Raw genomic sequence first — 261873 nt, forward strand, 5'->3', positions numbered from 1 at the left:
CACTTAACTCTGGTTTTACAATTTCACTCGTTATTAGCCAAAGTCGTCAGTTATTTTTCTCTATCATTTAGATTTCCACATTTTAACACATAATTTTGGTAAATATCATGTTCAATGTTGGTATCCTCCACTTTCTTTGTAATTTTGGCCAAGTGCGATTATACTTTAACCGAATTTCGCAATTTTTTCCACACATGGACAATATATGTATGTATTCGAATGAAGTGCACATTAATAAATTTGGTATACAATCAATTACATTTAATATCGTGTCAATATTTAAAAATTAAATCTACATCATTTAAAAAAGATGTTTAGGGCTCACATCTAACAGTAAAAGCCAAGTTCATTGGTAGTTGCAAATGCAACACTGTGACCTCGCCGGTGGCTCCATTTACGGTGTAATCAAACCAAGGGTTTCCATTAACGTACATTAGTCTGAACGGGGTATGACCCATGAGTCTCAAGGTATCCAACCTTTTAGTGGCCATTTCCGCGTATCCTGTTTTTAAAGATCAACCGAGTTACACAAAGTTGCCTATTAAACTTTGAACCATGAACAATGAAAATATTAATTTTGAAATTTTACCATTTTGAGCAACCGTGCCGGTCAAAGTTCCATTGGAGAATTCATACTCGGCCAAATAGTAGTTACCAACCGTATGCGAATCTATGAAAAACATGAGAGTTGTTTAATAACATGTATGCAAATACAAATTGTAAGGTATGTAAGTGACAAGATCTAGGTATTCAATTAAGTACCAATAGTATCTCCTCCATCATCGTAGAACAAAGTTCCTTGTGCAGACTGATTCTCGTCCAAGGCAATGATTAGCCCGAATGGATTGTTTCTGGCCAAAAGGGTAGTTCTCTCAGGATCCTGTGTGGGTAGGATGTTACCTCCATGAACATGCAGAGGAATGTAATCCAATGGAGCTTGCAATTGAACAGTCTGTCCTGGGGTTTGAACCTCCATTCCATCGTAATAGTTGAACCATCTTGAATCTGGGAAATATGCTTGAACAGAGGTTTGACCTTCGTCCAAAACTGCAGAAATAAGTAATCCAGTGCCCCACAAGAACTGTTTATCAATTCCGCTGGCCACTTGATCCGTGGGAAACAAGTGCCACAATGCCCTAACGACGGTATCCCCCCGAGTATGGTGAAGATGAAACAAAGTGTATAAATATGGAAGTAGGTTGTATCGAATCCTCAATGCGGTCCTCGTTGAATTAGCTACAGCTGGACCAAAATAGCCTGGATCTTGGTCTTGGTTGAAGATGGCGTTGTGGTTTCTCGAAAACGGGTAGAAGGCACCGAGTTGCCCCCATCTTTGACACATTTCCGGAGTAGTATTGTCATTAAATCCACAAATGTCTGAACCAGACAAAGGGACGCCAAAGTGATTGTATTGAAGCATTCCAATGATTGAAAAATGAAGGTTCGACCATCGCGAAAAGTTGTCTCCAAGCCAATGCGCAGCCCAGCGGCCGGATCCAAGGAAGGTTGACCTACATAATACATGTTTAGTTATTACTCGTCAAATATCTAGTTAACTCTAGAACATTTAAAAATCATTTATATAGACCTTGACAATACTAATGCACGCTTCCCTGTCCCTTCCTGAGTACCTCTGCAATAATTTTCATGTTAAAAATCTACTCGCATATGGATTAAGTAGTTCAAGTGTGTTATTTACATTAGCGTCGGTTCGGATTGGAACCACCCATACAGAGAATGAACATCATAGTGAACTCCAGCAGCTTGGACACTGTCCGCACAAAGGGTGAAGGACCACAGAGTACCTCCAAAAATTGCTGAAAAAATAAATCATAATGTTAGAAGACTGTTTTTCTGTTATAAATTTGATAACATTTCTGAGTATTCTTACGTGGAACATAGGGTGGACTGTTGAGAGAATTTCCAGGACATCCGTTGACATCTCCGTCAATGAAATTTGCAGGTTCGTTCATGTCAATCCAGAGACCATCGTATTCCAGAAGGTTATGAAATTCCTTGATGAGATAGATCCACCATTCCCTTGGGAGTTTGTTGAAAACCATAATATGTACATATAGCCATATTTTTATTTATTTTGCATATGGTTTAAGCAAAAATTACTTTGTGGATTCTGATGAATAATCAGGAAAATAGACGGGCGGATCTGGCCAAACCTTGACGTGAAAAATCAAGACGTGTGATAATTAAAATCTACAGTTTTTGCATGTTTTGTTACGTACCTTTCCTTGGGTTGGCGTTCCATCAGCCCTCTTTACCCAGACGTCCATCGTCTGGCCTAAGTCAAAGGTTTCGTAAGATCCTGGGGGCTCACCAATACTAATAGCAGGATCCTGCACAGAAAATGTATTTGTATTTATGTGCGAAGTCATATTTTGATGAGTATCTTAAAGGATTGATCATCGAATGAATCCATTTTCATTATTAGTTTATTACCAAAATCGTAACGAATTTAATTCCTTTTGCTTTGAGCTCTCGGATGTATTCCGGTAGACCGTTAAATCTAACTGGGTCATACGTGAAGTCGAGACGCCGAAGCATAATGTCAATATCACCATACTGGACGTCGTGGGGGATATCGTATTGCTCTGTGCGGTCAACAGCGGCTCTCATGTTGGCAATCGAATCATACCCATAGCGGCAAAGCTGGAAGCCAAGGCCCCAATATGGAGGCATAGGAGCACGACCCACAGCCTATGAATAATTATTTAGATAAATGTATTGTGCTGATGTTGCGACCTACTTAAGTGCATATGTACATATACATGGGGCAGTTTTTGACGGATAATCGTACCTCTGTATACTGTTGAACTGTATTCTCGGGAGATGGTCCCAAGAAGAAGTAAAAATCTAGAACACCGCCAATTGTAATATAATTTATAGAACCTCCCGGGCGCATAGTAAACTCTTGAGCGTTAGCATTCACGAGTGCCACAGAATGTGCATTTCCATCGGTTTCAAGAACCGTGTAGTAAGGCTGGACTCCATAAATGTTGACTGTGCCCTGAAATGATTGAAAGGTGATAAGACATTTGCCTTTTCTTATTGATCAATAGCTTCTATCGCAGTACCTCCGGTGTGTGATCTCTAGCCCACAACGGATATCTCTTATTTGCACTAAAGTCATGTTTGAAACTGGTTTGCTCATTTTCGCCAATTCCGTACACATTTTCACTGGGCAGACTCCAGGTCAGGCTGAGATACTGGTCTGCATATACGAAATTCTTTTGTCCGACGGTCGTGTCAAATAGCACGGTACCCGTTGCTTTTCGAATCACTTTGAAAGAAAACAAGGGGGAATTTTCAAATTGAAGTTCATAAAGTGGGTCTTGGTTCCCTTCGGCAGGTGGAAGGATTTCAATTGGCACTTCAAACCGAGGTGGCCCTGTGGCTGGAGTTATCTATGTAAATAGGATGACTAATGGTAAAATATTTGAAATCATTTATTTATGTGTATCAATTTTCGGACTACCTTCACTCGCAATCGCCCATTTGACTGAAATTCAGCTTCCAGAACCAAATTCTCTGCTTCATTGTCCCATCGAGTTCGACCTGCAGACCGTTGGAGTTCAACTCGAACTCCACCAGGTGAATTAATGGGTTCTCCCACCATTACGTAACCCACTCCCACTTTGGAAACATAACACCACGGGATTGGCGTGTCGGGGACCTTGTAATAAAACAACAGTTGCAATTATAGTTGTAATTAATAGTAATCAGGAGTGTACGTAAAATTATGTTTTTAATATTTACGGTTGGACACCAGGTACAGTTTAAGAGATGACAACTTTCTTCCACAGTGTCATGACTAGATCCTGGACATCCTGTTCTGTCCCCATCTTCTTGATAGTCGTCATCGCATCCATGCCCTTGTCCCAAAGCTGGAAGTTACATGTTAAAAAATAATATTCTACAGAGTGGACATTATAAATATCTCTATTAATTTGTCTCGAGTAATTCGAGTTCCTACCGGCAGGAACAATTAATGCTACGGCGACCAAAAGGTACGCCAGCGCCGTCATTCTTAGACGATGTGCCATGGTCCGCAAACAAGTAAAACGTATGCCAGTCTAATTATTTTAGTTGTCTGAAGCTTTATATATGCTCCAATTTCACGTTGTCCAGTCATGCCTACATCCATCAAGTATTTATAGTTCAAAATATTTATTGTGATTAGAGTTTTAGATAAAGGCAAATGCTTGTACCCCATACTTTCTTATCATGAAGCGATAACGTCAACGAGTCTTGTATTCAATGGGATATCAATCACAAATTACAACTGCACACGCCTCTGCACTAATTTCCAAAAACGGAACGTGCTTTGCATATGCAAGAATTCCGCAAATTGTGTTGACATGTATCACGCGGATTTCAAGCAAAGTTGAATGATTCAATTGAGTTGATAAGAATAAAGTGGGACATTCATTTATATTTTCATGAAATTATTATCTTGTGTGCATCATTACTTCATTTACTCATGTTTCGCATTTCAGTATAGTCTGATTATAACTAGACGGCAATAAAATTATGGATTTGTAAATAATTTATCCTTCACGTGCAAATGTAGAGGCATTGTGTCCGTCAGTGTCAATCTGCGATAACTTTTTTTAGACTTATCCGATTGATCCTGAGTTAAAGTTTGATTTTAAAGTCTTTTGCATGATGCACGTACTATAAGTATATTTGGCTGATTATGAATATGATGTAAATACTATTATTTACGCATTTTTTCGGGTGACGACCACCACCGATTGTTTTTAATTATTGAATTAGTTGGTGTAATGTATCGTTAATTCATTACTACATAATTGGGTAGGTAGAAATATATTAAGATTTCAATAGTTTTTAATCCAAGTCAACGTTTATGGAATTGTCATGTCCGTCCATCTGTCCGGCTCTTTGCGATAACTCTCGAGAACTATCATGCTTGTAATTTATATTTAGTGTCTCGAACTAATGAAGGCTGCTTGGCAGATTCTGTAACAATAACCATTGGAATTATATGGCTGCTCTCATTCTGCATATGATGAATAAATGATCTTCAATCATAGGCTTATATTAATAAACCTGTTTGTTGTGTTCTAATGGTTTAATAAATACTGGAATGAATACATTTCACCGTTGGAGTTTAACGTTTACTGCAACATCGTCTCACACGTTTAGTTACGACGATATTGTTCTTCAACTTCAAAAGCGAGTGCCGGGCCCAAAAAAATACGCTAACAATTCCTAAGGGTCGATTTTACTTTTTCTCTCAAGTTAAGAGGATCGAGATGACAGTAAACAAGGATTATTGGTTCGGCTGCACTTGAATAAGCATTAATTTTCTAATTTTAGTTATAATCGGAAAGCCCACAAAGACACCGAAAAATATTGTGAATGCCAAATTGTAATAAAAAGTATCATAGGTAAGTCAAATGAGGTTCGTATTTTTAAAAAAATTAGTAAAAAATTACTTGACCAACAATGGGTTGACCAATCTATGAATATTTAGGTGCATATCAGCACAATCTATTTACGAGTAGTTAGTTGGCATCATATTGGTTTCCCACGATCAAGAATTATATTTTTAAAATCGATGAAACCGCTGCATACAATTCCAAGTAGCGAAGAGAAATCTGCAAAAAATAGATGGTAAATTTCTTCAATAAATCGAACGAGACATCATGAAATCCCAATTTAAATTTGCTGTGAATAAAAGCTGAATCCAACCCAAAACTAATAATCCAATGGCAATTCCTTACACATTTATTTAGGATGACACGCAGCATAATGAAATTACGAGAAGAATGGACGAATGAATTGGGATGGAGTGAAATCAAATATTGGGCTCTGAGTATGAGCTTGAATTATGCATTCCCCTGCCTGAGAAAAGCAATTCTATCGTATGTACTCACTGTCCGTCCGTCTACTCTCTTGCAGGGCAGACCGTGATAAGAAGGGACAGTGGTCAAACTTAATTTAATTCATAAATTCTGATGAGAATTTTCCAAGAGCAGGAGAAGGAGAAAAGGATCGAATTTGGATATAGGAGTTTTTTCATGGTCAGATTTGATCCTGGATTTGACCACTCACTTTACCCAACCGACGTTGGGTCTCTTGCGAAAAGATTTCAGTTTCAAGGGAAGTTCGGGTGGGATGACTCTTTTATGTAGATATGCATCCCTCCTCTTTCGTCGTCGCCTCATGCACAACTTTCCCCCGTCTCCAACACGTCACATATAGAACCAACGGACTGACTGAAGTCATCCATCCTCAAAATTGCATTCGCTTGTACAAACTCACTGGGCGATGGACATAAGGAACTTGTTATTCATACAAAGTGATGGTATTCAGCGATAAGTTTGGCTCATTTCAAATTCATATCTTTAACATGGACCAGCGAAAACTTTCTACGGCGCATATATATCTTTCCAAGATAATGCAATTCACTTCATCTTCGATACGTCGTAAACGTTGGAAATATATTCTGTCCTTCGTTCTTTTATGCGATATCGATTAAAAGTTGCATTATTGGGAGCAAAATATCTGGTTGACCAGTCCATACATTTGAATGGACAAAAGGGCATATGTATGTATATTATTCATGAATGGTAAGTACGTTGGTAAGGTCAAATCCTACCCTTTTGTCAAAATAAGGTCCATGCAAATCAAAATCAGAACCCTGAACAGGGGATTAAACTGGACTGTTCAATATGTTATAGGACATATTGAGCATAAATTCTATGTTGAGGTGTGCGTATGTATGTACATATTCATGAGTTTAATAAAATTACAAAATGTGGGAAAGACAAAATTTCAATTATTATGTAAAATATCCTAAAAGTGACCATTTCTTTCTCACGGTAAGAAACGTATTTATGTCGCGCAAAAAATGACCTGTCCAATACCAATGATTCTTATTAGATATTGGATATTAGGACCAAGTCTTTCTTTGAATTTACACGGAACTGAGTAAGCAAGGGAATTTCTCCTGATGTACTTACATGAACCAAAAGTAGACCCTGTTTGTCGTATCAAATCCAAAAGACTTTATCCAGCAGTTAGCTGACACGCAGACACGCTTATTAAGTTGCGATGAGGTAGAACGGATTTGATTTCTTTGGTGGACACGGTAGACTGGAAGCAATTCTCTGTGTAATCCCAAGACGACGACGCTAGGTATATAGATATGTGCATGTGCATACATAGATACATGCATATGTATTTGCAGTATGAGTAGTAAAAGAGGTCATATTTACGGTACAGGACACATAAATTTTCTTTCTGAGGAAAAAGAATGTCGTAATAAGAAAAAAATATAATTTTGCAGACGAAGATGACGAAGGGATCTTTCGATATATTATGTCGGTGTTGAAAAACTGTGGATTCCTGACCGCCCAAGTTGGCTCCGACGACGGGCCTCCTTCTTGTATTTACTCCATTGTGGGAAACTGTGGTGAGCTTTTCTCAAAAATTATCAACTTGAGACTACATATTGATTTTTATTATTCATTGAAATTGGATCAGGAATCATTCTAATCGCTAAAACATTAGCAGTACTTGAATTTCTGGTGTTGGTTTGCCGCATATTCAAATCTTAGATGGGACGGGTCATGATTGATGAATAATAATTTTCTAAAACTCCGATTGTGAGACCATACCAAGTTCTTGCCAATGATTATTTCTGAGAGACCGCTGCTGACAGAAAAAAACAGGTTTAGGACGAGGAATGATTTGGACTTGAATGCGAACTATACTGGTGGTTCACGATCACGTTATGTGGTTTATTGTTCTTTACATGCAATCTTCCTCATGTGTGACAACATCATCAATATATTACATATTCAAAGTCGTATGTAATCACAGAACTGCATCCAGAGCAATAAAGTTATTCGAAACACGGATTTACACTTTACAATTGAATGTAAGTTTACAGTTGGCAAGTGGGGATTTTTTTCGACAAAATTGAAGGCTGACAGAAGAACCCCTTTTTCGTGCTGGATTGGTTTGTCCCATTTTTGCATTTTGAGAGCGAGAGGTTTCCAGTCCCAGAATATTTTTTGAATGAGGAAATGCTCTTATTGTGAAAGTGCATGAGCAAATGTGATTGTCTGCACTTTTCCATTTCCTCGTGGGTGTGAAAAACGGATGTTGCTTTCCAACAACTTTTCCATTTCCATTTCATTCACTTTATCGCCATTTTCATTTCTTTCGCTTCTTCCGCCACTCACAAACTCTTCCGATATGGAAAATTGTACCTTTGGAATAAATGCCGACTTTACTCTCGAAAGTTATCATCAATGCATGCGTGTGAAAAGGCTTGATAGACGTGTAAGTGGTAAACCCTCTACAATTTCATGTATGAAATATAATATTCTTATTAACCAGATAATAATATAGAGCAGGTATTTTTTGATGTATTATTGGTCCTGAGAATAAAATTGAGTGTACATACATGTGTATAGTGAGTCATAAGTGTATGTACTGACGATGAGTCGATCACTTTGCTGTGTAGATTAATAACTAAGACCCTGATTTCTAATATTGTCTGGTTTACCCCAATTTCCAATTTTTATAATCGGGGTAACTTTCTAGAGCAATTTTACAATTAAAAGCGACGTCAGTCCGTCGTTGGTTCGTCCGTTTGGCGGATACCTTTGGCTGCATGGGAACACCGATCGTCGTCAGCCTTAACTTTGAGTGATTACAGGAACCATAAGAAAGTGATGGTTGGAAGGAGTGCTTAATGGTTATGTGCCGCCTATTGCTCAAATTATATTATGCAACTCTCTCGTAGCTCCTGTTAGTTAATGTGAGATTGGTTTGTAAATATAGTGATTGAGAGTTTCAAAGAACAAAAAGAGTATTGTACGAATAAAATTAATAGCCTTAACCACACAACGAAAAAGTACAGGATCGATGTTGTGTTAAATACATGTGTCTATTGAGGGGTCTTCCTCGTCGTACGATATTTACGTACTACGTACGTAAGTATTTACCAGTCCTCGGCCGAGTGGAAAGAAAGTGTTAGTTGCCTTTTTGGTCTATGTTATGTAACAAAATACGAAGGGCGATTTATGTATACAAAACAGCTTTGCTGGACTGTGAGACTCACTTTCTTCAGCAGTGAATACCAAGTCATTACATCAAATAATACTTTTTAACTATGACCCTGAATTACTTTTGACTGCGTCTTTTGCCCTCAATTACCTAAATATATGGGTTTCACAACTGCGAATGGAATCCTATGGTTATCAAAGTGCCCTAGCCAGCGTAATAGCATATTTCGTAAAAGCATTAAAGCAAAAGGGCCGTCTTTCAGGTGAAATTCACCATTTAAATATTTAAAGGGTAGCAATAAAAGTGCACAGCAACAAACCACAACTGATTTCCTTGAATATAGGAATAGGAGCTTAATGACATGTTTGTGGTGAACAACATACCCTAAAATTGCTGGATATTGAAAATTACACTCTTCTACTGCTCAACCAATATTTATGTGGTGGTACAACTGCAACTGTTTTTTGCCTCTTTTACTGATATTATCTATTCTCGTCATCAAGTCCTCAAGCTAATTAGATTCTAATTAACATGGTAAAAGTGTATAATCATTCTAAATTACATTTCAACAGATATATTTTTGGATTATTTAGTATTAGTGAGCAAAGTAGATTGCACACAGTGAGAACTTCAGAATTGGAGACTAGGAGACTTCTACATACCAAAATCATCAATAAGCGTTGTTGTCGAATTCCAACCTCGTTGCACTTTGACAATTTATATTGGTTCTCGCTTAGTTATCGCCATTGGTATGGCCCATTGTGATGTTTCCAATGCGGTCAAGTTATAGAGGATTGCCATGCATTAGAAAAGTAATGAATTTTGGGATACATTTGTATGTGCATAACATAAATCAGAGCGAGCGAAGCAAATTCGACCCAATTGATTGTCTTCATGTAAAACTTATTTAGAAGTCACTCCTCCTTTATTAGTTCATTTCCTTTTCCACATTAGCCTTAAGCTCTTGACAGCACATCGAGCGGAGGCGAATTTGTTGTATCTGTGAAAGTGCTGAATTCGGGAGGTTAGCGAAGATGAGGAGAAAAAGGGACAATTCCCGAGCAGAGAAGAAGCAGCGGAGAATCCTCTCGTCGTCCTCATTTGTTCTAAGTACCTTTGATAATACGGAAGCTTTTTTCATCCAGCGAGGGAGGGATTGCATATTCCCTTCCGACTTCCTATTCATTCATCGACGACGACGACGACTCCATTCCATTGTCATCGAGTGCAATCAGCATATCACCATTGTCTGCTCATCTCCCTTCATTTCCTTCTCATTCGGGAAAAACACTCAAGTCACACTAATAAATGTTTCCTATCTATTTTCTCCTGCTTTCATCCATCTCATTTCACTACTACAGCGCTATGTGCACCGTTCGAGTTCTCACCCACCACTAAGTTACTCATCCTTTACCACAATCAATACATTTAAACTCCATGAACGAGAGGCTGTTCAATGGAATGACACAGAGTCTCATTTTATTAGTCGGATTTCTTTATCTGGCGATTTTGTACATACCTTGGGATTCGTGAGACAGTAACAAATTTAAAAGTCGTCTTCCTTAAAAAGTCATGCAAAAGAAACAACCATCCAACATTAAGAATGGTGAACAGCAGTTTTCGCTAAGTTGTTGTTTTATTGCCGTCATAACCATATTTTGAATGAAAACAGTAGAGAGAGAGAGAGAGAGAAAGGCATGATGATGAACCTTTATGCAGAGGACGATGATGCAGGATGATGGTGGGGGAACAAGTCAGAATATGTAGAAGCGAATGGTCACACTGTGTGTGGCACAGGCACGACAACCGCACCGAATCTAATAATGATTGCGATAGAAAGAGAAAAAGAGCTCGCAAAAAGTCACTTTTCTTTGAAGTTGGGGCTAAAAGAGATCATAAGATGAGCAAGTTGACGCCGTATGCTTGATATTTTCTGAAAGCCGGAATAATCTCTTGAGCACGAACGATCAGAGAACCCAGGTTTCAAAAATCTGTCAGTGTTTGTCTTTGCCACACTGCATAGACAAATTGTTTTATGTGTCTTTCGGCATAAAGGTGGCAGATAAACCGAGGGTATATCCATGCTATTTACATATATATAAAACTCAAGCAGTGGAAATATCAAGTGCTTTTTTACTCACTCAAGCTTTTGCTCAAGTGAGTTTGAATTGGTCACTAATGGCGTACTTTCTAACTCGTCTTGTCATGAAATTTGCTCATCATATCCGCAACAAATCTTGATTTCAATGTGTTTAATTCAAGACGATGGTATTTTGGTACTTACCAAATAGTAGGATCCACATGAGAGGAAGGGATATGTGTGCATCTCATCTCATACATGGATTTTGATTGCAAAATCATGATCTTAAAAGTGCTAAATTGTAAACTAAACTTTTTTTGTTGAGAATAAAAACCCAGAATTTCTGTTTGAGCATGAGAAAAAAATTATATACCGGTTACAAGTTCACATTATTCTGAAACTCGCTGCTCATCTTCTCATTTGTTCAAATTAAGTTGAATTGATCAAGTTTAGAGATGTTAATAATGTTGACGACTTGGTGTTGTATCCTTAAAGATTGTTCATTCTGATACATATCTTCACGATGTCCTCGGTTTCGTGAAATCTTTTGATATCAAATCGTGCCCCTTTGTTTTGTGGAATTACGGAATTTTTTACAGCCTTAAAACACTATATGGTATGCAATATACTGTGGGACAAAATCTTTGGGTTATGTTTAATATATATTCATATTTAGGTTTCTTAAATCATTTCAGCTTTTTGTCACGTAAAAATGAAGGAAAATAATGTTAAATGATGAAGGGTCAAACCAAGGCTGATTTTATATCTTCTATGTAGTAGAAATCCATGCATAGCAAAAATGCTGTTTTTCTGATACCCCGTGAGAACCAGATAAAGGATTTAATTTTGAGGGCGAAATCTTCCGAAGGATTCGTAATACTTGAAAGAAATCCTCCCATGATATGGGAGGGTTTTTCTGTTTTGGGATAATTATAGTGGTAGACAGGAATGAAAATGAACTTTATGCTACTGATTGATAGTACGGAGTACCAAACCCAAGATATCCATATTATGGACCTTTCAGATTCCTCACTGACTTTTAAGGATCCTCTGGTTCAATCTATTTCCCTTCAATTTTTAATAAATGAAAGTATTCAAGATTGTCAATTTCTCAGAGGAGAGTGGTATTGATTGTTGTTTCTTGTGGGAGGAGTTGTTTGGGGAGCAGGTCGTACTCGTACCTAATGAAATAATATAAATAATAAGTAGTTGCAGTTGTATAACCAAAGATAAATTACTTAAGGACCAAGTCCTTACAAATTTAAAACACCTATGCGCAGCTGTTTCTTAGCATTATTTGCTAATCCTGCAACTGTTGATTGACTTTGTGACTATGTAGTCAGTTTTGTTTAATATAAAAAGGTGACGATACAGCCGTGTAATTGATGATTCAGATCACAAAGTATGTATCAAATTATTTGTAACGTCTAGCCAAATAAGCAATGTAAGACAAGGTAGCATAGCATTTTGTGTGCGGAATATGTATGGAACCACTTTTGCAGCAGAAGGGGCTATGCCAGGGCGTCTTAATTACCAAAAGTCGTATTTCACAATTTACTCGAACAAACTGGGAGTGGACTTTAGTGATTAGGACGAAGCGATCGAGACAACAACCAGCAACAGATCACTGGCTTCGGCAGATTTTGTTTGCACTCGTAGCATTGTTTTAAGGGAACGAGTCGGAAGGGGGACGACACGGATAGGTAATCATGCTCGAAACTGTCAGTACTCAAGCAGCACCAATAAACGGTTAGTCAGTTAAATAGTCCAGCTTCCATATCCATACATACGTACATGCTAATGCTTAGCTTCTTAAGCCTTCATGCCTTGTCTCCCTACTAGCTGACATTCAAAAACACGCTTTAAGACCCACTCACCAAAGAATAAATCAGTTTGCTATTTTTATTCCATTGTGAATTTCGTAAACGTGACTTTTTATGAAGCTGTGACATTCCCGAGTGTAACTTTTACCTACCACCGTCACCCTGCTGTTGTGTTTTCTATGTGGTCTCTTCTTCTTCGTCGCAGGGGAGACGGGAAGGTATTGTCTCTTCGTACGGATCTGTCTGGTCGGCCTGATTATGAGATTTGAATCTCGCCTTTATTTTAACACTGGAACTAAGTGATAAGTTCAGTTTTGATGTCGCTTTTATATTTACCTGTCCCGTACTCGGTGCATAAAAAAGGTACACAAATGTGCATCACACAATTATCATTCAACGTGATTTCCTCCATCAATTGTTCTGGGCTTGGGTATTAAAACTAAAAAGCTGTCTCTTGTAAAGGCATCACATCGGCATTGTAAAAAACGAAGGCTTGTGATGTATACTTATGACAACTGAAATGACTCGCAACAGTTCTTGACAGGGGAGAGCATATGCATATTCATGCGCAGAGTTGTTTCACACTTTTATTATCTTCTGAGAAAAATTTCATACATTTGACAAACTCGTAATAAGTACTCACTCGCTGGGAGTGTGGATTTGAACCTTAAAAACATGTTGGGCAATTCAAATACAGAAACTAAATGAATGAAGAAGACTAAAGATGACAATATGAAATTAGCATCGTGCCCAAGCAGTTTTAAAGCTGGTAATAATAACGGTGTGGTGGTGACTTTTTGTGCAGCATGAAAAACAACTACATGCACGCATACATAAGCCGTTGGTATTTTTTATATGTGAGTGACACTGGCATTTCTTTAATTCACGGAACAAATGAAAAGGTTTCTTTATCTTGTTTTACAAATTAGTCAAAGAGATAAAATGCATGTATATTTACGGGAGTGGTGTGCGAGGAGCAGTAAAATACAAAAAACGCAGAGGGACTGAACAACGGTAGAAGCGGCGGCTGTCACCTTTCTCGTTCACTCCTCGCTCAGAGAGACATTATCACGATATGATATCCGTCGGTGTCTTTTGTCTTGTCAACTTTTTAAACGCATTCATTTAACTTCATTCCAACCAAATTGTTGTACTCCTTGTCACCAGCCTATTCCCATGCGTGAATCCCCATGTACATATATACGTAAATCCGTGCATATTACATCAGCTAAATAACAAACATTAGTGGAATACTTAATAGCTTTCTTTATTAAACAATCAGACTTGAATAACACTGCAGATGCTGCATTATTGGTACATATTGTTGATTGTTAAATTTTCATGGAACATGGATTATGCAATTTTTGGCTGAAAATGTAATTCAAATTGTTCCCAAGCATAAATGGCCGAACGAAAGAAGAATAAATATTAGCTAGAAATTGTTTGAACTTAAAATATTATTACTGCATGTGAATTATCTTAAGCAGCCGAAATGGACGTCCTCACGCCGTTATTTAATGTTTGAGAGTCGAGTTATGCCTTTGTGCAAGAGATGTACTACTACTACACATTACTACCAATGTATTATGTTTATATGCAGTGGTACGAAATGCTGCATGGTGCTCGCTGCTGGGTTTTTTTGGTGGTGGAAGGAGTAATAAAAGCCAAAGTGGACGAAGGAATGTTTTATGTCCAAAGATTGAATAAAGGCTGACTGAGGACCCCCACCCAAAGAAACACTGAAAGCAGAGTGGGACACCCTGCAGATTTCAACAATTGCCAAGGTCCATAGGACGCCCTGGAGGTGCGTCTTCCAACACTGCTGCACAATCGATCATTAATCTTGTGTGATGAACCCAAGGACTCTTCCGTAGCCACAGTCAACAATTGACCCATGGACAAGAAACGAACCAACGAAAATCTCAAACTCATCTTCATTTATACAATCCCAAGATCCAAACCAACCAAAAAATCCAGTCTTTTTAGTTTTATACATACGTATATCCATGCATTGCGTACACCATTTCTCGATCAGTCCATGCTCGCTGCCTGCAATTTCACCATGAGCATTATACGATTTTTGAAATATTTGACCATCATTTACAATTTTCATCATCGTCCACATCGGCGCTTCACTCTGGTTTTTTTCATAAGGCATGATTTTTTTTCTTGTTTTGTTAAACCTCTATCTTTTAACCATCTTATCAGTTCCCTTTGAAGTCATCATCACAGGTGAAGAAGACAATCATGCGTATGTACATGCCTTGTTTGTTGGTGTAATACATCATACATCCACGATTATTGTATTGTAACAGATTAAATCTCGGGTTAATAGCTTGCATTATGTAGGAAGGGAATTGTGCAGATATGTATTTGCTTCTTTATTCACATGGCATATAAAAAATATGCAGATGCCAATAAATTTCCATGAAATAATTGTGATTTGAAGAGTAAAGTTGTTGTAAATTACATCACTACGAGTTGTGTGTCTATTGGAATCGAGCGTAGACTTGGTAATACGAAGGAGCCTTTTCCCTCTCATAACCTACGACCCAGGGAATCTCTCACCCAATTAATTGAACTGCTTCTTTATCCGTGTTCCTGTCCAGCGAAGACGCTGCCTTGCTGCTTCTCCAGCATGAAAAATATTTACGTACAAGAAGAACACAACAATAACAGATTTCGTTGAACAGATTGACAGAGTGGCAACCACAATTAGATTTGTAGCTCCTTTTTGCCTCAGTCGCTCTGTGCACTGAACTTCCAATGCTACAAATACAAGTGAACATGTTGCGATTGATTTATGGACTTTTACTTTATGAATGTGATTTCTCACATTTGAATTCCTTACCTCTTTCGCCCTGCTGTTAGCAACAATTAGGTCTCAGTTTTGTAGTATGTCGTAAATTTCCCTACATGGAGTTCAAATGTGTTTCTGATTGACACTGAACAAGAGAATATTTCAAGTTCCTGACTACAAGTAAGACATCATCGCTGTTGAGTTTGCATATTAAAAAAGACATGATCATGATTCGATGTACTATAATTTAATTTATCATTGAGAGCTAAAGTTTGTATTTGCATGTAAAGGTCGTACTGTAAATTAAGTAATAATAAGGATATGGACTATCAAAAAACAGAAAACCCTTGGATTTTGAATTTACGAATAAATCTTAAAATTTAAAAAAACACAGGAACAGTTTGATTCTGCGTGATATTGCTGAAACTTAATTATTATTCAAATGTTGTAATTAAGGATAATATTAGAACAACTTGGAATCTTATAGATGAAAATAATGGGATGGAATGAGGATGAAATGGGCTTTTAAAAATACTTTGCTTATAATCTTTTATAATTTTTGCTAGCATTTCTTCTTCGTCATCCACTTGCACAACTTTTCCTCCCTTCTCTGATGATAACACTTGTCTCTGCACTTTGCATAACTAAAAGCCAACTCTTGGCAGCAACTTTCCTGCCTGTCCCCATCGTCGGAGGAGAATGAGGAGGAGAAAAGGAAGCACCATATGGTTTCAATGCTGTAATTAACCAAACTTCATCACGCTAAAATTTTGTTGCACATTAGAAACCACCAAATTCATCTCATCTCCATCGCCAACCAATCTTGGTTCATTACTTAAATACACTTTGTGCTTTTCCCCATGCAAATATATCACTTCGCTCACGAACAAGATTTCAACCCATCATCTAAACTTGCATGAACTAGATTGCATGTAAATGATGCTGTATCCTTTTCCCCATAGATCACATCAGTCAAAATGATAGTCTTATCCAATTTACAATGCAGAACCTGCTTTGTTGTGCAAAGACACCTAATAAATACTGTCTCCCTCAATAACTTTTAATGCAGCACCATCTTCTTAGAAATTTTAAGTTCGTGTCTTTTTCATCAACACAATGTGCAATCAACACCGTTAGTAATGATCCCGCATTATTGTGTGCACATTGAAACCATATTTACAAGCATGCAGACGAGGTCCGAAAGAAAAGTTGGCATCATTCTTTGGTTTTTGATTACAAAACTTCCTGGAATTTGAAATACATGATAGATAAATATGTACATCATAATCAAGTCCTTCCCTCTATATATTTTGGTCACAATACGTACTAATAATATACCAAGGACGCATTCTCTCAAGTTCGTGGAAAGTAAGTGGAGCTAAAAAAATACTAAAAATGGATTGAATGGAAACAACTGCGTTTATCACACAATCAGGAATCCGACCAACCAAAATATGAAAAAGTCATTGATCAAACTATCCGGCTTTCTCACCATGCACTTTTGTGGGCAAGTGCTTTTTTGGCGTGTGTGCTATAAGTACGTAAACATGCGATGAAAGCGATGAAATGAGTCCTCTTCACTCAGGCTTTTTATGGCGAGACGCCTCTTAAAACTCGTACTGGAACTGATTTGGCTCCAAATTATACCTCACCGAGCCAAGTCCCATTGTTATTTTGTGTTGAGACACCGAGGATTGGTAGTTGGTAGCAGAGGTAAGTGTCTGCTTTTGCCGTAAAATTAATGCTGACCATCCATTATCTGACAATAAATTGGTGCATCCTGTATCCCCTTCGTCCCATCAACTATTAATTTCTTTCACTGCGCCTTCCATACCCACGGCAGCAGGTATATGATCCGTGAATCAGGAATTTCTGTGCTTTATTGCCAATAAAAACTCTAATCGATGAGATTTCCTCGAAAAGAAAAACTAAATATACATGTATTTAGATATAGTCCTACATATAATTGGAATTTTTTACTTTTGCAGTAATGGGGTAGGTTTATATAGTATAAAAATAAACAAATTTACAGGCGATTCTTCTTGTAGGCCCTGGCTGACTTTACTCCTAAACGCTTACATGCATCCTGCAGACTTTGTTTGGGAATTTTGAAAGGTGAACGAGCCTCGTCATATGTCTTCCCTTCTCGCACTAACTCCACGGCTGCAGTCATTTGTGTCGATGTGTAGCGAGTGGATGGTTGACGCCCTGGTCGAAATTTGGACTTGACTCCATCCTTCTTCATCTCCAATTCTACAGTCCTCCTGGGAATTCCCATCTGTGCTGCAGCATCAAGTTCTGAGTGGCCTACTTTGACCAACTCGACGGCTTTGGCGACCTTTCCCTTCTTCATCATCTTCTCCTTTGAGAACCAGAAAGGGTTGACAGCTGGACGAGCTTGAAGTTGAGCTGCAATAATTTAAATTATGAGAAACAATTTTAAATATAGCATCCTCATCGCATAATCATACCTTTCGCTAACAAAGCTTTAGCCGACTCCGCACACAAATCCAACTCATCCACCAATTGATTGGCGTTCTCATCGTAAATGAGAATTTCCATCAGGTTTTGGAAGGTCGACATCGGGACCGAGATATAGTGTGCAGGGTTTGGGTGGGGGAGCTGCAGCTCGAGAGCCAACAAGTTCCAATCACCGATCATTGGGCCATCTCCCCAAGATTCCATGTATTTCACAGTTGAAGGAGGGAAAAATTTCTTTTGCTGCATCAGATGGTCTCGCAAAACTTCTTCAAAATTTGCCAGCTTCTCCAGGCATTCCGATGGTTTGTAAGACGAAATTGCATTAAGGAAGATCCTAGTGAATCGTTTCAACAGGTCAGCAATGTCATCTTCATTTGTAGCGACGTTTGTGCTGCGGGCGTCGTTGGGCGAGTATTGTACTCCATATTTCAGGACTCGCCTACAAATACACAAAATTGTTATATTGAATAAAGTCTGCAGACTTACAAGTTAGTTGATATGAATGATTTTCTACCTTGCTGAGCATACGTTTCCCTCATCCATGGCAGATTTCTCCACCTTTCCTGCTCTGTTAATTCCGGTACGCAACGGATCCTCTGATGATCTCCCAATGACGCTGGCCTCTTCTTCTCCATCCGTGTTGACAAGGGGAATGTGGACGATCTCATGAACTGTTTTAGTGTCTGCAGATAACAAATAATTATACAAATTAAGTAATTGTTCAAGTTCCACTAAAAATATGTACCTGTTCCGTTTTCCAAAAGCTCAGCCTGCAGGCATCCATCATCGTTCCTGTAGAAAAAGAGAGTCGGCTGATGTGATCTCTCTTGAATCCGTCGTGGCAATTCAATGTCATCCTCGAGAAGTTGGAGTTTTGCTACAAATGAATTAAAATATGTTGAAATAATCCAACCAATAGTGCCCATTATTATTAAGTTACTCACCTTTTGATGACATGGCTGCAGCCGATTCTACGCAAATCCACAATTCATCAGCAATGTCATTAATTCTGGCATCTTCCAAAAATTTGATCACCATACTCATGGTGTCTGCTGGCACAGAGATGAAATTTGCAGGATTGGGATGGAACAGCTGCAGCTCGAGGGAGTACAAGTTCCAATGACTTATCATCGGGCCATCTCCCCAGGACTCCATGAACGTCACGGTCGCAGGAGGCAAGTATTCTTTCTGCTGCAGCAGGTGGTACTTGAGAAGTTTTTCAAATTTCTGGAGCTGCAGAATGCACTCTGATGGTCTGTTTGAGCAGATCCCGTTCAGGTAGATCCGGTGCCAAGGTTTCAGAACGTTGACGATGTCATCGTCATCCGTGACGACATACAAGCTGCGGCTGAATCTCGGGGCGTAGTAGTACCCGTACTTGAATAATCTCCTATAAAATTATATTACAATAAATTATATGTAGTCTGCAGACTGATTAATTTATAAATAATTGGAAATGATATGTTTTACCTTGCTGAACATCCATCCAACCCTTCTTGTCTTTCGCACTCTTGGCTCCTTTCCCTTGCAACTTGTGCTAGATCCGCCTCACTTGACCTTCCCACGACGATCGCTCCCATATCTCTATTATTGTCGGCGAGGGGAATCTCAAAGATTTGATGTTTATAGTCTAGACAAATAATTAAAATTAAAGATATGAATAAAATAGTATTTACTATAAATAAACGTTTTTCTTACCTTCGTCTTTTCCCAAAAGTCTCACCGAAACAGAGCCGTCCTTTTGCCAGAAAAAGAAGAGAGTTGGTGGATACCTTTTTTGAGGTGCTGCCATCGTTTTTTTTAAAGAAATGACAAGAAAGATTTTCAAAAACAATTCGAAATTCACGAAAATGAAAGATTTTTGTCGGAATGTGTTTTATTGAAATTTAATTCACACCAAAAAGTTGAGTGAGAAACGCTAAGACTGCAGTCTGCTGGCAAACGTGTTTCAACGTGTCTCAACTTGTTCCTCCGTTTGCTCGTTTCAGCAAGTATGAGACGTTTGTGATTATGGTAAATGCATTATGCTTTCATATGCTAAATAAGATGCTGATTCTGGATTTTTTAATAATTAATTTGATGCATCAAAAATTATATTTATTCACAATAATAATTATAAAATAAAATAAATAAACATATAATAAAAAATTGCATCCATGTTCTTTGCTGTGTAAGCTCATTCCAAAATGTATTTAGATACAAATGTAATCTGCAATCTGACTCCAGTGTATTATTTGTTTTTACAATAAATCTGACAAAATAATTAAGCAAACTGCGATAGTCTTCGTGGCCAGAGTCTGAGACGGTTTTCTATATAAAACTGTTTTGTGTTTTTTGTTTGTTTTTTGTTTCGAAAATTTTGCAATTACGTTTTTGTCCCCTTCGTATTGTAATTTTGATTTAGATTTTCTGTGACGAGATGAGGTGTACATACGTACATCGTACATATGTAATACTGACTGATACATAAGTGTGTGCATTGAGAAGCAACTTTAAGGTGAATGTATTATTGACTGGCGAGTTTGGATAATATGTTTCACTTAATTATCAATTATTGTGTGATCGTGAGTTTGATGATTACACAAAAGTATTTCACTTAATTTGCATATGGAGTTAAAAAAACAAAATTTATAGTACAGCGTGTTTGCAGCTATAGATGATTAAACTTGAAAGAACAGTTGTTTGCCGTCGCAATAAGGAACGTTGGTACGCGTCTCTCAATGTATTTGTCAGACCAAAAACTGTTCTGCTTCCAAATGTATTCTGCCTCAAATTATTTGTGGATTTATGTCGGGAGTGTCGTAATGGTGGCGCAGAAAACTCAGCAGAAGCACCCACCATTACATATACTGCTCCCAGAATTGAATAATAAACTCTCATTCGTATCCTTTCCTTCAGCCCCTCTCAGAAAAGGTTATCAGTTTTAACTCAAAGGTTATCGCAACTGAAGCAAGAATTGACTGATCATCAATAATTATTATGCCTCTTTCCAAATCTGTGTGTTGTTGCAACGGGTAATTGTATAATCTTCTCAGTTTCATAAAACTAACCAAAAAATCACTTCCCACATTTAAATTCAGTCTCTCCTTTTGCTAGAAGGGCCATTTATTATGTATGTGATGTGCTATCATGCCATACAATTGACAGACATATATCTTTCAACATTGCGTATATCTGTATAATACGTTTTAAATAAAGAATCTTAACGGCAGATATCTAGTAAAGCATCCTTATCACTGGACGTTCTTTATTAACTTCATTATACGACTCTGGATAAAATATAGCTATATGTGTACACAGTTTAACATTTAATTGAGTTTTTCATGGTAGATGCAGAATGCAATGAAATTTAATACTTTCATAAACATTTTTATTATGATGTCTTTATTTTCAATGCAAACATTTTAGTCGATATCGTACTTATAAAGTAACTGGAACGACATTAACTGTTGTGTAAGTACCTATTTATGTAACACTGTTAGCGAAATGAATCCACATTATTAGAAACACAAATATTAAAAAAAAAACTTAAGGAAGGTTTATTACAATGAAGCACCCTAATAATGGAACTTTGCACCTCAGAGCAAATTCGCGTCATACATTATTGCTTATTATAAATAGATATTGAAAAATTAGGAACAAGGAATAACTAGGGAATTTAAACCCGGAAGTAATTGATGGACCTGCTTTGTGATCGAGAGATCAATTATACTCTTATTGACTCGAATTTTCAACTGTGATGATACAAGTAATTGAATTGGCAGATACGCTGATATTGATCATCTGTGGGCAGAGGATGTATACCTATTCGTGATAATCTATAAACACCGAATTTCTTTACTTCATAGCGGAATATTTCTCCTGATGTAAAAGTTTATTGGGATGAATTGTGGTAAATAAGAAGCGTATTATTTATTCATGCATTCTTTTAATCCTTTCCGAGAAGAGAGTGAAAAAAAGACGGGAGGCGTGTCATCTTTTGCATTTGGGTTTATATCGTGTTATTATGGCTGCATATACGAGCAAGATTATTACCACATGCTGCTTTCCGGATTTGACGTGCCCATTGTGCTTTCTTTTATGATCATGTAAATATCCATATGGTTACGAGCTTTTGTGTTCGTCTTATTCAGTATAAATAGGACATTTGCAAATACTTTTGTATTTTATGCTCCTCTTCTTCGTCTCACAATCTCGGTCGGCATACGTCCGTTCGAACCCTTTGTCTGTCTCACTGCTTCGAGTGAGTCGGTTCAACTGGCTGAAAGAGTCGCTCGCAATAAATCTCATCTCTCGGAGCTCTGTCTCTGGAAAAAATGCTGACTTTTAATCTGATTCGCTGAAGAAAAACATTTTTACAATTTAATTACATACTACTCAAGATGAGTGGTGGTAGTAACAAACTCGGCAAATTAATTTATTGTCACTTACAGACAGCACACTTTTCATACACTTAATCTGTAGATACGTGTGCATTTCTGCCTCGATTGCACTGCACTTAATTATAAATAAGTTACTATTATTTCAAATTTGCATCCTACAATGTTGGACTTTTTGAGAATCTATGTGTACACAGTTATGGCAAAAAAAAAGAGTTTGCATATCTAAATTGTGTTTAAATCATAAACACATATCTTATTTTTTACCATGTTCGCTCGCAAAACTCATGGCCGTTGAATCAACCAAGAAATTTCGTGATGTTTGCAATAATTATTCCAACAAATTTCGACCGCAAACTCGTGCTTTGGTTGACGGTGAAGTTCATTAGGATATTTCACGCATCCGGCACTTTATTCGGGCTGCAGTAAATTACCAAGAACACGTACTCTGAAGGGAATCGGTTGACCAAAAAGCGTGACCACAGTAGAGAATAGCTGACAGTATGCATGTGGTAAAAAGTTATGACAATGAACTATGGAAGATATTGTGCAGATCCTTGTACTCACTATATGCATATGTACATACGGATATGGACATATGCGTTTGAAGACGTTGTGTTGAAATTTCCCTTGAGGAGCACATATTCCAACAACGAGACCTCCGCATTTTTGGTGGTGGACTTTGAGCAGAATATGAACCCGAATGTGATAATAATACCCCATGAGTGACACCTGATTGCATGCAGTCACTGTTTGCCATTCCAAATACTTCTCATTTCTTGTTGAACACCAACTCATAAAATCATTTTTTAACAAAACTCTTCAAACTTTGGAGTTAAAATCAACGAGAAAGATTTACGACAGCATAAATGAAATAAAATTTCTGCTTCAGAAGGGTCTTTATAAGCTCGTTTCTCGCATCCTGAGCGTGTTATGCAATGTTATGTTTCTACTTTGCCGGCCTTTGCATCATCATTGATCTTTATAGTTACTGCCTCTTTAACTCTGAAGAAAAACTTTAAAACTGGTGCGTACACTTTTCGGTATATATTTTGTAAACCAATTGGTTTGCTGAGCTTAAGTTCCTTTACTGGAATTTACACACTTTTACATTTATTTGTGCTACTAAAATAGATGAGTGGGCGAGACTGCGGTTGAGACCCTGCTGCGAAGTTTTGTTGTGCTAACCAACTCTCTGGGTTTTGGGCCCTACGCAACTATGGGTGTTCCTTGAATAGAGAGACTACAATAATAATGATGGTTTTGTGGCTTGACTTTTATTATTTTGCAGCAATACTTTACAAGTGAACTGGTCAAAAAGACAACTGCAGCAGTGCAAATATGCATGACACATGTCACAGAAATTAGAATTCAGGATTGAGGTTTTGCTTAAGGAGCAGTTCATAATACTTGCATTAAATAGGATCCGTGTTCAAAAATCATGACATAATGGTGACAATATGTAATAATGATGATCAATACGCGTTGTATGTAGATACCTCTTGAATGACCACGAAATACATAATGTTAATAATCAGACAAAAGACGGAACATCATTGTCAACGAGGAAACAAACGGAAGCTCCGCATTGACGAGAAAGGAGAATCAATTTGGGACCAAGTTCTTGTCGTAAATCTTCTTAATATTTACTCCCCCTCCTTCGTATAAAATGCTCCTGGGTTTTTGATGTAAAGAGGGCTAATAATAATAAATGGTTGTAAATTCCACAAGGGTGGTCATCATCAATGGTTTTATAATTTTCTTCCTTCGTAACTTTGCAACATTGAGACTTATGTAATATTTAGCTCGCATACGAAATGCTCTGAGGTGGACGGATAGACATCTGCTTATTGAAAAGGGAGGTTAATCGATAAATAAAATCGAATAAAATGTGACCACCACAATGGAGGACGACGGCTGGACCAAAGTGCAGCTCAGCAGCCAATTTGTAATATTATTATGTGAGATTATGGCCCTATGCGCTTTCCTTGCAACTCTAAAACTCGGGTGGTGGCCACATTAATCTGAACGAGGTATGTCGAATCGAATTCCCTTGTTTGATCTGACTTTGGTAAGTAAGATGATTATTATCTCTTTACAAAGACCCAGTTGGATCCGTCCATTGGATAAATCTGAAACATAATCAGCCACCATGAATAGAAACCACTACGTATATGTCGGGTCGTGAGGATACCTGCATTTCCAATTAGTGCTCCAACGATGATGCAAAGCTCCCGGGTTGTTTTTTTTATTTTATTTTACAATCTCTGCATCTTTCCTTGTGAACATTGTGAAGGTTATTTGTCTGTGATTCATGGGTCATTGAATCACTTTTCCGCAGTGGTTCTTAACTGGTCAAAATGCTTAAAGTCACATCATCTCTTGACACAGTCACCAGTTGAACTAACATTTCGTTTCACAACCGAGTATTTTCCTGCTTCCAACAGAAAGTGATTGAATTGGATAAAGTTTAATTCATTCGCTGTATGGTTAAAAATTTAGGGAAATTCAGGAGTCATTTAACTAAGCATAATGTTAAGCGTATGTATCTTCTGCCTAGTAAGTTAGATAATTGAGATTAGCTGACAATGTAGCGTATAGTAAAGGAAATTTATATTGAGAAGCACAGGATGCCCCCTCCAGACTCTCCAGGAGAGTCTGATCGACCTTTTCCCTTCCACAGCGACATTATGAATGATTGAGTGATTAGAAAGACTTTCCAACTGCACTGCGATTGTACGTAATAAAATTACCCACTTATTTATTGAATCTCACAATTGTAATTTTTCAATGTGTTACAGTTTTCAAGTTAAATCCGTTTTACATTACAAAATGTCACGCTAATTAATTGACAATAAATTCCAGTAATTTTATCTTCATCACTCTGACAAAAGCTTTCACCATCCCTGACAAACATCCGGTTTGAATTAAGAGTCAGAACTCTAATTCATTCGGCCGGTAGGGAATGTTCGTCATGATACTTCACTGGAGCTGAAAGAGGTGGACAGATTTTAATTTGAGAATAAAGTTGTAATTATCGTACTCCAGTGTAGGCGCATATAGCGCTCGCCTTTGTTACAATAAGGGCGTGTGTATTTATAGAGTTTATACGTATTAATTTAGAATGTACAAGACACGAGAGGAGAACAGAATTAAACTCGGGTTTTTAAGGTAGATCCAGGGTGCATAAACTTTTTTGTTGTCCGTGGTTTCTCCTAAGGGGGTGGTGCCAGGATGAAAATTTGTATTCAAAAATTAAAAGTTGGGGAATTGCATGCACTTTTGCCATGACAACCACCCAAATCCACTGCAAAATCGAATGCAATTCCCCAACTTTTAATTTTTGAATAAAAATTTTCATCCTGGCACCACCCCCTTAGGAGAAACCACGGACAACAAAAAAGTTTATGCACCCTGAGGTAGATCGGATGATGAAGGAACGGTTTGTAAGTGAAGACGACGTTGATCAACACACAGCTTGGCTTTCGACAAAGAAGAGGAGCTGACGATGAGAGAAGAGAGCAGTGAGAAGAAAGGGTTGATGATATGTGTACATTATCTGCTGGGATGCGATCTGGTCGGCAGTGCGGTGGTTGGTTGGTTGGTGTGGCTGAATCTCATAATTACACAGACTTGCTGGATGGTATATTTGCTGAAGAGGAAAAGAGACTCATCTGCCCAGCCTGAGCTCAAATATCCCATTAAGTCGCACTAATTACTCTTGGTTAATTAGCATAGCACACTGCACCACCGTACTCACCACCGCCGCCACCACGATTCCATGAGCATATAGCTGGCTTGCCAACTATAAAACTCTTCTCAGCTCTCATCCTTTTATTGATGAGATGATGCTGAGAGATGAAAAAGCGGAGAGCACATTCAATTCACCATCACCACTTCCCAAACCTGCAACCGCATAACGTGGGGTTGCTGGTCGTCTGGTTGCCACAAAGAAAAGTCATGTCATCAACATCATGATACTTTTTGGTGCGGATGATGTGGATACTTGTGCAATCAGTAATCGTCAAAGAAAGAGGAGATGCTCGCACAATAAATCACATGGCCTTGCGCCACGTATACCAGGAAGAGGCAGATGGAGAGCTCCAAATGAGGAAGGAACAAGTTCTTTCATCTGATCAGATCAAATCTCAGAGGAGAAACTTTCTCCTCTTCTTCTACATTTGTCAGTTTATTATTTCATGTCCTCCTCAACTTTCTTTTGGGAAATGAAACACTGGGGAAAGAAGCTGGATCCTTTTACTCATTATCAAGCTTCGGTTCACTTATTGGTTTGTTTGTCCGGACGACGAAAGGATTACCTACTTGTTTAGAGTCGGAAATAAAACTTGTCAAAGTTTATTTTCTTCGACTAGCATCAACAAAGGATCAGAAATATATATGTATAAAAAATACGGTTGCACAGAAGCACGTCAAATATGAGGTATTGATTAGTAATGCTGTTTTGTTGATTTTGAAAATATGAACCGCACAGAATTGCGAGTTAGGAATATCGTCACTGCAGAATGAAATAATCCATGAAAATACTCCCCATATTATCATCTATAGAATATAAGCCAGCATATATACTAAATAAATATGCAAATTCTAAAAGTTGAGAGATAATAAAATTTACTTCGTCTGTATGTATTTAGTTTATCTGCAGGCTGATGATATGCGGCATTTCTAATTAACAAGAATAACAAAGGCGGATTAACTCCAACTTGGGTATGCATTTTATTTAGTCTTGGTTGGCGAAGAGTGTACAAGCAATCTCAACTTTTAAAAAACTATTTGATGACTTCTTCTCCGATCATTCACTAGTTCTCAAAGTAGTCGGACGAGTTGCTCATCCAGTTCCAAAGAATAAAATTCTACGGCCAATTTTGTGGAATTAACGTAATCCTTTCCCTACTCTGCCATTGGAATTTGAAAGAATGAAATTAGTAAATAAATTCTGAAGTATATTTCGAATGTAAATCTTTCCTGCACTTTAACAGCCACTTACTGAACTTGCATATTTGTACAAACGCAACGCCCTGCAACGGAATTCAGTAATTCTATCGAGTTTTTCAAGTCTCATTTCTAGCATTGGTTAAATTCCAAAAAAGTGGGGCTGTGAGCAGATTACGGGTGACTGGTGGGGACAATAAAGTATCTAATTTTCCAAAAGCTCCACTAATGATAAAGACGCTTTCCTGGAAAGAAAGCAGAATGCCGCAGCAGTAGCGTGATGACGATCACCATTCTTTTGAGGGAACAAAACGGTGTTTTACAAAGTCAGTTGTTGGATGGCTCTAATATTCTGACTGTGTGAGATTAAAATCCAAATCATGATCAAGAAGGAATAACCCGTCCATCGGTTGAAGAAGAGACGCGATGATTAATTACCTCACGGTGGTATCATATCATCCCAGAATGGTTCAGTTCCGCACAACTAACTAATTAACTCACAGGTTACACTCATTGTTCATTAAGTTCAAAAGGTAGAATATAATCTCCCTCTTGTTGCAAGGAGGCATCTCCTCTTGCTGCTTGAATTGAACTCTTGGTTGGAACTGGACCCCCAGTGAATGCCACCGGGATAACAAAGGTGCATGGTCGCTAATGTAATGCACTGTCTCAGTTTCCAATCTCCGTCGTCATTAATTCGGGTAGAGCATAAAAGATCTTAGTCATTAATCGCCTCGATTTACAATTCATGTATCTAACATCAGATTACTCTAATGAATTATTTCCAATTAATAATAAATTCTAACCAATCCATTTCAGAATTTAAATCCGGACTGTGTTACATAAGTACGTAGTAAAGAAGTCTCGTATGTGCTATGAATTTATCTTATGTATGGTTGGAGAAAGACGTTTCTCTTCACCGTCCATGTGAAATTTCAATTCCGCAGCATCTGATACGCGACCGGTGTGATATTAAGCTTGCCACTGTGTTCGTAGGTAAATGACCTGAAGGGTGGTTGTAATTGCAGACAAAAATGTCGATTTGACACAATAGCACAAAGAGCTTTAAAACAGACACATGTAATTATTCTCATGATGGCTTTTGCATTGGAATGACAAAGCCACTTTGGACAGGAGAAAAAGCACACAGAGGCCAATTAAAACGGGGGACGAACTCTGTCCCAATCTTGCTCTTCAAGGCACATCAAAAAGCTTAAGTATGTGCAAGTATACATATCTTGCATATATGTACATATACCAGTACATGCACACATACATACATGCGTACTCCTCAAAAGTTTAACTCGGATGATTAATGTCCTATTGTTTGCATTTCTCCATAACTCATACTTTTGAATAAGAAAGAATAACATAATGAACGCTGTTTCAATGAAAGAAGATGCAGGATAATAATTATCATCTTCCGACAAACGTACACAGAGAATCAGGTACTTGATGCACATATGCAGGTTTCAAACCTTAAATACGTACGCATCGGATACTGAAATGTTGAATTCAACTCTCATTTCACACTGGATATCGTAATAATGCTAATAATTAGGTACTACGAATTCTAACCGATATACCAATTAATTTCCGAATTGCTCTGGTTTAGTTTAGTTTACTTTTTCATGACTTCTTAACAAATATGGACGTGCACACATGTTGTATGACTTGGTTTTTCATCAAAAATGCAATAATAAGTAAATTACACTAAACTGGTGGTGTTCATAAGTTCATAACAAGCAAGCCCACATCTGAATGCTTTGTTGCCCATACATGGCTTAAAACATATGTTGCACATTTGGTCCACATCATTTGAAATGGTTTTGGTAAACCAGATTCACGGAAACGGATTCACAATCATTCCGGAAATCTGTAACTAGAACCCGGTGACGATTATTGAAGGTGGATTTACATAAAGAGAGAGAGAGAGCGAATCAAGGCGAGAAGGGTGGGAAGCCAATAATTTATACTTTTGTACGAGAATGGGGATGCAAGTCAATTGAGTAATAAAATTGAGGCGGCCTGGTGGTGGTATAATTACTTTGGTCGCAACTTGATGCAGTTATGTATGTGCCTTGGCTTTGATTAAGTGCCTCCATTTGTTTCATTGAACCATAATCCTCATGTGCTGTATCATTGCATATGTACATTGGTCACAAATGTCATATTGGTGCCAAAGTTGTAGATACATGGCGGCAGCCTTATACATTTTCTGCAGAAAATTAGATGGCATATTTCCCTAGTAGAAAGTAAAATATTCCAACAACCAAGCAATTTATCAACTTGATCCATACGAATAATGTCCACAATAGACCAAGAGATTGATCTAGTCTAACTGCATACATTAAAAAGAATGCTACATAACACGGTTCTATTTATTTCAGACAAGTTTGCCTCATATAAAAAATTGCACACGTTTATCACGATGTTTGTAAATGTAATCCCGTCGTCAGTAGTTTGCATGCATGTGGTGCGAGTCTGTTTTTATCAACCTGAACTTTGACCCTGTTGCTCAATCTAAATAATAAAACGACAGAGAGTTATATGTATATTTAGTTATTTTGATGCACTCTCATCGCCCATTCCTAAATGTGTATGTACAGGCGATGACTGTATGTGCGTTAACATTCACTGGTCGTAACAAGACGAAAAACATAAAATTCTCAACTCAGCTCTGTGATGAAACATCGAGTTGTTTATATAAATAAAATTGCTGGATATTTTTGAAGACGGTTGGCCGATGAGTTGTCGAGTTGTTGTGATGAGTCTGGGTGCCGGGTTTCCTCCGAATGGTGAGGAGCGGATTGGGATCGAGAGATAGTCCGAATAACAGTGGAGAAAGGAACTTTTTGGAGTTAGTTGGTGAAAGGGACGCAGCCGCGGCATGCCCGTTTCTCCGATTTCTCGGGAGTGCTCCACCCTCGCACTCTGCCATTGGCTTCTTGACACCCAATGAACCCGGTGACCACCTCTGGCACATCAATCTGTGGAGCGTGTCAAGAGATCGTGGACTCAACCTCCTCGACGACTCATCCCGTCCACCACTTTGTCCGTCGTAACTTTCTCCAGTGCCAAACTTGTGCCCAGTCTCGCCCGCTGGTCACTCGCTGCTTTCCCCACACAAGCCATCATCCTGTTTTATAATGTGACATGTGGGACCACCATGAAGAAGAAGTTATGAGGACGCCTGGCTGTCCTCGTTGGATGCACTGTGCCCAAGACTGCGGAGACGAAGAAGCCAGTAAAACGGTGTTGAGAAAAGGGTTGAGTCAGTTGAAGATGAGCATTTGGCAAGATTTGGAAAGACATAGCTTGGATTGGAAGAAGAAGGAGCCAACCAGAAGTAGCTGGTGGTGGCAGTAGGGGCATAGGGCTTTGGTTAAAGGCTACCTTTTTCTACCCTCGCATTGCGTTGAGGAGACACACTTTGGCTTTGGCTTTTGAGCCCCCTTGCCTTCTCACTATTATTTTATGTGTATGTGTACATGGCGTATATATACGTAATAATGCGGCAACTACCACACTTCTCACCAAAATCTCTCTTCTCCTCTATATGTCGTCGTCGTCCTAGTATCTGCCGTACTGATGGATGCATGATCACTGCTCAACTTAACTCTGGTAGCTCTGCTTTGGCCTGGAGGAGAGAAGTCGTAACCGTGTAACTCTGAGGTCGGACAGTCGTGTGCTTGAGATGCCCCTGGTTGCACCATTTCACCTCTCGCTCGCTCTCTCCAGTGATACCGCTGCTCCTCACCACTTCACTCGACCTGTGCTGGTGACCTCTTCTTGGTCGACGTGCACTCTGACCTCTCGTCATAGGCAACATCACTGCTAACCCACCACCTATTCCGCTCCCAATCTGCAGCAGGAGTGGCGGCAGGATTCCAGTGTCAGAGTTCAGTTCGTGAACTTGGTCTTGACTTTCATATTCACGAGTTTCAGACTGCCCTGTTGACCTGAAATAGACAAACACACAGAGAGAGAGAAAGGTCGAAGGCTCACCGTTTGTTGGCATCATGACCACACTCAATAATAATAATAACAAGCTCTCTTCAATTATATCGATAATTATTGACGGTAGGCGGTTGTTGTCTTGAACTTGAACTGTTACAGAAGTTGTAATTGAGTGCAGTGCGTGTATATGTAAAACACTTCTTCGTGCTAATATGCGACTTTCACTGACGAGTCTGCTATCAAATACCTCTTTTGAGGGGTAATTTGATACGGAAAGTATTTTGCTACGTCTTTGTTCATTCATGAGACGGATAATGAATTAAGTTGGAAATGCGTCAATAGAACTGTTTATACGAATCCGGAAATTTGACTCGAGAAAAAAAGCAACGTATCTCATATTTTCATCTTTCGGAGACGAGTGTAAAAGTTCAATGGACATTTTATGTCGTAATTAAGTGTCAAGCTGTTAAATGTGAGACGCAATTGTAGACACATCACGGAACCATAAAGAATTGTTGACATTTGCACAAACGTGCATAAATATCAATAAAAGTCTCAAGTTACTCATCATACCGTACAAATATGTCTCTACTTCGCATGAATAACAATAATAATTATTACGTTCCAGTAACAAATTTGACTCCAACAACCATTCCACGCACATAAATGATATTAATGAACATAATAATAATAATTCTCAACAACCCGATCTAAGGAAAACAGAGAGTCATAAAGATAACACATTTGATCCTTGTGACTGAAATCTGACTCGAATTATATAAAAAAAAACTACCTGACGAAGAGTATCAAGACGTCCGGAGGAGAGTGACGATAGGATTTTCACACCGTCATTTGCAACGATTAGCAAAATAGTTAATTTAGATCCATCCCCAGTGGGCCTATTCTGGGGGAGGAGGAGTAGGCCCGAAGACGTGCAAAACAACAACAACAGCCCCCTGTTCTCCAGAGTACCATCTTCCAGCACGTCACCACCTGCAGCAATTGATAACTACTCGGGAACCTATTATCACCACCCCTCCTCGCAACCTGGTCACCACCACCACCATCACCACCACTTTCCCACATCAACCTCTGCAAAAATCAGGACGCCGATCCCAATTAAATTCGACCTGCCTTCGTGGTCGTCGGAAGGACCCCCACATCATCAAGGGTTTGGGCCTCCGGCCTCCGGCAACAAGGTGTTGGTCCCAAGTTCTGGGGTTCTCCCCAACCCTGGAGTCCTCCTCAGTCCGGATGTGATGCTGGCCTCTGGATGGAGGTCCGAACATCATCCCTCGAACGGACTCTCATCCATGACTCCCACAAGTCCCAACGATGATATGAACGGCTCCAATGGGCTCCCAGGCTTGGGACAAACGACACATCCACCCCAACCCACCTCTTCTGCCTCCTCTGCAGCCTCGCCCAACTCGGCGGACAAGGGGCAGAATATCGAGTGCGTCGTATGTGGAGACAAATCAAGCGGAAAACAGTAATTTTTTTTACATTTATTCTCATACATGTGCATACATACATAAGTAGTAAATTAATGGTCCAAACAAGGTCGTCATGAATTAGTGTTGAAATTATGTATTCTGTTATTATATTCATACACATTTACCATTGAGTCGAATTACAAATATCTGAAATATCTTTAGAACCTTTATTGACATTGCATTACATTGCAAATTTGCATTATAATACAATTTAATCTAATTGCAATTTTATTTTTACTTTCCATCAACAGTTATGGAGTTTCGACTTGTGAAGGTACGTTTCTTTAATTCTTTATATATATATGAAGATTCAAAAGTACATGGTTTTACAAGAACTCTAAAAAGCAGTAGAGACATTTGAAATGCATTCCACTTAAACAGCGATTGCCTTCATTTCATTTGGTTTAGAAAAAAATAATTTGGACTATAATTATTTTATGACTATCCTATGCATAATACTTAAATATCCAGGGTTAAAATTGACCCGTCGTTTGGTGTAATTTGCTGACTGCCTGAAAAAGTTTTTAAAAATTATATAATATGATCCGATCTTGAAATCACATTTGAGTGTCCCCTGAATATTTTTCGTATTGTCTCTTTTGAAATTTTGACACAGCTCAAGAGAGGCAAAGTTACGAAAATTTTTAAATGTAGGTTTGCTAACTGCGAAATGTTACAATTACTAAATCATTTTCAACCCCTTTGTCACATTTATTTTTGCTTTTCTTAGAAACTGGACTGAAACAGAATAATTTAATATTTTCTTAAAAATTCACATTGCTATTAAAATATTGTTTCTAAACAAGAGGCATGTATTTTCCGGATCAGAATATTTTCTGGATATTAGAATCCAACAAATCCTAAACGAGACGTAAACGTAATTGCATATTATCGTCATTAATGGGAATACTCTTATTTTAAAACTATAAACAACAAATATTCCAATGATTTTAATTAAATGTACAAAAATTCCAAAAATAAACCTAGTAAACGCTTTTTCACGGAGGTGTCACTCCTCAAAATTTATATACAAAGATATGTAAAACGCCTGTAGGAAAATAGTCAGAAGACGAACTTGCATTGACTTATGTGCAGGAAAATATCGGTTCATCAAGTAGCTTCAATAATCACTGGAGATGGGTTGGTTGGTTGGTTATTAAAGTTGGTCGACATGCTTCTGACTTTGGAAAAGTGGAAGTGAGAACTTCTGGTTAATCCAGGTCAGTAATTTAAAACCAGTTCCAGAGGCGGTAGCTAACTATTTGGGTAGGTCTTGTTTCAATAAATATACATGACTCAAAAATCGATCCCGTGAACTGTGCAGGTAATTATGAGGTACAAACAACCTCATTAAATTTGCGCATCCTGGTTTGGTCTGGATTTCTTACAACGATGATGAAATGGAGTTATGTACGTACTTCGGGGTACTTTTAGATGCTTTCACTTACATATATTACGGATACGTACTTGTTGTTACATAAAATATTACCTCGACATTCATCACTGCATGTAAAAACAAAATTCTGGACAACGGTACGTCGTGGAGATCTGAGTTTTACTGGGTACACAGAAATACCACTAAATGCCCACTTAATGTTGAGATTTCTTGATTATTTGTTGCTGTAAAAGGTGGTGCGTTGTACTTACATATCTTGAGTGAGCAGTTTTAGTCCTCCGGGTAGTTCCCATGCTGAGGATGAAGTTGGGTTGGTTTGTGTTATTGTGGTTAGTGAGATATATGCGCAATCAAGATCGGACTCCCCTAAGGGCCTAAAGACACGCATCGTGACATGCCCTCGGCCCTGCATGCACAACACCATCATTATTGCTTGAGAACGACAAGGGAGCACAAGAAAATTACCGTGTGGGACTGCGCCTCGGGATTCAGGACCAGGACTTGGTTCCATTAAATATTTCAACAATATAATCACTAGCTTTACCTCCTGCTTTCTACATGTGTACTTACACCTATGTGTCTCCTTAGCAAGAAGGCATACAATTCACACACGAGATTATCTGAGATAACACTTCCAGCTTGACTATTTGTCGTGTATCATGTTGTCGTTAGTCACATGTGTGCGTAGCGATTATTTATTTATTGGTACATATGTCGGTGATCGCTCAGATGGACAATTATTATATCACATCACTACGTACGTGTTTGTCATTCCATTCGCAAAATTTCTATTCGTGCAGGAATGCGTAGCAAGATTAATATCGCCTCTCGAAAACTGACTACAAAATATAAAGGGAGTCAGTAAGTGGCAGTAAAAATGTTTTTACAGCAGTATTGAATATCTTGTCTTGTGCCATTGTTACTTAAGTTGGCATGTAACAAGTAGCATATTATTATATCCATGCAAAGGTTGAATGCACCTCTTCAAAGCGCGGACTCGTCGTGTCATTATTTTTATTCGTGTTTAATTTCAACTGTGAGTGAGAGATGCGCTTGTGTGTGTGTGGTGGCGATACAACATTACTTTTTTGAGATGGCATAACTAATGCTGAAATACATCCGAGTCAATAGTTCCTCAGCACCGATGGCAAGACATCTGCTTAATTTTTGATGCTCATATTCACCAACTGCATAGGAACTATTCTCGAGAGAAGACGAGTGCATCCATCATATAGTTCATTACGATTGACAATTGGGCAAAGTGGCAATTTGGACATGGCTCACAACTCGCCCACCGCGTCATCATGCATGCTCACGAGTTAAACGGTTAACGGAACAGGAATTTCGGACTTGTACATGAAATCAAACAGTTTTTCTTTCGTAAATGGCTAAAACGCACTAAACCAGCAACTACTAAAAGTACGTTACATCAACTACGTATAATGAATTGCGTCAATTTAGTACGGTGGCACATATTCACTGAGCTGGCCTGTTCGCATCGAATAGCAGACTTTAAAACAATAAAGCGAGTCTGATAAATCAACACAAAAGCATTCAAGATATTTTATTATGCAGACATGATGAGATTCATTTGTAAATCAACAATGGACGCATTAAATATTTATTCATAGATGCAAAAGGTATACATCTCCTTATGCATGCATGTTGACCAATGAAGAGTTGTTACAGTTGATTCGATATGTTGGGTGACAGTGGGGAACGAGAGGTGGGGGCAAATCAATTACATACGTTATGCAATTTTAAGAATTTATTGTAAAAAGCTCTACATATTTGTCTAGAATTGCTGCACGTTGTCCGCTCTCTGAGGATGGGCACGGCGATGGCATGTTCGGATTTGGTTTAACAGATTGAATTATAATGGACCCAAGATAAGAGTCAGACTGGTATTTCATGGGGAGACACTTCTGCTGTGACGCTTGACTGTTGATATAAAAGATAATTCTCTTGGTGTTGGTGATCGCAGGAGATGAAGATGAAATTCAGCGTGAGGCTGACGTCAACTTCTCTGGATGGCAGTTCACAACTAACCCTTTTCTGAACAATTTGCTTCATTCTGCAGAGTTCAATTTGATTATTTTGTTTGCTAATCCTACAGTTTACCAAATCCTCTCTAATCACATTATTATTTCCTGGCTGAAGGGCGATTAGATTTGCAAAGTGAATTTCTGTCATTTTCACAAGGAAAGAATAACAACACGAGCAAGCTTCTTATGAATACGGAAGGTTGTCGTTGGTTGAGCTGGAATCTGCTTAATTTCTATATATGAATGTATATATAGCTGGCATTTCTATTGTCCAAGTTTCGTCATGCAAGGCCTTGTTGAAGCCTAAACACACATTGAGCTAAATAAGCAAGAAAAGGAAAAAGTAAGCAAATCATAGTTCAAATTTCGTTCAAAGTGACAAAAAAAGTTTTGCGAGAATAAGATAAAAAATTATGTGTGTGGGTACACTCCCATGTCGAGGGTGTAAAATTGACTTGCGGTGGTGACACTGCTAGGAAAGCTTGGTCTTGTGCGCTGAAATATTAAATTAGTTTCCCTTCAATGCAACGGAAAAGTTGAGCCGAGTTCAATTTTTCTTCTTTTTCAACAACTGCAAATTTGACATACAACTCACTCAACCGTGCTGATGGTGGAGGTGAGTTGAACAAATGAGATAACCAACAGTCAACATTATGACACCACGTATTTCTAGCAGCAGATTATGTACTTACGTATGAATATAATATATATTATGTATACTATACATATATTCGTCGTTTTTTACTTTGCTATGAATTTCTATGAGCTGGGCAACTTGTTCACTTATTATTTGCATTATTTCATTACTCTGCATTATCATTATTTCAAAGTCAAGAAGGCTCAAAACAGTTTTTACCACCTGCAGGTGAGAGTTTAACTGTTGACACTTTTGTGTACATAACTCAACTCTTTCCGAGAGCAAGCAATAAGGGAATAATAATAAAAGCTTGAATTCTTAAATTCTAATTGTTCATGGAACGGAACACCAACCAAGTGGCATATTCAAATAGTAATTTCCTGAGAACCTTTTTGCAGCTTGCATTGTGGCTATAAATTAAAAAAAACTTTGTCCATTGGCTTCACAACCTATAGCTACTGAGTACAGTTGTGTAACTAATTCTTTGAAAAATGTTGATGCTTGCTTGGCAAGTCTGAAATGACAAAAAAAATCACGGTGAAAGGTTGATTAATAAAGTGTGTTGAGTAATAAGTCAACAAGTATTGTGTAGGAAGTGTTGGCTCGTGTTGCCTCCTCCTCCCCACGCAGTTGCTGCTTCCGTTTCCTATTTATTAGAACACCTTCAAGGTACACATTACGTGAATGCCTTGATTGCTGACACCTCTTGATAATCTACACAAGGGGCAAATTATTGGAAACATACATCCTAAAATATTATATTTAAACACCGGCTGTCCAGCTAATTAGTGGCTTCTGCGCTGATCGACCAACAAATCAAGGGCCTCTTTTTACACACCTGTCGTAGATTTAAATCAGAGTGCATGTATGTACACAAGTATAATATGCAACATGTGCGTTTCCTTTACATACAACTCGTATGAACGTGTTATATATGTTTCTATCTGCCTCAGGACAGGATTAGTTGCTTGCTTAGTCTTAGTTAACACCTGTTAAAGGTTAGTTAAACATTCCGAATGCGATATGTGTGCTTAGTACTTTTGTTTGCATTTAATTTGACTCCTTTACTATGACTTCTGCTGAATGGTGCTGAATATCGATGATTCAATGATTAACGACTTCTTGTGACTATTTTGTACTCTCCCACAACTAGATAGTCGCTACCCAAATGTGTATACTCCTTATTATTGCCCAACAATGGTCATTCTGTGAATACCGACATATATTATAAGGAATTAGTGGTTGATGGTGAGCATTGTGGAAAAATCGAGCTGCAACTGTTATCAAAACATAACATATGTCATTTTTATTCCATTTCTGCTGACTACGTATGTATGATGAGTTATAGCTCTTCAAAGGAAGCAGGTCGTAGAGATAATAAAAATCTATACACAGATTTCATCTCAAAAATCTATACGCAATTGTTTGTAATGATTTTTACAATTTTACAAATTCTTTGGCGTTTTAAAAATAATTTTTCCTTAAATCTCAAAGATTCTTCCCATCCGTAGCAATCCTTTTCTTTGAAGATAGGATAAATATTTGAATTTCTCTTGTTACTTGAATTTGTGATTTACTAAATAAGCCAGACCGACCTATTCGAACTGTGTAATAAGGCAAGAGCAGAGCTCATCCAACCAGCCCATTAGTCATGTTTTCTATTACTATCACTATCATCCGACCATTATGCATTTATGTTCTTTGGAAGGACCGTGATTATAGCTTTTGTTGTTTGAGCAAAGAAGTGTAGTCCACCAAGTCAATGTCAGTCAGTGAGATACGCAGAATGGAGTAATGACCCTTCTCGTACCTTTATTTCTTTCAGAGGATCAACTCCACCAACACTCGTCCTCTGTTTGCATTTCTCTCATGAAATGAAATAAAATGGTACAATTTCACATAATGATTACTTGACTCGACTTGACTTGACGAGCTTGTTGATACTTTTTTGCCTAGACATCTCTCCTATTACCTTTACTGCACAGCACAGGTGGTTTATGTATACCTGCACGAATTCTTGATTTTTAAATGAGTCCTCCCGTCCCTGTCTTCACTAAAGATTGAGACAATCTCTCAAAAAAGACTTGGATTTAACTGGCGCAGAAATGAAATATGTACGAAATATCTAAACATCTAAGCTCGCTGAGACAAGATAATCAATATATCGGAATTTGCGATTTTTACATACGCAGTAAGTGGTTGGGAGTTATATGAATATGAACGATGCCTTGTGCCTTGCATGGTCTGTGGAATCTTCTTCTTTTTTACTTTTACCTTCGAACGAAGCACGCACGATAGATGGATGGATACACTTTTTTGCTAGGAATAGTTCTTGACTTGTAAAAAGGTGGATGAATTCCCATGCCTATTAGGATCGAGATTAGATGAGTTGTGGATCATAATCCATACAACTCGGTTAATATTGTGGAGTGAATGGGATCGCATGGAAGGGCAAAGCGAAACGAAAGGGGTGAAGTAATGATACGATATTATCATTTCACTCCATGCTAACCTTACTGCTACCACTCGACTACCTGTTCATTTGATCTCAATTGTCGCACAGCCCCACAATGAACTCCAAGATACTTATTACAATCATCTTGTGGCAATCACTGCGACTCTCTTCGCTTTGACATTCCCTTCACATATTTGGTTCCATAACTCCAGGCAGTAAAAACTGTCCTCGTTTTTTACAACCCTCTGCAAGTAACAATTTACCATCCTATCCATAAAATGTCAACTCGTGGTGACTTGTTTCGCTCAAGTCACTCAACTAAAATATGTGCACTTTTAAAATGTTATTCATAAAATTAAGAGTTTGTCATAAGTCTAAAAAATATACATGATTGGAAATTTTAATTTCAGGTTGCAAAAGCTTTTTCAAAAGAAGTGTGCGGAGAAACTTGACCTACTCATGTCGAGGAAATCGAAACTGTCCAATTGATCAACACCACCGTAATCAATGTCAATATTGTCGACTGAAGAAGTGCCTCAAAATGGGAATGCAACGGACGGGTAAGTTAGGTGGCTTTTTTTCCTCAAGCACTTGCAAAACGTCATTAAAACAGAGGCGCTGATTTGAAAATTTAGTCTAATTTGCCTCTATCCACTTTTAAATAACCTGTTGATGAAGTTATTTGCATTTCTTCACTATTATCTATGCAGCTTCTTTAATGATTCGAGGATTATTTTCCTAAGAATTCAAATTACAATATGTACGTACAACCCAATCAGGATTTACAGTACATAACATTATATTATGTAATATACAATACATGTGCACATAATATGTTTATTTTCCATGTTGTATACATTACGTTCAATTTTTGCACTCTTCCAATTTCACATACTTATTAGAAGCTGATGGTCATATTTCGTATATTTATCGCATTTTAATACTATCAGAATGGCTGAATCATGGCATAAGCATACGGCGAGATGAGTCTCATTCCTCCTGTCTGGCTGGATGCGGCTGGTCACATTCTTATGATGAGGCTGAATTACGTCTAATTCAGATGCTAATGGAATTTTTGAAGGTTACCCCAGAAGAAAGGAGCAAAGCCAAAGGTAGAGCGAGACTGAGACTTACTTTTGTCAGTCACTAGGAGAAGAGTTTTTAGAAAAGCCGACAGGTATTATTAAGGTGGACATTTTTTACGTTTCTATTCTGTGGTAGATTCATTTATGAATTCCTACTTGGTTGTTAGCGTGGATTGTGTTGTGCAAGGTGGATGCATAAGCGCTGCGTATTTGAGGAACGGGGATGATGGGATGATGATGAGGATGATGATGAAGATGGAGAAGGATGAGTTGAGAGATTTTCCAAAGAGATGAGAAGGTGAGAGAGGATGATAATGCGAAGGTGAGGAAAAGGGCTTCTTGAATCGTGTATCTCCAAACACCTCGTCTCATCGTCTCCTCTCCCATTATTTCCTTCCTGGCCCTTTCAAACGTAAACTCATGCATGACAAGGGACTCGCGAAGAATAAGGAACTGGGAGAATCAACGACGAGACGAATAATCCAATATACGTGGAGAGCGCAGCTCAAGTTAGTCAGACTGATTGTCAGCGTTTTTCTGTAACCCTCGACCAATGCCACACCACACCATCGTGTAATCTTCCTTTGTGATGATAGTTTATTATTACTTTTCCAATCGACCCCGATGAGATGAAACTTTTTAAACTCCAACATGTTACTTTATGTCTACGATGATGGCTGAGGGGCAAAAACACGAGGAAAAATCAAGTACCGCGATGAGTATATGTCTTGTCAGTTGCACATCTTGGGCATAAGCTCCATAGGGTAAATCTCCAGGTTGAAACCATACCATTCACTCCTTTGAACCCACGGATTCTTGTGACCAGGACAAACCGTGTAAAAGTATGCAAGATATTTTTCGACAATCATCCTCAATTGAGAATTTCAATTTGTGTTTCAGATAGCAGTTTTGAAGACCGTATTTGTATTTTTGAACTTTTCAAGCACACAAGAAATCGTGTCCGAGTCTAAAAGACGGATTTATATGCATGTACATACGTACATATATTTATATCATTTATTACTCTGACACGTATGAATACACTTTGACCAAGTCACGAATTCATCATCATCGTTATTCCACTGCCACACATCCAGCCACACAATGTATAAATGTATGTCCAGCATCAAGTATTTTGGTATATCAAAATCATCAAATGTCGCTCTACACAATTGAAGGAATAATAGCAAGATTCTAAGCTTTTTTCAATTTGACCTTGTATCTAATTAAGGAAGACGACTTCATCATAATTGTAATTGTAGTTTATAATTTACTAGCTACATATTTACATGGCACATTTTTAGATGCACAGAGAATGATAAATCTGTGAAAAAATAATATACAGAGTCAAATACAACTACAGGTCTCTGGAAATTATTAGTGAGTCAGAAGCCAACCCCAAGTTAGTAGAATGACTCTTAGTTTTTCACAAAAGCTCTGATGAAGTCGTAATTATAATGTTCAAATACGAACATCAAATGCACATTGAGAACAGGTGTCAATGTCAAAAATTATATAAAGTCATCCCGTTTGTGACAAAAAAGACAATCATTAGTTTTAACATATTTTTATCAATCTACAATTAGAGTCTATTCATGCCGGTCTTACATCTGATGTTGTTGTTGATGGCTTCGCACCTTTGAAACCAGTCGGCTAATTTTGCAAGCGAAATCACAAGTATTTCTCCTTCTTATTACTGACGAAGGTGGAATGAGTGAAATGCTTATGTCATGTCATCTAATAATTGCAAATTGAGATACAAAGTGCCCAGCTTCTATTTATTTTATCCAATTATATCATCATCATCATCATCGTCGTCGTCATCATAGATTTTACCAGTACTGTCAAACTGAAAAGAACAATGGGTACGTAAAATTAACCAGAGACACAAGGTCCGTCACGAGCACCTTATGGCTTCTGAAATTCTAAAATCATGCACAATCCATTTAAAAAAAGTTTTGTTCTCTTTGCATCAAGTTTAAGTAAATCACGAGTTGGAATTTGTGGGCCATCAATTAGTTTTATAGGAAACTAATTTTCACTACAACTAATACGTAAGAAGTGCATACAAATTACTCAGCTACATACATATAGTTAGCGTCGCGTAATATTCAATTTAGTACAAATTTAAAGGTTCCAACAAGGTCGTGATATTCACAAACAGCAAAGTTTTACTTTTACAGACCGCACAAACTTATGTCACAGACACGGCAACGTATCAATCAAGCATTTAAACCAGCTCAGAAATTAGATTGCTTTAGGCGTCGGGCGTAGCTCGTCCAACAATATCTTTCATAAATAAGCAATTGAAGTGATATTGAAGAACTGATATAGAAAATGAAGTGTCTGACAACGAGTGGTGTCGGTGTTTCCCTGCCTTTCCTTCCGTCCAAAGTGAAGAGATATGTAGATGCCGACCTTGCCAAACGTTGAAGTGTAAATTACACATTTTTCAAATGAGATTTATTATTGTTCGCTTCATATTGACGACTCCTTAACATTATTAACGGAGGTGATTTATTTTCTGCCCAGTAAGGACTTATGGTTCCAACAAACATCACAACAATGTCTCTTGTTATTTATCATCCTAATTAGTCATAATTATTAGTATTTCAATCGTCTGTCATTCTGTAAAAAGTTTTGGTGTGGGGTACTGAAAAAAATGCAGTACATATTATCCATTATTCCACATTTTGCATATGCTGTCTGGTTAGGGCCCACTATTATTTTCATCTTGGTTTCATTCTCTGGTCAGATTAAATGATTTTTCGTTCGTGGCATTATTTGACATGGTCAAGTTCACTCACCAAGTTCAGGTGTTATGCAGGACCACAATGAATAGTTTGCTAAATGTTCACGTTGTATTAGTGCTTATAGAAAATGTGAATTAGCAGCCAAGTCTCATTTTGTTGATTACATAAATCTTCGTATTACAGTTTCTTTCTATTGGAAACATATTGCCTTCCAACCAAGTCGCATTGTCTTTAAAATTCTCGTTTTTTATTCCTGGTTGAGGCAAGAACTAATCGACAAATTGACTCATGAGCAAAATAGATAGGTGGAACACGAGTACAAAATAGGAGATTATGAACGAATGAAGCACCAAACACAATAAATGTATCTTCGCCTTCACTCACACAAATGGGTTTTTCTGATTGAATGAATTGCACATGTATTCCTTTCAGCGAGTTCCTCTCCTTACGAATTATCTCCTGTGTTCTCCACACATTTCTTCGTACTTCTTACTTATATAGTAAAAATGCACTGGCAAATGATGAGCAACACACATCAGTTCATTTTTTGCCATTTAGCAGTCAGCACAGAAAAAAGTAACTAATAGCGAAACCAACGAAATAAGAGTCAGCCAGAAGACTTGGATGGGCATCTCTCATCCATCAATGAAAGCATTCAACTTTGACATTCAACCATCCAAAACCAATCTGCAGAGTTTTGCAGTCAACTCGGCAATTAATTATGACGCTTACGTACGTACGTATCTGCCTGCGATACTGAAACAAGGGATTCACTGCTATTGATAATTGCCAAATATTCCACAATTATTTATTCCAAATACGTAGAATGCTGAGTGGTGGTGGGTTGACCAATGAGTTTGAATGATTTGATACGGTGTAAAGTTTCAAAGCTTAGGGTGAAATGTTTTCGAAGAAAGGAGCAACTGAATCTACTACATGGTCGAAAATATTCGGTTGTCAAAATTGTCAATCTCTTATTATTTTACGCGTAATGACGTTAAAAATTTATGTGCATTCAGCTTTGTCTTTAAACCCACTACTCTCGTATAATATTTTCAGTCCAGCACTGAAAAGTCACAGTTGGCAACCAAGGAATACAAACAAATTGCAGTTCATGTAGTAATATCGCTGGGAATGCCACCCTTTTGTATGTCAAAACAGATTGTGAGGTGGATGTCAGTTGAATAATTTTTACAATTTAACTCTTGCACTGGTGTGTCTACGACGAGGAAAGATTCAGCATCCTTTTGTCACCGTGTCTCCTGAGTCGGTGTTATTGTTTATTTGTCAGAGCAAAGTTGAGCAGAGCATAATGGAACAAAGGTGATGATGTCAGACTGCTCTATTATCTCGTTCCATTGGATTTTGCATGCGACAAATTCTTTACCATTCCATTCTTTCTTTGCTCTCTGTCCTTGTAAATACGTTCTTTTCTCTTGGCACGCTTTATTGTGTCACCTCAAATCCAAAGAATCTAATTTGAAACTCGGTGCATTAAAGTCCAGAAAACAAGGTTACGCGCTTATCTGACTTATGGTACCCCACTCGTTGGTATGAATAACACGAGCCCACTCTAATTCGACAGAGTGGTGGGCATAAATATACATTCGTATTGTTCAACATTGATTTAGAGTGCAATGTGCGTGATAAGCCAATCGAATTTCAATGCATAAGTGAAAAGCTTCTCCTTTTTTGCAAACCTTGAAAAGTCACATCAATTGGTGGGTTGCTCCCCTTATTGTGTTTCGAATTTGATTACTGGCAGTTTGTGTTCCAATCGATTTTGATTTAATGGGATTTAATGGGAGAGTGATACTGCATGGGCAGAGGAACCATACCTACATCATACATGCATTGGCTCATTATTACGCTTTTCGAGATGGTATCGAGATACTCGAGTAGAGTGTTGCATGTTGAGGCTTCAGACATTCATACGCAGGTGAAAACCATATTATTCAGCAACACAACATTCACTTGGACTTGTTAGTGGTAAATACTCGGCCCAAGTCAATATGTCAAATTACTTATTAAGCAGGCTTTCCACTTGGAGACAGTGGGTGGCTCCCATTTACGATGGCTTATCCGAGAAAAATTTGCTTGCTAAATGAATGACACCCATTAACGCTAACGACAGTTTTGTGCTCCGTCTTTCTTGATAGATATGCTTGATTTCTACTGGCTATTATTTTTGGCCAATTTATTGCCAGGGGATCACCACTGGTGGATAGTTGTTGAGCGAGGTCAAATAGTCAAAAGTCAGGCAACTTCAGGCCAATTGGTGGATTCAGCGTGGCGTATTTATTATGCAATACTTTTCTGAAAGGTATATGGAATTACATATAATCGATACTGCTGGAATATTGCTCGTAGATATTCCCACCGTTTGGTTTTGTCTGGTGTACTCATTGACTCATTAGTAGTTTGTAGTATTGGAAATAGTTGGAGTGGTGCAGGAACCGATAGTTCTTCTTTGGTCAGTTGGGTTGTTGGAGGAGATTAAATTGAAACTGTGTGTTTCAATTACGGATGCATGTGTGTGTCAGTGCGCTCGTATGATGTGAGCGTACTGCTCGAATTCCTGTACCCACATTAATAATTTGGGAAGGGTGTTGTTAACCAGGATTTTATGCACTGGCTGGCTCAACTTTACAATTCGAGTTTGACTTTTGGTTCACAAGAAAACGAGAGAAGAAGAAGAAGAGGGTCAAGAAAGAAAGAAGGAAGGAGAGCTTAATTCCATTCTCTTTTTCCCACACTGCTCTTGAAAATTCTTCTCGTACTTTTTACTCCTTTTTTTGTAGCCAGAAGGTTCCTTCTTCTTCTTCGTAAGCATGCATGTAATAACACGTACGGTATGGCATGGCAGTGCACCGTTTGAAGCCAACAACTATTCATCACACGGACGGACGACGAGTTGAGATGTGGATGAATATGAGCAAATGGGATTTCTATATCCAATACGTAAATGCATAGCTTTTCCCGGACCCTGTTTTTTCTTGCGCTCAAATTACGTTACACAATTTGGAGATTTGTATTTGAGAGCAGTGTGGCAAGGAGGAGTAGACATGGGAAGGACTAACTAATACGCTGTTCAAAGGACCTTGTGAGTTTTACTTGACACACATCAAGTCTGTGGCATAATCCTTGTATGTAACAATCCAGCACGGTCGAGATTGAGACACTTTTTGCAGTTGGGAACATGAGCCAACGCAAATGACTTGTATTTTAAGCACACAACAAACAGGTAGAATAACAGGTGCAGATGCAACTGATGGTCAATGCATGCATACACATGACGATTTTCTTGGTAAAGAGTGCAAATTTTGAAAAAACATAATGTACACAACACATTTGTTACCGTTTGTCCTTAATTTTTGTGGAAAAACAGCGGACGCGGGGAACAATTCTTAGATTGCATATCTTACAAAACTTTTAGCGTCTTTGTGTCGTTTAGCCGTTCAGAGGGGTCGTGTTCCTCCAACCCCAGGCCCGGGCGGATACCCAGGTCAACTCGCCCTTACAAATGGAGATGGTCTCAACGGTCCGACATACTTGTCATCCTACATTTCCCTTCTTCTCAGAGCTGAGCCATACCCAGTAAGCACCACCATTTTTTATAAGCGTATTATTTGTACCTATAATAGAATCCAAGCAAATCAAGCAAAGAAATGTATGATTAGATACGAAAAAGTTCTCTATTAAAAAAATAAGCACATCTAATTTTACATGCTTAAGGTTAATAAGCATGGTGCATTATTAGCGATAAATTTTGAAGATTTAGTTAACTTGAAATGGGTTCATGCATTTCTTTGCTATTCGACCTACGCAATCAAATCAATCAAGCTAATGTAACTTTCTTTCCCAAGACATCACGGTACGGTCAGTGTATGCAAGCCAACAACATTATGGGAATCGACAACATTTGTGAGTATTGATTTTAATTTCCAATTTGTAAGGATATCGAGATGCGTAAGGAAATCTAACTTTTTGAAAATGTGTATCCTTAGGTGAACTAGCAGCTAGACTTCTTTTCTCCGCCGTTGAATGGGCACGAAATATTCCATTCTTTCCTGGTAAACTCTCACACCCAAATATTTACTAATTTCACTAATTGGAAGTGACCAACTAATTGTGGGTGACAATTTTAGACTTGCAGGTAACGGACCAAGTAGCTCTCTTGAGACTTGTTTGGTCCGAACTGTTTGTCCTCAACGCATCCCAGTGTTCTATGCCCCTTCACGTAGCTCCGTTGTTAGCTGCAGCCGGGCTGCATGCAGCGTAAGTAAATCCATAGCTAATTATGTATAAAATATTTTTGTGTAGCTGGACAGTTGAATAAGTTTTAATATTGTGTCAATATTCTGGAAATACTCATCTCAATTGTCTGTCTTTATTTGCTATTTAGGCCTATGGCTGCGGACAGGTAATAAAATAAAATTACAATAAAAAATATATAAATACAGGTGGTACAAATATTTATAAATATGTTTATACCAGGGTCGTTGCATTTATGGACCACATCAGAATCTTTCAAGAGCAAGTCGAAAAACTCAAAGCTCTTCACGTTGACTCTGGTAAGTTCCCAATTTAAGTAGGCACATAATACCATGCATTTTCTGAAACATACAATTGCTTCACTCTTGTAAGTATTTGGGTAGAATATTTCCATCGTTCTTATTCCTCCAATGCTTATCCAGAAATGTAATATTTTTTGTGCTTACAGCCGAATACTCTTGTCTCAAAGCGATCGTCTTGTTCACGACAGGTGAGTTCACATTGTTTTGCTTTTTCTTCAAAATGTTCATAGACTCGCCGATCGTCATATCCACATTTATTTATGTATGCGCATTAAGAGCTTTTATGAGATGCGTCAATTTGAGATTATTTTATGGCAGTGATTGAGTTCATTTGAAATTGGCAATTGTGGTGAGAATTACGGATTTTAAATGAGATGCAATAACCACTAACAGCCAACGATGAATTAGTTATCATCACAACAAACAAGACGATAAAACCGCATACACACACACATACCTCCGTCATCCGCATACGCATCTAATAATGTGGTGCGATGAGTCAAAGTCAAAATGAAGTATGTAATTACACGAGCTGAATGCACAGACTTTGAATGAATGATGAGCGCACATAGTTTATACCTCATTTGAATATTGGTTAAATAGGAGAATTTGATGTTGATGAATAGCTCAAAAGAAGAGTTGAGGAGTTCAGTTATACGGCTTTTAAAGTTCAAATACCTAGTCCACTCTTACTCCTAAAGGAAGATGAATGATAAGCTTTTCGATGTTTAGTGATCCATGTTGTTGTGGTCTGCTGTGCCACATACGACACTGCCAGCCATAAAATTAGAATAGCTCTGTACCCGATCCTTCCTGGTGCTTGCTTGTTGGTACGTATTATTACTAACACTAACAACATACATGTAAATACATGCAGACATTGTTAGTGGGGCCATTTGGTCCTAAAAACTTGGCATTATTCGTCAGTCTGCTTTCAACAATAGCCTGAACAAAGGCGAGCGGGGGAATATGGGAAGCGACACAATGGATACGTAGAAACATTATAATACGAGTCAGCCAGCTACGTACATGCAGTCGAAGGGATCGTTTTAATTAAACAAGTAAAAACGGATTTGAAGACTGAAGGCTTTCATGGATGATTAATATTCATGCAAATGCTGATATGCTTCAAAGATATGGACATGCAGGGATGGGGTGAAAGTAGTTACACACGCTTGCATGCATGCATGCATCCGATATTATCTTGTATCTCGAATCTCAGTCGCGTTATTGTACAAGTGCACAAACTAATATTAAAGCGCGATGGTCCATGCTCGGATGTGATACAATTGGAATGAGCTCTATGCCATCCTCCGTATAAAAGATCATCATCATCATGCATTGATTTATAAATTTTTGGTTGATACAAAAGTTGATCTTCGCCCTAAAACCTCAACCTTCACCCTGTTCCAGTTTGTAACATAATATAATTCCCAAAGTCAGGCTCATTTTTAGTCCCTCGGTTAGCTGTATATAATTTTGGGTTATATCATTCTTCGTACATCCGAACCATTCGGATGTGCGCAGTGTGACAAAATTAATATGACATTACGGTTTTACACAAGAGGAACCGCAATTACAAGGTACAACTGCGTAATGTTTTGTTTCTACTCCGCACAGTTGGTGCGGTAGTAGCATAAATCGAGACACATGACCCCAACTTAATTATTTTGTAAAAAACATAAAGTGTCACACATGCAGCATATCCCCTTCCCTTCGTGGCCAGATATATTTACGGACTTGATTTTTCTGAATCAAAACCTTCAACAACAACTTGCACGACCACCCTCACATGTTTTATAAATAAATATGTACTTCGATTGGAGGCCCCTTCCGCAAGTGTGTAATAAGCTTATTTGAATTTAAAAAACATTTTTTTTTTAAATAATAGACACGGCTCATTTATTCAAATCCGCCTAAAAATTGTACTTGATCCAAATCCAGTGTGAAAAGTGTGCCTGTTCAAAACACATTAATCCAGAATGCAAATTAACCAACCTTATAATAATATAAAGGGTCCTTCACTTGAACATGTTTTGAGGGTTAGTTAGCACTGTGCTGAATACATACTAATGCCTGAAACCGTAACAGATGAACCATACTTGAACTTGGATTGTGTTTGTTGAATCAAAACCCTTGAATAGTTCATTAGTTCATACACAAATGTATGTATGTAGGTTAGTTATTTAGTTGACCGCAGCTCGGCATTATCATTTACTAAAACTTTTACCACCAATTCTGACAAATAAGTGCGTACATTTTTAGCTTAAATAGTGTAATTTAATTCTAGGACTTGTTCCAATTTATAATTTTGAAATACGAGAGAGAGAGAGACAGGAAACGTGTCAAATAGATTCCGAACAGTTCAATACGTAATAATGTGTGGGGCTGAATGGCGAGTTTTTCTAACTAATAAAAAAGATTTAGAGAAATCCTTTGGTGTTTCAACAACACTCGGATGATTTCATAGTCAGGGTTCACTCGACCAAACTAATCTCTGCAAAGTTTGTCAAGTAGGATTAAATCGGAGTCTAATCCTTTAGCCGCTGCATGTATCAAGTGCGCACACCACAACACGGTCAGGGAGGTTTTGTTGTTCTTATAAACTTTATCGGGGTTGGAGGGATGCGTTGTCAGCCCATGGTTGGTTTTGTGATCTGACTGAATAGGTTGATGTCATCTGCTGCGTCGCCTTGTGTGTGTGTGCATTATACGATTTCGCCGTATTGCTCTCGCCCTTCAGCTCGTGTCGAGAAAATAAAGGACGGGAGCAGGGTCGTTTGCAACGTCTGATGATGGTGACACAATTCAGGGTAAAAAGTGTAATGGGGATAATAATATGCAGTGTGGCAGTGTAAAAAAAGGGAATGTGGCTCAATCCAATAAAGGGATGTCAGAGGGTGCAAGGAAATCTGCAAGTGTAACCAGAGTTTGTTCCACACGGGATTTTGGAGACCACAAAACCGAACTTGCACCCCTCCCTCCCTCGTGCCCCAGATCCGACTAGGAAACGAATTTCACTCCCCCTATCCAGCAAACCTTGTTACGGAATAAAGAGCTCCGTACACATATTATTATTATTCTTCATCCTTACAATAATGTCCGTCCGCAGTAGTTTCACAGCGGATTCTCACAGATTTGTACCAAAAATCTGTTCAGCTTTAACCACTGTAGCTTATTGAGCTCGGCATTATTAAAAGGGTACGTAAGGGATTGGATGCGTTTAACTTTCTTTTCAATAATTAAAGTTCCCACTATCTCTCAATTCAAAGTTTATTTCCAATGCAAATGAAAAATTGGTTGAATGGTGTATTTATGTATGGTGAGAGAAGTCTGTAGATTTCAATCATAAAATGATGAGATGGGCGGCATTGCGGTGGTCGTGGTGAACGGCATGAAAAAACCCTACCACGCTCATGAAAATCAAAATCCGACCCGAAATAATTACAAATTTTATCCGAAAGTTTCCTTAATCATTACCAAAGTAATCATCCTTCGTATTACATATTAGCCAAACAAAGCCGTATATGCAGTTCATTTGTACCCTTCGTCCTAAATACGTTCATATGCACATACCCAAATATGTACGTATCGAAAATGAGTCATACATGTATTTGACTCGGATAGATTTTTTTCGTAAATACATGCACATATTTACTTGCGGACGAAAGCTGCTACTGTTCCAAGCTTTTTGTGGCTTGTCCTCGTTATGATGCGGAACATTTAATAATGAGAGAAAGTCCTCGCCGCCTTAGTTGAAGGAAGTGGAAAGACCATTCATTGATATGGTTGGCTGGTTGGTTTTTTGGTTAGTACGGTTAAATATTATATGGGGGCAGGCTTTTTTAAGCTCTTAATCTCCCATGTGGATGAAGAGTTTGACTGAATGAACTACAGGAGGAAATTAAAGGGAGAAAAATCTAATATCGCAACTTTTTCAGAGCTTCGTTTACAACAATAGACTTTTGTGCTTTGGTGAGTTACATAAAACTAATTAAAATGATGGCCAGGCAATAACACTGGTTCATCCAGCAAGTTTCTGAGTTTGAAAACTGTAAAATATATTGAAAACAATAATAATTGAAGCAAAAGTTCGTGTAGAGTTAAACACATAGAAACTCCGTGGCTTTCAACACATAGCACAAAGGGATGCAAAGTTGAAGGGCAATGACATGAATTGATAGTGACAGGCCAGATACAAGTTGCGATACAAGACACTATAAGCACCTATTATGATCATTGCGGGTTAAGATAAGATCACAAGAAACGAGCGAGCAACAATGCAGCAGTTCAGCCCAGCGAACGAAGAACACTGCTGGCTGCGTGGTGTGGACTTGAACTTGGTTACATTTTCCTCATGCACTAAACGAACTTTTAAAGTGTATATTATGGTCGTGTTCGTTGTTCCCATCTCAACTTTTGTAGTGTGGGGTATAGATCTTGAGGTAGACGAGTCGTCGGTACATTTCAAATTCAAAACTTCACTAAAACGCTGGCTGTGACAGCTGGGCGTTTTATATTGGCTTTTAACTTGTGCTTTTCAGCTTAACTTTGTGAATACGTACTCACGAATTGTGAAGGGAATGGAATTCAAAGTTTCAACATCAATGTTTCAATGTGTAATCTATCATTTTTTATTCGATTCGCCAGTAATCAACAGGAATCATTCCGCTGCTGCAAATTAGATACTTTAACACTTTAACCCTCCGGCATTTCGTCTCTTTCTCTCCATTTCCCAAAGTATTTTTAGAGAGATTCATTGTCTCAACAAATAAATAAGCATTGTAGTGGTTCCAATAATGGATTTCGTAAAAATAATTAAATTCTAAATTGGTTTAGGTCAAACTGTGTATTAACTTTGCTGCATTCCAGTAGTAGATCGTCGCGTCAATCGAATTTCTTGTGCACTGGTCAGTTACCTTTTGTTGGATCGGTATCTTCAGACAGGGCATGCATTGCGGTTAAAGCTTTTTGCATGGAAAATTCAAAAAATGTTATTGCTTACTGATCATAAAAAATTTACTGCTTGGACGTCTGCGTTGTGGTTACAAACTCATTACAGATTGGAGACTCGATCATCTCATTCTCGACGTGAATAAATATCAAATTAGAAAAAATTGCATTTTGTAAGGACTTGTTATGCAAATTTTGAGGCTAAGAAAATCCATGCATCTATTTACATAGATAAATATATGTACATATGTACATACGGATACGTGGATGTAAAAGTTTCACATGAATTCCAAAGATCTTGTAAGAAATAAGTCTCATTCGGTTCCGTCTTTGAGGGTAATCAAAATTGTTTCCCCTAATCATGTATTGCTCAATAATATTGGCAATTCGAGTTTGCACATTATAAGTTTTACTTGCACCACTTTGATTGTGACTGAAAAGCGAGTTTATTGGTTGAAATTGTTGAAAAGACGAGGTTTGATGAAATAATGCAAGTTAAAAGGTGAAGAGGAAGAATAATTCGGAAGAGCGAAACTGTCAGTCTGTCCTCAGTAGCTTTTTTTCTGTCTTTTGTTACTTAACTCGTTGAATCATAGTCGTAGTTTTATTTTATCCTCCTGGTTCAGCAATTTGAATTCATCCCAATCTCATCTGGTGCGTTTTGGCGTTTCAGCACAATGGGATGAAGTACGCAGAGAGTGAGTGAGGGGCAGATTTCTCAAAGATCGTTTCACCATCACGACAAGCTTATTTAACTCACTCCACGGGGTTCAAGGTTACCTTTAGAATGTGATCAACGCGTGGCAAATTGGTAAAAGGGTGAGTGGTAGAGTTCCAGGTCAAAACTTTAGCTTGGTCAGGGGACAAGTAACATTCATAATAATAACTTATTATTCCATCCGTCGTTCCACTTGTACATGCATTTTTCACTCTTCAATTGTGGTGAAATAACTTCTTCTCCGTCGCATTGTTTTGAACACCGTGGAATTTGAGGAGTTGAAAAGAACTATTTTCACCAAATGCAAACAGGTGGGAAAAATGTGAATGCTTCACCTATTCAAATAATTTATAATGTTAATATTCCTGGTATTGTACGCAGCCTGAGTAGTAGGGCAACTCCAAGTCTGTTTCCTGTCGGTTTGACCGAATTCTCATAAATTGAATGGATACGCGACCGAACCGTCATGGGAAAAGAATTAAGTCAAAAATACTGGGTGGCATATCAACTTTTATAAATAATTTGTGTCAGTGGCAGCATGGGCAAAATTATTGAGAGGCTCGCTTGGAAGACGGTGATGGAATTATTATGCAAAAATGTGAATTAGTGTCAAAACGGGAGCAAGATTGAAGGGGCTTCTTGTTCAAACACCATCAGCATAGCTTTCTTAGTTATTATAATATTCTCTTTATTAGCAACTTATTGACTTTCTTCACTGAAGAAACTCAAGGAAGGATGAGGTGGTTGGGAGACGATAACCGATGACTCTTCAAATACATAGTTCATCATCAGGGAGTCAATGATGGGGCTGAATTCATTATTAAAGTCAGCTGAACTTGGGGCTGAGGTTTGCGTGGTGTGCAGATAAGGTTTCAATTTAAGAGGTACAATAGGTTACAAGATGATGAACGGTTGGTTCATAATAAGTTGATTCAACTTAACGAATAAGGAACCCTCCTCGTGAGACATCTCTTCTTTCTGCCCTTCTTCCTATTCGTCTTCCTCCTCTCAGTTCAGATCACGCTTTATCTCTCCCCTCATCTAAATGAGCTACAAACCACCGCTTCTTCACGCCGTCATAATAATACTTACCACAGTTTTCAATAATCGATACCTCGGAATGCATAAATCAGCCAAAGTTGTTGTCATCTCTCATACTGATCGTATTTGTACTCGTTGAACTATGCATGGAACGGGATATGCAAGTAAACACTAAATATACGAACGCCATTGCGACAAAACATCACTTCAGTAAACATGCACGCTGCACTTGGTTTGCAGAAAAACTGTTATTTTGTGATGTGATTATTAGAGGTGAACTAGTAATAAATAGATAAGTGTGTAGAAATCTCATACGGAAAAATCAGCAAATGTAAGAATTTTCACCAAAATATGCCAAATTTAAAACTGCAAAATGTGTACATACATTCAATCGATTATTTACCTTTTTCATCGTGGATTCTCACGTCATTTATAATCAGGATATACGCACATCAATTCAATTGTTGTTTGCAATTACTTGACTTGACGATCAACTCATTCCGAGAGTATAAATGGCTTGTTTGTTTTCCCCATATCTCATAGTTAGAGTGACTGAATACCCTCCTTGTTCCTCTCGACCAATGTTAATAATATGAGTCTGAATTGGAAAATCGTGCACATTCTCAACACTGCAAAGGCACTTACCAAGTCTGAAGGCGAAAACAAGTCAACTTTTGTAAAATTACAAGCAAATAGTTCACGCTTTGGAGATTCACAAAGGTTATAAATCATGATTTCATGATCAACCACGTGCATGCATATATAAGTACAATATCCCTTCTTCAACTTGTGGAAACAAGATATACGTAGGTACGCCGTTACATAAACCAGGCTGCTTTCTTTTCCTCAAATAACAATTTATAGCCTGAACTCGAGCTTCATCCATCTCAAAATTCTGATTATCCTTCTTATAAACTATGCACATTGGCGAGGTGACTGGTTGGCTCGGCTTGTTAAGTTAATTCTACCCTCAACTGCTAATTCACACGATTGAGTTGCCCCATCTCATTCATTTCAAGACTTGGAGAAAGAATCGTGGTCCATTATGCAGCAATTCTTGATTTTTCTTGTTTATGGGGCATCATCATCTACATACATACGTTTTGAACATTGTGGGCAGAGTGTATGTACGCTAATATGCATCGTCTCGTAGCTGAGGGCGAAGAAAATGGGAAAACTAACCTCTTCGAACGAAATACCTTGTTTGTTGATTAACAAGGATGTGTTGTGCTTTATGAACAAAAAAATGTACAATGTGGTCATCGTTATCAGTATGCCCTCTGTCTCAAATCAACCGACAACCTTATATTCGAAACCTTTGAAACATGGCCATTGTATTGATTTGTTTTTGAGTCTGGGGAAAGCGAGTATTTATGTATACGCTGATGGGAAATTGTCTCGCGAGTCGGTCGTATTTGACATTTGGATGACATTTGGATACGCGAATGTCAGGCGCTCGCATTGTCATCATCGCACACGGAGGAAAAGCAATCTCATTTGACTCCTCATCATCATCTCTCTCGTCCTCCGTCCCTCTCGTTTGCAACCATGTGGAGCCAAGTGTATCACGTTCCTTGTCCTCCTGCCTGCCTGTGACCCACGGGGAATTTCACCAGCAGAGACAGTCGTGATGCCTCGGTTCCTTTCACTTCTTTTCCTGCCTTCTTGTCCTGACTAGCAGTCAGAGGACAGAACATTGTCGAGATGTGTGATGATGTGTGTTGTCGTCGTGTTACGTCATGTCACGTCAGTTCTTTGGGATTATTAAAAATTTCGGGATTTACGTTGGCGTCATATGTCACGGCTTTTCTCCCTGTGTGTGGCAAGCTATTTAGTCTCAGGAGCAATATCAGGTTGAACTTTGTGTGTCTGATTTATGCGAGTATTTGTGTATATATGGAACTAAGTGACATGGGAATTCATTTACTACCACAGGGATACATACATATAAATGTGTAGGAAGGTCTCAATCAGTCCATAATATTCGGGCAATAATAAAACAATTATTATTTTATCCCCTGTGTTCTTTTGTGCATAAAATTGAATCAGAGTGGGGTTTCGAAACATATAATTGCATATAAAATGTGTATGTGAACATTCCTAAGAGTTGTAATGCGTGGAATGGAGGAATTTTTCTAAATAAGTATTCTCCTTGAGATATGAAGAATTTTAATTCAGCCATTGCAGGTGGATGGGTCTCTACATACTGTTATGAGTGAGGGCCCCTTATGATTATTTCTCATACAGTCGTACATATGAGTACTTGCATACGTTTACCACGTATGTTACTATTTCTCACTGGGAAAAGAAGGAACAATTTTGAGACATGATTTTATGTCTTTTTAAAATTGGGTTTCTGTTTCTTAATAATGGTTGTTCCAACGAGTTCTATGGTGCAGAGATCAAAATATACTCTGAAATATGTTAAAAGGTTGTGCTGTGCTTGGTCCACGAGAGCATTTACGTAAGCTGCTGACGCTTTGGTGGGTGCAGAGTTAAATTGGAATCGTAATGTTGGAATTGTGATGTTGTGGTAGTTTTGTGTGATGGAGTTAAAAAAGTCAAAAGTAATCCTATATTTCTGTGTTATCCACGCCACACGGCGGGGGGCTCGCTATTTTATGAAAGAAAATTTCTTTTCAACTACCTTGCAGTCAAGTCAAGTTGTACAATGGATGTCTTGAACTGAGGTTCTTGGTCTTCCCATCTTTTTGCTCCCTATAACCTACATTTATACACACCCCACAATGCGAGTATGTAGTGCATACCAGGACGGGTCCAGATTTATCATCCTTAATTTCTGAAAAGGGAATCACAGGATTTCTCTCATTCCTTCTTGTTTTAAACTAATTTATGGGAATTCGATGGATGTTAAAAAGGCAAACTTTCAGACAACCAAAATTTAAAGGCGAACCTGTCAAAATTCTAGCTACGGAAAGCATTTACGAATTGAAATATATCGTAAAAGAAGCTTATTCCACATGTCATCACTGATATATTTTTGTGTAGTGAACAAAGCTAAGAAGGAGCAATAATCACGGCAATATAATAACGCAGCTTCTCCACAGGAGAGATGAGGTTGACTTTGACAATTTACAATGAGAAATGTACGTGTTATTCACTTAATGTTGGTAATACAGTGCTGTGAAATGGCTAGGTTAGTGAGCAAGTGGGGTGTTTGGTGATATGATGAGATGAAGAAAGAAGGAGTTGAATTGCGTCGAGTTTAACTTAATTCTCTGGCCTTTCTCACCCTCTAAATTACGTTGAGGTAATAGCATCCATTTCTCCAGAAGGCCACTGAAATGTATCAACATTCGTTTACCTACTCCTGGCTACTACCTGTCTGAATTTCCAGGCTTTGACATTGAAAAACTATTGTTCATCATTTTAAAGTGAAGGATAAATTCTTTGTATTTTTGATTAAATTTGAACCACTTAAGCAGCATTTTTTATTGAGTCAAATGTAAATAAATACATCCAAAAATGTACCGATTCCGTGATCTATCTTTTTTCATGCGGAGGGTTGGTTCAAAGTGTAGGTAATGCATGTACAAAGTAACTTTCTAAAAAAATATCATCCATCTTCGCATCAAGCAACATTAATAATAATTTCCCACTCTAACAGCGTCCTCCTTCCAGAGAGTCTCTCGTGACTGTCACAATGACTTTTCAGTTTCAAAGAAGAAACAGTTGGAGTTTTGGTTACGACGACGATTCTTTGAAAAAAAGTTCAGTCAGTTCCAGTGCATTGTCTCCTTTAGCTTTTGACTTTTCTCCCTGGACACCTCTCTTCAATTAATCTTTCCATTATATCAAAAATAGATATTTATCTCCTTGTCTGCTACCAGAGTCGTGCCTTCCTTTTGTCATTTCGGCCGGCAGTGTTCCGACAAAATCGCAGAGAGACTTTGGGTTACTCAACCACTTTGCTTTTGACTTTATTGCGGTATCCTCCTGTACTCTGAAGTATGTAGTTTACCATTTGTAAGCTAAAACGGTTTAATGGATTCAAAATAATGCGCACATACCTATACGCCAAACCAAATACTGTGATTGTGCTTTCTGGATCTTTATTAAGTACATCAAACAAATTACTTCATTCATGAATTAATTTGCTTGTGTGCTTGTTTTACTGATATGTACATATATGCACGTATGTACATATATGCACGTATGTACATATCTATGTATGTGCATAAGTCTGTGTGTGTGTATCTCTAGACGTTTCAAGTTGAAATAATAATGATAACAAAAAAGACAAAAGTTCTTTGACATCTTTTGGGAGGAAAGATTACAAAAGTCTTCCATGGCTCACTGATCCGGCTTGATGCTCATTCTCTTTGTTTGCATCATTATTTGTAGCTTCGAGTTTGTTGCAGGGAACTACACAACTGCCATTAAAAATAAAGCCAAAACCTCAAAGTAATTTTCACCTTTGTTGGAATGTTTATTTCCCCTGAACGTGTGTTGAACATTGTTTTGTTCCAAATAAATCAGTGACATTCGAATAGCTGTGCAGCAACCAGAAATTTTTGAATTGCAACAATTAGAGAGGAGAAGCATCAAATAATGTTATATTCAACTTGTCGAACCTCATCACCACCACAAGTTCAAGACTTTTAACAGTATCTCGTCTTTATGATGTTGAAGTAGATGTAGTTTTCCTCAGAATTTCTAAACCAAAAGGAAACGGGTAGTTATAAAAGTTTCGATTCTGTAATAAACTTGCATTTTTTGGACGTTTCTGTGTCCTAAGGGTCTAACAGGACATCAAACAAACCACCAATTTCCTCTTTGAGGTTACGAAACTGCGGTGTCTTGGGGCATGTCACAGACAGCACATGACGGATGCAATAAAGAAGTTTTTGTACATTTGCAATTTGTAACTGTTTGACGTCATCGGGCATTTTGTGGCTGATATTTTATTTGGCAGAGTTTATGAACATTGAATTTATGGATTTATTGGTGTGTTGTTCTCTTATTTTGACAATATTTTGACCCTAATTCTAATTTGCAGACGCATGTGGACTTTCGGACGTAAACCATATAGAAGGTCTCCAGGAAAAGTCACAGTGTGCGTTGGAGGAGGTAATTTAATACTAGTAAAAATAATTACTAAGTCCGAACAGGTCCAAAATCTACGAATTGACTTTGTATGGATGGATATGATTTGACTTAAACTAATCCTGAGCTACATTTACATGCAAGTTTTCCTAACAATCCAATGTTTTCTATAGTACTGCCGAACTCAATATCCTAATCAGCCCACAAGATTCGGAAAGCTACTCCTTAGACTGCCATCGCTAAGGACAGTGTCATCACAGGTTGTTAGTACAAACTTTTGTATGCATGCTCTTACGAAAATTTATTTATACCAAAAATAGATCATTCAATTAACAGTAATATTCTGTGTTTCAGGTGATTGAGAAACTCTTCTTTGTGAGGTAAGTACTTCATTATTGATTGATAACTGCACGAATCAATCTCTGTAATTAATTTGAATGCATAATTATTTCTATTAGATTGGTAGGCGCCACTCAAATTGAGACTCTCATACGGTATTTAATATTTTCCATATTTTTTTATTACATGAGGTTTTTGTGTAAACCTAAACTTATCTAATTTGATTAGGGATATGCTCCTATCCGGAAGTAGCTTCAACTGGCCATACGTAAGTGATTCAAGTTTGTTGGAAATTTGTTTTTGTGGGTCTATCCTCTTAATACTTTCTCCCTTACTGACAAATTTGTACAACATGTAGTTACCAAATATGTTGTTAACAGTCGTTGGTTGATTACTCTGCTTTATTGAGTCGCATGTGTTATGTTTTTTGCCAAACATTTTTTGCATTGACTTTATTGCCACTAATGTCGTTGATTTTGATAAGAAATGGTTTTGTGATTTTGCAGATATCCAGCATATGACAGACCTTTGCCTCCCCTACGACTGTCCTCGCCCACGCCCTCGCTGCCCAACAACTGACCACCACGATCAGCAGTATGTAGTAATGAAGGGTCGAGCTCTCCGATAATCACTCGCTAATCAATTTAGACCATCCAATCAATCATGTGGAGCTGCTACTATGAAACAGAATTCGGAGGGGAAATTCCTACTTCCTTCAGCACAAGACGAATAAAAATCCTTCCCTTCGTACAATCACAATCATTTCCCCCTATTAAGCTAATCCTGCTTGAATGAAGCTGCATCTTCATCTAATTTATTGTCGTACACAAGTAACTCCCCCCAATCAATATATTTGCCCCTTTTCGACGTCCGAGTCATTGTTCACATTTGTTTTTTTATTCAAATTCTTACATTGCCCCTTCCCAACCAATTCGCATGTAATCTCTCTGACTGCTCCTGAGTTAGATTGTTTGTTTCTGGTGTGGCATTGTTGGTTTAATAAAACAAGTCTTAGGTAGTAGCAGTTTTAGCAATGAACATCGATTTTCCTAAATCCAGTCGTGTACAGTTTTAATGTCTAATATACTAGTTTACATTAAGTACGTTTAAAATAGCAAAAGAACTTCCTTTTTGGTGTGAAAGTCACAAAAGTTTGGTAATTCGAGGAAGAGTTGACACATGCATAATGTAGTAACGCATATATAATAAAATACAATGCATAGTTCAATTTCTGTAATAAGAATATGATATTTAAATATTTCTCGTGTACCTGTAGTGTAGATGATAAGTAGTTATGATAATGTACTTACTATGTATGAAGAATAAGTTATAAATATAATATATATATATAAATAGTCCAATGTCCGGTGATTTAGAAAATAGCCCGTGACTGAAGAAAAGTAGTAATTACAAATTTTTGAACATTTCTGAGTTTAGTGTTTGTTTGTTTTTTAAATTGATTGTTCGTTATTTTATTGTTTTCTTGATTTGATCTGTTTGTTTCTACTTTCTGCTGAGGTTCAAATAACTGGCAATTATCTAATAATACCGATTATCCAAAAAAAAATCCCGAGTTTTGGTATATAATTATAGCAACTCTGCTTTATTGAATCCCTATGTGTGGTGCTTTATATAACTTTTAGCGAAACCAATGCCATTGATTTTGAGCCTTTAAAATGAAATATTGATGAATTACCGGTGTACATTTGCTGGAATATGTTGGCCATGTTGTTTCGCATCACGATTAATTGGCATCGTTGATATTACTATAAGGCAACACTACATACACAGACCCCCGTCAATTAATCGTGGTTTCACAGATAGATTGGCTATATCCAAAAAATGTCATCATTTTTCAACTTTTATCACTCACTCAAGTATAAAGTCAACACAAATACTACTAAAAATAAAAAAATATAAAGCTGTCACACGATAAAAAGAACAAGCCACAGACACTCAAGTTTCGCAATATTTTATGTATGTTCAATTAAAATTGTGTATCATGAATATTTGACTATATAGAGAATGTATCTGAGAAAAGTCATGATGTTTGCCAGTTTCCTCAAGCTAATAAAAAATACATGATCTCGTGCTCATTTAGTCACTCGCTCAATGATATTTCTTGCTCACAAAGGCAAATGCTACATAAATTAAAATGCAATTCGCCAATTCATAAACGCATCATATTCACGCGTCATATAAATTAAGTATGAATAAACTGCAAAAAAGCTGGAATTTTCCAGAAATAAAAACGTAGAAATACTGGGATCGCATACACTGAAAAATTTACACTACCTCGTGAATAACATAATTCTGAGAAACCAGAGTTTTTGATTTTTCTGAATTATACATTTTTTATCCAATCTCATTTCGAGTCAACTTTCATTTCACACGAAGAGAGCGTCGTCTTTCCGAGAGAGTGGCAGCGACTCCACCTGGAGCATGGTTTTCCTACTAGCTCTCCTTCATTCAGCGGTCCAATTTTCCACGGCTGATTTTAGACTTTTCCTTGAGCACGTGTTGTTGAGTCTGTTGCTGTTTATCTTTTCATCAGTCACTTTTACAGTTAAAAATTAGTTTTGCACTTTTCTATTTTAAAAAATCGTGAAATGGGGAAGCTGGATGTTTCTATTCTTCGCTATTTGACCAGGGAGGACTTCCGAGTCCTCACTGCGGTAAGCTCAATTATAATTTAAAAGTTTAATAAATACATCTGTGTCCTGTTTGCTCTTATTGGAGATAAAAAACTTTGAAGACTGATGGCTTGTGTCAATTTAATATTAAGTTATTAACGGATGTGATTTTTTGGTTGGAATTTAGGTTGAAATGGGTATGAAAAATCACGAGCTCGTCCCTTCGTCCCTGGTCGCATCCATTGCTGGTCTCCGCCATGGTGGAGCTCATAAATTGATGAGAGAACTCTGTAAACATCGATTACTACAGTATGAACGTGGAAAAAAATGTGAGTCAATGGAAAGTGTACATTTTGAAGTAAACATAATATGACGGATGACACGACAATTAGTTTAAAATGACACGTTTTTTTTAGATGACGGATACAGATTGACAAATTCAGGATACGATTATCTTGCTCTACAGACCTTCGTAGCTCGAGATTCCATTAGTGGATTTGGAAATCAAATTGGGACAGGGAAAGAATCCAACGTCTACACGGTCACGAATGAAGAAGGCGAGACGTTATGTTTGAAACTTCACCGTCTCGGAAGGATTTGCTTCCGAAATATCAGAGAAAAAAGAGATTATCATAAAAATCGTCATCGTGCCTCTTGGTTGTATCTCTCGAGGATTTCAGCAACAAAGGAGTTTGCATATATGAAAGCATTAGAGTCGAGAGGATTTCCTGTACCTAAGCCAATAGATTTTAACCGTCATTGCGTTATTATGCAACTTGTCGAGGTATAACAATACGAACTAATTATTGAGCAAATGCGAAAAAATATTGTATTCAACGAAGAAATGTATGTACTACAATATTTGAATTGACCTTTAGGGTACACCTCTCTGCCAAGTTTACAAACTTGACGATCCTGAAGCGCTTTACGAAGAAATGATGAGCATGCTGGTCAATTTAGGGAATCATGGCGTTATACACGGAGACTTTAATGAGTTTAACATTATTTTGAGCGGTGATGCTAAGCCAAATCTGATTGATTTCCCTCAAATGGTCTCAATTTCACATCCCAATGCAAAAATGTATTTTGACCGAGATGTTCAGTGTGTCCGAGATTTCTTCAAGAGGCGTTTCACATATGAATCTGAATTATTCCCTACCTTTGACGATATTGAGTGAGTTAAAGTCATCATTTCTATATTCTATTATTTGTACACGCCTAACATTCTAACATTTAACATTCAGGTATAACAATTTTATATGTATTTCTAGTCGACATGATTCCTTGGATGTTGAGGTTGCTGCAAGCGGTTTTACTAAAGAAATGGAAGACAGATTAGACCAAGTTTTGGATGAAAAGGAGAGCGATGGGGAAAGCGAAGATGAAAACAACGACGTTAAACCCATAGACGACCATGATGACAAAGAGCTCTTAGAACCATCCAGTAATATTGACGAAATCGGGATTGATTGTGCTGTTGCCGCTGATATAGAAGAAATGCGAAGTCAGTTTGACACCGCTATGGAAGATCTCAAACTTGATCATGTCCCTTCAAAATCGTATCAAGACTGTAATGCAAGCGTCAGTGGCTTCAGTTGTATCAGCAGGTCAACCGCAGCCACCATTGCTCCTGAAGTTATTAAAGAGCGATTAAAAAAGTCGTTTAAAAAAACCGACAAAATCAACGCCAATAAGAGAATCCGTGCTAAGGGAGAAGCAAGCGCAACTACAAGACAGAGACGAGACAATTCTGATAATATTAGACAGTCAACAGGAATATGGGGTTGGCAATGAGTAAAATTGAGCTGCATTTGTGAATGTGGAAATAATTATTAAATAAATAGAGTATGAATCACATTTACATACATTTTCCTCGTATTTAATTTTTGCTGTGGAATAACATGTGACTAATACATAGTAATAACTTATACTTTCATAATTAACAAAAAACAATGTTCAACCGGCCATTATTCCTAGAAAACCAGTAAACCGGTTTTGTTTCTGCATGTCATTTGATCTAATTAATAACACATAATATAGGATGCACATTAAATAAATATCCAATTAAAATATAATATTCCCATGTATGTACCCATGATTTTACATACACTTCAAGTATATTTAATTAGCTGTGTTGAGAGGAAAAAAATCATGCTGCTATTATAGCTATCGTCGATAATTAGGATTACTATAGGACTATAGGATGGTTGGTCAAAATACTGTATTGCAATGAGTCGATGGTGATGATAAGTTTGTAACTCACAATTTTTGATAAGCTAAGTACATAAAAGAAATCTCAGGGTAAATACATGTAACTTCGAACTGTCACTTGTTTTCTTATATCATGCGTCATAACAGACGGCGAACATGAATTGACATAAGAAAGAACTGGTTCACCTTACAGTAGTAACAAGTACATGTACATAATTCATATATATGTAGCATAGATTTGCACAGTATTTTATCAGTTGTAGTTTTGTTGTTGGCGTTGCTGAATATACCGAAAAATCATACTGATTATATAGGCTTTTGTCTTTAAGAGCATGGTCAAAATGCTAAACAAGAGTTTATTCTTGTGCTTAGCGATAATTCTCGCAAGCATTTTGTCTGTTTCCGCAGAGGACAAGAATATAACGTTTACACTTTCAGCCAAGTGAGTTCCTAAAGTTCAAAACTATTTAAATATTTAAATTCATGAAAAAAACACGAATTTATATGATTTTCAGGAATTTGCCGTCGAGCCAACATGATGACCTTTCAAAGCTCGACCCTTTCGTCAAGGTTTACCAAACTGTTCAGGATAAAGCTGAATTAGAAAGCATTGGAAAGACTGAACCAATCCTTGACGAGGTAAATCCCGAATGGATAGAAGTATTTTGGATTGTTCACAAGCCTGGAACATCTCAGGTAAATCTCAGTAAACTATGATTCAAAAACGTGTTTTGAGCAGAAAACAACTTCATTTAATAATGAGGCATGTGTATAAAATATAGAAACTGAGATTCGAAATAAAAGATCGTGATCTGCTGAAACAAGACGATGCGATTGGAGGAGCAGAAGTTGATTTGGATGATTATGTCTCTAAAGGTGAAAAAATAACGATTGACATCAGTGGCGTTAGTGGGGCAACATTATCAATGGAAAAGACTACTCCAATCCGGTTCAGACTATCAGCCAAGTAATAGAAATATGTTTTGCAGAGCAAATAATAGAAAGTATATTTATATTTATGTGCAAGCTTCCTAAAACATATAAATATGTAGCATGCACATATTTAATCGTATAAGCATATAAATGTCTTCATTTTATTTCTTGTTGAAGAAACCTTCCCAAAAAAGACAAGCCCCCAACAATATTTCAAGCATTTACATCTGATCAGGGTGAGAGCGATCCATATGTTAAGTGCTACTTTCGACGCGGAATCGGTGGGGCTGATAGAAAGTATGCGACAACGTCTACCATAGATAATGTCATTGACGCAGATTGGAGTGATGACATAGAATTTGGAAACTATCAACCAGGAACAGATCAGGTTATGCATCAATATTTGTATCAGGTCAGCAGTTCATATGTAAATAATAATCTTTCAATATGTTGCTTCCTACACGTAGTACTGGCGATTCAAAGTAAAAGATGCTGATTCGACAAGCAAGGATGATGATATCGGCGAGGTGGTTTTACAAATAGATCAATTTGTAAAAGAGAAAACCGCCAAAGTATTAAAACTCCAATCCATTGAAGACGCATCTGACACCGGAGCAACGCTCACTGTAACCCCACTCTAGGTTTTGTCTTCTGATAAAGCAGACACAAAATCTGTGTCATTAAAATACATTTAATGTATTTACATGCATACGTAATAAATAAATACATACGTATTGAACATGTTGTTTTTAACACAAAGACATTTGCTCATTTTATGATTGCGTTTTACTTATTGTAAATAAATTATACAAGTTTTCACTACTTTTACATACTTACGTAATCTCATAAAGTTCATCCTAATACAAGTGTAAGTACACTATTATGATGCCATGTATTTATAATGCACTTGATTACTTTTCTACGTATGCTACAGCCTTGATGTCTGGTTGACTTGGACAGTAGAGGTTGGATTTGAATGAAAGTCTAAAGTCATTGTTGTCAATTGTCTCAGTTCTACGACTTGTTTCTGAACGTGCATGACATCCTTGGCAGCTGGAGGATCTTTCGACTCGTGCGAGCTTCTTGAACGGAAATAACGCTGCAAGAGTCGTCGAATAAGTGCTCTGTACCTTTGATCTCTTGCCTTGCTCTCTTCTTCAGTTTCATTGTCCTCCTTGATCAGACAACATGCAAACATGAGATATTACACAAATATAACAATTTATCATAAAAACTTTGAGTGCAGTTTAAAAAAATGCCAACCACTTACCGCATAGCAGCACCATTTAGTCTTGGAAAAAAAGATAAAACTGCCCATGAGTAGAATGTTCGGAATGATATTGAATGGAGCTACGATTTTACTGTCTTGAATGTAATATATCCACAGCTACATACATTGCACACATTAATGCACACATATCAAATGCAGCCATGTCTCAAGTTTTTATTCATGCACCGAACGGTAAAATTAAAATTTGTACCTTTGATCTTTCGAATTTCCATTCGATGTCGACGTTATCCATAATTTTAGTGTATGTGCTTGACATAACACCCACAAGCATGGTCATTAGGAAAGTGACACATATTATGTGAAAACCTAGAATAAACCAAATTGAAACATTGTTTGAGTATGCAATTATAACGATCTGGTCTGTGTATGCATACATACATATGAATGGAGGCGGAGGAACTTTGGGACAAAGAGGTATAACATAACATTATTACACATAGAAGGGGGCTCAGTAACAATACAAAAGATAGAAAATTCCAATATTTATGGGGGACAACTCTATATGCGTATCTGCCACTAAATGAAAGTAATCAAAGTACTTGCTCAGTTCAAAACTTACCCATAAAAATAAATTTTCCAACTCCTTCAGTGAAGGTGTGATGATTTTTGTACCACACAGTTCCATTAGTCAAGTTCATGACTGGCATTACCGGACTCGAAACATCAGTCATTGTAAATAATGCCCAGGACAAGGCTTCCGTAGCAGATTCAAAGTCGCACAACACGCAACACTTCTTAATATCAACATAAGGTTTATACAAGTGATGGAATCCTGCAATCGGGTAAAAAATATGGAGTGGAAATTATTAAAGTAAATACTTGGTATTCATAATATTGGCAATATGAAATGCGTACCCAGAGAGAATGACAGAATCATGACAATGAAGAAGACCAAGAACGTTGCAAGATCTTTGCTTATTTTTCCCAAAGCTACTTGCAATGGTCCCAAAGTATCCCCAAGTATAATCGGTTTCAGGAATCGTAAGCCTGCCATTGTGCTGGCTATGCCCGTACTTATTTCGGACATGAACAGAATATCATCGGCCTCTAACCACTCTCGCTTCAGAGTGTGACATTTCTAAATAAGATGGAAATAAATAGATATATCTTGAAACCTCCATTAAATGTTATATGTACATATTTGTGCATATTGGCAATAAACTACAAACCCCATAAAAATGAATCTCCTCGTGTGGACATGCCTCGTCTCGAAACGTTAATTTAATCCAACAGCCAATACTTGTGGCAAAGAAAATGTAATTGATTAGTTCAAAGATGTTCCATCCAGAAGAGATGAAATGTTTTGAGGAAAACAGCCAATGTTTCAAAAAGTTAACAAAATGGCCCAATACAAACGTCCCCACTATCCATGGAAGATCTGATAATTCATTTAATATATGATATATGCCATGTGACAGAACTATAACACGAGTTCATTGCCCTTACAATGCGATGGGGGTCCTAAATAAGACCTTGCCTTTTCTTGGGAATTCATGACCACAATTACCACGAGAAATACGATATATGAGACTGTGTTTACAAAAAATCTGATGATGGGAGATTTAAGAAATTTTCCAAGTCTTGAATCCTTATAAAAGTACGTAAAGACGAGTAGAATTGAGACGACTGGACTAAAGATGATGCACAGCCACATTACAAAGTTTCTCATACGCACTCCCCCTGTCCACCGTTTTCCTAGTTCCCCTGCCCATTGTTGGTACAAAACCTATTATGGAAAATTATCAAGGAAAATTATGGGGTCATAACTGTCATCACATCTCAACAAGATAGAATATCTCACTTCTTGGGCATTATAATGAGCCACAAATTGTTTCTGTCGAGTGTCCATTGCCAACATTAGTCGTGGGTACGGGGATAATATTCCAGTATACCCAGCTTTTTGTTGTAGTAATATTTCCGCTTCCTCTTCATTTCGACAAAGCCCTAAATTTTTGTACAATCGTGATAAATCGGAAACATATAAACATGAATTAATATAAATCATTGTTAACTAAGTTTGATAAATGTACATATATTTATGCATATGATCTTTGATTGTTCTTACCTAAGAGATCTGTTGGGAACTTGTTGACATTCTCCAAAATTTCTTCATATTCGTTCTTGAACTCTGGTTCCTGCTTAATGCACTGAAATATAGTTTTAGTTGGTTAGTAATCATCATCCGTCATGACATCTCGTATATGCATAATACGCATATGATAAATATTATTTGTCTTACCGTTATTACATCATTCGCGAGATCGAACGCTTTGAGAATCGGATCGAAAGATTTGTCCACTCCTGCCATAAATGCCAAATACGTTGGACTGGTTAATCCCTTTAAAATGTGAATGCGCTTGTTTGACTTTTGCAAATCTGAGGAAGCTCTACAAGAAAAATTATAATTTTCATCAATTGAATCATTTGTAAATGCAGAACGACGACGTACGGGCCGCATTCTTCACAACTGCATGCCGGAAAATGCAACTGGCCCATCTCTTCTCCAGCATTGTGAAGCAGTTCTAGTAATTCATAATGACCACATATCGCTGCCATAAGATAAGGACTTATGGCGTCCCCTAGAATAAGTCAGTTATTTTTATTCTACATATATGATGCTATTTATAAAATATATGTACATATTTATTAACTGAGCAATAACTTATTAGGCTCTACCATAATAATCAGAAGAGGAGTCCAAGTCCAGTTTAATGTTGGGAAATAGTGAGGTAATTATGGCTTTCCTTCAGGGAGGTTAAAATTATTACCCAGTTGAGCAAGTTTATCAATAGATTTAGGGTAAATATTAATAATGTAACCAACTTTGGCTCTCGCATAAGTTTCTTCCACTTTAGAAATTTGATTACAATTGGAACATAATTTTTTTCAATAGCTAGAAGCAAGGAGTCAGAAATCTCGATGACAAAGTTATCTTTCAACAGAATATCAACCATTTCTTCATCGTTATTTTGAACTGCATGTTGTAAAATGCTAAATCCCTAAAGTTCATACATATTGAGCATACAAATAATGCACCTCTATGAATAATTTGTTCACTCTTTCGTTACTTTACTCATACCTCAATATCGCGTTTATTAATATCCACAGTTTTGTTGAGTCGAAGAAAATTGTACACGTCTTGGGGGTGCCCATTGTTAACTATTTCAAACAGCTCCTTCTCTAGGTCGGTGAGCGGGTCGATATTTTCAGAGTCGGACGAGGACTGATTAATTCAAACGCCAGGTAAAAATATGAACTCAATTTGTACACACAGATTTACATGTGCATACCTGGCCTCCATTTGCTGCCGATGTGGGTCCGTAAGCATTAGACGTAGTTGGGCTTGTACTTCTCGAAGTGGAGGGGGATCCTCTAGTCGACACCTTTGAGTACGAGCTTCTCTTTTGGTTTTGCGATAGTCTTTTTCCAGAGCTCATTTCTATTTCTGCTATTTAATGGACAAGTGTGAATTCAATCCGTATTGGTTAGAACGTGTCTGTGAATATATACGGTGTGAGAAACAGGTACAATTTGTGCATAGAAACTATGAAATGAATCATCATACCAACGAGATGCATAAAATGAAACCACGTAGAACCCATTTTGCAATGGCTAAAGTTAATTTACTTATTTATGCAACTTGATATAAACACAATAGAAATTAATGACTTTTGAATGCATTTAACAATCAAATTCGTTATCTAAAATGGTTAGGACCATTCACATTAGGAGGCTGTTTCGCAGCAGAGAGAGTACTATTTCCTTTGAATGCAAAATTTCCAAAATTTGAGTCTTCACTGCAATTGAATTTACAAAATATTGACTATTTCTCTCACATACGTAATTTCCATTAAAGGTTTACAAGTACTCACTAATATTGATTACTCCTAGGCTGATCTCCCCCAGTTTTGTTAGCATTTAGTTTGGCTTTGTGATTTTTTCCATTTATATGTTGCTCTGCAGTGACAGCGGAAGTGTGATGGACATCACAGAGCGAACAATAACCAAAATTTGAACTCCCACCTCCTGGAAGGGTCAATATTCAATATTATTATCACACGGGATGGGATATACTGAAAAAAATAGAAAAAAGTGCACCTTCTTTCTTTGGTTTTTTTCTGCTAGGACCGGAAGGAGCTAAAGCTGCTCTATACGCTGGAATAAATTCTGGGGGGGATTGTGATTGTTGTGAGACACTGCCGCCTCCTGCATTTCGCTTGAAATTAGAATTTTGTTGCTGTTTGTAAGGGGGTGGCACAAAAGATGTCCTATCATGCCCTTGGGGATTTTGGTGAAAACTAGTGTCTTTTCGAAATGACGATGGTCGCTGGGACTGTGAGTATGGAACTGACCCCCCACCCCGAGAGGCTTCTCCGACTGGCTTGATAGTACCAGAAATCGGTTGATTACCAGGATTTCGGTTATTACTCTGAGGTTGTCGCTGAACTTTACAGGAAGGGTTATTCTGCATCCAAACTTCGGCAGCTATTAAATAGGTAAATAAATACAACATTAACACACAAAAATCTAAATTATGTAGATGTGGGTTTACCGTATAACCATTTAGTTAGACCAATAATATTATGTAGATATACAGACTTATTTCAATGATCCCCCGTCCGCTCAGGATTTACTTTGTGATATGATGTTAAAAAACATACCACGAATATGGCGTTTTCCTTTATAGTGGTCCCTTGCAACAACTGGTGAACTGAGCTGTATAATGTAGTATTAAACAGAAAATGTTACAACTGTATCACTTTTAAATATGCTGAATGATGAACAGTACTTACAGTTAACTTGCATAGTTTGCAGTATAAGGGCTGAAACATATCCCTTAAAGATAGCCAAATAAGTATACATGTATGTAGATTACGTTGCCTCTTATACTCGTATGTTTTTTAATAAGTGTTATCAATGTTTTTATACCTTACCTTAACTCTTTCGGCCAATTAGGATTAATGATATCTTCATACAGCAACAAATTCTGCTGTCTAGATTCTTCAAACTGTGTTTTCACAGATTCAGTCATTTTTTTGAGGTCATTATCATCTATGATTACAGGTATGAAGGACAGGTCTGCGGACTCTTCAACGAAAGATATTCCACATTGTGCGGCGCCGTCATTCAATGAGTCATGCAACGACTGGCTCAAATAAGGGAACAATGGTGGGAGGGGTGGAGGGATTAGTGGACCAAAACCCTCGCCAGAATTATTCACAGGAGGTGCTAATTGTCGGGGAGGCGACGACGTCCCAGGAGGTGGAGGCAAGGCTCGATGGTCAGAATAATTGGAATTTGGGCTGAGGAAGCTGACGGGCTGAGGAGGTTTTGGAGGGGGAGGAGGAGCAGGAGCGCCTCCGTAGTACATGTGGTTGACAGCAGGGTTAGGATGATTCCCATACAGCATCCCTGTTAAATTAAATGCATCTCAATATTATACTTCGTAATACTCGAAATGAAATGGAACTTAAGATGCATGGCTGGACCATTATTGGACTGACCATTAAAGTGGGGTCGTGGATAAGTTGGATGTCCTGAGTTGAACGGAACATTTGGAAAGTTAAGTTGTGGTCGAGGCTGATTTTGTGTAGGAAAAGGGGGCCTTGTCGCCGCCATGATTTATTATATTTCAACAATGTTCATATGTAATTTAAAAGTCTGTAAAATGTTTATTTTCTTAAGTTTGCTATTTTACGCATACCGCTGCTGATAGACGTCTCACTCTCACCTTCAGAAAATTCCAGTCTGATTGATTTTTATGCAAACAATGCAATATCAATGAGCATTCTGTGGCTACAAAAAAATTGCATACAACGAGTGTACAAAATTAACTAAACCTGATAAGCAATAAATATGGTGTCAGTTTAGGAACGTAAGTAATACATCTCATTCTTCCCTTTTATATACATACAATTGTGCTTTTTCGCCAACGAGCTGTATATAGGTATAAACTTATGTTTTTCACTCGTGCTTTCGTAGCTCATGGCTTAGCAAATTGATAAAAACATGTACCCAGTTCATCCTAGATGTTTGGAGTAACGGCTGGATTGCAAATTGGAATCATCAATAAGAAGTTCATTCATTCAAAAGTACAATAATATTTACAAACTGTGAAACAACAAGCTGATCTGTTGACAATGCTCGTCTCATCTTCCCCTCCACTCTGAACTCTCTAACCAAATTGCCAGTCGGCATAATCATCATATTTAGGTTATCAAAGTGATTGTTTCCTCACAATTCGACATAGGATTGACATTGCGAACTCCATGCAGTTGTACAGCCTAACTTTGATCATTTGTTTGTCAATCTTGAACAATCTTTCTCAATTCAAAAATGTCGTATTTCCTTAAATTAAAATCATGATATTTTACGTAACATAATATAAAAATTAAAATTAGTAAAAGCAAACTTAATCATTGGTCTCACTGAGGCGTTTTGTCAATCTTTTAGCTGTATTTTATGTAGCAATAGCACGGCAATACATGGATATATGTAGATTTCTTATTATGTAACTTGGGACTTTCAGAAGTCAACGTTTGTAAATTATTCGTATAGTCACATTGTCATTCATTCTACAAGCTAAAGAAACATTAAAATAAGACGGATGTTTGTGCTGATATTATTGGTTCGTCATATTCCAATAAGCTATACGAATCTATACGCTTCATATTTTTACGAGACACTTAAGACAATCAAAACACATCACTCCTATTTATTGTACTTACATATGTAGAAACTTATGTATTTTCATTTGGCTTGAAATCTGATCATTTTCATCTATACTTACATATGTACATTTCCAGTCTTCGCAACATTTGAGAAGAGGAACTGCTCTGCAATAATAAAATTGTAAGCTGTTATTTGAGTATATTGTTAAGAATGTTTATGCACGTACATATACATATGCATACATAGCTACGTTTGTAATCGCGTTCGGAGAAATGATTTCATTATTTGTAAACTTTTGGTGAAGTAGTTTAGCAATTAGGAATTGCCGTTATGCAGTCATTCTGCAATATTGCCAATGTCTGACAATTCGTTTAATTTTGATCGACCCTTTCCACAAGGGTCGAACAGTGAATTTCGACTACAGGTCCCAGCACAACATCAGCCAAATAATACTAATGCCGAATTGGCCGGATCTGCTCACCTCAGCCATTATTTAATCCACGAAAATACTCGTAAGTTATTAAGCACCACGAAGGACAGTGTTCTCGAAGTACACTATTTTATTTTATTTCGCAACGCGAATATTTTAGCAAATTATGGGTATGGAAGCCTAAATCACATCAACCCTACGGGAACAGGAACCATTTTTGGCGCAAGTCATTACGGGGAAGGAACATTAGATACGACTAATTTTGGTAGCACATTTGGCGTCAGTACCTTCCGTAGAACATCTTCTCTTCTGATGCACCCACAACCACAGCTTTCCTCAATGATGATGATGGATACCAGATTTGAGGGGCCAACACCGCGACACCAACAACAATGTTCGTCATCAGCATCCCGATCATCACTTGACGCTCCTTCTTATTACAACCGTCGAAATTTGAGTCTCCTACACTCTAGAGACAATACCAGTAATTCCAAATTCCAAACTCAGCAAAATTCATGGCACCATGCATCTAATTCGCATACTGATCAAACAATGACGGGAACAACACAACGTGAGAATTATAAAATATAATTAATCTATGAGACGTAGCATTTGATGTGCTATATGTACTTTCCTATACATCCATGGTATTTACTATTTACTATGCTTTTTGGTTACTGTAATTTTTGGGTGGACAGCTTTGGAAAGCGATCGCGATGAAGATTTCTCTGAAAAACTAATTGCCTTCGCTCGGTATAATCGGAACATTACTCTGATTAAGGAAATCTTGTCTGATGTCGTGATGCCGGTATTTATTTTGATCTTTTTAGCTTTTGAGAGTACATTCATGTAATTTCATGCTGAAATTTCATGCTTCTTTAGTTAGTCAGGCAGTTTAATTATACAACACATGTGTGTTTATAAATCAAAGTTGCATGGGTTTATCGATTCGTTTGAAAACCAGAGATTGACCCATTTGATCTGTGTGATAATTTAACAAGTGACGTGCTTCATGCAAATTTTATTTTTGGGCATTTTGGGCAAAATTTTAGGATCCGAGACATTTTGTGACCTCCTCCAGATTAGAGGCGTTGCGAGAACAAGTCCGTGTTTTAGAAGAGCATTATGTAAATATAAATTTTGTAGTACCAGAGGTTGGATTATAAAATATATACCAATTAGAATATTATTTCCAGAAAAAGGTAGACCTTGAATTAAAGGATGTACAGACAGCGTGTTCCGAACGGAAACGACTGTTCATGGAATCAACGGCAGCATTCAAAACCAAATATGAACCCCTATGTCGACCAGCAGTTGGGATTAAGACATACTCGGAATTGTTTTTGAAACATTACAACCAATGCAAATTGGATGCAGAACGCCAGCAGTGGGAACAAACGTTAGCCTGGGCTCAACAAACTGCCGGAACAACAACGACGCCTCAACACACGATCCCTGATACAAGACTCGCTGACATTTTTGGTAATATTCATTGATAGCATTCATTGTATTATAAAAATTAATTAATTAAGAAATTTTGCTTCATTCTCAGACAATAAAACAGAATATATTACTGACGCTGGCGCCGAGTCTGAAGAAACCAATGTTTAATTATATATATATGTCGACATATTTATGATGCATTAAGTAGCGTCATCTCAACAGAATGTCTGAGTCATATATTGATCCAGGTGGAGGACGAGCTCACTTATGATGAAAATATAGAAATAATTCTTACTGAATTTGTCCATTTTTTAAAAATTATTACTGCACTGCACAGACTGGTACATAGACTGACTGCAGGTGACCCCGAATGTGCCTGGTGCGGGGAGGGAAGTTGGGTTGGGTTGTCAATTTTCGGGAGCGAGACCTCCCGAAGTGAGGTAGAAAATGTCAAAATTCCTTCAATAAAAACTCTCTCAAAGCATTGAAAGCATCATTCCACCTTTTTTAATAAGAAATATGGCAATGCACATTTGAGCTTTATTTCTTCCCTTCATTAATTAACAGTGTGGTGCATTGACAGGTTAAAATACATATTTATTATTACAGTTTATTTACATTATATTAACTTCTTTGTATTGTAACTTTTTATTTATTCAGGTGCTCAGAAATCGCTGCAACTTTGAAACTTTGGCTTCTTCATACGTAACACTGTATGTAACCATTCAGAAGAACGTAATTTTATTTAGTGTTGTGGAGTACACTAAGAAAATGCGTGTACGAAAGAAAAGACTATTGGTAGGTTGGTACCATGATTAGTTGTTAATTAAACCCTTAGGCAGTACACTGCATACTATACAATGAACTTAAATGAGACAAAGAGTTAAAGTGGGTGTGCTCCTTCTTTGTGGACATTTCTGCTATCTCTTTGCACGAGGAGGATGTCGAAGGTGGAGAACGTGAGCGTCGTGGCCTTCCTCTGCTTCGGCATGATCGTGGGCGCCCTAGTCTTTTCTCGAGGATTTCTTCTCAACCGTCAAACCATCCACGAGACGGCTGGACCCTGCCTTCACTCCTCCCAACGCTCACTTCACATCCGACCCACGGAGTCCGAACCCCATCTGCCAAAAACTGTGGGTGACCATGGTCTGGATGGGATGGCGAATTGGTGCAACCCTACTCCCCCTTTTCCTAAGCTCATTTTGGTGTTGGTAGACGCTCTGAGATTTGACTTTGTTCAACGAATGCAGTTTCTCTCAGAGATTACGGGGAAAGGAAATTCCTCTGCTGGTCATCATAAAGGGGGATCGTTGACATCGTGCGTTTTCAAGTTCCTCGCAGACCCCCCGACCACAACAATGCAGCGATTGAAGGCTCTTATGACTGGGACGATGCCTACGTTCATAGATGCCAGTGCCAATTTTAATAGGTAGTAATATTAAGTTTTATGTAATTTTATTAATTATTTAATGCATTATCTGTCTCAATGCAATTTTTTATTTTCTCCATGCACAAAGTTATGAAGTTGAGGAGGACAGCCTTATTTACCAGTTGTACTCTGCTGGGAAACGAATTGCCTTTTTGGGGGACGATACCTGGGTAAGTCTATCACTGTGACTAGTTGTAAAAAAAATATTTGTTCAATTTAATTCAACAAAAATACTTTTAACAAATCTATGTAGTCGCTTTTCACAACGAAAGATGTATTTGCATCAATTCAATACCAAAATATAAATATTTATTCAATTTAGTTTTCATTGTGCTCATAAATTTACTTGTTCCCTTTGTGTTGCAGATTAGTTTGTTTCCACAAAAATACTTCAAATCTCGTTTTGTCGAGGCGCACCCATCATTCAACGCTTGGGATTTAGATACCGTTGACAAAGCAGTGAATAAGACGATGCAAGAGATCTTTTTAACTCCGCACAAGGATGACTGGGATATTCTGATCAGCCATTTACTTGGAGTGGATCACTGCGGCCACAGGTATATTTATTTGCATACCTATTTGAGTTTGTTTAGTTTTGATTGGTTGTATCTAACTTATGGCTGAATACCTATCCTCCTTTTGTCTTTGTCTAATGTATGTACAAATTATAGGTATGGACCAAGTCATCCGGAGATGGCGAGAAAACTGCATGAAGCGGATTCCATAATCAAACATGTGTTCAATTCGATGAGCAACGATACACTGCTCGTGATTTTTGGTGACCATGGAATGACAGCCACTGGTGACCATGGAGGCGATTCAAAAGATGAGACGGAATCGGCTGTGATATTTATTTCTAAACAATTCTACAAGTACAATTCACCATTTCAGTGCGCTGCAGAACTTGCCATATCTCAGATAGACTTGGTCCCAACAATAGCACTGTTGCTTGGAATACCAATTCCTTACTCAAGCATTGGACAAGTAATTCCAGCATTTTTACAAAACAAAATTAATTCAGACGCCATTGCTGCTAACGTTGCTCAAGTAAACAAGTACATTCAAAATTTCCCCAGCATGTTGACAACTTCAGAAAAGACGACTAGTAACGTGGATAATTCAAACCTAATTCAGCAATACAAGTTAATACAAGAGGCATATGAGGCTTACAAATCATTTCCGAATTTAACTAGCCGGGAGAAACTGCGCAAAAGCTCTGAAATGTACCTTAAACAAGTGAAATCCGTCGCAGTTTCGACATGGACACAATTTAACCTTCCCATGATTTACACGGGTGTTTGTATCACATTTCTCTCAGTTACCTCTCTCATAATTTATCTATCTAGTGTGCCTTTCATTTTAAGAAGACGTTCCAGTATTACAAGTAATTATCCAGCGAAAGTATTATCATGGTTGTTACCATCATTGTCTCATTGGTCAGTGTTGTGCACGTTTGTTTACCATTCCATTTCTTCTAGTGCCCTGTTGGGGATAATTGTATCAACAATTTCGGGTCTTGTCGTTTTTCTTTTGTTCTATGGATTGATACTGTTTCGAATGTACAAGAGAATATTTGTGGGTTATTATTACTCCCGAAGTAGAGAATATTATTTTTCTAGTTTCATATCCGTTGGATTATACGTGTTTACGTGCCTTGCCATGTTTTCTAACAGTTTTACTGTGTACGAGGGTTACATGTTGGGCTTTGCCCTAAGCCTGGTTTCCTTTATTGAAGTAGCAAGTTCAAGCAGAACAACAACAACGACGATTAGAACACAACAAGGATTCAATTTTGCGTCATCATCATCACTATTAGCTCCAGACAATCTACTGCAAACATTGGCCACTCGAAAAATCTTAAAATGTTCTTGGAGTTGTTTTATAATATTATTAATTTTAGTGCGAATTTCTTTTATATTTTTTCGTTGTCGTGAAGAGCAGACCACATGTTCGGAGGTTAGTGCTACTAGTATTTTATTACATGCATAATTTTCTTGCCTTTTTTTGAACAATTTGTATTCTAAATATTGATAAATGATTCATTGTTTATTTTCTAGGAGTTTCTGTTACACAAACAGCTTGCATCCCTTCCCGAAGATTGGCTGGTTCACAAGTATCTTCGGTATGGAGTTTCCCTGCTAGCGTTGGCTATATTCGTTGTTAGTTTCCGTCACTGGATGATTTACCGATGTTGCAAGTTTAGCAAAAAACCACGAGCAATTATCGCGAGGTTTATTCCTTCTCTTTTAGTAGTTTTACTTGGAGTCTTTTGGGCTCTCCAGGTAAATCGATATAAAATCTAATCAATCATATCTATATATTATGCAGTTCTTAGTAACAAACAAGCATTGTCGTTTTACAGGGATTGCCATACATTAGCTGCAATGCTTCAAAAATTCCACTTTTGATGAATTACCTTCCTTTAGTGTATCAAGTAGTTACGGTGTCTGCAATACTGTGCGTTTCGTGGAAACCAATTTGCTGCATTGGACATCTTAAACATTTGCCTTACACCAATTTTAGTAAACTCGGCCGTAATCAACGAGTTGTCAATAATTCTTCCAAAACTCGGGTCGAATCTTCTCGCTCAACAAAACCAGAAAATTATACAAATGGGGTCGGACATCACCCACCTGATCACCCCCCTCAGCATAAGCCACTACAGCCGAGATCCAAGCTTAACACAACCATTGTATTTCCATTTGACATTGGTGGTATACAGTTTTGCGATTGTTCAAACGAGGACACGTATTCTTCCTGTTTTCTTACGTTAGCATCTCTTATCACTCTTCTTTTGGTACAAGTTACCAGTACAGGAATAGTTCCAGCAATTATCTTGCAAGCATATGTACTTGTTTGTCTTGTTGGAATTTTTCAAAAACCATCAGTAAAAAATTCAGGTACATTCATCTTCCCAAATAAATACGTAACATTTAACGAATATATGAGATGAGACATTATTATTATTATTATTATTATTTTCTTCTGTACTCAGATTCTTGGTCATCAGCGGTAGCTTGGACATTAACATCCCAATATTTTTTTTACGCTACTGGACACCAACCAATATTTTCAGCTATTCCATGGGATTCTGCATTTGTTGGGGGTGGTGGAGGAGACTTGGCTGCTACTTCTCCTGGAGCATGGCTATCTTGGCTCAGGGCAGGATTGGCTGTTATTGGGAATTTGCATGTTTCTCAAGTCCTAACTTCGATAACCCTTCCTCTATTAATTCACTGGAGTGTAGATAAAAGAAGAGTTGAAAGTTTAATGGGGAAATCAGAACGACAAATGGCATATATCCTATACGGTAAATATTTGGCGTTGCATGGACTGAAGGTGCGTACCACTTAACCAATTTGTTTTATATTGACTTTGTGTTTTAAAACTTGCAAATGAGTAATTCTCACTTAACGTTCTCAATTTTATTCTAAATTGCAGCTTCTTGTGTGCATGGGTTGCGCCGGATGGCATCGTCGGCACCTCATGGTGTGGAAGATTTTTGCTCCAAAATTCATTTTCGAAGCAGTGTCGTTCATTATTACATCATCTGTTTCACTGCTGGGAATGGTGTTTCTTACTCGTGTTAGCTATTGTCATCAAAAATACTTGGACTTTTCACAGACAGCATAATAATTTACTTATTTACGTACTTTTATTTATTTTCCGTGCTCGAGGGATGCCAAAAGATGTTCAATGTCAAACAAACGTGCAGTTAACATACTCACCTCCAAAGGTCAAACCGGACCATATCACCAAAAAGTCAAATTATTTAAAGAGTTTTAATTAAAAGACAAATCTTTAAAATTTATAAAAATTAAGTTTTGTCATGCATTAATTAATGAGATGAGATTTAATGTTCAATCTAGTCACTGAGCGTGTCTTAACCACTTATTTATTTATAGTTGTTGTATAGCATTTATTTTTCATAAAATAAAGAACAGGAGTGTCAAATGTTACAAGAACGATCTGTGTTCTTATTCTAAACTAACCAAATATTTTACCCCGGTTTATTAATAATATTGCATAAACTATTCTGTACTGTTTTTTGACGAGTTTTAGCTTAGATTTATTTACAACTTTTTTTGACTAGATAATTAACTCATCCGTATTCGACTGCTAAAGAAGCATTGCAATATCGATTAGTTTTATTTTCATCAAAAAACATGAAACTACTTTAACGATCAGTGTAACGATTACTATCAGCATTCAACATACATATCAGTAAACTCACAGGGTTCCACGACGTACACAGATTTTCTGCAGGAAATTTTTGTTGTAGAGCTAAATTGTTTTATTTGCTTGGCTGTACGAGGAGTGCTTTTGCAAGTTCTGGATTACAGGAAGGTTACAAAAATTACAGTTTAAAATACAAGAAATATAAAGGGTTAATATATAAATTAAATGGGTCCCTACCTTCAAAATCAATAGGACTGACGGTAGTTTTTGGGCCATGCAACTTCTTTTTTGATTTGTTCTTTGACTTCTTATACGATGCGCGAGTATTTTGATATAGCTTTTTTAACTTATTTAGAATGACCTTTTGTTGTTCCAGGGTTGATGCAGTAGTAGTGGTTGGAACTGGAGTTGATGGATTAGATATGAGTGGTGGTACTGGGGTTGAGCTGATATCCTGTAATTTATGAAAATATTTACTTCAACTTTTACAAATAAGTTCCACAGACGTCTACCTTATTCTATATTTTCTACGCTAAGTTACTGATAAAATCGTTTTTTGCACTCCAAACTTGAAAAGCTTATGCAAAGGGTTGTCGGGTTCCTTGGGTAAGTTTTCAGGTTCTCCAGAATCGACCAAATCCTCGTCCCTCTAAAATCCGGAAAAATAAAATTTAATTCCAATTAGAGAAATGCACACATAAATAAAGGGAGTGAAATGTTTGGGCTGTTTACGGTAGACATTTCTTCTGATTCGTCATCGTTTCCTTTGACCGAGCGAGCAGCGTCGGACAACAGAACCGTGTCAATTTTTTTCATGAGTTGCTGCTTTGGACTTTCTGTGGTTGTTTCTGTATTCGTGTAATTCATGGTCACTCGAGCTAAAGCGTCGAATAGTTTAGAGATAAACATCGCCTTTTTGGCAGCCCAGTATCCAGGGTCAATTATGGACACATTAGGTGCAACAGTTGGAACAAGATCCCACATTACGGAAGGAATGAAGCCAAAAGGACTTTTCGTGGTGCTTTCACCGCTGATGGGTGATGGTATCGACAGTGGATACAGGGCTCGTTTATTTTCAGACTGTGGTTTTGCAAGTCCAGATTTTTTTCCAACATATTTGCTTTTTTTACGAGATGTGGTTCGCCTCACAGCTTTAGATTTTTTTCGACATTCTTCAAGAACGACTTGGATTAATTCTTGTAGCTGTGGGATTGTCAATTCAACTTTCTCTGGAGGAGAGAATGCTTCTGTAGCAAATGTCGGTGGTGTGGGTGATTTTATAACTTCTGTGGCTTCTTCAGGAGTCAATCCCAATTTAACAAGTTCTTGGATAATATCGGTAATTGCTGCAGGTGGAAGTAAATTTACAAGTGGTTCGGGAGTTGGAGCAGTGACTGGAGCGTTCAAGAGCTCTGGGACTGCATCTGTCAATTGTTCTACAAGTTGGACTATTTTAACTGGAGAAACTCCAATTTCAACTAATTTTTGGACAATAACTTCTAAGGGGGCTGTTAAAATTGCTGCAGGTGGAAGTAAATTTACAAGTGGTTCGGGAATTGGAGCAGTGACTGGAGCGTCCAAGAGCTCTGGGACTGCATCTGTCAATTGTTCTACAAGTTGGACTATTTTAACGGGAGAAACTCCAATTTCAACTAATTTTTGGACCACAACTTCTAAAGGGGCTGTTAAAATTCCGGCTATTTTGGGTGGGGGCAAATTTAACGTTTCTTGCAAACTTGACCATAACTCTTGTGGAGTTGGTGTCAAGATTTTGGATATTTCTTCAAGAGGTATTCCAATTTTGTAGAGTTCTAGCGGAATTTCTTTAACCGGAAGGGATTCTATTTCTACTATTTTAGGGATGGGCACCCCAATTGTTTGCAATTTCAGCAAAATTGTTTCTGGGGGTGGTGTCAGCAGTTGTGTGATGTTTTCTTGTGGAAGGCCCAATTTTTCTAAAGTAACTCCCACGAGATATGGTGGTGTTGTCACTATGTCCACTGCTTTGGTCAAAGGTATGCCCAACTGTACTAATTCGCTGACAATTTTGTCTAGAATTTGAGGAACGGCTTCTTCCGGTGCTGCCAATTTTGGTACAACTACTTTAGAAAGAATGGACATTATCGTTGGTCCGGGAACATTTATGGCCTGTAATTCTGCTATCACTTGTTCGGACGCTGGAGTAAATAAATCAGAAATTTTGGGGGCAGGAATTCCAATTTCTGTCAACTTGTGTATAATTACATCAGGCATTGGTGTAATAATTTTTGAAATTTCGTCAGGCGGAACACCAACTCGAACTAGCTCTGTAGCAATTGATTCAATGGATGGGATGGTCACTATTTCCGAAATAACTTCCGGTGGCAATCCAATTGATTTTAAAGCTATCGGAATGTCCGCTGCCGGGAGTTGAAGAATTTTGTAAATCTCTGATGGTGGCATTTTGAATGATTCTAGAACTTGGATAATTGCTGTTATGTTAGGAATGATTTCTAGTAGTTTTGAATATTCAGCTGGAATATTCAGCTTTGCCAGATCAGATTCAAGAAGCGTAACAGAAGGCATCAGAATTTTGGATACTTCGTCAACAGGAAGCCCCAATTCCTGTAATCTTGTGGAGAGAATTTCTTTATTTGGTACAACAATCGTCTCTATTTCTTTGGAAGGCAATCCCAATTTTTGTAGCTCCGTAATTAAAAGCTCAGGTGAAATTAGGATGGGTTTGCTAAGCGGGGGAGGAAGAGTGATTGTAGCGTCGCTGGTGGGTACAATATCCTGGGTCACAGGTGTGGAATCGGGTATTGTAACGTCGGTAGGTGTGGATGTCAGAATTTGAAAGACTGTTGTTGGAGGTACCCCAAATTTCAATAGTTCAACTGCAACAGTTTCCGGAGGGCCAGTTAGGATTTCTAAGATTTTTAGAGGTGGGATCCCCAGTTTTAAGAGTTCGATTGCAATAGCTTCTTGTGGTACTGTTAGGATTTCCGGGGTTTTTGGAGTTAGAGGCTCGGTTGTAATGATTTTGTCAAGAACTCCAGCTTCTTCCAGTTTTTTCATTATTTCTACAGGAGTTGGAGTTAAAATTGCATCAATATCTGGAGATGGTAGTTCAAGCTCCTCCAACTTTGCCCTAATATCTGCCAATGGAGGTGTGACAAGTTCTTGAATTTTTTCTGGAGGAATTCCAAGCTTTGCCAACTCCAATGGGATATTTTTCGGTTCTCCACTCATAATTTGTAACACTCGTGGTGGTAGAATTCCAATTTTAAGCAGTTCATTAGTAATGTCATCAGGAGGAAGTGTAAGAACATTATTAATAACGACTGGTGGTACTCCATACTCTTTTAGTTTTTCCGATATTTCTGCATTGGACGGTGTAAGAATATCTGAAATTTGAACGGGCGGAATTCCAAGTGTTTGCAAAACATAGACAAGTTTGCTGGGATCCGTTGCAGATGTTTCAATAGGCAAATCTGAAGCTAAGGCTTGTGCAGTGGGATCAATTATTATGGGGTCTGATTTGTTATGTAATTTTTGCCAGTCTTCCCATGCTGACTCAAGTAGAGAACTTTTATTGCTTGTTTGTTCAAGTTTGTTATTTTGAGATGCAAAAATTTTCTTTGCCCATTTCAGTAATAATTTTTCCTCAGCATCAGGCGTCGCCGTCTCAATCTGCCTCGCTGGGACATCAGTGACGAGTGATTCTGGTTTGCTTTCTGCACTGGACCCAATTTTAATTTTTGCCGCTATTGGGTTCAAGCTTCCTAATTTGAGATTAGTCCAAGCTGCCCATGGTGGTTCAATGTTTGGGGTTGAGGCAGGTTGTGGCGCAAGTTGTGGGGGACTGCCGTAAGAATAAGATGTCACAAGTGGAGGGGCCTTGATCTTCATCCACGATGTCCATGGTGCCTCCTGCAGTCCTCCGCCTTCGGTTGGAGCCGACACCGGGGTTGAAATCGCCCCAAATGGTGGAAAAACTTTCTTACTTGGTTTCAGAAATGCTACAGGTGGAGCTTTGATATTCATCCATGCTGACCATGGTGAAGAGAGGGGAGGAGTGGACGGTGTAATAACGTCTTCAGGTTGATGGGCGAAATCTGATGATGAACTACCCACACCATCGCCTGGAAACCCACCCAAGTCTGTTTTAAATAATATGAAATTCATGTATGACACAAAATGTAAAGATCTCTTTGTGGGGATAATCCTCGAAACTTTGGGTATTACAATTATTATTAAATATGCTATTTCCAAAGAAAGAAATTTACTTACTTCGTGACTGTGCAGAAATAATTAGGACGCTGAATCCATAAATTAGAAAAATATTCATGTTGAGTCAATGAAGGAGTGGTGGCCCCACACGGATTTCCTGTGTTGGACTGCTGCGATGCGACGTTGTGCCAGGCAGGCAAGGAGGATGAAGTTAAGATTTTTAATGTCGTGTACAAAGTTGTCACAAGACGGCTCAAATTACGAAATTTAATTTATTCGGATTATGCAGCTTACAGACATGCATGCATCGACTGACAGAATGAAAATTGACATTTGTTTTTCAGATTATGACGAGAGCTTCCAGATTAATTTTACTACCTTATGTTATGCTTAAAATTTGATGCAAGATGCCAAACTACGAATACAATTTTGCATTATCCAACATATTATAAGTTAGCCTTAATAAATTACAATTATATATAACAATTAATTATACATTAGTTTATCATAAGCGTGATTCAAATTTTTTTAAGTTTTTCCAGAAACTTTACATACGTGCTGTACCATTTTTTTGCTGTTAAGATTTGTGTATGCCCATTTTTGCTGTAGTAGATAAAACCGAAAGGAACATTTTTTAATTGTTTTAATAACCTCCTCCTCATACCGTCTTCTTCTTCAGCGCTTAAGTACATCATTAGTTAAATGGATTAATTTTTCAATCGACACGTCACATCCGACCGCATCTGCTTCACAGATGTGTTTATCATTAAATGCTTCGAATTTCCACTGCTAAGTTTTATTCCAGCAGCTTTTAATCAAATTGAAAAATTCTGCAAAAGCCATAAAATTGTTATCCATACATTTCCACCCGTCAATAAAATATTCCCTTCTTAAGAAATTTCAATGACGTTCGTCAAAACCGAAATCGCATAAAGAAAGGGGAAATTATAATTTTGAATGTATTCCGTATATACAAAATGTTTTTTTTTCCTTTGTTCCTCATCCTTATTACACTTTCCTAAGGAGGCAAGGTGAGAACATTTCGTCCTCAAGCTTGGACCACGCATCGCCAAAACCATCACCACTCTCGCGCTGCTGAGGCTGAATTCCTCCAATTAAATATTTCTCCTCGCTTACTACAACTAACTAAATACACTAAATAACTGCCCTGTATGTTTGATTTGTTTACCTCACTTCCAATTGACACTCGAGTTCGATAGAGATGGAACTGATACCACCCACGCCCCAAAATATTAGTTTCGTTCTTTTAAAATTCGATTAACGAGGAATCAATGAGGATTTCCAGTTTTTATTCATTTTCGTTTCCCTTATTTCACCTTAATTTTTTTAACAAAACATCGTCAATTTTGACCTCAAGTAATTGTCATTTCGATAAAAGTAGAAAAAGTTGGTACTGATAAATGTAGTTTTGGAGGGGAACGACTAATTCCAAATACTGTGATAATATTATATTTCCGGATACAATCAACAAGAGTCATTCATTCATATTATATTTGTAACAGATCTCATTTGACAAGTAAGACCACGTTTATTTATTTTCCCTTGTAAACTGTGTATTGTAAAATTGTAAAAATGATGACAAAGGCCGAATTTGACCAATGTGGCTAGCTGGAAGAGGGTGGTGGAGGTTGTGCTTGTTGGTCATCTGGCTGGGTGGGTGTGGTTGGTCTGGCGGCTCGGTGGCTTGAGCTCTTCTCTGGTGTTCGTCCCGAGATGCTATTCTGTATCCTCCGCTCACTGGAAATCCATGCTCGACCTTCGGCATCCTCCTCCAAAAAGCTGGGATGATTAATACGAGAAAGCTTTGATCTTATCTGATTACGTTTAAAGACATATGACAAAATATGTTTATGGTCATAACAGAAATGTAATAATAGTAAAAATATGAACATTTTTCTCAGTTTTCAGGTTCTTACATGGTGGTGAACATAAGGAAGTTAAGGTATTTGAAAATTTGTTTGATTAGGAAAAATGGATTAAAAGATAATAAGATGCTCATTTATTGTAAACTTTATATGTAGCGAGTTAACATTCATGTAGAAGTGGAGATAACCAAAGCATTACCATAAATTGTAAATAATGCTCAGAAAAATGGGATCGTTTCGTAGCTATGTTGGTTTAGAAGAGTATGAAATGAAGGTAAAAGATGCAAATTTATATTAATTATGAGTACGTAACATACATATTATTCATTTACTTAATTAGTTTTTGGGGTCTTGCAGAGTCCAAAAACGAATTCAGAAGGAATACAGCCAGATTTTCTGAGTGGGGAACTGGTCATTTCTGAAGCATTGAACGTGCTAAAGTTCACATCATTATCGAAAAAGAAAGGGATTTCAGGTTCCCTGTTTGTTACAAACGCAAGAGTGATATTTGTGTCGAACGAGAAACGTCGTGAAATTGAAGATGCAGTGCCTTTATTGTCCATCAACATGCTGTGGTATTTTGAGACTTCAAAGACTACACCAGGAGCAAAAAAACACCGTCGTGTGGTAAAGTTGGGACCCAGCTCTGTAAATAATCCCAGCATAATTCCTTCAGGGTCAACACGGGTTCACGAGATTTTAATCGCATGTTCAAATTTTAAATCGTTTAGATATAGTTTTAAATTTTCTCCTTTGGATAACGGACTTCGCATTTGTAATTCTATTATACACCATTCCTTCCCCCTTCAAATTGATCGCCTGTTTTATTTCGACTACTCGAAAGCCGCGTCTGAAAACTGGCGACATCCAATCAATAGCTTTATTAGTGTGCCTTCCTTCCTGGAAAAAGGAGACTGGTTAAAGGAGCTCAATATAATACGATCGAATTCAGGCTACAGAATCAGCAGCGCTAATGAAGGATTCCAATTGTGCGGATCCTTGCCAGAGTGGATAATTGTCCCCGCAGATTTAATCGATGTTAAGCTAATCAGTTTGGCTGAAAAACTCAAAGGGACTCGACCACCTCACTGGTCATGGGCAGGTTAGGCCAAATTTTTCACTGTAATCTCCTCATTGTAAACTTGTCGAAATGATTGAAAAATGACTTCAGAGATCTGCTGTGATTCGCAGATTCGAAAGGTGGTGGTATACTCAGAATGTCTAAGCTGAATAGTGAAAATGACTGGTAAGAGATCTGTCAATGTCATATTTTCAATTTTCATACATACATGCAACTATTTTGTAACTTTATAAATTAGAAAGTTGTTTAACAAATATAATTCAATTTTATTAGCTCTGCTGAATCCGTGTTCTTTGAAGTCTGTAGAAAAGCACACCCTAAGAAACAACAGCCCATAATAATTGATCGTAATTACTTGTTTCTGTATTTTGCATTTTAAGAAGTACATATGTACAAAAACTTTAACATTTGCATCAATTTATTACAGTCGATGTCGAGTTGCCGACAAAGGAAATCAGACAATCATTTACTAAGCTTTTTGAGCTTTGTTGTCCCGAATCATCTCTTCAGTATGAAGAAATGGACAGTCGGTTTTATTCTCTCTTGGAACATACAAAATGGATGCTTCTGATTTCCAAATCTCTACACATTGCCAATTATGCTGGGCGTTTAATAACTGAGAACCAAGATTTTATTATTCTTCAAGGTACATATACTCTTTGGGTAATTTTTCGCAGTTTCATTCGTCATTCTCATAATATTCATTTATTATAATTCCTTGCAGAACATGAATCTAGAGATACTGCTTGCCTCTCAAGCTCTCTTATTCAGGTGCTTGTTGATGCAAGATTTCGTACTGTCTCTGGATTTTTTCAATTAATTCAGAAAGAATGGATTGCTTTTGGGTAAGGAGTAATCATTTTAAAAAATTATTGTATGCTTAATGTCTTGTAAACTAACTAACGAGCGTTATTGACTTATGTACGTTTCTTTTCAGGCATCCGTTTCATTCCACTTATATGCACACTAGTCCAGTTTTACTACTTTTTCTCGATTGTATTCAACAATTAATGAAACAAAACTTGGTTGACTTTGAGTTTAACGACAAACTTTTGGCAACGTTGTGGGAATCAAGCTTTGATGCAAGTATGCACATATAAGCAATTCATTTAATTAGATTTATAATTTAAACGCAACCGATCAAATTATTGCATGTATTAACATTAATTTAGGCCGAGGAACGTTTATCTTCGACACACCGCAGCAAAGGAAATTAATGGTAATTTAACTGATTTTTTAAAAATGTATTTTATTTATTTATCTTATTTAAATTAATCCTTTCATGGAAAAATGTACATCAATGCTTAATTTTGGTTATTTACTTTGCTTACATAGGATCACTGGAAGGATCACACTTCTTGGGGTGTAATACTCTCGGACCGCGACGCCAACAACGACAACGATGAATCAATAATGCCCGTTCATTCTCCAAAAACGTCAAGTGCTCCATTATTACCAGGATCTCTTGCAAATCCTTTGTACAAACTCAAGTCCCTGCTGTACCCGCCAACACTTTCATCGAGTGGTACTTATCCACTATCTACAGTCCTTCGTTGCTCTTCTACCCTTTGTGATCTCAATTTCTGGGCCAATCTCTACCTCAGCAGAACCTTCAATATCCCTTCCTCAATCATGGGACTTGATCCTGGTGACATTATTAGCAGCCCCGTGTCAACAGAGCAGACAAATACACCAAGTTCTACTTCCCCTGAAGGGTCAACAGAAACACAGTTTTTATACCCTCAAAATTCAAGTAAATCAGAGTATTATGCTATCGGCCGCGACCCAACCCGTGAACTGAAAGTCGTAGAACTTTTGTTGGCTGCCTTGTCAAGCTCCACCAGATACCGTCGGCATTCGCCTGGAGTGTCTTTATCGCAAACGAATAGAACTGGGCTGAGGGACAAGGACAGCAAGGTTAGCACTGGTGGCTTTAGCTATCCAAGTGGTCCTGGTGCTTCTCCTACGGGGCCGAATCAACCATACGTACAGCAACAACTTGACGGCAAGCGAAAGCCCTTTATCTACCAGCAGTAGCAATAATCAATCAGTCAAAAGTCTGTTTACTAGCTTATACGGTTTAAACGCCAAAGCACAAACTAGTTGTTGGCATTAAATGTGCTTCATGGCCAACATTTCCGAGTTATGGAACTTTGCATTTATTTTGTGCGTTTGTTATTATAACATAAAATGATTACGAAAGATTGAATGACAATAAATAATTTTTAATTTGTGTAAACGACTTTAATTTAAATATTTTATTGTTACTTACAAATCTTTCATTTGAAACAACCATGTACATATACAATGAATGACTAAATATTAATACATACTTGCATACTAAATAACGAAAAACTGAAATCAATAGGAGGCATTATTTAAAGTTGTCAGACTTAAATACGGTGTTTTAACCTCACACACGTACAAAAATGTTATTTATTATGCGCGTCACTCCAAAAACTTGACCAAAGTAAGGTTTTATACTTTGCTTATGCTGAAAATACAACACCAGGAAGATACCAATCAAAAACCGCCTGGCATAACAAAAAAATCAACTTAATAAGTACACATTAATTTTTTAGTAGCCAGTGTAAAATAGAAAGTACTATAATTTAGTAGTTTATAGTAATAATGTGAACTGCATTAATTGTTGGGCAATACTAATACCATAAACTGATCACATAACCCTAGAATAATAACAATAATATACACAAGCGATAAACAATCCTCCCACCAAGATCAATTAACTAAATATAATGCATATTTAGAAGAATTGAAGGATTAGAATAGGTAGTAGATTTGCAGTTAATTATCCCTAGCGGGCGAATTAGTCTGAATTCACTTCTGTTAGGTTGTTGGTGTAAGAAAACAGATTAAACTTATTCATGGTAATTGCCAACAATCAAGGTGATAAAAAAATCGGTTATTGAGTTTAATTATTTAGTCTTATTCAGTAATGGTCAAGTTAATACCGGAAATTGTCGTTGTGATTAGCTCATTTGGACTTGAAGAAATATTTCGTGTGGTAACGTTGTCCTGGTCATGGTTGTGTCCGTCACCGGAATGATTATGATTATGGCCACCTACAACGTTTAATTAAATTCTTGTTAATTATGTACCGGTTACTAAAAACATGACCTTTTGAGCGTACCAATATAGATTTCCACTAGACACATTGTAGTAAATCCCATAACCACGAAAGCCAGTTGTGCAAGACCCTTGCCGGAAAAACGAGCTCGTTCACGTAAAACAACCTAAAAACGGAAAAACAAATAGTAATACTAATTAGTAGTTTACAACGCCTACATAATGCCAAAATAAGGCGTAATGTTAAATAATTACCTCAAAAAAGGCAACGTATAATAAAGTGCCAGCAGCCAATGTTTGTAATACAGCGACGAGAGTAGATTCAGTTTCACTCCCATTTTGAGGTTCTTGCACGATTTCAGTAATGATGGTTCCAATAGCTAAGGATATGAAAATGGTAGTCCATTGAGTTTTACAGATTCAGGTATATTTATATAAGATATACGTTATAAAATATAATTTATTTGTGATACCTATTCCCAATGGTGTCATGAGGGCGAAAAATAACACATATCGAAATTTGAAGGCAGCACTACATGATAGTTATTACAAAATTTAGACTACTGACCTAATAAATTAAGGAGAATAGTAAAAAAGACAAGTATGTTAGTTAATGGTCACCTTGAAGAAGTTGTAACTAGTGTACAAGGAGAAGAGGACGCATTGCGAACTTCCATCCCAAGGCAAAAGGCAATGACGAGCTGCAATAGTTCGTTTAGCATATATAAAATTTACTGGATGACACACAATAATTATTAAAAAAGAAAAACACGCGTATACCTTGTGAGCTGCAATTGCACCACACAAATACCATACGTCAGATGCCTCACGACCTGGATAGAACATGTAATAAGAATAATAGATGTAATAAGTAATAAGTAGGCAACATCTAGAAAAAAACTGAATATTAAAAATTCTCACCTAGACCAACTGATAAACCTTCTAAACCCGCATGAACTGAAAGTGCAATCAACCCAACCAGTGATCGGAGTCGATTTACCTTATCACCTGCAATGCAAACGTCGTTCAAATGTTTATCGTTAATATTTAAATAAAATATTGTCGTTCTCCACTGTGAAATAACTATTACATACTTGACCGCGATTTGGCAACGACCGTCTTTTGATCTTCTTTCTAATATATCCAATAAGATTATAAATTAAATAATTTAAGGTAATGTAATATAGTGGGTGAATATTCGAAATTAATTTATTACTAACATCATCAACAGTGGAAGAAACTGTGGTTTTATTTTGTTCAGTACTCGGAAAGAGTTTCACATGTTGTTCACCCCCTCCCCCTCCAGAAGAGCAGTGTCGGTGGTGATGATTATGGTTAGTGGTAGCAGCAAATTCGCCAGATCTGCCGGCTTCGTCAGCAAATAGGTAAACAGCAGCAGGTTCGTCACATCCTATTTTTAGGGTGAACTTTTAAAATATTCCAAACTAGAGATTAGTATATAATAAATCAATTACTGTTTGGAGGTATATCATGATGAACATGAACCCCATGATTATGTCCATCACCTTCTCCTACGAAAAAGGTACATGAAAAGTAGCACTAATAAAATGGTCTTATTGTTGGTAACAATCGAATTGATTACAACATTTTATATGTATGTAGATTCATATCATACCTCCATGAGTCAACGTTGGCGAATGGACATCATGACACACCAAGAAGTGTGCCACCTCCTCTGTACGAAATAGACAATGAGATTAAAAAAATAAATACAAGCATAAACCATGCCCACAAGCTACTTTAAAGAAATATGCACTCAAAAAGTAGGTGTAAAATTATAACTAAACACTTGCCAATGAAATAGACAACAAATATTCCGGTACACAGCGACATTTCTGGAATCATGGACAAAATTGAGTAACAAGTGAGCATAGAAAGTGGATTGTTTTAACGTATGGCAAGTACTCGCATTTTCTCAAATGAATTAAATAAATGTTGGCCTACATTACTTATCATTAAACGTATTGCGTACCTGGAGTGAATCTTATGTCTGGCCATGATTCTCGTGCCTGAAAGCAAAAATAATAGTTTGAAACCTACTTGCAGCAGTTGCAGCCTTCATGTACATAGCCCGAGTCAGTCATTTACTTGGTGCCTTTATTCCGAAAGCCACTAAATTCGAGACATCTGACCAATATTTTACAAATGCAGCATCGTTATTGTAGTCTCATAATTTATAATTTTACCAAAGCATGCAACATTTAAGCTTTTCCTGTGGCTACCAATTTTAGAAACCATTATGGGTCACTCTGCTGTGTACCTCCAAGCAGTAACTCGGTTATCATAACAATGTATTCTTATAGCAGCCGTCTGCTATAATGAACACACTAACAACTCCACTCGATCGTGCCCATTTTCGAACTATAACGACGGGTACATAAACTGATAAACTCTGACTCGGGCTAAAACTATAATCTGTTTAGATAATTATTATTAACAATTAATTAATTAATGTAATTTATATATTAGATCAAAAATCTCACCTCAGGTAAAATGTGAACTAGTGATGTTGCAATAAGTATACCACCACCATACGATAAAATCAAAGACAAAGCAAATCTAGGAAATGTAGAAAATACTCTGAAGGCCGGAAGAAGTCCACATATTGCGGAGCCGGCAAATATTATAAACACGGAGACACATTTTGCGAATAATACGCTCGACATTAAGAACAAATGTATATAGTAAACTGCAGACCACACGAACAAGTTTACTTTATGGGGTAAAAGCGTTGTGCTATTATAAATATGATACTTTATGTGCTGACTATTTCTTCACCCTATTAGCCCACTAATGATAACTCTTGTATCACTCGAGATCATAAATTTGAGAATAGTACTTCGCCGGCACCTCCACTCCTAAATAATTTGGTTAGACTGTGTTCATAATTATCGGGTTTGATAGTTGATTAGATAGTGTCCGCTTTTATTTGTAGTTAATCTAAAGCGTGTTTCAATGTCCTGCATAAAAATAAAATGAGCAACATTAGTACAAGAATTTAGCAACAAATCTTCTAAGCACTGAGCAGTTGTGACCACGTAAATCACAGGTTCTACGACGATAAAAAAACTGTCTCACCTTTATGTCTATCGTCCGCTTCCCCACCGCAGTTAGTTGTGCGTCCACTCTCTCATCTTCCTGCTGCACCCCCTCGCCACTTGGTTGAATGTTACAATATGGCTAGTTGTTTTATTCCTCATCCAGTAAAGCTACAACATAAAGTCAACATTACAGCGGCATGACATATGACGCCAAACGACACAATCATTTCACTACACCCCACCAATATAGAATTTTCGAGAACAATCGGCAATAACTCTCTCCACACGATAATACATATTTGAAAATGTAAACCTAGTTTCATTGTACAGCTATCAACCTATGCACACAGGTATCTAGTCTAACCAACGGAAAATTAACTATCATTCATTTTATGTTTTATCAACTAAATATTTTATTCAAATTCACGTGTCATTACTACAGTGTATAAATTAAACTATTTGCAACTTACCTTATTTCCCGACCGAAAGTGAGACCGACGTTAATTTTTGTCCCGTTCTGTTTAGAATTATTTAATAATGTGCTGTTGCTTATTGTGATTATGAGGAATTGATGTTGATAAAGCAGGATTAGTTAGTGGTGGAACAGATAATGAGGAATTGGGTTGATGAGTGAGGATGATAAACAGAGCCGCATGTCGGAAGAGAAAAAGTGTAGTAATAGGACGACTGCCTGGCTCTCAGCGGTGCCTCTGCTCGCGTCTTATAGCGTCTTTTCTCTCCCATCAATGTCACCGGTCGTGACACCCACTGACTGGTACCCGCCGCCTCCTCCTCCGAGACCAAAATATTCTCAGGGTCATTCTCACAATCATCAGTCACGACATTGTCAAATAAATGCTCAAACCTTCACCTTTGATATTCCAAGTGGATTTCTTTGGTTTCATACTATTCATACCGTATCGCACGCATTCGTCAATGGCTTGCTTAATGATGACCATCATAATCTGACCACGCAGGGAATACAGCTAGTGACAGCTAGAAAGAAATGTGGATAGTTTGACAGCTAATTTATTGAAGAGTAGAAAGTAGTTACGTTTTACGTTTATTACAGAGAATTAAAGACAAGACAACAAATTAATTAATTAAAACGCATTTTATAATATGTAAGTTCTATTGGAGTTTGATATTAAGATTTGAAGTCAGAATCATGACAATATTACGAGATTACGACTAGATTTAACAGTGACTTATTGTGATTTAGTTGCACAAAGGTTCAACAAGCTGTGACAATTTTTAGCACGACCTAACCTAACCCCATGTAATTTTTAACATTGGGTTAATTTGAGGTATTGCACTGGCAATGGTGCTCACAATTCCTAAGGTTCCAATCGTGCCGGGGCTCAGTCTAATGTAACCCAAGATCGTAAGAGGTATGAACAGGTCGCATATATTTTTTACAACGTCTATTGTAATATCTGCATGCTTCGAAACACACTTGGTTATAATTCGTGCGGAAATTATGGATTGTTGAAGAGTGAGGTTTAGGTTGGCTGGAAGGCCCTTTATTATTACACGAGTGGAATGTTCATCCTCATCAGAGTGTGAATTTCTGTGGCGCTGATAGTTATGGTGGTGGCCTTTGATTTTTCTTCGTCGCATTTGGCACGCCTCTTTGTAAACTTTCATAATCTCATAAACGTCTCGAACAAGTCCCATCACAATGGAGTATAGCCAAAAGCGCGTCCCTGTTTTGTCCCAGCCTGGAGCGTCGATGCAATTTTTGTGGATTAGTCCTAGTTTATGTAGGCAAACAATGTGGTCAATTGCCATGAAACAGGCACTCGATATCCGAGACAAAGCAGATGTTAGTCGGATAACTTGGTCGTCTATTGTTGACATTACTGGAAGAGCGCTGTGTAGCGTGTCAAATACTCTCCCAAATCTCAACACTATAAAACACAGCATTCAATTAGTATTTGATTATAACAATAATATATACATATGTAAATAGCAAAATCAATTACATCGGCGCATTAAACCCAGTGTTTCATCCAGTTTTTTCGCTTTTTGAACACCATTCACACTCATTCCTCGTTTGTCCAAATTATACCACACTGTAAACATATTCAAATGGAAATATTAATCGAATACACCGCACATTGAATAAAGACAACAAAACTCTACCAATTCTGCTGCAGTACTGAATCAATCTGTAAATTGAGGTGAAAACAACAAATAAATTGTTGAGATTGCGTAATTGCGTTCCTTTAACGAGCATTATAAAAACAAATAAATAAAATACGTTTTCAAAATTACCTGAAAATCTTGTCTCTGCCGGCCGTTTGGTTGTTAAATTTAATGTAGTCATCCATGATTGATTAATTGATTTTGACAAACAATAGATTTCTTATATCTCTAATTCGTAATTTTACAATGTTCAATTACGAGTAATCGTGAATTATTGGCAATATCAACATGGCTGTTTCTTGATGATCCATATTATCCTAAAGTATTGCGTGATAATTTAATTTGAGACTGGATCATCTTCATACCCCGGACAAAGATTTTTTTATCCTACCCTACTCGTGTTGAGCTCAACATGAGTAGGGTAGGGTAAAAAAATATTTTCCCGGGGTATGAATCTTTGGTTGCAAAGAAAACGGAAGACTTTAGTACAAGGTTCGTTTCATTCACTGGAATGAGATTCTGAGACTCTTGAGTTCGATTTTTGCTTCTTCGTTTGTTTGAGGGAAATATGCAACAAAATATGAAATCTTTTTCATGGTTTTTTGTTGTATTATCTGTACCAGAATCTTACATAGCTTTTTTATTTATTAAATATTTTTCGTGAGCATGTAGAAAATGATAAAAATATGAGATGAGTTTAATAGGTGGGTTGTTTCAACTAATTGGCTATGATGTGATGGCTTCTCAATTTCTCTAATTTATGATGATCTCATTGGGGACCCCAATTTGGGGTATTATCAAATGTGTGATACACTAAATAACATGCACATATATCTAAATATATGTATAGTCAAATTAATTTTAAGAGACATTTGATTCTTTACTTTACTTAGATTCTACACATACAAAAATTTACGACAAACACTGATTAATTATTGTTAATTTCACAAAATGTTGGCTGGCGTAGAATATATATAGTATAGTCTCCATATCGCGGTATTCATGATGAGTGATGGGAGTTAGTTGTTTGATCAGTCAGTCCATTAGAATTTTCATACTGCAGTAACTAATGGGGTTCGCCTGATTTTTATTGTTTGAAGAACTAAAAATTTCAATTTATGATTGAAGAATATGGATTTAGGGGAATTTTTCATTTTGTATGACGCACTACTGTAATAATTCAGTTGCTAAAATAACTTTTAGCCTTTGTTGGTCTTCATTGCAATATTAATAGTAACAGTAACTACTATATTTTTTAGACATATGTATCCATCATACATGTCTAAATGAGATATGATATATCAAACAAGGTACAACATAAAACATGAGGTATAACTGACTGTATTTAATTTAATAGGATTCTAGATCTCTTATTATCAATCTATAAAATGTAAAAAAGGTACTTATATCTATACTTTTTAACTGCATTAAAAAAGACTTAGAATTAGCTTCATTTGTTCAAACATTGAATAAAACGCAAAACAGTTACAAACATATGTTGAGAGCATGGAATAAATTAGGTAACTAAAAAATAGTTGACAAGGAACTAAAAAGTTTCGATATGTACGAACGTAGTATATATGTATAGTGGCGTATATCTTGTCTAATAACTAATTGTGATTGCCATTATTCGTGATTGGATAACTATTTTGCGTAACCAATCACACATAATCTCAAAAGCAGCAAACATGAGAAATATCAGATACGAAGATCCTCATATAAAAGACAAAAAAGTGCTGTTGCTGCAACCAACAAACCATAATGTATATATATATAAATATAGTATATTAAAATGTAAGGGTCTTTACGGGAGAAATATATCTGACGTATATCTTAGACAGGAGCCGGGAGGTTTATACTTGCCGTGGGGAAAATGTCGATTTTTTACAATAATTTTCTTGTATTTAATTACAATGAATACTGAGATTTGTCAAATCGAAACTAAAGAATATAAATTTACTTCGGCTATTCAAATGAGAGCTGCTACCACTACCTTACAAACAGATTGTTGAATTTGACATTGACAAGCGCCGTAGGGATATTTTTATATTATTGTAGTTCACTGAATCACTTGCAAGGAGAGCCTTTTTCTGTTTTGTTTTGTTCGTTGGTTCAACACCCCGACCGTTTTTGTTTCAAAATTTATACTGTTGTAAATAAATATGAACGAGTTGCACGAATGCACTTGAGTGTCGTGCATCCTGATGGGGGTTGGAATAATTTAGGAGAGAAGAGTTTGGTTGGTTTATAGTTGTTGTAAGTTAATGCACTTGCTTCAATTTGATGCTAAAATTATTTCACTTTGATTAGTTCACGAGCTCAACCGTCACAAATTGCTTGAGTCGATCCAAGTACTGATTAAATAATTCAACATCATTATGTCCCGCACCCTACAATAAAAAATGTGACTTATTATTGAATTTTCAAGAGAAAAATATAAAACCTAAAATAGTTTAGTTAAAAACAAAAAGTATTTACCTCGACCCAAAGAGGTTCAACTGCACGAGGACACTACACACAACGTGACAGTAGCATTTATTTTAGTGTAACTCAAAACATTTTTTAAATTGTCGTACAACAAAACTTACTTTGTCGTAGATAGCTAATCCATGAGAAAAATCAATCACTTCATCTTCAGTTCTGTAAAACAGTATTTGGATAAACGAACTAAGTCCGCATGTCATTCATTTTCATTTTGTAGGTTATTTACCCGTGAATCACTAGGACAGGACTTTGCACACTTGGAACTTTATCGATGCTATAAACGTAATTCAAATTTTATAGAGAATGTACAGGATGAGAATATAGCATTTAATAAAAATAAACATTATGAGTATGTTGTACACCTTGGAAAAGCATCAAAAAACCATGTTCGTCGGGTGTTGGGGAAGGCAACTCGCCTGCAATTAGAAAATCATGTCAAATAAAGCAAATGAACGTAATCATCATACTGACTTACATCCCAGACATCAATGGGGAATGCAAAATCACAGCACCAACTTCATACTTTGAAGCCAAGTCTACAGTAGGGACACTATGTGACATGAAAAAATCAGCGTTAACTAATTCAAGCTTTATAAATTTAAATACTATTTAAGGAAGATTAAAAGAAGCGGAAGACTTACGTCCCGATACTCTGACCATACAAAATTATATTTTCAGGCGAAATTCCGTATCTGGTACGCAAACACTGAAAAATCAAGTATAACACTTATTATATATAGCACTATCTTAAATCAATAATAACTACGATAATATTTATCAACCTTTCTGGTACGATTTTGGGCAAGCATTGTCAAGAAACTTTTTGTATGCACTAACCTGCCATGCTGCTTCGATGTCTGCATACAAATTTTTTTCGGATGGCTTCCCATTACTTGGACCATACCCTGCAAAACATAAACACATTTTTGGGCGATAATATATTTCTCGCCTATAGAAAATATTCTTTATTGCTCAAATAGGTACAAGCTATTCGAATAGTGGCTTGTAAAACATGTGTTACCTGAATAGTCATAGCTGAAAATGTTGCAGTTGATTCTTGAACCCAGCCCCACGTAGAAACTGCTCATTTGACCCAAGTCCACTGCATTACCATGACTGAAGAGGATTGTAAAACGGCTACTGGCAGAACATCTAACGTACATGCAAGCAATTCTATTTCCCCTTGATGTTCTTGTATAGAACACTTCAATATTATCTTTTTCTCTATCTGAATACTGCCATTCAGCCTTGTCATTAAATTCAATGGAAAACTTGGACCCAGATTCGTCTGCATTCAGTTTGTACGAAGGTTCCGGTGGAAGAAAAGCTAATTTAAAAAACATACAATTATCATACAACATGTAAAATGTTGGTTTTGAATTTTTGACAAGATACTGTGATAGCCCAAAATTGGTATATTTTATCTCTGAATTATACTATATTTAACGTATCATGGATTGTAAATAATTAAACTGGTAGTCTTACCCAATTTGGCAGCAATTCTGGATGGAAACGGCGGACAACAGAACAATCCGCACAGCTCGCTGAAACTTAGTCCGTTCATCTTTACTAACTATATTGGCTGTCTAGTAAATAAGGTTTTGCTGTCAAGTGTTCATCACTGGTACTTTGAGGAAAATGTTGATAGTAGGTAGTACAATCCACTTGTTAGCCAATTATCTCTAGGTACCACACTGCTCGATAACTAATAAAGCTCCGACCTGTAAAAATTAAAACCGTTAGTAACGTAATAAAGTATTTTAAAAGTGTGCTAAAGTAAAACAATACATAAACAGCAATTAAGTTAAATAGAGTAGATTATTGCAGATAGACAAACATGTATACGTATCTAAACGTCTAGATTTCAGGCATCTAGCTTTAATTAACATTTGCAATTTGTTACTTTTCTTGACGAATGTTGCACACATTCATTCCAAAAGTAATCAGCTCTTAATGTATTATTTTATTTGTTCCAATAAATATTTTCAATCCGATTATTGTGTGACTAATTTTCTTGCCAGTCTTATATCCTACTTGTATAGCAGTGCGATATTTATTAATATTGACAAGAGTTTGGCGAAAACTTGCTTTCTTTTTTCTTAATTTTGTAAGTGCAAGCAAAATGTTAACTTACTTGCTTTGATGGCAGTAGTAAATGGTGAACAATTTCGGCACATGTACATAAACAATTGGTTGATGAATCAACCAAAGTATGAAGATTTTGAATTAGGAAGCCCAGTCGAAAGTTCAAGCTGGAGAATCACAACAGAACATTTTGAAATCCCTTTAGCAATTTATCGCAATATGCACAATTCTAACAATGATGTAAAAGAGGGATTTTTACCTGACAAATGCAACAATAAATTTCCAGTTTTTTTTTTACTAATTATTGTGTATTGTATGTGTGAATAACATTAACACAATCAATCCACAATCGGAAGCAAATATCTATGTGAATGGTAGTTGTGGTGAAAGACCATCCAAAACAGAGTCATCTCCGTACGAGTTATATGTGGACGACGAACTATGGGCCCGATCTAGCATGAGAGGCGCACAGAGGGCCCACATTTCTCATAAGAAATACATTGAAAATTTATCTCAGCTGAGTTATATTCGCTGTATTATCAGTTTTATTTATATCAAAAGTAACTCATCAAATAAAGCTATGCATTCCGAAAAAAATTTCATGAGGGCATATTGCGGAGATAAACTTCTAGCGCTCACCCATCCAGGGGACGTGGTCATTAAATAGAAATATGGTCGACTGCTCCCTCCTAACTAGTCCTAACATGCACACACATTGAATTAAGAATCAATACTGGTAAGGACGGTAAGGTCAAAATTGACCTTATTTTTTACTCGCAAGCATTTTTCCCGAACATGATTCATTCATGTTATTATATTTGTTATACAAGTTTATATCCCCCCACGTTCATACCGGCGAATATTATGAATGTAATTTTCGAATGCAATTTTTATTTTTAAAAATGAGGGTGCTCAGCTCTCCTGCTCAAATCGGGCCACACTGCTACGGGAACGGGCACTTGTAACATCGTCACATCATGCTCCCAATCACACTGCCACTTTCATAGGGCACACATCCAATTTGGTTGCTTCACGCGCGGAAAACTTCATCTCTAGCTTACATTTCTACAAAAATTGACGGCAGATAAAATGAATTTAATTTTAAGGGGAAAATTATTGAACTTGTACAAAAATAGTGGATTCGACAGATTTTCTATGATCCTCTACATGAAACATCTTAGTAGCAAGCGTGGAATTGCTCTTTCGATGCAGTATCGAGACTGCTCATCTATAACAGCGACAAATAAGTCCGAGAATGATAAGCCACTAGTGAACAAGGCTGGTGAAGAGAAACCGACGACCAGAAAATCCAAAACGCTGAGGGCAAAAACTCCTATTGGTATTTAAGACGCATAATGTACTACTCGCAAATACAAATTCGCACAGAACACAGATCTTGCAAAAGTAATGTTGATCTCAGGAAAATTGGACGAATTAGAAGAAGGACGACATCCATACCAAGAGAAAGAGCCATTGCCACCATGGCCAGATAACACGAATCCACATACTGGGGAAATTGGAGGACCACGAGGTCCGGAACCAACTAGATACGGAGACTGGGAACGGAAAGGACGAGTCAGCGATTTCTAATCAAGCAGAGTGATTTAAAGGACAACAATGGAACTTGTTATTTCCTAAATCTTTCTTCTCTTGGTTATTATTATTATACACTTACTTGCAAATAAAATATACATAGAATTATTATTGTCGCATAATTTTTTACTTATAATTACATCAATTTCCAGCAGCAGACATGAGTTCTTCCAATTCCATTTGTTCTTCAAGGGTAGGAAAACCATCATTTGGGGGCGAGGCGAATGAGGCGATTTGTCGGGCAAGTTCTTCTTCTTCTTCTTGATTAGGAAATTCTGACTCTGCTGGGCCGCGTTCTGAGTTATTCCCCTCATTCTCAAATGGCAAAAACAAGTCATCATCGTTAAACATGGGGTCCATGTCATCAATAGTTTCGGATGACATTGTTGGCAAAAGTCCCATGCGCATCTTCTTTACATACGTTTTAACCACTTTCTTTTTTATTCCCAGAAACTCGATTCGCTCCAAACATTGGTCAAAAGGGTGCTTTGGATGGAGAGTATGAACCCATTGTTCCATTTTATTTAACAACCGGTCCAAGTCGTCCCTCTCTCCGCCTTTCTCTCCGAATTCAAAATCTTTTAACGACTCGTTAAGATTAGATAACCCTTTCGGCCCAATCAACCTAAAACAAGCCAATAAAATAGCACTATGCAAATACTAAATTACTAATTTGCACTTACATGTCCTCGTTGATCATTTGTCGCCTCACGGGCCCCTTTGGTTTCTTGGCCTTTTTTTTCTCCTCTTCCTTCTTTTTCCGATCTAAGGTGCATGAAGATAGAAGAAAATATTTTAGCGTCTTACTTGTTTATATCACACTGTCGGATTCCGACTCAATTTTATCTCCTAAAAATTATCTTAATACCCTCCTCATCTCCTGAGTCCGGTGTCCGTCGTCCTCTGGTGGCTTCCTCGGGGTCGTCGTCATTCCTACCGTCAGAAGAATGAGTGGAACGTCGGTCAACATCATCATCATCGGACAAGTCACGACGAGGGCTGGTTGAGTATACACTCATATTTTATTATTTGTAATGACTTTTGGCTAATTAAAAATAAGTTATTTTCAATAACGAAGAAAATATAAATATTTATAACTGCTAAGCAGTTTCTGCTTGGTTGGCCGGTGCCGTGATGTGGATTTATTTGCAGTTTGTCCTATCGTTTTAATCATTTACTCTAGCACTCGTTGTTGACTGGTGACAATGACGGATAAAAAATTGTCAACATTTCACATTTAGCCAAAGATGAAGATGAAACGAAAGCAAAATGCAAAAGACACAAGACACAATTTCAGCGCATTTGTTCATCCAGTCCAACCTCAACCCGCCTCAATTCATATCGGACGGACGGTCTCAAGTCTCAATCGCAAAATGTGGTAAAATCATTTTGGAAAGCAGTCCGGTTTCTCTGATTGATCTTTGAGTTTCTTTTCTCGTAGGGAAATAAATAACCTATTGCTTTATCTTTATCCTTATTCAAATTATTGACATTTTATTAGAGTGTCAACATTTGTCATTAACTTGAGAATGGTCTGCAATGCTGATTCGTGGACGTCGTGGTCTTTCTAGATTACAAATTTTGTTAGCCGGCGTAATTGGAACTGTGAGTGGGGTTTATATTTGGAAACCAATTTTTGAGCGACAGGTGCAACGAGAACAAAACCAACAGCCAGACCAGTCATTTGAATTAGAAAGTAGTGCTTCTGCTAATGCTGAAACTAACTCGATCGAGGTAATCCAAGTTTATTCATGTCATCAATTTACAATGGATTTTCTTATTTGTTTATCTATAAAATTAATTATAGGTAAAGGGGTAGTATATAATTGTGTTCATTATTTCAGAAACGTGTGGAATAGGATGAAATGAAACTAGGAGCAAATTTCACTTGGCTATCAGCACAATCAGCATCATCATCAAACCAAAATTCTTCGAAACCAAGGCCTTTGGCACCAGCCAGGATTGCTAGAATCTTCAGAACCTGGGCGGTTATTGGATTTGGTGCATTTTTCTACTTTAAAATTTGGCCCGAATACAGGTATATTTATTATTTAATATTATATAACAATTTTCAAATATTATCAAATCAATGTTAAAAATGTAGAAATAGATAGGACATGCAGTATAATACATGACTTAATCTATTCTTAACATTTGGGATTTTAGACGAATCCAGCGAGCAGGTGTTGAGGACGAGGTCTTAGTTTTAACTCGACGTGAAAACTATTCGCTAGATCAACAAGGAGATGGCGACGCAAGCAGGGTTGGCACAATTGGTCTCCAAACTAAGGATTAAAATTCAACCAGTTTATCGCAAAATGCAAAATGCCGAGGGTCCAGTTGGACGTATTAAGATGATGCGAAAATCTGTCACAGCATTGGTTAAATACGAGCGACTAGAAATGACGTACTTTCGAGCAGACGAGTCCAGAGGCTACGCAGAAAGGTTGATTTCTGAAGCAGTTCGACATGGAGATTGTCATCGTCCTACTATGAATTTGGCAAAATTTTGGCTGGAAGATGAAGCACTAGTGCCAAAACTTTTTAAGGTTCTTGTTCCTCGATACCAAGAATGGCCTAGCGGATTACCCTATACCAGACTACTTAGGGCTCCATCAAACATAACTGACTGTATGTCTTCTTAATATAAAATAATTTTTTTAACTTGAGGAAATACATCATTGCACCATTACTTGTAAGTATGTATAAAAAATTATTGAAATTTTTTGCTTAGATTCTGAAAATGAAAACATGAGACGTAACCGTGTGGTATTAGAACTAAGAGGAAATCCTTACCCCCCACTTGTTGGACCCATGACCAAACCACACCCAGGACTTATTCATAATGTTTTACTGGAAGAAGCTAGAAAAGACTATTTTCGAACTCAAAATAAGCTTGCGCAAGAAGCAGAGACGGAAATACAAACGTACGAAAACTATTTATTCTATACTTCTATCTATGCAAAATTACAAGTTAGTTCTGTTATTTGTATAAAATTTACAACAATGTACAAATTTATTTCAGTTTACCAGATGAAGATAGTTGCAATTTGGAGGGTATATCCAGAGAAGACATTCAAGAAATCTCTGAAAATCTACAAGATGCTGTCATCACGAATAACTCAAAGTCAAATCCACAGTCATCAAGTTAGTAGTAGAGTAGTTAGATTGATTGATTGGAAATTAAGAACCACGACATTATGTATGTCTAGTATATAGAAGTAGTAAGTTTATAAGTCCTAAAATAAATTATATACAAGAAATTTGAGTTTCCAAATGATTTAACGATCAAATTTTTAACTATGATAATGAAACATTGTATGGTACGCCTAGGTTTTTATTGCTTTTAATTTAAATCGAGCCCTCCAAGTGCTTCAACAATGTTTAGAATTTCACGTTCAACAGCATGAAAGTCTATTTCATTTTGCCTAACGAGGAGATTCATTCTTGCTTTTTCGTTTTGAAAGAAAGGGTCACGCTCTTCTGTGACGGTCGTCTTCAAAATCTGGTCCCAGAAAATGTTTCTTGAAATGTCTTCAGAACGAATAAAGGGAACTCTTTGTGTGCATATCAAGTACATGATCAGTACGACGTAGTATATTCTCCTGAGTCCAACCAGTTCCAACTTTTCTAGGAGATCACTAAATTGGCAAGCGGAGAGGCCGAGAAAAAAACTTCCGATGACGATCAAAATGAATCCTTGTATGGAGCTCCGAAGTCCGAATCCTAAGTCTCCCACACCTTGAAGCATAGACCGATTTGGGCATGATTTGTTTACGCAACTACAATTTGCCAGAGTGTCGCGACGGTCTTTTCTAGTTTTGTGGACCATTCGAAAAGCTTCTAACCGTTTGTTCATGTTGAATAATTTAAGCTGAGACAGTGGCACATTATTGACATTGTACCGAGATGTGTTTCCTACAGCAGCGTTCCCATTCAACGAGAATGATGATTCAACAATAGTGGGGGGCAGTGAAACGAGGTTGAAAATCTCTAAAAAGTGACGATAGAAGGATTCTGCGAGGGAGTCCAGTTGATAGCATCGATTACAGACTGGGTGAACCTCCAATTTTAAGCAAGTCGGGCAAAACATCTTTGTTTGAAACCAGGCTGTGAGACAGAATTTGCAGAAAGCATGGCCTGAGAGAGTTGAAGCGGGCATATATTTTTTATTTTATACTTTAACAGCGTCGCTACCTCATCTTTTATTAATTATATATTTACCGCAGTTGAGAACGGTGACGTCAATGAAAATGTGGTCACATAGCTTGCACTTCATGCTCCTGGTGGCACAAAGAAGAAGAGTGAAGAGATGGAGAAAGGTGGAGAAAGGTGCCCTCAGTGCGTTTGGACTGTTCTTCTCTTCCTCCATCATCAACAGGTTGTTCTGGCTGTGAAGAGGGGTGTCCAACATTTTCCTCCCCTGCAAAGTGACCCAGCTTTCCCTGCGAATAATGGGGAAATGGGTGGCTTCCTCCCCCGACTCTCGACTGAATGGAATTTCTTGCATTTTAGCTATTACACATAAAGATACAAATGTTTGCTAAAAATTAAACGAACAAGACAAGATTTATGAAATAAACGTAATATGCACAATACCCATGTATTTATGTCACATGTATGGTCTACTCATCCAGAACATTAAGCCGATTCAATTGTTGTGATTTGGTTTTGATTCTCCTTCAATTTCTTTATACATATACGCAAAACATGAATTTTTATTTTCGTATTCCCATCATAGCAACCCTGCATTTGAAATCCATATTTATAACGTACCTGCTTATGTTTTCTTGTCTTACCTACAGCTCCAAATCTCAAATGTCATATACAAATGGTAAAAATTGCGCAAGTAATTTTCATAATTCGGTATGCATTTTATTCCTAAGCTTATATAGCACAAGTAACATGTTTGCCTTATAATTATATTACACAGTTTGCATCTAACAATGCGATGGTGTGAAGTGTAACCCTCCGATTTGGCTGAAATTTTAAAATTAGGTGGTCCAAGCCAATACAACTAACGTTTCTTCAGGCAGTTTGTGCGATGGTGAGAGTTACTCAAAATATTTGAGGTCAAAGTTCAAAAAACGGCCGACTTTTTTCAGGCGGAGTGAGAAAACTCCACTTCCATTCTCTTCCCCTCGCTTTGATTTTATTCAGGCGTCTCGCTCATGCATACGCCTTCATGCTCAAGCACAAGCTTTGATGCAAAATAATAAAAAATAAACATTATTAATTATAGCTTAAAGAGCAATTAATACGCATTATACATACTTAATTTAATTTATAATTAAATAAGTGAGATTTTTACTTATTTCTAGTACAAATTTACATAAAAGTTAATTTATAAATTCGCCAACGGCAAATAAACATGGAAAAACTTAACTTGCTTTCCATTTCGAAAGCGTTGGTTATTCTAATATCCAATTATATATTAATATTTTAAATGCTCCTGTGATTCGATATTGTTGGTACTCAAGCGGATCATGGGTGATGACGAAAAGCCCGAGTTTAAAAATGTAAGCGAAGTTTGTTTTAGAGAAAAAAATATTAGTTGCGACCTGAATTGTGGCAATCCCACATTCATCAAATTCAGCTGGTGCAGTTTATCGTATTGTTTTGTGGACTTTTATGAAAATAATCATATAGTCACATGTGGAATGAATAATTAATATTTTTCTATAAAATATTAAATTTAAAATTGTTGAAATGAATTATTTTTCGGAGTGAAAATCAAAGCGAGGGGAAGAGAATGGAAGTGGAGTTTTCTCACTCCGCCTGAAAAAAGTCGGCCGTTTTTTGAACTTTGACCTCAAATATTTTGAGTAACTCTCACCATCGTACAAACTGCCTGAAGAAACGTTAGTTGTATTGGCTTGGACCACCTAATTTTAAAATTTCAGCCAAATCGGAGGGTTACACTTCACACCATCGCATTGTAAGAATACACCAATTTGGCACATACTTAATTCACCTTTCATGATTACTAGATAATAAATATCATAATAATCATCGTCCTGAGTATTGAATTCGACATTTCATGCGTACACAAAAATCGCATCTATATTGCATAAATACTTAACATACATGTTTGTGTTTATCTATGATATTCTTAATCCAGGTCGTGCTTGATTTGACTGTCAGAGTGTTCGGAGGAACTGGCATTGTTTACTGTGAGACCGGAGGAGAGTGGGGCTGATGTGGCGAACAATGAGGGCGTGTAGTACGGTGAAAGCTACAGTGATGAAATCCATGAAAATGTTAATGCATAAACATATATGCTCATTAAAATAATCCAATCGTGTAACTAAATAAAACCAACTTTTTAACCTATAAGCGATTCCGTATTTAATTCAAGAAATAAATAAGTAAGTACTAATAAAAATTAAAGCTTACTGCTGCAAACGCTGAAGAGTACGAGTTGTAAATGTGTGGCCCCAGCCCTTGGCGTTGTGCTAGCTTGAAACGGGCAGTCATTTGCTTTTTCCATTTCGTCCTTCTATAAATGTGCATATGCAAATTATTAAACACATTGTCTGCTTATGCATGATTAAAGTCATCATTCTGAAGTAGTTTAATGAACGTATTTGTAAAAAAAATGCCATTTTGATTTTGAATTGAATAGTTTATTTTAATTCAAAAATAAATTTTATATAAAAATTTGTAAAATATTTACCTATTTTGAAACCAAGTTTTGATTTGCACTTCTGTCAAATTCAACGTTTTCGATAGTTCCAATCGCTTGCTCACGCTTTGCAGCATGTAAGAATAAGAATTATTACATTTCGAGTTCGACTTGTTGATGTATGTAGATAAGCATCATATGTACTGACTGAGCATTGAGTTTGGTAGTTTATACATACAAAAATTGTATATTTTATTCCTCTCACCTGAGATATTTGTCATTCTGGCAGAATAAGAATAAAAATACAGTGAAAATTGGTGACAGTAACTCGTTTCAAATCGCCCCGAATGCTTTCTTACCTTGAACTCTGACTCCAACCTTTCCAATTGCTTTGCGCTGTACGCTTGTCGAGGCTTCCTGTCGAGTCCAGGTTTCCTTGCTCTCCTTCCCGAAGGCTTCGGTGCTACAATTTGCATGCGTAGTAATTAGTCCTTACTTTGCACTTAATTATGTAAATCTATCACCTCGTGACATTTTATTTTTGTTTGATACATTTTGAACAAGGTGAGATTGAATTAACTTTACAGATAGAAGAATGTGTTATTTAACAAAACGATAATCATATTTATTTTCAAGCAAACGTTCATTAATATCGGACCGTGTTATGTTTTATAAATATAAGCACGTGCATTTTAGCACCTTTTCTAAATAGTTTATCAAGATGTTATTTATATTCATGTAGGTATTTTTCATATGCATTTGTTACTGGCTAGCCAAATGAATGCGTTGACCAGTGATATCACTCGAAATTTAATAGATCCAAGTATGAGAATGACCACACCTCAGAAAACACTTTAATACCTTTAATATTTACTTCTTACTACATAATTGGCGATAATAGCTCGTAAACCAGAATGCATACGTACCTATGACATATCTTGAGAAGATATAAAGTTGTTTTTCTAACGTATCATCATAAATGAGCAAGTCAAGTTTTAAAGACAAGACACATCCCCCTGGTTAATTACGCAATATTATGTTGTAGATGAACACTATGCACTGTACTGTGATTAGTGTGTGTGGATATGCTAAAGACTTTAATGTTGTGGTAAAATGAAAATTGACTATTTGAGCTCTAATTTAGCCTCCTTTTACAGACTTTTTTTTACATACTTTCAGAGTGTTAAACACCAAGTAAGTACAATTACAGTGTTATTAACACTTTTTAGTGAAGTGCGAGTCTGTTTTAATGTTGAACAAACAACATTATAACACATTCTCACTTATATGGCACTGCACACAATAAATAATTAACCAGACTCTTAAGCATAACTTTGGGCTCTTGGAATAAAATAGTTAAATGTGTGCATGTCAATGCAATTCTGTAATCATACAATTCATGATGAGATGGGTTTGGGAATAAGGTGTTAAAACTTTTAGACTGAATAAAACAAATACACAAATGTATATATACATAACAATCTCATAGTGTCTTCAAAAAATCGAGTCGCACGTAGTACAAATGAGACTTTGTATGTACAGGGTGGTTAAAATGTAACGCTACAATGGAAAATTTTTCGATGGGAAAAATCCACAAATTTCCATTAGTTACCGAAATTTTGTCTAAAATTCAATGTTCTAAGAATTTTGTCATCAGTTTTGATAATAATTTATAAAAATCTCAATCGCAAATCTTGTAACTAATGGAGATTTTGGGACTTTTCCCATTGAAAAATTTTCCATTGTGGCGTGACATTTTAACCACCCTGTATTTGAGAGTTATGATGTTTGATGCATTAGTCTCAACTTCTCAAGGCAAGAGCAAAGGATCAATGCAACTATACAGCATCAAATCAACCTACAATGCAGTCTTGCTGGATATGGCCCGAGCCAGTCTCAACCTGGTGAGAGTTTGCCTTTTCGAGCCCCCTGACCAATGTTTTACAAAAGTTACATGTTTATTATGCTTAAATTTTCTTATCCAGCAGCACAAAAATTTCACAATGCATCGTGGAGATATCATTTTAAGACTAATCTTTAGTTGGTCAACCCGATTGAGTGTTCATGGATTAGTATGCCACATACCGACGCAAAGACGGACAGATACGTATGACGATCTTATAAGCCCTGGCTAGGGCTAAAACGGATGTGAAAAATGAAAACTGTTTACTAAATGCCATTATTTCTTTTACCTTGAAGTCCCAAAAGGGGAGGCTTATTTTGCCAAGGATTGTTCACAGCAAGGGGATTTCCCATAGCAAACGGGAACAAGTTTGACATGCAAAGTTGTCCATAGTCAAGAGCTGAAAAATTATGCACATAGTTTGTTTATTTTTCGTCAACCATGCTCCCAAAATCAATAATTTCATATGAAATAATCTTAAGACAATCATCACAAAAACTATTGTAGTTTTACTTGAACATCCGGATGCAGTTAGCAGTGGTTGAACTGACAAACTCGAGTACATTGGGAAGGGTCTGAGGACAGAGGCCATGGCGTCACCACCAGACGATCCTCTAAATTCTCCTCCTCGAGACGTGGCGACAACATGCATACGGTTTTTCTCAAACACTTGCACTCGACAATTATCAACCTGTCCTCGTCCCCCGAATTGACTGTCCTCAATGTCATCCGTATACTCGACCCTGTCATTATTGGAAGCTACTGATGATATGGACTCAATTTCGATGGTCTCATCCTGGTGCCCATTTGTGTCCTCACAATAGTAGTCAGAGTCGTGATTGGAGGAATCTTCAGTTTCCATATTTTTCCCACTTTTTAGAATTGAATCAATCGAGAAACTATTCGTTTTTGAGATAGGTATTCCTTTCTGATGAACCAAATTATTATCCTCTTGTAGCGACGAATCCATTAAGTTGAGAATGGGGCCAGTTGAGATTTTGAGATTAAGACTTTCACTACTCATTTTGTCACTGCCTTTTTTGTACTAAATCTGACTATACTAATCAACTCTTATAATTGTGAGAAATCGAAGAAATCGAGATGTTTCGGCGAACCATAATTATTTATAAGGAACTATGGTCTTGCGTTAATAATCTTAATTGCAACTCCTCGTTCCTCGTGTGGCGAAAGGCCGTCTGGTCTCATCTCACTCTCTTGGAAAGCACTGAGTGCATATAATATCCCGAGTGGTAATTTAACTCCCACTTAACACGGGCCTGATGGCACTTTAAGGTAATAGCACAGCTTTAATGGTTTGCCATCTTTTACCATTACGAACATATCTATGAGAGCATCGTCGCGAATCATAATGTGGAAAGAAAGTTGAGGAGGAGGACTCCTCTCAACTTGGTCGGATTGGTCGAGTGGAATCTCTGAGGCTGGTTTTCACTTTGTATCCGCCCAGCCACAAACTCGTCACTCTGAATTGTCGTAACGTTGCTGTTGGTGAAAGAAAGCTTTTCTCGGCGTCTCATTTCCGCTAAAAACGTAACACGAGTTTACATTGTAAATATATTTATCAATTGTATTATACATGTATGTAACAGTAGAAAAGCACCACGGCATCATCATTTTTCTACTCAAACCATTTGGATTTACACGCTTTTCTGTTGTAACACTCTATTTACTCTCCTGCTATATAAATACGAAGGGAATGGAGGTTTTCCCTGATGGGATGAATAAAGGGCCAACAGTAAGTTTGAGATATGATGAATGATGGAAGTCTCTCTCCACTTGAGAATCTCACAATCAACATCACGCTCTTCTCTCTCTCTGATCGCAGATTTGGACACGGAGTGAGAATGAAAGAATGGAAACTGCGAAGTGTTTGATGGGTGGTAAATGAGGTTTCAGTCTTGTCGGGTGAAAAGTGAGGCCTGCTGCTGAGAACATGCCGAGGAAGATGAAATCTGGTGAAAACTGTTCTTTAAGGCTTTAATACTAATGCTCAAAGCAGTACAGTAGTGCTGGACTCACTCAATACATACAACAATTTTCAATGGAGCATTAGACCAACATTAGTTTCACCTTTCATCCATCCGTGGTTCTTCATGAATGATGTGATTAAATAGATAGTTTGTTTTTATAACTAAAATTGGGGTCCGTATTGATTTTTTTAAATGAAGAAAATGACAACAGGCGCAAATTTCTAGCTTGTTAGAACAATGAGAAACAGCATTTTGCATTGATACCTGGTATTACCTACCACATGATTGTTTTGTTGTCTCATAACAACTGGACGGATGGTGTTTCCCCCGCAGTCAGGTAAGTGTCGGAGGACGGATGGAGTCTGGGAGGGAGGAGGGTGTGAGAGAGGGGAGAAAGCGTCATTAGTTCCTCTTTACAGATTATTGCTCTTTTGCGTGTTGAACGTGGACGCTGCTCCTCCATTTCATTCACTTTGCTGAATTCAAAGAAATCTCTGGAACCCACAGTTGTCCAAGTTCCCACCAACTTTTCACACCTTTTACCAACCATTACTTCACTCCCATTAGGACAACAATAGGATCACCTTCGTGCTTCTTTCACCTTTCTAAATCTCTCCATAATGTTCAAATTATTTTCCTCTCTCTCTCTCGCTTTCCATCTTCTTCTCGAGTTTTTGGAACGTTCATTTTATTCCATTATTCATCCAACACGGGTTTTCATGCATTTGCCATGTCAGTAAATAAGAGAGAAATTTTAATTCATTTTCAATCTTATAAGAATTTGATGAAATTAACTGATCATGCGAGAAGTAGTCTTATTTAGGAAAACATTGCTTGAAACTATGCACAAGTACATTAGGAAAAAATGCAGCATAATTAAATATGTATGTTCGTAAATCTGACAAAGATTATAATTAAATATAATTTAGAAATCAAATACGTAAATCCCCAATAATGCCAAAAATTGTTACCCAGCCGGGAATCGAACCACGGCTCCCTTGAATTAAATATAAAACTACTTAATCAGAATACTCAAATATATGTAGCATGAACTATGAACCAAACATTCGTCAAATTATTACAACAAAAAAATCAATCTTTCAGGTGGACTTTCTCTCACGTATTTAATTACAGCACATAACAAGATTATTGACATCCATCATAGTGCTTATTAGTTTCGCTAAACGCTCGTCATGTCAATGTACAAATCCATTACACATATCGTATGTTTTATTTGGTGCAAAGGGATCATTTACACCATGTACTGATTCAGTACTACTGAATTGTTGTCCCAATCCAAAGTAGTATAGGATCATGATTGGTTTACAATAACTTTTGGGTTCCATTTAAAGACCTCATACAAGCTTTTTTCCTGTTTTTGTTTGCTGATTCGAATTATAACTGCTAAGATAATTACTGATAAACAACAAGTTTACTATTTTGTAAAACTATGGGAGTTTATGGGACTCATGTATTTCCTAATATGTGCAGCTTGGGGAGAATTGAGAATTTAGTTAAAATTAGGTTTGACATCAGTGCAGAATAAATAAATTAGTTATTTTGAGTATGCAGCTAAATCTACTTCAATAGTAGACCCATTCAATATCACTAACCCCTATCATACTTTATAATATAGCATTACTTTATCATATAACAATAAACCACTTTGATATGCAGGTAGATATGTACAGAATCTACATTCAACATAACATGATGGTTAGACTAGGAATGAAATTGTGCTCATCTAATCGAAGAGACAAACAGTACGGAGTTTGACCAATATAGATTTTTTATTGTCAATGGAACTCAATTTTTGAAGTCGAGGGCGATGGGGAAATTTTTCTTATGGAGAAAGTTGGAAGAAAGGCTTTTTGGGGCACCACGATTTTACGAGCACGGCGCCACTTGCTTTCTCCGCTCATCCTTGTTTTACTCGCTCACAAACACAATCGCACGGTTTACCAATTTGTCTGTGAAAGTGAAATATATATCTTCTTGCAACTTTGGGAATTTTGACGAGGTAAATCAACAAATTAGTAGCAAGGAATTGGAATATTTTGAATATTACTATTTTCTACTGAATAGTCAAAATGTTTTCAAGCTCGTCAATTTTTGCATGTTTGATTTGTGAAATTTGCAGAATTTTTGGTATTCACCAAGGCAAGTACAAGCATTGGTGAAAAAATGCGGGGAGGATCTCTCATAAGAATTGTGAGTCGCTGTCTCTACACTGGAGTGGGAGCTGGGCGTCAGCGGCTGGCCCCACAAATCTCGGTTGTCGCCCATGCGGCGAAAACTACTAAAAAGCGAAGTGCTTTGTGGTGGACGGCGGTCGGATTTGGTGCTGGAGCTGCGATAGGAATAGCGGCCGGGTATGATCAAATTAGAAAAGCCCGAACCACTGTTGCCAACACGGAAGAACAAGGTCCAATTTTGCTCCAAGAAATGCCAAATGTTCAAGCTTCACGATCTGTGGGTTAATTAATATTTTTATTATATTCACCGACATTCTTACAATTGGAACATTTTAAAGTATAAATCGTCATGTGTTATTTTAGATAAAGTTTGCTACGGATGTTTCTGGCCTAAAAATTACCTTGTTTCAGTACCAAACTTGCCCATTTTGCTGTAAGGTATACATTGCGCTGCAGATTAATTTCACATTAACGAAATTGAACTCAAATACATAATGATCATACATTTATATTTTAAATTTTAGGTACGAGCAATGTTGGATTATTTTGGAATCTCGTACGATATTGTGGAAGTTAATTCCATCAAGAGGACACAAACCAAATGGTCAAAAACGTACAAGAAGGTTCCTATTCTAGTTGTGCAAACGCCACAAGGGGAAATACTTCAACTTAATGACAGTTCAATGATTATCAGCGCTTTATATTCCTACTTGTTGGCAAACAATGGGCAAGAATCTTCCATGGCTGATACAGAACATACTCTGCTGAGCATTGTAAAATACTATCCAACACTAAAATACAATGTGAGTTTTTTTTATTCGATAACATTTAGTATGTAGATTTGAATACGCTATGGCTATAATAATTGTAGGAATAATTATAGGATGACACGGGGAAAGAACAAAGCGATATTATGAACAAGTATTTCTTGATGATGGCGGAATCAAATATGGGTGGAAGGAGGAAAGAAGATATTGTGGATGAGCGAAAATGGAGAAAGTGGACGGACGAAGTATATGTGCATACCTTGTCCCCGAATATTTACCAAAGCTTCACAGAGTCTCTGGACTCCTTTAAATATTTTGACAAGGTTGGTAAATGAAATTATTAGTTAGTATTTAATTAGTATTAAGTACTAATAAATACTTTCTACAAAGTAAAGTAACATATTTCCTATATAATATAATTAAGGTTGGAGAATGGGAAAAAAATTTCACCACATTCGAAAGATCAGTGATAATATATCTCGGAGCTTCTGCTATGTGGATCATTGGAAAACGACTCAAGAAGCGTCATCACCTGAAAAATGATGTTCGACAATCTCTTTATGACGAGAGTGATTACTGGATGACCAACATAAAAAAGAAAGGGGGACAATTCATGGGAGGTCAGAATCCAAATCTTTCAGATTTGGCTGTATATGGTGTTCTCAGTGCCATCGAAGGATGTCAAGCGTTTAAAGATTTGACTAGTCACTCAAAACCTTTACAAAAATGGTATTTCGGTGTAAAATCTCATCTAAAGACCACGCAGTGATAAGAAGCCAATGCATAAGTTGTAGCGTCTCAAGTAGTTAATTTATACATTGTAATGATGACTAAAATGAACACACCGAAACCTAATAAATAATACGACTATATAGACAATCGCCGTGTCTCAAATATCCACCTTTCCTTAGAATATGTATGCACTTGCTCAGCTCATCAAACCCAACTAACCCGGCATGCATATAATCCCGAAAGGGTTGAAATCAGCTCATATGCACATACTGGTTATGGTTTGTTACACAACGATGGAAGTGTAGGGTTTTTTTACACACGTTAACGTGATTCTGCTCTCGTATTAATAGTTTTACGTGACCTTCAAGGTCACAGAAAGATATCCAACACTAAATCATATTGGCACTCACGTGCCGTCTGAAAATTATACTTTTCATATTTTAAGCGTTGGACTTGATTTAGCACGCTACTTTGTGTTGATTGATAATCAGGTAAATTTTTGTTACATAACATTGAATAAAGTCTATTGATTGATAATAAAAATTAATAATTGTTTCAAATTATTCAAGCTTGCAATAGGAGCTGAGTCGAATTTTACCCACACTTTGGACATTGCAATGAAACTGTTTCGTGCGTCAAAAATGATTCGCCATATTGCACATCAGCGAAATTTTTGCTCTTCGGCCGCTCGACAAGGTTCCGAGGTTGTAATTTTGAGGTAAGAATTTATGAAAAAAACAAGGGCGACGACATGGATAAGAGGGCATAATATAATTCATTTATTAATAATGACAAATTGAGAGTAAGAATAATATCAGGTGAGGTACAAAATGTTTTAAACTCAAAAACGTCAACCATAAATTTAATACATTAAATAACACGAATTATTTATTATTATTATTATTAGAATTAGAATTATTATTAGAATCACATAGTCTAGTACGTATCCTCGTCTTCAAACGCTTCATCACTATACGTAAATTGTGCCCCATGAATCTCAACATGATCACGCGTTTTCTGTGCCATGTTAGGATGCTGTAGCATTAAATTAATATTTGATAAATTTTAATTTTGCGTTTTGTTTTAGCTCTGTAAGGACAGCCATTGGGTCGTTTCGTAGCAAACTTGCACCTTTGTCTGCGACACAGTTGGGATCGATTGCAATCAAGGTGCAGACTTTTATCGTGATATAATCATGATTTTCTTAAAAAATCTATTTTACCAATGTGTGCTTGTTCTGTAAATAGGAAGCAGTGTCACAAAGTGGTCTTGATGCTGAGAGTGTCCAAGAAGTTTATATGGGAAATGTATGCAAGTAGAAATTAAATACTTGAAATTGTTCTGAATATGCTTTACTTTTAAACAGTATGCTTTTCGTATTTACCACAACTTTTAAAATTTTTACTTAGGTATGCCAAGCTGGGTTAGGCCAAGGTAATTGTTGCAGAAAGTAGCGGTACATTCTCAGGAATTAGCTTGTAAATGTCTATATTTATTTATACTGCTATATAGCTCCTGCTAGACAAGCCGCTCTCTTTGCTGGTAAGAAATACAAGTTATCATCTTTCTTTTAAAGAGACAACAAAGTGAATTTATAATGTCGTAGGGTTATCAAAGTCAACGCCATGCACGACTGTTAACAAGGTTTGCGCTTCGGGAATGAAAAGCGTAATGCTAGCGGCTCAGAATATCAAGTGTGGCGACCAAGACGTAATGGTCGCAGGAGGAATGGAATCGATGTAAGCTGTCCTCGGTTAAAACCTATTTTCTCTTACATGACCTACTTTCGTTACGAACGAAATTAGTTAAAGTTGATATATGATAGAAGCGTAGAACTAAAGATGCTAATTAAATTTCGTACCAAATTCCATTCCAGGTCTAATGTCCCCTATTACATGAAACGTGGCGAAAGCCCTTATGGAGGCGTGACCTTGGTGGTAAGCGATATGGATTTACATAAATTGTGAAATCTCGTAACTTTGACAAGAAACATTATATTACATGATTTGCATATACATATTCTTTAATTTGTCAGGACGGTATAGTATTTGACGGCCTGACGGACGTCTACAATAAATTCCATATGGGGGTAAGAAAACAGGAAATTGCATACAACTACTCTTGATGATAAAATTTGAGATTACATATTTCATAACTTGATTTTTGAATTTAGAACTGTGGTGAGAACACTGCAAAGAAGTTGAACATTAGTAGGCAGGAACAGGATCAATATGGAATTGAAAGCTATAAGCGAGCCGCTAAAGCCATTAAGGATGGAGTGTTCAAGACCCAAATTATTCCGGTTTCTATTCCACAGAAAAAGGGCAAACCTGATCTGGTCATTACGGAAGACGAAGAATACAAAAGGGTGGATTTTGATAAATTCACAAAGTTGGCCACCGTATTCCAACGCGAAGGAGGAACCGTGAGTATAAATTTTCTTGTATATCTAATCTAGAACTCACCGGATTTCTTTGGTCCTAAATATACATTAAAGAAAAAAATGTCATTATACAAGCATGTATAGTCCCCACGATTTCTTGCCTACAAATTATGACTAATTTATTTCATGTCTAAATAGGTAACCGCTGGAAATGCATCTAGTTTAAATGGTAATTAAAATATCTCATTGATACTTGTATCTTTGACCCTGACATTAAACTACTACATATCATTTCCAATTTTTAGATGGAGCATCCGCGATGGTCTTAGCGTCAGAGTCTGCGGCTAAAAGAAGTTCAGTTAAACCATTGGCTAGAATTGTTGGTTACTATGATGCTGCAACTGACCCTATCGACTTCCCAATTGCACCCGTCTTCGCAATTCGAGGACTGATTAAAAAATATGGAATCAAGAAAGAGGATGTCGCGATGTGGGGTACGGGGAAAAATTTATAGTCACTCCAAATTTCAATTAAGTAAGTTTGCATAGGTACTCGAATAATTGTTACGCCTTATTCTATACCCAATACAGAAATTAATGAAGCCTTCAGCGTGGTTGTATTAGCAAATATTAAAATGCTGGATCTGGATCCTTCTAAAATAAATATTCATGGTGGTGCTGTATCGCTTGGACATCCAATTGGAATGAGTGGCTGTCGTATTACAGGACACTTGTGCCATGCTCTCAAACCCGGCGAATATGGCGTTGCTTCTATTTGTAACGGCAAGTCTATCATAAATATTTTATGTATGAGTTGTGATTTGATGGATGACATCACCAATGCTGGGAAGGAAGATTCATAATCATGTGCATATCATTCTTGCAGGTGGCGGAGGCGCATCTTCCATCTTAATCCAAAAGATGTAAAATCTAATCAAACCAGTCAATCAATTGACTAGTGTTTTATTTTTGTATAGCTCTAGTATTGTCATATCCAATCAACTAATTTAGCCGCAATACAGCAGAGTATTAAATATTTGACCAACATTTTATTTTACTGATAACTTCTTATCAAATTATTTGCTAACAATATTTAAAAATTGTCTAAAGTCTATTATTTTATTCAACAATGGAATGTAGACAACACAGTTTTTATTGGATATCATCAGCCTTATTTTAACTCGCATTTTGGACAAATGCACAACACTATGATTTTTTTTCATTTTTATGTAGGATAAGTTTAACCAACAGTTTATCATAGCTGTTGCATTATTCATTCTATTTCTGGAAGCATTGCACAATTTGTGCATTCACCGGACCAACAATTGACAATAAATTAGTAAAGCAAACTATAGCTCACAACCATTTGATAATTTGAACATAAATTGGTAGTACAAGCACCTTTGTCATATTAAAAATAAAATCTGAATATAAAACAAATAAATCATATTTTTTTTTGGAATTTGCACCATTGAAACTGCATTCGTTGGGCTTTACAATTTTGTGTCATTGCACTATAATTGCAATGCACACAAGCGTTGCATTTCTTATAATGCCCTATCACAGACGACAAGTAGGTTTTATTTAACTAAAGGTAACAATGACAGTGCTTATTTCGTAAGGTTCTGTAGTAATATCGTGAAGGTTTGAAATTAGGCCTTTCGTGTTGAGATTATGATCAACTCCTGCTAAATTACTGTGGCTCATTGACTTCACCGTAATACCGTTAAATTTTGTTTGTGGGTAAAAGAGACTCTTGGGATTTGAATTCCCACATCCAGGTTTTTCTCCATCATTACTTGTGCAAAGATATCCTAGTTTCTGGACAATCAAAAGTGCTTGCCGACTGGGAAAGTTCAAATCGGGATTATATGTGGAGTCAGTCACCGTTCTGAGATTTATGAGATGAGCATCGCATGGGATTTCCTGGCTGAGAAAAGGGAATATTTCCACGGCACTGCTGACCTTTTGAGAGGAAACTCCAGCCACATCGTCGTTGACTAAGTAGGAAAATGCTGGATAGCTCAGTTCCTGAGAATTATGGTGTGCTGCCAACGTGGGCTGATAATTTCGATAGTCGTGCTCTGCATGGCGAACTTTGTCGCTGGGGCCTAGCTTTTCCAACATGATAACATAATTTGAAGTTGTGGGGCGATTATCCGTCACTCCTTCGCCCATCTGAAGAACGAAAAGTTCAGTATTTTACGTAACTCTAACTTACGGACCACTACGTAATATTAAATTTTATTTTATTTTGTTTATCTGAAAATATTACCCCTCGAGCGTCGTCATAAACGGTACGTCTTTCCACGAGAGTTTCCAACCGTCCGGATTTCATTGAAGAAAACCCATGTGATCGATCGACTAGAATTGTGAAGCGTTGTTTGCGGGCGTCATCTTGTACAAATGCCATTGTATTCACAGGGTAACTATTGTTGGTTAATATCAGTTAGACTCAATACAAAATTATCTCTAATTTGTCAAATACTTGGTGATGGGCAAATGCAAAATTACTATTGAGTAATTAATTAGACTTACTTATTCCCTTCATACTTGATTTTAGGGACTTTTATCCTCTTTTCTACAGTAAAACCACCTTGATCAGTGTAAAAGGTGGGCTGATGAGTAGGATCTGATTCAGTTTCTAAAATTATGGGAATATCATCGACTTCAACGGGACGCTCATGGACACGAACTTTGGAGACAGATTTGAGATCCGTATCAAATCGCATGTAAATTTCCCCATTATGTTCTTTGAGATCCACCTGATTCTGAATATAAACAGCTTCCAACATCCGGTTATCACCCGCATGAAGAATTTTAGACGACAGGAGAAGTGGGTCGTGGAATAAGGAAAGTTCTAAAACATACACAAGTACAGATTAAATACCACTCACTCACATTATTTGTGCATGTGGAATTGTTTAATTTCACAATTATTTACCACTTGAGATCGGTCCACTTATGATGATGAGTTTGGCATGTGTATTTGGAAATGGAATCTGGAAAATTTAATTTTAAAAAATTAGGAAAAATTAGGTAAAAATTGAAAAGACATTTTTTATACTTCATGTTCCGACTGGACATCAGGCATTAAAAGATACGCTCCACTACGAAAGTTAACGGACGAATAGCTTCCAAATTTCATGTTTACTGCAATTGTGATATTTTCTTTCACTTTTGTCATGCTCATAATCATCCCACTGTTTCGATTGAACAAAACTTGTATTTTGTCATTGTTGAGCTGAATATCTCCCGTCTGAAAATAAATAAATCCCAAATTGCATTTATGCATTTCTTGGTGATGGAATTTCTGCATTCCAAAATCACGTGCCCATAAGATTAGCATTTGAATATACGGAACTTGAGGATACGCATATTTGCATATGTCAACTGCATACCTGAATCTCATTGATTTCAAATATCCCATGTACACTTGTGCAAGCTTTACAGTAGACTTGGGCATGAATGGCGTTATGTTCTCCAGTTGGTGTTGATTTTCGAATTTGAAAGACTGACAGTGAAAGTGGGGCCAATGATGCTAGGAAACTCAACTCAAAAACATCGGCGGATAGGCGCATCGTTCCACTCGTAGTATCCAAAACTGGGTTGAGCTAAAATAAATCCATGATTTGAATTCAGATAATATTTCTGGGACCGTCGATAATAAGTAAAAGTTTGCTATGTATTTAAATAATATTAGCATATTTACTTGCGCTTGAATGAATTCTCCAGAGGGACCGACGACTTCAATGTGTGGCGTGGTGACGACGAACGTAATCAGTTGATAGCGATGTCGTGTGAGAGTGTTGTAAACCACAACTTTCTTGATTCCGGAAGGATTTTCAAAAGCAATCGGAATTTGTTTAGGCTGTTCCCCGAATCCGTCAATTTCTAAATCCGTCGTCAGTATTCCACTATCCGGGTTTCCGTACAAAATAGTTTCAATCGAATTCATTTGGACTCTTTTGCTGAGTGTAAATGCTTCCAAGAGCTTGTTTCCGTAATCTGTCATTGTGTTTGCTTTGGAAGTGCCTAAATATATAGCATACCAACAAAGTAAATTGATGTGCTAAGTAGTTCTTAATTATGCTTTTACCTGTGCAAGCATCATGGTGAGCAAATAATGCCAACCATCTTCTAGCCACAATTAGATCTTCGTACACTCGTGTTAACACCTATGTCACCGTCAAATATATTTCTACATATCTATTCAAGCCCATAATGTCAGCAAGATATTTCTAACGCTGATTACCTGTTGAGAATGATTCAAACGCTTCTGATTCGCTAGGATATTGGCAAATGTGAACACAATTTCTGCACCTCTGACAGAATTTTCTACTTCACGGTGGAACTAAAAAAAATAAAACAAGAGAATAAAATAAGTTACTTATTTAAAATAAACAGAAAAATTAATTGTAAAGTTAAAAGTTTGATAAAAACCTTTTTCCAAAATGGTCTAGTTGAATAATAGCCAGACCAGTATGCTAAAAATTGAAGAAATTAATTACATTACATTATGCATTACAAAGCCATGGTCAAATTGAACATAGATTAATAAATTGATAATTACCTGGTCTCCCGTCAGAAAATATATCAGAATAAACGTGAAAATCGCCAGAAAATTTAAGAGGGACATAGTTAGTATCTCTAAGAGCCTGTAATTATATTACATAGGTACATAAATTATGGATGAATGCAATATTAAATAATGCATATGTATTATTATGCGTACATCAAAGTAATCTGCGACTGTTCCAAATTTTACTTCTGCATTGTAGTACTCTTTGTGTGAGTTGATATAGTTGAATAATTGCATATAATTTGTATATTGCTGAAAGTGATAAAAATTAAAAATAATCCGTTCCTTCATATTAGGAATTTTTTACATTGTTAAAGCTCATATAGTTTTTTAGCATACCTGATCCCACTCTATTTGCTGTACGAAGCGAAAATCATCACCCAGTGATATGAGTGCCTATTAAAAATAACAATGGTATAATTACCAACAAATTTTGTGGGGCCCAAGTATTTTTCTAAGAGACTGCGAAAACTATTATTTTTGCGATTTAAAGTTAAAATACGGATTAAAAAAAAGTTCACAAGCAAGATCTGTACAAATTGAAACATAAAAATTACCATGTTGTGAGGAAATAATGAAGCTGTTCTCCCATATTGTTCAAGCATTAGTTCTGCCTTTTCTTTCACATTGTTTTTCGTAATGGGCTGCATTATCATTGAGTTTTCACTGTATTCTCCAGTAATACTTTTAAAATCAAAATTTAGGCAGATTTGGGGCTGAGGACCTAGAAAATTAAGATTTTTAGTCGACATAGTTGAGGTTAAATTTTGATTATGTAATAATGATAAAAATTAGCTGACCACAGGAATGTTTTATGGAATAAATATCAAAAGGTGCATTATGCGCCAATATTCCATGTTTATTAGCTGCGTCCCATCGCTGAACCTATAATCATAATAATTATATGTTTCGTATGAATTTTGTAATAAAGTTTGAAAGATCTATTAGAGTATATTGACGTAGTGAATACCCATTGAAAATCCGATGATTGTCGATCCATCATCCATTTTTTCCATCCATAATGAATTCTCTGTAATTAACAGAAATTAAGTAGTTATGATGAAATCCGGGCTATGAAAATCAGGGTCATGCAAAATACCTGGATCACCATTCCATCAATTCCGGAATTCTTCAGCAAATACGGAAGCACACTGCCGTGACCAAAGGGATCTACACTAATAAACGTATCAAAAGATTATTTTTAGTTAGTTATGACTTCTCCAAATGCTTAGTATCCCACATGTTACCTCCACGACGTCTTTGGTACGACATCCAGATGCATCTTGACCCATTGCTGACCTTCAATTAGTTGGTCAATCATGGAATACAGGTTTACAGTGCTTTCGTCTGTCATCACCCAACCTCCAGTCACGATTTCTAGACGCCCTTCCTTTACCAGATTTTTCAATAGGGCTCGCTTACGTGGATGAGTGTCTTGCCACCATTTTGATAAAAATGAAATTTCGCTGGAAAAATTAAACGACATGTTTAATTTAACATAACATGTCTCTTTTTACATATCTCGTCACGAAACTTATAATAAGGCGCTAAAAGCCAGGAAATTTCTACCTCCATAAAAACGTCATATTTTTAAACTCTGTCAATTTTTCCACAGCATTGTCCAACACATGCCTAGTCTGCATCGTGTAGTAATCTTCAAATGTTTTCAACCATCCTGGATCGTTATGCGAGTGTGGTACGACGAAAACCTTTAACGGTGGCGTTTTATTAGAATTCTTGGCAGTTTTGTATCTTTGTTCAAAAAACGAATTCCAATACTCCTTTCCTCGGATCCAGTCTCCCTACAGAAAAAAAATGCTGGAATGAGTATTTTTACGCCTAAGGAAGTGGACCCTTATCAGCAAATATATTACATCAAATTCCAGATCAGGATAAAATTCCGTTGCGTCAATGTCAGGCCTGAATAATATTTGACTTTTTGGACATCTCCCATCCTTCTCATATTTTGCTGCTGCACTTGCAAAGCCTTTGTTGTAACGAGGAATGAGATTAAGTTCCGTGCTGGGTACATTATTTTTCTTGCTTATCTGTTGATGAGGTCTGCTTTTACTGCTTCCATCAAGTTTAGTGATCTGATTTAAGGTTTCCACAATTTTTTCTTGATATTTATGAGAGCGAGAGTTTGTTTCAAGAGGGACAAAGATGGTAGGTCCAGTTTCTGATGCACTTCCCAGGATTAGTTGATATAGTGCGAAAACCAATGTTATCAGAACTAAAAGCAATATGATTGTACGGACATTTCTCGGTTTAAAAAGAGACCCTAATTTTACTGGCATTTTGACTAAATATTATATTTGTCCGTTTCGTCTATTAAAAATTTGATGGTTTGGTTTCACGATAATGCAGACGACTTAATGATTCTCCCTTCGTCTTTCTGTATCAAGAGGGTTAAGTTATTTATTCATCACAAATTACTCATGTACAAACAATCAAATTGAAGAATCTACAGATTAAAAAATTAAAACAGTCTCTCACATTACCTGCATTGTTACGTGAAGAATAATTCAACGTCTCAAATAATTTTTCGACCCGTTTACATTTGTATGTACATTGCAATAATACGTTACAGAATTAATAGGAATATGCAGAGTTCAGCAGAAAAGTAATGTTCGTGCAATGCTTTCGACCTAGTATTAAACAACCATTTGAGCATTGTGATATATTATCCAATAAATTTCTTTACTGTCTTCAGTGTAAAAAGTATCACGTTTGTAAATTTCTCAATTTTACGTTTTGTGGTTGACGTCGATAGTACTTTGGTATGTCGCTCGTTTAAGTACAAGATTATTTATTGGAGTCAAAGTTAATGAAAAATTGCTGTGTTTAAAGTGGCAAGACATAAGTGAGAGCTATGAAAGACTGTTTCAGACAAATCATGGAATGTTGCTTCTTAACAGAATTTTCGCACCTAGCTTAACACAACCAAGTGAAACATGAATGATAGCGAAAAATTATTAGTGTAGGTGTGTATGAGTTGACTAAAATAATAAATCGGTATGAATGCTCAGGTGAACTAAAGATCCCGTTGTTATACGCTACTCGTCACTTATGTATTATTATTTCAGTCTCACCATCTGACTAAAGGATACAATAACGTTACTAAAAAACAGTACATATGTATATATTCCCTTCCTTCCTGTAAAAGAAGACGACACGGTAGTTGAAATACAGCGAGTTCAGTCTTCTACCCAAGAAAACATGCGTCGAAAATTCTTCTAATATGTAAGACGAATCGAATCCCAGATTCCCTTTAAGCTCGCTTGCTATGTAAAATTGTCAGCACAGCGATTTTACTTTTCATGCACAAACGATTGTTGTACGTTAGGATGAATTAGTGTTATTCGCCCAAATTTTGTGAGCCAGCCAAGTATTACAGCTCGAATTATCTGAATTTCTAAACTATTATTTCTATTTAAAAAATACTGAAATTCAAAGCAACAAGTACATTAATTCACAAACCTTTCTTCATACTAGACTAATCCGAAGCCACTGCTTGGAGGAGGGATGATCTTCTTTGTGGATGATGTCAATATCATATGTAAAATGCACAATATTAGATGCATTAATTTTAATATTCGGTGTGGAGTTTGAGTTACGAATAAAAATCACAGTTAAACTGAATTATATTCTAGCCAACATTGTTTAAAAAATATGTCGGTCATGCACAATTCGAAATAATGTTTACAAACAGGAAATAGTTCTGAAAATTGCAAGCTATAAAAGCAAAAATATGTGTGCAGACTTATTTAAGGGTTATGTAGATATCACTGAAGTTCATTCATGCACTGCAATTTTGTCATCTTCCCCTTAATTATAAATATTATACATTAAAAATCAACCTTACCAACAAAAGCCAAATGCTTTATGTATGCACATATTTATCTCTTGTCTATACGTGGACAGTTAACAGACATGGAATGGATTTTGTCAATGTGCAATTCTCTCATTACATGCCAGCCAAATTATTATTGTATGCAGTTCAAAATAGTCACCTGCATTAAATTCCTTAATTTAGAATCTAATCAATTAACGGTTAAAACTATCCTCCTTCATATGCTACCTTGATATATTTATGCCTGCATATGCATATACCTGGCAGTAGCCGCATTATTATTACTTAATTGAGTTCTAAAAACTGCAGGATGCTAAATAACCTTAATTACCAGGTACTAAAAATCCCTATAATTCTATTGATGTACAGAGGTGACATTAAGTTAATTTATTCATTCTCTTGGCCCATTGGAAGTCTTTATTAGTTCTACCTATTTGTATATATTTAGTACTTTGATTTTATGAGCCTCTACCCACACAACAGATTACATACATGAGCTTACAAGTAATAGGGACTTATTTTTTCAATAACTTGCTGATTAAAAAGACAAATTCGACTTGGAAATTGCGGTGCGTGTGAGATGAGATGGGAATGATAGATTTTAATTTTGGTAATTTAAATTTAGCAATACCTTATGAGATTTTGTTGCATGCACAAGTATTTCTAATTAGTAAATTAGTTATTATATGCAAAGAAATTGAATAAATGGCATTGAATTTTACATTCTTTTTTCCTTATTAGCTACCAGTTATTATTTACTTCCGAGGTTCTGACTACTTCTGACGCTGATATCCACAGCACTGTGGGATATAATGTGTAGCAATCACAGTCGACGAATGGGCCAAATAATGGTAACTGCCGTTGCCTTAGTTAATGAGAGTTGGAATATGCACAAGTATTATAGTCAGGTTTACATCAACTAAATCTGGGTTCATTTTCGAGAAGCAGGTTCACCATACCACGAACGAAGGGGGAAGTGGAACGTTCTTGGGTTGAAATACGCAGTGGTCTGGTGGGGCTCTTGGGGAAGAAGGTAACTAAATAGCGTCAGCGTGTGTGAAAACTAACTACATACACTAAAATATGTATGCCCTCCCTTTGTGGTGATCTGTGGTACTAGTTATGTGTATACCCACAGCATTGCAATAGAAATTTATGGTATGCATACTGTGCACGCACTCGATTAATCTATTATATGGGGTCTGCTTTCTATTTGTCATCACAAATTGTTTTTTACAGGTTAAGTTAAGCCAGAGTTCGATTATTTTTTCTGGAATTCTTTACAGTTCTACACGCTGAATAGAAATACTTGGACAAACTGGAATAGTTTAATTCAACAACAATTAAATCGGGTAAGAAATATCAGAAAGGGTAATAATAATTGTATCACGGGTATAATTTAATCGTTATAATTACTAACTAATTCTTATTTAATTACGTAGCAATATCCATTCGAAAGAAATGAAGCCAGTCATCGCTACTATTGCCCTGATGATCATCGGGGTCACACTGACCTCAGCTGTGGACAATTACCAAGCCAAGTGCACAATAACTCAAGGAGCGGGGATAACAGTGGACTCGTGTGATGCATCGAAATTTCTGTCATGCCAGTCTGGAAGGTGCATGTGTAATGACATTGGAAACCAATTGTACGACTACCACTTGGAACCAGAGAAGGTCAACTCGCGTACTAAACGAGGACTGAAAAAGAAAATTGCTGCAGGCGTGGCAGGAGGAGCGGTCGGGTACGTGGCTGGCAAAGCAGTCTCCAAAGGAATCTCTGGGAAGCGACAAGAAACTAAGCTCAACAAGGTCTTCTCGTGCTACGGACGAGTTTCAAGCGTCTGCGCTCTAGATTATAACAACGTCGTCAACAACAATATCAATGTTGTCCCACTGACCACAACCACCACCTCGACGACGACGACGACTACAACAGAGACACCCAGCATCAACACCACAATTTCCGCTCAAGAATTGTCCAACGTTACTACTACTACGACCCCCAGCACCAGTTCTACTCCAACTACACAGGCTCCAGTGGTGTACGACATCACAAAAATGCCAAAGTGTATTCGTCATGCAGTATGTACCCGTCAAACGCCTTCAACCTCAACAAATGGCCACATTGTAAAGACCGATATGGACCCCCGAATTGGAGTCTGTGCTTGCGAACCAGGCTACACCGCGACAGCCACGGACAAGTGCGAAAAATCTGGAAGCTCGCAAATTCTTTCTAGTCTTCCAATCCTATTGCCAATGCTCTATGCAAGTGTGATAGCTAAATTTTTCTAAATATTGTCATAAAAAATGCTGACGGCAGGAGGTCGAAATGTAAGACATGGTACGCAGAGACTGAATTACTCTTCTTTAAACTGTATGAGCTCAATTCTTCCAACACAGAACAAATGTCACATTACATATTTTATTTTTAAAATTCTCAAATTGATAACTGCTATATCCATTACAATTCTATATCTTATTTATATAATAACTCTGTATTTTATCCAATAAACTGTTTGATATTTTCATCTATTGTCAAATTATATTGTCACAAGATTGGCATTATGTTCATGAACTCATTCGGAAACTAGTTGTTGAATTCTTTGTGTACTGGTACATATGTACGAGTATTTTGAGTATGCAAAAAGCTAAAGAATCTCATCACATTGTAATATACAAGATAAGATAAAATAAGAAAGGAGTGGTTCCGTAGTAAAAATTTTGGATTGTGGCACCCCTCGAACACAAACTATGTATTGTTTCCTTGTGTTTTGATCTGCATTGACATGTCCCCATGTCAGAAGATTTTCCATTTGAAACGGTGAATGATGGACGACACTCTGCAAACGAGACGCAATATTGATTTTTACTTTTTAGCTGACATGTACCTCCAACCCGAATTAGACATCGATTCGTCTCAACATCAAAGTAATTGATAGCGGAACATTGACACTGTTTATTGGAACAACGTAGAAATGTTCTAGAGTTGTCACAGTCTGTGTCCAATGTACACTGGGATAAATATTTAGTTTGGGGGGACGCCCCCACCCCCGTTAATCTGGCCGACCAAATAACGGCGACCGATAATGTGATAGCAAACAAATTGTAAGCTAGAAATAAAGACTTGATATTTTTAGGAAAACTGGCTTTTCTAGAGTGAAAATCCATGTGTATGAGACTGGCTCTGAATCAATGTACGGAAGAAAGTGGCCACCGTTGACGGGAACAGAATTTGCTGCTGTAAAAAGATGAGTGGGTGGATATCAATTATTACTGAATATGTGTATAGAAATACATTTGTAAATTCGAATGATTACCTTCTTTTAAAAACGAAGATTCCTCTTAATTTACTATACGTACTAATTTATTTTGTGTATCTCACATATTGAGAGTATTAATAATAGATAAGTCCAGAAATTCTTTCAATAATATTTCGTTTTTGTCTTTCTAGTTTCTAACTTGTGTTGCGTATGAATCCAAAATTGCAAAGTAGGATTTTGCGAATTGGCATTGGCTAACAGCCTTGCAACGTGACTCTCAAAGGAATGAAGTAGCTGTAAATATGCATATACATAGAAAAAACTTACAGAAAGTTAAGTGTCATACGCATGAGGTCTGATAGAAATACTGTATTCTTGCATGTGTATGTATCCCCATTTTCAACGACAAATATCCAGAAACATGCCAGAAACATAGTGTTTTAATCTACCTCAACGTTCCTTATTATGAGAAAATTCATTTGTTAGATTTTTAGCATGTTTAAAGTATGCTGATCATCATCCAGAGTTGACAGTGCAACAACCATGCACCGGGGGTGCTATAATAATACTACTGCTAAAATTTCATTATTCACAAGTAGATTATTAGGGTTCAAGGGCTAGGTTAAATGTCGAAATGGACTATTTGACCCACACCACGATATAACAATGTTTTATTTAGAGTCTTGTCCATATAACACACACGACATACATATGTACATACGTGGCATGGTTTGTAGTCCGTCAAACCAATTGGCGTCCTTTCATTAGTTTCGTTATGCAATGTCTATAAAATGGGTTGAAGTTGAAGGTCAGTCGACGCAGGGGATTCTTGAAATTTGGGTCTGGCTTGACAATCATAGGAAATAATAAGCCTTGCTGTTCATTGTGGTCACTGCAAAAACCAGTTTGCCAATGTTTTGTTCTATACAACAATCAACAAGCACTTGCCCTTTCGACGAGAAATTGCAACATGAATTTTGCAATACTTGTTTGTGATAGTTGTCATCTCTATCACTATTTAAAATATGGCTCACATATAATATGTAAATCCTACAAAATAAATGGTGGAGTTGTGAATACTGTGACCTTAAAAGCGTGATTGATTCACAGATCCATATTGCTAGAACTACATATCTAGTTCTATTTATGCGTAATGTACATGATCCTTCACTCAAGGGTAAGGTTAGACTAAAATTACTCAGAAAAAAATTTAAAAAAAATTAAGGTAGAGTTATCAGATCGTATGGATGACATTTTTGAAGTGATTTATTCACAAGCTTTCAGGGTCCCACTGCCCCTTCTTCAGGTGTGAAAAATATTGAAAAATAAACACTTAAAATCCATCAAGTATAAAAAAAATTGACTTAACTCGTGATCCTGAATTCAAAGGTGAATTAAAAATTACAAGCTTACTAGTACCACATTCAGAATTATGGTATTGTTTGATATTATTTCTGGTTTCACAAAAGGAAAATTGATTGTATACTTGGAATTCACAACTTGTACAAATAAGAACTAAATGATAAATAAATAAATGCTTGCAATTTTGTGTGTTATTTTTTATCGTCCTACCCACATTTCACAATCACAACTCAAATAAATTGGGTGAATTTTTTAATCTCCATAAATTCAGGTGGCGTGCATTACATAAATATGTACATACACGTGGGATAATTTGATGCTTGTGCTATTACTAGATGGACAGCAACCTATTAATCTAACGGGGTCACCCCAAGCGGCTACATCTCATGTGATTCTGGTTGCAAACTAGACGTACATAATAATTGTAGACCCTCACCTTAACATCCCAAAATGCAGCTTGACCTCTAATGTTGTGCATGCCTACGAGAACTAGTACCCACATTTCTAATTGAAGAATACCAATAAAGCTCTAATATGAAATCATGCATGCATATCGCACCATGCATATGCTGAATTATGGTAGTCGATGGACCCAATTTTCCTCCCAAACCTTAGCAGTAGCCGTGTCATGGTTATCTTTAAAACACCGCGACAACAATGAGTTATTCGTGTTGCAGCAGTCAGCCGAACAACAGCAAACTTTGAGTCTTCTTCTCTTTACTGAACAAATAGGCAAGACATTTATCGTGCTCCTTGGGGTCTACCAACAATTTGCACCTAAAATGGATCTTATCAGGGACGTAGTTTACCGTGTGATAGTATTCAGCATAAGAGTCTATAAATACTTGGAGTGGTTGCTAATTGAATACGCTGAAGATTTCGTTGAGCAACATTTGAATAAGATTTTCAAAAAGGCAGGAATTGTTTTGGATGGCCCAAAGAGGTACGACCCAAAAATTAATGACAAGAAGGAATTCTACACTCGTGTGGTGTCTAACGCGTTGCTCGGACTAGGCGAAGGGTACATGGAGAAAATTTGGGATGTAGAAGATTTGGAAGAATTTGCATACCAAGGCTTGAAACACGATCTCGCAAAGGAGTACCTCGGACCGGTTAATAAAATTACAAACTACATGTTGCTGCAAGCCATAAACCTGCAAACCCAAAAAAAGTCTTTCGAAGTAGGGGAACAGCATTACAATCTTGGGAATGAACTTTTCGAATGCATGTTGGACCCCACCATGCAATACTCGTGCGGATACTGGAAGGACGCCACCAATCTTGAGCAAGCACAACTTGCCAAGCTGAATCTCATTGGGGAGAAATTGAAGCTCAAGCCTGGAATGACCGTGCTCGACATTGGGTGTGGGTGGGGAGGACTTGCGAAATATCTTGCAGAAAATTTTGGGGTTTCAGTAGTCGGTTGCACTATTTCTATTGAGCAAGCGAAACTGGCGAGAGAGCGGTGTGAAGGATTAAACGTTGAAATAGTGGTGCAGGATTATAGGGACATCCAGGAAAAATTCGACCGCATCGTGTCCGTAGGTATGTATGTTCTAACACGTGGCCTTCATAAAAAATCAGATCAAATTTCCATCGAAAATATAAACTTATATTTCGCGTTTTCTTTTTAAAAAACTAGGCATGTTTGAACACGTTGGCCCGCAGAATTATCCGACCTTTTTTGAGATGACAAATCGATGTTTGAAAGATGACGGGATCTTACTATTGCATACCATTGGCGTATCGCACAATAACGTTCCTCTCACCGAACCTTGGTTCCACAAGTAAATTATCTAACACTCGAATTGCTAATTATTTAATCAGCCTAGTGCAAAGTTTATTAATTCGTCTAATTAATTACTTGGGTGCATTTACTAGGTACATTTTTAGAAATGCAGTACTTCCTTATCACACCGACATCCCCAAAGCCACCGATGGCCTGTTTATACTCGAGGTAAAAATGATGGTCACATTGTAACAGGGTTTGGTATAATACACACATCTTAATCGTATGCATAATAATGAACAGGATTGGCACAACATGGGACACGATTACTCTTTAACGCTACGAGAGTGGAAAAAGAATTTCGAAAACAATTGGGAACAACTTTCGATGGGAAAGAAAGTCGACGAGAAGTTTTATAGGATGTGGATCTATGTAATGAAACCAAATGTCATTTACATATTTACATATACATGCCATGGCGTTTTGAGCAATAATATTTGTTTGTTCTCTCTATTGCAGTACCTCACAATTTCAGCAGCGTGTTTTCGAGCAAGAAAGTATCAATTGTGGCAGATTGTGATGTCCAAGAATGGAATCGAAGGTGGATATCAATCAGTTCGTTAACATGTGATACAATATTTTAGCATCACATTATAGATATTTTGTAACTATATTTAAGGTGATTCATGCGTTTGTATATATACTTGTGTATATATTTGATGCAATACAAATATGAATGAAAGTGATAAAATTTGAATGACAAGAAAAATACTTGTTGATCCAGCTTGACGTACGGTTCACACAATATTAGATTATATTACGGGAACAACAACACATATAATAACATTAATGATAATAATATCTCATGATTGTATTATTTAGAACTTCAGAAGGCACTGTTGGCTGTGTATCTTTTAGTTTTAGGTACACATTTTTTGTATATAAATAATAATAATATAATTCAAGGAATGTGTAATTGTCAAAACATTACAAAATACAGAGTATAGTAATTTGAACAAGTGAAGCTATGCATATTGTAAAACGGAATGGAATTTACGACATTTAGAGTAAAATGTATGTTAATACAAGATGTGAGATTTTAATATACATAAGCTATTAAAAAAGTACAATTTTTAAACGAAGAGATCAACAGAATTTGTGATACGTATTACGTGCAAAGTAAAAAAAAACTTGTTAATTACAGCGAAATTTGACTTGATGCCAAAGTTATCATTACTAGAATGTTATATAGTCAGTCCACCATTACAAAGTCAAGTCAAACATACGCATCCTCGCGATCTCGTTGGTGCGAAGCTCTTTAAAAGGTTACAAGTTACTGGAGCGTTTGGCACATTATTTCAAGAGGTACATACATCTAAACAGGGAACATTAAGAACTTTAAATATAGTTAACCATAATTATAAACTCTGAAATGCAACAATGGGACGTTTCCCTGTTATGTCATATATCACCTATGTTGTTATTTTTTTAATTTTATGATAAAAATTAAAAATTTTGGACTTGAGGTTCGTATTTCTATACATACATTCGTTTAATAACAGCTAGCTTGTGACTAATTTACATCGGTATGTAGTATGAATAATAATCTTTCGTATCGCACATGTTAGATTGTCAATTACTTTCGTACGGAATATAATACTAAAATTACCGAGTATTATGATGATTGTGGATGACAGAAAAAAATAATGCGGAATATATCAAACGACATGAACCTTTCATATCCATATTCCATATCTCTAATAAATGTCAATATAGTGTCAATCTCAATTAAAAATTACTGAACAGTTATATGTAAATCAATTTTACATACATATATCGGTATTTATCGGTACTTATGAATATATCGATAAATATCTTGTGCTCGTACACAAGTATTTAATTAAATATTCTATTGCATATCATGCAATTTGGCATGTGTCTTTATTATTATAACGTTACCATTACGAATGCAATACTGAGTTGAATATATCTCGTGCAATGTGCAAGTACCTCTAAATGTCCGACATGTTACGTACTAAAGTCATACCATGATGGCTTCTTCGTCATTATTTGACGGATTAACTGACACAACACTCTTATCTTCATCATCCTGTGAAGTCGTTGGATCGGCATCATCTTCTTCCTCTCCAAAATCAACAGAAGAAATATTACGTACAAATCGAGTGGGTGGCTTCCTGTTAGGCCCTCTATTCTTGTGCAAACTTGGTAATACAGAGGAGCCTAGAAATTTAACAGGCCAGGCTTTATTTTCCATGTTGGCTACATATTGGTAGCGTCAATATATTTGCAATTGTACAATTATTATTAATAAGAATATACGCACCTGGAAGTCTGAATGATGATTCAGATATTGGATCATATCGAGAATACTGCAATGAGTGAGCCCGCATTTGTCTGGGTGAAGGAGAGGGGCCTAAGTCTCTTCGCAAATCGTCAATGCTTCCTCCTGGGCTATCCCCTTCTTGGTCCGTAGAGTTTTCAGAGGATGGTGTTCGTGATAGGGTGGGTAACACTGACGTTAAAATGGCTTTTTCCTAACATTTAAAATAAAATATAACGTGTATTGGTTTAGATATTATGTATAAGGTAAATATTCTATAAGTAAACTTACATCTTGCAAGTTTTTAATGTGCCGGGTGAGATACTCTTCTTCTTCTTCAGCGCTCATTGACTCGGGGGTCGATGACTCGTTGACAGATTTTACATCAACGCTACCTTCGGTACTGAGTGAGCCTGAGCTTCCTTTAACAGCTTTCGTCGTGCTAGTTGTTACCGACGATTTCATCTGAAAGTACATATAAAAAAGGTTATTACCACTGCATTACAAATCAAGGTTTTTGCACTTATAGGGAGGTTAATTTGATGTTGCTACATGTGGTATTAGTTTAATCGAATTTTTAAAATATTTAATCAATCCAGACTTGGGAAATTCAAAAAATTGTCACTTAATTTTTAACTTTTTGACAAGAGTGAAAATATGTGATGGAATCATACACAGTTCATTCATTACATTAATTTTGTTTTAAACTTTTCCGTAATTTTAAACTATAGCCATATAAAGTTTCAACAATAATAAGCATACGTATGCATGAAATTTTAGTCCAGAATCACCGAAACCAGGGTCAATGTGGTTAGATTTTGAGTTGTGGAGTAAAAACTGTGCATAATTCTACCCACGCATATTTACCCAACAACATATTTTCACTTCTGGCATTTGACATTTTCGCTTTTAAAAATTAGGCTAAATTTCCCGAATTTTCCAAAGCCCGGATTTTTTTAAGCAATTTAAAAATTCTATTAAACTGGCACCACTTGGTGTAAAATTAACTCCCAGTGCAAAAACCTTGGGATATAAAAAGCTACAAATAAAAAAGAAAAACTAGTGAACAATAATAATAAATAGTACAACAAACCTTGGAAGATCGAATAGAGTTAAGACGAGTAGCAAACGAATAGGCAGCAGAATCCAAAGTTTCGATATTATTGAGAGTTTCTTTGACTTTCTTCAATTGAGAGAGAATTATAGTTTCAATGCACATGGTTTGACGAGCAATATCATTTAAGGACTCTTGAACTTGACGTGCTTGATTCGTTCGCAAAATGCAGGGTGCGAACACAATGGCAAGAGAGTTGGCGTTCATTCGGTTTTTGTCTTCGTATAATGCGACACTACACAAATTGAATGTAAATATTAATTTAAGCTAAGGAATGTCAACCGGTCACGCAATGATTATCTGTGTAAAACTTACCGGGCCAAGTGAAATACTAATCGTTCCATCAGATCCTGCAAACAAATTGCAACTTCAGTACATAGCGATTTTATATAGGCTGTACAATATGGACTTACAAAGTTACACTTTGGCAACTTTTTTAATAGAGCAAAAATTGTAACTACTCGATCCTCTTGTTGGCTCAGATCAGCAGCGCGTAGAAATTCCTCATAAAGCTCAAATGTTAATAACGGCTCTGGTAGTTCTATTTCAAACAAAATATATTTTAACCATTTGTAATATTAACTATACATTTAAATAAGAATAGAGTTAGAGTTTAATTATTCCATCATTTCCATACTGACCTCTGAGGAAGCTATGAAACAAAAAAATCTATTAGTTTTCAATTCGCAATATAATTATAAGCCTAATTTTTTTATGAATATCTAACTCTTGTGGATTTATTTTAATAAAAATATGATCCTATTCTTACCTTTTGAATACAGATGTCAACACATGGACAGGGTAAAGCTCCCAGTCTATCGCTTTTCCTTCTTCTATGTCCACCTTCAATTCTTTTACTTTGGAGCTCACACCTATTCAACAAACATTAATACAATAAGATAGCTTGGCTTCAATACAACTGGAGCAATGTATGTATATTCATTTACCTGACTTCCGGTACAGGCCCTCCAACCTTAACCCGTAAAATTCAATTGCAGTGACCAGTCTCTCAACTACGACCGGAATTCCTTCTCCATCGGGCACAAGTGAGTTTAAAGAAACACCAAAAATAGCTCCATCTGCAGCTCCCCCAGAGCTATTATTTCGAAATCCCTCGATACAGTCCGTCGCTATTTTTGGGTGACATTTCTTATGACAAGCCAACTTGCATCCTAAAATTTTACATAACATGAATCATTACCCACCTAACAATTTCTGGGCTGAATCACACTTTTATATTAATATTGAATCAAATTAAAACTTAAAACCTACGTTGACAGACGACTCCTCTCTCTATTGGCCTATAAATGAGTATAAATATAATATAAAATATAATACAGTATAAAAATATAGTATAAATATAGTATAAATAAGTATAAATGTACCACATTATAAATGAGGAACAAACTTCGCAAACGGTAGGGATGTTTATGACTGTAGTAACGAAAGAATGTCCCAAATGCGTGATACTCTCTTCAAGGCGTTGCCTTTTACCTCCTTTTTCCTTCCTCCCAGTTTTTCTGGTCTTTGAAGGTTTTTGCTTTTCTTCTCGTGAAGAATTCATGAATTCATTCAAGAAACCTCTGAAGCATTTCATATGGTTAATCTCAAGTTCTCATAAACTATAATTTCATGAAATTTCACTGCTCACTAACCTGAATGCGTTAACACCCATTGTGGTAGGAAAATCATCTCCAGTTCCTTCGTGTTTGCATACGGTTTCCATTCTGTGTCAGCAACGCAATTTACTTAGTTGTGCTTAATAATACTAACTTGATCAAAGATATAAATATTTACATGCTTGCAAAGTTGGCAATCAGATCTTTGTATCTAATGTTAAGTGGCTTTCCATCCCCTTGTTTGCAGGCGACACTAAATGTTGATACCAAATTTTCCTTGAAAAAAAAATGCATATTAACTACGTTCCTCATTAAGTTCCATTATTAAACCACTCATAAGTTCGTAAATATTTTACCAAAAATTCCTTCAAAGCTTGTTGAAATACTCTGCAATTATAAACGGTTTTTAACACAGTTCCACCCACTTGGTAAAACAACATGTTACCTGTCTACAGCATTTTCTTTTTCTCCTTCTCTGTTCTTTACCAAATAGATCTGTCAAGTAAATACAACATGTAAAAATACATAGGTGAAGTGTGAATATAATATGCATATCCACTTTTGTTAGTGCTTGTGTGAGCCCAATCTTACCTTTTTGGAAATAAATTCTTGCATTAATTGCAACTCTCTGACTCCAGAAATTATCTGATCTGTTCGATCCGTAAATTCTGAAGTGCCAGTCATTCTGAAGTTAAATTTTCCAGGTTTTTCCACTATGTTTTTATTTTGTTTTCTTCCTTTCCTTCTTCCCATTGTGCTCGGACTCTTTTCAATGGTAAACAAATCATCGTTTACGTCAAGACTTTTTGTACTGTTGGAGCAAGGGAATGCGTTGGCCAGTTCATTTTGCACACATTTGGAATGAAACATGAGTTGACACTGGATACATCTCACACCAGGATTGAAAAAGGCATGCATCGTCTTTTTGCATGAAGCACAACTATCTCCCCGATGGTATTTGGTAACCTTTTCCAAATTATGACTATTTCGAGTAGTTATAGAAGAATTTGACGTTTTAGCACTCCCAGCGTATTCGTTATCATATGGAGATGGGCATGGGTTAACCACCACATCTCTGGATACAACCGGAGGTCTCGTCTCTGATACAGATCGCGTTCGTCTTACTTCCCGGCTACTGTCTAGGTTTGGAATTGACATTGTTCTACCAGCTTTACTTGAGTCAACGGATGACTGGGCAATGTCCGATGATGATATACTATTTATTACAAAAAGTAACAAAAAACGTCATTATCAGCACACTTAAGTATTATCCCTAATCATAATTAATATTAATTGGAAAGTAATATTTACTTTGCACTTAAAGATGTCTTTGAATTCCTTGAGGATCCCATTATCGTGTCAACTGATGACACTCTTGAAGCTTCAGTTCGTTTTATTTTTGGCTTGATTCTGTGTAAGCCAACCTGATTAGTTGAACTTAAGGTACGACTAGAAGAAACTTCTGAAGAACTAGAACTTGTCAAGAAGCCAATCCCACGACGAGGCTTTACTGGTTCAAAAGACTTGTCACCCTGAACAGGTCTAGACACTTTATCCTCACTGGAATAGCTGGACATACTTCCTCTAAAATTGTCTTCGGATTGATATTTTCGCCTGACATCAACATTCGTAATGTTTTTATTCAGAAGCACACTAGAACTGAGACTTGATGAGGATTCCTCGCCAGCTTTAGTAGTATGTTGCTTATTAGTTGAAAGACCGGCGAAAACTGAATGATCACTAAATTTCGAGGAATCCCTGCTAAACTTGTAATCTGATTTGTGTGAATATTCGCTATCATCTCCACTTTCGCTATCCAGCAGAACTGAAAAGTTTAAAAAATTCAAAAAACACATATTTATATAAATATTATATATTAATATATAATATATATTAATATATATTATATTAATTAAATTATATATATATTAATATATTTGTATAAATAACTATTAAATAACTATACCTGCTTCATGTTTATCCTGCTTCACTTTATTATTGGTTCCTGGATATGAAAATGTCGTGATTAAAATTTGTATAATTAGCTACAAAAATAAATATTTACCTATTAATGTTTTTAAATGTTTCGTGGCTTTTTGAAATGGATTTGTGACGAGTTGTCGATCTTGAACATTTTTATCATCCCAAATTGTACCATTTGTGTCTAGACATGATATTAACAAACTGTAGACGATATTCATGCGACACGTAATTGTCAATTATAATGCTGACGATAAAATAAACGTACCCATTCCTTGTTCTTGCTGACCTCGGAGAAATTCTTCTTCCACATCTTGGCCCATACCTACACATTTCTCTTTCCTAGACTGCAGTGACATTTTTTTACGGCTTCTTTCCTTTACGACGGGAGTTTCATCTGGATTACTGCAATATTATTCATAGATTCATTATAGATTCCATTGCATTTTTTTGTGGTAAAACTTAAAAGTCGATATTTTTAATTTGCGTTCAATTTCTAGTCGTACATTGAGGCTGGCAGCACATTTGAACTGGAGTACATCTCGGACCGTGAGGCTACAGACGTTGACTGGCCCCGTGACCTTTGAGTATTATCATCTCGACCACCGTATTTTACAAACGCTGACTCCACATCATCACTCTCTTCATGAACCCCGCTACTTCTAAAAGTATTTGTACAGGTCAAAAACAAAATAATAGTAAGATGAAGTTGGCAAAACTATATAAAGTTATTTATAAGCAGAATAATTAAAAGCAATTATAATACATATGTATTGGTTTCACTCACTCTTCAGACTCTGGAAATCTGGAATGATTTTCAAGCTCTTCTTGACTGGAGTCTTTCGACAACGATGCATAGTCTGTTGATTGTCCTGATCCAAAGTCACCTTCATCTACCCTCAAACCGGAAGCTTGGATTTTCTACAATATACAACAAGGAATAATTTTTCATGTATGCAAAATACAAATTAATTATTACTGATTAAAGTTAAATGAATATTACATCTCTTTGTTTCTGCAACTCCTTGTGTTTTTCTAAGAGATGTTGATATTTCTGCCTGAGAATATTTCCACGAACTAGAATATAAAAAAAAGATTATCAGTAAAGTAGCCATAATAATAATCATTTACTTGCATATTATTTATTAATCATAGTAAAAATAGAAATAGTACCTCGAGCTTGAAACTCTATACAGCTTTGCTTCAAGTTCTGATACCAAATGCGAGTATTATAACCCCTCCATATTTTTTGAATGTAAGTCGCAGCAAGATTTCTCATGCGCAAGTTGGCAGCAAGCCGTTGAGCAAGGAACATTCGGACATAACTCTGTAAATATATACGTGCACATAAATGTTTTATTAAAAGAGTTTATAAAAAGCCCTTGAGACTACTATTACATAGTTTCAGACTAATAATGTGTCTATAAAAGACTTTTTTGTGAAAATTAAATACCTGAATTTTTAAAACCGCAGCTTGAATCCGAAGAAACTGACGGCGTTCTAGGGAAACCCGGTACCAGCTGCGGGTTTAATTAATAAATAAATTTTTATATCAGGTGAAAATTGGCTGTAAATAATCTTTAAATCACCTACCGTTGTATTTTCACAATGCTGCCCATAATTTGTTGATGGAGGAAATAATCCAATTTAATTTTTTCAGATTCTCGAAAGAATATTTTTGTTTTCCCCAACTGATAGTTTACATGATTCAAACGCAACGAGTTCAAAAATTCGACAATCTCGTTTCTCCCACTAAAACAGAAATGTGCCAATTAAATAATTTCTAATCATAAAATAAGAAATACAATACAGCATTTTAAAATTTGAATTACCTTTGAAGACCAGTGGGTAACAGTATTCGGTACAAATTAACAAATTCTTCGAATGTTAATCGAACGTTGTAACCGGCCTGACGAATTCGTACTGTTTCTAACATGCCCGTGTAGCGTAATTGTCGCTGAACTGTTTCATCTTCACAATTCAAACAAAATATACAATTAATAAATAACGAACAGCAATGAATTGGAGTGGTTATATGTATGCTTTTTCTTACCATCAAACACGTTTGGACTCTAAAAATTAATTAAGCAAATCAATCATTCAAATCATAACACCAGATTAAAATAAGAATTTAAGTTAGAACGGGGAATGAAAATAATAAGCTAACCTTTTCAGAGTTCGATTTTATGCACCGAATAAAAAATGGATTGGCTTGATTGAGAGTAATCATGAGACTGTTGAGAGATTGCTGAAATTGTTGTGACACAGAAACTGGTTGCTTTCTAGGGTTGTAGCTCTTATTGGAGATTCCGATTGTTGCAGTTTGACTAGCTAGGTTTTTTACGCTGTGCAAATTCTTAATTCCTCTGGCAAGAAATTGCTGAGGGCGAAAAGATCTGTTCTTCCTGGAAATTTAAACCACACTAAAATTAGAAAAGACACTAGATTTACGCACAAGAAAATCTTAAAAAACAATGACAAATTGTACAACATAGCTATCGATTGTTTCAAATCAAAACTATTCTGCTACTAAATGAAGGATATAAACATAAATGGTTTTAAGATGTTAAAATATCATAATGAAACAAACAAAAACGTATATCCATCAGATTCTGTTATGTTTACTTACGCGATCCGATTTACACGCAAATTTACAGAAGAAATTGTCACAAGCAGGCTAAAATTAATTATTTGAATTGTAACCATTGTAAGTTTCTACATTTCAAAATCTACTATTTGTATCAGTGTTAAAATATTATCGCAACCCACATTACAACAACAATTATTATCGTTACAGGTACTTATTACCTACATTACTTGTTTTTAGTAGGCATTATTATTTTTATTATATTAGATTATACAGAATTTGTAACCTTAAAGAAAAACCAAAACATAATCACTTACTTAATTAATTGGTCATTTGATGATCTTCGGCGTCCAGGGGTTGATAATGCTCGATTTAATGTACTCTTGGCTGAATAAAAGAAGGAAACAAATTTGAAATTATAAAATATATTCAAGAAATAATCACACATGAAAAACAAAACTTGCCTCTGAGAACCCTTTGTCGATTTCCAGCTTCATTAAACGCAAAGTACGCCCGAAAAAAAGCACGAACGATTGCCCACCGAAACACAGCTACCGGATCAATTCCAACAAGCTCTCGAACAAATGCCATACTACTGCTCTTAAGTACACTGACAATGTCGTGTCGCATTCCTACGATAGTAATTAATTAATTAATTAAGTTTAGATTATCGTGTATCCTGCAAAGTATCTCAAATCGTGTCATCGTCGTCGTAAAGAGAACCCCTGGTTCAAACCTTGTGATAACATTATTTACTGTCCAACTGTATTATCAGAAGGAACGAAACAAAAATCAACCACATTCCAACTTTACAAACGCCATCGATTTTCATCGGCATTTCATTTCTACTGCAATTGCAATAGCACACATTGCCCCTCCCACCCCTTCCTACTGTTCCCTCAGATATGCATTGGGGTCATTATACATACGTATGCATGCATATACTAATTAGCTGATTTATGTAGAGTTGGAGTTTTTGCATTACCACTTAAATGAGACACTTCACCACCGTCCATGTTCTTCTCCCGAAAATCTCCAATCTAATATAATAAAAAATTATAAGTATTTATACAATAAACACTGACCAAATCATTATTTTTAAGGACTACATTATTGTGCTTACCTGATACTTTACTTTTCCTATAAAATAATAATAATCATAAGTATATATTTGATTTATTATTGAAAAATTAATGAATAATGTCCTACTTAAAAAATCTAGGGTATTATGCATCATTATGCCAACTTATAGATTGATACTGCAGTTTATAAAAAAAACTTGCCTTAGCTGTCCCCAACTGGGTAGTTTCAAACACAAATCTTGACAAGACTCCATATACCATACATACTGAAAATTATATTATAAATCATGCTTACCAGCATAGTGTTTTATGATAAATGCAGCCTCCCTTCGTTGAGGTTTCTCATAAAATTCGTTGTCCTTATGTATCGAATTAAATTTTTGAAGCAGGGTTTCGTTTGTTGCTCCGGGAAAACTGTAAATCGCCAATAACGTTTGTCATATGATGCTATTATGGTCACTGGAAACTATATAAAACTAAAAAACATATATCTATATACTGCGACGATACCTGCATTGATCATCCAGAATACAAATGAGACCATTAGGCCTCGATTCAAATAAACTTAGACACGGGGCATTATCCATAACTGCACAAAGGAGACATGCATTGGTTATTTTGTATTCATCCAGATAAAGAGTATATAAATATAATGATATTATGAGAGTTTTGCATAAGAGTATTATGAAAAGTTACAATTATTTATACTCACATTCTATATCAGTCCATAATATTTCTGTAAATTTATAGAAATATTAACAATTATCCACTATTATTAAAATATAGAAAGCGAGAGTGAGCGTGGAACTTGATTTTCTAATTACCTTCATTTTTGTACTCCAATTGTTCATATTTAAAGACATGCTGATTAAAGTAGTACTGCAATTGCTCATTAGCATAGTTTATGCACCACTGTTCAAAACTGCAGGAAATAAACGACAAAATGTTAATATATTTACAACTTGTCTTAATTTCAATCGAGTTTGCAAATTAACTCGTGGTTCACCGTTTTTTACCTATTTGCATCTGCAAAATCCTCGAATCCAAATATATCTAGTACCCCAATAGTGCAATACTTTCCAAGATATTCACACCCGTTGACATCTTTTTTGCTTAATAAAGCGTGGTTGACTTGAAGAACAATCCAATCGAATAATGAGCCATACAGACACTTTGCCATTGCATCTCTTGCTGCGTTTGCCTCTGGCATCCTATAGTTGATGACTAGCATTTCACCAGAAACACGAGCTCTCTTTGACGTAAGTGCAGCAACCAACTGTAAAAAAGTAAACAATAATTTGTCAGAGGACAACACACTATGACAATGAATTCACGAATTTGTCATGGCTAGACATCTTATTGACACACTGTCTAATTATATTGATACACCAAATAAAAGTAGATGTCGGCATCTACTTTAGGCCGGCAAATATCATTCAAGATTAATAGAGATATAACAATAGAGATTTAAAGTAAATGACGCCTTCAAGTTTGAGATCCACATATGCTAATAAACTTGTCATCACTCAACTTAAGGTGTAGTTCGTGTATTGCCACCTCAGGGAGTGGAAAAGCGAAAAACGCTCAACAAATTCGCAAATCTTTAAAAATTGCAATTGTTTAATGAGCTCGCTTACCGTTTCTTCAGTCACTCGCAATAAACCTGAAATTAGTTGCACCACTTCCGGGTTTTTCAAAACAACTGTATCATCGTGATGGTAAGAAGATTTTTTCGGAAGAAATTCGACATTGCCTAAGTACAATACAGCAAGTATTACAGCATATTACAATTTAATATTTCGAAATTTCTGGGTCATAATTTGAATAATTACCTAATAGTAAAACAGCCGATAGGACTGAGAACAGTTTCCGTTGCTTATCCTGACCAAAACCCACCATTTCCATCGACTGTTTCAACCTGGAAAACTCGTAACTTTCGTCCACTCCTTCCAAAGTGTAGCATCCACTCTATTAAGTGTTTAAGTGTTGGAAGTATTATTTATATCAATTTTTTTACTAAAGGTACAATGATAGCAACTTTCATATCAACTAGGAACTTACTTGATTTAGATAATGGTATTTATGTGGAGGTAGCAAATGGAGTATTTCTTTTTCGGTGTCATTGGCACCAGCAAGAACTGCATATATAAATTATTCACTTGCCATTATTCCAACAAATCACAATTAAAATGTTAATAAATACGCGAATAATAGAACTAAATAAAACTTACGGTAGTAAAATACATGATAATTTCTTTCATTTTTGGCTGCAATAAGATAGTAAAAAGTGTCACAATATCAGGTTTTTAATATTCTTTTGTTAAACTGCAAAAGTGATCAAACTCTTATGAAAGATGAGAAGCATCTTAACATTTAAGGGTCAGATTAGGAATCAGTATTTTTTTGTTTGTGCTACCTTGAGAGCATATGCGAGATTTTTCTAAAAGGTACTTTTGAACTAAAGCCCCATGTACCATTCCATTTTCACGGTAGTTAACTTGAATAAACTTTCCGAATCGGCTAGAACAATCAAATAGTGAATTATGCGTTTGTTATTGTTCCATAAACATAATTAGAAAAATATGATAACAAATTACCTTGAGTTATTGTTGTGAGCAGTTTTTGCATTTCCGAACGCCTGAAAAACATGTCAATTTGAGCAAGCATATCGAAAATAAGTTGGTACACATGCACCCTGCATAGGCAGGAAATGCTATAAATCCTATCAATGAGGGAATCATTATAAACGAAACTTCATTATTACCTCTAAAACGGGACCAGCACTGAGCTAAAAAGTGGTAAAAATATTTATTTTAATGCATGATTGATTTTGATGCAATTTTGTGTATCTTACAATCGTCTGTTCCACGCCACTCCCGTGGACACCTGAGATATTGAAAATTGAAAGATTATTGAATTGAGTCAGGTGGAAGACATACTGTCGTTGGGTAGTGCGAAAAACAAATGGAGTTTTTAAATTAAATTGAATTAAATTACCTTTTTGACTTAGAGCTGTAAATTAATTAGAGTATATGTATTTATGTAAAATCCCTATTTTACACTACTATATACTATTACTACCAATTTCGTAAGTCAAATTACCCGTGAGATGGTGTAATAAAAACGTAGTGCTCTCAGTCTTTCCTGAAATATAGGTTAGTTTAGTTTAGTTTACCCATGTAGTAGTACGAAAAAAACTTACCGCTGCCGGATTCACCACTTATCACGATGCACTGGACAGAAAATATGGACAATTGTCAAGATTAAAATTCCAGTTGAATATTGAATACAATTCCACATAAATATGTAGATGTGAATAAAATTACTGTGCCGTAGTCGTATTTTTGTACCTGATTTCGCCGAGTTTTAAGCATAGAATAATACGCTACATCAGCGACAGAAAAAATATGGGGAGGCAGTTCCTCTCTTCTTCGATTTTGGTACAGCTTTACGTATTTTGGATTGTAGATCCCACAGCCTTAGATATTTAATTATGTATATCAGTATATGTATACAGATAGATAGAGGTTTCAAGTAATAACCTCTACAAACTCCTCAATTTTCATACCTGCATTGTGTTGGAAATTCCAACTAAAGGGGTTGATGGCGATTAAAATCGATCCTACATACTGAAAACAAAAATAAAATCCGATTAAATTTGTTGAGAAATTTGAGGTGATTTTAGGGAGATACTAGCGAATAAAATGCATACCGAATAAATATGGCCAGCATTGAACCTTAATTTTAAATTATTTAAAAGAGTAGAAGAGTTTAAGTCGGGTAGTTCGCAAAGGTCAGGATACTCCTTGTCCTTCTAAATTTTTTAAAAATAATTACATCATGAGTAGGCATTGTAGTGCATGGATTTTAACATTAGATCGGATTGTGCGTTACCGGTTGATACAAAAAACGATAAAAATAGTCTCTTAGTATCTGTGGGTCCATGGCAAAATTCCCTGACCAGAGAACAGAGTCGGAAAGTTTTTCCCGGAGGCAAAATCGATACTGTTCCATCCCATTGTTAATGGTGGATAATGTCTGAGTGAGATTATTCCTTGATGAAGAAGAGAGGTCAGAGAACAGTGCCACATCTGCAGCTGAAAAACCAAATAAATATAAATAAGGACGAAAGACTTTTTTCCTCTTATATTTCATATCTTTCCTATTTCATTTCCATTTGTTCCAAAATATTAATACACCTTATATATACATACCTGTAACAGTCTTTGGCCATAGCAATTTAAGCGCAACAGGAGATTCGTGAGGACCAATACGTCGTTCTTTACATTCTTGACCCGTCGAGTTTTCAATGACTTCTGCCAATTCATAATCGGGAGCACTTTTGAATCCTAATTTCTGAACGATGCAAGTGACAATTTCTTCGGCAGTTGTATGCTTACTGGCTTCCACAGACAACCTGTAAATTCAATAATGTGCTGATTATTAAATTGGTATCATTATTTATTTGTTAGTAATGACAATAAGGGTAACTTTATAGACAAGTATATAAATCAAAAAATTTAAAGTTCAGGTGAGACTCGGTGACTCAGAATAAATTACTTCTTTAGTCGCGTCGAGTTACCTCGCTACCAAGATAATCCAAGCGTTATTTCTCAACCGATTTCGACACTGCGAAAGATTACAAAATGCAGATATTGTACCGATAATATTTTCAATAACGGAGCATTCAGTTTTTACAAATTTTCCGCAGTTTTATTGGACAAACTGGCTGAAAGGTTCAATTTGAAAGGGGTTGGAGACCACATATCATCAGGGTCATACTTATTTAACTCTACAGAAAATTTCGGTTGAGAAATGCCGCTGGACAGCCGGACCAAAGTTCTTTAGGACCCCCCTAAATGTATACTTTGGTGAAATTACTTTTTTGTCTCACCTAAGAAAAATATGAAAAGGATTGAAAACGTAACAGACATAAATGCTTACGCTTCATATTCTTGCGACAAGGCTCCCACATACACCCTGACAATATGTCTCGCATTATCATCCTCCATACTTGTATTTGTCCTCCTTCAAGGAATGGGGCCAGCGGCCAAATGGTATCCAGAAGTAGAATAATTATTATTGGTTCATTTGAATCTGAAATTTAAAGATAATGTAATCAGTAGTTATTATTCTCTGGAATATGAAATTTTGTCCTGGACCAACTTCAGTCAGCTTACAACAACCATCTTTCACATACCAACCACCAAATTCAATTTGTTTGGCACAAAAATCAGACATTTCTTCTTGGCGTTTTACAAATCGAAACTCTAGGTTTGTGAGTATACGTATGAATGATTCATCCAAACAATTCACAAAGATTCATAATTCTAATCGTCTTATTAGTTTGGATAATTATATATAGTTATCCAAACTATGCTTATGTAACTATCTTGATGGACAGTGACCAAATTATTTTTGGACTTCTAGAATTGCACTATACGATGAGCAAAGTAAAGTGTATCATCATCTCATCATATATCATGTGAACCCACAACCAGACAACACAACCATACCCTTCATTCATTGCAATTTATAATCCATGTGCAAAAGTAATTCAAAGATGAGCTCTCAAGCTATTAAGCACTAAAGAAGACCACTCGTTAAATGAATCCACTATATTTGATGTTGGTCGTTGTTTATGTGTTTTAAGGGAAAGAAAGAGGTCCAACTCTTCACGAAGTCCGTATGAAGAAGATCATACGAGGTATCAAATAAAGACAGAAACAAGATGAGGTTGATTGTAGCCATACTTTTTGAACCACTTATTTCAAGATAAAGAACTAACAAACAGATCATTTTTTGAATTACTTGTGTGATTGCGAGTTGGCTTGCCCTCTTCGGTTGTTGAAATACGAAGGCTACGCTTGGCTTATAATATTCGTGTTTAAAGCGTATAATTTGACACTGAAAATATGAAAATGAACGCAATGTAACGCAATGCTAGACGCGCACCCTCACTCAATTATTTCTCCTGATAAAAATCAGACTAACTGTTTACTTTTCTAAACTCATGCATTCATGAACTCAACCCAACCAAAAGGCAGATGGATACATACATCACAAAAAGTCTTTTATCTGAAGTTTACTTTAAGCGAAAAAATGCATAAACGTTATTACACACATCTATGAATAGTATTAGTAAAAAAAACGCAAATGAATATTTTACGACATTATGGTTCAATAATTATCATTCATCAGTGATCAAAATAAAACCCAACCTTAATAAGTACACAAAAAATTTAGCGTTTACATGCTTGGATGCTGTAATTTACAATATTTTTTGTTTCGATTCTAATCTCAGACTGCACAGCATTCTGCTTGAATCTGGAGCTGCCTCAAACACTGCTGAGAAATAGAGGGCTTATTATTTTGTTGTAGAAAGAACGCATTCAATTGATGTGGGTGTTAAAAAATAAAAAGAGAAAAGACGTGGACAGAAAATAAATAAATCATTTTTTGAACTACTGAATACAGTAAGCCCCCAAACTTGATCGATAACTTTGAGTTTAGCAAGCATCGTATCCACCCACACTGCACGCCACCACCAGACGTTGGACACGTAAATACTAATTAGTTTGCAATTAAACCAAAATTGATGGAGTCGGCGGAATTACTAAATAAAAGATTCGATGAACACCGTCGCCGTCAAGGCTTACCTTGTTCAAGGGTGGTGGGAGCAGAAGGAGGAACTAGTGATGACGTCGGTGGCGACACGGGCGACGAGCATGAAGGTCATCCTCCCACCACCGCCTACGTCTCAGAGGACAAGAGTCGAAAAGGCAGTGTTGACGCCAAAATCCTGCCCTTGGTCACACTAATTAACTCCACCAATGATCTATTTACCACGAGCACCTGCAGCGGTCGCACCATTTTATTCACCAACGTAAGTCCGTCTATTTACCACCAAGTCTTCGAAATTAAACACCAAGTACTCATATGTTTATCATTATTTAACTCCCTTGATATTTAATATTAATTAATGGATTGTCTGTCTGTCACCTCAGTATTTAAAAAAAGCTTTCTTTAAGCGTTATTTCTAAACGCTTCCATTTTCTCAAGCATTCATGTCAACAAAATTTTGTATCTCGTTCTTTGTTTTCACCTTGTTCGAATTGATTGACACTCGACAGTTTAAAATATTTTGTTTATTTTCTTTTGCACTCCACCTTTTCCTTCTTTCCTTTCGTCAAGTTTTGCTCTTGAAATTGGCAAAAATGCAGCCAGTAGTATTTATGTAGTGTATAGAGTTTTGACTTGGTTTTCTTCTTGTCGTATCACATATAGTTTAGTTTATTAGGTACCAAAGTGCTCTTGTATTACTTCTGTATGCTGTGTCGTCTTAAATGTATATATGTGCACTAATTTTGGCTGCTGGGTTCTTCTATTCTTAAATTTTCTGGTAATCTTTAAATATCTAACTTGGATTGGATCTCTCTCACTTATTGGTGGGTGAGTGAGTGAGTAGGAATGGGCATAAATGGGGTATCATTAATTGCAAACGAGGACCTGCTATAATATTATTCCGGTCGTTTTGCTTATCTTACTCGTGTACGAACTTTACTTAAACTTAATATCGGCTTGCCTAGAAGCAAAACAATAATAATACTGCGAGTGTTGTAAGAGAAGGATGATGATGATGATGAGTGATATTTGATACTTGCTGTAAAAGTAGTGACTAAACCGAAAAGCAAGAGATTGCCCACTCTACAACAACGTTAAATAATTGCAACCAAAACCAAGTATAATGTAGTTAGTAAGCACTGAACATAGCCACAGCAGCAGCAGCCAGTTTTAGCTCAAGAAATGAGAAACTGCGATCATGCTATGTACGTAATTTTACATAATGAAAAAATGGCATGTATACCACTCAAAATAGCGACTCACAAGTTGTGAATGTGTAGCACTGCTGGTGATCAGGTGGAGAACAGATTTCGGCAACCAAATTCACCAAATCTCTGCAAAGTCCCGTGTGGGCAAACTCTACCATCTACTGACGAGGATACCCCAACAACAACAAACTATATAGGATTGAACCACTTGTTTTGTTTATTTGCTTCTCAAATAAGTCCTCCTTAGCATTTTTGCAAATCATTTTGGTAGTACCCTTGAACAAGTTCCAGCCCAACCTAGTTTTCCTCACCTCTGAGCTAAATTAGCTCTAATCCATGTTTATGAATGAATATCATAATTTAGGAGTCCGTAGAAGTTGGAGTACCGCCGACATCCTCCTCTCAACCCGTCGACCCTGTGGTGAAGAAGATCCGGAAGAAGGGATGCCAGTGGCTGTTCGTTTCTCATGATGAGGTGAAAGTTCAAGACTTTCTCGAGGCTTGGAACAAAGCATGCGCCACTGTGAAGGATCATGATGTGATTTTTAAAGTGGAAGCGTCTATTTTGCATGTACAGTGTCGACAACTGAGTCTAGCCAAGAAGTTGGTAAAAACTAAATTAATAAAACCCGGAATAGATAGTGTTACCGTAATGTATTATTACTCATCACTTAATTTGATATGCGTGATTTCAAATTTAGATTCACACTGGTACGGAATCTGGGTTCCGAAATTCTGGAATGGTAATCGGCAAGGATAATCGGATAACGGTTGCTATAAGATCGGCTCTTGGATTCGAAATTCCATTGCCTACATCTAAATGCTTAGATAACAACTCTGACAGTAGTCAACTAGTTTCAGAAGGGGTGAGTTGTTAAAATTTGTTCTCATCGTACTCACCCTGTCCTAAATTTTGACTAAGCATAATTGTAGATCTTTGTGCTTTTCAGTATCTGACCTACCTGGTCCAGAAAGCTAATGAAAAAATGAATGAAAATTGGAGACGAACGGAAAAACTCACAGAGGAGTTTAAGAAAGCCTTCCTTTAGTCAATTGTTGAATAAAGCCATTCATTCATAAAGGACTTTCTCCTATGTGTCTCAATTTCCCCAATTGCACGTATTTGTTGGTTCTGCGTTGTGCGATTTCTTCACCTTCTCAATCTCATAATCTTATTGGTTCTCATTTACTTCATAGTTCATACTTTATTCTAAAAATTCTCTGTGCAAAACTGCAAATTAATTGCATCATAGTTCTAATTTAGCACATTAAAACCAAGTCATCAATTTTATAGTCTAGTCAGTGAATTTTCCTATAAAAATCTTTAAAGATTAAAGAAATACAATGGATTTTCGAGACTTGTTTCGCAATCTCTTGGGGATAAATCGTGGATTTCTTCCCCCACCGACAGAAGGAAATAATTATGACACCCCAAGTAATCAAAATCCCGACAACAATATTCGAGGCCGACAAAACAATGCTCCGTTTGACTTCCCAAATCACAATCATAGGCAAGTCGTGACGTGATTTTAAATTCTATTACTTTCAGAAGGAATGTTCTCGTACATATTTAATTATTTAACTTGCTATTTTAGGTCAACTTTTGTTTTTGGAGAAATGTTCAACTCTATGGAAGATATGTTTAAAGAAATGGAACAGTCAATGAAAGATATCGATTCATTCTTTCAAGGTAATAATAAATAATCTGACGATAAAAGTAGGAAGTTGCATGCTAATTTTTGTCGTAAAGATTTAGGAAACCTAGACGGGTTTATTGGTTCACATCAGGAGGACCTTCCAAGTTTACCTATGCCATTGCAAAAGAGTGATGAAAATGTGAGAAACTGGGTTTTAAAGGAACCCGAAAAAGTACCTATTCTTGACAAATCCGAGAAAATAGACAAAGATTTGGATGATTTGTGAGTGTCATGTTCGGCACAATTTGAAATAAAAATTTGTAAGCTATTTGTAAAAAATAATCCTCCAAATTATATACAGATTTACAAATTCTGTGCTACCCTTGACTGACTTACCGGAGGCACCAAAGGACATTGTCCCATCTCCTCCTACTGCTAGAAGCAGTCAAACGCCAAGGTGGGGTGATATCCAGTCTAGTTTTGAAAGAGTGTATTCTACACACAGTTTCAAAAATGGGGTGAGTATATTAATTTGATTGATTTGTTATCTTATTATTCACAAATTAATCAAATCGGTTTTTGTCATACATGATTTCAGCGATGGGAAGGAAAAATAATCAAAGAAAATAACAATGGGAAAGAAATCACAAGCTACTCAAGAAATGGCGATACAGGAGAACAAGTGGAAACCACAGAGTTTATCCCGAATACGTCGGCTCCTCCTGAATCAACGTTCAATGAAAACCGGTTAATTCATCCAGGAGACAAGGAACAACAACAAGCGTTTAACCCATTTCAAATTTTCGAACGATTATTTAAACCCCGCCTGTAGCAGATATCGTACGCCAATTTAAATTGGACTACTGTCTTTAATTCTTAGCGCATATAAATATGTTTAATCGTCAATACCTACATCGGTATGTTGGGTATCATCAAGCCATCAAAAGTCTAATAAATTTACTAGTCAAAAGTCGTCGCGTGTGTTTCCCAATCCTATGATAAATAGCTGATTAATAATTTTGTGTATAATAATGCATGAAGAAACAAACTATTTATTTTATCTATCCGTACTTTGGATTAGTGGCGATGACTAGAGTGAGAGTGGTGTACATCAACCTTTTGCCCATTTACACGAAGCTCTGTATTGTTTGCTGCTTTCGATATTTTGACCTCCATGATATTACCAATTGAAATGGTGTGGCTTGGTTCTATATTGATTGGATTGAAACATTTTAATCAACCAATTGAAATTATATATAGAGGAGGACCTGTAGAATACGTACCTTGATCAGCATGTTCATGATTTTTATCATGCTGTTGTTGCTTCCTTGGTTGTGCAGAATAATGCCAATGCGAAGTGGGGCGATGATCATCATTCCCGTCGTGCGCGTTTGACCGTGGGTTTCCATAATTTATCGTAAATGCATCTAAATCCAACATATGACATTGCTGACTTACAATTTCTCGAAAGTTTGACTCAATTTAACATACCCAGTTCCTTTACTGGACTAACTGTAGGTTGTTCAGGGTGATATGAACGACGGTGCGATGCTGAAATATTTGAATGCGACGTATTTCCTGGATGCGATTGATGAACGTACGGAGGATGTGGCGTGGTCCTGCTTGTAGCTCCATGAAGCTTCGGAGTTGAATGTGGTAGCGTTGCTTTCTTGTTGGGAGCAAATGCATGAGAGTCAATTGCGTCGTTGGAGTAAAATATATTGACTTTGTCTTTAGTATTGTGATCATGTCCAATTGCTGTATGTTGTTGGTCAATTTGGATGGTTGGTATATTTCCAGAAGTGCTAGCAAATTTTGACGGAATCACTAGAATGCTGGTTAGTTCTTCTTCATCCAATGAAACCCGTGGTGGTGGTGGCCAAGTCCTTGGGTCAGATATGATCGGTTTTGACTTGAAGGATTTTGGAGTTCCAGAGGCCACAATAGTATCATTGTGGATAACGTGTTTGTCAGTTAGTGAAGGTGTACCTATTTCTTGATGGAAATTATGTGGTGGGTGCATTGTATTTTTTGTTGGAGAGTGTGACACCACATTATCATTGTTAGTATTCTGTGTATTGGTTGTTTGTGCAATTGCATTGCAATTATTACTGACTTCAACGTTTCTAATCTTAACACATTCGCCTGGCTTTAACATGGCAACATTGATCGGAGAGTGTTCCGTCAATTCCTTGTTAGGTGTCTGTTCTTGTGAATTTTCCTTTGGCTGTGACAGCGGTCGGACCGTAGCTATGGTCTGAATTTCATGAGATTCTGCTACTGTTTTATGGAAAGAGCCGCATCCATTGGGTATACTTTCTACCGGAACATAATTGGGGTTTGGAATAATTGAGTGCGGAACATGATGTCGGAACACGGTCACATGGCGTTGTCTCACATTTTCTAACGAGTCCTTCTTAATTATAACCCTGTCATATACATATATAGTCAACAAAAGAAGAGGTAGCGACGCTGTAAGAGTATAAAATAAAAAATGCATGCTGGCTTCAACCCGCTCAGGCTTAACCCATAATAATTATGAGAGTTGGAATTAAAGAAACTTCAAAAATAGAAAAGTAGGAAATTACCTGTCAACCTTAGAGAATGAAGGTCTCATAATAAATTGTGGTTGGGTGGGTTTAGCAGGTTGAAGAGAACGTGCAGGTCTTGGTTCCTGAGTAGTAGCAATTACAACTACGGGAGCTGGCGTTTCTTTACATGGTTCACATTCCAATGGGGGTGGACTAACAGCGTTTTCAATATTTATTTGTGTGCTGTGATCCGTCTGGATGTGCAAATTACTCGTAGCTGCATTTGCATTTTTAAAATGTTGTAACTCTTTCTGAGTATCATGATTTTCTTTTTGTGATCGACGCTCAATGTCGATTTTTGTCGTGCTCGTGGTTATTTCTATGAAACTTTTTAAAGAATCAGTTGTCTTTGGCATCATATTATCCATCGACGGGGACTGGAAGGCAGTGGTGACGGTTGTTGATTCAAGTGCAAGGGAAAAATTGCTCTCTTTCGGTAGTGATCGCGGAGGAAGAATTGTTGATAGCTGGATCACCAAAGAAGGGGCTGGATGATGATTGCGGTGATGGTCACTACTGTGCCTGCGTACCACGGGGGCAGATTGTACATTGACCGATATATTATTTGGCTGGGGTAACTGAACTGGCGGTGGTGGATAGTGTGGTCTATTATCAGCATTATTATTCACAACGACGGCGACAGATGTCGATGGTGTCGCAGGTTTAGAAATTTCTAAATGTATACACAAACCAAAAAATTATCTCAAAAAATATTCATCTAAACCTTAGTTGAGAATGAATGGAACAAACTTTTTTCAACAAAAATATTATAAAATGGTCCTCATACCATCACTCTTAGAAATCCAGTATTAAAATAATACCAACATTCATATATCACTTTACCAAAATGGTACTAAATAGTAATAGCTCGGTACTAATAATTAATAATAATTTTAATTTTAATAACTAGCGGTGGCACTTTAACACCGAGATATCAACACCAGCGTGGCTATACCCGATTTCTAACAGTGATTGTATCCATTATTATCATCATGATTTTTATTGTTGCTATTATTCGTACGCCGTTGAATGCTAGTCTCCTCCAAACCTGTTTGTGGTTCGCACCAACAAGGATCAGGAATGCATATTTCTTCTAGTCGACGACAAACTTGCTCATCAATGAATTTTTCAATGCATTTCTTGCACGAATTATTAATCCCATGTTTTCGTTTACGACCGTGGCGTCGTTTGTGGTGGTGACCTCGATAATGTCTTCGTGGGGGCAAAACTAATGGAATTGGTGGAGGAGGAGACTGCGGTTCTGGTTCGACAGTCTCTATCCTAATAGTTCGTGGAAATCGACCCCGTGTCATTTCACCTCGATTGATTGCAAAACTTATGGAATCATTTGAGGTCGCTGTGCCTGGTAGCTTTCGCCGTCGTCTACAAGTCGATCCGTATGAAAATGGTGTTTTCGGTTTACCTTCCATAGAGCGCGACCATAAATCCCCGTGATGAGTGGGATGATTTCCACCTCCCCAGAAGGATTGCATATTATTAGTTGTAGCAGTGTCCCTGCCTCCTTTCGTGACCCTCTCACTATTCCATGGCATATCCTTTTCTGGATGTACTGACAATTTTGGTCTCGCTGAAGGGGGAGACTTCATTGGTGAATTTGGGAGGTCGGAGGAACAAATAGAATTTCCAGCACTAAACAAAGATTTATTATTGGGCTCATCTGTATTACCAAAACCAGGCCCATAAAAGTTGCAATTGTTGTAATAAGGATGTTTCTCATTCTGCCCTCCGGACCCCATTTGTGGGGAGCTTGCAATTGGAAATCGAGGGCAAGGACAGCTGCATTTGATTTTTAGAGGCATCGGACACGGCCAACATGGAGGAGCAGGAGGAGGGTGTGACGGGGGCATAATTATTATTGGCGAAGGTGGCGACGGAAATATTGGAGGACATGGCCCACAAAATCTTGGGCGTAAGGGAAAGCAATATGGTGGTGGTGGAGGCATGGGGCAGCATGGGGTAGGACAGGGAGGTATGCATGGATAGCTGCAAGGGGGTGGACGGCAGCATGGTGGGCGACAACACGGAGGAGGAATGCAAGGCATGCACGGCGGTGGTGGGATGCATGGGGGCGGGGCAGCTGGGGGTTGTGGGCAGCAAGGTGGACGACAAGATGAATCCTCGATAAGTCTAATAACTCGGTTGGCCGGAGCAATTGGTCTGATTAGGGTGGGACGAAGCGAAAATGCGTTGTTGTAGGCATTCCCACTAGATTTTGTTGTAGGATCTAAAATGTGTTTTGCGTTAGTTAATTGCGGATTAACTGTTTCTATTGTTTTATATGCTGCTAAATTTCAAACATAATAAGTCAGAGTATACAAAGAAATTCTGTCATCATACCAGAATAATTTGAAGAGTATTTTTGGGAAGACTTTCGCTTTGAACTTGTGGAATACGATGAGGAATTTGATAGAAACATTATTATATTTATTATAGCATGATTTCTAGTAATCCTTAAGTTAGATTATTTACTTTGAACCACTGGGTGGTAGCGTGGGGCATTGTAACTTTTAATTTTGAAACAAACAATAATGATTGTTAATAATAATTAAAAATGAATGCAAATTGACTTCAATTTATAAATAACGTGTATTTCTTCTTAGCAACAACTCCTTGATAGCTGTGTATGATAAGCATGGGCAGTACTGATTTGTATTAAAACCATCACGAGATGTATTACAAGATGTAAATAAATAAGTATGTACAAATAGTGAGATTCAGTTCAATAAAAAATTTGAAATAACGCTGATTTTACTGAAATACATAATGTACGAAATTCCCATTGTTGTCATACGTGGGTATCAGAAGTCTAGCATTTTGAAATTGAGGTGGGGGCCGATGTCGATCTGCTCTGGCATGTATTCGGTGATGGTGAAGAATTTGAAACTCGTCATCCGCGATCACCGTTTCAGATGGAATAGACAGCGGAAACGTTGTAAAATGTTGTGACAGGTCCCTGGAAATGTTATCATGCAATGTTGTCATATTTTGACCAACGTCATCGTCATAATACCAGGGTCGAGTAGGCTCCAGTGTATTTTCATGTTGGTGTGAGAATCTTGTAAACTGATCCAAACTTTCAGAAGGTTGTGTTACATGAGGAAGATGAGAAAGTTCAGATAAATCCCGTCGTGAAAATTGTCTGTTAAAATCATCTTCAGCAATTGTGTCTTTCTGCAGAAACTGATGCGGTCTATCCATGTCGTACATCGAATCAGTCAGATTATTCACGGAGTCCTCATTTTGCCATTGATACTTTCTTGTATTATTATTATTCCCTGAACTGGTTCTAGATATTGCGGATGCGTGATGTTCTGAAGATTTTTTCTCTTGCAAATTTTCAAGCAATTTGTTTTTAAGGAAATCATCAAATTCTGGACATGTGTGCATTTGGCTTGTCGATGCATAAGCATTGTAAACTTTGTAGTTGTTGGAATACTTATTGTTATCGCGTGGCTTTGTTGTTCCTGCTGGCACTGAACAGTGTTTGACGAGAGAAGATAATGATTTTTGGGCACCTACTTCAACAAGTGGATAGTGTTTAACATTTGGATCAGAATTTGCAACTGCTTTTGCTCCAGTTCTCGTATCACTCAATTGATCAAATTCTATAGTTTTTGCTGAACATTTAGAACCGCTTCCAGGCGTATCGTTCGAGTTGGCTTTGGCACCTTTAATTCAAACAATGTATGAAATGTGCTTCACATTTTTTACACTATAAATTCAGTTTATTTGTTGGAATTAGCGTTCTTATATCATACTATTGGTCCCAGATGGTCTGCCGCTTTCCTGTAATTTATGTGTAAAGATTTGTTATTTAGCCACAAATTCATTATGTATTTATGTACCTTCTGATCCATCCTGTTTATGAACATTTTAAATAAATGTTCACTGTACCAGGTCTGGTCAGGATCTAGACAATGATCTCTCTGTGCTTTTTGCGAGTCCTTTTGGAAAAGGGAAAATAATTGGTGACGAAATACTTAAATGTAACTGTAAAACTAAATAAATGTGGCCTTACTTCATTTAGTCGATCGTGAAACATTCTGTAGAGTTGTCCTCCAATGTCCTTGTATCGATTTATGAATGCCAATAAATGCTCGCTGTCCACGTCCGCCTCTGCAAGCTCGTCCAATTCTAATTCGAAATCTCTTGTGCTCACCCCCATTTCCTGTGTTGGTTGGTTGTACGTGGGACACACGGGTGCTATCTGCTCGCATTCTGCCTTATACTTCTTGTAAAATGCATCTTCTTCCGGAGTTTTGCAGCTAGTCATTGGCATGGCTGTTGTTGGAGGTTGCAATGGGGAAATGTCTGAATTCTTGCAACCGACACAGCGTCTGAATGTATGTACAAAATAAATTAACGAGGTATTATATGAATAGCTTTTCACTTTAAACATGATAAGGATCACATAATAATTTTTCTAAGTTCGTATACTTTATATTTCTACACAGCGACCCACATTCTCTACTTGAAGTAGAGGTATTGATGTATGCAAGCTCGGAAGGACCGAACCCATCTTGAGCAAAACTGTAGGCGTAACCAAACTTGGTTTTCTTGTCCTCGTTCTGCAATCAACATGATATTGATGCGATAAACTCAATGTACAAAACAATAAACATAGAAATATCTGGTTCTATAATTTCATAATTTGTTATTACTTTCCGTTTCTTGATGTTAAATATATTGAAATTTTGTTCATTCACATTGATACTTCTGACCTAAACGAAAAAACATGGTTTATTTAAATATTGGCCTTGACCTTCCGACAGGCGTCTTAAGCCTATACAGCAATAAAACTCGTCCAGTCGTCCTGCACATACATGCCTAGAGTACGGGCCTATCACCACGAGGGGTGACCTCGGTCTCCCATATTCGGCGCATCTAAATCTTGTATCCAAGTTTGTCACCACCACATATTCGTCATACATCTGAAGTTCACTCGTTCGGCAGACTCGGATTCCGTTTATGTGATAAAGCTTTTGTGGATAACCCACTGAAAGCTTGAGTCGTGCCTGAAGTACCTCCATTAAACCCGACATGTTCTTTTTCTTTTCTACGTACATGAAACCGTTCTCGAGTAAAAATTATAAACATGAAACTCGTCAACCTTGTATTTTTTTACCTGCAGGAATGTGAACCAGAGTTGCAGGTACTCCAGTTATACCATTCTTGTAGACATAAATGTTTACTGGGTGACACAGACTCCAGTGATCCCTTTTTAGCATGATTGTATTCGATAATGTACTTATTGGATTGTAGTCTCAATTATTTATGTGATCCTCGGCAGTGAAAGTTCAGGAAGTTTGGAAGATATTGTCAGTCTATTATTACGCAATAACATACTGCAATTTGGACTAGGTGCATACATACAAAAATAAACGTTTCATAATAATTATGATTACGTATTTCACACGAAATTATGATTATTATTAGTCAACAAGTAAAAATATTTGCAACTTGTGAGGTTTCCATACTAATACTTTCTCCAAATTAATGACATTCATTCATGTATGTCTAAAAAGATGTAGGGCGTGTCTATAGTGTTTCTCAATGAAGGAGAGGGGACATGTCCGCCTCGTAATCACCCCACTGTTTTGTCTCCTCGTCACTTCTCAAGATTCCAAAAGGGTCCCAGTCAGTCAGGAATGATTAAGTCGAAGCCCATACTTAAGATCGACAACAGCAATGATGACTCCAAGGCTGAAAAGTGATCTTTAGTTTATTAAAATTTATGCATTTATTAATTGATGCACGATCAGATTTACAATAACATTTATGTATAATGACAATTCCAGGAAAGGGTTATTGGTTCTGGGCTGTCGATATGACGTGATACTCCGGGTGTCAATGGAAAACAACTTCACAGGAGTCGGAGAAACTGACTGTTGGTCCCTGTGCTGGAGTGATATTCCTCTGACAAATGAAAGAATTAACGATATGAAGAGAAAACAGGCACGTGTTTATCTCATTGTTTTTGAATATAGTCGAAACGACCTCGTTCACAATTCACCCGTGCCCAATATCTAATTCACATTCACATTCAAAACCACCTTTAGATTATCGGTGGACCAAATTCAGCTCCTACTCAGAAATTTAATCATTTTCCAGGAATGTATGAAATCTGTCGAAAAGATCGTTTATGCCGAAATCTCAATCGGTTACAACGCATATTTCCACGCGACTACAATTTTTTCCCAACCACCTGGGATCTTCCAACAGAGTTTCGTAATTTTATGCTGTTTCTATTAACTGAGAGCCAACTTCAGTCCGCTATGATTAATTTGTACGATTTACAGTATGACGGATTTATTGGATTATGGTAAAAGACATAAAAACACTACATACATTGTCAAGCCAGACTCTGGATGCCAAGGGAAGGGTAAGCAAATCAGATTTGTGTATTATGCATGTAAATAATCATATACGGATATGTATGTACATATGTGTATGCATTTATAGGAATATTTCTTGTCAGTAATTTAAAAGTGTTGTGTCCCTTTGCAAAATGTGTGTGTCAGTTATATGTGACTCAAGTGAGTAAATATTCTTTCATTTAAAATGTGTTTATTTATTTCACTTTTATCAAAATTGTGTCAAATTCTTTTGATATAGCCATTTCTTATTGACGGATTCAAGTTTGACCAGAGGATTTACGTTGTACTTTCGTATGCTACTCACACAATTTCAATTTATGAGTTTAATCTATTATTATTATAGGTTGTTACTTGCGTTGATCCGTTGAGATTTTATATACATTCTGACGGAATTGCAAGGTCCGTATATGAGAGTATTACAAAATGTTTTTTTAATTACTGAACGCTGTGTACAATTTTAGTAATAATTTTAGTAATAATGTTAATAGATTTGCAACAGTAAAATATCAAATGCCTTCCGAACAAAATCTGGACGTGACTTACATGCACCTGACCAATTACTCACTAAATAAATTCAGCGACGCCTTTGACTCTAACAAAAGTGGGGGAACAAAAAGGTATAGGCGATAATTCAACAAATAACGTTTTTTGCAGTAGTGTGCTTTAATAAATTTTACCACAGACCTCTGAGCGAGATTTATAGATATATGGGTGACATGGGTAAGAAGTAATACATGATAAAATATTAACCAAATGCAACGTCCGAAAGACATTCAACGTGCGTATGTAAAGTATTCATTTTCTTGTTAATTATGCAGGTTACGATGTCCAGAAACTGAAGAATGACATTGATGATATTGTTGTGAAGACCATTGTAGGAGTGGCTCCAACTCTCAGGTAATGATACACCGTGCAGTAGAACTTATTGTGACAGTCTTCTCACTGAAATTGGTCAACATTGTCAGACACACTTATCGGGCGACATTTCCGAAGAGAAACAAAGGTTGCTACTGTTTCGAAATCCTTGGATTTGACATTCTCATAGATCGACACTTAAAACCCATGTTGGTCGAGGTCAACCATTCTCCCAGTTTCAACTTGGACACAGCAGTCGACAGTAAAGTGAAATTCAGTTTAGTTCGAGATCTCTTTGCAATGATTTATCTTGGTGAGGATTCTTCTGAAGAGTTGTGGAAAAGTGATCCATTTACTCAAAAAAAGTACAACATTCAAAGGTTCGAATACAAAATATCCTGTCCAGTAATCTATATACCTTCAGAATACAAATATATGCATGCATTTAATGTATGTTGTAATTCGTCCCCTAATTTTTAAACTACAACAGACGACCTGGCACACCGCATGCAGCAACAATTCCAGATGCATTAAAAACTCAGTTTGCCCATGAAGAAAAATACAAAAATAACTTTAGGTTGATCTTCAGCGAAGACAATCCAGGAAAATATGGAATTTTTATGGATAAAGAATATTTCCTCAAAGACTATGAGGACGAACAGTTTTTAAAGCAGAGACCAGAACCTTGCATGCACGATGGATACAGTGAGTCCTTCGTAAAGGGGACTAAAACGCTGACATCTTTTCGACAAACTCAATACGGTCAAGTATATGTTGAGAGCAGGCCAGCATCTCCATATCCTTTAAATCATCAGGAATTCCTCAAATTCAAGTTCAACTCACAACTTGCAGCAGAAGCGGTCCAACAGCAATCGAAGGGGACCAAAGGACGGTCCCGAAAGAAAAAATGTGTGCTCGAAAATAAGAAACAGAGTAATGGATCTGCTGGGATATTTAACCAAACAAATTATTACGAGTAATTATACTTTCAGTTTATTAGTATTACTTATATTTCTTATCATTATTGCTAACAGAATTAAATTTTCATTAAAAGTTCCCTGCAAAAAATGACCAGCAAGATGACAGCACTTGGTCAACCACTACTAGAAGCTGCTACTACTGCTAACAACAAACTGACTCCAAGTCAACGAGTTCAAATTGCCCTTGAACAGCTACGAAAAACTAATATCGAGAAATTTAAAGCCATCACACGCACAAGCACGTCTAAGCATTTTGGCAACACAGCTAATACAGCGAATGGCACAGACATTGCTGAGATGACATCTCGACCAATTTCTCCTTATCTTCAAAGCTATTCTTTACTGCAAGAAAAACTCGTACCAAAATCGCCCAAGTATTGCACCTCCAGCGTCACATATAGACCGTCTTCCAGGGCCCATAAAAACGATAGCGTGTTATTCCTCGATACATCCAAACTTCCATCAGTATTTAGAAATGCTATGCAAGCCACACAACGAGAAACACTAACGAGGGGCAAAACTGCAGACAACGAAGTATTCAACGTGAGACTTACTACATAAATTATAAATAGGCATATATGTAGACTGCCCATTTGATTCGATTGGTCGAATTAACAGGACTCGTGTACATCCTATAGTGGCCCATTAAACAACCCATTTAAATCCCACATGGAAGCAAGGATTGAACGAATTCAGCGTTCTAATTCTAGGAAACGGACAATAGGCGTATTAGGAATTGGGGAGACGGTCCGTATAACATTATTATTTGCATTGTGACCTATGTACATATGTGGATATGCATGATTTGTGCAATGTGTTATTCATTCATATCTGAACTTTTGTGATTTAATTTTTAGGCTCAACACGTTGTAGAAATGGTAGCAACTCCACTGACTGACTAATTTGTACAACTTGCTTAGAGTGAATATATCTTGTTCATTTTTGCATTTTGCCGAAACGACACCAAATTATTGTTCTCAATAAACTTTTTGTACAGAAAATGCAGTTTATTTATTAGTTTAACAAACATGCTATTTACGCATACATACATATATTAATTTCGAGGGTTATTTACAAATTTAACACAGCATTTCCTCGTAATTAAATTTTCATTGATTTTTTAAATGCTATATTACTCTCTTAATCCTGCATTCAACTTATTCTTGAAAAGCTCTCAATGTCTAATAAATAAGAGTAGATTTATTGAGTATTAGGCTATATTTTGTGTTAGAAAGTATTGTGATTCTTACTTGATCATAACCAACACGAATTAAATTTAGCGTAGATATTTTGTGTGAAACCAAAAAAGTAAGAATTTTACATTGTATATTTTATATACATTGTGTTCGTTAAACAGTTTATTGTTTATATGATGTAAGGGATATACGATTTGAATCATTTGGTTAATCTTCTTCCGGACCCATCATCATCATTTTCTGCTTTGCAATTTTAGAATGCTGGAGATCAACCGGTTTCGTGGTGTCATATAAGCTTGGAGCAGCAAAAATAATGAGCACGGTCCCTAATACACAAATGGTTGTAAAAATCCACAGGAACAGGCGATCTAGAACCTATATTCGTCAAAGTCCGATAAAAATTGTATAAGTACCATCATGGAAAACTTGATGGAATGAGTAGTTTAAATCGCGTACCATAGCCACGTATTTCCAATCTTCTTCTATAGCTTCAAAGCGATCCTTATTTTTCATATGTTGAGCAACAAATCTAAAATGAAATTCGAAATAGTCAAATAAAATGTTTTCCATCTATTCTTAAAATCAGGTTATGCTCGTATTATATTGAAATTTCGTTCCAAATTTACCTGCAAGATGTTGCAGATTTCTCTATTTCCGTCGGGAACCTTCTAACGTCACCAACACTATGACGAAGGGCTTCGGACTCGCTAAGAAATATCGGCGAAGGGAGTGAAGGATAGAAGGGCATATCAATTTCTTGTGGTGGGTTGAACCCGTGAATGTGACAAATCTGCAGATTGGGCGCATCTCCGTTGTCATTGTCATCTTCTTCGTCTTCGTCATCTTTGTCGGGTCTCTTGATAAATAAAAACTTTGGGAGCGTTTCGATGAACACTGTTCGGACCCAAGGGGCCATTTTATGAGTGGCTGGTGACCGGTAGTTCACGTTAAGAATACAAATTGTTACCACTACCGAAAACGTGATTAGTAGCATGGTGAATAACAAAAATTTCCCCAAGAGTGGTACTGCAAGGGACGTGGGTGGGATAATTTCGGCCAACAAGAGGAAGAATACAGTAAGTGAAAGTAGAATGCTGATACACAAACTCATTTTCTCTCCGGAATCTATCAAAAAAATTATTCATAAGTGTAAGGAGAGCATGAATAATTGTATCATTTTTTTTGTACCTGATGGTAAGTAGAATACCAAAACTGAGAGGAAAGAAATACCTGCAACGATCGTTAAAAAATTCTTATTTTTGCCGTTAATAAATCAACATGTATTTCTTTATATATTCGAATTTGAAAATGTAAGCTCACCAACACAAGGAATTATGAGATTAACGGTGTAGAACAGAGTTTTCCGACGAAGGGTTATGTTGAATGTGATGTCCAAATAGGGCTCTATATTAATATTTACATTATTATCATATAAATTATTTTAAATCTTTTTGTCGGTGAAAGTGAGGGAAAATTAACCTTCACAGCAACTGTAGTATTTTTCGTTTCTTTTTGCTGGGACGCCCATTACGTCCCACTCCACTGAAATGTAGTAGTCTTGGAGGTCAATTCCCAAATCAATATCGGGCGAATCTTCCGTTTGGTTGATATGGCGTAGATCCACCTGAGGAAAATTCAACAAGTTAATCTACATTTTACCTTGTTCACGTAAATTATTGATTCGTTCATCAAAGGCTGACTGTTCCACGCCACCACTCGAAGTAGGAGGTATCACATGAAAGCAAATGCTTGAACATGCAACCGATTCTCTTTTTCGTAAGGGAGAATGCTCTCTGAGACTCCACTTGACTACTACTTTAAACGATGCGATTGTTTATTTGGGAAGGTGATTTGCTTTAATGTCTCTTCTTTTATGCAACAACTCTCATTAGCTGGCTTTAGATTGGAAAAAAAGTTGTGCGATTTAAGAAATTTAGGAACCACTGACTTTCCCTTATTTGTATACAACCTCACATTGCTTTTAGATTTAAAAAAATACATAGAAGAATAATTAGTATTTCAAATTGACCATGAATTTCATAAACCAGTATAAATTGTAGTAATAGCTTCACATTTGTTGATAAATTTCTAGCAATTTTGTTCAAAAATTCACAGTAAAAATAAAGAAAAAGTAGTCTAGCTGAGAATCTTCAGAGGTCCAAATTTAAATATGCATTATATAAAATTAATAAATCTTACCAAGTAACCGTCGTACGTCCAGGAGCCGAATTTTAAAGTGCACTTTAAAATTAGAGTATGTTGGAGTAATTAGAATTAATTAATTAAGTTGTAATAATTAATTAAGTTGTAATTACTTACTGTTTGGACATCGAAGGGAAAATATTCCACGTCTATCTCACAAGATGACTTGAAAATAGTAAACGCATTGCATTATAGTTTAGCCCAATTAATATGCAGAATTGTGAAATGAAATTGAATTGGAATAATTCGACTTTCTTTTCATAATCCAAGCCACGCTAGTTGTTATCCATTCAAACATTACCTCTTCCTTCCAAAAGATAACAGTTGGCGTGCAAGAAAAACTTCACTTGTGCTTGAGGAGTTGAACACGTCAAATCTCTCCGAATTTAGAAAACTATTTGTTTGCTCACTTTTTTGCATGATAGATTCAATTAATGAAATATTTAGTATGCTGATTAAGTTGGGTGAATAAAATTTAAAAGACGCCAAGTAGTTTTTCACCGACATTTACTCATCGCCTTTAATATTTCTTTTGTTTTACTTTTTGCAAGCTAAGTGTTATATTTTGTTTGCAGGATAATAATTTGCACTAGGTGTCTGTGGTTCTAAAAACCATTCTGCCTGATTGGTTAAAAATGCCCTGTAGATTAATTACCTTGTAAATAGCTGGAGGTGTCCATTTTACTGTTCCGGTGAAATTTAGAATAGCCTTCGTCATGATGGTAATCTTAAAGGAAAAATAATAACGTTATGAAACTGATACAAATATTTTCTACATGTGTATATACATGCCTGGACAACTGGTATGTCCGCATAATACAATAAATAGTCTTACCTCATAATTGCCATCCGCACTGAAAAATAAATTATAATTCTATAATTAATCAAATTAACGCCTCGAAAAATAGTTAATTAATATGAACCACATTATTAGCTCAATGGAAATTAAATTTTCGTATATTCGTCCGTATTAAAAGTTTACAAATTTAAGTAGCAATAAATTAGTCAGGCATGAGAAAGCACTTTCACCCTACATATTGTTCAGAGTGGGTAGCATTCTTAACCTAAAGTGCACGCTAACAACAAGGGAAAGACGACTCACTTATTATACAGCACAATATCTGGAAGCCTGTTTTTAATACAAAGGATAATTAATCACGTGAGGTATGACACATGAGGAACAATTGGAGCGCAATAAATACATCAATGTAACGTGGTCGCGTACCAAATATGCTCGGAAGGAACATGCAGGCTCTCCACGCCTGTAATTTAAAATTGTGTAGATTATTGTATAATTATAATGTGCATTACAATACTAAATGCCAGGATTATTTCTTAAGTCAATTAAATTGATTATTACCTCCATAATCCTCCGGATTCCAGCTAAGTTTCACATCTGACCAACTGAATAATGTTAGTAAATTAGTAAAAAATGGATACTTTCCTAATTTATTTAGCTTTGTAGACTGTTACCTCTGTTTCAACCGAGTGAGATAAGTGAAAAAATTCAAAGCAAAAATTTATTAAGTATCATGTTTATGCTGCATATGCTAATCACCACAACTTGAGAAGGAAGGAACACAAAAAAACTGCTCACTTGCTCAACCCATACGTTGGTGGTCATGATCTGGTTCTTCAAATTCTGAAAATCGCAAGACATTAGATCATTATAAGATTTCCATCGAAAAGATTAATGACGAGGTATTTCAAGGATTGCTGAATCACATCTTTCCGTCTGAATATGCATAAAGGGTTGTTGCATCGAAAAAAGGAGATTGAAGACATATGCACCAACTTTGACATGTGTGATATAACTATATGTAGACGTATCTGGTTAGCAGTATAAATTCTTTGGCTGTCCATCAGCTACAGGAGCATGTATAGCCAATTGTGCGGTTTGCTCTCAGTGTGTGGGTTTGATTGAGGAGAGTCCGGTCAGGAAAATGGAATTTGAGCGTGAGGTGAAAGTGGGATATTGGGAAATGAATGGGAGCCCAACTGGTTGGATGGTTGGTGTCGGGGAAGCAAGGATAATGGGATGAGCGTTGGAAATGGAATGGAAGGGAAAGGCAATAAAACATGCACGCTTGAGTGTCTGTGGATCAATCAATCACCTAATGATGGATGTACCTTTGCCACCATGAGAGCGAATGATGGTGCCGATATGGGTGCTGATTTTTCTGCCAGCAGCAGTTAGACAAGCGACTTCTGGTACTTTCCCTCCTCCTGCGGTTCCAATCCCGTCCTCGGGATTTTTCAGATGTGTCCTGTGTACTTATTTATTGCTCGTGTCATACATAAGCATTACCACAATGAGAAAGGGAAACCTCGTGTGAGTATTCTCGTCAATGCTCCAGAGTTATTTATTATTTGTCATATTTTATAATCGCAACGTACGTGATGCCAAATTTAACATTTGACTTTGTATAGGTATTCTTGACCCATTTATTGTGAATCTTTACACGCATACTGTTTAAAGAGCGAGTTATTTTAGCGACACAAACTACACGTGTATAGATACTATGAATGGACAAATTGTAATGCTGGGACTGAAATATACGTGTGTATGTATGTACACATACATACATGCATCTTCGCCATAAGGATCCAATTATTGGGTTTCTTTCGAACAACTTTTTATCTCTCAATACAGAAATGATCTCGCGTGGTCGTGCAATCTTATTTTTTTGATGGTGTGCTTTAAAAAACCGGATATTTGTTATTTTCTCCATTCTTTTATTCGCGCAAGCGAAGGAAAAAAGCGAAAGGGAAAATTGAACGGAGAAAAAGACAAGACGAGCTCACGATGGAATCAAGTCTCTTTATTATGCAAGATTTATCACAAACTCCTCTCTTCTTGCCACCAGCATTCCCTCATTGTGTGCGCCCGTATACTTCCTTTCAGGGAACATCCCCTCTTGCATTTTGCATGACAGAAAAGCACCAAAAACTCAACGGAAATGCAATTTTGTTGTCAGATAATTCAAAAATTACCCTCTTTCATTTTGTCTCCCTCGCCAACATTGCAAGACGTTGTGCTACAAACGTGAGCAGAGTCATTTGCTATAGGACATTTTCCCACAAAACTTATTTGCTCAATTACATGGCCATTGCTGATAAAGTTTGCACTAATGCGTATTATTATTATATAAGTACGACATTATCATGAAAATCAATTTTTGAGATAATTAAGCGCATATTCAGCTTTGTAACTTGTATATTGATATAAATAGGCCGAATCTCTGATTTGAACCTTTAACAAAAGACACATACAGCACAAAGACGAAAAATTAAAGAAAAGTACAATTTTTAGAAGACCGTAAAACACGGCGTTTTTAAGAACTTGTTAAAAACTTACAACGTCAATTAGTTGAGATAACTTGAGACCTAGCCTCACTGTGAGCCTGTCCGTATTGTTTCCAACGGGTCGTATGAGTCGGTTGTAATTGCTGAGAAGGTCGTCATACAAACGCTTAGCCTCCGGGTTGCCTTCGATTTTGGAAGGAATGAATCCGATGGCCATGACTAGCAGGGTGAACATCATTCTTCGTTGCAGCATCCAGCTCGCCATCCTTCACACGACGTGTATGTATTTATTCATGTGCTAAACTGTCACGTCCATGAATTCTTTCTGCAGAGAAAGTAAATATAAAATTGAAATATTGATGATGACTGAAGTGAATTCGTCAAATGCGGTTGACGGGTACGGTTTTTCGCACAGGGTCGTAAAAGTTTTACTACTTTCTCCATAAATTCGTGGATGCTAAAACAAAACTGTAATTGACATTGACTTTGAGTGATCTGAAACTCATTTTACACTCACATTATCAGCAAATATAATTGCTTCCGTTATTTTGTAACCCTCAAATTAATTCATTTCTCAAGCCATTGGCAGGCAACATTCAGTAACAATAACAAAACATTCTCCGACAGACAAAGTTAAAAGAACGCCGCGTGGGGTGAATTCTTTTGGAGTTTAAATATCGCTTTTGCAGATGTTTACTAGAGTTGCTTCGGCTGTCACTTTTTTGCCTAGCTCCACGTCATAACATGATTAATGGCATTTCTTAACATGGTCACAACATCCCAAATGCCTGTCAACGGCTATAGAATTCGGGCAAAACTTCTTGGGTGAGAGAAAGTTGGGAAAGTCGTCTATCTGCACTACGACGGCATTATATGCTCGGGTCTATTATTAAAATTGTGCTGATGTATCCTTCAATTAAGTTTAACTCAATCAAATTGTGTCAATACAACGATCAATCAAGTGCAGAGCTTAACTTTGTAAAGTAAAAGGGGCGAGTTTCAATGCATAAAAATGTTCCATGCTCTGAATTTCCTGAAGAGTGTAGACTTTGTGGAAAAAACGGTGGTGAACAATTCTTTGAAGAGATGCTTGCATAAATTGTATGAACTCTTTTGAAACAAGTGTGCAGTCAAATGAGAGACAAATACCCAAGCACCACGTAATTATGTTTATCCCTGCTTTGCGAGTTCATGATTCCGATAAATTACAGGGTACTCAATTCAAGTGTTTAAGTAAAAGTTCAAACACACAGACAAGATCGAATACTTGAACAAATCCATAAAGCAAATCCGGGAGGACAATCTATACTGCAACCGGCAACCTTTATTGTACATTAATTGCTCGTAAAGCATGAAATGCTTACCTTTACAAAAGTTATAGGAATGACTATAGAGCTCCCGATATGCTTGAATGCGAAAATAGAAGGAGGCTACCTTCCACTGATTCCTTATTGAATTTTATTCGCGCTGGTTATTTTTTAATTGTTTCAGACGAACCAAACAACATGAGGGATTTGTGACAGGAACAACACGAAGGAAAGCTCTCACAGTACTGGGAAGCTACAGAATTTTGAGGGCAGAAGCTCCTGAAAAACGAGACGTTCCTAGATTTAGTGGGACTGAGCACGGGAGAAAATTCGGAATCCTCGCTCCACAAGCAGTTGGTCTTAGGGATCTGAAAAGCGGAGCGAATTCATGTGGAGGAGAGGAGAGAGAAGCAGAAAGCCAACGTCGGAGTGGCTCCAGCTCAAGGAGCAGACTTCGATTGAGAAGTACGCAAGACTGGAGAGAGAAAGTCTCCTCTGCTTTCTCCGCGCTCGCTCTCCCACTGCGGATGGATCCCCACCACTCTCATCCACACACGACTTCTTCCTCACCAGAGGAAGGGCCCAGTCAGGGCAGGGCCATGTGTGACTCTATCTCTCCAAATCGGATGCATAACAATGGATGGACACAGAAAGTGGTCCACAGAGTCTCCTATGCCACCATCGTCCCAGGCGAATCTATGTAGAGGAAAATGTTGTCTGACATTTTTCGAAATTTGGATTCTTCCGTAGACTCAACCACTCGCATGAGCGTTTTGTTCATGGGTCGAAATACAACGACCCAACTCTTATTGTTAAGATTGTTTTTATGCTTTTTCTTTATATTCCTCCATTTGTTTTCTATTACTCCAACTCTCACCACTGCACTGCCGAAAGTATGTATAGCGTCGTTGGGTGGATGTGTCCTTTTTCAATTTATTTTTCAAGTGACACAAGAGTAGTTACGGAATGTAACAACTATCTTGGTGGAACTGTTATTGAAAGAAAATGTTCTTCACTTCTTTTCCCTCTTCTGCTTGACTTTCTTCTCCGTCCAAAAATAGCTATTCCACTTTCACAGTGGCATGCAATTTTTGCACTTTTCGGGCCGTTCAATTGCAGAATTGTGTCTTGCACAGAGTATTTTATATTCCAAAGTGATATGAAAAACACCAAGAGTTTATGTTATTCCCGAGTCTCAAGAAGCTGTCCACAATTACGTACTTGCAATTTGAATGAAAAATGAATTTGGTAGCGTTGCGTAATTCCACAATTGTCTGTTTAGTTTGAATCGAATTCATGTGTTTGTCTTAAAGATGAAGTGAAGCACTGAATATGTAGAAGAGTTACTCACATGCGTTTTTATGTAGAGTGCAGAAGGAGCACAGCAGAGAAAGAGGAGAGAGAGAGAAGATACACATATGAATCATCGTGGAAGGGATAAATGGCATGAAAAAATTTAATAACTAGAGTCAAATCCAGTGCTGTACTGCCATACACTTTCCCCTCATCTCTGAACCCTTCCGTAGTAAATATCTAGGAATTTGTTGTCATCTTCCTCTTTTTCTTTCTCACTTTCTCTGTTTATACCCTGACATTCTATTCCGCTGTCTTGTTATTTCGTGGTAGACGGGTCGAGGTAAAGTAAGGCGAGTGGAAAAGAATCCAGTTTCAGGGGATGGATAGGATAATCTTGAACCATTGCATTGCATTACTCAAGAAAGACGACGACGACGACGGAGAGAAAAAGTTGCTTTCTTTTTCGAGAAATCATTACGTTCCCTCGCATTGGAAACTGAAGACAGAACTGGGTGGCTATAAAAGTCATATATTTTTCCCCATCGTAATATCACTTTAATAACTCAGTCAGTCGTGTCAGCTATCCAGAAAGCCCAGCCAGTTTAACTACTTCCATCACACTCTCTCCCTCTCTCCGCCACCGACGACGCCGAGACTCGGCTTCATCTCTTGGAAAATGCGACTTGGATTCAAGGGTGGTTTTGGTGGTGGTGGGAGCACCAAAGTGGAAATTGAACCAGTTTGGTGGGAGAAACAGTGGAAGCCATTTTCCCTTCACGAGGAACCACCCACTCACTTAGCAGCAAATGCAGGAAAATGAGGTTGCTTTCCCCAGAAAAAGGACGGCTGACATTACTGCTGGTTGTTTGATTTGTAACATACGCAGGGACAAACTCTACTCATAAATTTTAATTGCCAGTTCCAGTCAACCTCGGCTGGGGAACGACAGCACACCCGTCAGCTCAAGTGCTCCTTCCTTATTTGTGGCTCTGGTTTTGAAGTTGATGTGATGTTGCAATATGCAATAACGGTCAACTACATATAACCACCGTCCTTGGTCTCTCACGTTTTTTGGGACTTTTCTCTTTTGCTGTATTATTAATAACTTTTCAGCTTGGGGCCAACATGCAACATGGTTTGGACCACAATCTTTTGACGTCCAAGAAGAAGGTTGATTAGAGAAATAGTAGAAATAACTTTAACCCAACAAGCCCGCTTATTCAAGATGACTTCGATCGAATGAAACGCACGATCTGAAACTTTCCACTTCCAGCAAAACTTTTGAATAGCTCATTGCAAAAGTTTGTACACAAAACATACAAGCTAAGAAAATCCCTAACCACTATCTGCAACGAGAATGATGCTGGTTTACTATCCTAAATAACATTCATCATCAATGGTGCCACACAGATGTTGTTGCTTAAAAGTCTTGTAGCATTCTGACATTTGAAAAGGAACAATTGTGCGTTATGTAATAGCACTTTAGTATTAATTGCATTGAAGCAGTGTATGAAAGTGGGTTTGAATTACGTATTTTAGATTTAAGCTGAAGGATTGTTTGGTTTCATAATCTCCAAGCATTTCTAGAAGATTTGTTGTAACCGAATTGCAGGTTAAAATGTGCTGACCTCGTTGGTTATATGCTCAAAGTCTTCACAATCTTCACACGCTTCACAATTTCTTATTTCGACCTCAGAACTTTGGTTTATGTGCAAGGCACGTGGGCAGGTCGTTTCCTTCTTGTCGGGTTTTTCCTCTGATAACAGAGTGGAATTGTGGGGCTGTGTCTGCCACATGTCGTTGATAAATCTAGTCGCGGTGATTCACGGCTTTTCTGCCATTGATTCTGTAAGTAATCTAATCCAATCTGGATTTTTAGGACGGATCAACCTTGCAATACAAAACCTTCTTGTGCTTTGTTAATTTTATCACAACATTGATTACTTTTCCTCTCTTCTCGTTATCACGAATGCATTATATAATTTGAGAAACAAGCCTGTTTTCAGTGGACTCAAGCCTCAATCTCAATGGCTGAGTGTGGATACCTGCTAAGCTTGACCATGGAATACTTAATACCTGTTACGTAATACTTGCGTAATAACATTTCTTGGAACTATTTTATAGCTCAATATCATTCTGTAGATGAGAAACATCGATTCGATTCTATAATAGAAATACGTACGTATATGTACTATATTCGTGATTGAGCATACCATTTAGATTTACTGATTACGGTTTTGATATATTATTAAAGATTTGTCCTTGGATCTAGCAGAGTACGTGGGCAGAAATAAATTTGATTTTCCCATCCTTAAAGCCCACATGAAATATACTGACAGTTTGAAGGCGATAAAGTTGACAAAATAATAAAAATGCACTTGGATTTTAAAAATTCACTCTTGTACTCGACTCTACATAATCCAACATCTGCCCCAGAATTTGAGTAAAAGTTGGAAGGAAAAGTTTTTTTCTTCAAAGAAGCAAATATGCATGTGACACTCTTTGTGCCCTGAACTAGTCTCTGTATTAGCTGGAGGTTTTTGTGAGAGAAAGATAAAGTCACTTAATGTTAAATTGCGACAAGGGATTTAGCCTCCTGTAAATCGCATAATTTGTATATAGCTTTGAATTCCCAAAAAAAGAGCCTGATTGAACATTGAACAGCATCTCGAGCTAAAGCCAATGGTGGCAGATTCGCAATTTGACTTACCAAGTTACAAATAAGTAAGTTGAGAAATAAAATCTCAACTTTCTTTCAACTTTTGTCGTGTCTGGGGCGGTGAAAGTCGTGAAACACTTGTCTGCTTGGGACAAATGAACCGTCAGGATTTTTGTTTAAACGCATATATAACTAAATTCGGTTCCCATTCAAAGCATGGACAATGGTTCTGTGATTGAACTCACTCGTCATGTTTGCTACAGCCACGACGACAGGTTGGAGTAGATGCAGACGGGACAAAATCAACAAGACCAAAAAGTTTTATGTCGGAACCTCCTGGCAAAACTGTGTTTGTTCTGCTGAATAAAAGATAGAAACAAGAGTTCCAGCCTTTAGTATTAACCTTTTATACTAAAGTTGAGCAGGATATGTACTGTGCGGATGGAGCCTAATGGTGAAAAACCGTAGGCCTCAGGACAAGAGAGTTGGTTGGAGAGAGGAGAAATGAATGGTTTTTCACTATTAGGCTCCACCCGCACAGGACATATTCTGCTCAACTTTAGTATAACATTCTCTTCCAATTCTTGCTTGGTACATTTCCAACTTTCGGAATTCGAAACCCAGTTTTAGTTGTCAAACTGCACGAGATGAAATTGTTCAAATGGCTGGCCAGATATGTGACCAGTCACAAACTGCTCTTTTGTTTTCTTTTCCCTTTCAAATCTCCTCGGGTGGAAGAATTTAGGATCGAGGGCCAAGATTTTATGAAAAGATTGTACCTTATGTGCACACGTTTGACGCATTTATATACATATGCATACATATATGTGTGTAGGTATAACATATGCAAAATTCTAGAACAAATATCCAATAATAGATATTTACAGTGTGTGCTATATAAATATCTATTTTTTTAAGATTCAAAATCTAACTATTCATGAACATTACAAAAAATATTAGTGAGGGATAAAAGTAAATAAACAAGAAAATTGGCAAAAAAATTATTCATTTTGGTTAAGAAAATAGGATGTCAGTCTTGCAACATGATGAACAACGAATGCTGCAAAAGTGCCAATCTCCACTTACAAGGGACACTCACGACCTGTCGTTTGAGTCCAGGGTACCCACTATGTTTTTTAGAATCTACTAGGACCCCAGATGAAGGATTCGTTCATATTTCCGTGTAAAACTCATATTTGGCGTCGTGCCGTGGCGCCAAATTTGTCAAATTTGAATGTTTTTATATTTGAAACCACCATAACTTTTGAAATCCTGGACGGATTTTCAAAATTTTTGGCAAAAATCATGACAAGGAGTTCAACTTTCGTATTCCATGAAATTTTTTCCAAAATTATCACTTTTAACTTTTCGCAAAATTTCGTAATTTTCTTAGAAATGGAGGTTGGTCGAAAAAATGCTAAAAATATTTCAAAAATTAGAAATTTTGTATTTTTATTTTTTTGTCAAAAATTTCTACTTTTGTGATCATTTTAAGCATAAAATTTTGAAAATCCGACATAAACTGCAAAAGTTATGGGCGTTTGAAATTGGTCGAAAATACAAATTTTTAAGTTTGGCGCCACGGCACGACGCCAAATATGAGTTTTACACGGAAATATGAATGAATCCTTCATCTGGGGTCCTAGTAGATTCTAAAAAACATAGTGGGTACCCTGGACTCAAACGACAGGTCGTGAGTGTCCCTTGTTAGAAGTCTGGTCTGTATTTAGTTAATTTCGTCCGAGCAGAATTTCCTATCGCCATGATAAAATATCAACAGTAGTTGGTTCGCGATGTCGTAATGAAAGACATAACTTGACAAATAGGAAGTGAACAGTTTCCTCCTCTGACTTCCTGCTGGTTTTGGAAGTTGGGTGGTGGAATGTGGAGAACAATTAGTTACCCTGCTCTCTGGCTCTCATCCCGACAAGTCAAGCCAATATCAAATGCATGAGAACTGAACCAATGCATATCCAAGTCCGTCTAAAAGTTATAAACAACTTAGTGGAAAGGCGTAGTTGTGGGTGTACATAATTTTCTCATTCTTCCAAATGAACTGAATGGAAAGCCATCATTACTGGAATTATTTCAGTCAAGAGTGCGGCTCATGTTATGATTTGGAAATTAGATAATGCAGAGACAGAGCTACATAACCAAATCTTTTGGCAGAATCTGAGATGGGAGAAGGACCGTCTAAACAAATTCCTCTGCTACTATGAGATGTATGTGTGCATGCATGTGGGTTGGTTCTTTCTACAACTAACATTGTCCTCGTAAGGACAATGAAATAAGACTCGCTTTGTCCAGGAGGGTATTATATATAGGAAGCGAGTATCAGTATTGTGGGTGGTGGTGCAGTAATAGTCGTCACGAGGAAGGAGAATATTTGGAGATTACCCAGAGAAAGTCGGACCAAAAGGCTGTGCTCCGGCACTCGAAGGTTGGTTGGGACTTGAATTTTGGAGATACGGTTGAAGCAGTGGAAGGGTTCGGGAAACGACGACTACGACTCTGCCTCCCCCTCCTTGGCGGCGGGCACATTGCCCCAACCATCCAACCTCCACCACCACCACCACCGCTGCTGCTGCTGCTGCTGCTCCTCGTCCATGCTTTCACCAGGCAGACAGAGGATCTGCTTTCTCCGTGCCAAGTCATAGGACGACTCTGCTCCTTTCTATGGACGGACGGGCAATGGCTGCCAATGGAAATTCGCCTCGCTCAGAGAGCAGCAGACGACCAACAAAGCACTCTCGCAACAGGCTCTCCATGCACAACACCAACCACGGCGACTACTTCTGTGTCTGCTGTCGGCTCCCCACTAGTTTTCTCCAGCAGCAGCCGTACTTTTGCCAAACTCTGTCCTGACTCTCTCTCTCCTCGTTCCCGGGACTGAACCAAGGAATCTGCAGACTGTCTTCTCTCACTCAAGTTCCAAGTACGTCGGTTTTCATGTTATCTGCAGAGTTCAATTTATTCCATGGCACCAACGGTACGAAAACCAGCTCAGCTCAAACTCACTCTGCACGACACGTTTTTATCAATTAGCTTGAGTGCTTGGGTTTGAAATCGGTCTGATGAACCTCAGTCAGTTGGATACTCTTAATTATTGTGGTGCATCGGTGGACGTGTGGTGAAATTATTTAAATCGCTATCAATTGCATTATATACATGCATACATACCGCTCCACAGAAAGCTGATTGGCTTTCACTAGTAAAACTGCCGGCTTTTAAATAATATTTTGATATATACCTTTAATAATAGTTGTTCTGTAAATAATTAACCTGCAATATCACGTTGTTGAGACTGGGTTGGCTGACGAGATATGAACTAAGGAAATATGTGTACCAAAGCTTTCACCGTTTCTCCGATTGAGCAAAGAAGTTTGTTTTAGTGGCATACTTGTGTGAAACATGTGAAATTCGAAATAACCCATTTACTTTTTGGTAAGTAATTTATTTTACATTTAATTTGTTTGATTGTTGACGAAATAGCCTATAAAACTTAAATTAGTAATAAAATTTTGCAGCAAAAATATGAGCATCGTATATATTTATATATATATGCTAGTATAAAAAGAGACGTTTGTAGGGCTCATGAATGTAAAAGTGTTCTTTTACTATAACATTGACTTTTTTTGCATGGACAGAAACACGTATTTGAAATTTTGGTAGGGAAATTATAAATTAAATTGGTGATATATATTAAAAGTATCAGAAGAATTGTCCTGAAATTATAATTGGTGTATTATTTGAAGCTTGTGTATGATTAAATTAATTCTCTTTGTTTATTTACACAAAATTGTTGGAATGAAGGAAAATTTATTTTTCATATTACGTTCCCCACCACGACAAAGCTATGATGAATTTCCCTGGAGGGTGTGTAGTTTGAAACTCGGCCAAAACTCTAATGACGTAAAGGTACCATGAACCTAGACGCATACACACAGTGCATATGTACATATGATCATTATGAGAAAGTTTTAATGGAGATGAATATTTTTGTTACTTGTTTTATAAGTATAAGCCCTCACTTGAAAAAGTCTATGTAAAGTATTTGGCCTTGCATTTATTGATGCCGTATTTTACACATTGTATAATTTTGTGTTTGGGGCAGGGTTACAACAATTTCGGTGTTGGAACGCAGACTTGCGGAGGATTCCCGTTTTTAATAAAGGACGCCGAGGAAAAACGTGCTGGACAGACTCCAAGAAGAAAAAAGAGCCCGAAGAAACCATCACATTACATCACCACCATGCATGCTGCTGCTGTTTCTACTACGACTACGTCTCCTGCTTCTGCCGTTGAGAGGGTTACATTGAGAAATAAACAATATTGAATTCATGGGAATGAAAGCCTGCAAAGAAAGTGGTGCAGCCAAATAGTTGAGCTCCAGAGCTAGTGAAAGGATACACACTGCGTTGCTGTATTCAATCTCATGAGGATTTCCTGCCTGGTTTACAAATTTTGTCGGTAGTCGAAAATCCAACTAGCGAACTCTGTGATAATGATTCCATCAGACTCCACCGCTTTTCAACGTGTCCGATGCCATCAAGATGATGCGGACACGAGGACAAGAAGTCGCTTCAAAACAACGACATCGACTCGTCTGTTATCGTCACCTGCGATCAATTTCAGTCGTTATTGCCATCCAGGGACTATATGTGTCAGACGATTTAATGGCTATATTTTCCTTCTTCTCGTACTTCTAAACTTGTGCCCAATTCGAGCTAATCCTGATGCAAAAAGACTTTATGACGATCTGCTCAGCAATTACAATCGGCTCATACGACCCGTGTACAATAACACGGACACCGTGCTGGTCCGGCTGGGTCTTCGTCTCTCTCAACTTTTAGATTTGGTACGTCTCTCTAATATATTAACTTTCTATATATTTTACACTTCTCTTCCTCACAAGATGAATTCTATTGCTTATAAATATAAACTGTACATCACGTTGCTGGAGATAGTTAATGCCGTGAAATTACACAACTTTCCTTCCTGATGCTCTGGTCAGACATTTCACGGAATAGAGAAACTCAACAACTCTACGAGAAACCCACTGCCAGTGGTGATCATGTCAAACGTCAATAAAAATTGCACGTATAAAAGACGTGACATGACAAGTTGAGACAAGACGAGTTGGTGGAGAAAGTTGTAGTGATGAGAGAACCAACTTGGTTTAAGGGGAAACTAATGTGTCCTTCTGCGATAGAGTGCTTTCCTGTTTGTTCCTAGCTCAATTGACGTATAAAATTGATACGCAAAATCATGAGACGTATTTATATCCTGCCCCACGCAGAGCCAGTGTTACACATCACAGCGCGATCATAAGAAGTGGCCCGCCGTAATATAGCCATTTAGTACACTGGCATTTCTGTATTGATATTTGAGACTCGCAAGACCAAAAAATGCTTTCGCAGTGACAGGTTGGATTTTGGTATTGAATGGAATCGACCAACATAGAACGCAGGTGCTTTTGGAAAGTATCACTGGGAGATATAAAACCGTGTCCCTGGTGGCATGATGGTGGAGATCCGTATAAATATACACCACAAACCATCCTACCCATTACTCAATCCCATACTGAACTGAAATGGAATTTTGACGACAATAATGAAGTCGTTTGTTTTCTGGTAACGTTTGGAACATTAATCTTAAACATTAAGCGGTCCTGCAAAGAATCACAATTCAAAGGGAAAACTATAGCTAGGTGTCCTCCTCCAAACCCAGAGATGAGAAACCTGCTCACTCAATTTCACCACTGTCAAACGAGATCCACATTGAATGAATAAATGAATACAGCACCCTCCACATTACTGTGGTTTGCAATGGAATCGCATTGGAAGTATAAATCACATGACAAGCTTAAACATAATGAGATTGGATCTGTCGTCATTCTTCATACTTTCACCAACCCACTCAATTCGGTGCAATAATGAAAAAAATGTACACAATGTCGTTCCGTCCAACCATTTGTCGTCTCCTACAACTTTTTTGCTTTAATTATTCAAAAATACTATTATTGAAAGAGTTTGCAGTATTCTCACCATTGATTTAGATCAACATTGTTGGAAGCTTTACGGTTTGCCACTCTATTTCATTGATTTTTCATTGCCTTCACCAATGCTCCAACATTGACGTCAAACTCAATCGGGATGAAAGGATCTGACCGTTATTGCCAAATCATCTGCTCATCCACATGCTTTAAATGTGTTTGAATTACGAAGTGAAAACTGTAAGCCAGCATGATAATCATCTCCAATATTGCTACGATCGTAATATTGCAATCATTTGGACGAGATTGGTGGGCATAAAGTTAACGAAACTACCTTCGAGGCACACAGATTTGACAAACAGGAAATACAGCGTAAGTTCAGAATGGAGACAGTAAGCTCGTTTGTTTTGGGAGATATATTGCTTTAGGTCGGTCGAGTCGAGCCGGGCCATGAATTCTGGGAAGACAATAATGCTTCTTCTTCTTCATCATCCTTGCTCCCCCACAACCAGCCTTCCTCCTGTTGAGAACTCACCTGACCTCCCGTTAGAGAACTGTTTTGATGGCAACAAACAGAGTGAGTAGTGCTTGTCGAGGAGGCTAAAACACTTTCACCAACATTTCCAAATCATTGGATTCCTCGTGTTTATAATCAGCGAAATGGGAGGATGGATTACTCGCAACAAACCCACTTATTCCGTGATGCAGAATTAATGTCTGCCTTCATCCCTCCCTGAAACTTATGCGAGTGAGAAAATACGTTTCACCATCATCGTCTGGCCTCGGCATCACTATTATTACAGCATTAATTAAAGGCATGTGTGGAGATTCCAGATTCTATAAAATCTAAAAAAAATATTTTTGAGAAAAGGTATCGGAACATTCTGCTGACTTGGCAGAACATGACAAAGCCTTGTTTGCTTTCATGGTAGTGAGTGACTGAGTGAGTGAATGGAGGAACAAGTGGCAGGCAAAAAGTCTTATGAATTGAGTTTGCTTGGTTGCTGCAGTGTTTCCCTAATTGGAGTGCACGCACAAAGAGATTTCAATATGAAACCAACGAGAGAAGAGTAGTTTTTGTAGAGTCTGCCTCCGTCCTCCTCCCCGTCGACAGTTAATGATTGTTTGCTTTTCAATATCGGCTTTCTCTCCCTTTTTGCTCTATAATATATCCTGAACTGATACCATCATGTTACCGCGAATATCCAGATTTTGTACCCCTACCTGAGAGCACCTTCGTGCTAAGGTTCCACAAAACCAACCTCAATCTCATAACCACACAAAGGATTCATTCCCTTAAATGTTTTCTTTGTGGGGTATAAATATACATATAAATATATATTTTAAACTGGTTGCAGTCTCCCGTACACGGTGAGTACGGTAATGTGAGTGATCGCGTCATCCACTTCATGAACTTTTGGATGCTGAGTTTTAAGAAGAACTGAGAAGAGTTAAAACACGAAATTGAGATTATACGACTCCTTTCATGAATATTATAATATCTTTCTTCCTTCTGAAGCAAAATACTTTCTACTTGGTCGAAGCCACTTGTTATAGTTTACATGTTGTGTTATTATAATATGTATATACGTGTTGTATGTATCTATGTGTAAGTCTCTACATGTATGACAACATATGGCTGCATGCAAAGATACGTTTGAAATATGAGTGTTTAAGTAAACATTTATAATGTTAACTATATTTGTACCCTAGTGAAAATGGCGAGAAAATGATTGCGACGTTCTGCAGCCGCATATAACAGTTTGCAAGAGTTGTCACCAGTGCGAGCCTTTAGTAGCTAATTATAGTGCATGATAAACTGGCTGAGATAAGCTGTCAAATATACAGAGACATGTTCAGAATGAAAGTCGAGATTTGAGTGCATAAGCTGATCATGGGCGGTTTGCCTGAGATAATCCATTATGCATATAATAAGCGAGATTATGGGACCACATTGATCCGAATGGGATTTTGAATTTAAAATCTGGGATGACGAAAAGTGCAAAGAATGAGGAGTATGAAATGGCCAAGTCAATAAAGTCAACCTCTTTTGGAGATGGGAAATCTCGATTATTTATTTAACATATCAGGCAACTGATCCCTCATGTAGATAATGCTAAAAGGGCCATGAATCCAAGATAAATCTGAACATCAGCCACTCAATCCAGAGACGAGTAACGACTTCCGTCTTCAATTTTTTGACTCTGCACTCGAGATCGAGAGAGAGCAGCTTAAAACAGAGGATGAGTGGGGAATGAAAATGAGAGTGAAAGCCCAACTCATTAAATGTGACTGCTGCTACTGCTCCTGGTTCACTTGAATCGCGGGCATTCGATTCCTATCGACTTTCTCCCTCTTTCCTTCTTGCTTTCTTTCTTTCTTCATGTCCTCTCCCCGTCCTGCTGCTCCTGCGAACCAGAATAAAACCAAGCTGAGATCTGTCGTGCTCGTCCAAGAGGATCTCACTTTCTCCCAACCTCCACAAATCCAGAATCTCTCGCTCTCTTGTTGATGATGCCAAACGGAATGTCAACACTCATTTTAATACTTTCCTTAAACGTTTGGTTATATATATTCCGCTATTTGACGTTATCCGTTAGTGGGCCTGAGATGGTCGAGTTCTTCCAAGTGGAAGAGTTTGGGGAAGTTGCGTCAAGTGAATGAATGAATAAATGACTGAAGGTGTTCACGGGGCCAAGAAAAGGATATACGAGAGAAGGGATTGATGTAATTTTAGTGAGACAATGCTGTAGATATGCCTTAAAGTTGGGATAAATTCTGGGGGTGGTGGAATTAGGATGAGATCAGGATCAATGATGCCTTTAGTTCCAAAGTGATGATTCGTATTCACAACGTTCCTCTTCCGTTGTTCAGGCTACAGTGGAGAAGAAATAGGAAGAAAGGACACTGAGGAGCATTCTCAGGACTGTTGTATTCATGAAGGTATTACGTAGATATGTACGTACGAATATATAGCAGTCTAGGAATTCAGGGACGAAACACTCATTCCATGGGTTATCCTGACTTCAAATGTGCTGATTATTCAAATGACAGCTGTAAATTTTTTATTGCATATCCGCCAACCTTTTGCCTGCTGCATTGATATCATGTGCTCATTCTTAATTACAATTCAGTAGAACGCCTTAATCAGACATACATTGCATTTGCCAAGGAGGGCGTATTCTGTTTATGCGACCGGAACTTTATTTGCGGAGTGCATTAAATACAGAAATAATTACGCTACTTACCTTTTCTCCGCACTCCACTTATTATGCTGAGTGCGAATCCATTCGTGCGGGTTATGTAAGTACCCACGTAGGTTGAGACGATATCGATCTATGCGCTTACTCTTACGTACGTACGTCTCCACTACTTTGTCGGTGAGCTCAGCCTACAGACAATGATCTTATACATATTTACTATACCGTCTTCTCATCTCACTGTTTTTGTCGCTTCGTCGCAAATTGCCAGGATAGCCGTAGGAGATGGAGAGACACTTCAGTCGGTCGCCTTGATCACATTGTTTTACTAAATACGGAATCAAATGAGCCCGGAAATAACTGTGGGGGAGTTTTCTCCAATTTCCAACAGATGAGAATGCTGGAATCTATAGCGTATGCAGCTACAAGGGAAAGATTTAGATCAGTCTTGTCGTCAAGCTTTTGTTCCCGTGTGTTCCCAAAGATTTGGTAATAAGGCTACTGTTACAGATACACCATTATTATTCCATTATACATACGTAGTTGGAAGAGTAAGCCGGCTTGATCCCACAGAGCGGCATCCTTGCTTGGGAGACTTTTATTGGTTGCTGTGCTCTCGATTGACATCCGATCTCTTTCTCATCTTAATCTTTGTCAGTCCTCTGGGTTTCCCCATCCAAGTTTCCAAGTATCTTCAATTAGTCTTGCTTAAGTGGACACTGTAAATGGGATTCGGGGTTGGATGAGTGCGTCAATGACCAGAATACTTTTTGGTATTGGTTGCAACTGGGAGCGTGTCTTATCAATCTTTACTCTTTGTTCTACTCTAGACTCTGTCTATTCTCTTGTTATTTCACACAGCAAATGAACATGTGCACCGCTACATATGTACATATTGTACCAAGTATCTGTTCCCTATGTGCAATAGGCAACTCTCTATGTGTGCATACTTTCACCATCTAAAAACTAGGGCTAAATTACCAGACACGGTCGTTTTTGCATACTTGACTGATTTATACAATGAAATTGGTTTGAAGAGGACTTTGGGGTCACGAATAGGAGCCTCATTACGTTAGGGAAATGAATTGAAATGCTCTCATTCTAGATTTTATCATATCTAAAGAATTCTTAAGTAGAACAGGAAGATTTGTGCAGTGGGCGAGGAAGAGGATGGGATGGCTGGAGAGGAAAAGCACATCATCAATAACTATTGAAACTCAACCAACTCTGCGTCTCTCTACGGATTTATTCGCAAAATGCTTCCCCGACTGGAGACACACTGAACTGACAGAACTTCCCTTTTCCCTTATATAAATGAGCATAAAGTTGGTTCTTCAAAACTCTGGAGCAAAGTATGCTGCTTGTCAGACGGGCAGACATCAGAAAACTTTTGCTTCTGACATTCACTGGAGAAAAAATTGGACTGAGTGACGGAGGCAGAAGAAGAAGAAGGAAAGATACGAAATGCATCCGAGGCCTTCGTCGTGTCATTCTTGTGGAAATTCTTTCCCAGCTATTCCGTCGGGTCGGAAAGGTTTCGTGCGGTTTCAAAAGTGCTACCAGCATTTGTTGATTTGTTCACAAGCAGCCTGTTGGCGCTAACGGATCCACGGTAATATGGGCTATTTCCCATTATAATTTCATAAAATCACCGACTCCATGTACCAAATAGGATTCAGTTAAATATGTCGTCTTCCTCCTCTGTCCTAGCGTCGTCACATTACAATGCATTTATTTGCGCATGTATAAGCAACGTCCTCGGAAGTCTACATAAATATGAGTACTTCACTCCAGGTCAGATATATTTTTATGGACGTAAAAGTATATAAACGATCAGAATTTGAAGTGAAAACGCGAAAAAGAAAGTTGCATTTGATCTCTTTTGGGAATATCTAATTACAAATTGCGATGGAGTGAGCAAATTTTGAAGGATGAGCTAACCTGAAAGAAGTGTTAAGCTGTCGAAATGATAATTATTTGGTGCAGGGTAACCGGAGGAGTAATAATAATTGGAGGATAATTTGGAAAGACTGCTTGGAATGTGATCAGGAGGATGAGAGATCTGATGGAACGCTTTCACTGTTGACAGACTTATTAGCTGAAAATGTTGTTGTTATTGTATCTCATGAAATTAGAACTGGCAATGATGAAGTGATGATCCAAGTGAACCAGCAGAGTTGGTCTCATTTCAAACTTTATTGTTCTCAACCATTCCAATAACAAGAACATCTGACAGAAAAGTAAACATTTCGAGATAAAGGAAATATTGCTGGCGCTCCACTCTTTGGTAGGAAATGGCTGCCAGGAAAGCACGGAAATATGATATCCATATACATATATTTTGTACCATGCTGAAAATATTCTTCTGCCGCCCAATCAACTTGCATAATCACATCCTTTTATTCACGCCGTGGCGCTCAGAGGCAATTAAAATAACGAGAATTTGTGTTGTTCTGTCGGAAGGGAGAAATTCATCGTCACCAAGAACCTCACCAGAGTCACGCAGTCATGACACAATTGCAAAATGAGATAAAGAGAAAGTTGTCCGGTTGTTGCAAGACTCGAAATGTCCCATGATAAAGAGATTAGCCTTCCACTACTATAATTAATGGTCCCAATCCAGCCTCGTCAAATCATTTGGAAATAAGTAGAAAACAATGAGAGAGCTTTTCTGTATTGCTTGCCAAACGCGCAACACTGCTGCCTGCCGACTGCCTGCATCGAGATACATAATAATAATAAGCCTTTCACCAGCGGGGCTCAATATCTGTTTTTGTAATGTAATGCCGCAATCCCTCCCTTTGGTGTATTCCTCGAATTGCTATGCTGGCATAAAATTAGAATATCATACGACCCACTCGCTATAATCCCCTTCACATCAAAAGCACCATAAAATAAAACGGGTGCTACCATGTTGACAACAACAATAGAAAAATTGAATCCTTCATATATTGTACATTAGACGCGGAAATGTACAGTTCCAGCTTAGCAGACTAAGCAAACCAAGTACACGTCCTTTCAATCTACAATCTGATCGTCGTTCTGCATCACGCTCTTCTTAGAAGTCGCATTACATATTTCAAATAAGAATCCTTGCTGGCGGAAAAGTAGTTTCAAGGCGAGGGAATAAATAAGAAAGCTTTCTTCTTGTATCTGGAGAATGATGGAACTATAATAGAAGAGAAGCTCAAGCCACTTTATAGACGTACTTTATAGAAGATTATTGAGGAGACAGCCATCTGAGTTAGAGCCAGTCACAGAGTTGACAGACAGTTATCCATCTTACCAAGTGGTTCCGTCTTTCTGCGTAATTTTCAGTCATTCAAAGTTAAGCCACTTATAATTTTTATCCATTTGACTAGCTCTGTCCTGGAGGAGGAAGGCAGCATTAATAGACAAAGGGGCACACAATGCAATGCCACTGAACAACAGAATGTGGCTGAGTGAAGGAGAAAGTACCAAAGCGCCTGTATCATTCCTGCAAAAGACAATTGGTTTGGCCATTTAACTCCAACTCCAAACTCTCAAAAAAATGCTTCGTCTCCCAAACTAAATCCGACTTGTGAGCATTAAACGGAGGAAAAATGAGCTAACTACACTTTTCTCAAATGAGAACGACCACTGTTTTTTGGAAACAGACGATAACAAGAGTGGAATGGATTTCACTTTTGGAATGAGGGTTTCCGAGATATGTATTATTGCAGAACTTTGTCACTCTCGTCATTACGGAGCTGCGCAGAGCCTGGCTTGTCCTCCACAAAACTTTTACGACATTCTATTTTTACGGTAGGAGTAAATATTACGGTCAAAATCTCAGCCACTAACCCGGGTCCTTATTGAGATTAAAAAACTAAATTCCTTATAAAACACATATGAGACACATGATTCCCTTTATTTTTTACAAGCTGTAATTCTTGTAACTCTAAACTTTGCAAGTACTTGGGAATGAATAGGATTTACTAAAAAACACAGAATATGCGAAATCATTCTTGCCTGGTCACACACGGGATTTATAAAATTGTGAAACCTATTTATATTACGTATGTGGACCAGACTACTAAAAGGAAAACGCCGCTATTGTCTGTCTCCATGCATAAATAAGTGATCTACTTAATTATGGAGAGCAAATAGAGAAAGGACAAGAAATAAAATCCAGCATTTCCAGTACCAAAATTTTCAGTACATTGAATATTCTGTCCGCGATGCCGAGTCGACTCGGCGAGTCCGCCCCAGATACTTTTCACAATGCGTAAATCGTACTTGAATAAAAATTAAAACTTGCGCGTTTCTCTGCTTGAAACTTTTTCGATCTCCGTCGTTAACTCTGTTGCAATCTTACAACTTCCTCGAGCGCTTTCTACGCAAATAAGAATATTTAGCATTCTCCAGACAGTTTTGGAGGGGGAACAATAACAATAAAGGAATTAGTGCTGCTGCGGAGAAAAGGTATTAAAGTGAAGCTGTGTCCCTTGCAAGCAAAACCAAGGACATATTGTAGAGTCTCGTTCATCGACAATGTTTTAGTATGCTTATCACAACTTTCAGGTGAAAATTTTTAGTTTTCAAGAGAAATAAAATCACGATGTTCTCCTTTCTTTTATTATGCAGACCCTTTCTTGCAATCCTTTTTACGTTCAAGAGAGTCAAAAGTTTTAAAACAAACTTTAGTTCCAAAAACTATTATATATTAGAGAAACCGCATCCTTCTCCAACTTGCAATCAGTTAAGAAGACCCGAACCTTCTTGCCTCATTTATACGCTAGTTTCATAACTTGGTTAGCCGAGTACCGTCTTGGAAATCTAATTTCCTGATCAGTACCAGAAAAATGATATTTTCACCCAAAAACTTTCACAATCGTCTACATTAGTGAAAATTTAACATGACAATATTTCATTCAAATTTGCCTTCGTATTTACCTATTGTAATAAAAGTTAAGTAATGCAGAAATTCTGTCAAATACTTTTGCCTAACTTCATGTAGTTGCGTAATTGTGTAAATAATCACTAGTTCTTGTTTATGGATGTAATTCGCTATTGCAAAAGCAATGCTTGAGTGCGCATTTGAAGAGAAGGTCCAAAAGGAAAGGCGAGTGATATGAGAAGGAAGGTGCCTCAGAAAGAGATTATTCTCAGCAAGAGACTGGTCCATAAATTTTATCTGGGACCAGGGGACGAACTTTGTGAGCTTGCAGCACTTTTCTTTCTCTTTTCTCCTGTCCCAATACTCACTGTATCCTGACTTTGGCAGCAGCAATGGAATGTGTATGGTACACAATATTTCGAGGCAGTGCTCCAGTCAAAAGGACAATATGGAGCAAGGTTAGGTTAGGTGTGAGCCATAGCATGACACGAAGAAAGAAAGAATGAATGAATTCATATTCATATGAACGGCACAAACTTGCACTTTCCTCTTTGCAAGTACATTATGAAATAATAATTCAAAATCTCTGGGCTGCCTATACTTTATTCCGCATTGGAATGAGGAGGATGATTTTACGGGGCGAGGGAGGGAGAGAAAGTCAGCGGTGGCAACAGGAGGAGTGCCGTTGTCCATCCTCGCCAGTTTGACAGTGGCAGTAAACGATGTCGAAACTGAAAGTGGAGAAGTAGCAACAGAGCACGTAATGTGATTCCGTAGCTCAGTTTTGCAAAGAGCATGGAGCGATACAATTACCCACAAAGGGAAGAAAGCTCTTGGGTCAGTCGGGATGAAATTACACTTTCACTCGCTATATGCCAACCAAGGACTATCCGTCCAGCTCATTTCGTGTGCAGTGGGAGAAGAAGGCATGGCTGTCGGAGTGGTAGAGTCAACTAACCGTAAGGACGTGGAGTAATGCATTCCGTATATTTAGTCGCCTACATACATAAAGGAGAAAGCATGATGATGCAATGTATTTACTGCCTCGTCCTCTGCCTCTGCTGCTGCTAAGATAGTGCGAGCATAGAGAAATGAATTAGAATGTAGATTCTGTCCATTGGAATAAACGCGTTATGAAACTGAGAACCAGCATTTCATCTTCTGGGCCTCGTATTATAAAGTGAAATGGAAGCCCTGCTTTCATCACACACGAAATAATACAACTGCAGGGTTCAAACAATTCCAGGAGGTAACTAATGTAAATAAAGAGAAAGCTGACGAAGAAAATGGAATTTGGGAGGCTGCGAGCCAAGGAGTCACTACTACTCTATTCCCTTTATGTGTATGGGGATATCATTTAGAGGAGCTGGTGGGGAAAGCAGCAGCCAGAAAGACCGGAACGCAACCACACCACAATGAATGAAGAGTGGTGTAATAGAGGCAAGAGTGGTGCTTCAAGACTCGTTCTTACTCCATCCCATGCCTCTCCGTGTACACACATATTTCCACACCAACAACAGCAGCAGCAGATAAAGAAACGGCAACCAACTGGATTTTACGAGTCTCCTTAAAAGACACATCAGGAGCAACACTGTTTACACATTTTACTTCATGGGATACTTTCTACTTTGGTCGTTTCAGTCGGTTGGCCTTCTTGTTACACTCACCTCCAACTAGCAGTTCTCCCAATTTAGTCGACTGACCAGAGAGAGAGAAGCTTGATGGGCAGCAGAGGTGAAAGTGGAGGACGAACGACCAGTGGACGGATACATGTATGCATGCAAAAGGAGAACTGATGAACAATAACATTTGTTCCTTCGTCAACTGACCGAATTAGATGGTTCTGAAAACAGTTCCATGGACGGTCTCCTTCACGACCCATGCAAAAGTGTCGTCTTATTTTAGTGTTTGCCCGACCGGCAAATGATCTCAGAAAACCCTCCGTTGGGTCGACTGGACTTTACTTTTAGGACATTTGGAAGCTTCCCAGAAAAAGAATGGGAGCATAATAACAAACGGAAATAATTTTCCAATGCCCAGACATACTCCTCGACACAATAAAATCCAAGCTGGCTATGTGCAGTAGCAATTTTTATTCTTGATCATTCCCTCGGGCCTGTATTCTCCGCCGCGTCTTTGTTGCAGAAGATGATCCCTCCCTGCATCCGAAGCATTCGTTATATTATTATATTATTATACGACGAATATGTTTATACCATCCATGGTTATTTAGGTGTGGCAGTCTCCGCTCGACGCTCCGAAATAACCCAACGTCAATATAGAACAATGCAACAACGGAATGCTGCTGCCTCCAAACATGATCAAAGCTGATGCCATTATGAACTGCTGACTGTAAAAAATTTGGATATTTTATTAGACTCACGACCACCCTTTGTAGTTTCCCTTCATCTGTCTGTTACCAAACACATTTTTTTGTCCCTACGTGTAAAATGGGAAAGGACTTGAAAGAACAGACAGAAAAGAAGAATAGAGCCACACACTGGACGAACATGATTGCAAAAAGAACCAAATTCAAAGGGAAAGCCACTTAGTAAGAATAAATAAGCAAGCCAGTTGTGCGGCTGCATCCATTAAACAAACAAATGAAAGAGCCCTTTGTCATTTTATCACAACTTTCTCCAACAGCAGCAGCAGCAAGTTGGATGCTGGAAACCACGACGGAAGCAGCGAATCGGTTATGATGGTCTTATTTCCCAGTGTTGACGGCACACAGTACAATAAGTACATGTCTTTGCGTTCATGCATAATTCAGGCATAAATATTTTTTGCTGCGGTGAGAGGTAAATTAAAATGGTCTCTGCTCCCCTCCGTCTCTTCTCCCCTGTCGCGATGTCAGTCAAGATGAGAGTCAAAGGATCAAAATGCCGCCGGCACCTGCTTTTGTACCTTCGTCTTGATATTTCTCATCACCACCGAACCGGTGAAAGCTCCTGTAGCACTGGGAATTTGTGACACGGTCTAATCTCGTTGTGAAACGTTTGAGAAAGTCGCCAGTGGCTGCGTGAATGACAGTGTATCTCAAACTAAGAAAATCCTCCAAAATAATACGATGGCTAGAGAACTCATTTCAAAATGTGCTGAATTTGAGAGAAACGACACGCATAGATACTATTCTACAAATACCTTGCATTAGGGCACTTCCTCAGAGCGTGGTTCATATAATATTGTGTAATTTATATCATCTATTTAGGTATTACGAAGGAAGCCATCATTTTTTAAATTAGTCTGAATTAGTCTAAATTATCTCGGCACAATTGGCATTGGGCTACAGATTGGTCTAACTTACGCGTGTATATGCATACGAGATAATATGTTGCATTTGAGTAAAATTGAAAATTTATTGTCCGTGTGTAGTTCTGATCTATTTAGAAGTTTGTGAGTAACGAGAGTTCAGCGGCAGTACGGCAGGTTGGGAGAAAGTAGTAGCAGTTCGGTAGGCACCAAGACAGTTGTAGGAAGAGTGGGAAAATAATACAATTGAAGCCGTGTCGTGTCCCTGTGCATCGAGGAGAAATACGGAAAAAGTCGTAGTGGAAGAAAGTCGAGAAAATCCTCGCCTTTATGAACCATAAGAGAACCGATCCGAGAGGTTTGTTTGGTGACTTGGATTTAGTCACAAATTTCTGCCTACCGCATGAACGAGTGTCTTTGTAAAGTATGTCTTGCGTACATACACCACATTCACTTTCTCTCACGCTGCTGCTGTAGTAAATTCTGCGGTCCATGCAACTGTTATTCCTTTTTCCTTATTGCTTACACTTTCAAACAACTGAACTCAAAGCAACATTTGAGTTCAGTGCACTGTATCCGATGATTTTGCATTGACTGGGCTAAATTTCTTTACAGAAATTAAAATTAATTTCATAAGTTTCTTTATTCCTTTCTGCAACTATGATTTGTTTTTTACTGAATGCCACAACTTGAATTCAAGAAACGAATCCTATCTATAGTTCAAAGGTATGGACCCGAACCACTATAGTTTTCAAAATAATACAAGAATTGTTATTAAAACTTTCCATAATTACAATTTTTTGATATACGAATGATAAAAAGTTAAAGATTGGAAATCACATAACACAACATGAGGGATCGAATTTAAATAATTAGTATAATTTCCCAATGCTGGTTGTTTTGTCGTAAATTTATTTCTTTGCATATGTATGAAGTGACGGAGAGTAATCTGCATCTCCTTCGTCATCACTCTCATACGATCACGGACCATAAGTTGGTTGTAGGAATCTAATTCAAGTGCTCAAGAAGGAGCAAACTACAAGGTTCTCGTCCACGAACGACCGAGAACCGTGTAGTTTGAGTATCTGCAAGCTAAGCTCTCCTTCGCTTCCTGGTACAAAGTTCTATTTCATCATCTCAAAGTTATCCGAAACTTTTCTGTTGGGCTTCCACGGGCAAAATTTCAAGAGGGGTCCATTTGTTTGAAAATGTGCTGTAGGTTTCTAGGAGGCCCGCCTGCTGACGCTTTCTAGACTGACTAATGTAAATAGAAAACCAATTAATGCTTTTCGGAGCGTGATATAGAGTAGAAATACTTCTCCTTTGCTGCAGTGTGTTCTGCGTAAACCTTGAATCCGCTTGACAAGCGCTGGCTGATCTCTCTCCGGCTGCCAGTTAACTTTCAACTTACACAATAGCCGACACCTCAAATGGTGACACGACGACTAACCAAGTCAGCATCAGGCTTCGATTGGATTACGACCATGCTGTACTTCACTTGTGTATGTACGTACATCAACACTTTCCCCCAGAATCTAAAACCTCGGGAACTAAAACGATATAATTTGGACAGCGTGGAAAGGTTCAGTCGATGTCAACATGTGTTGTACCGGGGTAACGGATGGCTTTTCACAAGACTTGAAGATAATGAGTCACATATTGGTTCAGTGAATTGAATTCCAAGAGAGAATGCATTTCTGCTACGTCGAAGTGGAGATGGTGGGATTGGAAAGGTTGCCATTTCAACTCGCTTGCCTGACCGGAATGTTAAAGCCTGACGCGGAGATGTTCAGCTCCTGATTTTAAATTAACATTTGCCTCAGTCCTCCGTTCATGGAGAGGTTCAGGACTCTCTCCCCGCAGATATTTAATATGTCAAGTCGTCGTGACTCGTTCAAGGTTTCACTTTTTTTAAATCAGCACAATCAGTGAAACAAGTAGGACTTTTTACTTTCTGTTCATGGTATGCATTTTCCTACACGAAAAGAGATTATCTTCTTGAGAATAAATGGTAGCAAAGTTAAGTTTGAAAAAAACGAACGTTGCTAAAATCCTAATATTAATTTTCTCTCGGGATTACGGTGTCGGTTGCAGAGGAGATATGTTCTTATGTGGATATGTTCTTACATGGATACATTTTGGGGGAAGAGGGGAACTTATCTGGCTTCCTTCCTTCCTTTCTTCGTTATCTTTTTTACCCCATACTGAACTTACACCCAGTGCTGTGCTGTGCCTGTAAGCTTAATTAATCCCATTGCTCATATTTATTGCAAAAATACATGACCTCCCAAAGCTTCAAAGAGTACATTATTGGACCACGTTTCCTCTTGGTTTGCCTTGTTGGGTGGTAAATCCTACATAACTACTCCACATCTGTTGGCTCAGAAATGGATAGATTGGGAAACTTCCGGCCTCAGTTGGTTGAATGTGTATAGTGGGAAAGCACACAAAATCTTGGTGGTGCAAAACAGATAAGGATAAGACAGACCAAGTCTTTTGACCCTAGCTTTTCTCTATCCAATTTACTTTTCCACGGCTAGACAACATTTTTTTCCAAAGGCAAAATCCCACCCTTCCAGCCACGTATGCTAGCTAAAACCTAATTGGACTTTTCCTTCCTCTTTTACGTCAAAGCACAGAAAAAGTTGAAGTTGAGACACACGCCACAAACTATAATTTATGAAAACTTTTTCTGATTTTCAGGATTTGAAGAACCAGATTATGACCACCAACGTATGGCTTGACCAAGTAAGCGAAACCCTTGAAACTTACACAATTTTGGTAATATATGTGCATGTAAATAGATAAGACATACCCAGAGTAAGTAGAAATAGAAGGGATGTAGATAGTCATGAACTAACTTTATATTGTTACAATAGATAACTAATTGATATACCTACGTATTATTATCAATAATAAGAGATTTGAACAAATATTAATAATTGGACATTTGCCAAAAGTTCTTGCTACTGCAGCAGCACATCAGATAATCTTTATTATTTCCGTTGCACTTGTTGTGCCTCATCTTAATAACGATAATTACACAACATCATACAAGTTGTTATTGTTGTGGCATATGAAATCAATTTGCCGTTTTGTAGTGGAAACAGAGAATGTTATAAATCAGAATAGCGCACAATTGAATGTCCCCATGAACTCTTATAAATTAGGCTTGGATTAGATATCGTTAGATGCTCAACTCATTATTTCATGACTTGAGGCACATTTCAATTTAAGTGCTCGCAGATCGTTGCTTGGTTGGTTTCATTACTTGGGAATCAATTCAATTAAACAAAACATGTTACATAATAAACATGCACCCAGCTTCCCTATTGATTAAACTTGGACAAAGCGAGATGTCCAATTAATGCCAATTAAATTAACGTAGTTGCGATATAAATACATTTGCATTCAAAAGTACTTACAGCTTGAAGAGAAAGTTGAGTTTAGTGTTAAATAATGTTTTAGACCAATAAACAAATGATTAACTAATAAACTGTCATTATATTTTTTTCAACTCTCCTCCTGGAAAGTCTTGGTTCGATAATAAGTTTATCTGGGATCCTAAAGAGTACGGAGGTGTAACGGAGCTTTATGTCCCATCGGAACACATTTGGCTTCCAGATATCGTTCTGTATAACAAGTAAGTTTTAAAATTTCTTAAAGGATGCTGACAAATGCCGAGAGAGAAAGGATGGGATTTCAAATTCTAAATTCTAATACAATATGCCACCAATATTATTTGAAAAGCGTGTGTGTGTCCTCGTCGTCGGCTTGCACAACATGAGAGACGATAACGGGAGGCATTTTCTACAAATTATTCGTGATATACGTACATAGTTGACATTAGCTACACTATAGAAAAAATTATCTGGACACTTTTCAGCATTTTCTAAGATAATTAAAAATTTTATTGCTTAATAGCCAGAAAAATTTGTCGTATGGGACCGATCCTAGTTTTAAAAAAAATTTCAAAACGGTGCTTTTAAACAAAATCAGTTCGCCGTAAATCGTAGAGAACTGTGCAAGAAAGTAAAATGCAAATATAAAAGGTATCATTATGTGAAAAGTGCCGTGATAATTTTTTAATAAACTCTACGATATATGTATTTATATGGGATTTACTAAACTCATCTAGTTCGTAGTCTTCTTTTGGTCCTTTTACCGTCGTTTCGTGTCATGTTGCCTGCCACTTTGACGACTCAGACCTTGGACAGTTGTAGGAGTAGAATACTAATAGTTTTTTTCTATTCCTCAGTGCCGACGGCGACTATATTGTCACAACGATGACAAAAGCTGTGCTTCATAGTGATGGAGTAGTGACTTGGAAACCTCCTGGTACGTACAAGAATTTACCAACGCATCAGAACAATCAACAATAGTTAAATTACATTGATAATTGCATATACTTATCAATTCGTAAATGCTTAACGACATTATTGCAAGTCTTTCATCACATATATGAATATTTTGCTAAATTTTCTAACCAACCAACATTGTTCAATTAATTTATGCATGTTTGTTTGTATAGGACACAGGTATCCATATTCGACGTACTAAATAAATATATATCTTGTAATGATGTTTTTCCAGCTATTTTCAAGTCGTCTTGTGAAATAGATGTCCGTTATTTTCCATACGATATGCAACAGTAAGTATGAGAGTCAAATTCTTATCCAGCGTTTGATACCACAAAGCTTGAATTAACATGTGCGACCAATTTTCTATAGGTGCTTTATGAAGTTTGGAAGTTGGACATATGAGTAAGTATGCAGTTTTTACTCGTGTAAAGTACTAGAATTACAGTCAGTAATCGTTGTTTTGTATTTGCAGTGGGTTTCAGGTAAGAAAATTATTACTGTTATTTAATTGCAGTATAACATTTTCATTTGGGTATTTCTAAGGTTAACCCACTTGTTAAAATGTGCATAGCATTTAGATATATTAGTACACATAATAAGTGTAAGCAATCGGTTTTCAGGCATATTAATAATTATGCTATTAATTTTACATGATACACTTGCATTTCTGTTGTGCAATTTACTACACGTGGAGAAAGCACTTTCACTGAGTCAATGACTCTAAAATTGAAATTAGTATGCTTAAAGCAGTGAATGGTGCATCCTCATTGCCTTTGAGATAGCCTGAGATGAGAAAAGAAAGTCCAACATATGATCTGCCTATAAATATAAATATGGACCGTGAGGAAAGAGATCGAGGGGGAAGAGGAGAAAGTGGAGGGCATGAAATATCGCATATTATGCGAGTTGGCTTCAAAGTGTTTTCCCGTTGTGGGAGGACGATATGTATCTGGAAGTGAAAGTCGGACTGATTTAGTAAAGAGGCCATTCTAAACAGAGGAGGAGAGATTGGTGGCGATGGCGGTGGTGGTGGCAGGCTATGTCGAGGATGTGGGGAATGTGTGTAATAGTGAGGAAATATTCTGTATCACTTGTGCCGGTCGGTCGTTGAATTGGCAATATCGCAGAGCCTGCATATGGCCTCCTGCACATAACTGTACGACCAACTCTCTCTCTCTCTTCTCCCACTCCAGAGTGAAAGCAAATACGAATCATGGCAAGGAGGACACATGGGATTTCATGAAGAATAACTGCTCGGCTTAACTTTACTTTTGCTCCCTTAAATCCCAGCGTTTGTTCTTAGGGTTTTCCTATGCACCATCATAGGCCACCAATAAGCATCTCCCTCTTGTTTCATCTCTCTCTCTCTCTGATACAGAACACCAGAATTCCAGATGCTGGCTTGGAAAGCAAAATTTTGCTTTCTGTACATTTGGCTCATTTCCTGAGGGCGGCCTACTGACTTTTCATTTGGCCTTTATATCTATGTTTATGTAAGAAACGTGTTCATTTTTCCTGCATTGCATATTTATTTACGTTCCCAGCTCTCGGCGAGCAGTAGTTTTAGATTTTTAGTGTGACCTCTTTCATTTGTATACAGGACAAGAATTGAATTACTGTACAAAAACCATTCCAAGGGAATTGTTTGGTTGCATATTTTCATTCTTTCTCTCTGGCTTTCACTTTACTGTGACGTGTAACTTATGAAACTGACCATTTTGTAGGGAAAGTCACCCATTATTTTAAGCCCAAGTCTTAACAAAGCGTAACCTTTATTTCAGATTGACTTAAAGCACATAAATCAAGAGCCTGGTAACGAAGGCATCGTGGACATGGGAATTAACTTATTGGAGTGAGCTATTATCGCTATTTTTATTATTGCACTTATTTTGTGAGCATACAATTTTGCAGGTTTTATCCATCTGTGGAATGGGATATTCTGTCAGTTCCTGCTGAGAGGCATGAGCGTTTTTACCCATGTTGTGAGGTAAGGGAATTAATTGCTCTGAGTGAATATTGTATGTTGTACTTACTACGAGTTATTTTTAATACAGGAGCCATATCCGGACATATTTTTGTTAGCCAAAATATATATATAATAGCTTATATATAATATATATATAAATTATATATACATAATTTTTTTTATAGCAACATCACTCTTCGTCGGCGTACATTGTTCTACACAGTTAATCTTATTATTCCCGTGATTGGTGAGACACCGAATTTTTAATAAAAGATGCGAAGATGGATGATGCTCAGGGAAAAATTAAGTGATCGTTTTAACCAATTCTTATTTAGGTATCTCATATCTCTCAATCCTTGTTTTCTACTTGCCAGGTATTTGCAAATTCATAAGTTGCATGTATATTTAAGTGTAGTTTTACAATTTATTAGATATATTTTTCTATAATCTGTAAAAATTTTAAATTTTAGCCGACTCTGGAGAAAAAATCGCTTTGTGTATATCGATACTCCTCTCACAAACTATGTTTTTCCTCCTCATATCCGAAATTATTCCCTCAACATCTCTAGCAATACCTCTGCTTGGAAAGTAAGTATTTTGTTCATGAATTATGCCATTCAAAACTGTATTTGTACATTTTATTTCCAACACATGACGTTAATTATTCCTTTCTAACTGAGGATTATTGACTTTCATTTAGATACTTATTATTTTCTACGTTCCTTGTGGGGTTATCTGTGACCGTCACGACGATTATTCTAAATGTTCATTACCGGAAACCATCAACACATAGAATGACACCATGGGTCCGCCATGTCTTCATTCGAATCCTTCCAAAATTTTTGCTCATGAGGGTAAGCAAGTACACATACATGTGTCTAATGGTTTCTATATATACGTAGGAGAAGTATATAGATGGATTTTCTGTACGACTTCTTGTTTTACTCACGTTGCAGGTTCCCGAGCACGTTCTCAACTGTTCTGCTGGCCCTTCAGGTTAGTTTCTCCATTTGGTTCTATCTTATCTAATCCTAAGTGGCTTTCTCTGTCCAGGAAATCAAACAATCTTGAATCACAAGAAGGTTTGATATACAAAGCTCTCGTTCTCTTGACCAAACCATGTTTCCATCTAGTCCAATTTCTATCATATAATGTGACAATGTGCGCTCTGCACCTAACTTTTTTAAGTACTTACAAGTAAAATGCGCTGACGCAAAATTTGAAGATTTGTAAATTAAGGGCAAATGTGAAGTTAAACGTGAACGTGATGTCAGGCAGGTTTATCCCAAACCATGTATGAAGCCACTTTCTTGAATTTCTAGCTCGAACAAGTCCCAGCAGCAGCAGAGATGATGGGTGCAATGGATTTCAAGGAGTTTCTCGACTAAGGTATGAATCATTTGGTACAAAATTTGCACGCTTGATTTCCATCATCACGCTTCGTACATTTCTCTCTTATGTATGCATACATGTGGACTAAATGCGATTTTACTTTCCAGCGGATTAAGTTTACAGGGATTCTCAGGATTTTTGGAGCAAGGGGCCCTCGAGTACCCAGGCCCAGCATCGTCATCCTACGGGTTTGGTGGACTCGAGCCAGACAACCCTAGAAAGAAACTTCCCTTTGAAATACAGAAAGCCATCCATAATGTTCAATTTATTCAAACTCACATGCAGCGCCAGGACGAATTTGACTCGGTACGATACGAATTTCTGTTTTTTCAGTGTCCCACATAATCCCATGCAATTTTGTTATTATTAACACTTTACTACATATTCACAAAATCCATTCTTGCATTTGAATTATGCACCTTGCACATTGGACACATAAATATGTGAATGAAAGGAGAATGATTTTTAGACGCCTCGGCCTCGCAGTCTGATTTTGCATTTACTCATTTAAGAACGACTTGTGTTGTAGCTAATGGTATAAAATTCGTGCATTTTGTGAGCGAACTATATGCAAATATAGCGTGCAAGAGTAATTCTTGTCAATGTCAGCGATAGGGAAATTTCCTGTGTCATTCGACTGTGCTCAAGATTTATTTGTGTTGTTGCAAACTTTCAAAGTTTTCAAATAAACAAGTCAGGCTACTTTTGACGCACTGCCCACCCCATTTCTCGTCTACAATCTTTAAATCCTCCTCTGGTTCTATTGTCCAAAAATGAAACGAGTGCATTCTTTCTTGTTAAAGACCAAGAGAATGCCAGTTTGGACCGATTCCACAGAACAAACCATAGGGAGCCTTGTCAGCATATCTTGCAAAATGCATACGTGTATCCAAAAATGTTCTCTTCCAAGATCATATTGAAAGTCTTGTCGAATTCAACATGTCATGCTATCGAAACAAAAGTAGTCGTTTTATACAATGGATGGGGAATGCATGAATTTCAGTGTAGCACTAACCTACATATACGTGACAAACTGGAACGCCGTACAGTTAGTTTTTTTTCTAGGCTCTCTAGCAGCAGCCAGAACATTCATGTTTGCTTGATCTTATACGAAAGTATTATTCTAATGGCATTTTCCGATGGGAAAATACGATAAGTTTTTTGGGGAAAAGTATCATCTGTGTTTTTACACCCTCCATTACCCGATACGCTATGCATGTTGTATGTGAGGTCGAATTGGTTAGTTGGGTGGTGATGGTGTTTTTTAGCCCCAGGTCTTGACGTGGCATTTTGACACCAAATCCAATACTCATATCCTTGGGTCGTTTGAAACAGTGTAGGCCTTCGGCATACGTATATTTGGAAACGGTTTCCAGTTTCCTCCACAATCGTATTTTAAGGCAATATAATACTTTCTCCTCGACGTTTCCTCCTTTTTCATGAGTTTTAACCGGAAAATTTGATCGTGAGTTTATAGTACTGAAAAGGGAAGAAGAGAATCGATTTTCTCTCTAACGTCTTCAGACGTGTACTTTACTTTCTCCGAGCGAGCTGTGATCATAGTCATCGCTACCCTCTTCAAGCTGCCTTTAACACCACTTTTTTGTAAAAAAAAATGAGTCTGGCTGACTTGCCTCTTATGGAACTATGGAACATCAACGTTTCTCCGTAGCGAGAAATGCAACAGATTTATTTGACGAATTTTTGCGCCACTTTTACTCTTTTTAGAAACTCGAACTTTTCTAGTCTTATTTCGATGAATTTCAATTCATTAAATAAATGGGCTCTTTGACTGCATTCTTGCCTTTTCTAGAAACACAAGTCGCATATTTATATGTAATAGTAAAAAAATTGCGATGGAACTAATTTAATATTTTTCTAGTTCTTCATCTATCTGTGTTTTTTGAGGTTACAGGAAGATCAAGATTGGGGGTTCGTGGCGATGGTGCTTGACAGAATCTTTCTCTTACTATTCAACACTGCCTTTTTCATCGGGACGACTTGGATTCTTCTTGAGGCGCCGGCATTGTACGACTACAGTGAGGCAATTGACAAGGTCATATCCACGATAGCAAAAAAACAATATTCACAAGAACAGCTGGGTATCTGATTAATTATTCATAACTTATGTTTTGACTGCTATTTTGAAAATTGATCGAGTATACAGCCAATGTTCATAATTGTGTGTGTATCGCTAGTATTTTTGGTTGTAGTAATTTTTTTGTTTTATTATCAAAATACTATGAAATCTTACGAAAGACTGACGGGCAGTATGTATTGTATTAATTATATGTATCAGATGCTTGATAAAGTTCACCAAAGTAACTTCAAATTTTCAAATGTGAAAATTGTAACGACATGTTTTTACCATAATGTGAATTTCATCATGAACTTTTACCACACCCATTCTCCACAGAAGCAGTATTATCATCATCACTATCATCATCATCGTCAGTCTCCTAAACATGTAGGTACCCATATGAACCAGTTACGTAATCCCTTCCGAGTTTGCAAACTCTAACTCTGAAACATTTGCCAATAAATATTCTACCACTGATCGTGAGATAGACGATGAATGATAAATCAAATGTCCCCATACGTCATAAATACACACACTCTGTAAACCTCTTATTAAATGTAAGGACTATACAAAAAACTAAATAGACAATCGCAATCCAAATGGGTTTATTACATAACAAACCACTACTTACTAAAATTTATGTATGGAGCCATGCTACATATAAGCGAGAACATACTAGTAAAATAATTACAATTACTCATACTTATGCTTTGCAGAGTTTTAAACAAAGTTTGATAAAATGTGATTATTTATGTGCCAATGACAGGACTCTGTTCTTTACATTAGATCACATTTCGTGAGTCAATTGTTTATTGCACACTTTAGAGTAAAAAACAAACAAAATCTTAATGACATCTGAGCTTTTACCTAATTTACTTTGTCCGTTCATCAATGCAATATCCTCATTTATTTAAGAGTACGTTAGAATGAAATTGTGTCAAATAAATATTTGTACCTTTAGAGATAATAACAAGACAGACGTTTAAGGAGGAGCTACATATATAAAACGCGTTGGTGGAATATTTGCCCACGTTTTTATGAATACTTAAGTAAATGTGTGTGTGTGTCTAAATGTGTGTGAAAAATGGAATGCATAATAAAATAGATAAGTTCATAACTTGTCAATTATGACTGAACAATAAGTTATTAATTTATTATTACTTGTTTGTTATGTCATTTGGTAAAGATAACATATTTCAAGGCATTTCCTATCATGATTATTTCTAATGGATATGTGTATTTATACGTACATATACACATGGAGGTTTAATACATAGTAACCTGTAACCCTATGTATGTGTGTATCTATTCAATAAAACTAATCACAAGATAAATTTGTAACCTAAGTTCTTCTATGACATTTCCAGATAAAGTGGATGTCTATGAATATGTGCTCAATAAAACTATGTATATTAAAAATAATCATTGCTGCAATTTCATTTTTTATTTTTATTTTAAGATTTCACTCTGATACAGTTACATATTTACATGAAATTATGACACCAAATGTGTAAGTACTTAAGTGCTTATTTATTACATGTGTAAATATACAAAGGGCCTTCATATTTAGAACAGGACACGACGTAGACAGCGACTAGATGCTTCTTGGCTAGTGGTGAAAGTTCACGCAGACAAGACGCAGTTGTAGGTATTTTCTTACTGGAATAAAAGTGAAGGTAAAACGCTGAGGTAGTGAAACTCTAATTTCTACCTCATCTGTTCTCACCATTTATCTTAGAATTCAAGGGAAAGTGCTGATAAGACATGTGCTCATGCTCATACCAGTCGGACTGCTGGATCCAAAATAATCAAGTGACGCATCAATTTTCCAATTTTCTCAACTAACTGCCATCCCACTCTCGGATTAGGATGGTTGCTGGTGAAGTGAAGGAGGTGATGTTCACAGCAAGCATGGATCTTGCATCATTGTCTTTACGTATTCTAGATAAGCGGAGGAAATAGTTTTACAGTTTGTGCCACCACAAATTGAACTGGATAATTCATAAATGGAAACAAGGTTGACTGGTTAGATTGTATAATGTGGGGTGTCAATATTTGCCTTCCAGCCGGATTTTGCACATAAAGCGAAAGTGTCAATGACAAAGTTGATTTGTTGGAAAGACCTTTCCCTGATTTATTCCTAGAGTGGGGAGAGAGACGGCTCAAATCTTGCTGCTGGATGCTGGCTGAAACCAACATTCATCTTGCCATATATGTAGTTGGCTTTCCTTCCATCTGACACCATTATCAACTTTCTTCCTCCCCCTCATTCCCTGGTCTGTGCTAAAAATGTTCAATTTTCTGGAAGCTATTTACTTATGTACGAGAAACTCACCACTACGAAGCTTACATATACCGTTCTCGATTCTCAAAATATTGAGGATTCTTACATTTTCATGTACATATTTTTATTGTTACTTTGTAGAAACGACACTGCTATATTCCTTTATATTTCATATCGAGTAAATAATACTACGTGTCTACAGATATTCAAATTCAATCTAAAATATTTGATTTTTATGCTGCGTGATTTTGTTTGATAAGGTTTGTTTTTATTGACAAGGTTTGGTCGCTGATTCCTGGTTGATACCATGCAGGGCACTGTTGTGTTAAGAAAATTGGGTTTAAATATGTGCACAATAAATAAACTGTACAATTGTTGTAGGCGTGTTGTCCTTCATTGATTATTGGGTGACGTGATTCTTGGGTTTTTCAACAGACGTCCGCTGAAAATAAATTTCAGACAAGACTTGATCAATGGGAGATCTGTCGTCGTAAAGACTTGGTGCTTGCAATATAATTAGGCAAGTTCCAAGGACGCAGGCCAACGTAAAAATCCACAGGAATAGGCGGTCTAGAACCTAAATATATTTATTCAAGTTAGAGTATAATATGTAATAAGACTTGTACAAATAGCGTAATGGAAAAAATGATGGAGTAAGATACTTAAATGCCTACCATCGCTACGTATTTCCAATCTTCAATCACCTTTTAAGAAAAAAAGGTCACAGTTTAGTGATTACATACGAAGGATGAGTTTCACAAAATACATGTACACAGACGCAGAGTTAAGCCCAGAGACCCAAAATTAGCAGTAAATTCTCTAAAGACTTTATTGTTCCTAAGCCTCTTATTTCTTTCATTAATTCTCATCCATCATTCTCCATGAAACACTGTTCGTTTCGCATCGGTGCAGACTAAAAGAACACTACTCACTTAAGATTAGTCGTGCCACTGTGAGTGCCAGTAATGCAATGCAGTGGCACTGAATTTTCAAAATGACTTGATAAGGACAACAATTTCCAGCTAAACAATTTCCCAGCCTTGTACTAACTAATCAAGCCACAGTTTCTCTACACGAACAAATACAGCAGCATCGGCTACGCGGCTCTGTGTTTGCTTTGTGCACATACAGAACGAAAACTAGAAACTCCAAACAAACTAACCTTATGACAATGACAAGTCATTCATCCTGCCAAAGTAACTAACCACTGGCAGGATGGACGGAGAAAGGGTGGGCTGTGGGATTTAAGGTTGTTGGGTTTAAATGGCAACTTGAGAAATCCATTTGAGCTTCGCCAAGTAATTCTCGCAAATTTAAAAGTAGCTCACATAAATCTCTCGGACCCTTCGGCTCGGCTTCTGGGATCGTGTCACCTAACGCTCTCACGCCAACCACAACTTTCACAACTAAACTACACAGTAGTCTCTGCAGCCCTGTGACTCTGTGCTACATGCTGTAGACTGATTTCCCCCACTCACAAGGCTACATGATACTGCATACGTATTTCTCTTGTGCGAGCCTCCTGCATACTCATGCCAGTTCAAACCTGCTGAATTGCTCCAATAAATCTTAATGATCCATCAATTTCCGGCTTAATGTCATTCTGACCAAGGAGTAAATATCAGTAAAGTTCATATTCCTTGGTATAGCTTACAAACGGTGAATGACACAGCAGGAAAAAAAAGTTTCTTTGAAATGTAAGATGCAAGGTTTTAAAAATTTGTGACCAAAGAGTACATGACTCAACAGAGCAGTGCGTATCTGTGTCGTGCTGTTTATTTTAAGGGCACGTGTAGATGATATTTCCTAAACTATATAAATGACTAAACTTGGCCACTTAAGAGTCCAATGAGACTGGAAGGCTCGTTACGTTACTTACCTCGTTATCTTTGTCTGCCTCCTTGATATGTTGAGCTATAAATTGTACACTCTTGAGTGCAGCTGATATCTCTGGGCTGAATGGCATTCCCAAACCTGCAATACGCAAAGCAAATATCAAACATATTTATATACATGCATGCATATTCCACGGTTAAACAATTGCAAAAGATTTTAGGCTACATACTTCTCTAGCATTTTTACGCAAATTAAAATCCCTACATGTGCATATGTAGTTTGCATACAGATACATAGTTTTGACCACAAGGCTGCAACATATATAAGAAGGGTTTCCATATATTGCTCATCCGCTCTCCTTATGAGAGTAAACTGTGGTCTGGATATTAATACCAGTATGCAGCATAAATTACATTCCTTTGACGAGTTTTATTAAGGGTTCCGATTTCACTGGGCCAACACCACCGCCACTCAAACTGTGCTGCTGCAAGGTCTGCTTTGGAGATGAGGAGGAGGAAAGTAGTTCGGTGCGGTATTTCCACTTTCTCTCGCACGCCGTAGTGCACACCCGATTGCTTAAACAAGTATAGACTTCCCTGAGCTTCCTGTCCGATAAGAAATGGTGGAGAAAGTACAAAAGAGTGGTATCTGGAGCAAAATGATTATATTTTTGTGGCCGTCGTTAATATCTTTACGGTTTTACGACACGATTGAGAACATCAAAGGCTTCCCTCCATCCATCCACTAGGCTACACTATCTCTCCCAAGAAGTTTTGCTCACTTAGCTGATAACTGAAATTCCAACACTTTTGCGGCTTCCTAACCCTGAGGAAAGTTGCGAGACAGTGTAACTTATCTCTTAAATTAAAAAGTCTGTAAAACACTACCAATGCGAAATTACTTTTGCTCGCTCAACTTTCACCAAGTCTCCAAAATGAATTTTCTACAAACCTGCATTTCTTACACTGTAGTATTACACACGAATATCAAGTGGATTCGAATGTACCGAATTTCTGCACGATGAGGATCCATGCAACACTATATGCACATACACCAATTTGAGTTGATTCTGATTCGTTCGAATCCAGATCCTACAAAATCCAAACTCGGATTCATTCTAGCTATTTAATACACTTTACAAATCCTGATAACCTTGAAACACTCACTCGAATTATAAACCCTTGACATTTATTAAAGCATGTACAACTAAATAAAGCTCTCTTTAGGTATTATTGTTGGGGAACATCTGCATACATATGTAGTCTCCAAGCCGATAATCATTGTAAGCTAAATGTGTTCAGATATTGGACGAACGATTGAAAATAAACCTCTAGAAGCAGCAGTAGCAGTTTGAATAGTGGAGGACGAAGAGATGCCACTCATTCGAATTCCAATTAATAATTTGCATGCCTCCAACCGACAGCTACATGGTCCTTGGTACATCGGGAGAGATTCAAAGAGCAATTTCGGCCTAATGATGACAATTTATCTGCAGGTTCTCTGCCTGAACTATTTAAAGGGACACCAGAACTGAAGAATCAAAGGATAACCGCGACGGCAGGATGGATCAAACAATTCCAGTTGGCAAACGGCCTCTGTGCGAACATTGGTCATTATATTTTGTGGTTCACTGTGCATGAGTCGGTTTCCTTTCTATTGGATCATTTGTGAGGACATCCTAAATTTATCAGGCCAACCTATTCTTTATCAATATACCGACTTTGTTGGGTGGTCAAATCTGGATTTGACTTTGTCTTGTCACCGCTGTCCTACGATGGATAAATGGGAGAACAAACCATCAAAACTGAATTTATGATGCTAAAAGCGAGTAGTTATATAAATCAAATGTGCAAACTTTTAATGTATTTGCGCATGTTGTAATTATTCTTGCATAGTAAAACAAACAGCGACGTGGTCTATTTTGGAAATTTTTCAAACTCAATATGCCCATAAGCTAAATAAGTTCCCACCAGCACATCAAAGAGTAGTGAGATAACCTTCAAAATATGTCCAAGCTAACCTCGGTCTCATTTCTCTTTAATCATTGATGTATGTTTTGTCATCAAAGTGTGGAAATTCTGTTAATTTCGACACGGGTTTTGTCAGGGAAAATATACAGTGGATAATTCCTATCTCCTATACATGGTAAATTCATCAACAACCCACTGCTTGGTCGAGGTATCCTTCGTGCAGTGTAACAAAATATACCTATATTTCTGAAAATTATGTTACACTTATTTGCAGCATGTAGCGGAGGGATGCAAGAATTGTGGATGTTGACGTTAGGTTGTACAAGAATAATTTGATTAGCTGCAAACGAGTATCTCATCAACATCTCTTCTAAGCTATGCATAATTCATAGGGAAAGTAGAATTAAGACGGAAATAAGTAATTAAATCCATTTCCTCCCCTGCGACTCTAATTCTGTATTATCCGTATCTGGAGTAAAACCGAGGAAATTAAATCCACTTTTGTCGAGTGGTGGAGAGGAGATTAGAGTGGGGGGAATATATGGGAAAGAGAACACGTTGTTCATTGAACAGACACTAAACTTACGTGTAAAATCTTGCCCTTGTTGTTGATAAAATTTATTATTTTATTTATTTATTTATTTTCCCGTTTACATAATCTTATTGAGCAATGTGGAAGTATACGAAACTGCTGTTGATTCAATTGAAACTTTTGTGACAAGCGGTTTCGAATATGCAGTTAGAAAAATTACGATTAGAGATTACGATTAGAGAAAAATGGTAAATATTATTTTTCTCTATAAATCCGACCCTTAGAAAAACAATTGGAGATTAACTTCTTGGACTACAGGTTAAAGATTAATAGTATAAAATGGAAACTCGTGGATTAAGGATTATAATGTAAAACCAAGATTACCCTAGCTTTAATACGCAACCACACATATATACTTACATGTGCCACCGTGTAGCTTAGCATGAAAAAATCTCGTCCATCCCTTCGTCATAATATGTGGACATGCATTTAATTTATTATACTCTCCTTGCTTGTACATAATTTTCTGTTTGACGTTGGGAACGAGTTAGCAAATAAGACTATCGTATAATCTCCCTCCCAGATAAGTGTGTTGAGCAAACTAGAATCAACTTTGAAGTGATGAAATTGGAGGAAAGTTCTAAGGAGGGGAGCTTCACCACCTGCCCCTCTCAGATCTTGGTGTGCTTTGCATATGTGGTAGTGTCCCATGAGTGTACTAAAACCCTGAAGTGGTTTCAAAAAAGTTGAGATTGCTACTGGATATGATCAAACAAGTATCTGGGATTATAAAAATGTAAATTTTATCAAAATCCGATCAAAATTGGATTTTTGGTGGATTTTTGAAGTTGGTAACTTTTTGTGGTTTTCACCGCTTTGAGTGGGTGTGGCGGGCGCAAATGTGGCCATGGAGTCAAACCACTTCAGGGTTATAGTACACTCATTGGTCCCTACTACATATCCAAAGGGCATCGAGATCTGTGAAGGGCAGGTGGTGAAGCTCTCCTCCTAAGTGGGAAAAGCAGCGTTTTGCCACTACCACTCACAGATGCAAGATTCAGACGAATACGAATATGAATTACTCTCTCACGTTCTCTCTTCGTCCCTCACACTTTCATTGGACGACACGATGATGATGACGACAACTGAGGAGGGGAGCTTGCGAGGTTGATAATAACAGATCCTGATGCCCTTTGGATATGTGGTAGGGTCCCATGAGTGTACTAAAACCCTGAAGTGGTTTGACTCCATGGCCACATTTGCGCCCGCCACACCCACTCAAAAATGCTCAAAAACCGCTTTCACTCCGGTTTTCACTCACTCAAATCCACGCCAAAAATCCAATTTTGCTCGGATTTTGAAATTTCTTTCACCATTACACTCCCAGATAGTTGCTTTCTTCAATTCGATATCAAACTCAATATTTTCGAAATTATTAGTATTTTTAAAATTTAAAATTCTGAATGAGCATTGTTGTAGTAATCCACAACGCAAATTATGCCTGCGAAATAATCATCATCAAAATTGAGTTTGACATTGGATTGAAGAAAGAAACTATCTGGGAGTGTAATGGTGAAAGAAATTTCAAAATCCGAGTAAAATTGGATTTTTGGCGTGGATTTGAATGAGTGAAACCTGGAGTGAAAGCGTTTTTTGGGCATTTTTGAGTGGGTGTGGCGGGCGCAAATGTGGCTATGGAGTCAAACCACTTCAGGGTTTTAGTACACTCATAGGACCCTACCACATATCCAAAGGGCATCAGGATCTGTTATTATCAACCTCGCAAGCTCCCCTCCTGAGTTGAGAGAGAGCTAAGTGAGTTTTAATCTGTTCCATTCTTGGGTTACGGAAAATACCATTATTATAAGGAAATGAATACCACTTTTCCTCGCTCTCCGTACAATCCTCGTGTCCCGAAGTAATGGGAAAGAAAACTGTGGCGCAACTTGAGAAATCATCCAACCACGCGGTTGTGAAATTTTGTAGGATGGTTAAAAATGTATCATGTTAATTGGATGCAAGCGTTTAACAGAAGGGTTATTACGCCCAGCGGCAAGTTCTCGTTTCACAATAATAAGGAGAAAGATTAAGGAACGACTAGAAAACCTAATGAGTTTAATCTAAAGAAAGTTTACGAAAGTGAATCTGAAACGAATTACCTCCACAAGAGTCGTCGGAGAAAGATTTCATACGTCGTGAATGGTCCACGCTAGACTCTTCCGTCCGAGGACTAGTGTCGTAAGCCCCCCTAAGCAAGAATAGAAATATTTATCCCCAGCAGCCCCATACGAGTTTTTTGGGGTTAAGTACCCCTTTCAACGTTCATATAGGACATATGTATGTATACTTCTATTGCTGCTTGGGGCATGCACGCATGCAACTTTTACATGGTGTCATATACAGACGGTTTCTTCACGATTCTGTGAAATATGTTCCCGCTGGGTGTGGGACGAGTGGCGTAATATTGGGCAAGTGTAGTAGAAAAATATCGTACCCTGTGCCAAAATTCATGCCATAGTCATTATTTCCGGCTGTGGCAGAAGTAGCTGTAAAATCGCCCTCGTAGGCATATATAGGACGATATTCTGGTCTCTTCATACACAGAAAGCGTGGCATTAACTCGAGAAACACCTTCTTCACCCAGGGCGACATTTTATGAGTTGAGGGAGATCTGTGAGAGAGAAGAACATGCATTACTTTATGGCAGTATAAATATGGAGAATCAGGTTTTGAATTAAATTTCATTTTTCTCTCCAAAATAATGTGTATGCACATTGCTGAATTATATTTAGACTAGAAAATGAGCCATGCCATCAACAAAGGGTCCTTTTATTGATTCTCACTTAAATTTTTGACAGCAGACATGAATAGAAGCCAATACTTTTATAGGAAAATACGGATAAGCAGTATCCATTTCACATTAAAAGCTGTCAGGGCCCAGATGGTCTATTTTATCTCATTTGGGGTTTCGGCAGATGTTTGGCATTGTTGGCTATCGAAAACTTAGGCACTGCATTTGAGAAGACCTATGTCATGCACTTGCACAATCGTGTGATATCCTACATTCAACATTTGCACTTACAAGGGAACTTTAAGTACTATCACATCTCGATTTCCTTTCGAATGGTCTTAATTGATAAATAATTTAGTGTAGCTTAAACTTTGTCATATGACATACGGTGCAAAATCACGTTTTTGCGAAATATTTGGCGAAAGCTGAACCAAAACGTGCAATTTTTCCAATGCTTTTAACAGATGTGTAGATAACAGCCTTCGGAGTAATGAAAAGTTTATAAATTATATACCTGTCCGCAATTTTATGCTGATCACCAATATGCAGAAAAACTATGCAAACATTGGCCAATTTTATTTCCAATAGCGAAAATCTGCAAAATTTTCTAAATTTGTATTTCGTGGTATTTAGTGGCATAAATATAGGGCGCCCTATATTTATGTGCCCTATATATACATATGCCAGGGTCCCTCATAGATGAGATTTACTCAAGTTTTCCAAAAGGCTTAAAATCTTGAACGAGGTATGGAAAAGTTATTTTGTTGAATATGTCAGAAGCTGACGATACAAATTTCCAGAATTGTTTGCAACTTTCTAAAATAAATATAACCAACAATTTTGAAAAAATACGTATAATAGAATAGCATTGGTCATTATATTTTTTTCGTGAAAAATTGCGGGTTTCAATTTGCGAAAAATTTCACCCTTTCTAATAAGTAATTGAAATAAAATTATTATATTGAAATAATAAGTTGTAATAAGAAAAATTATTTTTTGAAAACTTTTTTTGCGCAATGCTTAAATAAAAGAAGTTTAGCATTGAAATTTTGATAAAATTTCAAAAAACCACGAAATTCAAAGTTAGAAAATTCTGCAGATTTTCGCTATTTGAAATAAAATTGGCCAATGTTTGCATAGTTTTTTTGCATATTGGTGATCAGCATAAAATTGCGGACAGGTACCTATATATAATTTATAAACTGCATTTCATTATTCCGCAGGCTGTTATCTACACATATGTTAAAAGCATTGGAAAAATTGCACGTTTTGGTGCAGCTTTCGCCAAATATTTCACATAAACGTGATTTTATACCGTATGTCATACGACAAAGTTTTAGCTACACTAAATTATGTATCAATTTAGACCATCCTAAGGAAAGTCGAAATGTGACAGTACATAGGGTTCCCTTGTTAACACTATAAAAACATGGTCCACAATTTTAATGACATGCAAAATGTAGATTTATACGACAAAAAGTTACCTGAAGTGTACGTTGAGGTTCAGAACTGTGACCGAGATTGACAAGGTGACAAGGACCATTGTGAATAGCATTAAAAACTCATACATTAACACTAGTTTGGATGCACAAAAATTACCCTAAATGCACAGCAAAAAAATGTGATAACTGGAAATTCTTAGAAAATATGTTAAGTGTATTTTTATGACCTAGTGCTATTTCAGTCTCTACATAAATACACAAATAGCATATTCAATTAAAAGGTCACCACATTTTAAAAATGCTCGTTTTATATATGTAATGCATCCAAATTAGCGTATAGTATTTTCCGAGAAGAGGAACTGCCAACGACGTGGGTGGGATGATTTCAGCCAACAAGAGGAAAAAAACTGTCAAGCTCAAGAGAATCGAAATACACAATGTAATCTTCTCTCCCGAGTCTAAAATTTCATCCAGAAAGCAGAAAATCAGGAAGGAAAAAATGTATATTTGTAAATAATTTCACACTCATTTTCTGACCTACCTGAAGGCAAGTAAAACACGAGTACTGTGAGGAAAGAAATACCTGCACAGACATTGAAACATTACTTCATTTTTCTTAGCCTCGTCCATCTTTTATTGGAAAAATTCTAATAAACTATGGTCTTACCAATTACTGGTATGATAAGATTGACTGTATAAAACAGAGTTTTCCGCCGCATTGTCACATTGAAGGTTATGTCTGAAACAATCAACACATATAAAAGCATGCCACACAGCGTGCCAAAGTTAGCGCAGACATACAAAATATATTCATAAGACCAATTTGCAACTCTCTGCTTTCCTGACGTGTTTCAAATGAATTTTGAAATTCTATACATACATCCCAATCAGCCACTCATCCAAACGATATCACTAGGATTTCAAAACGTATGGAAAAATAATATCCTTTTAGGATTCCCCTATCGTACATACGTTTAAGTACACGAGACTAAGGCTATCAATTTTCAGACATTTTGAGATCCTAGGGATGTCATTTAGATGAGTGCGTAATTATGTCAGGAATGTGTGCACAACAAGACGTATTCAATTTTATAAATAGTTCCACCTAGTGACTTCTCTAGTTGGTTTAGATTGGCCTACTAATCAAATTTATCCGGTCCACTACCATCATCAAGGGAGATTGTCATAAAATTAAATTTCGCTCCTGCTCAATCTAATTACACCGTAAAGAAAGGAAACGAAATAAAAGGAAAGGATCAGGCAAGTTTCCCAATATGAAATTTCTTTGCAAAATTATTATTGAATCTCAACTCTATTTATGAGCCAACAGAGTGAATAGTAACAGCAACAGAGGAATTAATCTAGCTGATGACGATCCAGGAACATTTTTAGGCTTTGATTTCAGGGCTTATTTAAGTGAAGGTGAAGTAGCAATAAAATTCAGTTTTGTACAAAGTATGATATTGTACCAGCGCATTTATTACCCATAAAGTTTCGATTACCAGTGTCTCTGCAAATGACTTTCTACAAATTACGTTTATTTTCAGAACTCGAATCGTAAAATTAAAGATTGGCAAATTAATAAGGATGCAGGGAGTTTGCAACCTTTTCATATTTTACAAGCAGTATAAGCACATGAAACTCTTTCCAAAGCAGTGCACATTTTAGTCAAACACGTCATGTTTCTTTCCAAGAACTATACTATTTATCTGTGGGATAAAAATATCAATTCATGAAAAATAGTCAATATTAATGCTCGCAATGTTATTTTTCTACTTATGAGTACTTTTATTTCCTCTTTGCATCATTGAGATTACTCTGAAGAGAGAGAAAGTGGGGAAAGAATTGGTCCTTAGCTGTTGGCTCCTGCTTGGAATACTGGTTGCATGAGAATCATAGTGAAGAAAAGAATTCTTCAGGGAAATTCAGGAAAGTAGTACAAGTTAGGACAGAGTGCAGACGAAGGAAAAGCACACATTTGATCTCGAACATACTTGCTCAGGGAGTTATTCACCACTCCTCATCCGCCATGCAATTCTCTTTCGTACAGGAATCGAGATTTTAGTAAGAGAGGAAATCTCACTGCTTTTACACACATATACACACACACATAAACACATTTGTATGAGAACAATGTGCGAGTGCACAAGTGGGTGGGAGAGCAATGTCTTCACTTCACATTTTATGACTGGTTTTGAAAAGAAGTTGAGAGAAATTGAGATAAAGAGAAATTCTCTTGATATGGCACATTGTTCAAATACCAGAGCATAAAAACTTTCACATTGTAGTTAAGATGGATATGTGTGCTTGTACGTCTAGGTGCATTTTCAGTGTACGACCATGAGTCATATCATTACAAATGTACACTATGGTCCTCTTGTGTACGTACTCCCATATCCAGCGTCTATTTTCGAACACGTTACATTTTACAGTCTGAAAAGCTCGAAAGGTTTTCGCTACATGGATTGTAAAATTGGATGAGAACGTATCCTCCAGGCGCATCATACATATACTTGCTCCTGACATGGAAAAAGATTTTGTGCCCCCAGTATATAATAATCCTAAGCCCAACCCACATAATTTGTGTACACCCAAGAAATGGCTCAAAATATTTGTTCAGACCGCTTGTCTTGCTTCAGGAAGAAATGTGGAGGATTTGTGCCAAGAAGGAATGAGAAATATTGTGAAAGGATACGACCCCATAAATCAAAATATTTCCTGCAGTTCATGATATATCTCATCTAGCGTCATGAATTTTTTCACAAGCCAATGTGATTTTTCGTTATTATGTCCGTTTTGTAAATATAATTCAGTGTACCAAACAGTTGAACTGTTTGGTTCTGAGTCGATTCAGAAGAATAATAAAGTGCAGCTAATAATGCTATTATATAGATGCAAATGCATATATGAAATTTTAGCAAAATATTTAGCACATGCATATGTACCATGATCAGGCTCCCTATCAGTATTAGTGACATAAATGTATATACATACATGCACACGCCCTTGTCTTTACAGTGTTGGACTTATCTTTTGACGGACGCAAGGTTAGGTGACATGTGAAATTTTATCTACGTTGTGGACACATAGAACACCGCCACTTAATTTATTACAATTCATTCTCATTCTTCTTCTTCAGCATTTTGACGCAGGGCATCTCAATTTCACAGCAATAGCTCGAGTGAGGTAGCTTAATTATGTTCTCTTTTTAGCAATACGAACAAGCCAGACGGCCTTCTTTCCATTCTTACTGGAGATTTCAGGGAATGTGTAATGAATCGCACAGCATGAGAAAAGTTTTCCAAATTAGGAAATTAGACGTCTAATGATTCCTCCCCGTATAAACTTGAACAATCAATTACACTTGACAAGAATTGTTATGATAGGACTATTACTAGACCCTGCTGACAGCCTGGGTATATGGACGCACGTCTGTACGAATAGCTTAGATTCTGCCACATTCTTTCTGTAATCAGCCATTGTGCGATGTGAGCATTTGTTAAGTTGGTAAAAGTTTACGCAATTAAATGAACCGTCGAGCTAGACGAAGGTTGTAAATGATGCAAGTTTTCAAAGATCATTTGTTAAGTCAACCACAGCTAATTCTCGGCACTTGTTTGAACAGTTTCACCAGTCCTTTCTTTGTTGTTAAATTGAAGGGAAAACAGTATTTCAAGTCTCAACAGCAATGATTGGTTGGTAATGAAATTTAGGAGTATGATCTAATGGACATATTTATGCATATAGATTTTTATATTTATATAATATGTATGTTTACCTGGGTATGGTTCTTCGGAAAGAGCAACATGATTATGTCTCTGACCAGAACGCCTCTAAAACTCTAAACACAAGGTTCCGAGTACTGTAACAAAGACTAACTATGTGATTATATACATACAAATGTATCCGTCGAGAATTGTAAGAACAAAGCGATTTTTTGGAAATGTGTAGGATTATTTGGTCGATTGGAGGCCGATTGGTCGAAAAGAAATTTGTTTAATCATACCAACTCGACCATCAAAGTACGAATCCATAACATTCTACTAACTATGTAGTTGATAAAAACAAATAAAATCTAACCATAACTTGTCTCAGAAACACAATAAAGTTGAGTAAGCTTTCATGATGGTGGTGGCTTCGTACATTCACTTCGAATGTAAGAAAATATTTTTCTATCGTATTAAATTCTAATCATAATCTAAATAAATGTTCGCTGAGTTCCTGTTCCGTAAATTTGTATTTCTTGACTTACAATTTAGTCTTTATATTTTTATTCACTATGCGAAACCTTGCGGTGAAAGCGCTCTGGTCAGAGTCATAATAATTTCGGTGTCAACCTTTGCAGCATGGGTAATATTCTTCATTTCGTTTCGCAGGAACTTCCAAAATATCCCATTCCACAGAGAGGTAAAATCTGCGGAAATTAAAGATTAATGAATGTGATTGATACATGATTTAAGTTTTAAATTATATTTTACAAGTGTTCATCTGAAGTTCTGTAGTTATCGGATAATTATTGAATAGAATTATAATTGTATAAAATAATTATGCACTTTCTGCCAGTTTAAAAATCAGTTTGTGTAGAAGAACTTTAAAAAATCGTTTTTTTAAAATTAATTAAATGCATTATTAATTTAATTAGTTATTAAACAAATACTGATAAACCGAGTTTGTGTAGGACATTTTAGGCATTTGAACTTATCGTTAGCCGTTCCAAATATGTGTGCAAGCATAATGAATGAAATGAACAGAAAGATCATCGCTTACTCCTTTAAATCGATTCCGATCGGTACAAGATTGCTCCCAATATCTTGGTTCATGTGTTGCAAATCAACCTGCACGCAATCCAAATGTCATTCATATCACATACGCCACTCCGTCCGTACCCGTCCTTTATCATTTTTCTTAGAAAAATCAGAGCATCATTATTTCAGTTATCTTTGACCAACAAACAACCAAAATATCTCTGATGGGAATTGTTTTGTTTGCAACATTAGAAAATGCTAGAGAATTCTTGTACAGGAAAATGTTACATGGAACTTATTGAGAGCATAACTTTCATTAACATTGCAATGGTACCAAGATGAGGTATTTGAACAAATAGCCTTCACCTTAGACCAAATCACATTAAAATTTTATATTGAATTTGGATAAAAATAACAATCTGCTTACCTGAAAACCACTAAAAATAAAATAAAATTGTTAACTTGCAATTGTAATATTTCATTGTATAAGTACATATACGTATGTATAAAATGCATACTTACTCATATGTCCAGCTCCCAAACTGTGCAAGGATATCATAACAATTAATTTATAAAATCATAAACATTGTCATAATTTTCGATTTACGAACATATGTAAATCTGTATATATTTATACATACATTCACCGTATTTAATTTGGATGCGTAAACCACATCCCTCAACCAGTTTTTCTCAATAGCTCAATCTCTAAGGAGGGGAGGTTGTGCACTATCAACTCACTTATCTCGATGCCATTTGGATATGTTATAGTGTCCTATGACTCAATAAGAACCCCCAAGTGGTTTGATGCCATAGCCGCATTTGCGCCCGCCACACCCAATCAAAGGTGCCCAAAAACGCTTTCATTCCAGCTTTCACTCACTCAAATGCACACCAAAAATCCAATTTTACTCGGATTTTCAAATTTCTTTCACCATTATCCTCCCAGATAGTTGTTTTCTTATATCCAACATCAAACTCAACTTTTTTGAAATTTTTAGTATTTTAAAAATTAAAAATTCTGAAAGTGCATTGTTGTAGTAATCAACAATGCAAATTATGCCTACGAAATAATTATCAACAAAGTTGAGTTTGATGTTGGATATAAGAAAACAACTATCTGGGAGGATAATGGTGAAAGAAATTTCAAAATCCGAGTAAAATTGGATTTCTGGCGTGGATTTTAATGAGTGAAAGTTGGAGTGAAAGCGTTTTTTGGGCACCTTTGAGTGGGTGTGGCGGGCGCAAATGTGTCCAGGGCATCAAACCACTTATTGTCCATTCATGGGACACTATAACATATCCAAAGGGCATTAAGATCAGTGATTTGATAGCACACAACCTCCCCTTCTAAGGTGCTGATCCCAAATGTAAAGAGCGTAAAATTTCACGATAGACTTGAAATTCAAAATTTAAGGCTTCGGTGACCTTAAAAATTTATTTGTACTTCATTTTTATCGCAATGACCTTTTTTCGACACAATGTGACCTAACTTGCTTAAATTGTGCAATCGACTTGAAATTCAATATTTAAGCGTTTTGTGACCTTAACCACTTCAACCCTAGGAGACGAGTTTTTTCATACCTTTCACCCCTAGTAACCGCGAATTTTTACCTCCCTTGACCCCGAAATTTTTATCTACTGCATGACGTTAATTCCTGGGCCATGAATTAAAAAATGGTGTTCCCACCGGAATTATTCTGGACACTTTTTTATGAAAATTGATGTGAATAACCTTTCAAGAAGGAATTTTGAGTTGTAATTTGCATTTTTGAGTTGTGGCGAACCACCCATGTTTATAGCCGAAAATAGCCAACACGCCGAATTTTAAAAATGATTGTAATTGCATGAAAAGTTAGACAAGCATGGAGTAATACTTGCATAATAGTACGTAAACTCGCAAATATTGATTATAGCGCCTAAAGCGCCTTAGGAGCCGATTTTGGGCGGGAAAACCAAAAATCCTTACAATGACTTTAAATAGACAGCAATGACAATGAATAATTATCACGCGAGAGGAAATTGCTTGAAAATAGACTATGGCGCATCTGGTGAATAGAAATCAATTTTAAGCGGGAAAACTAAATTCTACTAATTCCTGGAAATCTCTCAATTTTTAATTTTCCCGCCCAAAAGATATTTCAGCGGCCCGATTTACCCGATACGTAATCATTAATTTTGACGTAGTTTACCCTACCGGCAAGATTATTTGTGGTATATAATTAAATCCTGCAATGATGCAATTCATCAAACTTTTAGTTTTCTCGCCCAAAACGCCGTTTGTGCTACATGCGAGCAAAACAATTTCTCTAATCTTATCGTAAAGCGTTGTTGAATTAAATCGGTGTCGAAATTTCCTTGCAAAAACAGTTTTCACAACTCGGCGTGTTGGCTAGATATAGCCACTTGGCTATAAATTTATTTTGCATCCCTTTCTAATGTTATTTCCTAAGAGACAATTTATCTTCCCGCCTAAAGGGCGGGTTGTTGACTCATAACTCTTGCTTTGCTTTGCTTGGAGAGGCAATGACCTAATTTTTTCCGGATACGACACATAGTCGTAGGCCGGTGTGAACGGAAAATACGCCACATAGTCGTATCCGTTGTCAAGGGTCAATACGACACATCGTCGTATTCCGGTGCCAAGGGAACTTACGCCACATGGTCGTACTCGGCGTAATGGTCAAAAACGCCACATAGTCGTTATAGGGGCGAAGTGGTTAACAATGTACATCTATTTTATTTTTATCGCCATGACCTTCTTGTGACCTACTTTCATAGTGCATGACTGGCTATCAAACGGAAAATATTCGACGTCGATCTCACACGACGATTTGTAGATAGCTGGTGGCTTCCAATAAATTATTCCTTTCGAAGACAATGTTGCTTTCGTCATCAGCGTTACTAATAATAACAAATAGTAGTTAATTACTGAACAGATCAATGAAGCTTATAAATTAATAACAATATTGTGTTTACTACCTTCGTAATTTCCATCCGCACTTTAGAAAGCAAGGAAGGCAATGAAAGTAAAGAAGAAACAGCCAGTTGTCAGTTAAATTTCATACAAGAATGCAAATTTGTTTATGCATGGCTGCAAATATTATGCTATACATTCTAACATTAACAAGAGGATAAGAGATCGAGTATGTGTAATGCAGCAATGAATGTTATTTTGATGGTTAAAGTTATATCGAACTATGTGCATTACTACCTCCCAAAACTGTATGCATAGCGTAAACTGACTACTTGAACGTGACGAGTTTCTAATTCTTCGTCGTTATTTAGTTCTATTTCTGAGTTCACAACTTAATGACACGTTAAATTATGACGCCAAGAGCAAATGACCAAGTATAACAAGAATCATATCTGTAATGTCTTAATTTATACATTGGACTAATTGAAGTAAGCAAGATTCAATAAGATAAGATTCATAAAGTGAGTAGGAGGCATCACTTCAGTTCATTATTTTCTTAATGCATATTCATGTTGACTACTTGTACATTGTACTTCCTGTCTGGGTGAAGGGTTTTAGGAAATATCTTCCAAATCCAACTTTGTATCACATTATCATCTATAATGAACGCAACATCAAACCAAGAATCTTGCTAGTTTCGCCCGTCTACTTTCCCGGATATCTTAAGTAACTGCTTGTCGTATAAAGCAATGTGGTACCAAACAAGTTTAGAGAAAGTCGAACAAACGGGTAGAGAGTGCCATCTTCTTTGACAAAATCAAGGCAGATTCGAACTTAGTACTTGACTTACTTGTTATATAACACGATGTCTGGAAGCCTGCAAGAAACAACAAGAATTAGTTGACAAATCTGAGAATAGGAGGCCAAGGATAGTTAATGAAACGTACCAAATGTGCTCCGATGGGACATACAGCTCCGTCACACCCCCATATTCGTTCGGATCCTATAATTTGGAAGTTGTAATTGCTCAATTACTACACTAATCTTCATATCAGGTGTGTATGGAGTGGTGGGTGTGACAGAGCACTTACACTATTCCATATTCACCTGCTGGTAACGTAAGCTACATACTCACCCAGATAAGTTTGAAATCGTTCCACACCAAGAAGGGGGGCAAAGGATTTCAAAAATATAAACAAATTTGTCAGTGGAATGGATACTTACATATTTGCAATTTAAGATAAGTATGTGGAGGGCGGAGAAAGCATTTTTCTAGTAAAGTTTCCTTTTTAAAGTAACTTAGCCATACATACATATATGGGCATATTTATGGCATGCAGCTTCTACCCAATTTAATTTGCAAACATATCCACTTATTTCTAGTAATTTATCATTTTCACAAACTATCACTTTTCAAAACTTAAGCTAGAAAAGGAAAAGAGAAAGCACCACGAGAATAAGATGGAAAAGGTTCATTAAAACCCATCCCCAAAGGAAAGTTGAGAATCTTAATTAACATGCTACAGATTTCATTCATCTCCTCCTCGTCAGCAGGAGCAATTTACGGATACTTTGTGGTTATATGTAAGACTTGGACCTGTTCAGGTTACTTAATGTTTGTTATTTACATGCCAATTAATGGAGCAGCCTTGCTTGAGATGGAAATAGTGCAAAAGTTAAACAATTGAGCGGAAGTGGAGAGGAAGGAAGCGAAGAGGTTGATGAGTCATTATCCTCTCGCTGCGTATACAGTCTCCTCACACAGTATATGGGGTACGATATACAGATATGAAAGAGCATGTACGTGTCAAGTATTACATTTCTGACAGTTGATTCAAACAGTTTTGTTGCCCATACAAAGGCCAAAAAGTGAAGGAGATGTTGCACTTGGCCGAGGCTTGTCCAAACATCTAAATGAATGGAGCGTTCTCATGTTTAGCCTGCATTTATCTTCATCACTCGCATTCGACATTCGCTTCTTGAAATGGACTGTTATTGGCCCTGTTGCCAGTGAGAACAGGTCAATATTTTTTCCAGCCCATCTCCTACCTTTTCTCCCACTTCCTCTCTCCAGCATTGGACTTGCAACATCACACGCTCGTCAGGAAGGTGGGCTCTGATAAGTTTAAAATAAATCCACCAAACCACCTCCATTTAAGTAAATAGATTCTAGACACAAATTTCCACTTTTGCTACCTGGTTCCTTCCTGCTGCCTTTCTCCCATCGCTCTATCCCTCCCCAGGTGCATACATACATATCTCTTGCTTTCGCCTGATTTCACTTGGAGAAAGAATGCTCGAAGGAACATTGACGATCAATTAATTGATTGCCTTTAAACCTTTGAAGTTCGACTAGTATTTTTCTGGTCCAGAATTCCCAATGTTGGACAATAGCTTCTCCTTCCAGCTCCCAACATGCACTTGGCTAAAGACCAATTAATCGAAATAATTCTTCACAAATAAAATTACTCCTGCATTGCTGGACGGTGAGGGGCAAGATTAAATTTAATCAGAGATAAAGGTTTTGTAGAATAGAATGGGACCAGAGTCTCTTAGAAATGAGCAAAAACTTTGATTAACTTTTTCGATCGAAGCAGCAGAGCATTAAGCCGACTCGAAAATTGATCCCATTCCATTGACAAGGAAAGTAATGAATGTGGTAAAAGGACGCATTATCTTCCTGGTTTTCACGACCAATCAATCAGAATCAACATCCGAACTGAAGAGTAAATGGAAATGATTCTCTTTCACCGAACCAATCCACTTGACTCCGCACTGCTACATACATAAACTCCTGCTACACATGCACCTTACTGCCTATTGGTTAATGCGAGTTTACCAATTTGGCTGCACAATTTTTTAAATTGTCATAATAGAAATTTCACGGTATTAAATTGCGATCAGTCAGAACATGCTGCGATCATGTCATAGGAAGCGTCTTGTCGGTGAAAAGCAGACAAAATTTCGATGCCCATACATGTACACGCAATTAAGCAAGGATTTAATTTTTGCACTTGAAGGGTTGTCAAATTAAAATTAGTAGGGTTAAAAAAACTTACTTGCTCAAGCCATACGTTGGTGGTCATGATCTGGTTCTTCAAATTCTGAAAATAAGTAGATAAGCTAAAGAAAAAACAAGTACAACAGTCACAATCATTATCATCTCACTGTCCCATCATTTTTATAACGCAAAGTAAATATTGGTGAATAAATTGCATGATGAATCACAGATGGTTGGCTTTTTAAAAGGGCGTGAGTAATGGGCGATAGCTCATTATTCATTTTGTAATGGCCTGTGTAAACTGAAGCTCCAGCGTCTATTCTTTTCATACAAAAAAGTCACGCTGAGTTGACATGGTTGACGGGTGACAGCTATTTGTATTCACGTAACCTGTCTAACTCCCGTCTTCCGTTGAGAAAGCTATTATTAGCATTCTTTCTCAGATATAATTTATTAAATTTTTTCCGCTTGGTACGCTTTGTAACAACAATGTAACAATTTCTGAATTTCGCCATGTTGGAGTAAAACCAAATGCCGTAATGGATAGCTCTGCACTGCACAGTAAGATTAATGGTGGAAAATCCAACAAACATTAGCACTCGTAACACGTTTTTCTCAACATTCCCACACTCACGCAAATAGTCATTTTGCAGCCAAAACTTCCAGTCGTCAAACCCCAGTAAATGTTCCTGAACCTGTCGGGCTGCAGCAGACATGTGTAGTCAACAAAAACGATTCAGGTAGCCAAAGTCTCGGGGGATGAAGTCGAAAGATCAGATAGCATGCAAACAAGGCGTAATTTTTATAACTAAAATTGTTTTCAAAATCAGTATGTTGACTGCAAAACTTATTATGCACCTGTACAATTTACTCTATCCTTGTCATTATATTAATACCTATAACCATCACCAACGTGCATTATATTAATACGTATGTAATACTACACTATGTAATACATTGAATTGATATTTGATTTATCTTGCTGTCCTACTCTAACGTGTCGCGTTACTATCTTTCAGTTTGATCTGAAAGATTTTATGCTAAAAATCAACTTTTCTTTCTGTACATAAATTTTAGGCCCATACAGAAGTATTGTCCCTTGTGACATCATTAGTGCCTGAGAGTAACCAAATGGGATTTGATGGCATCATGACGGTATGTATGTATTTAAGCATGGAAAGCTAGCAGTTCGTTTTGCCTCGAATTTTCTCCAACTTTCACCCTCCTATCTGAAATATGACGATAATTTGTTTGCTTTATTGCCCATCAACCACACCGCCCTAAACGTGTGCTTCTTGGAATCCATAATGAGGTTAAATATTTTTTCTTCTTGGATGTTCCACACGATCTCGATTTTCCTGAGATCGTTGAGAATTTGTTGACAAACGAGTTGGGTGAGAGATTGTATCACAAAATTCGTCTCATTATCATAAAAATGTTATGTACTTCATCCTCGATGAATCCTAATATTCCGCTTTTTCAAGACATTTAATTTAAAGTATTGCTCATAAATACACGTATGTACACATTATATGCATACTACATAGTATTTAGGACATATTGAGAATATTTATCAATCATAATTTTGTATTCCAAAACCTTCTCTAGCACCGTGGATATCTTATTTCCGGCACAAGTTGACAAGATGGGGTCCTAGTCCGGTATGATTTGCTTCGCTACTACGAAAAGTGTATTGAATTTTTTTTACATGCTTTCCTTTTCCACCTCCCGGTTTCTAGACTGAATATTATCAAACCTAGACCAGAAACATCCTGCTCTTCTTCTGCTTTACACCTTCGATACGTACAACATGGAACGCCACGACGGAATAAAATTCAATTTCCTCCAGAACAACATAAAACTCACACAAGCCACAGCTTCAACCTACTTTGCCAAACATTACTTTTACACGTTTTTTGTACGGATTTTCGACCAAAGTTGACATTTTCTGATAAAGTGGATACAAAGTTGGTCCTAGTCATGGTTTGGGGTTAGAAATGCCAGTATTTGCATAGATTAATTCGTAGTAAATCAAACGCAGGACAAATATAAATTTCAAAGTACATAAATTCAAGAGTTTTCGTAGTACGCATTGTACGTACACAATTTTCTACATATACTAACTTTACCTCATAATTTGGTCTAAATAAATTCACACGAGGAAAGATCGTTTAAAGTTTTATAATCATAAGCTGCTAAGTAATGATAATAAGATGATCAATTATTTACTTGAGTATGATTATGGCTAAGAATGCTCGCTTTCATGTGAAACTCTAAAATCGGATTGACCTAAATAACCCACAAGTATACCTTCCTTGAGGAGACCTTATTTGGTAGTATTTTATTCTAAATGAGCGAATTTGAAATATTTTAGAACTGATTTCATATTCGCGCATCAATCCCTTGTTCATGTACAAAAGTCACAAAAATACCGAAATGAGAAAGACATCAATCTTTTTATGTAAAAATTACGAGAGTAATAAAATATATGTAGGATTCAGATTTGCATCAATTTTAGAAATATTGCTCCCCAGGATCGAGATGATTATTTCATCTACGTACATATGTATATATGTACAGTTCTCCTGTACGTACAATAAAATTCAGATGCGTACATGTTCGCCGTAAACTAGATTATCCTGCGACTGTAATGCGTCTTATTGAATAATTAATGAATGAGAAAACTAGAAAGTTTGGAGGATGATCCGCAAACTAGAGACGAACATACATATCGCTAATATTTTCCGGATTTTGAGAAGGAAATGCATATTTATAATATTTCAGCCTTAGGAAGATCCCGACACATTTGTGCTCAAACAAGACCAGCGAAATTCATTCTATCCCTGTCGTATTTCCGCTATTAAATTCAGGCTTGTTCTCCAATGTCACACTTTAGAAAGACCATCAAAATGAACCCGTGAAAATTGCTGTATGGTGAACTGTAAGTGCTGGATACAATGCAATGCCATCCGAAGTTCCTCTCCTCTAATCCATCCCGTGCACTGCTCTAGGTTTCTTTCTACATTTACAAATGTAGTCGCAAAGCTGTTTCCATTTACAACCAAGTCTCTTATGCTATCTGCTGCTGGAGACGACTTTCTTTTCTATTATTTTCAGACGACATGAAAAAGGTTGCCCGTTTTAATACCTCGTCTCTTTGTGGCGACTACGGCGAAAAAGGACTTTGTCATTCTTTTCAAAATTGGATTCCCGACTGCATAAGATCAAATTGCTTAAGTAAGGAGGAAATAGTATTCCTAAAAATCGTCCTTTCTGATGGAGATATCAAACTTTACATTAGAACGTTATCGACTTGAAGACATTCTGCTCATGAAACCATGTTATAAACTTTTTAAGTTCAAACTTATAAACAACTTGCTAATTATTTCCGTAATCGAAATGTGCATTGACGCTGAAATTATAATTCTCATGAATACCAGATTACCAATATTGTGTATTGCATCGTTTAAGGATCGACAATTATGTCTCTGTTAGTAATATGACGTGATTAGTCGCGTATTTCCTGTATGCATGTGAACCTACTCTTTATGTTGCATTTGCAACAAATATGTAATGCATATTATCAGTGTGTTATTATTATTATTAGTAGTTCTAGATTTGTGTCTCTGTGAATCATGTGACATAATAATGAGGAAATTTATGGACATATGCATATGTGTGAATTATAGCTCTATGGCACTTGTATTTTTACCGAAAAATATAACTTGGACACAAACACAATGGCATGATGCGTACATACATATGTACATACGTATACGCATCTTGATACCTACGAAATTTGCGTAAGAAATTACACTGTTTGTTATATTCATATCACAACAACAAGCGTATAATTCATTACACAATAGCAATCGATGCAAAATCCTATTTATACATGTATATTTAGAGTAACTATTTAAATGTTTAGTATTATAAGCAACTTACAACATCAATAAGTTGAGAGAGCTTGAGACCTAACCTCACTGTGAGTTTATCCGAATTATTGTACACGGGTCGTATGAGTCGATTATAATTGCTGAGTAAATCATCGTAGAGTCTTTTTGCATCTGTTTAAAACCGAATATTAGACCTTATTTTTAATTTAAACTTTAATTAAAAGACCTGGATTAGCTTGTACGCCATGTTGGACCCCAGTAAAATCTTGAGACACAAAATATGTATTAACAAATGAACTATCGATGAATGTACTTTTAGTTGTAACTTTTAATTTATCCCCAAATACGCGTGCCTGCTACACATTTTCACCCAAAGTTAATGGACGTTATTGTAACTTATTCTTGTACAATTACCTGTTATTATCGACCAAAGGAGAAGGATGCAGAAGACGAATTTGACACTGGGAGGGTAATGGAAACCAAAACATCCATTTCTTCCCATGACCGGAAGTAACGTTTGGATATTTCACAACTGTAAAAAATGGTCTTCTGATTGACTTTTGCTCGTGGTGAAAGTGATCGTGGGCAGTTCACAAGGCTTTGAGCGTGTACCACTGGCGGAGAAAGCAGCTCGCGAGAGAGTGTAGCGTGCTTACTCGAGGATCTCAGATTCACAGTGTCTCAGTTTTTACCTCCGGTAAACTCGGAAACCCACGAGACTCTGTAGCGATGTTGGTATCTCGCCCCATTCGACATTCTTAATCCTAAATGGCTTGCTAAATTTTTAAACTCTTCATTTTCTCATCAAACACTTGAACATATGTATTACCGTACTTTCACTGTAAGACAGAGATCAATATGATTATTGCCGTAATTCCCGTAACAGATTACCGCAACTAAGGATCTAAATACTATTCTACAAGTGAACGGCTCAATCTATGCACACAATTCCGTCAAATTTCTTGTTTCTAATCTTTCTACGGTGAATTCAATCATAAATGTCTGGAAAATTAAATGAACTCGAAAAATTGCGATTTATATGCCTTATAATGCTAATATAGAATTAACATTAATCATGCTGTGCCATTTAACTGTGGTCAATTTTATATATGCAATTTATCAAGCTTTATTTTCCTTTATACTTGACCAAATTTTAGTATAAAAATCGAAACAACAGATGCATTTGCAGAGCAAAAGTCTCACACGTCACGCATCAGTAGTCCACCTTTCGATATTTTACATGCGTTGCTCCTTTTATTTTTATCGGCCTCACGTCAAGAGATACATGGAAGTCCAAATTGGATAAAAGTTTACTAATCTTCTGAAAGTTTTATTTTTCTTTCATGTAGTTGAGAGTATGAACATGAGTATTATTTGATAAGCGAAGAGGTTGGATGTGGAATATAGAAGAACAATATCAATTTAGGTTCCGACCTTGCTTTAAAATTTTATTGTGACTGTGGTATCGTGCGAAGTAGGTCGAATATCGAAACACCACCGCCACCACAGAATAGGATCAAGCAGAGAAAGCGTACACTAGCGTTAATAATATATTTTAAAGTCTCCAAATTGAAGGAAATTACTTCTTGCGTAGACATGGTTTTTCACATGTACATGCGTAATATTTGGAATTAGTTATGACTCACTGTCTCAGAAAAGAAGCAGTAATTGTGATACAATCCTGTTGTACAATATTTTTTGTATAATAATTTAACTCGTGGAATTTGTTCAAGTACTCGGAGATTGCGTGCCTCCAACGGTATTCTTGTCGGGCTTCCGCCCACCCCGAAGTCCCCAAGACCCTAATCTGAAGATCAAAGTTGTGGGACGAGTTTGCTTCTTCTGGCGTCCTCCTAGATAAATTTTAAAAAATTGCAATTAATTCCACTTTTTCACGTTCTTCTACGACTCACCTTCAAAAATTTCAACATTTTCTGGATATTCGTCAACATGGCCGTTGGATCGTTGCTGTTTAATTGTGACTATTCTGGGTATTGGGTGATACACTACCCCGTCGTCTCGTTTTGACCCACGGGGAGCAGGAACAGGCCTGAAAAAGGATTAGTTACTATATTAATTATTTAAATGGTGGTAGATTTTGAAACTGCGCTAATATTACCGTCTTAGAGGGTTGTAGTCACTTGGGTGTGGTGACCAAAATCGTTTTTGGTATTGGCCCAAAGAATCTTCAAGGTTATCTTTCAAGTTGTTTAAAAATTTGTTAAATTAATTATCAAACATTAACTATTATGTAATTCGTATAAAAAGACGATTCGCACTCTTTACCATAATCTTCTGCTTCTAAGAATCCTGATATGGTCCCATCCTCATTAGCTTGGAAATTTGGATATGCGCTCACATTTAAACCAATCCCAAGTAAAACAAGAAAGATGACAATTTTGGAATGCATTGTAGGGATTTAATACGATTTTGGCTGATTATGCGGTTGTGAGATGTTTTGAAAATGAAAATCCGGAGGAATTGTGCGCAGACCTTGAAAAGTACTCAAAATTTATCTAAACGGGTACTCTTAGAAGACTATGTAAATATGGAATAAGGCGTGACAGCAAAGGATTTCTGGTTGCAAGTGTACTGAGCATTGGCATGATTTCCCTTTTATAAGACCACGAATGTGTCGATGATTCAAATTCAAGCATATTAAATTCAACTCCAACTCCAATCTGGACAGAAACATAAATTCCTTAGACTGTGCTCCTAATCCTTAATACTTGTTGACATGATACTTTATGATGATGAGCCTGGAAACTGCGTGGTTATGCCCTCGCATGAGACATTTTCATTCAATCCTTAAGAATATTCTGTGTGGGCGTTCGTGTCCTATTGCATCGATACTTAAGTATGTAAGCTTACTCGTCTCATAACTCATCGCCATCCAATTGGCCTAACAAGCTCAGACCTTTATTGACAGGTTGGTCGTTCCAGTGCCCACCTTTCATCTCAATTTACGCGTGAATACGTAAGACAACTTGACATCTCGTTTGAAATTGTACTCCAGACAGCAAGCCGTCGTGTGTGCAATCTGAGTGAATCATATTTTAATTGTAACCTGCCTATTTATGCACATACATGGGTGATGACGCAACTACCGTATGTGTTAATCATCACATTAATATTGCGTTATATATATACCACATAATTTAGTACCTTTAATACTCATGCTTAAAAGTTATGCCAGGATTATTTAAAAATAAATGAGATAAAAGAGTATCAACTTTGAACTGAATGCTGGAAATAAAACCTTGTCTGGATAAATATATTCATATCTGATCCATTTAACAAAGGAAACGAATAGAGCAGTTCGGGCCATCTATTTCAAAGAGGAGAAAGTTTTGTCGAGTTCCTCCCGAGTTCCACAGACAACGCTGCACTCACAATTTTCCTTAACCGCGTCCTTGGCCTGAGGTTTCCAGAATTTCGCAACCCTCTTTATTTATTCGGAAGAGTGTGTGTACAGACGGAAAAGTTATTATGAGTGAAAGCAAAGCAATGGTTTGTATGAATGTTCACCTCGCCGCTTGGCCACATCCTATGAATCTTTAAGATATTATTGATCAACAAATAAAACGGTGTATTTATTCATTCAGATTACTAATTGGGTACGACTGGGGTAATTAAGAAAATAGGGCGTACAGACTCCAGGATCCCATCGTTATAAGGACTTTTTGTAAATATTTGCCAAATAAACTCTTGGGTAGGAGCGAGGAAGTCTAGATCAAATATTCGATCAAACCAAAGTAAGCATTCAAAGGAGGTGTCTTCTTATTGCAGTTCGCACCCTCATTTTCTACCCAGCTTGGGGCCGTGGGGGTTCTTGACGAAATGCGAGGCAAAAACTTTTCGGAAAGGAAAAATAAAATGAGGAAATTTGCTTAGAATGTATAAATGTGAACTTATGTTGATAAAACCATACCCAGTGTTGGTCATGTCGGCTGCATCCTCCAGACTGTCAGTTCGTACGCGCATGATAAAGGGTTTCGCAATTGCTGAAAGATTTTTCGTCAAAATTAATCCCATCTCTTAGGATGAGTAGAAAATCTAATTACTATGAATCTCACGAAGAGATCTTTATTCAATTCTTACATCTCACAAGGAAGGGAGGCATCATTCTGAAATCATATAAATATATGCAAAATTTAAAAATGTTCCAAATGCATCAGCTAAATTTCTACAAAAAATTACGCTGCCAACGCGTTGCCGCAATATCTATCGTCCAATTTGGTAGGGGTGGCTTGTGGGTCATCCGTCATAATTAGAACATAGTCTGCCGAGCAGGCTCCAGACGCTCCCTACAAAATTGACAGCCTAAGATGTTAGGTAAATAATTCCACCAGAAATGTTCGCAGCTAAAATATTTATAAGTGGATGATACTTACAGGAGTTCCCATCGTTGGATCAGTTAAGGGAGCACCCGACATTAAGAAAGCTGTATAAATATATATATAAGAAAGTAAATTGACGATCGTGGGATCAAAATGAATGGTATACTGCATATGCACGTATAGCTTTTGCACATACCTGAAGCTATGGGTTCTCCTTGGCAAGGCGACCACTAAAATTGAGTGATTTCAATCACAATAAGGATTGATGTCTGGTGAAGATGTGTATACACGTTGAAATTGTTTCATAACAATTTTCCTTACCACAATTGATCCGGCCCCGTCTGTATTTATTAATATTATACTGACGTCAAATATAATTAGTAAATGGATAAATTAATGAGGGCGTTTTGCATACCTTCCGACCTGACACATACTGTGTAATCTAAAGAATGGATATAGAAATATGTAAGTACATATATGAGAAAATAAATACACATGCAAAACTTACCAAGATCTGCCAAATGAGCGTTCATTGGATAACCCAACATCCTGACTTCGCCTAAAACAATCAGTAAACATTTATCACACTTTGTGCTAAGTTAGTAATATTTATGGATCATTCATTCATAAAAATAATGTCACATCAGCCATTTAACTTAACTGTCGCAGACATGAAGTACTGGAGGCAGCCGTCAGGAGCTAGTAAATCGTGAAAATCAAATGCACATGAAGAAAATTATAAGCATGTACCGATATTAAAATAATTGTGTATACCCCGACTTAATGAATTGCATTCAAGATAGGTCAATCTCACATTCCACTGACGAGCTTGTACTACGCCACCTCCATCGGTAATTACGCTTAGAGTAATGCGATCAGAGCTTCCATAATCCAAATACACTACAAACCAGAAAGTAAAACTAAAAGTGTGGTCAGGTGATTAATATGATCAGCGCTTGTTAAGATGACCGAAATCCGATTAGTTGGCAAGTATCGGGAATTGGAGTGGGTGTGGACAATTGGGTAACGAATTCAATATGTTTTAATAGCTACTTACTGTGTTGTTGAGAAAGATCTCCACACAAGTTGGAAGGCACTGTTCCAGATACCCCGTTAATGCTAAGCCTGTCATTCATACATTGCCCTGTGATTGGGTCGGCTAAGAAAAACCAGAAAGAAAGTGTTCATGTGCAACCACTCCAGTAATTACGCATCTACTTGAGAATTGAGTAGTACCAGCGGCTAACTGCATGTTTGTAAAGTCTAATCTTATCTGACAAACATTTGAGGAAGGCTAAAAAATCAATAGGAAAATTTGAGAAAATATATGTTAATTGTTGTTGGAGTGAATTTATCAAAATCATTAAATGGATTTTCATGATGCTCACTTTTTGTATCCTCAAATTGCATACTTCCAATCCGGTTGGATTAAATCCGCTGGGATAGTCTCGGTTTCTAAAGTTGCTGTTATTTTGTCTTGCAGAATCCTCACAACTGTAAGTGACTTAAAAATGCAGCAATGATGCAATTATGTTATATAGTAATGATTATGATATAATATACATGTTAACGAATAAGGAGAATATTCCACATTGCAGTCATAAACAAATGTAATCCTTATTTCCCATGAAACTAATTGTAAGTGAATATGAAAACATGCTATTCTTTAATATACCTGACTTTATGCAAATTGTACATCATAGTCTTTCATCTCACTTAAATACAATCTGTGTTTTAGTGAAAGCAGAAAACATAAAATCTCCACAAACTCAGGCGACATTTTCCTGCAATGATTACTAAACCTACTTATAGGTCCATCCACATCTCATTTAATGATTTGATTTCCCTGGCCTACATTCGTTTGCTTTCACTCACAATAGTCTCAACCATTGGTTCGCTATGCACCAGTCTTTCATATAAAGGCCAGCTCAGGCTTTTTGGAAAACCAGTGGGAAACAGTTAATCTAATAAAATTAGCCAATCATTGAATCAATGTCTTTTGCTCTTGGCTTTTTTCACATTGAAAGCAGACATGGGTCTAGTAAAAGAGTATCTTCTTTGCAAATCAAATTAACTGGAAATCTGTTGTGGCTAAATAAAGCGAGAGGGTTATTTGTTTATTATCCAGTAGGAGAGTATTAATTAGCCAATAGTTCCCTTTGTTATGACCCGATTGAGAGGTTAGGTGCCCTTTGTGTGCAGTCCAAATGGGAGTCTACAGCTCCGCTGAGAGATATTTACCATCGCAAGTTCTCGACTCTTCTCACATGTGCGGAATTCGAGAAGAGGAAAAAAAGTATAAAACGAGTTTCTTTCCTTTCTTTCTCCACGAGTAATGGGAGTGAAAAAACTAGGTTTTTTTAGATGGGGCGATTTAACCAAGTCGCATCAAACTTCAAACTTCTTCCATCACGCAGTTGAGACGACGAGAGTGACGACTTTTGTCGCTTTTGTTCTTACTTGTTTGACTAACAACTCAAGATCAATGGCTTACCTACACAGCATACTCCTGTAATATTGAAAAGATACGGAAAGAGATTCGGTTAACTGTAAATATGCCAAATTAGCCTTAAATATTGCAGTCTTACCAAATCCGTTGGCGCAGGCACCTGGAAAAAATAAGCAATTATTTTAGAAATGATATGTGGAGTCAAACATCGTCGTCGTGCAGGCTATTTTAATGGTAAAAAATTTTGTTACCAGAAGCCACACCCCCACTGTTCCTGCACTGCGAGCTAAAATAGAACATAAAAAACGTGTAAACTTTTTCTAGTTATAAAAAACTTATCAAATCTCGCGAATTTGCAGAGAAGTTGGAATTTTTACTAACTTGGTTGAACACGTTCCTGCAACGTTTTCACTTGCCTCTGGCAAACACTGTACGTTCCGGATCAGAACTGAGAATAGAGGGAACACTGCGGACGAGGAATTAAGTCAACTTTCTTAATATTTCCACTCGAATAATTCTTCCGAGACAATAAAAATTCTGGAGGCTTACATTTGGAAGACCTTTCATTACTCTTAGTTTCCAAAAGAGATTGATCAAAGTTCTGTAACTCTCTGTCCAAGTTGAAGCAATTTACGACGAGAACCAACGTGGAGGTTAAAACTATTGAATAAAAATCAGTCCTCATTGTGTCCTGACTTGGGTACAAAGTAGCGAGACGGTGCTTCTTCTGTGCAACAATGATCTCACCAAAGAAGTCACGACCGAGAATCATTTTTTATCCATTGTCACTCTTATATATAGCCTCATTGCCCCTTCATTTGGTCATCATTTCGTTGCAATCTTCCACTCTCCGCTCCTTGGCATCTGGTACTGTTATGAGTTCCGTTGGAATTGGCTAAATTGTAACCGACTGGCTATGATTTGCTTCTGACGCGGTGGAGAAAATAGAACACTTTTCCATATGTTGTGTATTCGACAACTCTTTCAGCGAATTCGAACAATAAAAAATAATAATATCGGGACGAATGTTGTTGATTTCCTTTAAAATATTTTGCACAAGAAAAGTACGATAGATGTTTAAGCCTTTGGGTTGTCAGGATTAAGGATCAAGTTTCAGGCCAGCTTAAATCTTTGCAACTTTTAGATTTGCATAACAAATTGTGGTTTAATGCGATACACATGCCTGTCGTTTGCTAAAAATACATGACAAGCACAAAAGAAATAAAATTTCTATACTCATCCATAATTGTTACATACTTGTTTAGATATACTTTAAATACTTACTACCCCCGGTATACATATACGCATAACTTGTCGCAATACATGCCGGGTTAGATGATACTGTCAAAAGTAACAAGTTCAAATACAGTAAATTATTTCAGCTTTGTGGTATCAAACTTTGTGATTTTCGTAAATGATGGAACGGTGCTGATGAGTCAAAATGCATCACTAGATGAATAAAGTTACGGCAAAAATAGAAATACAAGTGCCCTTCATTTGAAGATTGAGTTTTCGTTCGGCACTGTGAATCTGCTGCTGTTTGCTGTGCGGTGTGTGTGGTGCTAGAGAGACAGGAAAACTGTCCTAGACCGTTAAGAACTTTTCACTGTTCATGCATTTTCTATGCCGACTTACCTCAATTCATTCCGCAGAGGACGTCGAGAGTGGCCCTTACGGAATTCTAATGACAGTTTTTCCTTAATTATTAAACAGTTCGAGGTAGAATCTGATAACGAGCGGACGGCTTTCATTCTCATCTTGGCATTTCAGTTTACATGACACGAAACGCTTGCTCCGGTGACCGACATTACATTAGTGATTTAACCAATTACATTATCACCACACTTGCCTTTCAACTTTCCTGTGGTATAGCTTTTCCGGTGTGCAACTACAGAAAGAGTGAACTCCCACCACCACCAACAGCGCACAAACCCAACTTTTCCTACTCAATCATCGGAATCGTTGATGACAAGTTATGCATAAGCGAATCCTCTAATCAAGCACTGGTATTGTTTTTGCCGTTGTTTAGCTTCTTTAAATTATCCGGCCATGTAATATGAAATTAATTATTGTAAAGTGTCAAACAGTAATTAGGGCAATAAATTAAGATATTCGTAATAGTTTGCTAAATCTCTTTTCGATTGAAAAAAACAATCTCCACCCAAAAATTGAAACAACCACATACCCGGAGGTTGGTCAAAAGTTTGCGGATTGATACGTGAGTCATGTATAAATAACTAAACGATGCGTGCGGGAGAAAAAGTGGGTAAAGTCCAGGGAGCGTTTTGAAATCCTATTTGGATAGAAGAATCCAATTAGTTGCCAGGTATGAAATGACACCGTTGGGATTCACGTGCCAGTTGTGATTTTCGACCACCAAAAAAGGTAAAGATTTTTCAGTAGGCCCGAGTGAGGTTTAAGACGCCAAGAAGATGGGCCTTTATCGGAAAGCGCATTGTCCATTTTATTTCATCGCCTGTTTCTCCACACGAGCCAACCTCAAACTTATTTTATATTTACAACTAACTTTCGGCTGGGGTTGTATTTTTCCTGGTGGTTCAGGTGGTAGCAGTTGAACAGGTATTGAAGAAAACTGTACCAAGTGAATAAGTCGAACAGGAAGGAAGGACCTTGTTTTTTTATGGCCTTACATAATACAAGTTTTGGTTTTTGGATTCACATATTTTTTCACGCCCCATGACCACAACACATGATATCGTCGCTGTAGATCCATAACCAGCCAAGTTGAAAACCAGTTGGAAGCATAAAATGCCAAGTTGAAAACCAGTTGGAACCATAACCTGCCAAGTCTGTTTTGGGGTGTATTGCGATTTTAGTGTATAAAAATTTGGCATTTAACTAGCGATAAAATGGCTTTTTCAAAAAAATTATTGACCACCTAGTTCCGGAGATATTAAAGTTCAAAAACTGATAAAATTTACAAGATTTGGCTTTCTCTCGCTCTAAAAACTCGTGGCAAGATGGCTAATCTATGCGATCTAGGAACTGTTTAACGTTAAATGCAAATTTAAATTTCATCCAAACAATTTCAAATTTGGCATGAACATGCGTAAATATATTGTTAATCATAATCTGGTATCAATTCCCGCTTCGATCGCTATAAATTTTTCAGGAAAAATCAAAAACCGTCAAAAATTTGGTTTTATATTTTTCCTGGAAAATTTATAGCGATCGAAACGGGAATTGATGCAACATTATGATTAAGGATATATGTATGCATGTTCATGTAAAATTTGAAATTGTTTGGATGAAATTTAAATTTGCATTCAACATTAAACAGTGCAAAAATCAATTACTGCGATTCCTTCAAACAACAATCATGTGGTTCGGGTTTTCTCGCTCTCCTGAAAAATTACGAAAACAGACTTGGCAGGTTATGGTTCCAACTGGTTTTCAACTTAGCATTTTATGCTTCCAACTGGTTTTCAACTTGGCTGGTTATGGATCTACAGCGGCGATATACGTTCGGCTCTTAAGGTATGCCAAGATTGCGACTCTTCTGAGTGGTAAAAGTTGGTTAGTTTGAGGCAGAACGAGAGAGGATGGCGATATGCCCACCTTCTGTAGGAACCATCCCTGTTGATCAATGGGAGCGTTGTGTGTGCTTGTTTGTATGAGTATGATGAATCGTCATTCTTCGGATGAGTTATCTACAACGAACAAAGTTTGAAATCTATCTCTTGTGTCATGTTAGCTTGTTATCAGATGAGAGAAATGTGGATCTTTGTGACTGGCTTACTAACCACCAACTTATTCTTCTTCGAGACTCATTCCATCCCAGCAATCTTATTGTTAATAACTTTTCTGCCCCCGCAAAAAAGTCACGACGACGGTGTGCTTTGACGTTCGTGATGATGTTGAACGTCTCTTCGTACCTCTTTACCAAGAGTATCTGTTATTATTATTATTGGTGTAGGGCGAATGGTCGTAGTCAGGTATTTATCTAGGCGTCCCACGCTACAACTGCAGCAAGTAGGAAGTGGGAGCCAGATTGGATAATACTGTCAGTGTGATACTTTGGAAGCTCATGAAAGCCCATTTAATCCAGCCTAATCAATTGATCTGCCCATTGCGACCAGATTAAATCGCTGGGGATTGGCCACGTCCAAGTTTTAAATTCCATCGTTAGCATTTTAATGTCTTGGATTCAGATTCATACTCGAAATAACTTGGCATTGGTCCACATCTGTAAATGTCATTCTCCTCGCATTAACGAATAACCCAGTTACCACCAGCCAAACTACCTCTGACGAGCCCACCACAGCGCCTTTTTATTCTCCTCTCTCAAGCCAAAATTGCTTTACAGCAGCAGCACGAGGCAGCTCACAACAGAGCAAGTGGAGTGCAAAACTCAAGAACAGAACAGAAAATGGGAAATCGTCGCTGCGAAAAATTCTTAAAATTGCTTTAGCTTAGCTCCACCACCACCACCATCACTCGTCCGGTGTAAAGTACAAAAAGATGCTGCTGCTGCTGATCTGCTCTCCCGTGTGCTCTGTTTTTACTTTACTACACGTCTGTTGGAGAAAGTAGCCGAGATCTGGAATGCCAACAACACAAAGGATTTTAAACCAGCCATTGCTTCATTTTCTGATTCTTATTCCACAGAGAACTTGGCAGGAAGCTTGTTGGTAAACAGTGCATGCTTCTTTCAGTCTTAACTCCCTGCTTAACTCTGTGGATATGGGTTTGATTGGAAGCAATTTGTACAATACAATACAATATTTAGTCGCATAGGTATCGTTGGGATTGACACTTGATTTTTCTTTTGTCGTCCAAGAATCTGCTTCCTAATCCGATTTATCTCGCTGCTGGTAAAATGAATTTGGTCTTATCATGCATCTGCGATTGTTACTAGCTAAAACTACAAACTCAAATATGTAGCTCCTGCAAATGGAAGCGTTTAAAATAAACAATTAAGTATTTTCAAACAGTCGATAAAATTAGTTGAATATCTCTTAATATTATTTCTCTAGAACTGCCTAAGACGTGTGTTGACTAGTCTTTCTTAGCAATTTTAGTTTTCCTAAGTACATAAACTAATTCATAACTTGTTTTCAATGCTATAATTCTATGTGAGTAACTTATTGATTTTATTTGTGTCCAGATGAGAATTACGTGGCTTTTCTGTAGCAAAGAAATCAAAAAAGTTGAGAAAAACATGGGTTTAATCCATTTCCTCAACAAGAATGATAAGATAAGATAGATAAAGAGGTTGTGGAACGAACATAGGCACGAATGAATGTACTTAGTTGTGTTGGTGGGTTGATAAATGAGTTGTTGCAACTAATGGGCTAAGCTGGAGACAAAGGGAGCTTTGAAGTGACTGGAGTCATGCTATGTATGTATGTTTTATGTCTCAACTCACGTAAATTAAGTGTCAACCACCTTAGATATGGTCGTGTCAAGTTTAGCAAAGTGACTGTGTGTATGTATGTGTATGCAGGACAAAGTCTGCTCAAGAAGTCAAATGAAGTCACACCCTTGCTGCAAGAGAAGTTAATAAAGAAGCTCGCAGAGAATAACAATGTTTTTCCGTTTATATTTCGTTTGCCAGATTCCGCTCCTACATGTACGAAACATTTCTCTTTGCTGGCTTATTATTCCGCCTAATACAAGGCCTTTGAACGCCTCTCTCTTCTGCGTACAGACCTCCTCCGTAACGCTACAGCAAGCACCGAAGATAGCGGAAGACCCATTGGGACTGCAGCTGACAATGATCAAGACCCTGGACACAGGAGAAGATCTCTCTGAATCAGAAAAGTCCAATTTGCAGAGCTGAAAAAGGGCCAAAAACACTTCCACCAGAGTCAGCAAGGGGATTCACTGGTAGGCACTGGAAAAATTAATCTGAAAGTCACCTTGAATAGCGACATTTACTACTTTCTACTACCACTACTACTAACGCCTAGAAAACTTCCTGTTTAAGGGCCCAAATCTTAAACACCTCCAACAAATACCTTGAAATATTTCTTGAAAAATGGAACAATTTCTGCTTCCTTGGTCGTCACGTAATACCGTAAATAATATTCAGGGCAATCTAATGAATAATTATATGCTTCAACCCTGCCTTTTTGTGACATTTACCCGTTCTTGGCCTGAGATTTAGTGCACAGTACTCCTACTTATATAAGAGTGCCGTGCCATTTAGTCGTATAATAAAGAAACATGGAATTTATTTGCGTAAAGCAGTGCACTACATGTGTACAATTGATTCCTTTGAAAGAACGGGGAGCAAACTGCGGAAAAAATTGTGTCACGCCCTGGCCATGCAATTACTGCAGTTGAATAGACTGCACTCGTACATGCAAATAAAGTATATAACAAAGAAGCCTATGTGTGATTCCCCACTGTGCTGATACAGCCAGCAAAAATACCAGTTGTAGAGCCAATTCATCAACACCACTTTATTCTTATCGCTACATGCTGTAAATTAGTGTGGAATTGTATGTTTGATGCGAAAGGTCATGATATTTCCTACTCACACGTGAGCTGCCACCCTATACGCGGACACATTCTTTTAGTACTACATGTCATTTTTGCGATACCACTTTCTTCGGTGGTTGGCAGTTGTTAATAAATATTGCCTGGTGCTTTAAATCGAATTTTTATACAGTCATATTTAATGTACAAAATTGTGAGCTCCAAGTAACACATTTTGTGCTTGTATTACACTCGAAATTGCAGTGGTCAAAAGTATTTACTAATTTCTCACGTCGGTTACAAGTGGCACATGCCACAAAGTCTGAAACAGTTGCCCCTCAATCACCCGATGATGGAACAGTTTCATTCAACTTTTCTTCTACATTTGTAGTACATGTGCACTGAGTTATGTAATATTGAAGACAAGCGAGGAATTGCGTTGAATGGAATAAATCTCAAGTAAGGTGGAGAAATAAATCTAGCAAATCTTGTACAAACGAAAATCGTATGTAATCTTGATAACGCAATAACATGTGTATCAGGAAGCTCTGAATGAGTCGCAATTGAATATTTGAACGAGCGAAACGTTTGGCCCTGTTAAAAGACGGAAGATTATATTTTTGCCATCTATCAAGTAAATTCAATTATGTAAATGTCACACTTAAGCCTTTATGCTTTCACACACAAGACATCGAGATAAAGGATTTACATGAAAATAGGGCCATAAGCTCCTTCATATACTGGAGGGAGCCCAGACCAATAAGATCTTTCGGTCGGTGGTTTTACTTGCTGTTCCCTCTCGCACATATATAAATTTGAACGCATACGTGACTTTGCCACCCTTTTGCTACTCTTCCAGTACTCTGGGAAAAGACACAAACCCGCAAAACTTCTCATCAACTTTTACATGGGTTCCCAGAATTCATTTTAACCTGACCTAATGGTTTTCTAAACTTTCCTTCCTTTTTGACAATCTTTACCATACACCATATGCAAGACTAAGGAGATGCAGAATTAGCTTCGTATACCACGCCTGCTGCTTCGAGGTAACTTTAGTGAGCACGCTGGTCCGAAATCGAAAATTCTTGGCCATATTTATGAACCCAGTCGGATTTTATAAAATCTTGAGGATCTGATCGTTGAGGACAACGGTAAAAATCCGTGTTTTAGACCAATTTCAAACCTCCATAACTTCTGAAGTTTCCGTGAGATTTTCAAAATTTTGTGCTTAAGATATGATCACAAAGGTCAAAATTTTAAGAAATAATTAAAAAGTTGCAAATTTTTAATTTTTGAGATATTGTTAAGTTTTTTTTCGACGAATCCCCACGTCTAAGAAAATCTCAAAATTTTCCAAAAAATTGAAACAATTGTTTAAAGAATTTCAGACATTTGGAAGTTGAACTCTTTGTCATGACTTTGGTCTAAAATTTTGAAAATCCGTCCAGGATTTCAAAAGTTAGGAAATTCGTCAAGAGTTTTGCTCGAAAATACGAAATCCTTCATCTTGAGTCCTAGGAGATTCTAAGAAACATATATGGTGGGTACCCTGGACACGACCATGTCCTGGCACCTCGGAAGTTTCCCTTGTCAGTGCTCAGGACTTGTATATAATATTGCGTAGTTAGACGCCCCGATACTTTCCTTTTTGACATAGCATGTGCTCAGAGATATTGATGGAGTTTTTGTATTCTAGCCAAAAGTTCTTGATTTCTGATCAGAGTGCCTGGTGAAAGTAATGGCAGAACTAGGTTCGTGGTATCGTAGTACTCACTTCGTGTCAAACTCAATCTGCACTCGAATTCAATGGCTGTGGTGAGTGAGCTGCAATAGTTGACCTTTCTTTCAGGTACTATTCCAGGTGACACTAATAATCTGGGGAAAGCAGAATGTCAAATTTAATTTGTTGCGTGTGCAATATTCCCATCCAAGAGCGTTGTTATCTTGCTTGACAATTTTAAAAACAACTATTTTGAGCAAGGCTAAACCGCTGGTACTGCTACACACAATTTTATGAGGTTCACTAGCTTTACAACCATCATCAGTCATCCGACTCAGCTTTCTCTTTGGGGTAGAATGGAACGTGGGCTCGCAAAGGGACGCTATAATAAACTCGAAACTTTAGTTATAAGAACCGACTGTTTTTATAAAAGTATAAAAACAGTCTTAGGCAATTTGATGTTTAAAGGTGCCGAATTGGGTGAACATTTTCGAAGACTTTACCAGACAAACTAATCATGCGACATTATCGACAACTTTACTTTCTGTAAATAACCCAAATTTGTAAGAATTACCGCTAACAAGTAATGTTTGGCTGCTTTATTTTAAATGATCTTCAACTTTCTCGACTTTCTCTTTAAACATTCCTCAAATTTCAGACCACATCTAATTGAAGCTCCGCGTAAAATGCGATGCTATTATTATGCATGATAATAATGGATATACAATTAATACAAATATGCATTTTAAAAGTTGTCAATTACTTGCTATATTTTTTATTGTTGAACACTGATATATTTTACCTCACTTGATGGCTTCATTACTACTCATGTTCTATACAGATACAAGTTTGAAGAATAAATAAAAGCGTATGAGTGAAACAAAAGGTGTCGGCATTGTAATGCCTCCTAGGCAAATCTGTTATGCAGAATCGCAATGATTAGTTTCACAAAGGCCAAAGCAATCGTCTTATGTGGCTGGTTTTGGAAGTTCTCAAATTACATAATGTATATAGCCCACTTGGTGATGATGATGGAATGCCTTGTGTAAGAAGCCATTGAGGATGGGGCTCTTGTTTGGAGTAATATGCGGAGGAGTGTGCATCGATGTGCGAGACTAAGTTAATAGGAGAAAGCTTTCAGTGCAATTAAAATTTGTTTGTACGGTGTGTAGCGCCGCTGTTTTTAAATTAAATTCCCTTTCGTCGAATACATCGCCCCTGATCATACAAGCGACTGCCAAGCTCACATTGCAGCTCTGGAACAAACGTGTGCGGATTCGTACATTCAGCTTTCCCGCACACCGGGTAACGATGACCCTGTAAGAAACCACTCTCATATAACTTTCTCCTTACAATATGAAAAACAAAATCAAGTTATATAAAAAAAACTACTTTGGGAACCCATAAATACTCGTCAGGCTTGCAGTCATGAATCGGCTTATATAATCGTTCACAACGTCCTTTGTACAGAGCCCATTGATACTGCAAAATAAATATTACCAAATATTATTTAATCATTGACTGAATTTCAGGTTTTTTTAAAAATAATGAACTTACCTTTGAAGAATATTTAGGGGGTGGCAAGCATAAATTTCTCTCACAAACTGGCTGGCCATTTTTATCTGCTACTAACCACTCTGAAGCTGGGCAATGTCCTAGTAAGTTGGTGTTGCAACAAATAAAAATTCCACTGCATTTATTTATTACCTTTTTAAATCAGATAATTTGCATTTGACACATTTGCCGTAATTTACTACCAAGAGAAAGAACATGAAAGTGGTTAGATGGTAAAGAAAGTGGCCCAACTTTTAACCCAGCAAAAAGTCACCACAGCTTGACAAGCATAAATATATAGGTAACTCTTGGAGCCAGAGAAAGCTGTGTGTGCCGTACAATCTAATGTGCACACAGTGGTGGTGTGTGTGTCATGCCCGTTTGTGTAACTTTTTCTCATATGCTTAAAGTTACAGAAATTACAAGGTTGTCATGTTGTTGTCGGTTAGACTTTGCCTACCGCAGGTTTTTCAAATTTGTCTCTTCTGATTAAACAAATTATTTCTGGTCAATTGTGTTTTTTTTATTGGGCACTGCTTTTGTCTTTTTCTTATACTCTCTGACCCAACAGGATGGTCTTTTTTCTATTGTTCTCAAAAGTAGGGCTCCATATGCAGAGGTGGAAAGAAAGCAAGAGAAAAGGAAATAAATTTGCGGATGTCCTACTTTGAACTCAATTTTCTTTTGAGGTGTGCCACTGTAAAAAATAATATAAGGGGGAATGGAGCTGGTGTTGAGTACAAACAAGTTCTAAAGCAGCATTCGTGGTCCTAGATGTATGCCTTTTAAAATGAACAGGAAAGTGAGTGGAGGTCTAAAACCTCTCTCTGCTTCCCTTCTAAAAAGTTCACAAGAAAATAAAATGAAAGTTCTTGGAATGGACGGGGAAAGGAGTTGAGAATGAGACAGGGAGGCAGGCAGGGAGGGAGTGGGGGCAATCTAATAGCCTCGAAAAGAATAACTGAGAAATTAGAGTGAGCCAGGAAGTCGACTAGCACTAGCATCTGTTCTGTCACCATAATTTTTTGGACTGCTGCTGCTACCATGCCAATTTATGAAGGGATCTTGAAGTTCATTTTCTCTAGACTCGATCTCCCATAAACTGCAACATGTGCTCCTGTTATGTTTCACTATTCTTTAGTATTATGTATAAGGGAGCCTTGTTCTTGACTGTCCATTCCCTTCTTTTGATGGTTCATGTTCCAAAAGTTGTACAAGTGGAGAACTACTAGTGACTAGTGAGCAGAGAGGAGCAGAAAGGAAGAAGAGGAGGAAACAGAACATCACGGCATCAAGGAAAGACTTGCTTGCTTGCAAAGACTTCATTAAGCTTTCGTGATATTTCCAACTTGCGTCAAATTAATGAGCAAAATTTACATGAATATGTAATTTTAATTCAAGAGAAAGTTCGATATGCTACAACATTTACCACCATAACTTTTACTAACAAGATGCTCTCGTCATTTCACTTATTAGTATTAGTAAAGCGAAGAAATGTCGAGATTAAAAGTCCAAGCGAATGGACTTGTGAAACTCTCGGAGCAATGATGATGATGATGCGAACGATAATTTGGCTTGCATGCCTAGCTACATACATGCATAATGTACACACATAATTCTTGGTAATTCTTGAAAGCTGCAACTACTATTTCTGATGGTGCGAGACATGCTTTGGGATTTGGAGAGAATAATGAGAATATGGCAGCGTCTACATGGTTGTTGCCCAGCAAATTAATCAGACGTGAGAGAAAGTGAGGGAAAGTGAGGGAGAGGAGACTAGTGATATGCACGTATGTTTGCTCTGTAAATCCCTTATTGTTGTTGTATTACCTTGCTGAAAAGCTTCAAAGCACTCGTCATACTCACGAGAGTAGATCATGGAACGACAGATTTCATAATTGCCTAGTAAATAATAGGACATGTAAATACATTTATATTTCATTTTACATGCATGTACATTGACACCAGTATTGGATAAATTTGAGTTTGCCTTACAATCACACTCTCCGTACACGGGATCGTCGCTTACAGCGTAAAATATCATATTATTTCCGCAAGGGCCCTTAGTCCCAGTTTTGTAACACACTTTTGTTTTGTTGTCGTATCTCGTACTCCACATTTCGTAAGTGCTTTTCGCAGCCATTTCGGGGCATAGTTCTGTTCTAACAAACAGACCGTAATCAACAAAATTAAGCATTTAAATGGCTTATGTTTCTTCCCATTCACTGCCCAAGTGAAACATTCTTACTTACGACATTACATAGTGTAGCAATATGCTAATGTGTGTCATACGGTGAATGCTTAGCATATGGCCCAAGGAACCACCACGCTACCACGACCAGAATCACCAGAATGATGCAGTACTATATATCATTGTCGGTAGAATCTTATTATAACGAGGCGGTGCGAATGTGACGTTTTTATTTTGAAACCCGCAAAATCCTATCGTCTCAATTTCTTGTGACCACTATCTTTTCCACTTTGGTACATTGCACCAACATGGCTCTGATCTTAAGTCGAAGAGATAGGCCCTGCTTGGCTGGTTGGTTCCTTGGTTTGTGCACTCACATCTTTCTCGGACTCACGGAAGTGGAATTGAGTTTATGAAATGAAAACTTGATCTATTTAATAGAAATCCGCTGTGCTCAAACACTCACTACGACTACGTACAACTACTGTATGTCCATGGGCTGGGCATCCACACGAGGAGTGGGTTGCCCTGCGAAGAAAATACTTGGAGTTTTCCTATACTCTGGCTTTCTACCAACCGACTTAAAAAATTGTTTTCCAGATTTTGGCTTTGCTTTGGTCTACTTTAACCCGTCACATTGAAATATGTACTTTCTGGAACTTGTGACTTACTTGGTTTTTGCTGCTGCTCTCGATGAGGCTGATAGCATTCCGGCAGCTTGCGCTGCCCCCAGCGTGAATGCAAGCAGGACCAAACAAATGGGGAACCACTTTGATAGAGACATTTTGATAGAATGAATTCAAAAGCAAGTGGAATGACCCAAACTACATGTCAACTATACTGCATTTAACTGTCTAATGAACCAAAGTGATATTTTAAACATATATGTGCGCTGTGCACAATGCGATCGAGTTGAACTTTTTATTCTGCTCACACTACTTTGGGGATTTTCTTAATAAATAATTCACCTCGTGACCATTACACTACTTGATGCACAGTAAAGTGCGCAGAGTTATAACTTGTGCACTATTTCTAAGCATGTCCATGTATGTATGTACATATGCATATTTACTAGTTATTATTTTGTACTACAGCTATCCTGTGTTTCAATGTGGCAAAAGACAGCGGCAGACTTGGGTGCATCGTCTAATATTTGTTTATTCTTTATATTAACACGTATCTACATATTGTTTAGTCCATAGTTTAGAAATCACATAAAAATAAAAATATGTATTCTTTCGTTGATGAGACATGCATAATATTGAGTGGCTGATTTGTATATGCATGTACGTAATGCATGGTAGCCTGCAGCAGTTCAAGTTCAAGTTCAACTCTGACTTTCGATTTCGATGTCAGTCACAATCAGGAATCACAATGAATGGAGGAAAGAGAGATTAGTTTGGCTGGTTAGTGCATGTGTGTGAGACACCAAAACGAGTCAACGAGCTAAAGTAGCCGGCTTACAGCTCGCCAATTACAATCACAATTAATCCCACGATTTACTATACTTGCCAAAAACAAACGAACAATACTGTTCAACAGTCCTTTAGCGTGTTTGTACTCTGTTCAATGCGTATGAAGAATAGAGTGATTAGATTGAATACGACCCAACAGCAGAATTAATATTGGATTGTATATATTCGTGATGACACTTGTGTTTAGGCTTGTTTGAGAGGATATCACGGATCTTATGGTGGCAACTTTGTCTATAAACCTGCTCTGGCTTCAAGTGGAACACAAGTGTCATTTTGCATAGCTTTGAATTATTTGTGACAGCTCGTTCGAAAGGATGTATGCATGCACGTACATATAGTTTAATATACATACCAGAAACAACACGGCTCTCCGAAAGTGAAACTGAAACATTAATCATGTCACTTATTTCCGCTTCGTTGTATGGCATAAATCTGCAGGCAGTAAGACTATATCTGACGGTGGTGGATGGATACTTTCTAAGCAATATGAAATGCAGGTGGCTTTTACTTTATATTTACGTGTGCATAATTAGAATTAGTGTAGCATTGCATTGCTCGGCTCGCCTTTAACCACGAGCCCATCAGCCTCAAGTCTGAAACCCATCCAACTTTCTCTGATGTTCAAACCGTAACGGAGTGGTATTGTGTTTCTGAGTAAACTTTGCCTCCACTTGCTTCGTCATATCCAGATTTTGACTACGCATATACACATATACATATATATAGCCCAATGTAAGTAGTACATATATACATTTACATAGGTAAGTAGTTTAGGTTGACACCACCGGCGACACAAGTCAACTGTCATTTCAATAACAAATCTGGTGGGTTTCAGCATTTGCAGTTGAAAGTTGAAGGTTATTATGGGAGATGAGAATGGCAGGAGAGATGTGTGGCTCGGAACAACAAAAAGTCATGGCTGCAACTCAGAGAGCAAGGAAAGTGAGTGAGGAAATGAATCAGTCGAGAGGAAGACAAAAGACCTTTGGATGATGATGATGACAACATATGTGGTACACCAACAAACTCTATTTTCTAGACCAGAGCACAGTTCTTTGATCATTCAATTAACAGCACCGTTTCTTATACGCAAACTTATAAACTGTGACTTTTGTATAAACTGGTTTTGTTGGCGAAACTCTCGAATCATTCTATTATTTTGCCATAAGAGCACTCACTTCTTGACTCGAGGACTCTGCTTTCTCTCTCGTATACAGACTACAAACAGGCGAGACCAAGCCTACATAGTCCCGGTCGACAAGTTGAGTTGCAAGTTGTGTTTCAGAGGTATGTGGACGAATGACATAGTGTGCAAGGCGTTACTTATTGCAAGGAAGGACTCCATATCGCCATAAGATGTTTGCCTCAGTCAACTTCTTTTACACTCCACTTTGGGTCTTAGGTCTTGAGGAGATACGTGCATTTGGTGTATCTATACGAGGTATCATAATTCAAACTATGATAAATTCGTCTTGCTTTGTGGAAAGTTGGTGGTGGAAACTGATGAGTTGTGGGATACATTTCCACTACTTTCTTACCGCCTGTCCTCATATATCACTCGAAGAATAAGAAACTTTGGAGAGCATGGACAGAATATATAGCATCAATGTGAAGGACCACCTATACAAGAAACGTATGTACCAGAGAACAGTCAACTCCAAACCACAATACAGAACAAACAGAGCAGAAATTAATACAAAATAAGAAGCAATAATGGCTCTGTCACGAACCCAACAAGTTATATTATGTACCAAAGCCCAGGAATGAGCACTTGGTTCTCGATGTCATATCATATTATTCAATAATAACAATATAGCTCATTTCTTCGATCGGTATTAGCGACCATTCTGCTGGCGCTCATCCTCAGTATTACAATGCATGTATTAACAAATATGTGTATGTGTATATGTCTGCACACCTAATATATATTATGTATGCATGCAATTAGATGGAACAAAGTGGGTTGAGTGGCAATTTCTTAACCGCGATCACGATTAGTATATAATTGATTAGATCCATCAGGGATCTCATTTTCAACTGCATTTGAATAATTCTCAAAGATGAGCTTGTGCAGAGTCAAATTATTTTCAATTCAACATTGAATTTGTTTAAGCAGGCCTCCCTTCAGCTGGTTTTGCATAGCAAATACGGAGAAAGGCACTTTAACAAATCATGCCAAAGTTGTTGAAATAGAACTACAAATTTCCATCCACTCAGTCAAGGCGCGTTGGTGTTATGTAGAAAGGCAGCTGCTGCCACGAACGATCTGCTGCTGTTGCCTGCATGCTATCTTCTCTCCCTCCCTGTAATCCGCTTCGACGACGACGACGACGCTTCCTCCTCTCACACAAAACCAGAAGAATAATAATAATAACGAAGAAGCCACCAGTGTCCCATCGGCTTGATTGTTCTTTGTAAAAATAAATTCTCATTTCTTGTCGTCGTCTCATCTCATTGCGAGGAGTTGAACGGGATTCAATTGCTACATCAATGGTGGAAGGAACGCCTGGTGGAAGACATGGATTTGCAAATGGGAATGAGACGAGTTGTGCAAAGAAATGTTGATATGTACGTATTGGATTGGATTGCCAAATTCCTAGACCCAGCAGAGAAGCCTTGGACGAAGTGGTATGGATGTGGACGGGAGGACATTATTTTGTCATGGTGTCATTCTCTCATGGGCTTACTAAATTTCATATACTTTCTTAACTTATCCTCACCATTGTGACATAAAAGTCGAATTCTTTGCATAACTTTGTATCAAGTTGCACTCTCATTTCAATATTTCAAAGTCGTCGGTTGTACGCATAGTTCAGTTATTTGTTCAACTCGGCACATTATATTTGCCACATAGTCAACTATGCAGCAGTCATTTCGGGATGATGGGGACGTGCAATAACAGGAAGACGTCGACGAAGAAACACTTAGCTCCACAAGAATAGAGAACAAAGCTTATGAACAAATATTTCACAATTTATCCATCCAAAATTGTTTGGTTGGCATGCTCATTTTTAAAGAGGACAGGACAAAAAGTTGGGAGTGACAGTCATGATGAAACAGCAGCAACATTGAGGAGAGTTCACACACATTTGGAAATCTGAATTCACTTTCGGTGGTCGGGCCTGCTGCTGAGCTGTAAATCTCTTTTCACATTGTGAATTCTGTTGTAGTACAAGTTGCTCCAAATGCAAACGGTGCCATGCAATGTGTGATGATGCTCCATGAATCTGCTGACTCTCTGTTGTGTAGAAAGTGAGCACATTTATTTCACCAGTTGATGCGTATAAATAAGCCCCGTTCATTATCCCCGGCTTATTCTCGTCCCCTGCCTGTTTGTCACATTCATCGATTTTATTATTTTAGTGGCTCATCTGGGAGCTTTGTTCCAGGGACAAAGCTATTCTTCCAACTGGCTCCTCTATTCACATCCGAGGACGCTTCCATATTCACTCCGCTTCACCCTTTCCTTCTGGTGGTGGCCATTTCGTGGTGGTGTTAAGTTTGATTTAACACATCCCGTAAAATTTTAAATTCGCAGCAGCATCGTTGCCTCCGTAACGTCGTCGTGTCCTTTCATGTAGCAATCGGTGGCATAACAGCAGCACCACGTATGTAAGTTTACTTTGGAACGAAATCTATTTCGTACAGATACGTCTAGCCAAAAGGGAAAGTGTAGAGAGCCATGAAACTCTTTTCTAACACACCATCACCCCAATTTTAATTTGTATTTGCACAACCAACTCATTTGCATTTTCCAAACCATGGCCGACGAACAATCTTCCTATAGAGCGATTAATGAGATTTGGAGATTGTGCAACAACACTTTTAATAACAGGGCGGCAGTTGCATGCATCCAACATAAACAGAAGTGTGTAGAATGGACGACAAGCTCTACATACATACTTCAATGTATATGTACGTATTCTATTATGTCAGTATTAAGTGTGACCAGTTTAGCTGTGCATTCATTCCTTGGACGCATAATCATGCGATAATGCTGTATACTCGACGCGACGAGTGATTTCCTAAGAGGAAGGAAGGAAGGGAATGATGATGAGGAAAACCAAAAAGGTTGCTTTGCCGTAGTGCCTTTAGTGTAGCAGATGACACACAACGTGGCCACCCAAATTCCAGCCAGTGCAGTGTGCATGTATCTCATGTAATAACCGAAAGGGAAATGAGCGTTGCATTAATTGAATGTGAAAGGGATGGTTGTAAGAGCTATGGCCACAAATGTTTAAATTAAGCATTAAATGGAATCACACAGCTTGCTCTCTGCTTATACATACGCGAGAGTGAGAGGTTCACGGTGAACTAGCAGAACTCAGGATCCTTTTCCCACCAGCATATTACTCGGGACAAGAGGGAGCACTACTTCTACTGTCTTAACTCTGTGGTGGGTATTATTGGGCATTACTTGAAACTGCCATAAGTAAGCCTTTTGGCAATTTGAAAATGATGAAAATGATGAAAATGATCTCTGTGGATTTCTTCCAATGTTCATTTCCACGTTCAACGAGGCAAGGAAGTCGCCCACCAAGTAGCCATGCATCAGTAGTGGACCACCCTTTCACTCTTCCCTGATGTTGGTCGAATGGCGTTCCGGCTGAATTCCGGCTAGCATCTGGTGCCGTACGAGAGACAGGAGGAGAGGGAAAGGGCTTCTGCACACTTTCAATTTAGTGTTCCACACCACTTTTGGTCGACTGCTACGTACTTATATGGGTACTTGCTGCTGGACGGTTGGTTGGTTTGGTTAGTTGGCTACCTTGGAGAGAGGAGCAGAAGGAAAACAGAATATTGCATTGGTGGTGTGTGACAGGAGTGAATTTACTTCCTTGTTGTGGGAGTGAGACTAAAAGTGTATCTTGAGTTGGCTGAGTTATGGGACGACGACGAGGACGACGACGACGACGACGCTTTTCTCAGTCGTGAGCCGGACCACGATGATTTAGATTCCGTGGACAATAAGAGAGGCAATGCAATGGTAAAAATGGTAATGGAATTGAATGGCGACTGGTAAAGTGGACTTGGGCTCGTATATCTTTCACGAGTTTAGTGTTTATATGGATTGTACAGTAAAGAGAATCCACTACTGCTCCAATCCGATGGAGAATTTGCTGGCAATAACATCACACTGCTGCTGAACTGCACTCCAAGTCACCACAAGCAACAACAGCAGAAATAGTGAAAGGGACACTTTCTCCCACTCTTTCTCGCTCTGTCTGGGCCTCTGCTGTATCTGGGAGGAAGATGTAAAAATTTCCACTTCATAAAACCTGCTATGCACAAAATGGCGATTGTCTTTTCCGTGCTAAAAGTCCTCTACAATGATCCTTCAAAAGCTTTAACCAAATTTTATTCCTGCTTTATGTCTCTCTACCAGCCGTGCTTGTCAGGTTCGTATCTCCGTTTGGTAGCATTATGTATGCATTTTTACTCGCGAAAATTCCTGTCTCAGCCGCATCAATCCGTGCATACGACGGAATAATAAAAGGTTGCTTTTTTATTGGAAACCAAGTGCCGCCATTAAAGGGCAAAGAGCCCAATCCTTCAATGACATGACTCTTTGGAGGGGGGGGGTCCAATACTGCCCCAACCCCACAGAGGAACCTGAGGCTTATCGGGAGGGAGAGTTTAAAGCCACCACTACTTTATCTGTATCTTGCCACGTAATAGGAAACCAAATTTGGCTCAGCTTTAATATTAGGCACATCATACGTATGTATGAGTGGGGTATGAGGAAACAAAGTCCTCCTCATCCTCGGTCAAACAGTGAGCTGAGGGTTAAACAGTGGGTACTTTATGGCAAAGTGGGAATTCTTGATCAGTTTGAGTGGATCTGCCCATAATAAACAGTTATCATGGGGCCGCTGCCAAAGAGGGGGAGTCAATATGATGTGACAAACGTACATATTTTGCAAACGCTATGCCTCCACAACCAAGTTGACTAGAGGCCGATAAGGAGAAGGACTGTATGGAAAAGGTCTTTTAACTGCAGCTTCGTATTGGTGAAAGCCGTCGCTACCTCTTCCTCCGCAACAAAGCAGAGCAGGAAGTGGAGGTAAAAGGTAGGAAGAGCTGTATCGGGAGGTTTTAGCTCCTCCAATCCTATCTCCGTTTTTCATCATCCGTTGTTATAACAAGGTCGTCACGCTTCACTCACTCACTCTCGCTCTCTCTGAAAGCCAGGAAAATTTATATCTTTGTCGAAAGAAAGGACCAAATCAAATGGTGGATTTCCTTGCTCACTTCCAGCCTCTCCAACATCACCTCAGCAGTTATGAAATTCAAACAAGATTTGAGTATGAAAAGTCAACCCTTTCCTGAGCAGATATGCATGCATGCCATTCAACGAGGACGTACACACACTTCACACTCTGCTCCTCCCCCAGCACATCAGTGCAGTTCTGGTTGTTGTGGTGGTGCTGGTAAATGCTCGGAAAGGTGGTGTTTGCAGATCTGTATGCAATTGGTAGTGGTGGGCGAGCAAACATACTCATAGATTGAGAGGACAATAAACAACGGGAGTAAGCCACATGAAATTATCTCTTTTTTGCCTCTTTCTAGCTCCCGTTGACTCGTTCTGTGGTTGACAACGCGAAGGGGTGAAAACTTTTTGCTAACAATAGCCACGACTGCCACGAGGCGGAATTGCCACTTTGAACTACCGTCACCACAGAACAAGAGCCACAGGATTCTGCCTAATAGGACGCACCACACACACACATCTCCAGCACCAACCGACATCATCGTCGACGTGACAGTTTCACTTTTCCTCCGTGTTCCGGATTTTCAGCATTTTCTAACTGTATTTTCTCCTCAGGACGACCAGAGAATGGGCAGCAGCATCAGAGTGGCTGTTGTGGCGGTGGTTGAAGATCCCAAGGGATGTTGACAAGGGGAGTCCATCGGGAACGGTTACCAACTGTCGTCTCCACAACTGGCTGCTGCTGCTGCTGCTGCTCTAACATTGTGTCGTTCGTGTCTACACTCCAATCTCTTTTACCTCTTTTCCATTTTCTCCAGTGTGTCCCCCGTGGAAAAATTATCAGCTTTCTCTAATGCGTACATCTAATAAAAATCTTGACAATTCCCAACTCTTCCCTTTCTCTCTCTCTCTTTTTCTCTCTTTCCTCCTTTAGTGAGTGCAGTACAGCGCACGTGATGATGAGCTGCTGGGGTTGGGCTTAATTCCATGACTTCCACTATCTGCTTGCAAGTGAATGCATGCATGGAAAAGGGTAGCAGAGGAAAAAGACGACGACAAATATACAGTGTTCCAAATTACTCGTATAATTTCCCTTTATTATAATGAAACGGTTAACAAGAACTCTCGCTTGGGTAAACGGCCACAAACTCCATTTTCCTAGCCCATTCTTAGCTGATGAGTTTTCACAACAGCTATATGCATTGCTCGCTAGCATATTTTACGACATACGGTACTTGTTTCTGCCCCAACTTTTGTAATCCATTGTTTCCTTGAAGAACGAGCAACGCTTATTTATATGCATACACATTGCAATAAGTATGTTGCCTGTGTTCAGTTCATTTTTGGAGGTTCATTCCAGATTTCCAGTCGTCTTTGGCTTGGTATTTTTTATGGAGAGATACCTACGCTTTCTTAATCTCTGCTGGTCTGGTCGTATGCATGCAATGTGGAGAGACATAGAAACACTTGAGATAAGATGAAATTCAAAGTAAATTGCATTGCTTGGGCGATTCGGAATCTGCTCTTAAAAGGTTAAATGCGTTTTTGTCATCAATGAACTCACAACATGAACACAATAACGGGAAAGCCGCCCTTGTTGTAAATTGGAGTCAGCAGCCATTGTGTACACGTAACAGCAAACATTCCATTGTTTTGGCCTGAACGGATAGACGCATGTATGTACAGATATGTGCCAGTGCTGGGCTGGTTGTCCTAATACAGTAAAGCACTGCTATTAATCTAATGAGAAGAGGAAGGTGTTCTAAATTTATCCTTGCTCTGCGGGACTCCACAATCTATTTGCCCTGATAATATATGACGATACACCTTGTTCTCGATTCCACTCGTACTTTAGTAAATTCAGTTCCTTTCTCGTTTTGCTCAGCCACGGAGGAGCGAGAGCAAAGCAGCGCTTGCTTTGCTTCTTGCTTCAAATTGCTCCAGATCTCATCTGAAAGGAGTTTCTAAATTAAACGGCGAGACGTACAAGATGAATACAGATTGCGTGGCTTAAGGTGGTGCGTTACCATTATCGACCTTATTTGTGTGCAAGCTGCTAAGACCAACAAAACTAAAGCATTCTCACTGATTGAGGAAGGGGATGAGGAACGGAATCATAAAACATACACATGGCAGTTTGACACGACAGATTCGATGCTTAACGAACCAGAGAGGATTACATGCGGAATCGTCAAACTTGCACAGAATGTACATATATCTTGAGTCCCATTGTTTGAATAAATCAATAACATGGTTTCTTCTTTGTTGAGATAGCAAATTACCAGCAGGGCCGCAATTGATAAGGACGACGAGCAGCTCTCATCCACATAACAGCACATTTTCCACCACCCCGACCACCGCCACCATATATGCAATGACGATGATGGAATTCCGTTATGTGCGCTTCGTTGATTTTCGATCCCACACTGGTCGCGTGAGGGTGGAATGATTTTTGTTTGCTCGTCTTCGACTTTTATTGTCTCCAATAATGTCCTCAGTCTCACTCTGTGTGCACGACGTTTTTTACTTAAGTTTACTCTCATGTCAGTTCAACTACCATCCATGTAAAACAGATTAAGTGGGCTAGAAAAAAAATCGATGGGACAAATAAATATTTACCTTTCCGTACCGTTTGTTGTAAGTATGTAAGACGATTCTATGAAACCATGCGCCTATCAATTTCCTACACAACCAATTTTGTCTACTTGAGTGTATCCTTCTTTCCTCATTTATTGACTACTACAACATTATTTTGATGTCTAGTAGTTGGCCAAACAGCCATTCAACCCAAATCATTTCATTTATTTAATAGTTTATTCATTCACCATGATAAGGATAAGAGAGGGAAGAGATTGACAAATTGATGGCGATTATACTGTCCATTTTGTTGTGTCACTGCATTCCCAATCTCTCAAAATCGATTTAAACGACCTTGTACGTGTACGACTTTCGACTAACTGCGGGCTGGAAGAACAGGTTATTACTGTAAATGTTTTGACTGGCCTTCATGTGCGTGTGGTCACATAAAACTCCAAAAAATTGAAAATCTACTTGGTCAAATTTCCTTCGATTGGTTTTTTAATGTCGCATATGTCGTACATACATTATTATGAACCGCTTCACTAAAAATAATGCATTGTTGCAATTCATTTGGTAAATATGATTAATTAATGTTTTGTGCATCGTCACTCTCTCGCCCCTAGTGTTCATGTACATATGTCCCCAAATAATTTCCCCCACTCACATAAATAGAACCAGATCTCTGGGCAGATTCGGATGGGGTTGCGGACTAAAAACCATTTTTATTTATTTAATTTACTCGGTCAATCATTGATCACTGCAGAAATCTCTAGTGGGGTAACAAACAGCCCTGTTGTTCAAGCTCCAACTGCTTCAGAATGTTTAGGTAACTATGTATTTAACAAGGGCAGACTGTTATATATTGTTTGGCGGATGTTATGCTGAAACTGTTGGAAATGTCCAAACCAATACCCCACAGTGCGATAAGAAATGTGGCATGTGTGCTGTGTCACCGGAAAACCTATGATAAATATATAGGACGGTTTAAAAATTCCAGTAATAAGCCACTGTTTGATCCGTTTATGCATATAATACTTTAACATCATAATGGCCTGCGGGAAAATCACTTGTAAAAGGATTGCACATCTTCCTATACATGCTCCTAGATTCCTCGTCATATTGTATGGAAGGGAAACACACAAGTAATAATGCAATGCAAATATTGTACGACAAAACTGAGCTTCTTCCCAGCGAACGAGGCAAAGAGGAATCAAGTCCATCCAAACATTTGTCCATAATGGCTCGATTGCCGTTCTCCTTGAACGTTTCCGACAAGCTGATGGAATAGCGCAATAATGTACATCAATAATAATAGCCACAAGCCAAGAGAAGAAACTACATGATTGAAACTTGGATGAAATAGTATACAAACACGGGTTTTATTTGGTATCTCTCCTTGTGTCCAATTTTTGGCTGTATAATATGTTGACTGTCCAACCAAATTATTCCTTCCTCGTGTGTCCACTAGCCCGTGTATGGGCGATTACGCAAGAAAGAGGGGGATGGAAATTTGGGCAAGTGACTCGGCTGCTGACTGGTTGCTCAGGCAGGTGCCCACTGATTACAGTCTTCATCGAATGGACCGGATGTCGTAGTCGATATTTTCGGGAGTCATGATTGACAGATATTGAGTGAAGATAGGGTAGTTTTTTCCGTCATTGCCTTGTTTACCCCATGCGGTCATCCTCCTCCTCATCGTGACTGCTTGGGTTAAAGCACAAGGTTAGCAACTCATTAACGAATCACTAAACCATCTCACTCGTCTTTCCCTTCATTCTGCTCCACTTTTCCAGGAAAGTCGAATGAATTTAGATGAAGTTGATGTTGGAGGAGTTTTTTCCGTTCCAAATCTGTCGACAAGTATTGTATGACCTTTTAGGAGCAGGGATTATCATTCATTTAGAACATATACATATATGCGTGTGCATGTACTCGGACGTACATATGTACGTAATGTTGTATTTACTATTGCTGAGTCACGGGGCAAGCGGTCTAATAATAATGTTACACTCTTAAATCCATCTGTCCCTTTCCAAGGAGAAATCGAGTGTGTGGCATGAGTGAGGTTAATAAATAGCGGACAAGACGGAGAAAGAAAACACGCGAGCGATGCCATTAGGGGAACTCACATACTGCACCCAGAAATGAACATCGCATGGCTTGAAGATGATGATTCAAGTGTATGACATACTGGCATGTGTACTACGTATAAACGTAACCATTGATGGTGCCTTGATTGTGGATGTTCTGTTGGTGGTCATTGTGAACCAGTGAATCGTGCGAAATGTCCTTTGATGAACATTTCTAACCATTTCCGTAGATTCCTCGTACATGTAAAGCTGAGGATGTCATATTCTATCCAGACCCATGTCAATAATAGAGGTTATTCGGCGATGACAAGTATTATATGCTGGAGCGACGATAGCGATGATGACCACGACGACGACGATGATGATGTGTTCAAATCGGCCAGTTGGTCAGTCTTCACAACCGACCACCAACCCAACAACCAATATATAGTAAGCAGGATATAATAGGATGACATACTGCACGGTCAGTTGCTTATTGCACTTTATAAATGAACTATGTCGCAACAATCTAGAGTGACTTGTGTCCATGTGGATGAAGAAGATACGTACGTACAGACGTGATATCATAATACAGGAACAGACAGAATTTATATAAGGTGCTGCACTGTAGGATTTTTCGGTAAAATTTTGGTCATTTTAATGTAAACTTCACATTGAATTCCTGACTAGTGAGATAGCTCAAAAAACCCAGGAAATAATCTAGATTACGATACAAAAATGTCCAGCTGCAGATACTTTCACCCGACTGAGAAATTAAGGTCAAAGTTTTGCACTTTTTTCTTAGGTGCAGCAAAATATCGTATTTCCGATAATTTGATAGGTTTAAAAAATATAATACATAGATGGCAACATCATTTGGGATGTACAAAGCAATTTGAAAATTTGTTTGATCATTTCCCCAAATTGTACTTTTTGCCGCACCTAAGAAAAAGTGCAGAACTTTGACCTTTAATTTTTCGGCCAGACGCAAGTATGCGCAGC

At 37.4% G+C, this 261873-nt stretch overlaps 34 protein-coding genes and 4 long non-coding RNA genes across 62 annotated transcripts; 16 read left to right on the top strand and 22 right to left on the bottom strand.

Annotated features, from left to right (window-relative positions):
- Positions 1-239: 239 nt before the first annotated feature.
- On the bottom strand, positions 240-4146 carry LOC110853657 (sucrase-isomaltase, intestinal). The gene is made up of 14 exons (XM_022101968.2): positions 3989-4146; positions 3772-3899; positions 3491-3688; positions 3090-3419; positions 2813-3022; positions 2455-2712; positions 2241-2351; positions 2122-2174; positions 1892-2040; positions 1700-1817; positions 1589-1633; positions 763-1511; positions 590-670; positions 240-502 (listed from the first exon to the last, which is right to left on the bottom strand). Exons 1-14 carry the CDS (start codon positions 4056-4058, stop codon positions 315-317), a joined length of 2688 nt encoding a protein of 895 aa, XP_021957660.1. The 5' UTR covers positions 4059-4146; the 3' UTR covers positions 240-314.
- Positions 4147-17673: 13527 nt separating this feature from the next.
- On the bottom strand, positions 17674-19197 carry LOC118433820. Its single transcript, XM_035846119.1, has 4 exons — positions 18990-19197; positions 18759-18927; positions 18235-18683; positions 17674-18172 (listed from the first exon to the last, which is right to left on the bottom strand). The coding sequence occupies exons 1-4, from the start codon at positions 19168-19170 to the stop codon at positions 17790-17792; spliced, it is 1182 nt and encodes a 393-aa protein (XP_035702012.1). The 5' UTR covers positions 19171-19197; the 3' UTR covers positions 17674-17789.
- Positions 19181-20180, bottom strand: LOC118437897. Its single transcript, XM_035857417.1, has 3 exons — positions 19943-20180; positions 19715-19874; positions 19181-19634 (listed from the first exon to the last, which is right to left on the bottom strand). The coding sequence occupies exons 1-3, from the start codon at positions 20034-20036 to the stop codon at positions 19181-19183; spliced, it is 708 nt and encodes a 235-aa protein (XP_035713310.1). The 5' UTR covers positions 20037-20180.
- Positions 20181-24740: 4560 nt separating this feature from the next.
- On the bottom strand, positions 24741-26171 carry LOC110863340. 2 transcript variants are annotated; one of them, XR_002549256.2, is made up of 3 exons: positions 26037-26171; positions 24818-25814; positions 24741-24755 (listed from the first exon to the last, which is right to left on the bottom strand). It is a non-coding gene; the product is annotated as an uncharacterized LOC110863340 (long non-coding RNA). The 2 variants fall into 2 exon arrangements; XR_004834444.1 differs by having other exon boundaries at positions 26018-26171.
- Positions 26172-31203: 5032 nt separating this feature from the next.
- On the top strand, positions 31204-62194 carry LOC110847517 (steroid receptor seven-up, isoforms B/C). Of its 2 annotated transcripts, none has more exons than XM_035850041.1 (16): positions 31204-33025; positions 33281-33303; positions 39973-40122; positions 46837-46997; positions 47267-47324; positions 47408-47473; positions 47549-47678; positions 47806-47823; positions 47898-47974; positions 48124-48165; positions 59710-59780; positions 59930-60016; positions 60111-60136; positions 60215-60250; positions 60324-60363; positions 60602-62194. In XM_035850041.1, the coding sequence occupies exons 1-16, from the start codon at positions 32793-32795 to the stop codon at positions 60614-60616; spliced, it is 1233 nt and encodes a 410-aa protein (XP_035705934.1). In that variant the 5' UTR covers positions 31204-32792; the 3' UTR covers positions 60617-62194. The 2 variants fall into 2 exon arrangements, with proteins under 2 accessions (XP_035705934.1, XP_021950161.1); XM_022094469.2 differs by having other exon boundaries at positions 31206-33025; positions 46855-46997.
- A 400-nt stretch (positions 62195-62594) lies between these two features.
- On the top strand, positions 62595-64803 carry LOC110841716 (serine/threonine-protein kinase RIO2). Its single transcript, XM_022087410.2, has 5 exons — positions 62595-62770; positions 62916-63057; positions 63145-63512; positions 63607-63902; positions 64000-64803. Exons 1-5 carry the CDS (start codon positions 62705-62707, stop codon positions 64520-64522), a joined length of 1395 nt encoding a protein of 464 aa, XP_021943102.1. The 5' UTR covers positions 62595-62704; the 3' UTR covers positions 64523-64803.
- A 374-nt stretch (positions 64804-65177) lies between these two features.
- On the top strand, positions 65178-66633 carry LOC110857589. Its single transcript, XM_022106190.2, has 5 exons — positions 65178-65381; positions 65455-65635; positions 65722-65906; positions 66050-66260; positions 66340-66633. The coding sequence occupies exons 1-5, from the start codon at positions 65272-65274 to the stop codon at positions 66511-66513; spliced, it is 861 nt and encodes a 286-aa protein (XP_021961882.1). The 5' UTR covers positions 65178-65271; the 3' UTR covers positions 66514-66633.
- On the bottom strand, positions 66616-70822 carry LOC110842888 (short transient receptor potential channel 3-like). Its single transcript, XM_022088752.2, has 16 exons — positions 70729-70822; positions 70454-70659; positions 70243-70386; positions 69987-70162; positions 69840-69907; positions 69613-69742; positions 69403-69550; positions 69229-69310; positions 68965-69107; positions 68610-68889; positions 68333-68541; positions 68019-68241; positions 67723-67935; positions 67354-67469; positions 67143-67259; positions 66616-67046 (listed from the first exon to the last, which is right to left on the bottom strand). The coding sequence occupies exons 2-16, from the start codon at positions 70598-70600 to the stop codon at positions 66801-66803; spliced, it is 2442 nt and encodes an 813-aa protein (XP_021944444.2). The 5' UTR covers positions 70601-70659; positions 70729-70822; the 3' UTR covers positions 66616-66800.
- On the bottom strand, positions 70765-72904 carry LOC110842292. Its single transcript, XM_022087998.2, has 7 exons — positions 72668-72904; positions 72098-72575; positions 71957-71999; positions 71825-71879; positions 71262-71648; positions 71036-71189; positions 70765-70960 (listed from the first exon to the last, which is right to left on the bottom strand). Exons 1-7 carry the CDS (start codon positions 72780-72782, stop codon positions 70861-70863), a joined length of 1332 nt encoding a protein of 443 aa, XP_021943690.1. The 5' UTR covers positions 72783-72904; the 3' UTR covers positions 70765-70860.
- Positions 72905-76101: 3197 nt separating this feature from the next.
- LOC110842898 (GPI ethanolamine phosphate transferase 3) lies at positions 76102-81133 on the top strand. 2 transcript variants are annotated; one of them, XM_022088764.2, is made up of 9 exons: positions 76102-76291; positions 76369-77137; positions 77226-77307; positions 77504-77694; positions 77809-79093; positions 79195-79419; positions 79500-80037; positions 80133-80476; positions 80579-81133. In XM_022088764.2, the coding sequence occupies exons 2-9, from the start codon at positions 76650-76652 to the stop codon at positions 80768-80770; spliced, it is 3345 nt and encodes a 1114-aa protein (XP_021944456.1). In that variant the 5' UTR covers positions 76102-76291; positions 76369-76649; the 3' UTR covers positions 80771-81133. The 2 variants fall into 2 exon arrangements, with proteins under 2 accessions (XP_021944456.1, XP_035703288.1); XM_035847395.1 differs by lacking the exon at positions 76102-76291 and having other exon boundaries at positions 76973-77137; positions 77509-77694.
- LOC110842291 (titin) lies at positions 81032-85745 on the bottom strand. 3 transcript variants are annotated; one of them, XM_022087996.2, is made up of 5 exons: positions 85589-85745; positions 82049-85440; positions 81858-81965; positions 81554-81770; positions 81032-81469 (listed from the first exon to the last, which is right to left on the bottom strand). In XM_022087996.2, the coding sequence occupies exons 1-5, from the start codon at positions 85644-85646 to the stop codon at positions 81432-81434; spliced, it is 3813 nt and encodes a 1270-aa protein (XP_021943688.1). In that variant the 5' UTR covers positions 85647-85745; the 3' UTR covers positions 81032-81431. The 3 variants fall into 3 exon arrangements, with proteins under 3 accessions (XP_021943688.1, XP_021943687.1, XP_021943689.1); XM_022087995.2 differs by having other exon boundaries at positions 82049-85458; positions 85589-85742; XM_022087997.2 differs by lacking the exon at positions 81032-81469 and having other exon boundaries at positions 81629-81770; positions 81829-81965; positions 82049-85458; positions 85589-85742.
- Positions 85746-86594: 849 nt separating this feature from the next.
- LOC110848916 (myotubularin-related protein 10) lies at positions 86595-90734 on the top strand. Of its 2 annotated transcripts, none has more exons than XM_022096272.2 (11): positions 86595-87065; positions 87451-87491; positions 87571-87688; positions 87772-88516; positions 88606-88660; positions 88769-88842; positions 88923-89141; positions 89220-89340; positions 89433-89581; positions 89668-89714; positions 89831-90734. In XM_022096272.2, exons 3-11 carry the CDS (start codon positions 87629-87631, stop codon positions 90530-90532), a joined length of 2172 nt encoding a protein of 723 aa, XP_021951964.1. In that variant the 5' UTR covers positions 86595-87065; positions 87451-87491; positions 87571-87628; the 3' UTR covers positions 90533-90734. The 2 variants fall into 2 exon arrangements, with proteins under 2 accessions (XP_021951964.1, XP_021951973.1); XM_022096281.2 differs by having other exon boundaries at positions 87458-87491.
- Positions 90735-90738: 4 nt separating this feature from the next.
- LOC110848927 (zinc transporter 8) lies at positions 90739-95340 on the bottom strand. The gene is made up of 16 exons (XM_022096292.2): positions 95115-95340; positions 94682-94812; positions 94087-94563; positions 93576-93612; positions 93397-93438; positions 93219-93278; positions 93058-93114; positions 92803-92993; positions 92677-92716; positions 92504-92590; positions 92363-92415; positions 92204-92283; positions 92056-92114; positions 91838-91962; positions 91647-91749; positions 90739-91578 (listed from the first exon to the last, which is right to left on the bottom strand). The coding sequence occupies exons 3-16, from the start codon at positions 94267-94269 to the stop codon at positions 91442-91444; spliced, it is 1254 nt and encodes a 417-aa protein (XP_021951984.1). The 5' UTR covers positions 94270-94563; positions 94682-94812; positions 95115-95340; the 3' UTR covers positions 90739-91441.
- Positions 95341-95657: 317 nt separating this feature from the next.
- LOC110857298 (peroxisomal membrane protein 11B) lies at positions 95658-97193 on the bottom strand. Its single transcript, XM_022105918.2, has 4 exons — positions 96922-97193; positions 96790-96815; positions 96630-96719; positions 95658-96554 (listed from the first exon to the last, which is right to left on the bottom strand). Exons 1-4 carry the CDS (start codon positions 96975-96977, stop codon positions 95914-95916), a joined length of 813 nt encoding a protein of 270 aa, XP_021961610.1. The 5' UTR covers positions 96978-97193; the 3' UTR covers positions 95658-95913.
- Positions 97194-97647: 454 nt separating this feature from the next.
- Positions 97648-101796, bottom strand: LOC110842524 (alpha/beta hydrolase domain-containing protein 17B). Its single transcript, XM_022088284.2, has 12 exons — positions 101621-101796; positions 101411-101528; positions 100762-100997; positions 100298-100603; positions 100114-100181; positions 99918-99982; positions 99752-99826; positions 99639-99692; positions 99503-99550; positions 99381-99432; positions 99271-99303; positions 97648-99182 (listed from the first exon to the last, which is right to left on the bottom strand). Exons 3-12 carry the CDS (start codon positions 100838-100840, stop codon positions 99099-99101), a joined length of 864 nt encoding a protein of 287 aa, XP_021943976.1. The 5' UTR covers positions 100841-100997; positions 101411-101528; positions 101621-101796; the 3' UTR covers positions 97648-99098.
- A 467-nt stretch (positions 101797-102263) lies between these two features.
- LOC110842528 (succinate dehydrogenase assembly factor 4, mitochondrial-like) lies at positions 102264-103065 on the top strand. The gene is made up of 2 exons (XM_022088287.2): positions 102264-102700; positions 102782-103065. The coding sequence occupies exons 1-2, from the start codon at positions 102451-102453 to the stop codon at positions 102949-102951; spliced, it is 420 nt and encodes a 139-aa protein (XP_021943979.1). The 5' UTR covers positions 102264-102450; the 3' UTR covers positions 102952-103065.
- LOC110842525 (protein TIPIN homolog) lies at positions 102986-104235 on the bottom strand. Its single transcript, XM_022088285.2, has 3 exons — positions 103823-104235; positions 103638-103719; positions 102986-103579 (listed from the first exon to the last, which is right to left on the bottom strand). The coding sequence occupies exons 1-3, from the start codon at positions 103971-103973 to the stop codon at positions 103096-103098; spliced, it is 717 nt and encodes a 238-aa protein (XP_021943977.1). The 5' UTR covers positions 103974-104235; the 3' UTR covers positions 102986-103095.
- A 135-nt stretch (positions 104236-104370) lies between these two features.
- LOC110842527 (39S ribosomal protein L17, mitochondrial) lies at positions 104371-106222 on the top strand. The gene is made up of 5 exons (XM_022088286.2): positions 104371-104688; positions 104799-104992; positions 105121-105585; positions 105689-105881; positions 105980-106222. The coding sequence occupies exons 3-5, from the start codon at positions 105201-105203 to the stop codon at positions 106104-106106; spliced, it is 705 nt and encodes a 234-aa protein (XP_021943978.1). The 5' UTR covers positions 104371-104688; positions 104799-104992; positions 105121-105200; the 3' UTR covers positions 106107-106222.
- On the bottom strand, positions 105875-112687 carry LOC110842033 (homeobox protein engrailed-2-B). Of its 8 annotated transcripts, none has more exons than XM_035847433.1 (11): positions 111996-112687; positions 111772-111882; positions 109939-110042; positions 109845-109861; positions 109631-109705; positions 109351-109453; positions 109042-109189; positions 108884-108940; positions 107554-107894; positions 107179-107469; positions 105875-107094 (listed from the first exon to the last, which is right to left on the bottom strand). In XM_035847433.1, the coding sequence occupies exons 1-7, from the start codon at positions 112504-112506 to the stop codon at positions 109067-109069; spliced, it is 1044 nt and encodes a 347-aa protein (XP_035703326.1). In that variant the 5' UTR covers positions 112507-112687; the 3' UTR covers positions 105875-107094; positions 107179-107469; positions 107554-107894; positions 108884-108940; positions 109042-109066. The 8 variants fall into 8 exon arrangements, with proteins under 8 accessions (XP_035703326.1, XP_035703330.1, XP_035703324.1 ...); XM_035847437.1 differs by having other exon boundaries at positions 108875-108940; XM_035847431.1 differs by having other exon boundaries at positions 108884-109189.
- Positions 112688-115350: 2663 nt separating this feature from the next.
- LOC110857024 (prostaglandin E synthase 2) lies at positions 115351-117311 on the top strand. Its single transcript, XM_022105636.2, has 6 exons — positions 115351-115490; positions 115611-115942; positions 116029-116103; positions 116190-116468; positions 116549-116755; positions 116857-117311. The coding sequence occupies exons 2-6, from the start codon at positions 115655-115657 to the stop codon at positions 117199-117201; spliced, it is 1194 nt and encodes a 397-aa protein (XP_021961328.1). The 5' UTR covers positions 115351-115490; positions 115611-115654; the 3' UTR covers positions 117202-117311.
- Positions 117312-117427: 116 nt separating this feature from the next.
- On the top strand, positions 117428-120895 carry LOC110842420 (acetyl-CoA acetyltransferase B, mitochondrial). Its single transcript, XM_022088164.2, has 14 exons — positions 117428-117655; positions 117734-117882; positions 118252-118333; positions 118412-118471; positions 118574-118598; positions 118677-118706; positions 118771-118903; positions 119041-119101; positions 119200-119253; positions 119338-119589; positions 119746-119776; positions 119853-120041; positions 120138-120329; positions 120433-120895. The coding sequence occupies exons 2-14, from the start codon at positions 117782-117784 to the stop codon at positions 120471-120473; spliced, it is 1251 nt and encodes a 416-aa protein (XP_021943856.1). The 5' UTR covers positions 117428-117655; positions 117734-117781; the 3' UTR covers positions 120474-120895.
- On the bottom strand, positions 120592-127572 carry LOC110842423 (alpha-mannosidase 2). Of its 2 annotated transcripts, XM_035847910.1 has the most exons (21): positions 126630-127572; positions 126003-126523; positions 125698-125930; positions 125376-125594; positions 125228-125303; positions 125099-125158; positions 124929-125013; positions 124686-124852; positions 124468-124524; positions 124282-124380; positions 124120-124204; positions 123990-124033; positions 123802-123900; positions 123646-123724; positions 123259-123581; positions 122948-123160; positions 122614-122805; positions 122491-122548; positions 122085-122406; positions 121822-121975; positions 120592-121724 (listed from the first exon to the last, which is right to left on the bottom strand). In XM_035847910.1, the coding sequence occupies exons 2-21, from the start codon at positions 126423-126425 to the stop codon at positions 121131-121133; spliced, it is 3582 nt and encodes a 1193-aa protein (XP_035703803.1). In that variant the 5' UTR covers positions 126426-126523; positions 126630-127572; the 3' UTR covers positions 120592-121130. The 2 variants fall into 2 exon arrangements, with proteins under 2 accessions (XP_035703803.1, XP_035703825.1); XM_035847932.1 differs by lacking the exon at positions 126630-127572 and having other exon boundaries at positions 126003-126618.
- Positions 127573-128995: 1423 nt separating this feature from the next.
- Positions 128996-130512, top strand: LOC110842422 (cell wall protein DAN4). 2 transcript variants are annotated; one of them, XM_022088166.2, is made up of 3 exons: positions 128996-129014; positions 129268-129333; positions 129424-130512. In XM_022088166.2, the coding sequence occupies exon 3, from the start codon at positions 129443-129445 to the stop codon at positions 130274-130276; it is 834 nt and encodes a 277-aa protein (XP_021943858.1). In that variant the 5' UTR covers positions 128996-129014; positions 129268-129333; positions 129424-129442; the 3' UTR covers positions 130277-130512. The 2 variants fall into 2 exon arrangements, with proteins under 2 accessions (XP_021943858.1, XP_021943857.1); XM_022088165.2 differs by having other exon boundaries at positions 129011-129139; positions 129221-129333.
- Positions 130393-132754, bottom strand: LOC110842424. Its single transcript, XR_002547348.2, has 2 exons — positions 131302-132754; positions 130393-131222 (listed from the first exon to the last, which is right to left on the bottom strand). It is a non-coding gene; the product is annotated as an uncharacterized LOC110842424 (long non-coding RNA).
- A 522-nt stretch (positions 132755-133276) lies between these two features.
- On the top strand, positions 133277-135473 carry LOC110863573 (cyclopropane-fatty-acyl-phospholipid synthase). Its single transcript, XM_022112918.2, has 5 exons — positions 133277-134151; positions 134249-134393; positions 134488-134563; positions 134639-134767; positions 134855-135473. Exons 1-5 carry the CDS (start codon positions 133389-133391, stop codon positions 134957-134959), a joined length of 1218 nt encoding a protein of 405 aa, XP_021968610.1. The 5' UTR covers positions 133277-133388; the 3' UTR covers positions 134960-135473.
- Positions 135127-151856, bottom strand: LOC110863572 (unconventional myosin-IXAa). Of its 2 annotated transcripts, XM_035850632.1 has the most exons (57): positions 151718-151856; positions 150003-150155; positions 149273-149475; positions 148953-149155; positions 148771-148872; positions 148627-148687; positions 148409-148536; positions 148261-148291; positions 148161-148202; positions 148056-148070; positions 147913-147944; positions 147823-147846; positions 147656-147696; positions 147475-147578; positions 147290-147325; positions 147120-147196; positions 146891-147026; positions 146696-146811; positions 146075-146334; positions 145883-145980; positions 145771-145794; positions 145569-145647; positions 145354-145472; positions 145100-145116; positions 144962-145016; positions 144441-144608; positions 144294-144363; positions 144019-144066; positions 143557-143794; positions 143443-143461; positions 143222-143360; positions 142983-143141; positions 142843-142909; positions 142563-142716; positions 142393-142466; positions 142177-142310; positions 141896-142051; positions 141658-141794; positions 141475-141573; positions 141376-141414; positions 140721-141234; positions 140001-140625; positions 139855-139904; positions 139766-139796; positions 139588-139685; positions 139446-139517; positions 139176-139373; positions 139063-139091; positions 138738-138962; positions 138560-138662; positions 138432-138442; positions 138204-138331; positions 138106-138140; positions 137770-138025; positions 136968-137141; positions 136680-136890; positions 135127-136576 (listed from the first exon to the last, which is right to left on the bottom strand). In XM_035850632.1, exons 2-57 carry the CDS (start codon positions 150068-150070, stop codon positions 136377-136379), a joined length of 6732 nt encoding a protein of 2243 aa, XP_035706525.1. In that variant the 5' UTR covers positions 150071-150155; positions 151718-151856; the 3' UTR covers positions 135127-136376. The 2 variants fall into 2 exon arrangements, with proteins under 2 accessions (XP_035706525.1, XP_021968609.1); XM_022112917.2 differs by lacking the exon at positions 144019-144066.
- LOC110863575 (tRNA wybutosine-synthesizing protein 3 homolog) lies at positions 151164-153974 on the top strand. Of its 2 annotated transcripts, none has more exons than XM_022112921.2 (4): positions 151164-151944; positions 153255-153497; positions 153592-153756; positions 153824-153974. In XM_022112921.2, exons 1-4 carry the CDS (start codon positions 151657-151659, stop codon positions 153845-153847), a joined length of 720 nt encoding a protein of 239 aa, XP_021968613.1. In that variant the 5' UTR covers positions 151164-151656; the 3' UTR covers positions 153848-153974. The 2 variants fall into 2 exon arrangements, with proteins under 2 accessions (XP_021968613.1, XP_021968612.1); XM_022112920.2 differs by having other exon boundaries at positions 151169-151944; positions 153841-153974.
- A 109-nt stretch (positions 153975-154083) lies between these two features.
- On the top strand, positions 154084-155516 carry LOC110863574. The gene is made up of 5 exons (XM_022112919.2): positions 154084-154401; positions 154486-154580; positions 154641-154809; positions 154889-155045; positions 155126-155516. The coding sequence occupies exons 1-5, from the start codon at positions 154235-154237 to the stop codon at positions 155357-155359; spliced, it is 822 nt and encodes a 273-aa protein (XP_021968611.1). The 5' UTR covers positions 154084-154234; the 3' UTR covers positions 155360-155516.
- LOC118435185 lies at positions 155454-156156 on the bottom strand. The gene is made up of 4 exons (XR_004834566.1): positions 156019-156156; positions 155811-155954; positions 155599-155735; positions 155454-155520 (listed from the first exon to the last, which is right to left on the bottom strand). It is a non-coding gene; the product is annotated as an uncharacterized LOC118435185 (long non-coding RNA).
- A 3605-nt stretch (positions 156157-159761) lies between these two features.
- LOC118435171 lies at positions 159762-161798 on the bottom strand. Of its 2 annotated transcripts, XM_035850666.1 has the most exons (5): positions 161577-161798; positions 161158-161476; positions 160985-161083; positions 160898-160925; positions 159762-160807 (listed from the first exon to the last, which is right to left on the bottom strand). In XM_035850666.1, the coding sequence occupies exons 2-5, from the start codon at positions 161416-161418 to the stop codon at positions 159888-159890; spliced, it is 1308 nt and encodes a 435-aa protein (XP_035706559.1). In that variant the 5' UTR covers positions 161419-161476; positions 161577-161798; the 3' UTR covers positions 159762-159887. The 2 variants fall into 2 exon arrangements, with proteins under 2 accessions (XP_035706559.1, XP_035706555.1); XM_035850662.1 differs by having other exon boundaries at positions 161158-161798.
- A 530-nt stretch (positions 161799-162328) lies between these two features.
- LOC110842903 (tubulin polyglutamylase TTLL6) lies at positions 162329-166611 on the top strand. 2 transcript variants are annotated; one of them, XM_035850636.1, is made up of 15 exons: positions 162329-162849; positions 162938-163094; positions 163199-163362; positions 163439-163521; positions 163602-163675; positions 163755-163799; positions 163860-163915; positions 164005-164133; positions 164199-164236; positions 164335-164413; positions 164482-164751; positions 164862-165347; positions 165426-165894; positions 165970-166098; positions 166209-166611. In XM_035850636.1, exons 1-15 carry the CDS (start codon positions 162788-162790, stop codon positions 166251-166253), a joined length of 2286 nt encoding a protein of 761 aa, XP_035706529.1. In that variant the 5' UTR covers positions 162329-162787; the 3' UTR covers positions 166254-166611. The 2 variants fall into 2 exon arrangements, with proteins under 2 accessions (XP_035706529.1, XP_035706532.1); XM_035850639.1 differs by lacking the exon at positions 162329-162849 and having other exon boundaries at positions 162968-163094; positions 163199-163367.
- A 97-nt stretch (positions 166612-166708) lies between these two features.
- Positions 166709-173828, bottom strand: LOC110846338 (acetylcholine receptor subunit alpha-like 1). Its single transcript, XM_035850658.1, has 16 exons — positions 173420-173828; positions 172108-172380; positions 170347-170391; positions 170110-170155; positions 169975-170011; positions 169852-169878; positions 169585-169603; positions 169405-169476; positions 168867-168914; positions 168747-168788; positions 168027-168171; positions 167868-167951; positions 167736-167777; positions 167174-167672; positions 167004-167076; positions 166709-166922 (listed from the first exon to the last, which is right to left on the bottom strand). Exons 2-16 carry the CDS (start codon positions 172318-172320, stop codon positions 166755-166757), a joined length of 1560 nt encoding a protein of 519 aa, XP_035706551.1. The 5' UTR covers positions 172321-172380; positions 173420-173828; the 3' UTR covers positions 166709-166754.
- Positions 173829-179938: 6110 nt separating this feature from the next.
- On the top strand, positions 179939-205846 carry LOC110842913 (acetylcholine receptor subunit alpha-L1). 2 transcript variants are annotated; one of them, XM_022088785.2, is made up of 19 exons: positions 179939-180761; positions 181432-182175; positions 197329-197373; positions 198159-198268; positions 198884-198963; positions 199219-199276; positions 199356-199388; positions 199459-199468; positions 200768-200838; positions 200898-200973; positions 201041-201063; positions 201138-201199; positions 201288-201326; positions 201423-201540; positions 201653-201806; positions 201909-201948; positions 202275-202341; positions 202452-202650; positions 204260-205846. In XM_022088785.2, exons 2-19 carry the CDS (start codon positions 181822-181824, stop codon positions 204452-204454), a joined length of 1734 nt encoding a protein of 577 aa, XP_021944477.1. In that variant the 5' UTR covers positions 179939-180761; positions 181432-181821; the 3' UTR covers positions 204455-205846. The 2 variants fall into 2 exon arrangements, with proteins under 2 accessions (XP_021944477.1, XP_035706537.1); XM_035850644.1 differs by having other exon boundaries at positions 199459-199462; positions 200762-200838.
- A 2-nt stretch (positions 205847-205848) lies between these two features.
- LOC110842922 (acetylcholine receptor subunit beta-like 2) lies at positions 205849-230500 on the bottom strand. 4 transcript variants are annotated; one of them, XR_004834552.1, is made up of 24 exons: positions 230253-230500; positions 230065-230103; positions 229888-230009; positions 226001-226045; positions 224077-224103; positions 223889-223944; positions 223792-223818; positions 223007-223026; positions 222798-222928; positions 220547-220566; positions 220452-220461; positions 220047-220114; positions 219617-219693; positions 219058-219069; positions 215947-216018; positions 215821-215862; positions 215618-215737; positions 215322-215391; positions 213541-213717; positions 213206-213294; positions 208588-208682; positions 207383-207412; positions 206207-207285; positions 205849-206083 (listed from the first exon to the last, which is right to left on the bottom strand). XR_004834552.1 is itself a non-coding variant. In XM_035850650.1 (24 exons), exons 1-23 carry the CDS (start codon positions 230338-230340, stop codon positions 207109-207111), a joined length of 1614 nt encoding a protein of 537 aa, XP_035706543.1. In that variant the 5' UTR covers positions 230341-230500; the 3' UTR covers positions 205849-206365; positions 207079-207108. The 4 variants fall into 4 exon arrangements, 2 of the variants coding, with proteins under 2 accessions (XP_035706543.1, XP_035706541.1); XR_004834551.1 differs by having other exon boundaries at positions 206151-207285; XM_035850650.1 differs by having other exon boundaries at positions 205849-206365; positions 207079-207285.
- A 570-nt stretch (positions 230501-231070) lies between these two features.
- On the bottom strand, positions 231071-232520 carry LOC110846357. Its single transcript, XM_022093080.2, has 4 exons — positions 232125-232520; positions 231958-232036; positions 231752-231888; positions 231071-231691 (listed from the first exon to the last, which is right to left on the bottom strand). The coding sequence occupies exons 1-4, from the start codon at positions 232246-232248 to the stop codon at positions 231567-231569; spliced, it is 465 nt and encodes a 154-aa protein (XP_021948772.1). The 5' UTR covers positions 232249-232520; the 3' UTR covers positions 231071-231566.
- An 881-nt stretch (positions 232521-233401) lies between these two features.
- On the bottom strand, positions 233402-239334 carry LOC110846347. 2 transcript variants are annotated; one of them, XM_022093069.2, is made up of 20 exons: positions 237375-239334; positions 237177-237287; positions 237009-237093; positions 236879-236913; positions 236767-236787; positions 236673-236687; positions 235567-235682; positions 235415-235472; positions 235236-235337; positions 234953-235078; positions 234839-234877; positions 234687-234737; positions 234594-234620; positions 234500-234519; positions 234375-234408; positions 234233-234282; positions 234039-234145; positions 233940-233965; positions 233770-233842; positions 233402-233692 (listed from the first exon to the last, which is right to left on the bottom strand). In XM_022093069.2, the coding sequence occupies exons 1-20, from the start codon at positions 237397-237399 to the stop codon at positions 233644-233646; spliced, it is 1170 nt and encodes a 389-aa protein (XP_021948761.2). In that variant the 5' UTR covers positions 237400-239334; the 3' UTR covers positions 233402-233643. The 2 variants fall into 2 exon arrangements, with proteins under 2 accessions (XP_021948761.2, XP_035706566.1); XM_035850673.1 differs by having other exon boundaries at positions 237177-238189; positions 238263-239333.
- Positions 239335-245530: 6196 nt separating this feature from the next.
- Positions 245531-249424, bottom strand: LOC110858947. The gene is made up of 6 exons (XM_022107829.2): positions 249208-249424; positions 248341-248507; positions 248176-248247; positions 246349-246446; positions 246184-246273; positions 245531-246108 (listed from the first exon to the last, which is right to left on the bottom strand). The coding sequence occupies exons 1-6, from the start codon at positions 249318-249320 to the stop codon at positions 245980-245982; spliced, it is 669 nt and encodes a 222-aa protein (XP_021963521.1). The 5' UTR covers positions 249321-249424; the 3' UTR covers positions 245531-245979.
- An 8656-nt stretch (positions 249425-258080) lies between these two features.
- Positions 258081-258855, top strand: LOC118433580. The gene is made up of 2 exons (XR_004833446.1): positions 258081-258430; positions 258497-258855. It is a non-coding gene; the product is annotated as an uncharacterized LOC118433580 (long non-coding RNA).
- The last annotated feature ends 3018 nt before the right edge of the window (positions 258856-261873 follow it).

The sequence above is a fragment of the Folsomia candida genome, unplaced genomic scaffold (assembly GCF_002217175.1).
Source record: "Folsomia candida strain VU population unplaced genomic scaffold, ASM221717v1 Fcan01_Sc001, whole genome shotgun sequence".
NCBI lineage: Eukaryota > Metazoa > Arthropoda > Collembola > Entomobryomorpha > Isotomidae > Folsomia > Folsomia candida.

What these genes read in the sequence shown, in the direction of transcription:
- LOC110853657 (XM_022101968.2), bottom strand. Translation starts at nt 4,058, where the DNA reads ATGGCACATCGTCTAAGAATGACGGCGCTGGCGTACCTTTTGGTCGCC. An exon ending in TTAAATTCGTTACGATTTTG is followed by an intron (nt 2,352 to 2,454) that starts GTAATAAACTAA and finishes TTTTCTGTGCAG; the next exon opens with GATCCTGCTATTAGTATTGG. An exon ending in CAGTCCACCCTATGTTCCAC is followed by an intron (nt 1,818 to 1,891) that starts GTAAGAATACTC and finishes TTATTTTTTCAG; the next exon opens with CAATTTTTGGAGGTACTCTG.
- LOC118433820 (XM_035846119.1), bottom strand. Translation starts at nt 19,170, where the DNA reads ATGGGCACTATTGGTTGGATTATTTCAACATATTTTAATTCATTTGTA. An exon ending in GGAAACGTATGCTCAGCAAG is followed by an intron (nt 18,684 to 18,758) that starts GTAGAAAATCAT and finishes GTGTATTTGTAG; the next exon opens with GCGAGTCCTGAAATATGGAG. An exon ending in TAAAGCTTTGTTAGCGAAAG is followed by an intron (nt 18,173 to 18,234) that starts GTATGATTATGC and finishes AAATTATTGCAG; the next exon opens with CTCAACTTCAAGCTCGTCCA.
- LOC118437897 (XM_035857417.1), bottom strand. Translation starts at nt 20,036, where the DNA reads ATGGCAGCACCTCAAAAAAGGTATCCACCAACTCTCTTCTTTTTCTGG. An exon ending in ACTTTTGGGAAAAGACGAAG is followed by an intron (nt 19,875 to 19,942) that starts GTAAGAAAAACG and finishes TTATTTGTCTAG; the next exon opens with ACTATAAACATCAAATCTTT. An exon ending in TTGGATGGATGTTCAGCAAG is followed by an intron (nt 19,635 to 19,714) that starts GTAAAACATATC and finishes ATAATTTTATAG; the next exon opens with GAGATTATTCAAGTACGGGT.
- LOC110847517 (XM_035850041.1), top strand. Translation starts at nt 32,793, where the DNA reads ATGCTGGCCTCTGGATGGAGGTCCGAACATCATCCCTCGAACGGACTC. An exon ending in AATGGGAATGCAACGGACGG is followed by an intron (nt 40,123 to 46,836) that starts GTAAGTTAGGTG and finishes CAAAACTTTTAG; the next exon opens with CGTCTTTGTGTCGTTTAGCC. An exon ending in AGCTCTTCACGTTGACTCTG is followed by an intron (nt 47,975 to 48,123) that starts GTAAGTTCCCAA and finishes TTGTGCTTACAG; the next exon opens with CCGAATACTCTTGTCTCAAA.
- LOC110841716 (XM_022087410.2), top strand. Translation starts at nt 62,705, where the DNA reads ATGGGGAAGCTGGATGTTTCTATTCTTCGCTATTTGACCAGGGAGGAC. An exon ending in GTATGAACGTGGAAAAAAAT is followed by an intron (nt 63,058 to 63,144) that starts GTGAGTCAATGG and finishes CGTTTTTTTTAG; the next exon opens with ATGACGGATACAGATTGACA. An exon ending in TTATTATGCAACTTGTCGAG is followed by an intron (nt 63,513 to 63,606) that starts GTATAACAATAC and finishes ATTGACCTTTAG; the next exon opens with GGTACACCTCTCTGCCAAGT.
- LOC110857589 (XM_022106190.2), top strand. Translation starts at nt 65,272, where the DNA reads ATGGTCAAAATGCTAAACAAGAGTTTATTCTTGTGCTTAGCGATAATT. An exon ending in CGGTTCAGACTATCAGCCAA is followed by an intron (nt 65,907 to 66,049) that starts GTAATAGAAATA and finishes TTCTTGTTGAAG; the next exon opens with AAACCTTCCCAAAAAAGACA. An exon ending in ATCAACCAGGAACAGATCAG is followed by an intron (nt 66,261 to 66,339) that starts GTTATGCATCAA and finishes TCCTACACGTAG; the next exon opens with TACTGGCGATTCAAAGTAAA.
- LOC110842888 (XM_022088752.2), bottom strand. Translation starts at nt 70,600, where the DNA reads ATGAGCTCTGGAAAAAGACTATCGCAAAACCAAAAGAGAAGCTCGTAC. An exon ending in GATTCTGTCATTCTCTCTGG is followed by an intron (nt 67,936 to 68,018) that starts GTACGCATTTCA and finishes ACCCGATTGCAG; the next exon opens with GATTCCATCACTTGTATAAA. An exon ending in GGAAATTCGAAAGATCAAAG is followed by an intron (nt 67,260 to 67,353) that starts GTACAAATTTTA and finishes CAATGTATGTAG; the next exon opens with CTGTGGATATATTACATTCA.
- LOC110842292 (XM_022087998.2), bottom strand. Translation starts at nt 72,782, where the DNA reads ATGGCGGCGACAAGGCCCCCTTTTCCTACACAAAATCAGCCTCGACCA. An exon ending in GCAAACTATGCAAGTTAACT is followed by an intron (nt 71,880 to 71,956) that starts GTAAGTACTGTT and finishes TACATTATACAG; the next exon opens with CTCAGTTCACCAGTTGTTGC. An exon ending in CCTAGGAGTAATCAATATTA is followed by an intron (nt 70,961 to 71,035) that starts GTGAGTACTTGT and finishes ATTCAATTGCAG; the next exon opens with TGAAGACTCAAATTTTGGAA.
- LOC110842898 (XM_022088764.2), top strand. Translation starts at nt 76,650, where the DNA reads ATGTCGAAGGTGGAGAACGTGAGCGTCGTGGCCTTCCTCTGCTTCGGC. An exon ending in GAGTCTTTTGGGCTCTCCAG is followed by an intron (nt 79,420 to 79,499) that starts GTAAATCGATAT and finishes GTCGTTTTACAG; the next exon opens with GGATTGCCATACATTAGCTG. An exon ending in TGGCGTTGCATGGACTGAAG is followed by an intron (nt 80,477 to 80,578) that starts GTGCGTACCACT and finishes TCTAAATTGCAG; the next exon opens with CTTCTTGTGTGCATGGGTTG.
- LOC110842291 (XM_022087995.2), bottom strand. Translation starts at nt 85,646, where the DNA reads ATGAATATTTTTCTAATTTATGGATTCAGCGTCCTAATTATTTCTGCA. An exon ending in AATCAGAAGAAATGTCTACC is followed by an intron (nt 81,966 to 82,048) that starts GTAAACAGCCCA and finishes TCCGGATTTTAG; the next exon opens with AGGGACGAGGATTTGGTCGA. An exon ending in CAGTCCTATTGATTTTGAAG is followed by an intron (nt 81,470 to 81,553) that starts GTAGGGACCCAT and finishes CCTGTAATCCAG; the next exon opens with AACTTGCAAAAGCACTCCTC.
- LOC110848916 (XM_022096272.2), top strand. Translation starts at nt 87,629, where the DNA reads ATGCTCAGAAAAATGGGATCGTTTCGTAGCTATGTTGGTTTAGAAGAG. An exon ending in ACCTCACTGGTCATGGGCAG is followed by an intron (nt 88,517 to 88,605) that starts GTTAGGCCAAAT and finishes TGTGATTCGCAG; the next exon opens with ATTCGAAAGGTGGTGGTATA. An exon ending in AAAGAATGGATTGCTTTTGG is followed by an intron (nt 89,341 to 89,432) that starts GTAAGGAGTAAT and finishes GTTTCTTTTCAG; the next exon opens with GCATCCGTTTCATTCCACTT.
- LOC110848927 (XM_022096292.2), bottom strand. Translation starts at nt 94,269, where the DNA reads ATGTCGAGCGTATTATTCGCAAAATGTGTCTCCGTGTTTATAATATTT. An exon ending in ATTTGTTGTCTATTTCATTG is followed by an intron (nt 93,279 to 93,396) that starts GCAAGTGTTTAG and finishes TATTTCGTACAG; the next exon opens with AGGAGGTGGCACACTTCTTG. An exon ending in GCCAACGTTGACTCATGGAG is followed by an intron (nt 93,115 to 93,218) that starts GTATGATATGAA and finishes CCTTTTTCGTAG; the next exon opens with GAGAAGGTGATGGACATAAT.
- LOC110857298 (XM_022105918.2), bottom strand. Translation starts at nt 96,977, where the DNA reads ATGGATGACTACATTAAATTTAACAACCAAACGGCCGGCAGAGACAAG. An exon ending in GGCAGAGACAAGATTTTCAG is followed by an intron (nt 96,816 to 96,921) that starts GTAATTTTGAAA and finishes CTCAATTTACAG; the next exon opens with ATTGATTCAGTACTGCAGCA. An exon ending in ACTGGGTTTAATGCGCCGAT is followed by an intron (nt 96,555 to 96,629) that starts GTAATTGATTTT and finishes TGTGTTTTATAG; the next exon opens with TGTTGAGATTTGGGAGAGTA.
- LOC110842524 (XM_022088284.2), bottom strand. Translation starts at nt 100,840, where the DNA reads ATGAACGGACTAAGTTTCAGCGAGCTGTGCGGATTGTTCTGTTGTCCG. An exon ending in CAGAATTGCTGCCAAATTGG is followed by an intron (nt 100,604 to 100,761) that starts GTAAGACTACCA and finishes TTTTTAAATTAG; the next exon opens with CTTTTCTTCCACCGGAACCT. An exon ending in TATGGTCAGAGTATCGGGAC is followed by an intron (nt 99,827 to 99,917) that starts GTAAGTCTTCCG and finishes CATGTCACATAG; the next exon opens with TGTCCCTACTGTAGACTTGG.
- LOC110842528 (XM_022088287.2), top strand. Translation starts at nt 102,451, where the DNA reads ATGAATTTAATTTTAAGGGGAAAATTATTGAACTTGTACAAAAATAGT. An exon ending in GAGGGCAAAAACTCCTATTG is followed by an intron (nt 102,701 to 102,781) that starts GTATTTAAGACG and finishes TGTTGATCTCAG; the next exon opens with GAAAATTGGACGAATTAGAA.
- LOC110842525 (XM_022088285.2), bottom strand. Translation starts at nt 103,973, where the DNA reads ATGAGTGTATACTCAACCAGCCCTCGTCGTGACTTGTCCGATGATGAT. An exon ending in GGACTCAGGAGATGAGGAGG is followed by an intron (nt 103,720 to 103,822) that starts GTATTAAGATAA and finishes CATGCACCTTAG; the next exon opens with ATCGGAAAAAGAAGGAAGAG. An exon ending in CAAATGATCAACGAGGACAT is followed by an intron (nt 103,580 to 103,637) that starts GTAAGTGCAAAT and finishes GGCTTGTTTTAG; the next exon opens with GTTGATTGGGCCGAAAGGGT.
- LOC110842527 (XM_022088286.2), top strand. Translation starts at nt 105,201, where the DNA reads ATGGCGACGCAAGCAGGGTTGGCACAATTGGTCTCCAAACTAAGGATT. An exon ending in TCCATCAAACATAACTGACT is followed by an intron (nt 105,586 to 105,688) that starts GTATGTCTTCTT and finishes TTTTTTGCTTAG; the next exon opens with ATTCTGAAAATGAAAACATG. An exon ending in GCAGAGACGGAAATACAAAC is followed by an intron (nt 105,882 to 105,979) that starts GTACGAAAACTA and finishes AATTTATTTCAG; the next exon opens with TTTACCAGATGAAGATAGTT.
- LOC110842033 (XM_035847423.1), bottom strand. An exon ending in CGTCACCGTTCTCAACTGCG is followed by an intron (nt 107,095 to 107,178) that starts GTAAATATATAA and finishes CAACTCTCTCAG; the next exon opens with GCCATGCTTTCTGCAAATTC.
- LOC110857024 (XM_022105636.2), top strand. Translation starts at nt 115,655, where the DNA reads ATGCGGGGAGGATCTCTCATAAGAATTGTGAGTCGCTGTCTCTACACT. An exon ending in CTTGCCCATTTTGCTGTAAG is followed by an intron (nt 116,104 to 116,189) that starts GTATACATTGCG and finishes TTTAAATTTTAG; the next exon opens with GTACGAGCAATGTTGGATTA. An exon ending in ATCCAACACTAAAATACAAT is followed by an intron (nt 116,469 to 116,548) that starts GTGAGTTTTTTT and finishes GAATAATTATAG; the next exon opens with GATGACACGGGGAAAGAACA.
- LOC110842420 (XM_022088164.2), top strand. Translation starts at nt 117,782, where the DNA reads ATGAAACTGTTTCGTGCGTCAAAAATGATTCGCCATATTGCACATCAG. An exon ending in TCCGAGGTTGTAATTTTGAG is followed by an intron (nt 117,883 to 118,251) that starts GTAAGAATTTAT and finishes GTTTTGTTTTAG; the next exon opens with CTCTGTAAGGACAGCCATTG. An exon ending in CCAAGCTGGGTTAGGCCAAG is followed by an intron (nt 118,599 to 118,676) that starts GTAATTGTTGCA and finishes ACTGCTATATAG; the next exon opens with CTCCTGCTAGACAAGCCGCT.
- LOC110842423 (XM_035847910.1), bottom strand. Translation starts at nt 126,425, where the DNA reads ATGCCAGTAAAATTAGGGTCTCTTTTTAAACCGAGAAATGTCCGTACA. An exon ending in GTACCAAAGACGTCGTGGAG is followed by an intron (nt 125,304 to 125,375) that starts GTAACATGTGGG and finishes TACGTTTATTAG; the next exon opens with TGTAGATCCCTTTGGTCACG. An exon ending in AAGTGGACCGATCTCAAGTG is followed by an intron (nt 122,407 to 122,490) that starts GTAAATAATTGT and finishes TGTATGTTTTAG; the next exon opens with AACTTTCCTTATTCCACGAC.
- LOC110842422 (XM_022088166.2), top strand. Translation starts at nt 129,443, where the DNA reads ATGAAGCCAGTCATCGCTACTATTGCCCTGATGATCATCGGGGTCACA.
- LOC110863573 (XM_022112918.2), top strand. Translation starts at nt 133,389, where the DNA reads ATGGATCTTATCAGGGACGTAGTTTACCGTGTGATAGTATTCAGCATA. An exon ending in ATGGCCTGTTTATACTCGAG is followed by an intron (nt 134,564 to 134,638) that starts GTAAAAATGATG and finishes AATAATGAACAG; the next exon opens with GATTGGCACAACATGGGACA. An exon ending in TTTATAGGATGTGGATCTAT is followed by an intron (nt 134,768 to 134,854) that starts GTAATGAAACCA and finishes TCTCTATTGCAG; the next exon opens with TACCTCACAATTTCAGCAGC.
- LOC110863572 (XM_035850632.1), bottom strand. Translation starts at nt 150,070, where the DNA reads ATGGAGGATGATAATGCGAGACATATTGTCAGGGTGTATGTGGGAGCC. An exon ending in ATCGGCTGTTTTACTATTAG is followed by an intron (nt 146,812 to 146,890) that starts GTAATTATTCAA and finishes TATTGTACTTAG; the next exon opens with GCAATGTCGAATTTCTTCCG. An exon ending in ATTGGAGTACAAAAATGAAG is followed by an intron (nt 145,795 to 145,882) that starts GTAATTAGAAAA and finishes ATAAATTTACAG; the next exon opens with AAATATTATGGACTGATATA.
- LOC110863575 (XM_022112920.2), top strand. Translation starts at nt 151,657, where the DNA reads ATGGAGTCGGCGGAATTACTAAATAAAAGATTCGATGAACACCGTCGC. An exon ending in GCACCATTTTATTCACCAAC is followed by an intron (nt 151,945 to 153,254) that starts GTAAGTCCGTCT and finishes ATCATAATTTAG; the next exon opens with GAGTCCGTAGAAGTTGGAGT. An exon ending in GTCAACTAGTTTCAGAAGGG is followed by an intron (nt 153,757 to 153,840) that starts GTGAGTTGTTAA and finishes TGTGCTTTTCAG; the next exon opens with TATCTGACCTACCTGGTCCA.
- LOC110863574 (XM_022112919.2), top strand. Translation starts at nt 154,235, where the DNA reads ATGGATTTTCGAGACTTGTTTCGCAATCTCTTGGGGATAAATCGTGGA. An exon ending in TTCCCAAATCACAATCATAG is followed by an intron (nt 154,402 to 154,485) that starts GCAAGTCGTGAC and finishes TTGCTATTTTAG; the next exon opens with GTCAACTTTTGTTTTTGGAG. An exon ending in TATCGATTCATTCTTTCAAG is followed by an intron (nt 154,581 to 154,640) that starts GTAATAATAAAT and finishes TTTGTCGTAAAG; the next exon opens with ATTTAGGAAACCTAGACGGG.
- LOC118435171 (XM_035850662.1), bottom strand. Translation starts at nt 161,538, where the DNA reads ATGTTTAAAGTGAAAAGCTATTCATATAATACCTCGTTAATTTATTTT. An exon ending in TTCACGATCGACTAAATGAA is followed by an intron (nt 161,084 to 161,157) that starts GTAAGGCCACAT and finishes CTTTTCCAAAAG; the next exon opens with GACTCGCAAAAAGCACAGAG. An exon ending in CAGACCATCTGGGACCAATA is followed by an intron (nt 160,808 to 160,897) that starts GTATGATATAAG and finishes TTTGAATTAAAG; the next exon opens with GTGCCAAAGCCAACTCGAAC.
- LOC110842903 (XM_035850636.1), top strand. Translation starts at nt 162,788, where the DNA reads ATGATTAAGTCGAAGCCCATACTTAAGATCGACAACAGCAATGATGAC. An exon ending in CTCTGGATGCCAAGGGAAGG is followed by an intron (nt 163,522 to 163,601) that starts GTAAGCAAATCA and finishes ATGCATTTATAG; the next exon opens with GAATATTTCTTGTCAGTAAT. An exon ending in GGAGTGGCTCCAACTCTCAG is followed by an intron (nt 164,414 to 164,481) that starts GTAATGATACAC and finishes CAACATTGTCAG; the next exon opens with ACACACTTATCGGGCGACAT.
- LOC110846338 (XM_035850658.1), bottom strand. Translation starts at nt 172,320, where the DNA reads ATGGCGAGCTGGATGCTGCAACGAAGAATGATGTTCACCCTGCTAGTC. An exon ending in TATCTCAACTAATTGACGTT is followed by an intron (nt 170,392 to 172,107) that starts GTAAGTTTTTAA and finishes TGCGATTTTCAG; the next exon opens with AATTTGAAGAACCAGATCAT. An exon ending in AAATCTGCAACATCTTGCAG is followed by an intron (nt 167,077 to 167,173) that starts GTAAATTTGGAA and finishes ATTTCATTTTAG; the next exon opens with ATTTGTTGCTCAACATATGA.
- LOC110842913 (XM_022088785.2), top strand. Translation starts at nt 181,822, where the DNA reads ATGATTCCATCAGACTCCACCGCTTTTCAACGTGTCCGATGCCATCAA. An exon ending in GTTTTTACCCATGTTGTGAG is followed by an intron (nt 200,974 to 201,040) that starts GTAAGGGAATTA and finishes TTTTTAATACAG; the next exon opens with GAGCCATATCCGGACATATT. An exon ending in CTGTTCTGCTGGCCCTTCAG is followed by an intron (nt 201,949 to 202,274) that starts GTTAGTTTCTCC and finishes TTGAATTTCTAG; the next exon opens with CTCGAACAAGTCCCAGCAGC.
- LOC110842922 (XM_035850650.1), bottom strand. Translation starts at nt 230,340, where the DNA reads ATGGGAAGAAATGGATGTTTTGGTTTCCATTACCCTCCCAGTGTCAAA. An exon ending in ACGATTTCAAACTTATCTGG is followed by an intron (nt 223,945 to 224,076) that starts GTGAGTATGTAG and finishes TCCAAATTATAG; the next exon opens with GATCCGAACGAATATGGGGG. An exon ending in ATTGGAAATACGTAGCGATG is followed by an intron (nt 207,286 to 207,382) that starts GTAGGCATTTAA and finishes AAATATATTTAG; the next exon opens with GTTCTAGACCGCCTATTCCT.
- LOC110846357 (XM_022093080.2), bottom strand. Translation starts at nt 232,248, where the DNA reads ATGCATTCCAAAATTGTCATCTTTCTTGTTTTACTTGGGATTGGTTTA. An exon ending in GACTACAACCCTCTAAGACG is followed by an intron (nt 231,889 to 231,957) that starts GTAATATTAGCG and finishes ATCCTTTTTCAG; the next exon opens with GCCTGTTCCTGCTCCCCGTG. An exon ending in AAATGTTGAAATTTTTGAAG is followed by an intron (nt 231,692 to 231,751) that starts GTGAGTCGTAGA and finishes AAATTTATCTAG; the next exon opens with GAGGACGCCAGAAGAAGCAA.
- LOC110846347 (XM_035850673.1), bottom strand. Translation starts at nt 237,399, where the DNA reads ATGATTCTCGGTCGTGACTTCTTTGGTGAGATCATTGTTGCACAGAAG. An exon ending in CGCTCATTTGGCAGATCTTG is followed by an intron (nt 234,621 to 234,686) that starts GTAAGTTTTGCA and finishes TCCATTCTTTAG; the next exon opens with ATTACACAGTATGTGTCAGG. An exon ending in ATCCAACGATGGGAACTCCT is followed by an intron (nt 234,146 to 234,232) that starts GTAAGTATCATC and finishes TCAATTTTGTAG; the next exon opens with GGAGCGTCTGGAGCCTGCTC.
- LOC110858947 (XM_022107829.2), bottom strand. Translation starts at nt 249,320, where the DNA reads ATGTCTCTATCAAAGTGGTTCCCCATTTGTTTGGTCCTGCTTGCATTC. An exon ending in CGTGTACGGAGAGTGTGATT is followed by an intron (nt 248,248 to 248,340) that starts GTAAGGCAAACT and finishes ATTATTTACTAG; the next exon opens with GCAATTATGAAATCTGTCGT. An exon ending in CTTTGAAGCTTTTCAGCAAG is followed by an intron (nt 246,447 to 248,175) that starts GTAATACAACAA and finishes CCAACTTACTAG; the next exon opens with GACATTGCCCAGCTTCAGAG.